Consider the following 269,690-nt stretch of genomic DNA (forward strand, 5'->3'; position numbering starts at 1 on the left):
GGCCAAAGGACCTGTACTGCGCTGTAATATTCTATATCTGTTCTATTTTACCAATTATTTTAAATCTATGTGTTTGGTTACCAAAAGACTCTCCAGGAACACACCCAGTCTCAGTATACAGTGATGAATAGGCACAACATTGTTCAGATTACTAGTCAGTGGAGATTGTTGCATGGACTTACTGCTTCCCTTCAATCTATGACCACGACTCCTGCCTCACCCAAAGCCTGCCATTCTGTCAATTTAGCCTAAAGCATTTAAGCAGCAAAACACAGTAAATTTACAAATAACTAGTACACCTCCTAGAGGGACCAGACTGCAAGATCTGGGTACTCTCACAAAACGGACACCTATGAGTGGGCTGAAGGCTGGAATCTTAACTGAAGGTTTGTGATGTTTTCCTTTGCCAATATTTGGGCGATTACAGACTTACCCACAATTGCCAGGTTACACTTCCTGTCAAGTGGGAATGGCTTGCAGTAGACTACTTGACCAGCAACAACCCAGGAGCTTGTAAGTTGGCTAATAAGGTCAATGATCCTGGGATAAAGTTGGGGGGAAGAAGAAGAATGCTCAGCAATTCTGAGAGGGTTCTGAATTTTGGGGTAGTCCATTATGCTGAGAGGCAGATGTTACTAATTACGGGAAGGATTCTACACAGTAGTCCAAAAATATTAATACAAGCAGGTTAGTTTCAGAGATAGGGACGGTGAAGAATCCTAATTCCTTCTGGTTCAAAAGGGTTAAACAGTGCTTACCTCTTCTATGCAGCAGTCTTCATCTCCCTTTAACCATCGGATCTCCTGACATCCTGGAAACCGAGCTGACCAGGTCTGAGCTCAAAATTCAGATGAAACTTACAGCATGCAGTCTCAATATAACTAAATAACCAAAGTGCATCTTGGCAATTTTATCTAACAACCAACATTAGAACAGATGTCATTGCTACATTGTCAACTATGGAATCTGGCAGTGTACATTGATGCTGTGATATCTATGTTACAACCATCCATTCACCCATTAATAGAAATTCTTGAGGCCTTTAATACTGTCATGAAAAGGAACAGATCCTACCCTTGACAGTCTTTGTTTATGCTCAATCGTCTTTTCTGTGGATTTCTGCACTGACCCATTGATGCTTCAGTTGGGAATGGAAAAGTCACAAAGGGTCAGGTTGAAGAAATCTTTGTAGGCAACAGCAATATTAACATTACTAACACTGACTGGGAGGTCTACTGTATACAGCGGTTTGCTCTTCTTCCTATATGAAAACAGCCATCACTTCAGAAATAATTAATTAGTTGTAAAGTACTTTGGGATGTGTCAAGGTTGTGAAAGATGTCATTTATTGCAAGTCTTCCTTTTTGTTTGAGATTGTTTTTCAGTTATATCTTGCTTTTTAATCTGTAAAAATTGAGACTATTAGATTTAAATTGCTTTAGTTGATGGACACAGGACGTAGGGTTGAGATGGTGAAAGGGGATGACTTAGAATCTTTGTGGAAAGTAAACTGGTTGTGATCAACACTGATTGAAATAACTCTCAATTGTTTGTGAAAATGCAAACCTGGGGTTTTCTATACAATGTGCCCAGATATAGTTTCATGTTTGGTAGAGATTGAAACTCTGCCTCACAATGTGCTATAGTTCCAGTGAGAATCTTGTGAAATTTTTGATCCTTCATTTTAGTTCAAGCAGTTAAAATAAAAAGAAAACTTACACTTCTTCTGACATCTTTCATGTTTGTTACCAAACTTTCTTTCCTGAGTTTCTCTCAAGTGTTCAGGAGATTAACCTGTAATTCCCAGAGAGTCCATTGCAATCCTGCAGGGGTGGAGGGTCACATTTGTCCCCACTGGGAATGTAAGGCAGCTTTGTGTGGATTTCAAGGGATTGTGAAAATCTGGCTAAGTTGCTTATGCCAGGCTCAGAGACATCTCAGGTCCACTGTAGGACCCTCGCTGGGACATCAAAACAATGCGTAATGCCTCAAAATGATACCCAATTCTCTGTACAGTGACTGAGCTAGACAGTTGAGAAGGAGATTTTTGAGAAGAAATCTTGACTCATCAAAACTATAACTGCCACTACTCCTGCTCTAGCTCTGGTGGGAATAATCCTGAACCCAACCTTAAGGTTTGGAGCTTTGTGTCCCACAGCTGAGCTGAGGCCATGTTTTGCAGACTCCTGTTATTTATTTAGATTTGACTCAGCAATTGAGGCAAAATTCCAACAACTGACTGGAGAATCATCCAGGGTCCTAAAGCTGTGCAATGAAATAAAGCCAATCAACCATCTTCAAGAATTGGAAATTTCAGAATCTGAATTCTCTCCTTTGCAAGAGACAAACAATAATAATCCATCTGGGACTCATTCAATATACAATGGTTTCACACATGTATATCCAAATGTTCTTTTAATATTGACTGAATCTGAATAAATAACAATTCAGGTATAAAGGGGTTTCATGTAAGATAACAATGAAACATCAGAGGACGTTGCACCCCCTCCACTGTGATGAGGGATGCAAAGGCAGCAGATCTGCATCCGTGATTCACTGACTGCTGGTACATTGATAGTAAAAGGGCAAAGGTTTCGATCTGACATCTCTCAAATTCAGGTTGAGCAACAACGTTCAGATGGTGGTCCCTGATCCACCTGAGCTGGTTCAATGGGTACACACATTATTCAGCTTCAATCAGGTATGACGGGTTGCCGGATTCCAGCTAACATTTGCAAGGTAATGGAGTTGGCTTTTATGTAAAAAAATACAAACAAAGACCAGCAGCATCATGCAGCTGCTGTGTGTGGTCTCCACTTTCAGAAGTCCCAATCCTCCACATCCAGGTGCTCCAGGCTGGATGTCAGTCCGGCCACACCCCGCAACTCATGTGGGTGAGTCCCTTCCAGGTCTGTCCTAGGGGTGACAGGTCGAAGCAGGTCAGGAAGCACCTCTACCACCCGACGCTTCAGCTTGAAAAGAAGAAAACAAAGTCAGAGAAGAGTGGAAATGACAGCACAGGTGAGCTGACAAGCTAGCGAACAGAGTAACAACTGCTCCCTGCGTGAACCCTTCACATAGAAACTTTTACAATTCTTGCATGCTGGCAAGGCTGAGATCTGTAACAACCTTTTTTTCCAATTCACTCTTGGGATGTGGCCATCTCTGATTGAGCCATCCCTAATTGCCCTTGAGAATGTTAGGTTATGAAATTAACAGTAAAAAAAATCCTAAATGGTTACAAATTACAGTATTGTGACACCGAGGAATTATGGCAAAAATTATATTCACTTTTGCAGTGTTTTTACAACTCAGCACCCAGTACCTGGAGTCCCTACCAAGCTTGAACAGAATTACACTGGACACTCGCTTCATCTCACTAACCATTAAAACAGTATGAAGAACCTCCCTCCTTGCTCTTCCTTCTCCCAACCTTTTATCTCCCATCATCTCACTTCAACCTTCCCACTTCTCCCTTCCACCTCAAGATGCACCGCAGTTAGTGCAGTTCATCAAAATTACAGATTGCTAGGAGCTTCAGAGAAAACGCCCTTCCTTGATAACATCTACTCCATGCCCCTAATAAAAAGGGAGGATACGGACCGATGGGACAACTGAATACATGAAGGATAAATTACTGTGTATCATGGACGTACCTGCTTCACAAATGAATGATTGAGCAATGCACTGGCTGAGGGTCTATAATGAACACACAAGGACAAGAATCAATTAAAATGTTGAAACAAACAGCATTAGTTACAGCAATATTCCAGTGAGGGTGATGCAGATAAATCACAGTTTGATAAAATGCCTCCTCAATGCTGCAGTTAGTAAAAGTGGCAGTGAATAACTGCGCCACATTGACCAGGTAGATCTAGGTCCAATCCCTACCCATGTTGCACTAATTCATCTTAGCTACATGCTATAATTGGCCTGGAGAGGGTAGCAAATAATCAATGACCCACACTGGGATCTGAACAAGTTGTTTCAGAACTGACTTGGATGACCGTCCTGTAATAACAAATGTCTCAAATCATGCATGGAGTTGAAGCAAAAACAGAAATTGCTGGAGCAACTCAGGTTTGGCAGTGTTTATGAGGAGAAAGCAAAGTTAACGTTTGAGATCCAGTGGCCGTTCTTCTATGTTCTGAAGGTCACTGGATCCAAACCTTTAACTGCAGTCTCCTCAGATGTTCCCACTCTTGCTGAGTTTCTCCAGCAATTTCTGTTTTTGTGTCAGATTCCTAACATCCACAGTTCTTTCCTTTACTTTCATATATCGAGATTGACCAGTTAGCTGAAGCATCAAAGTAAGAACAAGAGTGTTTGGGCACTTTACATCCATGCATTCTATCTGACCTCAAAATGTCAGTAAGCTAAAATGGAAAGGGCTTCAAATTCCAGCATTTACAATTTTATAAAATGTATTCATATTTATTTGTACATTCTAAAATAAAATTTATAATTTATTTATTAAAAAAATATTTTCATGTAAAGACTAATTTTGAGAATGAAACCCAGCCTGGAAACAGCTAACGGCAAGTTTGTGCTCACAGCGATCATACCTCTGCTCAGGCTCTCGCTGTAAACACAACTCCACAAAGTTGTGGAAGAGCCCAGAGAAGGTCCTGTTGTATGGATGCTGCACCTGCTCTCCATTTGTTGCTCGCGTCCCACAAGCAGCAGAGCTCTCCACGATACCGGAATCCACTGCCGACTGAGAGTTTGTCATCAGCAGCTCCTCCGCAGGGATAGTAGTAGTATCCAGGAGGCAGGGCACTGTACCATTCAGCTTCTCAAGCAACATCTGAGGAGACCAAATGATCAATGGAGTAAGAGAGATGTGCAAATCTAAATATTGAATATGAACAAAATAATGAACTTGGTTCCCTGCGGGAGAAAATGCAAAGAAATACATGGACTTGATGGGCTCCTTCTCTGTCATTTCCTCCATTCTCACCTTTGGTTGTCTGTTTGCCACAACTTTTCTGCACTATTGGTTTCCTCAACTGCACTCTCGACATGATTTGCGCAAGTAAAATTTTAAATAATTCACAACAAACTCTCTTTAGGGGTAAACTAAAAGGGTGGTCTATCCAAACTTTCAACCTGGAGGATAATTTCTAATGTACATATATATAAGCAAACAAGAAAGAAAGAAAATGAGGAACAGTAATAAATTTCTAACACAGAACTCTCAGAATAATTATGGTGCGGGAGGCTATTGTGCCTTACAGACCTTAAGGTCATTATTCGGTGGAGGCCCTTCAAAGTGACTGTGCACAGAACTTGCCTTTGGGAAGGCCAGGCTCCATACTTTTGGATCATATCCCCAGCGACATTAGAAGGAGGTCGTTGAGTTGATTGATTGTTGGGCAGCTTTTTTTTAAAAAAGGGGCCTGCCAGGAGCAGTGAGTCACTGATTTAAGCTTTTAAGTTTGAAGTCAGAGAGCAGAGGTTTCTGGGAAAGGAGGGACTTCTTATTTTTATTTTCATCCACCTATATAAGTCAGTGTTTTCTCAACCCGAGACCCTACCTTTGTAGGTCCTCCCATCCAACCACCTCCTCTAACCTTAAAGACCAGGGACATATCAGGTAAGCGTCTCTTCTTTTTTTAAAAAGTAGTCATTTTGGGTTGAGGGCATTGCTGGCTATTTATTGCCCAGAAGAGTCAACCACATTACTGTGGGTCTGCAGCCGCATGGAGGCAGACCAGGTAAGGAAGGCAGTTTTGTTCCCAAAAGGACATTTGTATACCAGAGGGTGATCATTAGACTCAATTCCAGATTGTTTAATGAATTCAAATTCCACCATTTACTGTGGTTGGATTTGCAACCACATTGCTCAGAACATAGGCCTCTGGGTTAACAGTCCAGCAATAATATCACAAGGCAGTCGCTTCTTGTGGTGTTGTTAGATACTAGTGATTTTAGTAAAACAAATTTCTGAACCAGCACAGGTAAGCGGCAATGTGTGGGGCAAGTCATAAAACTTCTCACTGCATTTTTAATGTAAGAGTACATGTGACAATAACTTTCTATTCTATTCTGGAAAGAATTTAAAAGCACAAGAGGGGAAGATGGTTCATGGTAAGAGTCCTCCATTTCTGTTTTTTAGCGGCAGCAGCAACTCGAAGGGCGGAAGCTTGCACCAGGGGCCTGCCGGGAGCAGTGAGTCACTGATTTAAGCTTTTAAGTTTGAAGTCAGAGAGCAGAGGTTTCTGGGAAAGGAGGGACTTCTTATTTTTATTTCCATCCACCTATATAAGTCAGTGTTTTCTCAACCCGAGACCCTACCTTTGTAGGTCCTCCCATCCAACCACCTCCTCTAACCTTAAACAGCAGGGACATATCAGGTAAGCGTCTCTTCTTTTTTTACTTTGTGATAAGGGGACTAGCAGGGGTGGCAGTGCAGGGAGAGCAATGTTCCTCCTGCATGATGTTTGAGGTGAGGGACGCCATTAATGTCCCATCCAAGTACATCTGCAGGAAGTGGACCCAACTCTCGCTCCTCCAAGACCGTGTTAGGGAACTGGAGTGGGAGCTGGATGAACATCGGATCATTCGGGAGGTAGAGGCTGTGATAGATAAGAGTTTCAGGGAAGTAGTTACTCCTAGGCACGAAGAAAGCTGGGTGACTGTTTGAAGGGGGAAAAACAGTCAGTGGAGGGATCTCCTGTGGTCATTCCCCTGAAAAACATGTATACCGTTTTTGGATACTGTTGAGGGGGACCAGTGGGGCCCAGGTCTCTGGCACAGAGCCTGTCCCTGTTGCACAGAAGGGAAGGAGGAGGAGAGTGTTAGCCATTAGGGATTCAGTAGTTAGAGGCTCAGACAGAAGGTTTGTTGAGAATGAACGAGACTCACGGTTGGTGTGTTGCCTCCCAGGTGCCAGGGTCCGTGATGTCTCGGATTATATCTTTGGGGTCCTGAAGGGAGAGGGTGACCAGCCTCAAGTCGTCGTCCATATAGGTACCAACGACAGATAGAAAGAAGGATAGGGATGTAAGGCAGGATTTCAGGGAACTAGGGTGGAAGCTGAGAGCGAGAACAAACAGAGTTGTTATCTCTGGTTTGTTGCCCGTGCCACATGATAACGAGGCAAGAAATAGAGAGAGATATCAGCTGAACACGTGGCTGCAAGGATGGTGCAGGAGAGAGGGTTTCAGGTTCTTGGATAATTGGGGCTCATTCTGGGCAAGGTGGGACCTGTACAAACAGGATGGTCTTCACTTGAACCAGAGGGGTACTAATATCCTGGGTGGGAAATTTGCTGGTGCTATTCATGTGGGTTTAAACTAGCTGAGCAGGGGGATGGGAACCGGAGGTGTAGTTGCAGTGCACAGGAGGATGAGAGTAGGAAGGACAGGGACAGGATTTCAGGGTCTCAGGAACGTGCTGGCAGACAGCGAAGTGGTTTGAAGTGTGTCTATGCCAGAAGTATCTGAAATAAGGTAGGTGAGCTTGCAGCATGGATAGGTACCTGGGACTTCGATGTTGTGCCCATTTTGGAGACGTGGATAGAGCAGGGTGAGGAATGGATGTTGCAGGTTCCAGGGTTTAGATCTTTCATTAAGAACAGGCAAGGCAGTAAAAGAGGGGGAGGCGTGGCCTTGTTAGTCAAGGATAGCATAACAGTGGCTGAGAGAACTTTTGATGAGGACTCATCTACTGAGGTAGTATGGGCTGAGGTTAGAAACAGGAGAGGAGACGTCACACTGCTTGGAGCTTTTTTTATAGGCCTCCGCAGAGTTTCAGGGAGGTGGAAGAGAGGATTAGCAAAATTATTCTGGGTAGGAGTGACAGGAATAGGGTGGCCGTTATGGGGGACTTTAACTTCCCTAACATTGACTGGAAATGCTATAACTCTAGTATGTCGGATGGATCAGTTTTTGTCCAATGTGTACAGGAGGGTTTCCTGACACAGTATGTTGAAGGGCCGACAAGATGGGAAGCCACACTGAATCTGGTGCTTGGTAATGAACCAGGCTAGGTGTTTGATTTAGTTGTAGGTGAGCACTTTGGAGAGAGTGACTATAATTCAGTTACATTTAGTTTAGCGATGGAAAGGGATAGGTACATGCCGCAGGTCAAGAGTTATCGATGGGGCAAGGACAATTATAATGCGATTAGGCAGGAATTACGATGCATAGAATGGGGTAACAAAATGCAGGGAATGCAGATAATGGAAATGTGGAGTTGTTTTAAGGAACAGATATTGCGTATCCTTGATAGGTATGTCCCTGTCAGGCAGGGAGGAAGTGATAAGGTAAGGGAACCGTGGTTTACAACAGAAATTGCATCTCTTGTTACGAAGAAGAAGGAGGCTTATGTGTTGATGAGGCAAGGTGCTTCAGATGAGGCGATGGAGAGTTACAGCTCAACTAGGAAGGATTTAAAGAGTTAAGAAGAGAGGACACGAGTCTTTAGTAAACAGAATAAAGGAGAACCCTAAAGCTTTCTATAGGTATGTGAGGAATAAAAGGATGATTAGGGTAGGAATAGGGCCAAAGACAGAAGTGGGAAGTTGAGTGTGGACCCTGTGGAGTTCGGAGAGGTGCTAAACGAACATTCCTCATTGGTTTTCACTCAGGAAAAGGAGAATATTGCAGAGGAGAAGAATGAGATATGAGATATTAGACTAGAAAAGATTGAGGTTAGTTACGAACAGGTGTTATCAATTCTGGAAGGAGTGAAAGTAGACAAATCCCCTGGGCCGGATGAGATTTATCTGAGGATTCTCTGGGAAGCGAGGGAAGAGATAGCAGAGCCTTTGGCTTTGATATTTGAGTCATCATTGTCTACTGGTTTGGTACCAGAGGACTGGAGGATTGCAAATGTTGTGCTCTTGTTCAAGGAGGGCAGTAGAGATGACCCAGGTAATCATAGACCAGTGAGCCTTACTACTGTTGTAGGAAAGGTTTTGGAAAGGGTTATAGGATTTATAATCATCGAGCAAACAACAATTTGATTTCAGATAGTCAACATGGTTTCGACAAGGGCAGGTTGTGTCTCACAAACCTCAGTTTTTTGAGAAGGTGACCAAGCATGTAGATGAGGGTAGGGCAGTTGACATGGTTTGCATGGACATCAGTGAAGCCTTTGATAAGGTTCCACATGGTAGGCTGTTGGAGAAAATGCAGAGTTATGGAACTGAGGGTGAGTTAGCAGTTTGGATTAGAAACTGGCTTTCTGAAAGAAGGCAGTGAGTGGTGGTGGAAAATATTCAACCTGGAGTCCGGTTACTAGTGGTGTGCCACAAGGAGCGGTTTTGGGACCAATGCTGTTTGTCATTTTTATAAATGACTTAGATGCAGGCTTGGGTGGATGGACGAGTAAATTTGCAGACAACACTAAAGTTGGTGGAGTAGTGGACAGTTTGGAAGAATGTTACAGGTTGCAGGAGGACTTGGATAAACTGCAGAATTGGGCTGAGAGGTGGCAAATGGAGTTCAATGCAGTTAAATGTGAGATGATGCACTTTGGGAAGAATAACAGGAAGGTCAATGGAAAGATTCTTGGTAGTGTGGATGTGCAGAGGGATCTTGGAGTCCATGTACATAGATCCCTAAAAGTTGCCACCCAGGTGGACAGTGCTGTTAAGGCGGCATACGGTGTGTTAGGTTTCATTCGTAGAGGGATTGAGTTCCAGAGCTGCAATATCATGCTGCAACTATACAAAACGTTGGTGTGGCCACACATGGAATATTGTGTAGAGTACTGGTCACCATATTTCGGGAAGGATGTTGAAGCATTGGAAAAGGTGCAGAGGAGATTTACCAGGATGTTGCCTGGTCTGGAGGGAAGGCTGAGGGACTTGGGTCTGTTCTCATTGGCAAGAAGAAGGCTAAGAGGGGATTTGATAGAGACATAGAAGATGATCAGAAGATTAGATAGAGTAGACAGTGAGAGTCTTTTTCCTCGGATGATTACTTCAGCATGTATGCACCAGAGGGCATAACTACAAATTGAGGGGTGATAGATTTAAGACAGATGTCAGAGGCAGATTCTTTACGCTGAGAGTGGTAAGGCGTGGAATGCACTACCTGCTAATATAGTCAACTCAGCCACATTAGAGAAATTTAAACAATCCTTAGATAAGCACATGGATGATTTTGGGGTTAGTGTGGGGGACAAGCTGAGAATAGTTCATAGGTCGGCCGCAACATCGAGGGCCGAAGGGCCTGTTCTGTTCTGTATTGTTCTATGTTCTATGTTCTAAGAGTGAGTAAGTTCAACTTTCCACCAATCTTCAGTTTGTACCACAGTACAAAAGTAACGTTAAAGTATGGAAAAGTCAGTAAAGTTAAACTAAGTTATAAAAACATGCCAGGTATGGCTGGACGTCTCAGTCAGCAGAATGCCCATCCCGTGGCACATGAGGAATTGTGGACACTTCACATGACTCAGACAAATCACATGTATTGTTCTATGTATTGCAGGCTACACAAATTTCAAGTAGCAGCTGGAGTAGCAGTTTAGGGACAAACAAGCAGATAGGGAATGAATGACCACAATGTAGAAACATAGAAAAAATACAGCGCAGTACAGGCCCTTTGGCCCTCAATGTTGCGCCGATCCAAGCCCACCTAACCTACACTAGCCCACTATCCTCCATATGCCTATCCATGGCTGCTTAAATGCCCATAAAGAGGGAGAGTCCACCACTGCTACTGGCAGGGCATTCCATGAACTCACGACTCGCTGAGTAAAGAACCTACCCCTAACATCAGTCCTATACCTACCACCCCTTAATTTAAAGCTATGCCCCCTCGTAATAGCTGATTCCATACATGGAAAAAGGTTCTCATGGTCAACCCTATCTAAACCCCTAATCATCTTGTACACCTCTATCAAGTCACCCCTAAACCTTCTTTTCTCCAATGAAAACAGCCCCAAGTGCCTCAGCCTTTCCTCATACGATCTTCCTACCATACCAGGCAACATCCTGGTAAACCTCCTCTGCACCCGTTCCAGTGCCTCCACATCCCTCCCATAGTATGGTGACCAAAACTGCACACAATACTCCAGATGCGGCCACACCAGAGTCTTATACAACTGCAACATGACCTCAGGACTCCGGAACTCAATTCCTCTACCAATAAAAGCCAGTACGCCATATGCCTTCTTCACCGCACTATTTACCTGGGTGGCAACTTTCAGAGATCTGTGTACATGGACACCAAGATCCCTCTGCTCATCCACACTACCAAGTATCTGATCATTAGCCCAGTACCCCATCTTTTTGTTACTCTTACCAAAGTGAATCACCTCACACTTACCTACAGTGGACTCCATTTGCCACCTTTCTGCCCAGCTCTGCAGCTTATCTATATCCCGCTGTAACCTGACATCTGTCAACAACTCCACCGACTTTCGTATCATCCGCGAACTTGCTCACCCAACCTTCTAGCCCCTCCTCCAGGTCATTTATAAAAATGACAAACAGCAATGGTCCCAAAACAGATCCTTGCGGAACACCGCTAGTAACGGCACTCCAAGATGAACCTTTACCATCAACTACTACCCTCTGTCTTCTTCCAGCCAGCCAATTCCTAATCCAAACCACCAACTCACCCTCAATGCCATACCTCCGTATTTTTTGCAGTAGCCTACCATGGGGAACCTTATCAAACGCCTTACTAAAATTCAGAAACACCACATCTACCGCTTTCCCCTCGTCCACCTCCTTAGTCACCTTCTCAAAGAATTCAATAAGGTTTGTGAGGCACGACCTGCCCTTCACAAAACCATGCTGACTATCCTTGATCACATTATTCCTATCCAGTTGTTCATAAATCCTATCCCTTACAATTCTCTCTCAGACTTTGCCCACAACGGAAGTGAGACTCACCGGCCTATAGTTACTAGGGTTATCCCTACTCCCCTTCTTGAACAAGGGAACCACATTTGCTATCCTTCTGGCACTATTCCTGTCGACAACGAGGACATAAAAATCAAGGCCAATGGCTCTGCAATCTCCTCCCTTGCTTCCCAGAGAATCCTAGGATAAATGCCATCAGGCCCAGGGGACTTATCTATTTTCACCCTTTCCAGAATTTCCAACACCTCTTCCCTACATACCTCAAAGCCGCCCATTCTAATTAATTGTGACTCAATATTCACATCGGCAACAATGTCCTATTCCTGAGTGAATGAATACTTTTCGTCAATATTCAGTGTCTCCCCAATCTCTTCAGCCTCCACACGCAACTTCCCACTACTATCCTTGACTGGACCTATTCCTACCCTAGTCATTCTTTTATTCCTGACATACCTATATGGGTTTGGGTTTTCCCTAATCCTACCAACTAAGGACTTTTCATGTCCCCACCTTGCTGCTCTTAGCTCTCTCTTCAGATCCTTCCTGGCTACCTTATAACTCTCAATCGCCCCAATTGAACCTTCACGCCTCATCTTTACATAGGCCGCCCTCTTCCATTTAACAAGGGATTCCAATTCCTTATTAAACCCCAGCTCCCTCACATGACCCTCTCCTCCCTGTCTGACAGGTACATACTTATCAAGGACACTCAATAGTTGCTCCTTGAACAAGCTCCACAAATCAATTGCGCCCTTCCCTTGAAGCCTACTTTTCCAAGCCACGCATCCTAAGTCGTGCCTCACCGCATCATAATTTCCCTGCCCCCAGCTATAACTCTTGCCCTGCAGTGCACACTTATCCCTCTCCATCACTAGAGTAAAAGTCATCGAATTGTGGTCACTGTCCCCAAAGTGCTCACCTACCTCCAATTCTAACACCTGGCCTGGTTCGTTACCCAGAACCAAATCCAGTATGGCCTCACCTCTTGTTGGCCTGTCTACATATTGTGTCAGGAAACCCTCCTGTAGTCCAAGATAAATAGATAAGCAGTGCACAAGTGTCCAGCGGTCTTGTTCGCTAATTGGTTTTCCATTTTGGAGACTGGCAAAAGCTGCTTAAAGAAATGCATGATTTGGAGATGCCGGTGTTGGACTGGGGTGTACAAAGTTAAAAATCACATAACACCAGGTTATAGTCCACCAACAGGTTTCAGTTAAACCAGTTGGACTATAACCTGGTGTTGTGTGGTTTTTAAAGAAATGCAGGCAGAGCCAAACTCAGGGCACCACAGGTAGCTAAAACTGTACAAAATGGAAAAAGGATGAGTGGGAGAGCATTAGTGAGAAAGGATTCTTTAGTTAGCGGAGCTGACAGGCTTTTGTGTGACTCCTGACTATCGGATAGCATGTTGCTTTTCTCTGGTGCCAGTCATGACCATCAGTAAACAGCTGCAGGATCTTCCTGTGAGGGACACTGAACTGTCAGAGATTGTGATCCACACTGGAACCAATGACATAGGTAGGAAGAGGATATGGTCTTGCAATTTTAACTTAGGGACCTAGAAAATTAGGAACCACTAAAGTAGTAATCACCAGATTATTCTCAGTACCACGTGCAAATGAGCATTGGAATAGGAAGGTACGATAGATGAACGTGTTGCTGAAAAATGGTGAAGGAGACAGGAGATTAGATTCCTTTCATCCTGGAGTGGCTCAGGTGGAAATTGCAACTCTACAAGCTGTTCTATGTGAACAGAGCCAGAACCAACTTCTTTGTACTGTAATTTGCTAGCACTGTTTAGGAGGACTTAAGTTAACTCAGCAGCTGTGTGTAAACCAAGAGAGAATATCAGAGAGTATAACAGGGTGCACAAGTTACTGGGAGAAGCAGATAACACTAGAATAGAGAATGGAAAGTTAATAGATGGAGTCAGAGTAAAGGAGAAAGCACTGAAGTCTAAATCAGAGATATGATGAATGTATAGGAATACATCAAGTATAGATTGTGAAGTTACAGGCACAGATTGCCATGTGGGATTATGGTGTATTAAGGTATTCGGAAAAGTTACAAAAGGATAAAAAAAGGTGGTGTTTTGATTGAGGAGAACTCTGCAGGACTGTGTTGATTTAGCTAGAGTTAAGGAACAAGAACAGTGCAGTTACATTGGAGAAAGGAGGCACTGCTCGACCTGGTTCTTGGGAATGTTTGGGGGGTGGGGTCAAGTAGATCAATAGGGGAACATTTAGCAGACAGTGATCATTGCATCGTAACACTTAGGATGATGGTGAAAAATGGCCATGAACAATTGGAGCTGGGCTAGGTAGATTAGAATCCAAGCTTGGCAGGGAAAATAAAAGTCGTTGAGCAATGGACTACCTTCAGAGGAAATGAATTAAGCACATTCCTACAAAAGGGAAAGGGAGGGCAAACAAATCCACAGGTTAGTTTGGATAAATGTGTGGCTGGAGAGACGGCATAGGAGGAAGGACTTTAGATTTCTAGATTTATAGGTTTTTGGGGGGATGGTGGGATCTGTATAAGGTGGACAGATTGTTTCTGAATTGGAATGGGATCAGCATCCTTGTGGTTAGGTTTGTTACTGCTAGAGTTTAAACTAATTTGGCAGGTGGTGTGGGCTGCAGAGAGAATGTTCAGCAGGGGGAGATGAGTGGCCAAAATTGGAAGAAATAGCCAGCGAGCCAGGAAGGCACAGACATTATGGCCAGTTAAGGCACAAGGGAGTTTGGCAAGATTGGGTAGTATTTATTTTAATGCTAGGAGTTTAACAAAGCAGGTAGATGAGCTGAGGGCAGAAATTAAAGCATGGGTGTATGATGTTATTGCTGTCACTGAGATATGATTGAGAGAGGGGCAGGAAGAGAGGATAACATCTTAATAGGTCCCTCAAATAAAGCCATATGGTTAGAACTTTAAAAAAAACATCAAGGAGCAATTACATTGCTTGAGTATACTATCACACGCCCCTAACAATCTGAGAGAAATAGAAGACCAGCTATGTCAGCAAATTTCTCGGGAAGTACTAAAGTAATAGGCTAGTCATAGGAGGGGATTTCAACTTCCCCAACATTAACTGGGGAAATCATTGTGTGAAAGCTCTTAGAGAGAACAGAATTCTTAAAATGCATCCAAGGGAGCTTTTTAAGCCCATACAAGGGAAATCCTGCACTTAAATTTTAGGTAATGAAGCTGGGCACATGATTGAAGTATCAGTAGGGAGTGATCATAGAATAGTACAGCACAGAGAGAGGCCCTTTGACCCACTATTTCTGTGCAAACTGATACTCGAGTATTTGACATTTCCACCCTGGGAAAAATATACTTTTATATACTTTTATCAGGTCCCCCTCAAGCCTCTGACACTCTACCAAAAAAAATCCAAGTTTGTCCAGCCTGTCCTTATAGTTAATACACTCTAGGCAACGTCCTGGTAAATCTCTTTTGCAATCTCTCCAAAGTCTTGACATCCATCCTTAGAGTGTGGCGACCAGAACTGCACACAATACTCAAAATGTGGCCAATCTAAAGTCATATACAGCTGCAGCATGACTTACCAACATTTATATTCACTGCCTCGACTGAAGAAAGGAAGCATGCCGTATACCTTCTTTACCACATTATCTACTGGCGTTGCCCCTTTTCAGAGTGCATCCAAAAATCCCTGTGTGTCAATGTTCCTAAGGGTCTCGCCATTAACAGAATACTTTCCTTTTACATTTGACCTCCCAAAATGCATCACTTCACACTTATCCAGATAAAACTCCATCTGCCATTTCTCCACCCAACTTTCCAATTGCTCCATATCCTGCTGCATACTTCCTCACTATCCACAAGTCCATCAACATTCAATCTATTCGCAAATTTACTAATTTGACTACCTTTTTTTCATCCAAATGATTGACATATATTACAAACAACAATTGGGAAAGACTTCAGGGTTCAGAATTCTCAAGGTTAAGATACAGTTTCAGTTGGTAATTAGGAAAGTAAATATACTGTTAGCTTTCAGTTCAAGAGAGCTAGAATACAAGAGCAGGGATGTACTGCTGAGGCTGTGTAGCCTGGATAGACCACATTTGGAATATTGTCAACAGATTTGGGTTCCGTATCTAAGGACAGGTTTGCTGGCCCCAGAAGGGGTCTAGAGGTTGTCAAAAATGATCCAGGATGAAGGGCATTGTCATATACGATTCCTGATGAAGGGCTTATGTCCGAAACATTGACTCTCCTGCTCCTCTGATGCTGCCTGACTGGCTGTGCTTTTCCAGCACCACACACTTGACTCTAACCTCTGGCACCTGCAGTCCTCACGTTCTCCTCATATAAGGAGCGGTTAAGTATTCTGGGTATGTACTCAATGGAATTTAGAAGAACGAACAGGCAATCTCCTTAAAACTTACAGAATATTGAATTGCCTGGATAGAATGGATGTGGAAATGACATTTCCTCTGGTAGGACAGACTAGGACCTAAAGTCACAGCCTCTGAGTGAAGGGATGACCCTTTAGAACTGAGATGAGATAGAATTTCTGCAGCCAGAGGGTGATGAATCTATGGAACTTATTGCCGCAGAGGCTGTAGATGCCAAAGTCTTGAGTGTATTTAAGGCAGAGATAGGTTCTTGATTAGTAAGGGGATCAAGGGTTACTGGGAGAAGACAGGAGATTGGGATTGTGAAACGTATCAGCTATGATCGAATGGTGGAGCAGACTCAATGGGCCTAATGACTTAATTCGGCTCCTATATCCTACATTCTTACCACTGATCACAGACTTCCAGTCAGAAAAACACCTCTCCATAATACCAAAAGCCAATTTTGTATCCAATTTGCCATCTCATGATTCCATGTGACTTAATCTTCTGGCTCAGCCTATCATGAGGGAGCATGTCAAACACATTGTTGAAGGAAGACCAGTGGTGTTTACATGGACTTTACTTCATTTTCATTACTTCCTCAAAAAACTCACATTTAGGACACAAACTTCCCCAGGCACAAAGCCATGCTGATTATCCCTAGTAAGGTCTTTCTTCTCCAAATATGAATAAATCCTGTCCCTAAGAATCTTCTTCAATAATTTCTCTAATACTGATGTAAGGCTTAACAGCCTGTAATATCTTTCATTATCCTTCTTAAACAAGTGATCAACATAAGCTACTCTCCATCCTTCTGGGACTTATGAGAAATATGGATAGTACAAGATCAATACTTTCCAATAAGGAGAAAGGTTGGGCCTATCAAATCTTATGAATCCTGGATATCAAGGGACATATACACTGGATGAAGAGAAAAAAAAAGAGATAGGCTTGCAGCGGATATCAAGCTTGAAACAGCAGAATCCCAAGAGGTGTATAGAATGTGCAAGAAGGAACTTTTAGAAGAACTAAAAGGGGATATGAAAGGATTTCCTTTATTTTATCTGCCAGTATCCTATGTTGTTTTACAGATATATTTAGAGTAAAAGGAAAATGAGGGAAAGAGTAGGGCCCATTAAGTATCAGAATGGTCATTCATGTGCAGAGCTAAAGGATTTTCAATGAATATTTTGGGTCAGTGCTCACTAGTGAGAGGAATATCGATATAGAAATTGAGAAGTAGGTCTGTGATACAATTAAAGAAATTAGCAGAAACAGAGTGGAGATGGAGTGGTCTGGCAGCCTTAAAGGTAGATAAATCTTCATGGCCAAATGAAACGTATTCCAGGATGTTGAGTGAGACAAGGAGGAAATAGAAGGATACTTGCTAAAATGTACCTCTCTGGCCACAAGAAAGGTGCCAGAGGACAGCTAATGCGGCGGTGTTATTCAAGAAGGGAGCAAGGGATAAACTAGGAAACTACAGGTTGGTCAGTCTAACCTCAGTAGTGGGAAAGTAATTCAAAGGGCCAGAGTTAATCTGCATTTGGAGAGGCAGGGGTTAATCAAGAACAGTCAGCATGGTTTTGTTAAGGGGATGTCATATCTGACCGACTTGATTGAATTTATTTAAGAGGCAACCAATTACCTACACTTTTGATGTGGTCTATTTGGACTTCAGCAAGACTTTTGATAAGAATTCACCTACTGGAACTGATAAAGGTAAGAATCCATGGGATCCCCAAGGAAATTTGGCAGAGGATAGCTGATAAAAGTAATAAGTGGGGAGAAAATGAAATGTACGATTAAGCTAGCTAGTAATATAAAAGGTTGCAAGAGCTTTTTTTAAAATATTGAAGAGGTAAGAGAGAGGCAAAAGTGGACATTGGACCACTGGAGAATGTGGCTGGAGAAATAGCAATAGGGAACAAAGAAATGGCGGAGAAACTGAATAGGTACCTTGCATCAGTTTTCACAGTGGAAGGCATCAGCAACATACCAGAACTTCTGAGTTCTGAAGGAGACAGCTGAAGAGATTGTAGAGGCATTGATAGTGATCTTTCTGCAATTAATGGAGTGAGGGAGGGTTCAAGAGAACTGGAAGATGGTTAATGTAACACCCAATTCTAGTGTCCACTTTTGCTCTCTCTTCCTAATCAATACCTAACAAAAACTCTTGCAATCTTCTTTTATGTTACTAGCTAGTTTAATTACACACTACAGCTTCTCCCCACTTTTTACTTTTTTAGTTATTCTCTGCTGGCCTTTAAATCCTTCCCAATCCTTTGGCTTCCCACTAATTTTCTCCACATCATATGCTTTGTCTTTTACCTATTCCTGACTTCCCTGGTCAGCCATGGTTGCCTCATCCTCCCCTTAGTATATTTCTTCATCCTTGGGATGAACTTCTGCGGTGTCTCCCAAATTACCCCAGAAACTCCGGCTGTTGCTGCTCTGCTGTCTTTCCTAATATGCTTCTCTTCCAATCAACTCTGGCCAGTTTCTGTTTGAGAAGGGAGGGAGACAGAAAAATAGTACAGGCTCATTAGCCTGATTTTGGTCATAGGTAAATTTTAGAATCCATTTTTAAGGATAAGATAGTGGTGTACTTGGAAGTGCATGGTAAAATAAGGTGGAGTCAGTATGGTGTCATCAAGGGCATGACACACCTGACAAATCTATTAGAATTCTTTGAGGAGGTAATGAGCAAGTTTGACAAAGGAGAGCCAGTGGATGTAACTTATTTGGTTTTCCAGAAGGCCTTTGACAAGACGCTGAACAGAGGCTGCTAAATAGGACAAAAGTCAATGGTTATGAGGGAAAGATACTGACAAGTATAGAGGATTGGCTGGCTGACAGAAAGCAGAGAGAAGAAATAAAAGGATCTCTTTCAGAATGGCAGCCGGTGATTAATGGAGTTACGCAGGGGTCAGTGTTGTGACAACTATTCACATTATACATTAATGATATGGTTGAAGGAACTGAAGGCATTGTTGCTCAATTTGCAGATGACACAAAAATAGATTGAGGGTCAGGTCACATTAAGGAGGCGATGATGCTGCAGAAGGGTTTGGACAGGCTTTAAGAGTGGACAAAGTGGCAGATGGAACACAATGTGAGAAAGTATGAGGTTATGCACTTTGGTAGGAAGAATAGACATTTTCTAAATGGGGAAAGGCTTTGGAAATCTGAAGCAGAAAGAGATTTAGGAATCTTAGTTCATGATTCTCCTAAGGTTAACAAGCAGGTTTAGTTGGCAGTAAGGAAGGCAAATTCAATTTTAGCATTAATTTCAAAAGGGCTAGAGTATAAGAGCAGAGTTATACTGTTGAGACTGTTCGAAGTTCTGGTCAGACTGCAATTGGAATGTTGTAAACAGTTTTGGGCCTTGTATCTAAGAAAGGATTTGCTGGCTTTGGAGGGGATCAGAGCTGGTTTACAAGAATGATCCCAGGGATGATGGGCTTGTCAAATGAGGAGCAGTTGAGGACTCTGAATCTGTACTCATTGGAGTTTAGAAGGATCGGGGGGGATCTGATTGAAACTTACAGAATACCGAGATGCCCGGGCAGATTGGAAGTGGAAAAGGTGTTTCCAATAGTAGGAGGGACTAGGAAACCAGAGGGCACAGCCTCAGAGTGAAGGGTGACCCTTTAGAACTGAGATGAGGAGGAATTTCTTCAGCTACTGGGTGATTAATCTGTGGAATTCATTGCAGCAGAATGAAGGCCAAGTCATTGAGTGTACTTCAGACAAAGATAGATAGGTTCTTGATTAGTAAGGGGATCAAGGGTTACAGGGAGAAGGCAGAAGAATGGAGTTGAGAAACATGTCAGCCAGGTTTGAATGGGGGAAGCAGACTATGAGCCAAATGGCCTAATTCTGTTTGCATATCTTATGATGAAGGTAAGGACCATGAGAAACACTGAAGATAAGAGGGATCATGATGTGCATGTCACTTAAGATAGCAGGACAGGCAGATAAAGTGGTTGTGGAAGATTATGGTACACTTGCCTTTATTAGGTGAGGAATAGAGTTTAAGAGCAGGGAGGTTATGTGGGAACTATACAAAATGCTGGTTATGTTACAGCTATAGTATTGTCTACAGTATAGGAAGGACGTGGTAGCACTGGAGAGGGTGCAGAGGAGATTTACCAGAATGTTGTCTGGGTTGCAGAGTTACTGGTCATTCCTTGTTTTTTTTTTAATATTTCATCCAACCTTCTGACCTGCCACTAATCTTTGCACATTTATTAAGTTTGATTATTTCTTTGACCATTTTGGTTAATCACAGTCAGAGGGTTCATATCCCTTCCAATTCAATGAAATCTGAAATATCCTCTTAAATCTCTGGCACTGCATCTGTATTAACATAATTTGCCAATTCACTTCAGCAAATTCTGCTTTCTTGCCCTTGCTCTTACTTAAACATTTCCACAATGTCTTGGACCCACTGCTCCCTTTCTCAAACTGAATGTAAAATTCAATCATATTATAGTCACTGCTACTTACTGGCATCTTGTCTGAGATCATTGAATTGTCTTACATTGTTGCACAATACCAGATCGAGTAGGCCTGCTTTCTAACTGGCTGAAAAAAGGATGTTCAATAAACAATGGCAACAGTCACAAATGACATCCTGTGTGACTGTGACAATGGTAAACTTTTCCAGGGGGTGATTCTTCTTGAACTGTCTGCAGCCTTTGACAGAGTTGACTATACCATTCCTCTCTTCAGGGTCTTCCAGGTGGGAATGACTGTTCTCACCTACTTCCATTCTTATCTAACTGTAGCCAGAGAATCACGTGCAAAGGTTTCTATGCTTTTGTTTCATTACCTTTAGTGCTCCCAAGGATTAATCCTTGGTCCCTTTCTATTTTTCTTCTACACGTTGCACCTTGAGACCATTATCTGAGGGCATAGGTGATGAGCTACTCTACTGCAGCACTACCTGGCTGGATTGCTCCACTGTTGCAAAATTATCAGACTATTTAACCAAAAGACTGACACTCAAGTTCCTAGTCAAAAATATGTAGTCTTGGCAACATTCTAAAGCAGTAGCCTGTTTAGTGTCACAAGTTTAGTGTCACATTTAATTAGCAGATATGTTTCTGACCTCATATTCATGGCATCACTAAGACTACTCTATTTCTTTAATATTGGCCTCTTGTTCATTCTCGATTGCAATCTCTCCAAAATTGATAGCTGTGTCTTCAGCTGTCCAGGCCCCATATTTTGGAATTCCATCCTCACATCACTTTCCTCCTTTAAGATGACTTGTAGAAATTCCTTTAATGAATTTTTTGGCCATCTGATATAATATCTCTATGTTCTTTCCCCTGGGATGGGAGAATCCAAAACTAGAGGGCATAGGCTTAGGGAGAGAGGAAAGATTTAAAGGGACCTAAGGGGCAACATTTTCATGCAGAGGGTGGTGAGAGTATGGAATGAGCTGCCAGAGGAAGTGGTGGAGGCTGGTACAATTACATCATTTAAAAGGCATCTGGATGGATATATGAATAGAAAAGGTTTAGAGGGATATGGGCCGGGTGCTGTCAAATGGGACTCTATTAGTTTAGGATATCTGGTCGGCATGGACAAGTTAGACCGAAGAGTCTGTTTCCGTGCTGTACATCTGTGATTGTGTTGCTTGGTGTCGTATTCAGATTTCCTGCATTTTTAACGAAATAAAATTCCATGACTTATCTATGCTTAAAATGACATTTACAATGGTTCTTGCACACAGATCAGAGAAGCTGTCTCAACAATAGACATGTAAGCATCATGTTTTGCATTGTCATTTCCAGTAGGTGCTTATTCTTACTTTGCGTTCCCTTGTTCTAGCTGAAGAAAATATCTAACTGCTCTGCCTTATCAACAATTAAAATATGCAACTCTCATCAATACACCGCTATTAATCTGAAGATATCGGGACAGGAGGGACTGGGAATCCAGCATGCACTGATCAGCCAATGACTGAGGCTGGTCTGGTAGTGTGCACAGCAGCCAGTCAGCAGGAGAGGTGAACAGGATCAAGTCGAATAAAACTTACACTAAATTCCGGCCATGCGAAGCAAAGCAAAAGATAACTGGAAGAATTAAATGGAGAATAGTTTGGGAATCTGTCTGAAGTCTAGAAAAATCTCATCCCTCTCTTTATAAATTTTCATAACTTTTCAAGCACCGGGCCCTGGGTTCAATTCCAGCCTCGACGACAGTGTGTGGAATATGCACATTCTCCATGCTTGAGTGGGCTTCCTCTGGGTGCTCTGGCTTCCCCCCCCCCACAGTCGAAAGATGTGCAGGCTAGGTGGATTAGCCATGGGAAATGCTAATGGGATAGAATAAAGGGCTGAGTCTGGGTGGACGCTGTCAGTGTGGAACTGATGGGCCAAAGAACCTGTTTCCGCACTGTAGGGATTCTATTCCATTCTAGGATTCTATTCTATCCCAAATTCCATCTGCTGTAGCCCCTGAATTCAGATCAGTATGCAGATCTAAGTCTCAGAGGGCTCAGAACACATATCTATCCTAAACCATAGCCCCCCCCCAAAAAACAATACCCTACTTCCAAGGCTGAATCACCTCCTCTTTCTGGTGCCGAATGCTTACAATCAACTGAGTATCCACCTCCAAGTTAGGCTACATGTTCATCATCTTTCCCACTGGATTAACCTGTAGCTGCCTCTGCTCTGTGTATTTACATGTTATCTAGCTCTATCTGTAATTTCAGAGCTGTTTCCTCTTTCTCTGCCTCAGCATGCTAAACCCTTCCGATGCATGTCACCACCTATGTCCCTCAGCTCATTACAATATCTCAGTTTCCAGTTGGCAAATAATCACTGATTTGCCAATGCTTTTAGTACCGTTTACCTGCCCCAAGACAGTTTCGTTCATACAACTTTCTTCTTATATGATCTTTTGATCAACAGTACTCCCAACTGAATCAATCTTTTGTCCACAGCTTGGTGAATTAGTGATTATAATTCGACTCCAATTGCTTTTGTCCTCATAATCGATGTTGTGAAATACAAATGGTTGAAAAAACGCAGACACAATGATTTTCATGAAATGGTTCGCCATTTCCCTTTGTAAGTCCTGGTCTGTGTCTTCCAGAACAGTTTTCTTCCTTGTATGTTACAGGGTGTAGCCACTGTAACAATGGCCTTAGCATTGTCCTGCATCAGCAACACAAGTACTCCTTTCCTGATCCAAGATTTTCTGCATCCTGCAAACTATACAGATACTGGACTTGCAATGTTACCTCTATTTATCTCCTCATAGATGCTGCCTAAACTGCTGTGTTTCTTCAGCATTGTGTGTTTGTTTCAGATGTCCAGCATCCACAGTATTTAGCTTTTATACATGTACCTTGTTCTGGATTCTATCATTGCTATTTGTCCAGCTGTTAATTAAAAACTATCAACTTGGCAAATATTTCTTCTGCCTACCTGCTTGAATATCTTCTCAACTCAAATTTGCTCTCACCCATTAGTTGGTTTTAATTGAAAGTGTAATCAGGTTTATCAGCTGCATGGACACAGTATCCTTCTTGTTGTTAGCTCCTATGACTGGAATCTGCTTTCGCACAAACCACCTCTTGCAATACAATTACTTCTCTATCAGCTGCCATTTGACAGGGACTGTTTTGTCACTTTCTTTCAGAATTAAATTCATGTAGTGAAGTTCCTTTCACTTCATTTGTGCCCGACATTCTTTTTATCCTACTTCTCCTCTACCCCTTACAAAGTTGAATGAAGTAGCTTTAACTTCCTGCCATCCTTTTGCAGTTAGCTGCCCAGACCACTCATGGCCTCACAGCACAGATGTGCTCTCTTAACCAGATAATAATATCTGATGTCCAGTGGCAGTCAGAAGAGTAACAGCAATAACACCATTGACTGGACTCACTCAAAAGGTGAGTGACAGGCTTATCCAGTAGCTCACTTTAGGACAGTCAACTCACTTAAAGTGTCATTTAGAATTGAATTTTTAACAATTACAGTTACTTCAAATTTTAGCTTTTGATGTGGAAACTAATCGGAGTGAAAACAAAAGTCCTTTAACCACATGAAGAATGTTTTGGTTGTGCAGGTTAAGTTTTATTTTGTAAAGTTTAAAGGAAAGATATGAGTACTCTGTGACTGAATGAAACTAAGTGTGAGACAAACACCCAACAATTCTCAAGCTGTCAATTAAATCCCCCTTTTTCTTTGTCCATAATCTGTTAAACACTACATTACCAAACCCCTGTGACACACTAACTTCATGCTGTAGTCTGTGCTGACAATGGTACAATTAAGCACAAATTCTAACAGGGTTGAACAAAGATGATGTCTTCCCTGATTGGGGAGACAGAACCAGCAGGGACAGACTCAGGATACTGGATAGGTCATTTAAAACTGAGATGAGAAAACATTTCTTTACACAAAGAGTAGTGAACCTGTGGAAGTCTCTACCACATAAGACTATGGAGGCCAAGTCACTGAATATATTCAAGGCATGGATCTATTTTTAGATGTTAAAGGCATCAAGGTGTAAGGGGAGAAAGCAGGAAAATGGCAATGAGACAGAGGAGCAGCCATGGTCATAATGAATGAAGATTCTAGATTAGAGTGGTGCTGGAAAAGCACAGCAGTTCAGGCAGCATCCAGGAGCAGGAAAATTGATGTTTCGGGCAAAAGCCTGCAGGCACTCTGCCTCTATTCCTGATGAAGGGCTTTTGCCCGGAACTCGATTTTCCTGCTCCTCGGATGCTGCCTGAACTGCTGTGCTTTTCCAGCACCACTCTAATCTAGACTCTGGTTTCCAGCATCTGCAGTCCTTGTTTTTACCATACTGAATGAAGAAGCAGGCTCAAAAAGCCAAATAGACCATTCCTGCTTCCAGTTTCCAAAAATAAAAGTTGTAACACTCATACCTGAGTTGCAGGCATATTTTTGAAGGGAACATGCCCGTTAGCTAACTCGCAAGCAGTTATTCCCAGACTGTAAATATCGGATTTGGCATCATAACCCTGCAGATTCTATAGGAAGGAACAAAATATGTTAGTTGTCAGCTGTAAATATTATAACACGGCATTAAGCTTTCAAATGAAAATTTGCCACATAAATAGAGCTTGATTCCGAGCTATCTCAAAATTAGTTGCAAGGACCATATAGATTCTGGTTGAGTTTAGGTCAGAGTGGTGCTGGAAAAGCACAGCAGGTCAGGCAGCATCCGAGGAGCAGGAAAATCTACGTTTTGGGCAAAAGCCCTTCATCAGGAATAGAGGCAGGAAGCCTCTGGTTGACTCTACCAGAAGGCTAAATTGAGATTACCAAGCTAACAGTATATAAGCAGCCATTTCATCCACACAAAAATGTGACCTCCTCATCCCCACACTTTGAGCCCACCCCAGCCTCCAGGCCCTTATCAAATAGATAGTCATCCTACTGCTGCACGGTGACCACAAAGGGACAACGATTTCCAATAGCAATGGATCTGTTTATTAAAACAACAGGGTGGTAAACACCATCTATCCTGGAATCTGGACAGGAATCCCAAGGATACCTTTGATGAACAGGATTGGAGGCAAGGAGGGGGTTGGCAGATAGCTGTGGACTGAATGGATTTCCAATTTTGATTCCAAAACATGCAATCTTTTCCAGAAGTGGTGCGACTGTTATTCAGCCTGACTAATAGGTATAACTTTCTGTTGGGTGGAGAATCTCCCAGCCAAAAATAATTCAAAGGTCAGCAGTTGCTTGTGAGAGCCTTCATATTGTGAGGAGGATGGAGGGGGACGTGCATTATGATCCCCAATCTTTGGTTAAAGAAGGTATTTTGGATGGGCATTTTGATGGAGTGGGAAAAGAGACCAATGAACAGCAAATTTTTGAGAGGCAGGCAAGCTGCACTTCCTCTATACCAGTCATAGATCTCCATTATAATGCACATATCCGGGATCATCACGCTACACCATGATGTATCAGAGCTCCCGGTCAGTGTCAATCTGTTATAGAGAGTTTGGCTCTAGGATATGTGGACCTACCTGTTGCAGCAGCTCAGGACTTAGCCATGGTAATATTTTAACACTGTATTTCGGGAAGTCATGGATCACCCGTAGCCGTTGCCCATGGCTGATCATACTGAAAATGCTGCGGAGTCCTGATAGGTAAACTTGTCCATCTGATGATATCAGAATGTGACTTGCTTGAACACTCCTGAAAGGAAGGAAATTAGGTTGTTACTTTAATCTATTTACAGTATGGTGAAATAAACAGTAACTAAAGTGTTTAATTTCAAGAGGGAACAATTTCTGAGACCCAGAGTGTACAGCAGTAGTAGGGAATCAGTGGGAAGCAGAGCAAGCACATTGGAAAGACAGAATAGAAGAACAAGGAGGAGGAGTATGCAATTCAAGCTGCCTTCACCCGTTTGCCAATCATGGTTGATCACAGCTCGGCTTCAATTCCATCACTGTAGTGTTGGAAGGAGATGATAATGGCTGGGAGGGGCAAAGACACAACTCTTAACTTGTGCTTTACAGAAAAAATGGGATGAATATGTCACTGGGAATATGCCGATGGATCTTCAAATATTTCGTGACAGAAATACACAGATATGTGAAAGGACTTTATGTACATATAGATCAATTTAGTGTGAGAATAAGAGAGGTTGGAGGTGGGGTAGATGTGCAGAGGAGGATACGCAAGGGGTGGCAAGCCAAAATAGGTTCAAGATAATTTAGACTTTCAACATAGAAAACAGGAACAGTTAGTCATTTGGCCCATCAGTTTTGTTCTGTCATTCATTATGACCATGGTTGATCATCCTACTCAAGTCGTGTTCCTGCTTTTATCCAATATCCTTTGATTCCTTTAGATCCAAAGTGCTATATTCAAAACCTTCGTGAAATCATACAATGGTTTGGCCTCAACAGCTTACGGTCGTAGTGGATTTCACTGGTTTCCCCATGCTCTGGGTAAAGAAATTTCAGCTCAGTCGAAGGATACGGGATAAACCATTTAGGACTGTGACCCCAGGTTCTGGACTCTCCCCGTTTAGTCTTGTTAGAATTTAATAGGTTTCTATGAGATCCCCCTCAATCTTCTCAACTCCAGCAAATATAATCTGATTTAACATCTCCTCATATGTCAGTCCCACCAACCCAGGAATCAATCTCGTAAACCTTTGCTGCATTCCCTCAATAGCAGGAACCGTCTTCCTCAAGTAAGTAGGCCAAAACAGCGCAATATCCCCAGAGTGGTCTCACCAAGCCCTACATAACTGCAGCAAGACATCCTTGCTCCTGTATTGAACCCACTCATTTTGAAAGCCAACGTACGATATGACTACATTTCTGCCTGCTGCACCAGCATGCTTACCTCCACAGAGTGGTGTATGTGGGATACCCAGGTCTCATTGCACATTCCCCTCTCCCAATCTATCATCATTCAGATAATAATCTGCCTACTTGTTTTTACTACTGAAGTGTATAACCTCACATTTACCCACACTATATTTCATCTGCTATGCATTTACCCACTCACTCAATTCATCCAAATCATACTGAAGCATTTATGAATTCTCCTCACAGCTCATTCTCCCTTTGAGCTTTGTGTCATCTGTAAATTTGGAGATAGTATGTTTAGCTCCTGCATCCAAAAATTATTGAATTGTGAATAGCTGGGTCATACCACTGATCTGTGTGGAACCCACCAGTTACTGTATACCATTTAGAAAAAGACCTATTTATTCATACTGTTTCCTGACTGACCAGTTTTCTATCCAAGTCAATACACTACCCCAGAACCATATACCAATTTTACACATTAATCTATTCTGTGGGGACTTTGTCAAAAGCCTTCCGAAAGTCCAAATAAACCACATCCCCTGCCTCCACCTCATGAACTCTACTAGTTATATCCTTAAAAAAATCAAGCAGACTTGTCCAGCATTATTTTCCTTTCATAAATCCATGCTGACTCTGTCTGATCCTGCCACTATTTTCCAAAGGCGCAGCTTCTTAAGATACATGGTAACGCATTCTAGCATTTTCCCCACTGTTGACATCAGGCTGACTGGTCCATATTTCCTGGTTTTTCTCTCTGCCTCCCTTCTTAAATAGGTCCAACTAAGCATAAATAAATAAATAAATAAAATAAATAAACACAACTGGAGCTGGGAAATGCATTAGGCCAAAAGTATGTGGGGGAAGCACTGGGGTAAGTGTTTTATAATAAATCTTTGATTAGCACTGGAGAAAAGCAAAGAACAATCTAAAGCAGAATGTCAAAGCTGGAAGAGAGTTAACTCCAATGGGGAATCTAGGCCAGGGTAAAATTATTCAAAGTATTAACAGGAAAAGTTGCAATACAATAATGGACAGTTTTCAAAGAGGAAACTTCTTTAGATGCAGGAATGCCAAAAATGGCAAAAGATAGAGGAATAAAGAGAGGTCCATAAATGACAAAAGGACTGGAGAATATAATGGATGTGTTGCACCTAAGCAGAATTTTTCAAGAAAGAATCAGGTCATTTACAATAGTGGAATGGGGAAATTAGGAAAACAGAAAGAAAGATAATGAAGTTAAAATGGTCGTTCAAATAAAACGAAGCTCGCATATCTTCTACGAGCAGTGAGTAGAAAGCTGATAGAAAGAAGCAGACTGAGACCTTTAAGGGAAAAAGATGGTGATACCTGCTTAGAGACACAGGACAAGGTTAGAAGACTTGAGCACTATCAGTCTTTAATAAGGGAAATAAATGTGACATAAATCTTGGAAGAAAGGATTGCGAGGATGATTCAAGAGAAGAGTGAAAGTAATTGGGTGGTTGTTATGGGGGACTTTAACTTTCCTGATATTAATTGGGAAATCTATAGCTCAAGTTCGTTAGATGGGTCAGTGTTTGTCCAATGTGTGCAGGAGGGTTTCCTGACACAATATGTAGATAGGCCAACAAGAGGTGAGGCCATACTGGATTTGGTTCTGGGTAATGAACCAGGCCAGGTGTTAGAATTAGAGGTAGGTGAGCACTTTGGGGACAGTGACCACAATTCGGTGACTTTTACTCTAGTGATGGAGAGGGATAAGTGTGCACTACAGGGCAAGAGTTATAGATGGGGGCAGGGAAATTATGATGCTGTGAGGCATGACTTAGGATGTGTGGCCTGGAAAAGTAAGCTTCAAGGCAAGGGTGTAATTGATATGTGGAGCTTGTTCAAGGAGCAACTATTGAGTGTCCTTGATAAGTATGTGCCCGTCAGGCAGGGAAGAAAGGGTCGGGTGAGGGAGCCGTGGTTTAATAAGGAATTGGAATCCCTTGTTAAATGGAAGAGGGCGGCCTATCTCAAGATGAGGCGTGAAGGTTCAATTGGGGCGATTGAGAGTTATAAGGTAGCCAGGAAGGACCTGAAGAGAGAGCTAAGAGCAGCAAGGAGGGGACATGAAAGGTCCTTAGTTGGTAGGATTAGGGAAAACCCTAAGGCTTTCTATAGGTATGTCAGGAATAAAAGAATGACTAGGGTAGGAATAGGTCCAGTCAAGGATAGTAGTGGGAAGTTGCGTGTGGAGGCTGAAGAGATTGGGGAGACACTGAATGAATACTTTTCGTCAGTATTCAATCAGGAATAGGACATTGTTGTCAATGTGAGTACTGAGTCACAATTAAGTAGAATGGATGGCTTTGAGGTATGTAGAGAAGAGGTGTTGGAAATTCTGGAAAGGGTGAAAATAGATACGTCCCCTGGGCCTGATGGCATTTATCCTAGGATTCTCTGGGAAGCAAGGGAGGAGATTGCAGAGCCATTGGCCTTGATTTTTATGTCCTCGTTGTCTACAGGAGTAGTGCCAGAAGATTGGAGGCTAGCAAATGTGGTTCCCTTGTTCAAGAAGGGGAGTAAGGATAACCCTAGTAACTATAGGCCGGTGAGTCTCACTTCTGTTGTGGGAAAAATCTTAGAGAGAATTGTAAGGGATAGGATTTATGAACATCTGGATAGGAATAATGTGATCAAGGATAGTCAGCATGGTTTTGTGAAGGGCAGGTTGTGCCTCACAAACCTTATTGAATTCTTTGAGAAGGTGACTAAGGAGGTGGACGAGGGGAAAGCAGTAGATGTGGTGTATATGGATTTTAGTAAGGCGTTTGATAAGGTTCCCCATGGTAGACGACTGCAAAAAATACGGAGGTATGGCATTGAGGGTGAGTTGGAGGTTTGGATTAGGAGTTGGCTGGCTGGAAGAAGACAGAGGGTAGTAGTTGATGGCAAATGTTCATCTTGGAGTGCCGTCACTAGCGGTGTTCCGCAAGGATCTGTTTTGGGACCATTGCTGTTTGTCATTTTTATAAATGACCTGGAGGAGGGGTTAGAAGGTTGGGTGAGTAAGTTTGCTGATGATACGAAAGTCGGAGGAGTTGTGAGGAAGGATGTGGCAGGTTACAGCGGGATATAGATAAGCTGCAGAACTGGGCAGAAAGGTGGTAAATGGAGTTCAATGTAGCTAAGTGTGAGGTGATTCACTTTGGTAAGTGTAATAAAAAGATGGAGTACTGGGCTAGCGGTCGGATACTTGGTGGTGTGGATGAGCAGAGGGATCTTGGTGTCCATGTACACAAACCTTTGAAAGTTGCCACCCAGGTAAATAGTGCGGTGAAGAAGGCATATGGCGTACTGGCTTTATTTGGTAGAGGAATTGAGTTCCGGAGTCCTGAGGTCATGTTGCAGTTGTACAAGACTCTGGTGCGGCCACATCTGGAGTATTGTGTGCAGTTTTGGTCGCCATACTATAGGAAGGATGTGGAGGCACTGGAACGGGTGCAGAGGAGGTTTACCAGGATGTTGCCTGGTATGGTAGAAAGATCGTATGAGGAAAGGCTGAGGCACTTGGGGTTGTTTTCATTGGAGAAAAGAAGGTTTAGGGGTGACTTGATAGAGGTGTATAAGATGATTAGGGGTTTAGATAGGGTTGACAGTGAGAATCTTTTTCCACGTATGGAGTCAGCTATTACAAGGGGGCATAGCTTTAAATTAAGGGGGGATAGGTATAGGACAGATGTTAGGGGTAGGTTCTTTACTCAGCGAGTCGTGAGTTCATGGAATGCCCTGCCAGTAGCAGTGGTGGACTCTCCCTCATTATGGGCATTTAAGCGGGCATTGGATAGGCATATGGAGGATAGTGGGCTAGTGTAGGTTAGGTGGGCTTGGATCGGCGCAACATCGAGGGCCGAAGGGCCTGTACTGCGCTGTATTCTTCTATGTTCTATGTTCTATAATATCGGTTGCCACAGAATTGGAGGTGGTAACAGATAGGGTGAAGTGTTTAGTGGATAAATTGTCTGGTCCAAACGAATTGCATCCCAGGTTGCGACAGGAAGTTGGGGGTGGAGATGCGTGAAAATGCAAATGGATTGGGAGTGACAAATATGATACTAATTTAAAAGGGTACAATGAGTCACAGAGGGGCCAACAGAACAGATGAAAGTGCAGATTGAATTCAATACAGATGTTTGAGATCATGCATTTTGGCAGAAGGAATAAAGAGCTAATAAAGAGTAAGTAGGACAGTTTTAAGAAAGGGGCCTGCTGCATTCACATAAATATTTGGAGGTGGCAGGATATGTCAAAAGGAAGTGAATGAGCAAACCACATGGGACCTTGGACAAATACACAATGTTGAGAAATCTCCATGAGACCACGAGATCATTGAATCCAGATCCAACTGCCACACTAAGGGAGTATGTGAAAAACCTGAGACAGTGCAGAGGTGATTCACTGGAATGCTTCCAGAGAGGAGGGATTCTATTGACAAGGAAGTTGGAGACGCTGGGGGCTTTCTCCTTGGAGTAAAGGAAATTATGGGGAGATTCCCTCTCTAGTGATGGAGAGGGATAAGTGTGCACTGCAGGGCAAGAGTTATAGCTGGGGGAAGGGAAATTATGATGCGGTGAGGCACGACCTAGGATGCGTGACTTGGAAAAGTAGGCTTCAAGGCATGGGCACAACTGATATGTGGAGCTTGTTCAAGGAGCAACTATTGAGTGTCCTTGATAAGTATGTACCTGTCAGGCAGGGAGGAAAGGGTCGTGCGAGGGAGCCGTGGTTTAATAAGGAATTGGAATCCCTTGTTAAATGGAAGAGGGCGGCCTATGTAAAGATGAGGCGTGAAAGCTCAATTGGGGAAATTGAGAGTTATAAAGTAGCCAGGAAGGATCTGAAGAGAGAGCTAAGAGCAGCAAGGTGGGGACATGAAAAATCCTTAGTTGGTAGGATTAGGGAAAACCCTCAGGCTTTCTATAGGTTTTTTAGATTAGAATAGATTAGATTACATTACAGTGTGGAAACAGGCCCTTCGGCCCAACAAGTCCACACCAACCCGCCGAAGCGAAACCCACCCATACCCCTACATTTACCCCTTCCTAACACTACGGGCAATTTAGCATGGCCAATTCACCTGACCCTGCACATCTTTGGACTGTGGGAGGAAACCGGAGCACCCGGAGGAAACCCACGCAGACACGGGGAGAACGTGCAAACTCCACACAGTCAGTCGCCTGAGGTGGGAATTGAACCCGGGTCTCTGGTGCTGTGAGGCAGCAGTGCTAACCACTGTGCCACCGTGCCGCCCAAGAATGTCAGGAATAAAAGAATGACTCGGGTAGGAATAGGTCCAGTCAAGGATAGTAGTGGGAAGTTGCGTGTGGAGGCTGAAGAGATTGGGGAGACACTGAATGAATACTTTTCGTCAATATTCACTCAGGAATAGGACATTGTTGCCGATGTGAATATTGAGTCACAATTAATTAGAATGGACGGCTTTGAGGTATGTAGGGAAGAGGTGTTGGAAATTCTGGAAAGGGTGAAAATAGATATGTCCCCTGGGCCTGATGGCATTTATCCTAGGATTCTCTGGGAAGCAAGGGAGGAGATTGCAGAGCCATTGGCCTTGATTTTTATGTCCTCGTTGTCTACAGGAATAGTGCCAGTAGACTGGAGGATAGCAAATGTGGTTCCCTTGTTCAAGAAGGGGAGTAGGGATAACCCTAGTAACTATAGGCCGGTGAGTCTCACTTCTATTGTGGGCAAAGTCTTAGAGAGAATTGTAAGGGATAGGATTTATGAACAGCCGGATAGGAATAATGTGATCAAGGGTAGTCAGTATGGTTTTGTGAAGGGCAGGTCGTGCCTCACAAACCTTATTGAATTCTTTGAGAAGGTGACTAAGGAGGTGGACGAGGGTAAAGCGGTAGATGTGGTGTATATGGATTTTAGTAAGGCGTTTGATAAGGTTCCCCATGGTGGGCTGCTGCAAAAAATACGGAGGTATGGCATCGAGAGTGAGTTGGAGGTTTGGATTAGGAATTGGCTGGCTGGAAGAAGACAGAGGGTAGTAGTTGATGGTAAAGGTTCATCTTGGAGTGCCGTTACTAGCGGTGTTCCGCAAGGATCTGTTTTGGGACCATTGCTGTTTGTCATTTTTATAAATGACCTGGAGGAGGGGCAAGAAGGTTGGGTGAGCAAGTTTGCGGATGATACGAAAGTCGGTGGAGTTGTTGAGAGTGAGGAAGGATGTGTCAGGTTACAGCGGGATATAGATAAGTTGCAGAGCTGGGCAGAAAGGTGGCAAATGGAGTCGAATGTAGGTAAGTGTGAGGTGATTCACTTTGGTAAGAGTAACAAAAAGATGGGGTACTTGGCTAATGGTCGGATACTTGGTAGTGTGGATGAGCAGAGGGATCTTGGTGTCCATGTACACAGATCTCTGAAAGTTGCCACCCAGGTAAATAGTGCGGTGAAGAAGGCATATGGCGTATTGGCTTTTATTGGTAGAGGAATTGAGTTCCGGAGCCCTGAGGTCATGTTGCAGTTGTATAAGACTCTGGTGCGGCCACATCTGGAGTATTGTGTGCAGTTTTGGTCGCCATACTATAGGAAGGATGTGGAGGCACTGGAACGGGTGCAGAGGAGGTTTACCAGGATGTTGCCTGGTATGGTAGGAAGATCGTATGAGGAAAGGCTGAGGCACTTGGGGCTGTTTTCACTGGAGAAAAGAAGGTTTAGGGGTGACTTGATAGAGGTGTACAAGGTGATTAGGGGTTTAGATAGGGTTGACCATGAGAACCTTTTTCCACGTATGGAGTCAGCTATTACGAGGGGGCATAGCTTTAAATTAAGGGGTGGTAGGTATAGGACAGATGTTAGGGGGAGATTCTTTACTCAGCGAGTCGTGAGTTCATGGAATGCCCTGCCAGTAGCAGTGGTGGACTCTCCCTCTTTATGGGCATTTAAACAGGCATTGGATAGGCATATGGAGGATAGTGGACTAGTGTAGGTTAGGTGGGCCAAAGGGCCTGTACTGCGCTGTATTTTTCTATGTTCTATTTCATAGAGATGTACAAGATTATGGTTAAGTATAAACAAGACAGACTAGGGAAAACTGTTTACACAAGAACCAGGGGAGAAATACTTAAAATATTTGCCTTGTGATTCAGGGAAGATGCAAATAACATTTTTTTCCCCCAAACACAGCAAGTATCAAATCAGAAGTGGCAGAAGTGGTCAGCATCAATAATTTCTATAGTAATTTGAAATGGGAACTCAAGTAAAATTAACTTAGTGGCTACAGGGAGAGGGTTGGGAAATTGACTTACTGGATTGCACCATAGATAGTTAGCACAAATCAAATGGGGTCAAAAGGCCTCCTCTGTGCTGCAATTATCCAATAACTATTCATGGCTTGGTTCTCCCTCGAGCAGGGAAGATTAAGGGATATTTAATGAGGTATTCAAAATGATGTAAGATTTGAATTAACAAAACAAAAAGTATTTTTCCCTGGCAAAAGGAGAGATGGCTACAGATTAGAACTAAAACGATTGGCAAAGGAGCCAGATGTGAGATGAGAAGCAATTTTTTGATATCAAGTTATTTTAACTGCAATGTGCTGCCTGTAAAGGTGATGGTAGCAAATTCAATGATTAATCTCAAAAGGGAATTAGATAAATATTTAAAGGGGAGAAAGTCACAGAGCCATGGAGTAGTAGTGGTTAGATTCAAAGGTCTACTGCATCGCAAATTCCATCCATGATTTTAAAAGGTTGAGTTAGCTTTTTAGATTAGAATAGATTCCCTACAGTATAGAAACAGGCCCTTCGGCCCAACAAGTCCATACCGACCCTCTGAAGAGTAACCCACCCAGACCCATTCCTCTGCCCTATATTTACCAGTGACTAACATGATGAGCAATTTAGCATGGCCGATTCATCTGACCTGCACATCTTTTGGATTGTGGAAAGAAACCCGAGCACCCAGAGGAAACCCAGGCAGACATAGGGAGAATGTGCAAATTTCACACAGACAGTTGCCAGAGGCTGGGATCAAACCCAGGTCCCTGGCGTTTTAAGGCAGTAGTGCTAACCACTGAGCCACCATGCTATCATAAAGCTTAACCAAAAAAAACTTTCCGAATCCTGCCTCTTAAACCTAACCTTGTTACCTTTTGCACAGTGCAGTGAAGTTCAGAATGTTAAATGTGCTATTTAAGCAAAAGTTCCTGTTGTTTTTGATGTTGTACAGACCAGAAGTGTTGACCTCTGAAATCTCCTCAGGGGTACAATTGCATTGTGTATCAAGTAACATATCTATTCTGATTGACATTGTGAGCTGACTTTATTTAAAGTCAATGATGGAGGTGCTCCTCATTTCTTCCCATGGCATTGCACTTGGGGCATTAAGAAAGTTCAATTTGATCTAATATATAACTGAAATTTAAGTTACAAAATCACATTCCTTGCAAGGTTTGAGGGGATGTTTGGATAGGATTGTGGTACAAATAGGGTTGCATAACATTTGAACCAGGATAGTAAGGAAAAAAAGACTTTCATTCCTGATGAAGGGCTCTGGCCCGAAACGTCGATTCTCCTGATCCTCGGATCCTCACCTGTTGTGCTTTTCCAGCAACACACTCTCGACACAAATGAATGCATGACTGAGGAGCTGGTGGATGGGAGAAGGATTCTCACTTTTGGATCACTGGAAGCTCTTTTGGGGTAGAAGTGACCTGTACAAGAAGGATGGATTGCACCTAAATTGGAAGGGGACTAATATACTTGCAGGGAGATTTGCTAGGCACAGTGGAATGGCAGCACAGTGGCTCACAGGTTAGCACTGCTGCTTCACAGCATCAGGGTCCCAGGTTTGATTCCAGCCTTGGGCTGTGTGGAGTTTGCACATTTTCCCCATGTCTACGTGCTCTGGCTTCCTCCCACAGTCCAAAGACGTGCAGGTCAGGTGAATGGGCCATGCTAAATTGCCCATAGTGTTAGGTGCATTAGTCAGAGGGAAATGGGTCTGGGTGGGTTACTCTTCGGAAGGTCGGTGTGGACTGGTTGGGCCGAAGAGCCTGTTTCCACACGGTAGGGAATCTAATCTAGAGCTGCTCGGGAGGATTTAAACTAGTAAGGTGGGGGTAGTGGAACCCAGGGAGATAGTGAGGAAAGAGATCAATCTGAGACTGGTACAGTTGAGAACAGAAGCGAGTCAAACAGTCAGGGCAGGCAGGGACAAAGCAGAGAACAAAGGTAGGACTGATAAATTAAACTGCATTTATTTCAATGCAAGGGGCCTAACAGGGCATGGTTAGGAACATGTGACTGGGATATCATAGCAATTACAGAAACATGACTCAGGGATGGACAGAACTGGCAGCTTAATGTTCCAGGATACAAATGTTACAGGAAGGATAGAAAGGGAGACAAGAGAGGAGGGGGAGTGGCTGTTTGATAAGAGTTAGCATTACAGCTGTGCTGAGGGAGGATAGTCCCGGAAATACATCCAGGGAAGTTATTTGGGTGGAACTGAGAAATAACAAAAGGGACAATCACCTTATTGGGATTGTATTGTACAGCCCTTATTAGTCAGAGGGAAATTGAGAAACAAATTTGTAAGGAGATCTCCGCTATCTGTAAGAATAATAGGGTGGTTATGATAGGGGATTTTAACTTTCCATAGACTGGGACTGCCATAGTGTTAAGGGTTTAGATGAAGAGGAATTTGTTAAGTGTGTGCAAGAAAATTTTCCGATTTAGTATGTGGATGTACCTACTAGAGAAGGTGCAAAACTTGACCTACTGTTCGGAAATAAGGCAGGGCAGGTGACTGAGGTGTCAGTGGGGGAGCACTTTGGGGCCAGTGATCATAATTCTATTACATTTAAAACAATGATGGAAAAGGATAGACCAGATCTAAAAGTTAAGTCCTAAATTGGAGAAAGGCCAATTTTGATGGTATTAGGCAAGAACTTTCGAATGCTGATTGGAGGCAGATATTCGCAGGTAAAGAGACGGCTGGAAAATGGGAAGCCTTCAGAAATTAGATAACAAGAATCCAGAGAAAGTATATTCCTGTCAGGGTGAAAGGAAAGGCTGGTAGGTATAGGGAATGCTGGATGACTAAAGAAATCAAAGGTTTGGTAAAGAAAAAGAAGGAAGCATATGTCAGGTATAGACAGGAGAGATCGAGTGAATCCTTAGAAAAGTAATAAAGGCAGTAGGAGTATATTTAAGAGGGAAATCAGGAGGGCAAAAAAGGGGACACAAGATAGCTTTGGCAAATAGAGATAAGGAAAATCCAAAGGGTTTTTAAAATACATTAAGGACAAAAGAGTAATTAGGGAGAGAATAGGGCCCCTCAAAGATCAGCAAGGTGGCCTTTGTGTGGAGCCACAAGAAATGGGGGAGATATTAAACGCGTATTTTGCATCTGTGTTTACTGTGGAAAAGGATATGGATGATATAGAATGTAGGGAAATAGATGGTGACATCTTGAAAAATGTCCATATTACAGAGGAGGAAGTGCTGGACGTCTTGAAACGCATAAAAATGGATAAATCCCCAGGACCTGATCAGGTGCACCCGAGAACTCTGTGGGAAGTTAGGGATGTGATTGCTGGGCCTCTTGCTGAGATATTTATATCATTGATAGTCACAGGTGAGGTGCTGGAAGACTGGAGGTTGGCTAACATGGTGCCACTATTTAAGAAGGGTGGTAAGGACAAGCCAGGGAACTATAGACCAGTGAGCCTGACGTCGGTAGTGGGCAAGTTGTTGGAGGGAATCCTGAGGGACAGAATGTACATGTACTTGGAAAGGCAAGGACTGATTAGGGATAGTCACCATGGCTTTGTGCGTGGGAAATCATGTCTCAGAAACTTGATTGAGTTTTTTGAAGAAGTAACAAAGAGGATTGATGAGGGCAGAGCAGTAGATGTGATCTATATGGACTTCAGTAAGGCATTTGACAAGGTTCCCCATGGGAGACTGATTAGCAAGGTTAGATCTCACGGAATACAAGGAGAACTCGCCATTTGGATATAGAACTGGCTCAAAGGTGGGTGGTGGTGGACGGTTGTTTTTCAGACTGGAGGCCTGTGACCAGTGGAGTGCCACAAGGATTGGTGCTGGGTCCACTACTTTTCGTCATTTATATGAAGAGTTGGATGCGAGAATAAGAGGTACAGTAAGTAAGTTTGCAGATGACACCAAAATTGGAAGTTTAGCGGACAGCGAAGAAGGTTCCCACAGATTACGACAGGATCTTGACCGGATGGGCCAATTGGCTGAGAAGCAGCAGATGGAGTTTAATTCAGATAAATGTGAGGTGCTGCATTTTGGGAAAGCAAATCTTAGCAGGACTTATATACTCAATGGTAAGGTCCCTGGGAGTGTTGCTGAACAAAGAGACCTTGGAGTGCAGGTTCATAGCTCCTTGAAAGTGGAGTCGCAGGTAGATAGGATAGTGAAGGCGGCGTTTGGTATGCTTTCCTTTATTGGTCAGAGTATTGAGTATAGGAGTTGGGAGGTCATGTTGCGGCTGTACGGGACATTGGTTAGGCCACTGTTGAAATATTGAGTGCAGTTCTGGCCTCCTTCTTATCGGAAAGATGTTGTGAAACTTGAAAGGGTTCAGAAAACATTTACAAGGATGTTGTCAGGGTTGGATGATTTGAGCTATAGGGAGAGGTTGAACAGGCTGTGGCTGTTTTCCTGAGGTTTATAAGATCATGAGGGGCATGGATAGGATAAATAGACAAAGTTTTTTCCCTGGGGTCGGAAAGTCCAGAACTAGAGGGCATAGGTTTAGGGTGAGAGGGGAAAGATATATATGAGACCTAAGGGGCAACTTTTTCATGCCGAGGATGGTACATGTAAGGAATGAGCTGCCAGAGGAAGTGGTGCAGGTTTGTACAATTGCAACATTTAAAAGGCATCTGGATGGGTATATGAATAGGAAGGGTTTGGAGGGATATGGGCCAAGTGCTGGCTGGTGGGACTAGAATAGATTGGGATATCTGGTTGGCATGGACAAGTTAGATTGAAGGTTCTGTTTCCATGCTGTGCATCTCTATGACAGCTTCATGAATACAGTGAATAAAGTGGAACTGGACTGAAGGATGCTATGGAAGTGGATTTGGGGAATGATTTTTCACTACCAGGGTTCTTCCCTGCAGGACTGCAATGGTGCAGAATGCATCTAACAATCTTTTTAGTTCTGAGTCATTTGATCCTGATGCCTTAAGTGTGTACCCCAGAAGAGTAAACTTATCAAGTTGCGTAATAACCTGCCACCTCTCTGAACTCCAGAGTATACTACTTCCAACTGTTTAGTCAGATAAAACAACATTTTTTTTGATGTAGTTAGGCTAGGTGCTTTTTACTGGGTAGCTGCCTCAAGTCAAGCAGAGCACTTAAAAGCAATCTTACTTTCTGCAACTATCTTCAACACAGTTCAAAGATTCTCAATAACTTCCAGCAATTCCCACACCTGCAGCTAAAAATAGGTTAGCTGAAAATGTTGGTGAAAGACTAGAAGCAATAGTTATTGCTAAAACTATGATGAGGAATGAGGGAAAGAGCAGCTGAATATCAAACATCATGGATTCTCTCCAAAGTAATGATGTTGCCTCCTATAGCAGCCTTCGAGAACTGCACATGGTCATCAGCAAAGGGGATTATGATCTACTTCAACAACTTGATTAGTAATGCAGTAATTACAAAGCTTGTTTGTTATATTCCTGTTAGTCAATTGAAAGAAGAATCCAAAGCCGGTCTTTACTCAGGACAGGTTTATTTACAGTGAACTTTCCAGGTACTCATCTCCTGACTCTACCCAACTGCATAAGCGTTTCTTTGTACTCTTGGAAACCAATTTAAAGTAAAATAAAATCAAATTAAAAGATGAAAGCCCTGAAATGAGGCAACGCAAGATGTTCAAATTAGACTTACCCAGTTTAAATTAAAATGTAACGTTGAGTAAAGATATTGCATTCCAGCCCCTGTGGTGTCCAACAATCGTGGAAGGTTTGAAGCATGCTTGTGAACACACATACAGCAAGCATCGACATAACCATACAACACAAGCAGGCAGTTGAATGTAGATTTTTGAACCAAACTGTTCAGAGATGTTATGGCACACCTCTGGAGTCGGTGGCACTTGAACCCAGGCCTAATAGCTTGGAGGTAGGGACACTATCACTGTGCCACAAAAGTCCTACAGGCAATTTTTAAAAAATTATTTACTTGCTCAGGGATGAGGGTGTCGCTTGCCCATCCCTAATTGCCCAGAGGGCAGTTAAGAGTCAACCACATTGCCATGGATCTGGAGTCACATGTAGGCCAGACCAGGTATGGATGGCAGTTTCATTCCCGAAAGGACACTCGTGAACCAAATGGGTTTTTCTGACAATCGACATGGTCATCATTAGATTCTTTAATTCCAGATATTTATTGAACTCAAATTCCACCATCTGCCATGGCAGGATTCAAACCTGGGTCCACAGAACGTTACCTGGATCTCTGGATTAACAGTCTAGCGATAAGGCCATTGCCTCCCCTAAATTGGGTGTAACAGCCTTTTGTGTGGCCCACAATCTCTGTGTGCTTTTGAAACTCAAATTTTAAAAACATTTGCCCAAAATAGTTAACAGCCCCTTAAAGGGGCACGATAACAAAGATTCTCATGGGGAAATTAAAGTTAAAAGTTAAAATTTTATTTTGAGGGGTGATGCTACACTGCAACTCTGTAGTGCCAACTGGTTGGGAAGGCTTCAAGTTTACTGGCGGAAAACGTGTTCTCTCGCCTGAAACACCTAACTGCGAACATAACCACAAAGCAGAGGCAGGCAGATGAGCCTAATGACCCTGAGATGCAGATTCTCAGGGAGGTATTCAAATTCGTTGTCCCTTTCTGTCTCTCTGGGTAAATAGACAGCATACATGCTCAAGTGATCATTCAGTTAACATCCTTCACCTAACTTCAACTGATACAATTAACATGATACAATTAACATGAATCATCTACACAGAGGAACCATTCCAATTCAGCAAAATGAGTTGTATAAATCTAGACAGCTGTGTTTTGGCACACGAACAAATACCGAGAACTTAGGGGATTACTGTAACTGGTTTCTTAATTCTCCACAGAGGAAGAAACCCACCATCCAAAAAGCTTTCATCCTTCACACATCTCCAGCCCCACATTACATCATTGAGTCAGTCTCCTCTGAAGTAGCCTAGCAATAAAGATTACAGATTAGATTACAGTGTGGAAACAGGCCCTTCGGCCCAACAAGTCCACACCGACCCGCCGAAGCGAAACCCACCCATACCCCTACATTTACCCCTTACCTAACACTACAGGCAATTTGGTATGGCCAATTCACCTGACCCTGCACATCTTTGGATGGTGGGAGGAAACCGGAGCACCCGGAGGAAACCCACGCAAACTCCACACAGTCAGTTGCCTGAGGCGGGAATTGAACCCGGGTCTCTGACGCTGTGAGGCAGCAGTGCTAACCACTGTGCCACCGTGCCGCCCACTGCATGAGTTACACAAATAATCACTACGTTGAACAACCACCAAGATGTGTGCAGAAGCAAATTCAGACTAGCAATAAATTCAACCTGACTAAAGTCATCTACAGCCAGAGAGGAAAACGATTATAAATACACTGCCTGCAACAATATAGATTTCTTAAAAAGTCTCCATAAATGAGCTTTTTAGCATAAGGTCCTTTTAATAAATGTGTTGACCAAGCTTAACTATGGTTACAGTTAAGAGCCCTAACAAGAGGGGAGAAGGATATAGCGTCCCCAAAAAAAAAAACTGGCGATGTTGATCATTGAGACATTGGGTGTGATATTATATGTATATTGTACTAACTGACAGCTTGAGGCTTGGTGTAGCTGTGAAACATCGTGATAATCTATATATCAGCCAGATTCCCTGTGATGCTAGCCTCCAGGGAAGTGAACATGTGAAAGCCCATGATAACTTTTTGTTTTGGTTTATGATAAACTTGGGAAGTCCCATGGCTAGTAGTGGGTTAGCATTTCACCATCTCCCTGCAAGGGAGAAGACGATATTTGCTAAATTAATGTCATGGGAATTAAATAATTCGCATTGTGTGCTTTGCCATTCTTTTAATTCACCCAAGCTGACAAACCTCACTGTCCATGTCAGACAACAAAGTAAGAACTTGCATTTATCCACAGTTTTGATAAGTCAGTCCTGAGGTGCTTTACAACAAAAGCAATTGGGAACAGAATGTGAATGAGAAAGCAAAATCGAGACGGGTGAGCAAAAGAAAAGTTGACACTGAGATTCACGTAAGCTTTTGATGATGATAGAGTGTAAAAATCTCAATAGTCAGGAAGTTATGAGAAGGAATTCAGAGGGCCAGACTATATCTGCATCTACTTGTTTCCAGCTGCGTTTCAAGGGACCCTGCGCAAGGACCGTGGCTATTTGTGATGTACATTAATGATTTAGATTTAAATGTAGGTGGCGTAATCAAGACATTAGTGAATGACATGAAAATTAGTAGGCTGATAAATAGTGAGGAGCGTAGCTGTAAATGGCAAGAGGGTATCAATACACTGGTCAAGTGGGCAGGGTGGCAAATGGACTTCAACCTAGAAAAGTAATGAAGAACAGAGGAGCATGACTGTACATAACCAAAGATCCCTGAAGGAAGGCAGGTAGATAAGATGGTTATGAAGGCTATAGGATACTTGCCTTTATTAGCCGATGCATAAAAAAGAAAAAACAAGAGAGGAAATTGCAGTACCGTTGGCAATGATCTTTTCGTCTTCACTGTCAACGGGGGTGGTACCAGGGGACTGGAGAGTTGCAAATATTGTGCCCCTGTTCAAAAAAAGGGAATAGGAAAACCCCGGGAATTACAGGCCAGTTAGTCTTACTTCGGTGGTAGGCAAAGTAATGGAAAGGGTACTGAGGGATAGGATTTATGAGTATCTGGAAAGACACTGCTTGATTAGGGACAGCCAGCACGGATTTGTGAAGGGTAGGTCTTGCCTTACAAGTCTTATTGAATTCTTTGAGGAGGTGACCAAGCATGTGGATGAGGGTAGAGCAGTGGATGTAGTATACATGGATTTTAGTAAGACATTTGATAAGGTTCCCCATAGTAGGCTTATGCGGAAAGTCAGGAGGCATGGGATAGAGGGAAATTTGGCCAATTGGATAGAAAACTGGCTAAACGGTCGAAGTCAGAGTGGTGGTAGATGGTAAATATTCAGCCTGGAGCCCAGTTACAAGTGGAGTTCCGCAGGGATCAGTTCTGGGTCCTCTGCTGTTTGTAATTTTTATTAATGACTTGGATGAGGGAGTCGAAGGGTGGGTCAGTAAATTTGCAGATGATACGAAGATTGGTGGAGTTGTGGATAGTGAGGAGGGCTGTTGTCGGCTGCAAAGGGACTTAGATATGATGCAGAGCTGGGCTGAGGAGTGGCAGATGGAGTTCAACCCTGCCAAGTGTGAGGTTGTCCATTTTGGAAAGACAAATAAGAATGCGAAATACAGGGTTAACGGTCGGGTTCTTAGTGTCTATGTTCATAGATCTTTGAAAGTTGCCACTCAGGTGGATAGAGCTTGTAAGAAGGCCTATGGTGTATTAGCGTTCATTAGCAGAGGGATTGAATTCAAGCGTCGTGAAGTGATGTTGCAACTGTACAGGACTTTGGTTAGGCCACATTTGGAGTACTGTGTGCAGTTCTGGTCGCCTCACTTTAGGAAAGATGTGGAAGCTTTGGAGAGGGTGCAGAGAAGATTTACCAGGATGTTGCCTGGAATGGAGAATAGGTTGTACGAGGATAGGTTGAGAGTGCTAGGCCTTTTCTCGTTGGAACGGCGAAGGATGAGGGGTGACTTGATAGAGGTTTATAAGATGATCAGAGGAATAGATAGAGTAGACAGTCAGAAACTTTTTCCCCGGGTACAACAGTGTGTTACAAGGGGACATAAATTTAAGGTGAAGGGTGGAAGGTATAGGGGAGATGTCAGGGGTGGGTTCTTTACCCAGAGAGTGGTGGGGGCATGGAATGCGCTGCCTGTGGGAGTGGCAGAGTCAGAATCTTTGGTGACCTTTAAGCGGCAATTGGATAGGTACATGGATGGGTGCTTAAGCTAGGACAAATGTTCGGCACAACATCGTGGGCCGAAGGGCATGTTCTGTGCTGTATTGTTCTACGTTCTATGTTCTAAGGTGATTATGTTGGAACTGTACAAAAAGCTGCAACTGGAGTACAGCATGTGCTTCTGGTCACTACACTGCATGAAGGATGGATTGCAGTCGAGATGGTGCAGAATGCAGCCTGGTCTGGAGAATCTGAGCTAGGGGAGGGATTGGATAAACTGGGGTTGTCTTCCCTATCAGATTCCCTGTATTGACAGGGAATCTGATAGAGGTGTATAAGATTATGAGGGGCACGGACAAGGTGTATAGGAAGGCACTTTTTTTCATTAGCAAAGGGGTCAACACCAAGGGTTATGGATTTAAGGTAAGACATAGAAGGTAAGAGAGTTGAGGAGAAAGATTTTCACCCAGTGGGTGGTAGGTGTCTGGGACACTGCCTGAAAAGATGGCTGAGTCAGAAACTCTCATAACATTTAAGCTGTTCTTAGATATTCACCTATATTGCCATAGCCTCCAGGACTGATGTAGTCAGATCTTTGCTGAACAACATAGACACAGTTGCCTACTTCTGTGCTGCAAATGCCAATGTAATGAAGGCAGATATTTTGAAAGGAAATCACAATGGCTGGTGTCTCAGCTAAGGATGATGGAAGGCATATGAAATGTTTGATGCTCGGAAGAATGAGAAATACCAGAGGGATAATGGGATAGCAGAGGGATCTGTGAATTTAGGCTCACAAGACATTAAAAAAAACCTCAAGTGAAAAAACCCAAAATGCTGTTAAACACAGAGTTGAGAGACAGATATAGAACATAAAAAGTAGGGATGTAAAAGAGAATCAACACATTCAGTTGGACAGGGTTCATAATTTTGTACACCATAGTTTCCAACAGAGAGGACCAGAGCTGGATAGTGTGGCTTGGCAGGCAGAAGTACAAATATGAAAAAAGACTTCAGAAATGAAGGTGGGGAGGGGTAGGGCTGGGGAATGTGTATTATTGGAATAATGAAGAGGAAAGAGCTGCTTGATAGAGATATTAAAAATCATTAAGGGATGGGATACAGCTGTTAGAAAGTGTTTCCAACGTCAGCATTTCTATTTCATGCTTTGTAATCTGAGCTATCAGTAATATTACCTGTGCACATATCCCATTCTATGAATATAAACCAAGGCCTTTAGCACCCCCTGCAGGATGTATGCAATTGTGGGCTCATTCAGACCATCTGTGAAATGGGTGTTCATCAGATCTTTAGCAGAACCTGGCAATTAGATGGAATAAATAATTAAAATTAGTAAATTGACCTGTTTGAGACAAGGATGAAAATCTGTCATAACCCCTCATACCAAACTAGTGCCCTGATTCATTCAATATTCAGGATCCAATCATTTCAACGCTATACAATCACCCTCATTTGTAACTTTTAGATTCAGTGAGAATGTTTAAAGCTTTTTTCTGCCAAGTTTCATTTAAAACATGCCTATCACATTAAAAAGAATGGAAAAATGCTAGCATGATATTCAAGGAATCATTGCATACATAGCACAGGGCTAGATACAAAATAAAGTTCGCTCTACGCTGTCTGCATCAAACTCTTCCAAGGCAGGTGGAACATGGTATTAGGTACAGAGTAAAGTACCCTCCACACTGTCCTCATCAAACACTCTGAGGTAAAGTACAACATGGGGTTAGATAGAGTAAAGCTTCCTCTACATTGTCCAGACAAGCACAACACATTTAATTTCATTGTGAATGAAAGGCAGTTTTTTACTGTAAGTTCACATACATCAGGAACAGGATTGAAACTGCCTAACTAGGAGTCACATTTGTCACCAGATTCCAGAATTTAGTGATCAATGCTCCAGTATCAAGGCCACTATTAGGTCCCATCCAATCTGTGTAACAATCCTATACCTACAGTGTGGAAACAGGCCCTTCAGCCCACAAGTCCACACCGACCCTCAGAGTATCCCACCTAAAGCACCTAACACTATGGGCAATTTAGAGTAGTCAATTGCACATCTTTGGACTGTGGGAGGAAACCGGAGCACCCAGAGAAAACCCACGCAGACACAGAGAGAATGTGCCAACTCCACACAGACCGTTACCAAAGGCTGGAATCGAACGTGGATCCCTGGCGCTGTGAAGCAGCAGTGCTAACCACTGAGCCACCGTGCTGCCGAGTCTTGTTTCTTACTCAAAATACTGTGCTGGAGCAACAGCAGTTAGTAACATGAAAAACTAGAACATTTTTCAAAGTTGTCTTTTGGAAGTGAGAAAAATAACTACAGTATTAGATAGACCAAACTTACCATAGGCCATGAATGGAGTCACAACCCACATCTCATTGTTGGCTATTAATGTGGCTCTATATGGTAATATATTAGGGTGATGAAATAGCTTTGATACGTGGAGTTCACCCTAGTGAAGTAAACATATTGTTAGGTTACACATCAAACCATGCATGCTTCACCTGTTAATAAGTTAACAGAGACAGAGGTAATTGGCAAATTATATACTAATCCTCCATTTCAAGGTGGATTGAATGTGGTTTCTTAATACAAACTTTTTCAAATAATCTCTCAATCGGCGTCATGTACTTTGCAACAGACTCTTTGTATGAAGAGCCAAGAATAATCTAATGCAACATTCCACAGTGGGCTGTTCATATTTACTGTCTGCTATCCTGTTACATCTCAGTTAAAAATATTGAGGTTTGAAGGTCTGACCAAATTCTTGAGCTTTACCACATTAGCAAATATTCTATTGTGTGTATCTATGAAACTATAGTGGATGGATCTGTGGTGTTTCCAGCTGCCTGTCCTTAAACAAATCAAGATTGACTTTTCAATGCACGGTCACACTGATGCTTCACGTATGGTTAGCATCTATTTGCCATCTAGGGGTGCTCCCCTGGTGAGCATGTCTCGGCTCTGTATCAGAACGATCTGTGTTGGTGAAAAAACTCATTCTAATGCCATAAGTATTGTAACAAAATAAACAAAGAACAGAGAAGCTGAAGATCTGAAACAACCAAAAACAGAAATTTGTGGAGAAACTCAGTCGGCTTGGTAGTGTCTTTGGAGAGAAAACAGAGTTAAAATTTTGAGTCCAGGGACCTGTCTTCATAATTAGACACAATAAATGTCACAGTGACTATCAGATTCCCATCAAAGCTGTCCATAAATTGTTTCTATAACTACCCTATATTGGATGAGGGTGTCAAGCTTCACAGACCCTCCAAGATTGAGGTCTGCTGTACAGAGTGAACAATCTTACATAGGTTACTGCTAAAATCCATGGCCTGGGAGAGAAATTAAAGCAATCAGTATTCTGGGTCCTCCTCCCACACAACCATTTGTGGCAATGAGGACTCAGATGTCCAATTCTGTTGAAGAGTCAGACATGGTCACACTTGAAAAAATATTCATGAGGTCATAGTCATAGCCATAGGGATGTACAGCACGGAAACAGACCCTCCGATCCAACTCATCTACACAGACCAGATACCCCAACCCAATCTAGTCCCACCTGCCAGCACCTGGCCCATATCCCTCCAAACCCTTCCTGTTCACATACCCATCCAGATGCCTTTTAAATGTTACAACTATATCAGCCTCCATCACTTCCTCTCGCAGCTCATTCCATACAAATACCACCGTCTGCATGAAAAAGCTGCTCCTTAGGTCTCTTTTATATCTTTCCCCTCTCACCCTAAACCTGTGCCCTCTAGTTCTGGACTCCCCCATCCCAGGGAAAATATTTTGTATATTTATCCTATCCACGCCCTTCATGATTTTATAAACCTCTATAAGGCCACCCCTCAGCCTCCGACACTCCAGGGAAAATAGCCCCAGCCTATTCAACTTCTCCCTATAGCTCAACCTTGGCAATATCCTTGTAAATCTTTTCTTAACTCTTTCAAGTTTCACATCTTTCCAAAAGGAAGGAGACCAGAATTGCACACAATATTCCAAAAGTCGCCTAACCAATGTCCTGTACAGCCGCAACATGACCGTCCAACACCTGTACTCAATACTCTGACCAATAAAGGAAAGCATACCAAAAGCCTTCTTCACTATCCTATCTACCTGTGACTCCACTTTCAAGGAGCTGTGAATCTGCACTCCAAGGTGTCTGTTCAGCAACACTCCCAAGGACCTTACCACTAAGTGTATAAGTTCTGCTAAGATTTGCCTTTTCAAAATGCAGCACCTCACATTTATCTAAATTAAACTTCAACTGCCACTTCTCAGCTCACTGGCGCATCTGATCAAGATCCCATTGTAATCTGAGGTAACCTTCTTCGCTGTCCATTACACCTCCAATTTTGGTGTCATCTGCAAACTTAATAACTGTACCTCTTATGCTCACATCCAAATCATTTATATAAATGATGAAAAGTCGTGGATCCAGCATCCAATCCTTGTGGAACTCCACTGGTCACAGGCCTCCAGTCTGAAAAACAACCCTCCACCACCACCACCTTCTACCTTCGAGCCAGTTCTGTATTCAAATGGAGAGTTCTCCCTGTATTCAATTGGAAGTGACAATATTTCTGTTGAATAAAAGGAACTATGGAGCTATGAGGGAGGAGCTGGCCAACATTCAACGGTGCAATACCTTAGTAGGGATGACTGTGGAGGAACAATGGCGGATATTTCTGTGTATAATGAAGAAGTTGCAGGATCAGTTCATTCCAAAAAGGAAGAAAGATTCTAGGAGGAGGCATGGGTGGCCGTGGCTGACGAGGGAAGTTAAGAAACATATGAAATTAAAAGAGAAAAAGTATAACATAGCTAAGATAAGTGGGAAAACGGAGGACTGGGAAGCTTTTAAAGAACAACAGAGGATTACTAAGAAGGAAATACGCAGAGAAAAAAATGAGGTACGAAGGTAAACTGGCCAAAAATATAAAGGAGGATAGTAAAAGCTTTTTTAGCTATGTGAAAGGCAAAAAAATAGTTAAGACTAAAATTGGGCCCTTGAAGACAGAAACAGGGGAATATATTACGGGGAACAAAGAAATGGCAAAAGAATTGAATTGGTACTTCTGATCTATGTTCACCGGGGAAGACACAAGCAATCTCCCTGAGGTAACAGTGGCTGAAGGACCTGAACTTAAGGGAATTTATATTTGCCAGGAATTGGCGTTGGAGAGACTGTTAGGTCTGAAGGTTGATAAATCCCTGGGGCCTGATGGTCTACATCCCAGGGTACTGAAGGAGGTGGCTCGAGAAATCGTGGATGCGTTGGTGATTATTTTCCAGAGTTCGATAGATTCGGGATCAATTCCTGTGGATTGGAGGGTGGCTAATGTTGTACCACTTTTTAAGAAAGGTGGGAGAGAGAAAACAGGAAATTATAGACCAGTTAGTCTGACCTCAGTGGTGGGAAAGATGCTGGAGTCTATTATAACGGATGAAATTACAACACATCTGGATAGTAGTAACAGAAAAGGTCAGAGTCAGCATGGATTTATGAAGGGGAAATCATGCTTGACTAATCTTCTGAAATTTTTTGAGGATGTAACTCTGAAGATGGTTGAGGGAGATCCAGTAGATGTAATGTACCTGGACTTTCAGAAAGCTTTTGATCAAGTCCCACATAGGAGGTTAGTCAGCAAAATTAGGGCGCATGGTATTGGGGGCAAAGTACTAACTTGGATTGAAAGTTGGTTGGCTGATAGGAAACAAAAAGTAGTGATAAACGGCTCCATTTCGGAATGGCAGGCAGTGACCAGTACCGGGACCGCAGCTTTTTATAATATATGTTAATGATATAGAAGATGGTATTAGTAATAACATTAGCAAATTTGCTGATGATACTAAGCTGGGTGGCAGGGTGAAATGTGATGAGGATGTTAGGAGATTACAGGGTGACCTGGACAGGTTAGGTGAGTGGTCAGATGCATGGCAGATGCAGTTGAATGTGAATAAATGTATGGTTATCCACTTTGGTGGCAAGAACAGGAAGGCAGATTACTACCTAAATGAAATCAGTTTAGGTAAAGGGGAAGTAAAGAGAGATCTGGTTGTTCTTGTACACCAGTCAATGAAGGTAAGCATGCAGGTACAGTAGGTAGTGAAGGCGGCTAATAGCACGCTGGCCTTCATAACAAGAGGGATTGAGTATAGAAGCAACGAGGTTCTTCTGCAGCTGTACAGTGCCCTGGTGAGACCACACCTGGAATACTGTGTGCAGTTCTGGTCTCCAAATTTGAGGAGAGACATTCTGGCTATTGAGGGAGTGCAGCATAGGTTCATGAGGTCAATTCCTGGAATGGCTGGACTACCTTACGCTGAAAGACTGGAACGACTGGGCTTGTATACCCTTGAGTTTAGAAGACTGAGGGGGGATCTGATTGAGACATATAAGATTATTAAAGGATTGGACACTCTGGAGGCAGGAAACATGTTTCCGCTGATGGGTGAGTGCCGAACCAGAGGACACAGCTTAAAAATACGGGGTAGACCATTTAGGACAGAGATGAGGAGAAACTTCTTCACCCAGAGAGTGGTGGCTGTGTGGAATGCTCTGCCTCAGAGGGCAGTGGAGGCCCAATCTCTGGATTCATTTAAGAAAGAGTTGGATAGAGCAGAAGATGGAGAGAAGGCAGGAACAGGATACTGATACTGATTAAGGATGATCAGCCATGATCATATTGAATGGTGGTGCAGGCTCGAAGGGCAGAATGGCCTACTCCTGCACCTATTGTCTATTGATCTAATATTGCTAACCAGTCTCCCATGGGGAACCTTGTCGTATGCCTTACTGAAGTCCATATAGGTTACATTTACTGCTCTGCCCTCATCAATCCTCTTTGTTACTTCTTCAAAAAAAACCCTATCAAAACAAAAGCTGAGACCGGAAATGTCCTAGTATTAACGAGGAAGATTTAAAAAGTAATAATTCCATTGTCTCCAAGAGCTTCTCACCACATCTTATGTTTGCAATACAACTTTCAATTCTGGTCTCCCTGCTATGAAACTTGAAAGAGTTCATAAAAGATATGCGAGGATGTTGCCAGGGTTTGAGCTATTGGGAGAGGCTGAATAGGCTGGGGCTATTTTCCCGTGGAGTGTCGGAGGCTGAGGGGTGACCTAACAGAAGTTTATAAAATCACGATGGACACGAGAGAGAATAATCAAGATCTTTTCCTCAGGGTCGTGGAGTCCAAAACTAGAGGGCATGCATTTAAGGTGAGAGGGGAAAGATTTAAAAGGTGGAGGCTGGTACAATTAGAACATTTAAAAGACATCTGGACGGGAACTTGAATAGGAAAGGTTTAGAGGGATATGGGCCAAAATTAATTTAGGTGAATGGCTAGCATGAATGAGTTGGACTAGAGGGTGTGCTTCTGTGCTGTACATCTTCATTATTCTATGACTCCATAAATGCAAAATAAAAGCCTTACACTAATCAGCAAATAAAGACCCAAATGAGATTCAAAATGAGATTTAACCAAGTCAGTCAACTCATTTTTCCATCGACATATTTTTCACAAGAAGCGGACCATTTGGATTGGTCTGTTACTGTTCAGTTATATAACATCCATACATATATGAATGTCTTACAGATGGGTTCATTACCTGTGTTCAACATTTCGTTTTCTATCATTATATTTTGTACATCAACTTTTCACATCATTTGTTCCTGAGCCATATTCAAAATGGAAATGCACATATAAAAATTAAAAGGGAGGGAATGGAACAGCTGGGTCATTTAGAGACAAAAACTAAGATTTACGCATGCAGGTACAGAACATGGTTGGGGTACTAAACGAAATTAGAAATTAATACACTGCATCTGTTTTTAACCAATGAGGAAAATCTTACCTATGGAGAAAGAGGAGGAAGTTCAGTTGTTAGAACAGTTTACAATTGTTAAGGAGGCGGTATCAGGTAGGCTGTCATTATTGAAAGATGACAAGGCATCGAAATTGGACGAGATGCATTCAAGGGTACTGAAGGAAATGAGAATGGAGAAGCAAGTTTTCTGTCTCCCTTTGAAGTGTAGGAGGTTTAGAAATTTGCTAACATTACACACCTTTGTTCAAAAAACAACTAACGGCAAATCAATTTAACTTCAGTGGTGGGTGAATTTTTACAAACATGAGACAAAATCAATCGTCACATGGACAAATGTGTAGTAATTGAGGAAAGCCAGCACGGCACGGCCAAGAGGAATCATTTCTAACGGTGGCTCAGTGGTTAGTGCTGCTGCCTCACAGCGCCAGGGACCCAGTTTCATCCGGGTGCTCCGGTTTCCTCCCACAATCCAAAGATGAGCAGGCCAGGTGAATTGGCCATGCTAAATTGCCCGTAGTGTTAGGTGCATTCGTCAGGGGTATATATCGGGTGGGAGAATGGGTCTGGGTAGGTTGCTCTTCAGAGGGTCCAAAGGGCATGTTTCCATACTGTTGGGTATCTAATCTAATGGAATTCTTTCAAGTAGTAATAGTGAAGGTTGATTATGGCTATGCTGTTGATGTGGTGTACATGTACTGTCAAGTATTTGATACAATGCCATTCAGACTTGTGAGCAAGTAAGGGCTTATGGAATAAAAGGCACAATATCAATGTGAGGCAAAATTGACTGAACAATAGGAAACAATAGGAATGGACAGAGTGGATGTTGGCAACATGTTTCCATTGGCAGGAGAGACAGGGATGCAAGGGTAGAGTAATGCTTTCGAGTAAAGGGAAGACCATTTAGAACGGAGATAAAAAGAAACTTCTTCAGCAGTGAATCTATGGAATTCATTGCCACAGAAGGCTGTGGAGGCCAGGTCATTGAGTGCATTTAAGTCTGAGATAGATAGGCTCTTGAGCAGCAAGGGGATCAAGGGTTATGGGGAGAAAGTGCGAAAAGGACAGTGCAAAACATCAATAAACACATGTTGGAGGAGGAACTTCTATAATGGAGAAAGACTGGTGAAACTGGGATTGCTCTCTTTGGAGACCATTGAGAGGAGATCTGAATGAAGTTTTTATCTTCTTAAAAGGGGCAGCACGGTGGCTCAGTGGTTAGCACTGCTACCTCACAGGTCCAGGGACCCGGGTTCGATTCCAGCCTTGGGTGACTGTTCGTGTGGAGTTTGCATATTCTCCCGTGTCTGTGTGGGTTTCCTCCAGGTGCTCCAGTTTCCTCCCACGATCCAAAGATAGGAAGGTTAGGTGAATTGGCCATGCTAAATTGCCCATAGTGGTCAGGGATGTGTAGGTTAGATGCATTAGTCAGGGGTAAATGTAGATTAATAGGGGAGGGGAATGGGTCTGGGTGGGACACTCTTCAGAGGGTCGGTGTGGACTTGTTGGGCTGAAGGGCCTGATTCCACAATGTAGGGGTTCTATGATTATATGAAGTTTTGAAAATCATAAAGGGTCTCCACTGAGTAAACAGGGAGAAAATATTCCCACTCACGAAAGGATTGAGAATAAAAGGACACAGATTTAAAGAAAAGTTATTACCAAATCATGCAAAAGTGATACAAAGAAATGCATTTTCATGCAGCGAGTAGTTACGGTCACTCTCTCACGAGAGAGCAGTTCTATGGTCTGTTAACAGTACAGCAACTTTAGTTAGGATCAGGAATACAATGGAGGCAGGTTGAATCTAGGGCCATTCAAAAGTGAATTGGATGGCTATTTGAAAAGTAACAAGAGACAGGATTTATGATTACTTGGAAACCATAGATTGATTAGAGATAGTCAGCATGACTTTGAGAGGGGCAGGTCATGCCTCAAAAACCTTTCTGAATTCTTTGAGGATGTGACAAATCACATTGATGAAGGTAAAGCAGTGGATGTGATGTACATGGATTTCAGCAAGGCATTTGATAAGGTTCCCCATGGTAGGCTCATTCAGAAAGAAGGGAGGATGTATGAGATACAGGGGAATCTGACTGTCTGGATACAAAATTGGCTGATCCATAGAAGACAGAGGTTGATAAAAGATGGAAAGTATTCAGCCTGGAGCTTGGTGACCAGTAGTGTTCCACAGAGATCTGTTCTGGGACCTCTGCTGTTTGAGATTTTTATAAATGACTTGGATGAGGAAGTGGACAGGTGGGTTTGTAAGTTTGCCGATGACACAAAGGTTGATGGAGTGGTGGATGGTGTGGAGAGCTGTTGTAGGTTGCAACAGGACATTGACAGGTTGCAGAAGTGGGCTGATAAGTGGCAGGTGGAGTTCAACTTGAAAACGTGTGAAGTCATTGACTTCGGAATGTCAAATTTGAATGCAGAATACAGGGTTAAAGGCAGGATTCTTGGCAGTGTGGAGGAACAGAGGAATCTTGGGGGTCCATGTCCATAGATTCCTCAAAGTTGACACCCAAGTTAATAGGGTTGTTCAGGAGGTGTATGGTGTGTTGGCTTTCATGAGCAAAGGGATTGAAGTTAAGAGCTGTGAGTTTATGCTGCAGCTCTATAGAACACTAGTTAGACCACACTTGGAATATTGCATTCAGTTCTGGTCACCTCATTATAGGAAGGATGTGGAAGCTTTACAGGGGCTGCTGAGGAGATTCACCAGGATTTTCCCTGGACTGGAGGGCATGTCTTCTGAAGAAAGGTTGAGGGAGCTTGGGCTTTTCTCATTGGAGGGAAGAAGGATGAGAGGCAACTTGATAGAGGTGTATAAGATGATCAGGCATAGATAGGGTGGATAGCTAGAGACCTTTTCCCATGGCAGAAATGTCTATCACAAGGGGGCATAATTTTAAGGTAATTGGAGGAAGGTTTAGGGGAGATGTCAGAGGCATGTCCTTTACTCAGAGTGTGGTAGGTCTGTGGAATGCACTGCCAGTAGTGATAGTAGAGTCATAAAGGACACTTAAGCGACTCTTGAATAGGCACGTGGAAGTTAGTACAATGAAGGGTAAGTAGGTTAACCTGATCTTAGAGTAAGATAAAAGACCGACACAACATCGAGGGCCTGAGGCCCTGTACGTTGCTGTATTGTTCCATGGTCTATAATATGCAGGGTTACAGGGAGAAGATAGAAGATGGACATGAAGTGAGAAGCTCCCAAGCTGCAAGAATTCTGTGACTTAATCTAGATACAAGATTGCAAAGTCCTATTTATGAACTATCATAATTCCCCAAAATGCTTTTTGCAATTTATTTTCAATGCTGCTTCTTTTCTTCAGTAATTAAATGTTATGCTCAAAATAAGGCTGCAATTAAAATTTTAAAAAATTGAAAAATAACATTATTTCACAGAACATTCTTTGTTTGCTCACTGTTTTGTTTCTTTTAATACCATCTCAAAGGCTTTAGCTGAAAGTATCATCATCTCTGGAAGCTACATACTTTGCCCAGATCTCTGTCAAGAGGAAAAGTTAGGTTGCACTCTGACTATGTGCAGCGCATCTAATTCCTCAACATTCATTAGCCCATTTGGTCAATTATTAAGTTGTAGCATTTTCTATTTAGAGGTTTTCAAAACTTGTGGGAAAAAAAATTGGAAGGACAAATTTAAAGATATTTGCTTTGATGAATTTTCTTAGAGTGATTTTAAACAGCATTACTCTAAAATGGGGTTGAATTTTCCAGCACCACTCTGATCTAAACTCTTGAATTAAATCTGTCCTGATCCATTTGAGTGCTTAACACTATTAATCTGAAGATCTGCTTGTTATTTTCCATCTGAAATCCCATGGGAGATTGAACAACTATCATTGGGAGATGTAAATCTACCTCCAGAGGCATCTAGACATGGAATATGGCTACCATTACTGGAAAGGTCGACAACAGACATGAAGAATTTCTGTTATTTGTGCTGTAAGCCAGCATTGTCAAAATGGTAACATTTAAGGAACAGACTTCCCAGGGTTTGATATATTTGACTATTCAAAATTTTACTTACGTTCAATTCTGCCTTGCAATGGGATTTAGATAGGTCACTCAGGACAGGACAGGAGTTACTAAAGAGGATAGGTAATAGGACTTGAACACTATGTGTATGCATGTGTGAGGGAAAGCATGTGAAAAAGACATATTGACTCCATGTTAAGGTGCTGCTAGCTGTGCAGCACAAAACACTTAACAAATGGATCTTGAGCAGGGATGTCCTACAGCAGTTGAGTAGCTTGTGTGGTGAGGGTTCAGCGAGTCCCTGAAGTGGTGACTGGCTTAAGAAACCCCTGCACAATTAACATTAGGAAACTGAACTGACTGGGCCTTGTGTAGTTGGGGCTCAGGGAAGTCCTAAAGCACTAGAGTGTCTCTGAGGGGGCTCAAGGATGTCCCAAGAGCTGTGCAAAATATAACAAAATTTGCTTTTGGTCGGAGGAAGATTAGGCCACAGAAAAATCCAGGACAGTACTTGTTTGGTAAAGCTTGCTGGTTTCTGAACAACTACAGCCTGTCAACAAGTGTTGAAGTGCAGTTCCAAGAATCCATGGGATTGCAGTCACAGAAAAGGAAGTCAGATCATCAAAATAGGAGCATCTGTAAGGCAGTCCATGATGGAGTAGTTTTTGGAGGAGTTTCAAGGCCAGAATATCAAACGTTAAGAACTGCAATCCCTTATGATGTTTCCACTTACCACTGAGTGGGGTGGTTTGAGGGGTGTGGGAGGGAGGCGTGGGTGATGGTTTTGCTATCCTCAGGAAGTGTTCAATCACATTTTCTATTTGATATGTTCTGTGGGGTGCTCAACCACCATTCGTTTGTGAACCATATTTGTCTTTTCAATTTAGGATGTTAGAAAGAAAATAAGTCATACATATCTTTGCAGTCAAACCCTATTTTGCTGAATATAACCTAGTTGAATTGTTTTGAATACTAAACCAGTTAGAATCCAAAAGCAACATAATTGGCCGTATTGGCACTCTTATGACAAGTGGGAGGGTGCAACTAGAAAGGAATCAGTACATCCCGCCAATCTTGCTCGTGAGGAGTTACCTGATGAGGGAGCAGTGCTCCGAAAGCTTGTACTTCCAAGGAGGGATATGAGCCGGGTGCTGGCAGGTGGGACTAGATTGGGTTGGGATATCTGGTCGGCGTGGACAGGTTGGACCGAAGGGTCTGTTTCCATGTTGTACACCTCTATGACTCTTAAAACAAAACCTGTTGGACTGTAACCTGGGTGTTGTGGGATTTTAAACATAATTCAGAAGACACTGATTCTTCTTCCTTCTATTTCCTAAAACTAAAAATGACACGAAGAAAGTTTTTTTTAAATGAACTGAAAATTTCAAATCTTGAATGCACTGTCTGGGTACGTTGTGAAATTGAATTATGGCTTTCGATAGGAAATTGCATAATTATCTGAAGAGAAGCATTTCAAGGTTATGGAGGAAGGACATGGGATTAGGACTGGCTGAGTTCATTTTATGGGCAACCAACTCAATGGGCCAAATAGTCTCTACATCCTGTAACTTTTCTATCATTCTAAGTACCAAATGCTGTCAGATCCCTTAAATCATTCTTTCCCCAGAAATACACTTCAATTGAATATTGATCCCATTCACATTCTCCAGCTTATATACACACCTAGGTACCTTTGTATCTAAGATGTGCCACAAGTGGTGACTTGTAAACTTTTCACTGTACATACGTGAGTACATGCGACACTAAATCTAATTCAAATTCACATCATAGCTTTTGGCACTGTTTGAAAAGTTGCTACTAATTTTAAAGTGAAAGGCAGGATATTTATAAGGGATCCAAGGAAAACTCTTTTCACTCAGATGGTGTTGGCAGTCAGGGAGGGTAAGTGAGGTGGGTGACATTAGAACAAGTACTTGGTCAAGCATTGGAAGTGTCACAATATTCAAGACCGCAGGCCCAATGCTGGAAGGTGGGATGAATGTGGATTCGGTGCAGCTTTAGTGGCACAGACTTAAAGGGCCTCTTCTGCACTGATTACTCTTAGCATCTTCAATTTAACTTGTACCTAATGGGATTTGAATGCTTTATCACAGAGTACAATTTCTGTGGGTCAATTGTCAAGTCCCTTTTCATAATCTCAAATCTTCAATTCAATCTTCACAAAGTCACCTTTCTTCCAAAACAAGCCTTAGTCATCACTTAAAATTTAAAACCCTGATACAGAGATACACTTTTTGTATTCATCCTCCACTCCCTAACCAGGGCATGGATTTAAATATTTAACATATTGCAAAGAACAAAGAAGAATACAGCACAGGAACAGGCTCTTCGGCCCTCCAAGCCTGCGCTGACACACTTTGCCCTTCCATACTAAAACTGTCTTCCTTTACAGGATCCATATCCCTCTATCCCCTTCTTATTCATGTATTCATCCAGGTACTTCTTGAATGCTGCTATTATGTCTGCTTCCACCACCACCTCTGGCAGCACATTCCAGACACTCACCACCCTTCGTGTGAAAAGCATGTCTCTTAAATGTTTCCCCTCTCATCTTGAACCTGTACCCCCTAGTAACTGACCCCTCCACCCTGGGGAAAAAGCCTCATACTTTTCATTCCATCCACAATCTTATAAACTGCTATCAGATCACTTTTTAGAATAGAATAGAATAGAAGAATACAGCGCAGTACAGGCCCTTTGGCCTTCGATGTTGCGCCGATCCAAGCCCACCTAACCTACACTAGCCCACTATCCTCTATATGCCTATCCAATGCCCGCTTAAATGCCCATAAAGAGGGTGAGTGCACCACTGCTACTGGCAGGGCATTCAATGAACTCACGACTCGCTGAGTAAAGAACCTACCCCTAACATCAGTCCTATACCTACCACCCCTTAATTTAAAGCTATGCCCCCTTGTAATAGCTGACTCCATATGTGGACAAAGGTTCTCACGGTCAACCCTATCTAAACCCCTAATCATCTTGTACACCTCTATCAAGTCACCCCTAAACCTTCTTTTCTCCAATGAAAACAACCCCAAGTGCCTCAGCCTTTCCTCATACGATCTTCCTACCATACCAGGCAACATCCTGGTAAACCTCCTCTGCACCCGTTCCAGTGCCTCCACATCCCTCCCATAGTATGGTGACCAAAACTGCACACAATACTCCAGATGCGGCCACACCAGAGTCTTATATAACTGCAACATGACCTCAGGACTCCGGAACTCAATTCCTTTACCAATAAAAGCCAGTACGCCATATGCCTTTTTCACCGCACTATTTACCTGGGTGGCAACTTTCAGAGACCTGTGTACATGGACACCAAGATCCCTCTGCTCATCCACACTACCAAGTATCCGACCATTGGCCCAGTACCCCATCTTTTTGTTACTCTTACCAAAGTGAATCACCTCACACTTAGCTACATTGAACTCCATTTGCCACCTTTCTGCCCAGTTCTGCAGCTTATCTATATCCCGCTGTAACCTGCCACATCCTCCCTCACTGTCAACAACTCCTCCGACTTTCGTATCATCCGCAAACTTGCTCACCCAACCTTCAAGCCCCTCCTCCAGGTCATTTATAAAAATGACAAACGGCAATGGTCCCAAAACAGATCCTTGCGGAACCTCTTGCGTTCCGGTGGGGGAAAAAAACCTAGTCGATCTGACCTTTCTTCTTAGCTAAAACTCCCATATCAGGCAACATCCTGGTAAACCTTTTCTGTACCCTCTGCCAACATCCACATCCTTCTGGTAGTGTGGTGACTAGAACTGTACATATTATTCCAAGTGTAACCTAACAGAAGTTCTATAAAGCTGCAGCACAACTTGTCTATCCTTGTATTTAATGCCCTTCCAATGAAGGAAAGCATGGCGTATGCCTTTTTTACAACCTTACCTTCCTGCACTGCCACCATCAGTGATCTGTGGACCTGCACACCCAGAACCCTCTGCATATCAATACCCCTAAGGGTTTTGCCATTCGCTGTATAATTTCCACCTTTATTTGACCTTCCAATATGCATCACTTCATATTTATCCAGATTAAACTCCATCTGATCTATATCTTGCTGTACCCTCTGACAATCCACCTCACTATCCACAACACCATCAATGTTTGTATTATTTGCAAACTTAATTAGACCAGCTACATTTTCCTCCAAATCATTTATGTAGGTCACAAACAGGAGAGGGTCACAACCCTCCATTCCGAAAAGCATCCTTCGACCATTACCCTCTGTCTCCTATGACTAAGCCAGTTCTGTATTCCATCTTGCCAGCTCACACCTACCATGTGACTTCATCTTATGTATTTCACGAATATACTCAGGCTTTTCTTACAAGCCATCTAGCAATATAGAGGAACCTTGATTATCTGAATATCGGATTATCCAGCAAGATCGCAAGGTTCCAGATGCTCAGCTGAACTATGTTATTCGATTAACTGAACAAAATACTGCCAGCCCGTGTCCTTTGGATAATTGGAGGTTCCTCGGTAGTTAAATTATCTGCCTCAGAATGAAGCACCTAACCTATGAATCAGACAGTAAATTTAACTCCAGGACAGCCATTAGATATGTTCTAATCAACCTCTTGTTATGGCACACTTGTGGACCAGATGTGACTTGAACCCAGAGGCAGAGACACTACCAGTGCACCACAAGAGCCTCAGGATAGCAGGGTAAATCTGATCATTTAATCTGCATTCATTGAGATCACTAATTTTCATTCAGAATACCAAAATATTACAAACCTTATGTTATCAATCACATGAACTAGAACCAAGATGGAATCTTTTAACATTATTTTAACTGGCTTCAAATACTTACCTGGAACTCTCATTTAAAACATTATTTAGGGCTCTTTGAAATCCAAAAATATAAGGAACACCATTTCCTTCACTGACTCCCAAAATTAACTAATATACAGTCTTACCTGTAATAAAGCAAACATCTCATTGGTGCAGTTGTCCAAATTAATTCTTCGAACAGCCACCTGCTCACCAGTCCGCTTGTACCTCCCCAAGGTCACAGTCATAATGTCATTAAATCCTTTACCTGTGCAAGAGACAACCATTTCACTCTGGGACCAAAAAGCAAAACCACTAGAACATCCGCTCAATAGTTTGCCAATTTCAACACTGCGTTTCATTCATTTTGCATTCACTTGCATAAAGATGTTATGGCTTTACACTTCTTTAGTAGATTGTCAATAGGCTGATAGCACTTCAGCTGAGGTCTCCAATTTTCTTTTTTATTGTTCTGTATTTGTTGCTTGATGTCAAGTTAAGAGTTATCTCACCAAATGAGTCAAGAAGATTCATTTAGGACTTGAATGAATAATCATTCCAGTACAATGATGAAATGCTGCACTGCCAAAGTTATAGATAGAATATAATTCCTATAGTGTGGAAATAGGCCATTCAGCCCAACTAGTCCACAGCGACCCTCCGAAGAGAATCCCACCCAGACACATCCCATACCCAAGCCCTGTACCTGCATTTCCTATGGCTAATGCATCTAACCTACACGTCCATGAACACTATGGGTCATGGTGCATCGCCAATCTACTTAAACGTACACATGTTTGGACTGTGGGAGGAAACTGGAGCACCCAGTGGAAACCCATGCAGACACGGGAGAATGTGCAAAATCCACACAAACAGTCGCCCGAAGTTGGGAGTGAACCTGGGTCCCTGGCACTGGGAGGCAGCGGTACTAACCAGTGAGCTACTGTTGCTACCCTCAAGCTAAGATAATTAAAATATGGCTTTATTTACATGTTCCAGCCAATCTTAACAACTGTATGTCACTATTTGAGGAGGAAGCAGCTTTCATAGTGTCCAAACCAAGATTCCTTCTTCAAATATGGAAATTTGGTTAATTTATCTTTGACCCAAAATTGTTAAAAAGAGAACTTGCTGCAGACAAAATAGCTACCAAAAAAATGCCTCTAACTCACCTCAAAGTAATTCACTATACATGAAAGTAATTCACTACACAGAAGCACTGCGCACCAACACAATCAAGCGCTTAAAAAGATTAAATGTTTTTTATTCCTTGAAAACTGTTCCTGCTGGCAGCACAATTTATTTTGTGGACCATTTGTTATTTTTGTTTGTATTGGAGTCTCTGCCACAATTATGTTGGTTAGATTATTGATTTTACTGGTTCATTTTAGAAATTTATTCTTGGGTCCTTTCTCAGTATTTTGCTTCATTTAGTTTGCTATTGCAACTGGGTTTAGCTTCCCAGTTGCTCTTCGTTTCTTGCATGTGTGTTGCAGAAACTGGTTCTCAGTTGTTTTGCATTTCTTAGCCCATTAGCTGTGCCTATGAGATTGGGTATGACATGTTTTTCTTAAAATCATATTTAGTTGGGCATAGCCTTTTACCACTCAGAAATCAAAGGGGGATCTGCTCACATCAATTGAAAGTACATTTCCCTATTTGAGTGAGTACCCAGTTGCTGTGACTCCACACTCCAAACTATAACATGGGAAAAGTTCACACTGGGCTTACTGACATGAAATTGCCAAGTGGGTCAGGAAATTATCAATTTTAAGGACAGCTGTCACACTTGCAAGTCTAAAAACAATCAGTTCATTCACTGAAACATTGAGGAGTTTCAGATATTTATCACAATGACCAAGCTTTCCTGCTTTCCAAGAGTCTCTCATGTTATCTGCAATACTTCCAGAAACTCCTGTTCTTTCACCCTCTCAGGCACCCTGGTTTCTTGATGAAGGCACAGGACCCTTACAGTTGCTGAATAATTCAATTTTTTTTTTTAAAGGAGTGTCTTGTTGATTGTGTGGCGATTAATTTGATTCTCTACAGTTGGATCTTGTTCTTCAAGTAGTCTCAGAATTGGAGCAGTACTCGTGTCCCTCCATTTCCCATGGAGCTACAGGTCTTTACAGTGACTGAGAATTCCAGAATCAAACAACTCCTCAGCTGAGACATTTGTAGTATTTGTGAATTTTAAGACTCACTAAAGACCACCACCTTCACTTAGGAATTTTGTCAAATTAATTATTTCAGCTTGAATGTGGAGACAAATTCCTGACTAGTTTAATCAACACTGTCACAAGCTTGATCATCTCAGGCTGAAGTTCGATTTTCCAGAATCCAATCAATAAGTCCCAGAATTATTCCACAAAAGTTTACCAAACCAATTCCTGGGATAATAAGCTTGATTTAAGAGGGGAGATTGGGTCAAATGGGCGGTATTCACTAGAGTTTAGAAGAATGAGGGGTTCTCATTGCAAATAAAATTCTGTCATAGCTGGACAGACTGGATGCAAGGATATGTTTCTCCTGGCTAAGGGGTCCAGAACATGGACTCATCACTCAGACAGTGATGAATCTAAAAAATTTTCCAACACAGAAGGCTGTAAAAGCCAAGTCACCGAATACACACATGAAAGATATGGATAGAAGGGGGAAGTGGAGAGATGAGCAGAGCATTAGTCACTAGGGACGCCATAGTTAGGGGGTCAGAGAGGAGGCTCTGTGGGAACGAGAGAGACTCCTGGTTGGTGTGTTGCCTCCCAGCTGCAGGGTTCAGGATGTCTCGGATTGAGTTTTCAGATCCTAGAGAGGGAGGGGGAGCTGCCCCAAGTCATAGTCCACATAGGCAGTAACAACATAAGTAGGAAAAGGGATTGGGATTTAAGGCAGAAATTTAGGGAGCTAGGGTATAAGTTTAGTGCAAGAACAGACAGAGTTGTTATCGCTGGTTCATTGCCTGTGCCACATGCTAGCGAGGTGAGGAATAGGGAGAGAGAGAAGTTGAACATGTGGCTACTGGGATAGTGCAGGGGAGGGTGGGTATCAGATACCTGGATAATTGGGGCTCATTCTGGGCTAGGTGAGACCTCTACAAACAAGGTAGTCTACACCTGAACTAGAAAGGTACCAATATCCTGAGGAGGAAATTTGCTAATGCTCTTTGGGAGGATTTAAACTAACTCAGCACGGGGATGGGATCCTAAATGGTAGTTCTAGTGTCCAGGAGGTTGAGAATAGTAAGGTCAGAAATGAGGTTCCAAGGTCGCAAGAGTTCACCAGCAAGCAGGAAGGTGGCTTGAAGTGTGTCTACTTCAATGCCAGGAGCATCTGGAACAAGGTGGATGAACTTGAAGCATGGGTTGGTACCTGAGACTTCAATGTTGTGGGCAATTTGGAGACATGGATAGGGCATGAACAGGAAAGGTTGTTGCAGTTTCCAAGATTTAGATGTTTCAGTAAATACAGAGAAGATGGTAAAAAAGGGGGAGGTGTGGCATTGTTAGTCAAGGACAGAATTACCGTGGCAGAAAAGACTTTTGAGGACTCGTCTACTGAGGTAGTATAGGCTGAGGTTAGAAACAGGAAAGGAGAAGTCACCCTGTTCGGAGTTTTCTATAGGCCTCCAAATAGTTCCAGAGATGTACAGGAAACAATAGTTCTGGATGGGAGTGAGAGTAACAGGGTAATTGTTATGGGGGACTTTTAACTTTCCAAATATTGATTGGGAATACTACAACTCGAGTACTTTAGATGGGTCAGTTATTGTCCAATGTATGCAGGATAGTTTCAAGGCCAACAAGTGGTGATGCCATATTGGATTTGGTACTGGGTAATGAAGCTGGCCAGGTGTTAGATTTGGAGGTAGGTATGCACTTTGGTGATAGTGACCACAATTCGGTTATGTTTAATTTAGTGATGGAAAGGGTAGGTATATACCGTAGGGCAAGAGTTATAGCTGGGGGAAAGGCAATTATGATGCAATTAGGCAAGATTTAGGATGCATAGGCTGTGGAAGGAAACTGCAGGGGATGGGCACAATTGAAATATGGAGCTTATTCAGGGAACAGCTACTGTGTGTCCTTGATAAGTATGTACCTGTCAGACAGGGAGAAAGTGGCTGGGCAACGGAGCCATACCTTTCTGAAGAAGTTAAATCTCTTGTCAAGACAAAGAAGGCGGCTTATGTTAGGATGTGAAGGCTCAGTTAGGGCCCTTGAGAGTTACAAGTTAGCCAGGAAAGACCTAAACAGGGAGCTAAGAAGATCCAGGAGGGGACATGAGAAGTCTTTGGCAGGTAGGATCAAGGAAAATCCTAAAGCTTTCTATAGGTTTATCAGGAATAAAAGAATAACTAGAGAAAGATTAGTGCCAATCAAGGACAATAGTGGGAAGTTGTGCTTGGAGTCCGAGGAGATAGAGAAGCACAAAATGAATATTTTTTCCATCAGTATTCACACTGGAAAAAGACAATGTTGTCGAGGAGAATACTTTGATACAAGCTACTACACTAGACGGAATTGAGGTTCACAAGGAGGAGATGTTAGCAACTCTGCAAAGTGTGAAAATAGACAAGTCTCCTGGGCCAGATGGGATTTATCCTTGGGTTCTCTGGGAAGCCAGGGAGGAGATTGTTGAGCCTTTGGCTTTGATCATTATGTCGTCATTGTCGACAGGAATAATGCCAGAAGACTGGAGGAGAACAAATGTTGTCCCCTTGTTTAAGATGGGGAGGAGACAACCCTGGTAATTATAGACCAGTGAGCCTTACTTCGGCTGTGGGTAAAGTGTTGGAAAGGGTTATAAGCGATAGGATTTATAATCATCTAGACAGGAATAAGTTGAATAAGGATAGTCAACACGGTTTTGTGCAGGGTAAGTTGTGCCTCACAAACCTGATTGAGTTCTTTGAGATTGTGACCAAACAGGTAGATAAGAGTAAAGCGGTTAAATGTGGTGTATATGGATTTCAGTAGACTATTGCACAAAATACAGAAGCATGGGACTGAGGGTGATTTAGCAGTTTGGATCAGAAATTGGCAAGCTGAAAGACAGAGGGTGGTGGTTGATGGGAAATGTTGATCCTGGAGTTCAGTTACTAATAATGTATCACAAGGATCTGTTTTGGGGCCACTGCTGTTTGTCATTTTCATAAATGACCTGGACGAGGGCATGGAAGGATGGGTTAGTAAATGTGCGGATGGCATGAAGGTCAGTGGAGTTGTGGATGTGCTGAAGGATGTTGTAGGTTACAGAGGGACACATAATCTGCAGAGCTGGGCTGAGAGGTGGCAAATGGAGTTTAATATGGAAAAGTGTGAGGTGTTCACTTTGGAAGGAGTAACAGGAATGCAGAGTTATGGGCTAATGGTAAGATTCTTGGTAGTGTAGATGAGCAGAGAGGTCTCGGTGTCCATGTACATAGATCCCTGAAAGTTGCCAGCCAGGTTGATAGAGTTGTTAAGGCGGCATACGGTGTGTTAGCTTTTATTGGTAGAGGGATTGAGTTTCGGAGCCACGAGGTCATGCTGCAGCTGTATAAATACTCCAAGTGCAACCGCACCAGAGTTTGTGTGGAGTTCTGATCACATTATAAGAAGGATGTGGAAGCTTTGGAAAGGACACAGAGGAGATTTACTAGGATGTTGCCTGGTATGGAGGGAAGGTCTTATGAGGAAAGGCTGAGAGACTTGAGGCTGTTTTTGTTAGTGACAAGAAGCTTGAGAGGTTCCTTAATTAAGACATCAGATAACCAGAGGGTTGGATAGGGTGGACAGTGAGAGCCTTTTTCCTCGGATGATGACGACTAGCACAAGGGAACATAGCTTTAAATTGAGGTATGATAGATATAGGACAAATATCAGAGGTAGGCTCTTTACTCAGAGTAGCGAGGGTGTAGAATGTCCCGTCTGCAACAGTAGTGGACTCGCCAACCCTAAGGGCATTTAAATGGTCATTGGATAAACATATGGATGAAAATGGAATAGTGTAGGTTAGATGGGCTTCAGATTGGTTTCACAGGTCGGCGCAACATCGAGGGCCGAAGGGCTGTAATGTTCCATGTTCTATAACGAATGGCAGAACAGGCTTGAATAGGTAAATCCCTTCCCCTGTTGGTTTCTACAAATTTAACCTTCTGTTGTTGAAGAAAATCTGCAGCCTTGTGACTGGGTCTGTGTAACTCATGAAATAGAAAAAACCGATCAACTTAAGTTTCATTCAGTGATCTGACTTATCCAGCGGTATGGTCAGCTGGGATCAGAACAAACCATTTACAGGAACAATTTATTTTGACAGTAAATAAAAGTTTGAAACAGCTCATAACGAGTTTCATCAAATTAAATTTAACATTGTGCAGTTTATCCAAGACAAAGGCCATTCTGCTTGGGTTCAAGGAGTGTCAAAAAGATAGAAAGAGCAATTTAAGTTGCAGAGGTTTAGAGAGAAAATTCTACAGCTTTGAAGTTTGGCACCTGAAGATACAGCTGCTAATGAAGCAATTAAAATTGGACATGCTCAAGAGGTGAGAAGTGGAGAGGGAAGTTATCTTGTAGGATCATACGGCCGGAAGAACTTGCAGAGTTAGCGAAGCGCAAGCAATGGAGGGGTTCAAAACCAAGGACGAGAATTTTAAAGTGAGGTATTGCTGAACAAGTTATCAATGTGGGTCAGCATGAAATTTTATAAATACATTGAAGGTAAGAAGTTAACCAGGGAAAGTATAGTGGCCATTAGGGACGAAGGGGGAAACTTGTGTGTGAAGCCGGAGGATATCGGAATGCTGTTGAACGAATACTTCTCTACAGTCTTCATGCTGGAAAAGGAGAAGGTAGGTATGGAATTCAGGAAAAGGAACCAAGAGGAACATGTATAGTTTGACATAGGAAACAATAACGAATTAAAAACAGACAAATCCTCTGCCCCAGAGGAATTGTAGTCCAGTCTGCTGTGGGAGACAAAGCAGGAAATTGCAGGGGCTCTGACAAATTTTTCATTCCTCACTGGCCACCAGTGAAATGCCAAAGAACTGGAGGACAGCAAAAATGGTTCCACTTTTTAAGAAGGGTGGTAGAGATGAACCAGCAGATTACAGACTAGCGAGTCTCACGTCAGTGGTAGGGAAACTACTGAAGAAAATTCTGAAGGAGTGAATTATTACCCACTTGGAAAAGCATCAGTTAATTAAAGATAGTCAGCAAGAGGATATGCCTAATAAATTTGTGCGAATTTTTTGAAAATGTGACCATTTTATGGATGAGGTAAGATCAGTTGATTTAGTTTATGTGGATTTTAGCAAAGCTTTTGACAAGGTCCCACACTGGAGACTGATTGAGAAAATTCAAGGGCATGGAATTGAGGGATAATGGTGAGATAGATCAGAAACTGGCTAAGTAATAGGACACAAAGGATAGTGGTGGAAGGCTGTTTGAGTGACGAGAGCTCAGTGTCCAGCTATGTAACCACAAAAGATCAACACCACAAAGGATCAAGGATCAGCTCAGTGGCTCAGTGGTTAGCACTGCTGCCTCACAATGCCAGGGACCTGGGTTCAATTCCAGCCTCAAGTGACCATCCGTGTGGAGTTTGCACTGTCTCCCAGTGCTCCGGTTTCCTCCCACAATCCAAAAATGTGCAGATTAAATGAACTAGCCATGCAAAATTGCCCATAATGCTCAGTGATGTGGAGGTTAGGTGCATTAGTCAGGGGTAAAGGTAGAGTAATAGGGGAATGGGTCTGGGTGGGATAGTCTTCTTTGGAGGGTTGGTGTGGACTTGTTGGGTCAAAGGTCCTGTTTCCACACTATAGGAATTCTACAATTCTATGAATACTGGCACCCTTATTGTTTGTTATAAACATGAATGATACAGATGAAAATGTGGGGGAACATTAAGCAAATTTGCAAACGAGACAAAGAGTGGTAGAGTGGTTAATAGCAAATAAGATAGTTATAAGTTACAGGAAAATATAGATGGGTTGGTCTGATGGGCAGAACATTCACAGACAGTATTGAGAGAAAGTGGGGATTGCAGATACCGGAGGTCAGTGTCAAGAGTGTAATGCTGGAATAGCACAACAGATCAGGCAGCATCCGAGGAGCAGGAGAATCGACTTTTCGGGCATAAGCCCTTCATCAGGAATGAGGTCTCATTTTCCAGCACCCCACACTCAACACAGACAGTATTTAACCCTAATAAGGGTGAGGTGACAATTTGGAAGAAGAAACATGAGGGAACATTTAATGAATGGCAGCACACTGAGCAGCTGAGAGGAACAGAGGGATCTTGCGGTAATTATTCACCGAATAATTGCGGTAATATAGGATAGTTAAGATAAAATGTGGGTCACTGGTTTTCAACAATCATGGCGAGAGTTTAAGAGCAAGGACATAACATTGGAGTTATGTAAAGCCTTGGTTAGGCCACAGCTGCAGTACAGTGTGCAATTCTGGTCACCTCACTACAGGAGGAATGTGTTAGCACTGGAGTAAGTTCACAAGGATGCTGCCTGGGATGGAGAAATTGAGCTAAAAAGAGAAACTAAATAGGCTTGGATTGTTTGCTTTAAAGCATAGAAGACTGAGGGGGAACATGATGCAGGTGTATAAAACTATGAGGGGTATGGACAGGGTGAATCAAGAGCAGCTGCTCCCTTTGGTTCAGCAGTCAATTACAAGAGGGTAGAGTTTTCGAGTAAGGGATAGGAGATTCCACGGGTGATGGGAATCTGCCTGAGAAGGTTGTCGAGCCCAGAAATATTACAACGTTTAAAAATATTCAGATGAGCACTTCAAATCTTTTAACATTCAAGGATATGGGAGAAGTGAAGGAAATTGGGGTTAGTGCACTTTCAGTGGTAGCTATGTTGATGCAGACTTGATGATCCCGAAGGGCCTTTTCCACACTGAATATGCGAATGAGATGTTGGTGAATTAGGACATGTGAAGAGCGTTTTACAGAGAATAAAATAGATGATGTTAGCCAGGAGCACGTGGGTAAGCTCATGTCAAGACATAAATGAGGGTTTCAACAGATGAGTTGAAGGAATAGTTGAGCTCAGAAAATAGAAAGAGTGCAGTAACAATGTTGGGGCTGTACTACAGGCCTCCCCACAGCGAGTGTGAGATAGAGATGCAAATATGTAAACAGATTATGGAAAGATGTCGGAGCAAAAGGGTGGTGGTGATGGGCAATTTTAATTTTCCCAACATTGACTGGGATTCATTTGGTGTCAGAGGTTTAGATGGAGCAGAATTTTTAAGGACCATCCAGGAGGATTTTCTGGAGCAGTATGTAAATAGTCCAATTCAGGAAAGGGCCATACGGGAGCTGGTGTTGGGAATAAGCCCGGCTAGGTGTTTGAAAGTTTCAGTCGGAGATTACCTTTAGGAATAGTGATCATAATTACCTAAGTTTATAATACTCACTGACAAAAATGAGAGTGGTCCTCAAGGAAGAATGCTAAATTGGGGTAAGGCCAATTATAGCAAAATACAACAGGAACAGGGTAATGTAGATTGGGAGCAGCTGTTCAAGGGTAAATCCACATTTGATATGTAGGAGGCTTTTAAGAGAGGTTGATTAGAGTACAGGACAGACATGGCCCTGTGAAAATGAGGGATGGAAATGGAAACATTAGGGAACCCTGGAAGACAGGTGAAAATTGAGAGACTAGTTAAGAGGAAAAAGGAAGTATACATAAGATCTAGGTGACTGAAAACAGACAAAGCATTGGAATAATATTGGGAATGTAGGACCGATCTGAAACGAGGAATTAAGAGGGTTAAAAGGGGTCATGAAATATCTTTGGCAAACAGGTTCAAGGAAAATCCCAAAGCCTTTTATTCATATATAAGGAGCAAGAGGGTAAGTAGAGAAAGGGTTGGCCCACTCAAGGACAAAGGAGGAAAGTTATGCATGGAGTCAGAGAAAATGGGTGAGATTCTTGATGAGTACTTTGAGTCAGTATTCACCAAGGAGAGGGACATGGTGGATGTTGAGTTTAGGGATAGATGTTTGATTACTCTAGGTCAAGTCGTCATAAGGAGGGAGGAAGTGTTGGGTGTTCTAAAAGGCATTAAGTTGGACAAGTCCCCAGGTCCGGATGGGATCTATCCCAGATTACTGGGGAAATGAGAGAGGAAATAGCTGTAAGCCTTAACAGATATCTTTGCAGCATTCTTGAACACAGGCGAGGTCACAAAGGACTGGAGAATTGCCAATGTTGTCCCCGTGTTTAAGCAGGGTAGCAGGGATAATCCAGGTAATTATAGACCGGTAAGCTGGACGTCAGTGATAGGGAAGCTGCTGGAGAAGTTACTGAGGGATAGGATCTATTTACATTTGGAAGAAAATGGGCTTTTCAGTGATAGGCAGCATGGTTTTGTGCAGGGAAGGTAATGTCTTACCAACTTAATAGAATTCTTTGAAGAAGTGACAAAGTTGATTTATGAGGGAAGGGCTGTAGGTCTCATACACGTGGATTTCAGTAAGGCATTTGATAAGGTTCCCCATGGCAGGCTGATAGAGAAGGTGAAGTTGCATGGTGTCCAGAGTGTATTATTTAGATAGAGAACTGACTGGGCAACAGGAGACAGTAGCGGTGAAGGGAGTTTTTCAAAATGGAGAATTGTGACCAGTGGTATTCCACAGGGATCAGTGTTGGGACCACTGTTGTTTGTAATATACATCAATGATCTGGAGGAAGGTATAGGTGGTCTGATTAGCAAGTTTGCAGATGACGCTAAGATTGATGGAGTAGCAGATAGTTAAGGGGACTATTAGAGAATGCAGAAGAATATAGATAGATAGAAAAACAAAGGGGCGACCTGATTGAGGTCTACAAAATAATGACAGGTTTAGATAGGGTGGATTGCAAGAAGCTTTTTTCCCCCCAAAGTAGAGGACTCAGTTTAGGGGTCATGAGTTCAAGGTGAGAGGGAGATATGTTTGAAAGCTTCTTTAGACAGAGGGTAGTGGGTGCCTGGAATGCATTGCCAGTGGAGCTGGTAGAGGTAGGCACGACAGCGTCATTTAAGATGCATCTGGACAGATACATGAATGGGCAGGGAGCAGAGGGATACAGATCCTTAGAAAATAGGTGACAGGTTTAGATAGAGGATCTGGATCGGCGCAGGCTTGGAGGGTCGAAGGGCCTGTTCCTGTGCTGTAATTTTCTTTGGTCTTTTTTGTTCAATAGCGGGATCGGAAATAGATTATATTAACATATGCAAATATTGTATGTGGTTGGAAACTCATTTTAGAGTTAAACATCAATGGTTGTGTACAGACTGACTCATCCTGAGATAATTTCCAAGCAGAAGATTGGAATCATGGCTCAGAAATAAAGTTATGACTGGATCCAAAGAGAAGGGAGAAAATGTTCGCTTAGCCAATTCTCAATGACAGACAAGCAGTTTAGAGACAGCTGCAGGGGTTAACAGAACTGGTGGTGATGAGATAGACCTTATTAGTGACTATGTGTACATACTATGGCTATAATTTAGGACTCCCTTACAAACAGAACCATCTCTACGTCCACTGTATCAAACACATTCATAACATTTTGAAAGGCTTCAAGTGCTAACGAAGACTTGTCTTTCACCTTTCCATATGAACTACTTTGGCTGTTGGAATAGGGACACCATGATCCACTCACATTAATCAGATGGACAGTAAATGTCATGCTTATCTTCTTATCTTGGTGTAGGAATTAAGTCTATTGCCTAGTGTTCAAGCAATTTTGTTCATGGTCGTTATGTTTTGTAACATTGTGCCCTGTTTCTAAATTAGCAATGGTAAATACAGTGCTTCATTAATTCAGATGTCTCAGTCACTTTATCAGCACGATTACCGTAGTGGGGAGGAGGGGAGTAAGAAAGGGACAATTGTGCTTTCCAATTTTCAAGCCCATTTTTGGATCAATGGGGTCCACTTCATTCTTGCCTCGACCAGTTTCAATGCGCTGGATGGTACATACATTCTTAATTGTCTGTAATTGACACGTTATGGACAAGCTTCAGTTAGAGCGTTGATCTGGCTGGAAGAATGCACCAAGAAGCTTTAAATGCTTGGAGACCACAAACCTACACCTCTCATATGGAGCCCTTGTATGCTGACAGTTAAATAAGTCAAAGCCAATCACGTCACTTGGATGGAGTGAAAATTAAGACAGAACACATGACCTGCAAACAAAAATAAAGGGAAGTTTTACAAATGCATACAAACACATGTGGGTACACACAATTATTACCTATTGCAGTCAGCAGCTCATAGGAATTACTGTCTGCTGGAAAGTGGTTCACTGTATCCCAGCTCTGGGGAGATGTAATATTTTCTGATGGGTGTTCATCTGGCTGAGGGAGGAAAGAAACAGAACATGGATATTGTAGCAGATAATGAATCGACATTTTCAGTGTGATTAATAATAAGACAAGCTGCCAGCCAGAGATTCAGCGAGCCATTCAACTCAATTGGTACATCTGCACAACTCTATAATTAAATTGAGCTTTTATTTGTGATGAAGTTCAGCCTCTCCAATTCATGTTCCCTCTAAGATCATACAGATAACAATTGTGTTCAAAACAACAAAATCAATACCACAATGAGCATTTCAGAAACCAGCCACATTTTCTCCATCACCCGTTAGATGGTTCCATCAGCTGGCAGTGCATATGTAAGTATTAAATATCAGAGCAGGGTACATGTAACAAGCAGAAACTTAAAAAAAATAATCAACAGCAGCAGTTGGGATGGAGATCAGGAGGATAAAACTCCATTTAACTGTCAACAGCAAGCAGAATTGGGAAAGGTGAGCTGATAAGAAAAGCATCTGCAAACACAGAACACAAAGGCAACAATTTCAACGTGATAAGTAATCACAGAAACAGAGTAACATAGTACAGGAGACAGTCAATCAGCCTGTCTTCAAGCATAATCCAGTTAGTCCTACTCCCCTGTTCTTTCTCCTTCATTACATTTTCTCCGAGCATTTATCCAACCAGTTTGAAAGCTACTACTAAATCGGTTTCTACCATTCTAACAGGAAGCACACTACAAATCTTAACCACTCATTGCAAAAAACAGTTCTTCCTCATACATCCTTGATATTCATTTTTAATCACCTGAAATCTGTGCTTCTGGTTAGCAACTCTTCAGCCCTTGGTAAGAGTTTCTTTTTACTTAGTGCCTCAGTCCTTTATGATTTTAAATTACATCTGCTCTTAGCTTTCACTGGTATAAAGGAAACCAGCTTCATCCTCTCCAATTTATCAATGTATCTAACAACATCTTACCTCACCGTACTAGTCTCTTCTATATTCTGTCCAACCTTTCAAGTCCTCTCTGATGTAAGGTGCCCAGAATTGTACTCAAAAGGCTATTACAACTGAGCCAAAGTATTATGTAGGTTTTTCAAATCTATACCTCATTTATAATGCTCATGATGGCTTATGTTCTATGAACTGTTTCACAATTCTTTTCTGTCATCTTCAAGACTGGTGAACAAACAGCCCTAAAACTCCTTTTTGCAACTCCTTTAAAATATAATTAAACATGCATTTTTTCTTTCTTCATTCTTCCTTCAAAAATGCCTTACTTCATGGTGTTGAATGTCATCTGCCATGCTTCAGTCTGTCTACACCCCCTTGAGGTCCATTGCTATCTTTCTTTCTATAACCTGGTGGTGTGTGATTTTTAACTTTGTACACCCCAGTCCAACACCGGTATCACCAAATCATATCTCTCTTCCTGTTTACTACATTTCCAAGGTTGTGCTCTGCATTCAAACGTGCATCAAAAATTGCAGCAGTCCTCATGCCGAACATTAGGCAATGTCACTGAAATCCACAATCTTTTACTCTGACAGATAAAAAAGCCAGGCACCATGACTTTGTGTGCCCCATGTCTTTGTCAACTTAGTACCATGTTACTACTGCCACTTTTATTCCATGAGTTTCAATTTTGCTAACAGTGGCTTTTGAAACAACTCAGCAGTATGGGGAAAGGATAATTGAGATTGGAAATATAATTACTCATGTTTTGGAGGAAAAAAAAGGACTGTACAGTTAGGGCAAGAAGCTAGATACGTTGACTGGCTAAAGAGTCACGCTGTCTGGGCCCAATAATGATTTCATAGAAATTTATACAGCTCAAAAAGGAGACTCTGCAAGAGAAACTCAGCCAGCCCCTTTCCCCCAGCCTTCCTCAGTAGTCCAATATCTTTATTTGATTCAGATCATTACCATAGATATCAACAGACAAACTAACCTTTGAAACAATTTTATCACATGGAAATAAATTTGCATTAGATTAAAATGGCATCGTTCATGGAATAAATTAATGGTACAAAAATACCTTTAATTATAATAAAAGCATTTTAAAAACAGTTGTTTTGTTAACAACTTCCAAAGATAAAATTTCATTGCATCTATTTGGTTATGACATCATTGTAAGGATCTGTCTCTGGATTAGGTGTGGTGTTTTTGCTTTCAAAGTTATCCTCTCCAGCAATGAATTGAATTTTCCTCCATTTTTGGACGATTTGATGATTGTTGGTGTAACAATCGCACTCCACAATTTGATGACAAAAACCACATCAAGCAGGGCAGCATATATATTTCCACTTGTCAAAGGTTTTTCTTCACCCAACATCATCCTATTCCATTCAGGATTCTTAAATGGCTTGTTGAGATCAGTACATGTGTAGCTGGGAGAAGGCATACCCAGTAGAACCCAAGTGAGAAAGAGATACTGGAAATTTAGAGCACCGTCAGAAATAAATGAAAGACTTCACCAGCTTTTATAAAAATATATAATCTATATTATATATAAGTTCAGTTGTCTAGTTAAAAGGCAATAAGACAGCTAAATCAGTTGACTGAGGGACAGTTGTCAGTCAATCATCTGAAGTCTGAATAAAACCTCAAAGGTGGTGATTACTACCAAAGTTTAACAAGTGAGTTATTTCAGTTGACCCCAGCTCTATCTAGGTATGGGTCTGTTAAAAGCAGACCATCAGTATGCTTTGCATGAGCAGTTGAGAGAAAATACTTAGACAGTGAGGTGCAGCACAAGTGAGTGAGAGACACTAGAAAAGTAAAGCATCATGGGAGTTCACTGCACAGGGGAAGAGGTGTTTTTTGCATTTCTTTTTTGTAATAAGGTTGTTTTTCAGGGTCTAATAGCTTGTGAGGCTACATTATAGAACATAGAAGAATACAGCGCAGTACAGGCCCTTTGGCCCTCGATGTTGCACCGATCCAAGCCCACCTAACCTACACTAGCCCACTATCCTCCATATGCCTATCCAATGCACGCTTAAATGCCCATAATGAGGGAGAGTCCACCACTGCTACTAGCAGGGCATTCCATGAACTCACGACTTGCTGAGTAAAGAACCAACCCCTAACATCTGTCCTATACCTACCACCCCTTAATTTAAAGCTATGCCCCCTCGTAATAGCTGACTCCATACGTGGAAAAAGGTTCTCATGGTCAACCCTATCTAAACCCCTAATCATCTTGTACACCTCTATCAAGTCACCCCTAAACCTTCTTTTCTCCAATGAAAACAACCCCAAGTGCCTCAGCCTTTCCTCATACGATCTTCCTACCATACCAGGCAACATCCTGGTAAACCTCCTCTGCACCCATTCCAGTGCCTCCACATCCTTCCTATAGTATGGCGACCAAAACTGCACACAATACTCCAGATGCGGACACACCAGAGTCTTATACAACTGCAACACGATCTCACGACTCTTACCAAAGTGAATCACCTCACACTTAGCTACATTGAACTCCATTTGCCACCTTTCTGCCCAGTTCTGCAGCTTATCTATATCCTGCTGTAACCTGCCACATCCTTCCTCACTGTCAACAACTCCTCCGACTTTCTTATCATCTGCAAACTTGCTCACCCAACCTTCTAACCCCTCCTCCAGGTCATTTATAAAAATGACAAACAGCAATGGTCCCAAAACAGATCCTTGCGGATCACCGCTAGTAACGGCACTCCAAGATGAACCTTTACCATCAACTACTACCCTCTGTCTTCTTCCAGCCAGCCAATTCCTAATCCAAACCTCCAACTCACCCTCAATGCCATACCTCCGTATTTTTTGAAGTAGCCTAACATGGGGAACCTTATCAAACGCCTTACTAAAATCCATATACACCACATCTACCGCTTTACCCTCGTCCACCTCCTTAGTCACTTTCTCAAAGAATTCAATAAGGTTTGTGAGGCAAGACCTGCCCTTCACATTCTTCAGCTTCAACTGGAGAAAATGGAGTTCCAGTCTAATTGCTGCAGGGGACCATCACGATTAAGAGACAACTTAACCCTTGATATTCAATGTTGCTACCATCACTGAATTCCCCCACTACCAACATCCTGAGGGTTATCATTGACCAGAAACTCAACTGGACTCACCACACAAACACAGTAGCTACAAGAGCACGTCAGAGGCTAGGAGTACTGCAGTGAGTAACTCACCTGCTGACTCCCCAAAACCTGTCCACCATCTACAAAGCACAAGCATATGGGGTTGCACGGTGACTCAGTGGTGAGCACTGCTGCCTCACAGCGCCAGGGACCCAGATTTGATTCCCGCCCCGGGTGACTGTGCAGAGTTTGCCCATTCTCCCAGTGTCTGCATGGGTTTCCTCTGGGTGCTCCGGTTTCCTCCCACAATCCAAAGATGTGCAGATGAGATAAATTGGCCATGTTAAATTGCCCATCATGTTAGGCGCATTATTCAGGGGTAAACGTAGGGAAATAGGTCTGGGTGGGTTACTCTTTGAAGGGTCAGTGTGGGCTTGTTGGGCTGAATGGCCTGTTTCCATACTGTAGGAAATCTAATCTAATCTAAGTCAGGAGTGTGATGGCATACTCACCACTTGCCTGAATGGGTACAGCTCCAACAACACTCAGAAAACGTGACACCATCCAGGACAAAGCAGCCTGTTCAATAAGCACTATATCCTCAAGCATCCACTCCCTCCAGTGTGTACCATCTACAACCAAAAGAGAAAATGCTGGAAAATCTCAACAGGTCTGGCAGCATCTGCAAGGAGAAAAAAAAGAGCTGACATTTCAAGTCTAACTGACCCTTTGTCAAAGCTAAAAAAAAGGGAGAAATAGGGAGGTATTTATACTGGGCTGAGAGAAGGGGAGTCATGGCTCCAGAAGCAAAGGTAGCAATAAAGAGGTGATAATGAAAGCGCATAGAGAGATGATAGGGAGATTAGGAACTGTGAATGACCAAGGCTGAAGCCTATGTAACAAATATGTGGGAGATGGGTGAAGCAGAGGCAAAGTGGAACACGGGAGAAGAGTAGCAAAGGGGGAAGAGAAGAGGAAAAAGGTGATGAGAGAGTGGGGAGCGAGAAAAAGAGGGACAATCAAGAAATAAGAGGTACAGAACAGTGAAAAAAATATATTAAATAAAATCAATGAAATAAAATTACGGAGCAGAATGAGAACAGAGGGGTCGAGATGGGACAATCATCTGAAGTTGTTGAATTCAATGTTGAGACCGGCAGGCTGTAACGGGCCTAGTCAGAAGATGAGATGCTGTTCCTCCAGTTTGCGTTGAGCTTCACTGGAACATTGCAGCAGGCCGAGGACAGACATGTGGGCATGGGAGCAGGATTGTGTGTTGAAGTGGCAAGCTACGGGAAGGTCCGGGACCTGATTGCGTAGAGACCAAAGGTGCTCAGCAAAGCAAGTCGGTGTTTTGTCTCTCTGATAGAGAGGAGACCACATTGGGAGCAACAAATGCAATAGACCAAATTGAAAGAGGTACAAGTGAAACGCTGCTTAATCTGAAATGAGTGTTTGGGGCCTTGGATGGTGAGCATGGACGAGGTAAAGGGGCAGGTGTTCCACCTTCTGCGATTGCATGGGTGATGGGAGAGGTGTTAGGTGTGATGGGAAGGTGCCATGTGTGATGGGAGAGATGTTAGGTGTGATGAAGGAGTGGATTAGGTTGTCCCGGAGGGAACGATCTCTGCAGAATGCAGACAGGGGGAGGGAAGGGAAGATGTGTTTAGTGGTGGTGTCGTGTTGGAGTTGGCAAAAATGGCAGAGGATTATTCTTTGCATGTGAAGGCTGGTGGGGTGAAAGGGGACAACATGAGGGACCCTATCCTTGTTCTGGGAGGGGAGGTAGGAGAGTCATGGCACGGGAGATGAGATGCTGTTCCTCCAGTTTGTGTTGAGCTTCACTGGAACATTGTCGCAGGCCAAGGACAGACATGGGAGCAGAATTGTGTGTTGAAGTGGCAAGCCACTCTCAGCTCCTTTGCCTCCACCACATTTGTTCTGATGAGGCCACTTTCCAAAGTGGTGCTGTTAATATGTGCTCCTTCTTCTCCAACCGTGGCTTCCCACCTACAGTTGTTGACAGGGCTCTCGACAGCGTGCAGTCCATCTCGTCCTTCCCGTGGCTTGCCACTTCAACACACAATCCTGCTCCCATGCCCACATGTCTGTCCTTGGCCTGCTGCAATGTTCCAGTGAAGCTCAACGCAAACTGGAGGAACAGCATCTCATCTTCCGACTGGGCACATTACAGCCTGCCGGTCTCAACATTGAATTCAACAACTTCAGATGATTATCCCATCTCGACCCCTCTGTTTTCATTCTGCTCCGTAATTTTATTTCATTGATTTTATTTATTTTTAAAATTTTTTTCCCACTGTTCTGTACCTCTTATTTCTTGATTGTCCCTCTTTTTCTCACTCCTCACTCTCTCATCACCTCTTCCTCTCCTCTTCCCCCTTTGCTACTCCTCTCCCCTGTTTTCCATTTTGCCTCTGCTTTACCCATCCCCCACATATTTTGTCAGCCTTGGTCATTCACAGTTCCTAATCTCCCTGTCATTATCACCTCTTTATTGCTACCTTTGCTTCTGGAGCCATGCTTCTGGAGCCTTCTCTCAGCCTCGTATAAATACCTCCCCATTTCTCCCTTTTTTTTAAGCTTTGACAAAGGGTCAGTTAGATTTGAAATGTCAGCTCTTTTTTCTCCTTACAGATGCTGAGATTTTCCAGCATCCGCAATAATTTGCTTTTATTTTGTATTATCTACAAGATGTACTGAAGAGATTCATGCAAGATCCTCAGACAGCACCTTGCAAATGTATGAACATTCCATTTAGAAGGACAAGGGCAGCAGATACATGGGAACACCATCACCTTCAAGGTCCCCTCCAATCTACTCACCATCCTGACTTGGAAATATACTGCCCATTCCTTCACTGTCACCGGGTCAAAATCCTGGAATTATCTCCCTAATGATATTGTAGGTCAACCCACAGCAGATGAACTGCAGCAGTTCAAGAAGTTGAAAATCACACAACACCAGGTTATAGTCCAACAGGTTTATTTGGAAACACTAGCTTTCAGAGTGCTGCTCCTGATGAATGAGCAGCACTCCAAAAGCTAGTGCTTCCAAATAAACCCGCTGGATTATAACCTGGTGTTGTGAGATTTTTAAACTTTGTCCATCCCAGTCCAACACTAGATCCTTCACATCGCGTTTCAAGGCAGCAGCTCACTACCACCTTCTCAAGGGCAGGAATGGATGCGCAATAAATGCTAACCAGCAGCGACACCCACATACCACAAACAAATAAATGAAAAAAAATAAATAGGGTAAGTTAACATTGGGGAAGCAAGTTAGCAGTGTTCTTACATAAAGATAATTATATATTTTTTGAGAAGAGGTTTACTCACACTGAAGAGAAATCATGGCAGCAGAGCTCACCCCCCTGATATACTCCGCCTGTACTATGTGGTAAATCATGGAAGCTTCAGTTGTTCCTACTGAACACATGTGCAGGAAGTATATTCAGCTACAACTACTGACAAACCACATTTCGGAGCTGGAGCTGAATTCACTGTGGAGCGTCCAGAAAGCTGAGCAAGTCATGGATACCATATTCAGTGAGGTGATCACACTGTGGTTGCAGATTGAACACGTAGAAAGGGCATGTCAGAGGAGAGGAAGGTAGGTAGTGCAAGAGGTCGCTATCACCATCCCTCTTTTTTTCACTAAACGGATTTACCGTTTTAGATACTTCTGGGGGAGATGACTTGCAGAGTAATGCAGTGGCAGCCAACTGCACGGCATCATGCATGGGTCTCCTGCAAAAGACAGGAAGATGAAAAATGCCAGGGCTATAGTAGTAGGGATTCAATTGTAAGGGGAATAAACAGATGTTTCTGTGGTGCAAAAGAGGTTCCAGGGTGTTACATTGTCTCCCTTATGCCAGGGTCAGGAAATCTACTGAATGGCCTCAGCAAATTCTGAAGGGGATAGGCAAACAGACAGATCCTGGTCAAGATTAGAGTGGTGCTGGCAAAGCACAACAGGTCAGGCAGCATTCAAGGAGCAGGAAAGTAGATGTTTTGGGCAAAAGCCATTCATCAGGAATGAGGCCTGATGTCTACTTTCCTGCTCCTTGGATGCTGCCTGACCTGCTGTGCTTTTCCAGCACCACTCTAATCTTGACTCTGATCTCCAGCATCTGCAGTTCTCACTTTTGCCGAGTCAGATCCTGGTACATATTAGTACCACTGTCATCGGTAGGAAGAGGGAAGTGGTCACAAAAACAGAAGAGTCTGACAAACAAGATACATGGGTTGAGGGCATAAGTGAAAACACAGGAGTATGATGTAATTGCTGTCACTGGGACATGGTTAAAAAGGGGTCATGATTGGCAACTCAATATTCCAGTTTAGAGTCTTCAGGACAGACAGGAAAGGAGGTAAGAGCATTCAAGCAGCAGTGGAAGTCTGATTACAAACAAGCTGGAACTAGGTCTGCGCATTAATGAAGATTTGGCTAGTTGGTCTGTGCACTAAAGTCTAGTTATTGATGACAAAGGAGCCCTTGCCTGCTAATAACAATGTGATTGGCCAACAGGCAGGAAAATAGCTTGGCACTGTGAATAATTGAGGCTGAAGCAATTGGACCCCTTGAATGCAAAGTGCTGAGTTTCTGTTCTGCAGTAAAAAGCATCACCGACCTGAAGATAGGTGGTTTGTTACCCCTCGCTATAAACGAGGACTTTCGATTAATATGTCAGAGATCTTTCTCAACATGTACTAGTCATCCTGTATCTTCTGCAAACAAGTGAAAGTATCTAGGAAGGAAAACCAATGACCCTTTCAGCAAACTCTGAACAGGGAACACTGAACTAGGTTCCAAGTGATCTAATATATCCATAGTTAAAAATCACACAACACCAGGTTATAGTCCAACAGGTTTAATTGGAAACACACTAGCTTTCGGAGCGACGCTCCATCATCGGGTGATTGTCAGGACAATCACCTGAAGGAGCGTCGCTCCGAAAGTTAGTGTGCTTCCAATTAAACCTGTTGGTATATAACCTGGTGTTGTGAGATTTTTAACTTTGTACACCCCAGTCCAACACCGGCATCTCCGAATCATAATATATCCATGTTTCTTTTCCTACGTGCCTGGATGTACACGTGCGTAGACAGGATTAAAGGTTATAGGTTGATGGTTCACAACTGTTTATCTGTAGTTAGAATCTATTTATTTGTAATAAAAAGTAATTCTCATTAAGTACAGAAACCTGGTCTGTGCCCTCTGTCAACCTGGATTTAAGAGACACACAAATTTGGGGAGTTTGCATATTTTTATCTTGCCTTAAACTTATCTGATGACAGCAGGAATAATCAGGCTTGATGTTTCCAGTGCACTGCCCCAGAGAGGCAAAACACAAGTAACAGCTGTAAGTCAGGAAGTGGAAGGCAGAGAGTACTTTGCGAAATTATAATCACAAGGGAAATGGTACGAAACACATTTTGATGGAGCTGTGGGTTGACAAATCTCCAAGTCCAGATGGACTATAGGGAAGAAAGATGGAATGAAATTCCCAGTTAATTACAAAGGAATGGGTTACTAATATTGAATCTCTGGTTTACAAAACAGATCTTACAAACATCAATGTTTTTCTCCATGACTTCACAGTGCACACTTGCTTTAATTTTAACTCCTTTACACAAGTCAGAGATCTATGATCCTCAATCTTGTTCAGGTACAGCAACCACCTGTAGTTACTTGGTCCCATTTAGAACTGTCAGGGGCTTGGTTGTTCCTTATTCAACATTAATACCCCTTATCTTGATAAGATCAATGCCCTGTTAAAGGTAACAACACATTAAAAGGGGTCTAAAAGTTTTAAAGTATGCTTAATTCTTAATATAGCAAATCTGTTTCTGCACAATGGATTGGAATCTTGCTTTTCAAGGGGCTTGATGTGTCTTTCAGTTACCATTTCAGCCCCAAATTAAACAGACACACACAATTTCAATCTGGCAGTTAATAATAGAGCAGTTTTTGTTCAAGATACAAATCAGTTTAAAAATAAAAATGAGCATAAGGCATTTCTCACTAGGGCAAAATAGCACAAACAGAGACACCTGAATATATGGGCTGTGCAGTTAACACCATACTTTGGGACTTGAAATCTTGTTCAAATATGGGAGCAAAACATACCTAATGTTTGTGGCATTCATCCTCCCTAGCGTGTATAAATAAACACCTGATATTAACCATTTCCCAGAAAACCACAGTTTGACACAGAAGAAGCCATTCAGCTCCTCATGACTGCATACATTAATAAAAACTGGCCACCTTTTCTATTCCTATTTTCCACCTTGCAGGTTACAGCACTTCAGGGATAGATCCGGGTTCCTTTTAAATAAATTGAGAGTTCTGTGTAAACCCCCAAACTCGTAGAAATATTCAAAAATCTACTATACAGTGGGTGAAAAAAATGTCTCCTCATGTCCACTCTAATCACCTTAAATCTGCGACCCTTCGTAATTAATTTCTCTGAAAATGGAAAACAGATTTCCTTGTCCACTCCATGCAAGCTCCTCAAACATTCTGTACTCTTCAGCTAAGTCAACTTCCTCTGCTTTAAAGAAAACAACCTAAGCTTATCTGATCTTTCCTCACTGATGCAATTTTCAAGCCCTGCAACTTTCTTGAAAATCGATAAGTTTGAGCAGAAATGCATTATTCATCCTATCAACTCCTGCTCTGCCATTCAATGCGATCTTGGCTGATTGATAATATCCAATTCCATTTTCCTGCCTTTTCCTCATAACTCTTGATTTCCTTCCAGATTAAAATCTTATCTCAGCCTTGAATATCCTTAAAAAACAGTCTCTACAAAACTCTGTGCTAACAGAGATTTCCAAGGAAATTATTTTCATCTTTGTCTTACGCAGGTGATCCCTTATTCTGAGAATATGTCCTCTGGTCCTGGACCCTCCTGAAAGGGTGGAGACAACTTCTCCACAGGTCCTGCAAGATTCCTGTATGTTTCAGGAAGGTTGACTTGCATTTTTCAAAATTCCCAAATTTCAGGATCAACCTCTCCTCCCAAGATAATTGCCTCAAACCCGAGACCAACCTGTGAGTGTTCTGTGGACTGAGTATAATGCATGTATATCTTTGTTTAAAAATGGGGACCAAAACTGTTTGCAGTATTCCAACAGGAGTTGAACTGTGCCTTGTATAGTTTAGTGAGACTTCCCTATTTTTACACAACTCCCCTTGAAACAAAACAAGTATCATTTCTTTTTCCTACCCTGTTACCCATAGATATTGTATGCAAGCTTTTTTTATGATTTATGCACAAGGACTTCTATATCTATTGGTAACTTTCTGCACTCTTACTCCATTTAGTTAACATTCAGCTCTTCTGTTCTCCACAATATATTCCATTTGACAAGTTTTTGCACATCTGCTTAACCTATCTACATCCAGATGTCAGACAACACCAGATTATAATCCAACAGGTTTATTTGAAGCTTTCAGAGCTCAGCCCCTTCGTCAGGTGAAGTCAAACAAATTATTGGTATCATCCTGCAATCCACGGCAATTTGTATTTACAAATGAGAGGGACTGTATTGTTGAAGAGGAGAGTATGAAACGGACTGGTAAGCTAGAGGAGATACTTGTCAGGAAGGAAGATGTGTTGGGCATTTTGAAAAACTTGAGGATAGACAAGTCTCCCGGGCCTGACGGGAGAGATCCTAGGATTATGTGGGAAGCAAGAGAGGAAACTGCAGAACAGTTGGCAATGATCTTTTCGTCTTCACTGTCAATGGGGGTGGTGCCAGGGGACTGGAGAGTGGTGAATGTTGTGCCCTTTTCAAAAAAGGGAATAGGGATAACCCCGGGAATTACAGGCCAGTTAGTCTTACTTCGGTGATAGGCAAAGTAATGGAAAGGGTACTGAGGGATAGGATTTATGAGTATCTGGAAAGACACTGCTTGATTAGGGACAGCCAGCATAGATTTGTGAGGGGTAGGTCTTGCCTTACAAGTCTTATTGAATTCTTTGAGGAGGTGACCAAGCATGTGGATGAGGGTAGAGCAGTGAATGTAGTGTACATGAATTTTAGTAAGGCTTTTGATAAGGTACCCCATGGTAGGCTTATGTGGAAAGTCGGGAGGCATGGGATAGTGGGAAGTTTGGCCAGTTGGATAGAAAACTGGCCAACCGGTCGAAGTCAGAGAGTGGTGGTAGATGGTAAATATTCAGCCTGGAGCCCAGTTACAAGTGGAGTTCCGCAGGGATCAGTTCTGGTCCTCTGCTGTTTGTAATTTTTATTAGTGACTTGGAAGAGGGAGTCGAAGGGTGAGTCAGTAAATTTGCAGACGATATGAAGGTTGGTGAAGTTGTGGATAGTGAGGAGGTCTGTTGTCGGCTGCAAAGAGACTTAGATATGATGCAGAGCTGGGCTGAGGAGTGGTAGATGGAGTTCAAACCTGCCAAGTGTGAGGTTGTCCATTTTGGAAAAACAAATAAAATGCGGAATACAGGGTTAACGGTAGGGTTCTTAGTAAGGCGGAGGAGCAGAGGGATATTGGGGTCTATGTTCATAGCTCTTTGAAAGTTGCCACTCAGGTGGATAGAGCTTGTAAGAAGGCCTATGGTGTATTAGCGTTCATTAGCAGAGGGACTGAATTCAAGAGTCGTGAGGTGATGTTGCAGCTGTATAGGACCTTGGTAAGGCCACATTTGGAGTACTGTGTGCAGTTCTGGTCGCCTCATTTTAGGAAAGATGTGGAAGCTTTGGAGAGGGTGCAGAGGAGATTTACCAGGATGTTACCTGGAATGGAGAATAGGTCGTATGAGGATAGGTTGAGAGTGCTAGGTCTCTTCTCATTGGAATGGCGAAGGATGAGGGGTGACTTGATAGAGGTTTATAAGATGATCAGGGGAATAGATAGAGTAGACAGTCAGAGACTTTTTCCCCGGGTACAACAGAGTGTTACAAGGGGATATAAATTTAAGGTGAAGGGTGGAAGGTATAGGGGTGATGTCAGAGGTAGGTTCTTTACCCAGAGAGTGGTGGGGGCATGGAATGCGCTGCCTGTGGGAGTGGCAGAGTCAGAATCATTGGTGATCTTTAAGCGGCAATTGGATAGGTACATGGATGGGTGCTTAAGCTAGGTCAAATGTTCGGCACAACATCGTGGGCCGAAGGGCCTGTTCTGTGCTGTATTGTTCTATGTTCTATAATCCTCTTCATTATCAACTACACAGCCATTGAGTCATCTGCAAATTGTCCAGATGTGCCTCGCATAAGCCACCATCTTCCGCTTCTTCAAGATTAAGGCGGCGGCTTATGTTAGGATGAGACGTGAAAGCTCAGTTAGGGCTCTTGAGAGTTACAAATTAGCCAGGAAAGACCTAAAGAGAGAACTAAGAATAGCCAGGAGGGGACATGAGAACTCATTTGCAGATAGGATCAAGGAAAAACCTAAAGCCTTCTATAGGTATTTCAGGAATAAAAGAATGACTAGAGAAAGATTAGGGTCAATCAAAGATAGTAGTGGGATGTTGTGCGTGGAATCAGAGGAGATGGGGAAGCGCTAAATGAATATTTTTCTTCAGTATTCACACTGGAAAAAGACAATGTTGTCGAGAACAACAGTGAGATACAGGCTACGAGACTAGATGGGATTGACATTCACAAGGAGGTGGTGTTAGAAATTCTGGAAAGTGAGAAAATAGATAAGCCACCTGGGCCAGTTGGGATTTATCCTGAGATTCGCTGGGAAACCAGGAGACTGCTGAGGCTTTGGCTTTGATCTTTGTGACATCATCATCTACAGGAATGGTGCCAGATGACTGGAAGATAGCAAATGTCGTTCCACTGTTCAAGAAGGGGAGTAGAGACCCTGGTAATTATAGACCAGTGAACCTTATTTTGGTTGTGGGTAAAATGTTGGAAAAGATTTTAAGAGATAGGATTTACAATCATATAGAATGGAATAAATTGATTAGGGATAGTCAACACAGTTTTGTCAAGGATAAATCATGCCTCACGAACCTTATTGAGTTCTTTGAGATGGTGACCAAACAGGTGGATGAGGGTAAAGCGGTTGATGTGGTGTACAGGAACTTCAGTAAAGTGTTTGTTTACTTCCACAGTAAGCTATTGCACAAAATACAGAGATGTGGGATTGAGGATGATTTAGTGGTTTGGATCAGAAGTTGGCTAGCTGAAAGAAGACAGAGGGTGGTGGTTGATGGGAAATGTTCATTCTGGAGTTCAGTTACTAATGGTGTACCGCAAGGATCTGTTCTGGGGCCACTGCAGTTTGTCATTTTCTTAAATGACCTGGATGAGGGCATAAAAGGATGGGCTAGTAAAATTGTGGATGACACTAAGGTCGATGGAGTTGTGAACAGTGCTGAAGGATGTTGTAAGTTACAGAGGGATGTCGATAAGCTACAGAGCTGGGCTGAGAGATGGCAAATCGAGTTTAATGCAGAAAAGTGTGAGGTGGGTCACTTTGGAAAGAGCAACAGGAATACAGAGTACTGGGCTAAAGGTAAGATTCTTTGTAGTATAGATGAGCAGAGAGATCTCGGTGTCCATGTACATAGGTCCCTGCAAGTTTCCACCCAGGTTGATAGGGCTGTTAAGAAGGCATACAGTGTATTTGGGTTTATTGGTAGAGGGGTTGAGTTTTGGAGCCACGTGGTCATATTGCAGCTGTACGAAACTCTGGTGCAGCCACACTTGGTGCATTGCTTCCAATTCTGGTCACCGCATTATAGGAAGGATGTGGAAGCTTTGGAAAGGTTTCAGAGGAGATATACAGGAAAGTTGCATGGTTTGGAGGCACGATCCTATGAGGAAAAGCTGAGGGACTTGAGGCTGTTTTTGTTAGAGAGCAGAAGGTAGAGAGGTGAGCTAATTGAGACATAGAAGATAATCAGAGGGTTAGATAGGGTGAACAGTGTGAGCCTTTTTCCTCGGATGGTGATGGCTAGCACGAGGGGACATAGCTTTAAATTGAGGGGGCGATGGATACAGGACAGATGTCAGAGGTAGTTTCTTTAATCAGTAGTAGGTGGCATGGAATGTACTGCCTACAACAGTAGTAGACTTGCCAACTTTCAAGACATTTAAATGGTCAGTGGATAAACATATGGATGAAAATGGAATAGCATAGGATAGATGGGCTTCAGATTGGTTCCACAGGTCGGCACAACATTGAGAGCCGAAGGGCCTGTACTACGCTGTAACGTTCTATGTTCTAAATTTAAATGAGACTCATTAATGTATAGCATGAACAGCAACATACCAAGTCCTGTGGACCATTGGAAACTGCTTTCTATTCACAAAAACATTCGTCAACCTTTACCCTTTGTTTCCTGTCATGGAACCAATTCTGGATCCAATTTACTACATTTCCTAATGGGCTTTACATTTTCTATCCAGTGTCAAGTGGGACCTTGTCAAATACCTTCCTAAAATCTATATAAGCAACATCTACTATATTACCCTCATCAATCCTCCTTGTTACTTCCTCAAAAAGTTCAAGTTAGTTAGTAAGGCACAACCTTCCCTTAACAAAAGCATGTTGACTATCCATGACTAATCTGTGCCTTTTTATGTAACAGTTAATCCCATCCTTCTGTATTTGCCAACCATCTACAAGGTCAGATCGAAAGGCAGAGAATTATTTTGTCTGTTCTTTGTACCTTTTTAAAATAATGACAATATTTGCAGACCTCCATTCCTTCGTGACATTGCTTACCAACAGGAGTTTCTTTCAGACAGCAGAGTTTTATTCTCTCTTAACTCCTGAGAGTTTAGCAGATTTCCAAAATTTCTATCAGTTTCTCCATATACCTGATTACAAATCATCTCTATTCTAAAATGCAGTGATTTCTGAAGGAAAGACAAATCATAAATAATACTCGAAAATCATTGAACTCATGAATGATAGCACTACATAATTAAAAGCCATGCAGCAGACACACTGCCCACACATAATGCACATATTTCCAAGCATCATCCAGCAACCTCCCCTTATTTGGTCAATGTCAGATTAAGCCAAGACCGGTGTTGCCCCTGTAGTTGCAATTTTAGCCGATCCTATTTCCACTTAAACTTGAGCAAGGCAACACAGGGTTGTGTATTCATATCCTAGCATGTTAGAGCTCGGAGGAGAAGATGAGGCAAAATATGGATGGTGTAAAATGGATGATTGAAGGGGTAGGGGAAGAGAAAACAGTGAGGAGCATGTTGCATTGTTATTCATAAACGGTTTCACTCATTAACTGGAACTCAAATCTAGTTTGTAAATGATCTTCCTGATCTCAAATGGCCATGAGAATAAGGATAATCCAGCTCTAAAGTAGTTTAGCCATGGAGCAGCAGTGAGGGTTTCTGCAGATGGATTGCTGTACCTCCCAAATTGTGGTGTAAAATATTAAATGTTGACCTGCAACTTGAAGTGCAACCATAAAGAGAAAATGTCATGCTTCCCTATAGTTAAGTCAACATTTTAGAGCAAAGGTCAGATTGTGGTTTCATGGATTTTGAAGATTTTCAATATTAACCAATTTTACTGTTATACCGGGATACCCATATGTCACCTTCCCCACCACTTCAGTTTGTGGATGTGGGCATTACTGGCTTGCCATAATTCCTTAGTTGACGGCACTCTTTGCAAATAAACTGGGCACTGGGAGATGCTGTTAGAAGTGCAGGTCCCTCAAAGCTGATTAAGAGTAGGTGATGCCCTTTGGACTCTATTAAAAACCTGGATTCAGTTACAGACATGTAACATTTGATGGTGGCCAAAAAGAATGTCTAGAAGTATGTAACAGCATCGCTGGGTAGGAAAAAGAAATGAAACAAAAAGCACAGAGTAGCTCTGAACAGGGTGAATAACAAAATCTGAAAGAACTCTGTTTGCACAAGGATGATTTGGTGGGGGTTAAAAATTTCCAACCAGACAGGTGTAACAGCATCGCTAATGGCCTGTTTCCACACTGTAGGGATTCAGTGATCTATGAATTTAAGGGGAGCTAGTAGTACTGAGGGAAAAAGAATGGGACGTTGAGAACAAAACACGATGATGTTTTTAAGAAGGAGTTAGATACAGTTCTTAGGACTAACGGGGTCAAAGTGTATGGGAACAGGGCATGTAGTTGGATGAATGGCTGAGCAGGCTTGAAAGGCTAAGGCCTACTCCTGCTCCTATTTTTTATGTTTCAATGTCATTTCTATATTTTTCCCATAAGCAAATGATGAGCCTGTTGCCCAGCTCCATGTCCCAAGTCAAACCTCATCATCTCATAATGAATGCAAACATTATGCTTTCAACTCACGGCTGCCTTACTAGTGGTGTGTTATAAGGGGCTCTCCATAGTGCTTTTATCAAGATTTATTTTGTGATACTCAGAGACAGACGGGATCCGTAAGAGTGATGTGTAGGCACAACTTATCAAATGGAGAATTTTAGAGTGAGTTGCAGGTTTGAGCACTACTGGCAGCAGCATGTTCTCTTTCCAAAACCTTACCATTCAACAGAGTGAGAATTTACATACTTGAAAATGTTTTTAGAAATGGTTCCAGGTGAATCAAATTCCTCAGAGATTAAGCTTAGTTTTAACATTAATGTGTAGTGGAAGTTGTAGGAAAATGTAGACTTGGATTATACTGAGTGGTTAGACTTGGAAGGAGTTCTAAATTAAATAGGCAAAAGTGAGGACTGCAGATGTTGGAAACCAGAGTTTAAATTATAATGGTGCTGGAAAAGCACAGTAGGTCAGACAGCATCCGGGGAGCAGGAAATCGACGTTTCGGGCAAAAGCCCTTTACTGTTCTCCCATTCAATACAACGATCATTTGGGAAAAGCAAATGATGCTCATCTTGTGGATTGCAATGTGCATGTGCTCTTCTCTTTTCCACAGAGAATGGAAGGATAATTTAACAGAAGTATTCAAAAACATGAAGAGGGTCAGATTTATATCTCGAAAAGAACAAAACTTAGAGCCTCCAAGATCACCACCAATAAATCAAATAAGGAATTCAAAAAAGTCTTTACTCAGAGTGGTCTGTGGAGACAAAAAAAAGCACAGATGCATTTATGGTGAAGCTAGATGAAGCCCTGAGAGAACAGGAAATAAGAGGACTTATCAACTGAATTCAATGAAGAGGAGGTTGATGTGAGGCACGACAGAATCATAAACCAGTTGGGCAAAATGGCCTGGTTTTGTGCTGTAACTCTATGTAATGTCTTTTAACACATCACTCTCTTTCTATTACATTAGAGAAAAGGAACTTGCTTTTAGACACAGGACAACAAAATAAAATTCTCTTCAGCAACGCTTGGACATACAGGAAGGCAAACTTCACAAGGATGCAATTATTCTGAAGCTGACTGCAACACAAGTCATATACTGCATTACACAATGGCTAACATGCAACCAATATCACAACCTTTTGGTGCTCAGTACTCACCTTTTTGTGATATTCCGCCTGAGGTCGCTCTGAAGTAAAGAAACTAAAAGTTGATTTTCAGTTGTGGGGCAGAACAATTGGCAAACAAGATTGGTAATCATGATTACAATCGAATCATGGTCACATGGCACAGGGACAGAATTACAGACTATACAGGGTAAGTAAAAAGGTTATATTTTACAGCAGTAACAGCATTTGAATGATGAATGAGACTTCCATAGTTTTTAAATGCCATCTGATACCTGCACAAAATCAGTCACATCAATTACATTAATTTTGCACATATTACAGATTGCGTGAGGACATTAATAGAATATTGAGAGATCAGTAACTCAAAATAATTCAATTGCTAGATTCCACGAGTGCGTGGTAAAGGCATTAACATCCCAACAAACACAAAAAATACAGTGTACCTTATAATTCATCACACTGTCGCCCCATTGGGTAGAAAGATCATTTGGGAAAGCAACAGATGCTCATCTAGTGGATTGCAATGTGCAAGTGAAGTGAATGTCATTAAAAACATCTTCCACATCATACTTCAGGGAGATAGCCGTGGATAATGGACTAATATCCAGAGGCAGAGACTAATGGTCTGAGGAATTGGGGCAGCTATTGAAATATATATTATATTAATTAATCTGGAACGTAAAAATAATCTGAATAATGGTAACAATGACAACTTTCTTTGATTATTCTAAAAACTCATCTAGCTCGTCAATGCCTTTTAGGGAAGGAAATGTGCTAAACTTATTCATCTGGTTTACATGCAACTCTAGGTCCACAGCAACAAGTTTGACTTTTATCTGTGCTCTAAAATGGCCAAGTAAACCAGTCAGTTTAAGGGCAATTAAGGAAGGGCAACACGTGCTGCCCTTCTCAGTAACACCCATATCCCAAAGAATGAAAAAAGAAACTGCTCAAAGACAGATGATAATCTTTGAGATATTAATGAACAAAAATAGCTTTTAAAAGCCTGTGGACTCTGTAGGAAAGCAAGATACTGAGCCAAATTTAAGTGCTGAGGTTACAAGAGACAAAAGAGGCTTTAGAGTTAGGATCGATGGAAAAGAAATAGGAGGAACAACGGAGGCAAGTATAGACAGCTAAGACTATCCTAAAACATGTAAAATAGATACAAAAAAGGTTCAATGTAAGGAAAAGTTTAAGGCTGTGCTTCAGAAAGGGATTACTCATCAGATATAAATATACTAGTAGGTGAATAACGGCTCATTAATGCTCACTAACCTTACAGCATTCTCCATAACCATCAGTTAATACCATTTTCTGACAAAGACCACAGAGAAATAAGTCTGACAACCAGTTTGTCAACATTATACTCACAGAAACTCCAGGACATAACAGTTGCTAGTGATCTTTATTCTGCCCATAGTGCTCCAACTTCCCTTTTAGTCAGAGAAAGACCACCTCTATAAAATTCAACCATCACAGATTTCTTATTCAATTTACAATTTTTCTTGATTCACACATTTGACCAGAGCGTTGGAGGGTTTGAGCTATAGGGAGAGGCTGAATTTCCCTTGAGCTGAGGGGTGACCTTATAGAGGTTTATAAAATCACGAGGTGCATGGATAGGGTAAACAGACAAAGTATTTTCCTTGGGGTCGTACAGTCCAAAATTAGAGGGCATATATTTAAGATTTAAGAGACACCTAAGGAGCAACCTTTTCATGCAAGGTTTGGTGCAGGTATGGAATGAGCTGCCAGAGGAAGTGGTGGAGTTACTACATTTATTTACAACATTTAAAAGGCACCTGGATGGGTATATGAATAGGAAGGGTTTGGAGTAATATGGGCCAAATGCTGGCAAATGGGACTGGATTTATTTAGGATATCTGGTTGGCATGGATGAATTGGACCGAAGAGTCTGTTTCCATGCTGTATATCTCTATGACTCTACGATAAATTACTCTCCCCAGAGTTTATAATATCCTCTATGCCCACCACCACTCTGGATAGGCTATTCCATAAACATATCTTATTGCCCATGTATTCACGTGGACCAACAGGAGGAGACCATTTAGTCTGAGTTTGTGACAGAGTTTGCTCCTTGATAGAGACATCCAAACAATCCAACTGCCATGGTCTTTTCCCATAGACCTGGGTACACTCTTCTTCTTAAGCGTTCCTCCAATTTCTTTTAAATGTTGCAATAGAATCTGCTGTTGCCATCCTTTTTGGCAGTACATTTCAATCACTACAACTTCACCAAATCACAAAGCCTATGGCCCAATGTATCCTTACCGGCTCTCCAAAGGAACAATTCACGTCCTGCCAACGCCTTGCCTTCTCCCTGTGACTGCACATTGATTATTATCTGAAAAATGAGCACTTTCCCTCTTTAACCTGCCTTCACGACTCTCTCAGGGAGTATGTGGTGCCCCAGGGGCTCAGTGGTTAGCACTGTTGCCTCACAGCACAGGGGACCCGGGTTTAATTCCACCTTCAGGCAACTCTGTGGTTGCACATTCTCCACATGGGCTTTCTCTGGGTGTTCTGGTTTTCTCCCACAGTCAGAAGCTGTGCAGTTCAGGTGGATTACTCTTCGGAGGGTCGGTGTAGACTCAATGGGCCAAATGGCCTGCTTCCACACTGTAGGGATTCTCTTCTATGATCAGTCGAGGAGAAAGTGAGGTCTGCAGATGCTGGAGATCAAAGTTGAAACTTTATTGCTGGAACAGCACAGCAGGTCAGGCAGCATCCAGGGAACAGGAGATTCGACGTTTCGGGCACAGGCCCTTCTTCAGGATTCCTGAAGAAGGGCCTGTGCCCGAAACGTCGAATCTCCTGTTCCCTGGATGCTGCCTGACCTGCTGTGCTGTTCCAGCAATAAAGTTTCAACTCTTCTATGATCAGTACATTCCAGATCCTAACTAATTGCTGCATGAACTCGGTTTTCATATTACAATGGACTTTTTTTGTTAATAATTGTGAATGTGTCATCACATTTTCAATCCTTACAAAAATGCAAACAGCTTCTCTTCATCTACTCGGTCAGACACCTCAAGAGTCCCTTAATAAAATCACCTCCCAACTTGCTATTCTTCAATGAAAACTGAAGTTCCTCATTGCTGGAACTATTCTAGTGAATCATTTACTGCCTCCAATGCCTTCGCATTTTCCCCAAAGTTTAACACTCAAAATTGTACACATTACTAAAATTAAAACAAAATTGTGAGAATACTGGAAATCTGAAACAGAAATAAAGTGCTGGAGAAACTCAGCAAGTCTCGCTGCTCCAAAGTCATTCTGCACTATCTACTCTCGACAGTTGCTGCCAAACCTTTCTTCAGCATTTGTTCTTGTCATACAATACTTCAGCTAAGGCCAAATTAGCATCTGACAAGTTCAACTTCATCTACTTACTTGCATATTTTCAGTCACTATTAATGAAACATACTGCATCCTCAATCTCTTTTACATCCTGCAATGATTTATATGCATATAGACCCATTCCTACATCCCCTCCAGAGTTGCATCTTATATGTTGTATTGTGTATCTCTGTGATTCCTACCAAGATGAATCATTTCACCTTCAATACATTAAATTTGTCTCATGCTTGACCATTCTACCAAGTTACTATACTTTGAGTTCTACACTATCCTCCTCCAATAGGTCCAATTTTTGAATCACTTGTACTCCCAAGTCTAGGTTCATAATATGTATCAGGAAAGTGTTTCCTGTCACTTGACTTTTACCTTGTATCAATGTTGTGCCTGCCCCCTTTACTCCATGAACTCTAGTTACATATTCATGCATGAAATGCCTTTTGGAAGTTCATATAAAGCACAGAAACAAATTAATCTCATTGATCGTCTCTTGACAAAACATCCCAGCATGTAAGATAAAAACAAATCTAAAACAAGTGCTACACTGCTGAAGCCAGGCGCCAACTCGAGGACATCTCTTCCTACCACCCCCTCGACCATGACCCAACCCCCCATCACCAAACCTTCATCTCCCAGACCTTACAGAACCTCATCACCTCAGGAGATCTCCCACCCACAGCTTCCAACCTCATAGTCCAGGAACCCCACACTGCCCGATTCTACCTCCTTCCCAAGATTCACAAGTCTGACCACCCCGGCCGACCCATTGTCTCAGCATGCTCCTGCCCCACTGAACTCATCTCTACCTACCTCGACACTGTCCTATCCCCCCTGGTCCAGGAACTCCCCACATACGTTCGAGACACCACCCACGCCCTCCACCTCCTCCAAGACTTCTGTTTCCCTGGCCCCCAACGCCTCATCTGCACCATGAATATCCAATCCCTCTACACCTCCATCCGCTATGACCAGGGCCTCCAAGCCCTCTGTTTTTTCCGCTCCCGACATCCCCAACAGTACCCTTCCACCGACACTCATTCGTTTGGCCGAACTGGTCCTCACCCTTAACAATTTCTCCTTCGAATCCTCCCACTTCCTCCAGATCAAAGGGGTAGCCATGGCCAACCGTATGGGCCCCAGCTATGCCTGTCTCTTTGTTGGCTACGTAGAACAGTCGATCTTCCATAATTACACAGGCACCACTCCCCACCTCTTCCTCTGCTACATTGATGACTGCATTGGCGCCACCTCATGCTCCCGCGAGGAGGTTGAGCAATTCATCAACTTCACCAACACATTCCACCCTGACCTTAAATTTACCTGGACCATCTCTGACACCTCCCTCCCCTTTCTGGAGCTCTCCATCTCCATTAATGACGACCGACTTGACACTGACATTTTTTTACAAACCCACCGACTCCCACAGCTACCTGGATTACACCTCTCCCACCCTACCTCTTGCAAAAATGCCATCCTGTATTCCCAATTCCTCCGCCGTATCTGCTCCCAGGAGGACCAGTTCCACCACAGAACACACCAGATGGCCTCCTTCTTTAGAGACCGCAATTTCCCTTCCCACGTGGTTAAAGATGCCCTCCAACGCATCTCGTCCACATCCCGCACCTCCGCCCTCAGACCCCACCCCTCCAACCGTAACAAGGACAGAACGCCCCTGGTGCTCACCTTCCACCCTAACAACCTTTGCATAAACCAAATCATTCGCCGACATTTCCACCACCTCCAAAAAGACCCCACCACCAGGGATATATTTCCCTCCCCACCCCTTTCTGCCTTCCGCAAAGACCATTCCCTCCATGACTACTTGGTCAGGTCCATGCCCCCCTACAACCCACCCTCCCCATCCTGGCATCTTCCCCTGCCACCGCAGGAATTGCAAAACCTGTGCCCACACCGCCTCCCTCACCTCCATCCAAGGCCCTAAAGGAGCCTTCCACATCCATCAAAGTTTTACTTGCACATCCACTAATATCATTTATTGTATCCGTTGCTCCCGATGGGGTCTCTTCTACATTGGGGAGACTGGACGCCTCCTAGCAGAGCGCTTTAGGGAATATCTCTGGGACACCCGCATCAATCAACCACACCGCCCTGTGGTCCAACATTTCAACTTCCCCTCCCACTCTGCCAAGGACACGGAGGTTCTGGGCCTCCTTCACCGCCGCTCCCTCACCACCAGACGCCTGGAGGAAGAACGCCTCATCTTCCGCCTCTGAACACTTCAACCCCAGGGCATCAATGTGGACTTCACCAGTTTCCTCATTTCCCCTTCCCCCACCTCACCCTAGTTCCAAATTTCCAGCTCAGCACTGTCCCCATGACTTGTCCAACCTGTCTATCTTCTTTTCCACCTATCCACTCCACCCTCCTCCTTGACCCATCACCTTCATCCCCTTCCCCACTCACCTATTGTACTCTATGCTACTTTCTCCCCACCCCCACCCTCCTCTAGCTTATCTCTCCACCCTTCAGGCTCTCTGCCTTTATTCCTGATGAAGGACTTTTGCCTCAGATGCTGCCTGTACTGCTGTGCTCTTCCAGCGCCACTAATCCAGAATCTGGTTTCCAGCATCTGCAGTCATTGTTCTTACCTAGAGAAATGGCACCATCTGTGAAGAGTAAAACATTTTATTTCAGGTCTCTAGCACACACAGCATTTTGCTTTTATTTTAGTTAAACAAGATTAACCCATGCTGGTTTTCTTTAGTTAACCTGTATTTGCCTAAGCAACTATTAATTTTGTCCGGTATTATTGTTTTTAGAAGTCTTATCACCACAAAAGTTGGCTAGGGCTTTGCTATATTGTAACCTCAGCATAGAATCTATGGATTTAGGGGTTAATCCAGCACACTAAAGACCCATATCTCAGTAAAATACACATTCACCAAAGCAGAACCTACCTAAGCCAAGTTACAATGTGCTGCGCTGAATATTCAATTGCAATGTGTCCTTGGAGTGGAATTGAAGTGGTCAGCCACAGGCCAGCAAGATTGTTGGTTCATGTGTCCCAGAGGTATTCCCTGTAACATTCCATGAGTTAGCATCCAGTCTCCCCAATGTAGAGGAGACTACATTGAGAGCAATGGACACAGTAGATGAGGTGTCTGGATGTGCAGAAAAATCTCTGCTGGATGTGGAAGTATCCTTTGGGGCCTCGGATGAAGGCGAGGAGGGAAGTGCAGATGCAGGTTTTACACCTCTTGCTGCTGCAAGGGATGGTGTGAGGAGTGGGGTGGTGAATTGGTGGTGGCGCGTGGCATGTCCTGAAGCAGACCCGCTACGATAGCCACATCTCCTTATTCAGCACCTGCCTATGCAACTGACTTAGTCTGAATATAGTCTTGAATCTATGCAGGATATCATAATTTGGACCTGACCAGGACAACCACTACCCCACAGCAAATCCAAACCCTCCAGAAACTGTTCTCCCTCTGGACTCTCCGCTCTATGCTCACAGCCATGCTCTGCCACCTACTCTCCCTGCAGTCAGCCCTGCCCAACACAGGGCCATACTCTCCCAGACCTGCAGAGGACCTCTGCTGTTCTTCATCCCGAACAGGATCCACACATTCAACAAACGCTGTTTCTCCAGCTTATCAGACTTCAAGGAATGTAAGTACACCACACTTTCATGTTCTTACCTCCAAACTCTGGATTCCTCGATCATTCCAGACCCTCCCCACAGAACCTCTTAGTCACCATTATCCACGCAGCCGCTACAGTCACCACCACCGCTGCAAATGATGATATCACATCCTCCCCCAGTGCCCCATGGACCACAACCACAGAGCATACCACTGCCTCGATTGCCGCCAAGACAACTGGCTCCAAAATATCTGTGAGCGCTGCCCATCATGTCACTTCTGCCACCTCTGCCACTTCCACCACCACTGACATCATTCACTGGAACACTACCACAGAACATGCCACTCCCGGTGCCACCTCTGCCCCCACTGACACCACTCAACCCAGACCTGCTGACCATGTCATCTCTGTAGCCACCGCTGAAGACACCGCTTCTGAAAACGGCACACAGAACCTCTGCACCTGTCCACTTCCTCCCCATCACCTACGACATCACCACCCCTCCCATGACCACACCCATTCCCAATTCCAGCTTGCCACCAGGTCCTCGCGCCCAGCCTTGTCATGATTTTACCATCCTCCCAGACTTGCCCCACCCCCCCTTCCCCCCACTGAGGACGAACAATCAGTCCTAAGTAAAAGTCTCCCATTTATCCCACAGTGCTCCAGGGTCAACAAATTCCACATGCGTTGTGACATCAAACTTCTGTTACGCCACCTCAGCGCTCACCTTTTCAATCGGGACTCTCATCCACCCTCTGGAGGATCCATTCTTCCCCCTCCAACATAATCCATCCACTTGGACACCCCGTTGAGGTCTGTTACCTGCCCTCAACCTCTATTTCCAAATGCAGCTATGACACGGACTGCCTCAACCTGTCCACCGAGCCTCACCCACTCCAATCTCTCACCTTCACAACGTGCAGCCCTCCATTCTCTCTGTTCCAACCCCAACCTAACCATTAAACCAGTAGACAAGGTGGGGTGGGGGGCGGGCAGTGGTAGTTTGGCGCACTGATCTTGACACTACTGAAGCCATGAGCCAACTCACAGACACCACCTCCTACTGCTCCCTTGCCATTATCCACGCGGCCATGACAGCCACCACTACTACTAGAAGTAATGACATCACTTCTGCTGCCCCCACCTCCCATCACCAAACCAGCATCATCTCCCAGACCATCCACAACCTTATCACCTCAGGGGATCTCTCAACCATAGCCTCCAACCTCAGTCCTGGAACCCTGCACCACCCAGTTCTACCTCTAACCCAGAATTCACAAACTGGACTACCCAGGTTGACCTATCTTCTCTGCTTGCTCCTGCCTCACTGAACTTATCTCCTTATATCTCAACACTGTCCCATTCCCCTTGGTCCAGGAACTCACCAAATACATTTGAGACACCATCCACGCCCTCCATCTCCTCCATGATGCTCTTTTCCCTGGCCCCCAATGCCTCATTTTCACCGTGGATACCTAGTCCCTATACATGCCCATCCACCATGGTGAAGGCCTCCAAACCCTCAGTTTCTTCCTCTCCCGCCAACCCAATCAGCACTTGTCCATGGATACATTCATTCGATTGGCGGAATTGGTCCTCAGCCTGAACAGCTTCTCCATCGAATCCTCCCACTTCCTTCAGACCAAAGAGGTAGCCACAGGCACCAGCTATGCCTGCCTCTTTGTCAAATACATGGAACAGTTCGTCTTCCGCAGTTACACTGGCACCATCCCCCATCTGCATTGATTACTGTATCTGTGCCACCTAATGCTCCAGTGAGGAGGTTGAACAGTTCATCAACTTGACGAACACCTTCCACCCTGACCTCAGGTTCACCTGGACCATTTCAGACACCTCCCTCCCCCTTCCTGGACCTCTCCGTCTCCGGCAACCAACTCAATACGAACATTTACTTCAAACCCACAAACTCCCACAGCTACCAGGACGACACATGCTCCCATACCCACCCCCCGTAAAATGCTATTCCTTACTCCCAATTCCTCCACCTCTGCCGCATCTACTCCCAAGAGGAGCCATTCCACTCCAGGACATTCCAGATGGCCTCCTTTCTCCCCCCACCCCACCCCCTGGTCCTACCCTCCCACCCCACAAATCTCCAGATGCAGTGCATCATCCTCTGCCATTTCCACCACCTACAATCAGACCCCACCCTATCAGCAGTCCAGAGAACATTCCCTCAGTGACTCCCTTGTTGGGTCCACGCACCACCCCCACCAGCATCTGCAGTCCTCACTTTCTACTGGGAGGCAACACACTATTCTGAGATCTCACTGTTGGCTGCGGAAATGTCTGTCTGTGCCTCTGAATGGAGAGTCCATCAGAATTGATTGCCTGAAACTGGAACATACCCCTCATTACTTTGGAGCCAGGTTTGGTACTGTAAACCTGGCAGTCAGTGCCACATTATCCGGAGAGTCCACTGCCCCCCACGTGTTCCAAAACAGTATACCTGTTTGAGTTGGGGATAGTCACAGGAGACTTGTGCACGACCTGCCCATTTCTCCTACCTGACTACATCTGCAGTTTTTCTACCTTCCTGAAACTGCCATCTATCACATCCCCTAGCTGCTGTAAATTTCTCATTGACTCTAACTGCTGCTCCAACTGATCCATGTGATCTGATAGGACTCGCAACAAAACACACTTCCTGCAGACATCATCCATAACACAGAAACTCGCCCTGATCTCCCACATCTGTCAGGAAGAGCACACCACTCTACGGTGCAAAGATGGCCATTAGTAATCTACAAATCCAGAAAATATTACAATCTTACTGCTCTAAAAACTGCTGTTGAGCTGAAGCCTGACACTTTTGAATAGGTGCCTTCTGCTCCAGAACTGGTCCCCGTTTCAGTGGCCATCTGACTCATTCACAACTAATCTCATAGGAGAACTGCATTTTTACTTTTTGCGTTCCCACTGATACAGTCCCTTGATCACTGGAAGCACGATGTAGATTGCACTCTTTCAGGAGTCATCAATCCGAGCTGAGTATCTGTTAGAAAGTGCTACATACCCTAAAGATTCCGGTATTTCCTGCTTCTTCCAAATCAACTCGATGGCCACTTACCAACTATTATGAACTTTTACTGTTTGCCATGGCCACTTCTTAGATCTTGTAATCTCATCCTCCTTGACGCTCTGCGGTGACTCCAGATTTTAAATCCTAAGCACAAGCAGCTGAAGACGTTACGTACACCCACAGACCTAAGACGTGTTCTGAAATTCCCACAAGGCACAGGAATTGCATGCTGGCAAACCTTCAATCTTTTACTCAGTAGGATAAACACAAGAACATGAAATTTCAAGCAATTTATATTACAGGAGAAAAGGGTACCAACTGGTGGGCAGGTCAACTCTGATTGGCTAAGTAGTTGTTATGAAGAAAGCAATGGGTATAAACAGATTCCCCAAACTTCTGAGCAAGTCAAAGAAGGCACAAGGTTTGAACAAATTCCTCATGTGGGTAGGAAGAGAAGATTCATCCCCAGATAACTACTGAACAGAAGGAGGGGAGTTGGATATCAACCTCTACCCCTTCAGATTGTGCTGATGTGTACACAAGGAAGTAAAACAGTCACATTACATTAAGATTACACATTCAAAATAATTTCTGATTTCTAGCTAGCTACTGGGCACTAACACACAGCCTCTGGTACTAAGGCCCAGAGTAGAGTCAACTGGTCATCTCTAAGCCAATGATAACATGGGCAGCTCTAGATGTCGGGAAATCACCAGCAATCCTACACCTTATCATTTACAGGCACCAAAATAACCACAGTTCATTATTTTGGAGTTGAAATAAAACGTTGGATATGGTTCAAGTCAGAAATGAAAACAGTAAATGCTGAAAACATTCACCATGTTAATCATTGAGCTGTGGTCCTTTAATACCAATATAAAAAATCTTCCACACAAATTAGATAAGTTTTTTCCTCATTCCGGCATAGATCGGACTGCATATTGCCAGCTGTCTTTGGTTTTACAACTGAATTCTTATTGGCACAAAGCTAACAAGGTGAGATCTTTTGCACTCAGCCACTGCATCATGACAGAGTGTGTCATCCTGCTTGTAGTGTGATTCTGGCTTACAAATGTCTGGAAACATCAGCTTTTTGCAGACTCAAAAGATGTGAATTACAGGATTTTCAAAAACATTCTTTGTTTCCAGCAAGTGTCTCACAGGGAGGAATGATAAAAAAGAAAATAAACTATGCAAGAGTTAAAACACAATGCAAAGGTCAGAGTTCCTCAACATGGGTTTAAGCGTCAGAGGGAGCAAATTTAGCTATGTGTACATATAGAGCAATATAGCAACTGCTGAACGGATTCAACGCAAAGTTCCTCCTGTAACAAGATCGAGTGAGAGAAGTTATCAAGGCTCACATAACAAATAGAGCAGCTGTATTAACAGAACTTGGTGAAATCAGATATCCCAAGGTGAGATGAGGTACCTCCTCATTTGTCTTGGGTAACGAAACATGAAAAACTACAACACATTGGAGCTCGTTAGGAAACTTCCATCTAATCTTGCTGAGGCATGTATAAGCAGGCAAGATGACATGTTTGCAAGATCTGGGACTGGACGATAGCTGGTGCTGATTTTCCTGCAAAAACGGATAAAAAAGCTGATTCAAGAGTCAGGGGGAGATAAAGATTACTGCCCTTGACATGAAGATAGTCTTTGACCAAGTCTGACATTAAGGAGCTTCAGCAAAACTGGAATCAATGGGAACTAAGGGAGAAAAAAACTCTGCTGGTTGAAGTCATAGATAGCGCAAAGAACGATTGTGGTTGTTAGAGGTCAGTCCTTTCAGTTCCATGCCATCTGTGCAGGAGTTCCTCAGGCAAGTATACTAGGCTCAGGAATCTTCAGCTACTTCATCAATGACCTACCCTCCATCATAGTTCAGAAGTGGGGATGTTCGCTGACAATTCCATCATGTTCAGCAGCATTTGCAACTCCTCAGATACTGAAGCAGTATCTCTGTCCAAATGCAGCAAGACCTAGACAACATCCAGACTTTGGTTCATGAGTGGCAAGTAATATTTGGGCCAGATGTGTTTGGCAATAACCATCTCCAACCAGAAATATAACCAAAATAGTAAAGCGGTTAAAGGCCATGGGTGATGGTTAGGTGCTTTTGTTTTGGAAGTATTTGTAATTTGGCACTAATGTGGAACAAATGCTACTTACTTATCAGCCCAAACTTAAATGTTATTTAGATGAAATTGTGCTTGGGAGATAAATGTGAGGTGTTATACTTTCATAAGGCAAATCAGGGCAGGACTTATACAGTTAGGGCCTTGGGGAATGTTGCTGCACAGTTCCTTGAAAGTGGAGTTGCAGGTAGACAGAATGGTGAAGGCGGCATTTGGCACACTTGCCTTCATTGATGATCATAGGAGTTGGGACATGATGTTGCGGCTGTACATGGCATTGGTGTCTCACAGGGAGGAATGATAAAGAAGAAAATAAACTATGCAAGAGTTAAAATACAATGCAAAGGTCAGAGTTCCTCAGCATGGGTTTAAGCGTCAGAGGGAGCAGATATCTCTCTCTCACACACACATATAGAGCAATATAGCAATTGCTGAATGGATTCAATGTAAAACTCCTCCTGTAACAAGATGAGTGAGAGAAGTTATCAAGGCTCACACAACAAATGGAGCAGCTGTATTAACAGAACTTGGTGAAATCAGATATCCCAAGGTGAGATGTGGTACCCCTTATTTGTCTTGGGTAATGAAACATAAAAACTACAACACATTGGAGCAGTTTCGAATACTGTATACAATTCTGGTTACCCTGCTATAGAAAAGATGTTTTTAAACTTGAAAGATTTACAAGGATGTTGCCAGGACTGGAGGGTCTGAGCTATAGGGAGAGGCTGAATGGGCTATGGCTTTTTTGCTCTGGAGTGTCAGAGGCTGAGGGTTGACCTTCTAAAGGTTTATAAATCAGGAGGTTCACGGATAGGGTCAAGAGTCAAGGTCTTTTCTCCTAAGGTGGGGGAGTCCAAAACTGGAGGGCATAGGTTTGTGTGACAGGGGAAAGATTTTTCACACTGAGGGTGGTGCCAGAGGAAGTGGTGGATGGGTACAATTATAATGTTTAAAAAGCATCTTGATGGGAATATGAATTGGTAGGGTTTTGAGGGATATGGGCCAAATGCTAGCAAATGGGACTTGACCAAATTGGGATGTCTGATAGGCATGGAAGAGTTGGACCAATGGATCAGTTTCCATGTTACAAGACTCTATGACACTGATTTCAGTAACTGAGGAGTCAAGAACGGTAGGGAACACTGTAGACATTGAAGAACATTTCCATGTCTGATTGTTGAACAGGAAAGTGTATTGATGCAACAGCAAAAATTGATTGAGCCTCAGACACTACACTGAGGCACTCCTGCAATGATATCCCAGATTGAGATAAATGATATCCAATAAACATCATACTTAGAAGTAGATGTTGAAGCCCCTTAAGCCTATACTCAACAAGATTATTTCTTATCGGATTATTCCACATTCCTGCCTCCATTAGATAATCGCTCCCCCATTGCTTGTTACAAACCTACCTTTACCCTTCAGACAAAGATTCTGAAACAAAAACAAAAGTTGCTGGAAAAGCTCAGCAGGTCTGGCAGCATTTGTGAAGAGAAATCAGAATTAACATTCAGGTCCAGTGACCCTTCCTGAATCCTATGCGTGACCTTCTTGGAGATTCTCTCCACTTTGAGCTGGCAGTTGATGGCATCAATGATAGCCATGAAGAAGGAGCAGCGTCCAAAAACTAGTGCTTTCAAGTAAGCCTGTTGGACCATAACCTGGTGTCGTGTGATTTTTACCCTTTATAACTCAAGCAGAATCTTCCTACTTTGTACTAATTTCCCCAAACAATAAACTATATTAGTCTCCCTAATTGGTTGCTTTACCTGCACATCAATGTTTTGTGATTCATTCACTAGAAAACTCTACATTGCAGACTTCTGCAATCTGTCATAATTTACATTATTGGCTTCTTTTCTATTCTTCCAGCCAAAATGGATGATTTCACATTTTTCCCCATCATACTCCACTTTCTAACTCTTGGTAACTAAAGTAAACCCATCCAGGTCTCTTTGTGAACGCCTTGGGGCTCCAGCACTAATCCTTGTGCCGTGCTAATTGGCATCATGCCAACCGGACAATGACCCATTTATGATTGGACAACTTGTTTGAGGATAAGGACTCTCCTTCTCAAACTTTCCCAACATCGGAGGTGTGAGGATAAACCATGAATAGTCATCGCTCTCCAATAAGAGAACAGCCCGACGGTCCTCTGGGACTATGGCGACTTTATTTTCCTTTATTTTTAATAGTAAAGTAAAAGATAAACTGAGCAGTCAGGTTACAGATTGAAGTTCAATATGCGCTATGAGCATGCGGTTGTTTTGGATTATTTCAATGACTTGGTTCAATAAAGATTACAAACCATTCCCCACCCCCTTCCAGGTTATTTTAGGATTATTTGTGGAATGCTATTGATTGAGGGATTGGAACGATCACCAATTCCATTCGACTCAAAAAAGCACTTGGCACACCGAGAATAGGAAACTGCAAGATCATAGGGAAAGAGACAGATTCAGAAATTGTAAAAGATGCTGTAAAGTTTTGCCCTTGCCCAAATGGATGACCAACCCATCCCCACATCAGTTACTTGCCTTCAGTTCACCTTAAATAGCAATGGTACAAAAATGACACAAATCTAACTTACCACCAAACAGTCCCACATCCTGCAGGCTCTCCACACTCAGTTTTTCAGACACCCACCTCTAGACCATGCAAATCCGATAAGGAAAGGAGAAAAAAAAAGATGAGAAATCATAATTAGTATTTTTTGCACTCATCCGCTGCTTTTACAAGGGTTTAGTTGCTCCAAAATAATGAGAAAACAGTCCTAGAAGGGAGATCAGAAATTGACGAGCAATCTGCTCTAATTCATTACTTTGCCAAGATTGTAGTATCCATCTTTAGTTTGAGGGTACAAATTTTATCACAAATTAGCGACTTTCCACCCCACCTCTAAATATCTGCCTTCAATCCTTTTCTAGAGATGCTGATTTGCTGCCAACTTGATTCTGGACATCAACAATCCTCCAGTACTTTGCCACTACGCACCAATACATGATTGGAACCCAAGTGATAGACTGTTGGACATCCTTGACAGTTGTATACAGAACATCTTAAGAAGTTAAGCGCTAACAATTACATTTACTTGCAGCTTGCAGTAACAGGCTTGTGAAATAGACAGATAGCTTTGGATATCACAGAGGAAAGTCTGGTCAATCTTCTGTTCCAAATGTGTGCACATACTTGTATTTCAGGCAATAATTTATAATAACTAACCTATATATGGGTGAGGCTTCTGAAAGGCTCAGTTTCAGCTTAAAGAAACACGTTTGGCAGACCAAACACTTCTCAAAATAATCCACAAAGTTAGTGGAGAAAATGGCACCCATACCAGGCATTTCCCGTTCATCATTGCTTCTGTATTTTCATTAAGTAGTTTCCCAGATTCTAACTATCACTCCCGGAGAGAAAGCAATACTAAGCTGAGTCTGGAGTTTCAGAACTGCTCGAGACCCTGAGGATGGAAAGGAAAAGGTTGCACCATTGGAAAATATTACGCTGATGGTTCTTATCTCTTGACTTGGGCCTTGGTCCACAGGGGAGTTGTACTGAGTTGACAATACAAGGAATGCTTGCTACTACCCAAAACACTTCTTCCCAGAAAGGGAACAGCAATAACTGAGGATACAAGAAGTGGTCATTGCATTTAAAATTCATTGAAAATTTTGGTCCATTTATCTAATTTCCAGGCACTTTCCAGTAAATGTGAACTGCAAAATAATGAACAGCTCTGTACAACCTATATTCATCCTCACATAACCAACAAGTAGGAACTTGAGGAAATATGCTAAGTGCAGTAAACATAGGTTATGCCACAACACAGCAAATAATGGCAATGAAGGTTTATAAAATGCGTTTAGTGGTATATATACAGCATGGGTAGGAGGATCCATTAACGCCTAATAAACTATCCTGTAGTTTTGAGAATAGTTAGAATAAGAAATTTAGTTTCAGAAATGTGTTATTGAAGGGAATAAGTACAAGCCGACCCCCCTCCCATTTATCTCTCCACCCCTGAGGCTCCCAGCCTCATTCCTGACAAAGGGCTCCAGCCCGAAATGTCGATTTTCCTGCTCCTCGGATGCTGCCTGACCTGCTGTGCTTTTCCATCAACACACACTCTATTCTGTGTGTTGCAAGCCAGGTCTCATCTTCATCCACATCTGACCCTATCACACTTCCAATATACCAGTCAGTCAGAGAGGAGGTTTTCACACTGATATTCCAAAGTTAGAAATGTTGGATCCAGAAATAAACAAAGTGTTTCAGCCCATGATTTTCTTTTAAATTGAGGACTTTACACAATAACAATCTTTGCACTTGGCCGAGTGGAGCCAACAGGTTCAACAATGGCCCAGATTCAGCAAGGGCTCTACTGATTAGATCAAAGTCTTTTGACTTCTGGCTGCAAATTTCCAATAAGCGAGCATAAGTCTGGAGAACAAAACTGCCCTTTTGGCTAAGGCTATCAGACAACTGGTATATAAAATAGCCAAGTGAAGTAGGAGGGTATTCTAATATTCTAATAGAAGAGTGAAGAGTGTGGGGATCTTTAAGTTACACTAAGCAGTACTGCTTCAGATCTTTGAAATTTAGAGGCAATAATTTATCTTGCATCAGTATTTCCAAATTTAAAGACTGAAACTACACAGTAAAATAATTCGCAAATATTAATGGAAGAATTCGCCGCTTTGTGACAATTCACTTGCTGGCCAGATCTGCAAACTTTCTTATCCGCTGTTCAACTGCATGTCAGTTAGCTCACAATGACATCATTTTGATGCAAACGATTGAATCAGCATTGCCTTGATTAAGCTGGTGAAACAACAGCACCTCATATAACTTGTGCATTCATGCAAATTGGGAAGAAAAAGAACTTACCAAAAATGACATGGAAAAGCTGTTGTGTCACCAAACAGGCACTGCCATTAAGAGATCTAGTATGAAACAGAGCAACAGTATAAATTCAATGACTTCACAATGCATCACAGCCATCTTGCATGAGAATACACAAACTCTGGACCACACATTACCTCCCTCAATATGGCAACAGGATAGAAGACCTGCTCCTCAATGGCTTATTACCTACCTCAATACTACTGGACCACCCTGACATCAGTAAATATTTGGAGTTAATGTAATTTCACTTAGTTTTGGCATCAAACAAAGAATGCAAACAAATGAGCTATCTGAAAGATTTTACATGTTATGGTAGCTTCATTGTATTTGGAGAATGAAACTGATACAGGTCCTATTTCTTCAACCATCTGATCAATTCTCCTAATGCAAAACAGGTTAAATTCACAGTAAATACAGGAATATGGGCTCTAGGATAAACAAACAGTGAGAAATAAGGCACATAGTGGACTGGTACTAGCACCAGATTAAACAGTTCATAAATCAGACAAGGAAAGGGGAGGCACATTAAAATTGATCTGGAGTGCATGCAGGGTAGCACAGTAAATAAGGTTATAAGCTGCACATATTGTGATAAAAATAGATCTGGCTCAAAGCTAGTAATGACTGGGAACTTAATATTCATCGCTATATGGTATGCAGGAAAAATAAAGACTGATAAATGGAGTAGCAATGTTGATCAAATAAATTATTCCAGCTCTGACTGAAGGGTGGAAGACAAAATCGGAAAACTATAAAGGGCCAATTAGACGGTTTGATTTGTAGCACAAACTGGAAGTGAGAGAAGGAGGAGCACGTCTGCAAACAAGTTATAGGACGGCCTACGAGCAAACGTAATGTGAAAATGGGGAACTCCAATTATCGACGAGGTGGTGGGGGGGGAAGACGCAGAGAGAAGGAGAAAGAGAGAGCGTGGTCAGAGGGAAAGGGGGGCAGAGAGGGAGAGGGAGGAGAGGGAGAGGGAGAGGGAGAGGGAGAGGGAGAGGGAGAGGGAGAGGGAGAGGGAGAGGGAGAGGGAGAGGGAGAGGGAGAGGGAGAGGGAGAGGGAGAGGGAGAGGGAGAGGGAGAGGGAGAGGGAGAGGGAGAGGGAGAAATGGACAAATAGACAAATATCAACGAACGCTTCACACACACAAGCTCATCAGCTGCCCTGGAATCAGAGAGCTGTCATCTGACTGATCACTTTTGACATGCAGGACTAGTCACAATTGCACAAACCAAACACATACTTCTTGCCAGCCAATTGCACTCTGCATACACACCCCGATTCAATGCCATCTATAGCTTTGCTCACTTCTTGAACAAAGCAACATTGGTGTTAAGTATTCGCTGGATGGCTAAAGATATAGATTACCAGAGTTAAGTCAGTAACACTGACACCTAACCAGCACCATGGAAAATTACCCAGGCATACTCTGTCCACAAAAGGAAGGCAAATCCAGCCTGATGATTTCTACCCCTGAACGAAATGAATCAGAGAGGTCATTGACAATGCTATCAAGTGGCATTTGCAAAGAAATCATCTGATCACCGACACCCAGTTTAGGATCCGCCAGTCCTATTTGGCTCCATGTCTTTTCACAACCATGGGCCAAACATGGGTAAAATAGCTTAACTCTAAGGCAAGAGTGACTGCCCTTGACGTTAAGGGAGCATTCCACCAAGTGCGGCATGAAGAAGATCTAGCAAAACTGGAGTCAATGGGAATGAAGGGGAAAAAACTGCACTGGTTAGAGCAATGCTGAGCACTTGGTCAGGTTAGGGTTAACCTTCGAAGATTAATCATTCCGCTTCAAGAAAACGACTGCAGGAGTTCCTCATGTTCATGTCCAAGCCCACCATTTTCACCTGCTTCATTCATGACATCCCGTCTAAAGTCTGCTAAAGGCCAGTGGAAGCAAAGCCAGTTTGTTCCACCTGCCCTCAAAATTTAGTCAAGATATCAATCCAGGAAATCTCCAATGCATATATATTCTTCCTTAAATAAAGAGATCAAAACTGTAAATGGTATTCAAGATGTGGTATTATCAAAATCCTATGTTCAATTTTTTTCTCAGAATACAGCATCATATCCCATGAGCCTTCTTGGTTACATGTTGTAACTTCACAGTAAACTTTTGTGACTGATGCATTAGAACTAGCAAAAGCCTCTGCATCTCAGAATTCCACAGTCATTCTCCAACAAAGTAAAGCATTTTTTATTCTTCCAAATGAAGAACTTTGCATTTCTTGCATTATAATCCATCTACTAGCTTTTAGCCCACTTACTATAAAGTATGCAACCTCATCACGTCTCCTTCACAACATACTTTCCTTTCTATTTTGAAGACATCTGTCCTTTGACCTGCTACACCTTTATGAAGTGATCAATCTAAATTTAAAAACAATTGAGGCCCCAGCACAGACTGCACGGGGCTCCACTTGTCATATCATGCTAATCTGGCAAGAACCCTTTATGCATCCTCTGCAATCCCCATGCCTTGAGCTTCTACTTCTGAAGTAATCTTTCATGTAGTACCTTATCAAATGTCTTCCTGAAATTGCAGTACAGTACGACTACAGGTTTGCCTTTATCTAGAGAGCAAGTTACTCCTTCAAATTATATTAAATTGGCTAAACATGATTTCCTTCGAATAAAACCGTGCTGTCACTTCTCAATTACCTTCAGCTTTTCAAAGTGTACAGCTATAACTTTATACTGATTGATTATAAGACCTTCTCCTCGACTGATGTAAGCTACCTGGACCGCAGTTTCCCATTTTCTGCCTCCCTCCCTTCTCGAATAAAAGTATGATATTTGCTACTTTCCATGTCTGATGTAACTTTTCCCTCATCAAGGGAATTGTGGAAAACAAACAATATGCAAATAGATTATTAGCTACCTCTTTTACGTACCTCGGATGAATTCCATCTAGCTCTGGAAACTTATCACCTCACAGGTGCACAGAGATCGATACCTGCTGGTCTGCAGCAGAATGGGGTGTTGATGTGATGTAGTTCCAAGAGAGGAATGGTGAAGAATGGAGACATGGAAGTGGAAGTGGAGTTCCATTCAAAACTCTCTCACTGCTCACCCTTTAACTGGCTTAACTCTATCTGCCCCCGGGCAGTCCCATGTGCTGAGTTTTTTTCCCCTTCATCCTCCTCTCTGCTCTAAAGTGTTCTGCAGGACTCTAAAGTCCTTAACTGAAGGTCACCTCCAGACTGACACAGACACCGGAAACATCTTCAACATTGCGATGGTTTGCTCGATGTCAGGCCTGGTAATATGATTCTAGTTATGGTTCTGCACCTCTTCAGTGCAGTTCCTCACATGATCTGAGCGCTAAAGGGGGTGACCCTGATCTCCAATGATCTCACTCTTTAATCTGGTTCCTGGATCAAACAGGTGTAGAATGTTGCACTGACAGTCTGAAATCATCGGAACAAGTTCCCATTATAGGGAGATAACAGTCACTGTTTTATATTTGAATCTGGGAAAATAGTGCCTCTTGTTTGTATTGGCACATCAGAGTTAGGAGCAGTCATGATGAAGGGCAAAGCTGGCAAGTGTAGGGAATGCTGGATGACTAAAGAAATTGAGGTTTTGGTTAAGAATGCTGAGGATGCATAGGTCAGGTATAGACAGCAGGAATTGAGCAAACCCCGAGAAGGGTATAAAGACGGTAAAGGAAAATCAGGAGGGTAAAATGGGATATGAGATAGCTTTCACAAACTACGTTGAGAATCCAAAGGGATTCCATAAATATATTAAGGACAAAAGAGTAACAAAGGAGAGAACAGGGCCCCTTAAAGATCAGCAAGGCTGCCTATATGTGGAACCATAGGGGTGGGGTATACTAAACAAGTATTTTGCAGTGTTTACAGCGGAGAAGGATATGGAAGCTACAGAACGAAGGTAAACAAATAGCAACATCTTGAAAAATGCCCATATTAGAGAGATGGTGGTGCTGGACATCTTAAAATGAATAAAGATGGATAAAACCCCGTGGGCTCTGCAGGAAGCTAAGGAAGTGATTGCTAGGCCCCTTACGGAGATATTTATATTTATAGCCACAGGTGAGGTGCCGGAAGACCCAAGGTTGGCTAACATGGTGCCACTATTTAAGAAAAGTGGTAAGGAAAAGCCAGGCAACTATAGACCAGTGAGCCTGACACTGGTAGTGGGCAAGTTTTTGGAGGGAGTCCCAAGGGACAGAGTTTACATGTATTTGGAACGGCAAGGACTGATTAGGGATAATCAACATGGCTTTGTGCATGGGAAATCATGCCGTACTAACTTGATTTAGTTTTTTGAAGAAGTAACAAAGAGGATTGAGGAGGGCAGAGCGGTGGATGTGATCTATATAGATTTCAGGAAAGCATTTGACAAGGTTCCTCATGGTAGGCTGGTTAACGAGGTTAGATCACATGGAATACAGGGAGAACTAGCCATTTGGATACAGAACTGGTGAGAGGGTAGAACACAGGTGGTGGTGGTTGGGGGTTGCTTTTCAGACTGGAGGCCTGTGACCAATTGTTTGCGGTAGGTTAAAATCTTCGAGGAGAAAGTGAGGGCTGCAGATGCTGGAGATCAGAGCTGAAAATGTGTTGCTGGAAAAGCGCAGGTCAGGCAGCATCCAAGTAACAGGAGAATCGACGTTTCGGGCATAAGCCCTTCTTCAGGAATGAGGAAAGTGTGCCCAGCAGGCTAAGATAAAAGGTAGGGAGGAGGGACTTGGGGGAGGGGCATTGGAAATGCGATTTCTTAAGGGAGGGGCTTCGGGTGACCGAATCGACACAGACATTTACTATAAACCGACCGACTCCCACAGCTACCCAGACTACACCTCCTCCCACCCTGCTCCCTGTAAAAACACCATCCCATATTCCCAATTCCTTCGTCTCCGCCGCATCTGCTCCCAGGAGGACCAGTTCCAAAACCGTACAACCCAGATGGCCTCCTTCTTCAAGGACCGCAATTTCCCGCCAGACGTAGTCGACGATGCCCTGCACCACATCTCTTCCACGTCCTGCTCCTCCACCCTTGAGCCCCGCCCCTCCAACTGCCACCTGGTCAGAACCCCACTGGTCCTCACCTACCACCCCACCAACCTCCATGTACAACGTATCATCCGCCGTCATTTCCGCCACCTCCAAACGGACCCCACCACCAGGGATATATTTCCCTCCCCTCCCCTATCAGCGTGACCTTGACACCGCTGAGGCTAAACGCCAGTTCGCGGACACCTCCTCCTACTGCCCCCTTGACCATGACCCCACCTCCCACCACCAAACCATCCAGAACCTCATCACCTCAGGGGATCTCTCATCCACCGCCTCCAACCTCATAGTCCCACAACCCCGCACTGCCCGTTTCTACCTCCTGCCCAAAATCCACAAACCTGACTGCCCCGGCCGACCCATTGTCTCAGCCTGCTCCTGCCCCACCGAACTCATCTCTGCATACCTCGACACGGTCCTGTCCCCCTTAGTCCAAGAACTCCCCACCTACGTTCGGGACACCACCCACGCCCTCCACCTCCTCCATGATTTTCGCTTCCCCGGTCCCCAACGCCTTATCTTCACCATGGGCTTCCACTCCCTGTACACCTCGATCCCCCATCACGAAGGACTCAAAGCCCTCAGCTTCTTCCTTTCCCGCCGTACCAACCAGTACCCTTCCACTGACACCCTCCTTCGACTGACTGAACTAGTCCTCACCCTGAACAACTTCTCTTTCCAATCCTCCCACTTCCTCCAAACCAAAGGAGTAGCCATGGGTACTCGCATGGGCCCCAGCTATGCCTGCCTCTTCATAGGATATGTGGAACAGTCCATCTTCCGCAGCTACACTGGCACCACCCCACACCTTTTCCTCCGCTACATCGATGATTGTATCGGCGCTGCCTTGTGCTCCCACGAGGAGGTTGAACAGTTCATCCACTTTACCAACACCTTCCACCCCGACCTCAAATTCACCTGGACCGTCTCAGACTCCTCTCTCCCCTTCCTAGACCTCTCCATTTCTATCTCGGGTGACCGAATTGACACGGACATTTACTATAAACCGACCGACTCCCACAGCTACCTGGACTACACCTCCTCCCACCCTGCCCCCTGTAAAAACGCCATCCCATATTCCCAATTCCTTCGTCTCCGCCGCATCTGCTCCCAGGAGGACCAGTTCCAAAACCGTACAACCCAGATGGCCTCCTTCTTCAAAGACCGCAATTTCCCGCCAAACGTAGTCGACGATGCCCTCCACCGCATCTCTTCCACTTCCCGCTCCTCCGCCCTTGAGCCCCGCTTCTCCAACTGCCACCAGGACAGAATCCCATTGGTCCTCACCTACCACCCCACCAACCTCCATGTACAACGTATCATCCGCCGTCATTTCCGCCACCTCCAAATGGACCCCACCACCAGGCATTTATTTCCCTCCCCTCTCCTATCAGCGTCCGAAAAGACCACTCCCTCCGTGACTCCCTCGTCAGGTCCACAGCCCCCACCAATCCAACCTCCACTCCCGGCACCTTCCCCTGCAACCGCAAGAAATGCAAAACTTGCGCCCACACCTCCCCCCTTACTTCCCTCCAAGGCCCCAAGGGACACTTCCATGTCCGCCACAAATTCACCTGCACCTCCACACACATCATTTATTGCATCCGCTGCACCCGATGTGGCCTCATCTATATTGGGGAGACAGGCCGTCTACTTGTGGAACATTTCAGAGAACACCTCTGGGACACCCGGACCAACCAACCCAACCACCCCGTAGCCCAACACTCCCCCTTCCACTCCACCAAGGAAATGCAGGTCCTTGGACTCCTCCACCGCCATACCATGGCAACATGACGGTTGGAGGAAGAGCGCCTCATCTTCTGCCTGGGAACCCTCCAACCACAAGGGATGAACTCAGATGTCTCCAGTTTCCTCATTTCCCCTCCCCCCACCTTGTCTCAGTCAAATCCCTCGAACTCAGCACCGCCTTCCTAACTTGCAATCTTCTTCTTGACCTCTCCGCCCCCACTCCACTCCGGCCTATCACCCTCACCTTGACCTCTTTCCACCTATCGCAATTCCACCTATCGCCCTGCTGCGCTTTTCCAGCAACACATTTTCAGCTCTAATCCAACTTTAGGCACCTCCCGAACTCTTTCTCCACTACATCGATGACATCATTAGTGCTGCTAGCCTCACTCATCTAGAATCGGAAAACTTTAATGAATTTCACATCCAATTCGCACTTGACTTTCACCTGGCCCATCTCTGATTCCTCCCATCGTCAACACCTGTTTCCAATTTCAGGGATAGACTGGTCACCAATATCCACAGTAAACCCACTGATTCCTGCAGTTACCTGGACTATACATCAACTTCATTAGTTTCCAAATCTCCTCTCCCCCCACCTCACCCCCCGATCCAAACCTCCAACTCAGCAGTGCTCTCTTGACCTGTCAGTCTTCCTTCCCACCAATCCACTCCACCCTCCTCAACAACCTATCACAATCACCCCTGACCTGTATCTACCTATCGCCTTCCCAGGTACCTTCCCCAAACTCCCCCATTTATCACTTGACACCCTTCACCGCCTACCCCGATGAAAGGCTAATGCCCAAAATGTTGACTCTCCTGCTTCTTGGATGCTGCCTGACTTGCTGCACTTTTCCAGCACCATACCTTTCAACTCTGATCTCCAGCATCTGCAGTCCTCACTTTCTCCTAGACATCCTCACACCCTCCTTTCTGCATAGACTTTATTCCACTGTCTTAGTTCCTCCATCTCATCTGAGTTGTGAAGAAGGATCACTCAATCTTAAATGTTAACTCTGCTTTCTCTCCAAAGGTGCTGCCAGAGCTGCTGAGTTTCTCCATCAATTTGTAGTTTTATTGTTTCACTTTACCTACTCTTTTCTAAATACCTGTAACAATAATTACCATTTTTGCATTTCTAGCTAGCGTCCTCTCATACTCTAATTTTCTTCCTTCTGATTAACTGCCATTCTTTAAATTCTGAGCAATCATCTGATCCACAACTCAACTTTGAGCAGTTTTTGGCTATCTCCTTAAGTTTGATGCTTTCCCTAATACGTTTGTGTTAACCACAGATAGCGAGTCCTCATTTCGATTCTTTCTCAATAGTCAGAATGTACCTATTTTGCAATGTTCCCTCAAACATAAGCCAGTGCATCTCTATTGATCTACCCCAACTTAGTATGCTTGTTTACTTCAGCTCGCTCAGCTTTCATAAGAGCATTTGGTGTAGAAGTAGAAGCCATACAACCTGTCAAAACTACTCAGTAAGCATTCAATAAGGTTCCTAATAGTAGGCTGGTTAGCAAGGTTAGATCACATGGAATACAGGTAAACTAGTTCAATAACAAGTATACCATTTTGGATACTGTTGGGATGGGGGGGAGGGGGGTACTTACCAGATGTAAGCCAAGGGGTACAGGTCTCCAGCACAGTCAGTCCCTGTTACTCAGAAGGGGAGGGGGAGATGAGCAGAGTCTCACTCATTGGGGACTCCATAGTTAGGGGGTCAGATAGGAGGTTCTGTGGGAACAAGAGAGACCCATGGTTGGTGCATTACCTCCCAGGTGCCAGGGTTCATGGTCTCGTGGATAGTGCTTTCGGGATCCTTGAGGGGGAGGGCAAGCAGCCCCAAGTCATGGTCCACGTAGGCACTAACGACATAGGTAGGAAAAGGGATGGGAATTTAAGGCAGAAATTCAGGAAGCTAGGGTGGAAGCTTGGAGCTAAAACAAACAGTTGTTATCTCTGGTTTGTTGCCTGTGCCACATACTGGCAAGGCGAGGAATAGGGAGACAGAGGAGTTTAAACTAATTCAGTAGGGGGATGGGAACCTAAATTGTAGTTCCAGTGTCCAATTGAGAGTAATGAGATCAGAAATATGGTTTCAAGATCGCTGGCAAGCAGGAAGGTGGTTTGAAGTGTACCTATTTCAATGCCAGGGGCATCTAGAATAAGGTGGGTGAATTTGCAGCATGGTTTGGTACCTGGGATTTCGATGTCGTGGCCATTTTGGAGATATAGACAGAGCAGGGACACGAGCGGTTGCTGCAAATTCCTGGATTTAGATGTTTCAGTAAAAACAGAGAAGATGGTAAAAGGAGGAGGAGATGTGGAAGTGTTAGTCAAGGACAGTATTACAGAAAGGACATTTGATAAGGACTCATCTACTGAGGTAGTACAGGCTGAGGTTAGAAATAGGAAAGGAGAGGTCACCCTGTTGGAAGTTTTCTATAGGCCTCCAAATAGTTCCAGAGATAAAACAGGAAAGGATAGCAAAGATAATTCTGGATAGGAGCGAGAGTAACACGGTAGTTGTTATGGGGTTTTTAATTTTCCAAATATTGACTGGAAATACTACAGTTTGAATTCTTTACATTGGTCAGTTTTTGTCCAATATATGCAGGATGGTGTCCTGACACAGTACGTGGACAAGCCAACAAGGGGTAAGGCCATTTGGATTTGGTACTGGGTAATGAAACTGGCTAGGTGTTAGATTTGGAGGTAAGTGAACACCTTGGTAATAATGACGACATTTGGTTATGTTTACTTTAGCGATGGAAAGGGATACATATATAACACAGGGCAAGAGTTATTGCTGGGGAAAAGGCAGTTATGATGCAATTGAATTAAGATGCATTGAATGGGAAGGAAACTGCAGGTGATGGGCACAATTGAAATATGGAGCTTATTCAAGGAATAGCTACTGTGTGTCCTTGATAACTATGTAACTGTCAGGCAGGAAGGAAGTGGTCAAGCGATAGAGCCGTGGTTTACTAAAGAAGTTGAATCTCTTTTCAAGAGGAAGAAGGCAGCATAAGTTAGGATGAGACGTGAAGGCTCAGTTAGGGCTCGAGAGTTACAAGTTAGCCAGGAATGACCTACAGAGAGCAGTAAGGAGAGCCAGGACGGGGCATGAGAAGTCGTTGGCAGATAGGATCAAGGAAAACCTAAAGTTTTCTATCATTATATCAGGAATAAAAGAATGACTAGAGAAAGGTTAGGGCCAATCAAGGATAGTAGTGGGAAGTTGTGCGTGAAGTCAGAGGAGATAGAGGAAGTGCTAAATGAATATTTTTTGTCAGTATTCACGCTGAAAAAAGACAATGTTGTTGAGGAAAATACTGAGATACAGGCTATTAGATCAGACGGGATTGATGTTAGCAAGGAGAAGGCGGGGGTGGGAACCTGAGCTGCATACCGGAGGTGAGAGTTGATGCAGATGAGGCAATAGCAAGAGGTAGACCAGCTAGTGGAAAGGATTTTCCTGGGAAGGAACCAAGGGATCAGTTAAAGTGTGTTTGCTTTAACGCAAGGAGTATCAGGAATAAAAGTGATGAACATAGAACATGGATCAGTACCTGGTGCTATGATGTTGTGGCCATAACAGAGACATGGGTTTCTCAGGGGCAGGAATGGTTGCTGGATGTTCCAGGGTTTAGAGTATTGAAAAAGAATAGGGAGGGGGGAAAAAGAAGAGGGAGTGTAGCACTACTAATCAGAGAGGGTATCACAGCTACAGAAGATTCCATTGTCAAGGAAGTTATGCCTACCGAGTCAGTATGGGTGGAAATTAGGAACAGCAAGGGAGCAGTCACCTCGTTAGGGGTTGACTACAGGCCCCCCAATAGCAGCAGGGAGATGGAAGAAAGCATAGGTCTGCAGATTTTGGAAAAGTGTGGACGTAGTAGGGTTAGAACATAGAACAATACAGCACAGAATAGGCCCTTCGGCCCATGATGTTGTGCCGAACATTTGTCCTAGCTTAAGCACCTATCCATGTACCTATCCAATTGCCGCTTAAAGGTCACCAATGATTCTGCTCTGCCACTCCCACAGGCAGCGCATTCCATGCCCCCACCACTCTCTGGGTAAAGAACCTACCCCTGACATCCCCACTATACCTTCCACCCTTCACCTTAAATTTATGTCCCCTTGTAACACTTTGTTGTACCCGGGGGAAAAGTTTCTGACTGCCTACTCTATCTATTCCTCTGATCATCTTATCAACCTCTATCAAGTCACCCCTCATCCTTCGCCGTTCCAATGAGAAAAGGCCTCGCACTCTCAACCTATCCTCATACGACCTATTCTCCATTCCAGGCAACAGCCTGGTAAATCTTCTCTGCACCCTCTCCAAAGCTTCCACATCTTTCCTAAAGTGAAGCGACCAGAACTGCACACAGTACTCCAAATGTGGCCTAACCAAAGTCTTGGACAGCTGCAACATCACTTCACGACTCTTGAATTCAATCCCTCTGCTAATGAAAGCTAACACACCATAGCCCTTCTTACAAGCTCTATCCACCTGAGTGGCAACTTTCAAAGATCTATGAACATAGACCCCCAAGATCCCTCTGCTCCTCCACCTTACTAAGAACCCTACCGTTAACCCTGTATTCCGCATTCTTATTTGTCCTTCCAAAATGGACAACCTCACACTTGACAGGGTTGAACTCCATCTGCCACTCCTCAGCCCAGCTCTGCATCACATCTAAATCTCTTTGCAGCTGACAACAGCCCTCCTCACTATCCACAACTCCACCAATCTTCGTATCATCTGCAAATTTACTGACCCACTCTTTCACTCCCTCTTCCAAGTCATTAATAAAAATTACAAACAGCAGAGGACCCAGAACTGATCCCTGCGGAACTCCACTTGTAACTGGGCTCCAGGCTGAATATTTACCATTTACCACCACTCTCTGACTTCAACCGGTTAGCCAGTTTTCTATCCAACTGGCCAAACTTCCCTCTATCCCATGCCTCCTGACTTTCCGCATAAGCCTACCATGGGGAACCTTATCAAATGCCTTACTAAAATCCATGTACACTACATCCACTGCTCTACCCTCATCCACATCCTTGGTCACCTCCTCAAAGAATTCAATAAGACTTGTAAGGCAAGCCTACCCTTCACAAATCCATACTGTCTGTCCCTAATCAAGCAGTGTCTTTCCAGATACTCATAAATCCTATCCCTCAGTACCCTTTCCATTACTTTGCCTACCACTGAAGACAGACTAACTGGCCTGTAATTCCTGGGGTTATCCCTATTCCCTTTTTTGAACAGGGGCACAACATTCGCCACTCTCCAGTCCCCTGGCACCACCCCCGTTGACAGTGAAGACGAAAAGATCATTGCCAACGGCTCTGCAATTTCCTCTCTTGCTTCCCACATAATCCTAGGATCTATCCCATCAGGCCCGGGGAACTTGTCTATCCTCAAGTTGTTCAAAATGCCCAACACATCTTCCTTCCTAACAAGTATCTCTTCTAGCTTACCAGTCCGTTTCTCACACTCCTCTTCAACAATACGGTCCCTCTCGTTTGTAAATACTGAAGAAAAGTACTCATTCAAGACCTCTCCTATCTCTTTCGACTCAATACACAGTCTCCCACTACTGTCCTTGATCGGACCTACCCTCGTTCTCGTCATTCTCATGTTTCTCACATATGCATAAAAGGCCTTGGGGTTATCCTTGATCCTATCCGCCAAAGATTTTTCCATGTCCTCTCTTAGCTCTCCTAATCCCTTTCTTCAGCTCCCTCCTGGCTATCCTGTATCCCTCCAACGCTCTGTCTGAACCTTGTTTCCTCAACCTTATGTAAGCCGCCTCCTTCCTCTTTACAAGACATTCAACCTCCCTCATCAACCAAGGTTCCCTCACACGACCATCTCTTTCCTGCCTGACAGGTACATACATATCAAGGACACGTCGTATCTGTTCCTTGAAAAAGTTCCACATTTCCACGACATCCTTCCATGACAGCCTATTCTCCCAACTTATGCGCTCAGATTCTGTCTTGCAGCATCATATTTACCCTTCCCCCAATTGTAAAACTTACCCTGTTGCATGCACCTATCTCTCTCCATAACCAAGGTGAAAGTCACAGAATTGTGGTCACCATCACCAAAATGTTCACCCACTAACAAGCCCATCACTTGTCCCGGTTCTTTACCAAGTACCAAATCCAATATGGCCTCCCCTCAATCTACATACTGAGTTAGAAAAGCTTCCTGGACACACTGCACAAACACCGCCCCATCCAATCTACTTGATCTAAAGTGCTTCCAATCAATATTTGGGAAATTGAAATTGCCCATGACTACTATCCTGTGGCTTCTGCACCTTTCCAAAATTTGTTTCCCAATCTGTTTCTCCACATCTCTGCTGCTATTGGGGGGCCTATAGTAAACACCCAACAAGGTGACTGCTCCTTTCCTATTTCTGACTTCAGCCCATACTACCTCCAAAGGCAGATCCCCCTCGAACTGCCTTTCTGCTGCCGCTATACCATTTCTAATTAGCAACGCCACCCTCCCTAATCTTACTGAAACACCTGTAACCAGGAACCTTCAACAACCATTCCTGTCCCTCTTCTATCCACATTTCTGTGATGGCCACAACATCGTAGTCCCAGGTACTGATCCACGCCTTATTTCTGATACTCCTTGCGTTGAAGTATACGCACTTGAACCCATCCCTGTGTCCGCAAGTATTCCCTGTCAGTGCTACCTTCTCCACAGCCTCCCTACTGTTGGACATCCTGACAAACAGCTAGCCTACTTGCTGGACTACAAGTCCGGATCCCATCCCCCTGCCAAATTAGTTTAAACCCCCCCCCCCCCGAAGAGTGCTAGCAAACCTACCTCCCAGGATATTGGTGCCCTTCTGGTTCAGGTGCAACCTGTCCTGCTTGTACAGGTCCCACCTTCCCCAGAATGCAGTTCAATTGTCCAAATACCTGAAACCCTCCCTCCTACACCATCCTTGCAGCCACGTGTTCAACTGCACTCTCTCCCTATTCCTTGCCTCACTGTCACGTGGCACCGGCAACAACCCAGAGATGACGACTCTGTCCGTCATAGCTTTTAGCTTCCAGCCTAACTCCCTGAGCTCCTGAATGACCTCCCCACCCCTCTTCCTACCTATGTCGTTGGTGCCAACATGCACCATGACTTCTGGCTGCACACCCTCCCCCTTAAGGATCCTGAAGACACGGTCCGAGACGTCTCGAACCCTGGCACCCGGGAGGCAACAAACCATCCGAGAGTCTCGCCCATGTCCACAGAACAGCCTGTCCGTCCCTCTAACTATAGAGTCTCCTATAACTAGTGCTTTCCTCCTCTCCCCCTTTCCCTTCTGAGCCTCAGAGCCGGACCTCGTGCCAGAGACCTGGTCATTGCAGCTTACCCCTGCTAGGCCTTCCCCCCCCACCAACAGTATCCAAAGCGGTATACTTATTGTTGAGGGGAACGACCACAGGGGACCCCTGCACTGCCTGCTTCCTCCCTTTCCACTTCTAACTGTTACCCAGCTACCTCTGTTCTCTGGCATAACTATGTCACTGTAGCTTCTATCTATCTCCCTCTCAGCCTCTCGAATAATCCTCAGCTCATCCAACTCCAGCTCCAGTTCCCTAACGCGTTCTGTGAGGAGCAGGAGCTGACTGCATTTCCTGCAGATGAAGTCGGCAGGAGCATCGGTGGTCACCCCTACCTCAAACATCCTGCAGGAGGAACATTCCACTGCCTGCGCTGCCATTACTCTACACTTAGTCTCCAAAACAAGAACACTGAGTAGCTTACCTGTGGACTTTAAAGTTAGGTTAGAGGAAGAGGATGGGAGGGAGGCCCTACTTTGTAGGGACTGGGGTCTAGAACACACCCACTCAAATATCAATAACTTACCTTCCCGACCACGTTGTTGTAATGGGTGACTTTAACTTTCCCAATATTGATTGGAACCTACTACTTCGAGCAGAAGATTTGAATGGAGCTGTTTTTGTAAGGTGTGTTCAGGAGGTTTTCCTAACTCAGTACGTTGACAGGCCAACGAGGGGAGAGGCCATTGGTGCTCGGAAACGAGCCGGGGCAGGTATCAGATCTTGTGGTGGGAGAGCATTTTGGTGATAGTGACCTCAACTGCCTCACATTCTACATAGCTATGGAGAAGGAGAGGATTAGGCAAAATGGGAGGATATTTAATTGGGGAAGAGGAAACTATGATGCGATTAGACATGAGTTAGGAAGCATGGATTGGGAGCAATTGTTCCATGGTAAAGGCACTATAGACATGTGGAGACTGTTTAAGGAACATTTGTTGCAAGTGATGAATAAATATGTCTCTCTGAGACAGGCAAGAAGTGGTAAGATAAAGGAACCTTGGATGACGAGAGCGGTGGAGCTTCTCATCAAAAGGGAAAAGGTAGCTTACATAAGGTGGAGGAAGCTAGGGTCAAGCCCAGCTCTAGAGGATTACAGGCAGGCGAGGAAGGAACTCAAAAATGGTCTGAAGAGAGCCAGGAGGGGGCACGAGAAAGGCTTGGAAGAACGGATTAGGGAGAATACAAAGGCATTTTACACTTATGTGAGGAATAAGAGAATGGTCAAAGAAAGAGTAGGGCCAATCAGAGATAGCATAGGGAATTTGTGTGTGGAGTAGGAGGAGGTAGGGGAAGCCCTAAGTGAGTTTTTTTGTTTCTGTCTTTACGAAGGAAACGAACTTTGTAGTGAATGAAACCTTTGAAGAGCAGGTGTGCATGCTGAAATGGATAGAGATAGAGGAAGCTAATGTGCTGAAAATTTTGTCAAACATTAAGATTGACAAGTCGCCAGGCCCGGACCAGATTTGTCCTCAGCTGCTTTGGGAAACGAGAAATGCAATTGCTTCCCCATTTGCGAAGATCTTTGCATCCTCGCTCTCCACTGGAGTCGTACCTGAGGACTGGAGAGAGGCAAATGTAATTTCTCTCTTCAAGAAAGGAAATAGGGCAATCCCCGGCAATTACAGACCAGTCAGTCTCACGTTTGTCATCTGCAAGGTGTTAGAAAGGATTCTGAGGGATAGGATTTATGACCATCTGGAAGAGCATGGCTTGATTAAATGCAGTCAACACGGCTTTGTGAGGGGCAGGTCATACCTCACAAACCTTATCGAGTTCTTTGAGGATGTGACTAGAAATGTTGATGAGGGTCGAGCTGTGGATGTGGTGTATATGGACTTCAGCAAGGGATTTGATAAGGTTCCCCATGGTAGGCTCATTCAGAAGGTCAGGAGGAATAGGACACAGGGGAACTTAGCTGCCTGGATACAGAATTGGCTGGCCAACAGAAGACAGCGAGTGGTAGTAGATGGAAAATATTTTGCCTGGAAGTCTGTGTGAGTGGTGTTTCACAGGGCTCTGTTCTTGAGCCTCTACTGTTTGTAATTTTTATTAATGACTTGGATGAGGGGATTGAAGGATGGGTCAGTAAGTTTGCAGACGACACAAAGATTGGAGGTGTCGTTGACAGCATAGAGGGCTGTTGCAGGCTGCAGCGGGACATTGACAGGATGCAGAGATGGGCTGAGAGGTGGCAGATGGAGTTCAACCTGGATAAATGCGAGGTGATGCATTTTGGAAGGTCGAATTTGAAAGCTGAGTACAGGATTAAGGATAGGATTCTTGGCAGTGTGAAAGAACAGGTGTACAGGTACATAGATCCCTTAAAATGGCCACCCAAGTGGACAGGGTTGTGAAGAAAGCATATGGTGTTTTGACCTTCATTCACAGAGATATTGAGTTTAAGAGTTGAGAGGTCTTATTGCAGCTCTATATAACTTTGGTTAGACCGCACTTGGATTACTGTATCCAGATCTGGTCGCCCTATTATAGGAAAGGTGTGGATGCTTTAGAGAGGGTTCAGAGCAGGTTTACCAGGATGCTGCCTGGGCTGGAGGGCTTATCTTATGAAGAGAGGTTGACTGAGCTCGGACTTTTTTCATTGGAGAAAAGGAGGAGGAGACGGGACCTAAATGAGGTATACAAGGTAATGAGAGGCATAGATAGAGTCGATAGCCAGAGACTATTTCCCAGGGCAGAAATGACTAACACAAGGGGTCATAGTTTTAAGCTGGTTGGAGAAAAGTATAGAATGGATGTCAGAGGTGGGTTCTTTACACAGAGTGTTGAGAGAGCATGGAATGCGTTGCCAACAGCAGTTGTGGAAGCAAGGTCATTGGGGACATTTCAGAGACTACTGGACATGCATATGGTCACAGAAATGTGAGGGTGCATACATGAGGATCAGTGGTCGACACAACATCATGGGCTGAAGGGCCTGTACTGTACTGTTCTATGTTAGTAATTCTGGAAAGTGTGAAAACAGATAACTCCCCTGGGCTGGATGGGATTTATCCTAGTATTCTCTGGGAAGCCAGGGAGGAGATTTCCGAGCCTTTGGCTTTGACCTTTATGTCGTAATTGTCCACAGGAATAATGCCAGAAGACTGGAGGATAGCAAATTTTGTCCCTTTGTTCAAGAAGGGGAATAGAGACAACCCTGGTAATTATAGACTAGTGAGCCTTACTTTGGTTGTGGATAAAGTGATGGAAAAGGTTATCAGATTTAGGATTTATCATCATCTAGAAAGGAAGAAGTTCATTAGGGATCGTCAACATGGTTTTGTGAGGTTAGCTCATGTGTCACTAATTGAGTTCTTTGAGATAGTGACCAAACAGGTGGATGAAGGTAAAGTGGTTGGTGTGGTGTATATGGATTTCAGTAAGGCACTTGATATGGATTCCCACGGTAGGCTATTGAATAAAATACAGAGGCACGAGATTAGCAGTTTGGAGAAGAAATTGGCTAGCTGCAAGACAACAAGGGTGGTGGTTGATGGGAAATGTTCATCCTGGAGTTCAGTTACTAGCGGTGTACCACAAGTATCTGTCATTGCATTGTGGACAGAGATGAAGGATGTTGCAGATTACAGAGAGACATTGAGAAGCTGCAGAGCTGGGCTGAGAGGCTGAAAATGGAGTTGAATGCGGACAAGTATAAAGTGATTCACTTTGGATGGAGCAACAGGAATGCAAAGTAATGGGCTTATGGTAAGTAATTAATGGTAAGTAATGGTAAGACTCGAGGTCGTGCAGATGAGCAGAGATGGGTGGCACGGTGGCACAGTGGTTAGCACTGCTGCCTCGCAGCGCCAGAGACCCGGGTTCAATTCTCGCCTCAGGCGACTGACTGTGTGGAGTTTGCACGTTCTCCCTGTGTCTGCGTGGGTTTCCTCCGGGTGCTCCGGTTTCCTCCCACAGTCCAAAGATGTGCAGGTCAGGTGAATTGGCCATGCTAAATTCCCCGTAGTGTTAGGTAAGGGGTAAATGTCGGGGTATGGGTGGGTTACGCTTCGGCGAGTCGGTGTGGACTTGTTGGGCCGAAGGGCCTGTTTCCACACTGTAAAGTAATCTAATCTAATCTAATATCTCTATATCCACGTACATAGATCCCTGGAAGTTGCCACCCAGCTTGTTAGGGTTGTTAAAGCGGCATACGGTGTGTTAGCTTTTATTAGTGGAGGAATTGAGTTTTGGAGCCACGAGGTCATGTTGCAGCTGTACAAAACTGTGATGTGGCCACTATTGGAGTATTGTGTATAGTTCAGCATTAAAGGAAGCTTTGGAAAGGGTTCCAATGAGATTTACTAGGATGTTACCTGGTACAGAGGAAAGGCTGTGTGTCCCGAGACTGTTTTTGTTACAGAGAGAAAGGTTGAGAGGTGACTTAATTGAGACAAGGTAATCAGAGGACTAGATAACGTGGACAGTGAGAGCCTTTTTCCTCGGATGGTGATAGTTAGCACGAGGGGACATAGCTTTAAACTGAAGGGTGATGTCAGACAGATTAGATTACTTCCAGTGTGGAAACAGGCCCTTCGGGCCAACAAGTCCACACCAATCTGCCGAAGTGCAACCCAGACCCATTCTCCTACATTTACCCCTTCACCTAACACTACGGGCAATTTAGCAAGGCCAATTCACCTGACCTGCACATCTTTGGACTGTGGGAGGAAACCGGAGCACCCGGAGGAAACCCACGCAGACATGGGGAGAACGTGCAAACTCCACACAGTCAGTCGCCTGAGGCGGGAATTGAACCCGAGTCTCTGGTGCTGTGAGGCAGCAGTGCTAACCACTGTGCCACCGTGCCGCCCAATCTCAGAGTTAGTTTCTTTATTCAGATTCTTTATGGATATGGAACGCACTGCCTGCAACAGTAGTAGACTCGCCAACTTTAAAGGCATTTAAATGGTCACTGGATAAACACACGGATGAAAATGGAATAGAGTAGGATAGATGGGCTTCAGATTGGTTCCACAGGTCGGCACAACATTGAGGGTCAAAGGGCCTGTATTGTGCTGAAAAGTTCTATGTTCTGGGGGAAAGTTTTAAAAGGGACCTAAGGGGCAATTTTTCAAGCAAAGAGTGGTGTGTGTATGGAATGAACCTCCAGAGGAAGTGGTGGAGGCTGGTACAATTATAACAAAGGCATTTGGATGGGTACATGAATAGGCAATGTTTAAAGGGATACGGCTAAGTGCTGGCATATGAAACAAGATTAATGGTCAGCATGGAGTTGGACCGAAGGGTCTGTTTCCATGCTGTACATCTCGATGACTCCAAATGAGATCAAGGTTGATCCAATAATCCTCAACTCCACTTTGCTATCTTTTCCCTGTTACCTTTGCTTCCCTTTGATGAAACATTTAACTCAGCCTTGAATATATATAATGACCCCAAAGCAGAAGCCCTTGGGCCAAAGAATTCTGGAGACACATCAAGTCCACACCAATGCTCTGAACAGCATCCCATCTTGAGCCACATCTCTACCCTACCCATGTGACCCTGCATTTCCCAGGGCGAATCCAACTGGCCTGCAAACCCTAAACACTGTGAGCAATCTAGCATGGCCAATCTACCTAACCTGCACATCTTTGGACTGTGGCAGGAAACCGGAGCACCCAGAGGAAACTCAGGCAGTCATGGAGCTAATGTGCAAACTCCACAAAGACGTCGCCAAAGGTGGATTCGAACCCAGGTCCCTGGAATGGAGAGGCAGCAGTGCTAACTATACCGTATCCAATAGCAACTCCAATTTAATCTGCTCCCTGGGGTCTTTCAAAATATGCTCCTCAAAGAAATTAAAGCAAGTCGAACAAAAGAGAATGTAACTAGTGCTGAATCCCCATGCCATCAAAGCAGTTGGATATAGCAATGACCATAAAATGAATTAAAATATAAATATAAAACCTGTGTCTACAACAGGAGGTCAGAGACTGGGCACTTTGTGGTGAATAACATATCTTGACTCCTCAATACCTGTCCATCATCTACAAAGCTAAACTTTCTCTATACATTACTTATTTGTTGCAGTGCATCTTGTAAATGGTCACGTTGTTACCACAACACACAAGTAGCTCAAGCAGCGAATGCTTAAAATGGTGATTTTGGTGTCAGTCATGAGTAGTGGGCCTGTTCTGTTTCTCATTAAACTGGATGAAATATCTGTCTTTTCATAATGTTTTATTAACAAAAGGCTAAAAACAGGTCAGAAACAGAAACTGCACACCAACATCACACCACAACTACTTGTTTTACAAATAATAGGCCAAAACACAAAAATGTAATTTTTGTTGCATGCATTAAACCAACGATGAAGAAAGCTTATAAATATAAAAGAAAAACAAGATGTTGCAAAGATGTGGTTTAATTCAAAAATATCTCCCTTCTGTCAAAGTTCTGACATTCCACATTTCAAGAGTACCCCATTAGGGAATGGACCACAGGAATCGGCATATCCTCCTCCCAACATGATGAATACATGACTTCCTTGCACAACATCAATCAAAGGTTCCCAGCACCAAAATAAACTGGCTGCTGTGGTGGTATGGTCTCGTGTTGAATTTGAAATCATCAATCCCGAATTCTGTCAGCCATTACAGTTTCCTGATTGAGGCTGTGGCCCATCATACAGGGCAACATCAGGAAAAGTCAAGATCTTGTGGTGCAATGGCAGTGCCCCTACCTTGGAGCCCAGAGGCCTGGGATCAAGACCTACCTCATTCTGGAACTACACTTGCACTTTCGAAGGATGAGGTTGGTGGAGGGGGATCTGATTAATGTAATCTAATCTAATCTAATCACAGTGTGGAAACAGGCCCTTCAGCCCAACAAGTCCACACCGACCTGCCGAAGCTCAACCCACCCACACCCCTACATTTACCCCTTACCTAACACTACGGGCAATTTAGCATGCCAATTCACCCGATCTGCACATCTTTGGACTGTGGGAGGAAACCCACGCTGAACCCGGGTCTCAGGCACTGTGAGGCAGCAGTGCTAACCACTGTGCCACCGTGCTGCCCACAAATCTTACAGAATACTGAATGGCCTGGACTGAGTGGATGTTGGAAAGATGCGTCCATTGGCAGAAAAGATGAGGACCCGAGGGCACAGCCTTCAAGTAAAGAGAAGACCGTTTAGAACGGAGCTAAGAAGGAACTGCTTCATGAAGAGTGTGACGAATCTGTGGAATTAATTGCTCGGCTGTGGAGGATAGGTCATGGATTATATTTAAAATAGAGATAGCTAAATTCTTCATTGGCAAGGAGATCAAAGTTAACGGGGAGAAAGCGGGAAAATGCGGTTGAGACACTTAGAGTCATAGAGACGTACAGCATGGAAGCAGACCCTTCGGTCCAACCAGATATGCCATGCCGACCAGATATCCCAACCCAATCTAGTCCCACCTGTCAGCACCCAGCCCATATCCCTCCTTGCCCTTCCTATTCATATATCCATCCAAATGCCTCTTAAATGTTGCAATTGTAACAGCCTCCACCACATCCTCTGGCAGCTCACTCCATACACATAACACCCTCTGCATGAAAACGTGGCCCCTTAGGTCTCTCTTATATCTTTCCCCTCTCACCATAAACCTATGCCCTCTAGTTCTGGACTCCCTGACCCCAGGGAAAAGACTTGGTCTATTTATCCTATGCGTGCCCCTCAAATTTGTAAACCTCTATAAGGTCACCCCTCAGCCACTCCAGGGAAAACAGCTCCAGCCTGTTCAGCCTCTCCCTATCGCTCAAATTCTCCAACCCTGGCAACATCCATGTAAATCTTTTCTGAACCCTTTCAGGTTTCACAACATCTTTCCGATAGGAAGGAGACCAGAATTGCACTCAATATTCCAACATTGGCCTAACCAATGTCCTGTACAGCCGCAACATGACCTCCCAACTCCTGTACTCAATACTCTGACTGATAAAGGAAAGCATACCAAACGCCTTCTTCACTATCCTATCTACCTGTGACTCCACTTTCAAGGAGCTATGAACCTGCACTCCAAGGTCTCTTTGTTCAGCAACACTCCCTAGGACCTTACCCCATTAAGTGTATAAGTCCTGCTCAGATTTCCTTTACCAAAATGCAGCACCTCGCAGTTATCTGAATTAAATTCCATCTGCCACTTCTCAGCCCATTGGCCCATCTGGTCCAGATCCTGTTGTAATCTGAGGTAACCCTCTTCGCTGTTCATTACACCTCCAATTTTGGTGTCATCTGCAAACTTACTAACTGTACCTCTTATGCTCGCATCCAAATCATTTATGTAAATGACAAAAAGTAAAGGATCCAGCACTGATCCTTGTGGCACTCCAATGGTCACAGGCCTCCAGTCTGAAAAACAACCCTCCACCACCACCCTGTCTTCTACCTTTGAGCCAGTTCTGTACCAATGGCTAGTTCTCCCTGTATTCCAGGAGATCTAACCTCGCTAATCAGTCTCCCATGGGGAACCTTGTCGAACGCCTTACTGAAGTCCATATAGGTCACATCTACTGCTCTGCCCTCAATCTTCTTTTCTACTTCTTCAAAAAACTCAATCAAGTTTGTGAGACATGATTTCCCACATACAAAGCCATGTTGACTATCCCTAATCAGTCCTTGCCTTTCCAAATACATGTACATTCTGTCCCTCAGGATTCTCTCCAACAACTTGCCCACCACTTGAGGTCAGGCTCACCGGTCTATAGTTCCCTGGCTTGTCTTTACCGCCCTTCTTAAACAGTGGCACCATGTTTGCCAACCTCCAGTCTTCCGGCACCTCACCTGTGACTATCGATGATACAAATATCTCAGCAAGAGGCCCAGCAATCACTTCTCTAGCTTCCCACAGAGTTCTCAGGTACACCTGATCAGGCCCTGGGGATTTATCCACCTTTAACTGTTTCAAAACATCCAGCACTTCCTCCTCTGTAATCTGGACATTTTATCAGCAGTGTTTGAATAACGGGCCAAATGACATAATCCCTGCTCCTACATCTAATGCTCCAGATGTATCAGATGAACCTGCTCAAATATGGAAATTCAACTACAACTTAATAACTAAACTCCTTAACTGTTTCTTGCCAATGTGCCAAACGCTGCAAGTTTTCCAGAAATTGCATTGATGTTTGTAAGGGGAGAATTCTGAATCTGAAGGAATGTTCGAGAATACACCTACTTTTATACCACTTTAAGAGAAAATTTATCTTACATTTAGACAAAGGACAGCTTCTGTCCTCAAGATATCACAAAGTCGTCCAGAGCCAATAGTCATTGAGAATCATTGCTGTTTTCTGAGCAAATACGGATTGGTATCTGCAGGTCCATCTCCTGTTTGGCTTGTCCTCGGATGGGTGTATTGTCCCAGTCGAAGTGGTGCCCTTCCTCATCCATATGTAAGGATACTAGCGAGAGTGGGGATGAGGAAGGACACCACTTCAACTGGGCCAACATATCCATCCTCGGACAAGCCAAACAGAGACACGGATAAGAATTCTTACAAGCATGGCATTCCAACCAAGAACTCTATCAATAAGCGCATTGAGACTTGGATCCCATTTACCACCCCCTGAGAAAAAAATAGGAAATTACATCACTACAGGAAATGACATCACCAACACACGGGAACCTAAACTCACAAATAGAAAGCGGGCTACACCACCAGTGCTTCATCCAGAGGCTCTCTGATGATGTTACCTAGTGAGGTGATGAAATGTCTGAAAACAAACCTTCCAGCTCAGTGGGCAAACCTATATCCAGGTTATAAGAAAGACGTAGATTAACTGGGTGCGTGATGGAGAAAAAAAAACATACACGAAAGGAGCAGTATGTGGGCTCCATCGCTGCAACTGATCTGTGAATGGATCACTGATTCATGGGAGGAAATAAAAGCTGACTCTACTTTCAAATCATTTAAGAAATTGGGAATTTAGAACGTGTCGGGCAGTAGATAGGATGATTATCTATGGGATGACATAGAAGAAGCAGATGATGTGCTGCTGCTAACCACAGACAGTGAAGAAGAGGATCCATGTAATGATATCATTCATCCTGATGAATATGAAGCTCTATTCAGTGCTGAAGACGTTGAGATTAGATTAGATTACTTACAGTGTGGAAACAGGTCCTTCAGCCCAACAAATCCACACGAACCCTCTGAAGAGCAACCCAAGACCCATTCCCCTACATTTACCCCTTCACCTAACACTACGGGAAATTTAGCATGGCCAATTCACCTAGCCTGCACATTTTTGGACTGTGGGAGGAAACCCACGCAGACACAGGGAGAATGTGCAAATTCCACACAGACAGTTGCCTGAGGTGGGAAATGAACCCAGGTGGGAATTGAACCCAGGTCTCTGGCGCTGTGAGGCAGCAGTGCTAACCACTGTGCCACCATGCCGCCCAGTGTGATGTTGCATGATTTCAATGAACCTTCGTATTTGAAATGGTTAATTTAATATGTACCATGTAATTGTGATTTAAAGCAGTTTTATATTTCGACTTTACTTTTTGTATGTATAAATAAACGTTTGTGGATGAGCAGAGGGATCTTGGTGTCCAGGTACACAGATCTCTGAAAGTTGCCACCCAGGTAAATAGTGCGGTGAAGAAGGCATATGACGTACTGGCTTTTATTGGTAGAGGAATTGAGTTCCGGAGTCCTGAGATCATGTTGCAGTTGTATAAGACTCTGGTGCGGCCGCATCTGGAGTATTGTGTGCAGTTTTGGTTGCCATACTATAGGAAGGATGTGGAGGCACTGGAACGGGTGCACAGGAGGTTTACCAGGATGTTGCCTGGTATGATAGGAAGATCGTATGAGGAAAGGCGGAGGCACTTGGGGCTGTTTTCATTGGAGAAAAGAAGGTTTAGGGGTGACTTGATAGAGGTGTACCAGATGATTAGGGGTTTAGATAGGGTCGACACTGAGAATCTTTTTCCACGTATGGAGTCAGCTATTACGAGGGGGCATAGCTTTAAATTAAGGGGTGGTAGGTATAGGACAGATGTTAGGGGTCGATTCTTTACTCAGCGAGTCGAGAGTTCATGGAATGCCCTGCCAGTAGCAGTGGTGGACTCTCCCTCTTTCTGGGCATTTAAACGGGCATTGGATAGGCATATGGAGGATAGTGGGCTAGTGTAGGTTAGGTGGGCTTGGATCGGCGCAACATCGAGGGCCAAAGGGCCTGTACTGCGCTGTATTCTTCTATGTTCTATGTTTATATAGGCCCTTTATGTTGTGCCACCCTTTTAGCTTACTCTAAGATCAAACTAACCTACATCCCCTTCATTGTACTATCCTCCATGTGCCTATCCAAGAGTCGCTTAAATGTCCCTAATGTATCTGACTCTACTACTACTGCAGGCTGTGCATTCCACATACGTAACACTCTCTGTGAAAACAACCACCCTCTGACATCTTCCCTACAACTTCCACCAATTACCTTAAAATTATGCTCACTCATGATAAACATTTCCACTACGGGAGGTAGTCTCTGGCTATTCACTCTATCTATGCTTCTCAACATCTTCTACACCTTCATAAAGTCACCTCTCATCCTTCTTCACTCCAATGAGAAAAGCCCAAGCTCCCTCAACCTTTCTTCATAAGACATGCCCTCCAGTGCAGGCAGCATTCTGGTAAATCTCCTCTGCACCCTTTCTAAAGTTTCCTGTAATGAGACAACCAGAGTTGATCACAATTACGATTTTTGAGAAGAGTTGCAGCTCAGGTTGAGGTTCAGGTTGTAAGTTTGCTTGCAAAGCTGGCAGGTTTGTTTTCAGACATTTCGCCAATGCTAGGTAACATCAAGTGAGGCTCCAGTGAGTTCTGTCCCACTTTCTATTATGTCTCTTAAGATGGGGGATATCATTTCCAGTTCTTTTTCTCAGAGGTTAGTAAATTGGGTCCAATTTTGAAACCAAAACTCCAATCAACAAACACGTTGATTTGGACCCCATTTACCAACCTCTTAGAAAGAGAACCAGAAATGATATCTCCTATCTTAACAGGTCAAGTAACATAAATAAAAAGCAGGACAGAACACCAGCACTTCACAAGAGACTCACTGATTATGTTACCTAGCATGATGATGAAACGTCTGAAAACAAACCTTCCAGCGAAGCGAGCAAAATACAAACTGAACTGAATGCAATATTCCAAATGTGGTCTCACCAGGGTTCTAAAGAGCTGCAACATAATCTCACGGCTCTTAAATTCAATCCCTCTGCTAATGAAAGCCAACACACCATATGTCTTCTTAACAACCCTATCAACTTGGGTGGCAACTTTGAGGACATGGAGATGGACCCCAAGATCCCTCTCTTCCCTCACACTGCCAATAATCCTGCCTTTAACCCTGTCTTCTGCATTCAAATTTGACTTCCAGATTGAACTCCATTTGCCATTTCTCAGCCAGGCTCTGCATTCTGTCAATGTCCCGTTGCAACCTTCAACAGCCCTCTACAATATCCACCACTCCACCAACCTTTGTATCATCAGCAAGTTTACTAACGCGCACTTTCACTTCCTTATCCAAGTCATTTACAAAACTCACAAAGAGCAAAGGTGTCAGAACCAATCCCTGCGGAACACCACTGGTCACTGAGCTTCAGGCTGAATACTTTCCATCTACCACCACCCTCTGTATTCTATGGGCCAACCAATTCTGTATCCAGACAGGCAGGTTTTCCTGTATCCCATGCGCCGCCCTCACTTTCTGAATGAGCCTACCACGGAGAACCTTATCAAACGCCTTACTAAAATCCATGTGCACCACATCCTCTGCTTTAGCTTCATCAACGTATTTTGTCATATCCTCAAATAATTCAATGTGAGGCATGACCTGCGCCATGCTGACGATCTCTAATCAAACTATGGTTTTTCAAGTAATCATAAATCCTGTCTCTCAGAATCCTCTCCAATACTTTGCCCACCACTAATTGGTATGTAATTCCCAGTATTATCCCTATTGCCTTTCTTTGCCATCTTCCAATCATCGGGCACTATTCAAGTGGACAGTGAGGAAGCAAAGATCATCGCTAGGGGCGCAGCAATCTTTTCCCTTGCTTCCTGTATAACCCAGGGAATATCCTGTCCACCCCCGGGGATTTATCTATCTTTATGTTTCTTAAACATTTCAGCACATCCTAACATTAACCGGTTCAAGCATATCAGTCTATTTTGCGCTATCCTCGGAAATGTCAACACCCTTGCTTCAGTATTCACTACTGAGAAAGTATTTGTTAAGGACCTCCTCTACTTCCTCCGACTCTAGGCACAAGTTCCCTCCACTATCCCTGATTTTCCCTACCCTCACTCTGGCCACCCTCTAATTCCTCACATAAATATAAAATGCCTTGGGTTTTCCTTAATTCCACCTGCTAAAACTTTTTCATGCCCTTTTCTACCTCTCCTCAGTCTATTCCTCAGTTCCTTCCTGGCTACCTTGTAATGCTCCAGAGCCCTGTCTGATCCTTCCTCAACCTTAAGTAAGCTTTCTACTTCCTCTTGACTAGATGTTCCACATCCCTTGTTCCCCAAGGTTCTTTCACCCTACCATCCCTTCCCTGCCTCAGTGGGACAAACCTGTCCAGCACTATCACCAAGTACTTTCTAAACAACCTCCACATTTCTGTCGTGCATTTCACTGAGATTATCTGCTCCCAATTTAGGCACCCCAGTTCCTGCCTAATAGCATTGTAACTCCCCCTCCCCCAATTAAATTCGTTCCCATGCCTTTTGCTTCTCCCCTTCTCCATGAGTATAGTAAAGGTCAGAGAGTTATGATCACTATCACCAAAATGCTCTCCCACCGAGAGATCTGACACCAGGCCTGGTTTGTTGCCAAGCACCAAATCCATAAGGCCGACTAGAGGGGAGGCCAATCTACATGTTGCATCCCAGAAGGATTCCTGAATCATCTGACAAAATCTGCTCTGTCCAAACTATCTGAATTAAGGAGGTTCCAATCAGTATTAGGGAAGTTAAAGTCACCCATGACAACAACCCTGTTATTTCTGCACCTTTCGAAAATCTGCCTCCTAATCTGTCCTCCCTGTCTTTTGCTGTTGGGGGGGGGGGGGGGGGGGGGGCTGTAGAAAACTCCCAAAAAAGTGACTGCTCCTTTCCTGTTTATGACTTCCACCCATACTGACTCTGTAGACAAATCCTCCTCAATGATCTTCTTCCCGCAGCTGTGATACTATCCCTGATTAGCAATGTCACTCCTCCACTTCTTTTCCTTCCTCTCACTTATTCCTTTTGAAACATCTAAACCCTGGAACATCCAAGGGAATGCAACCCAACATTCTTGCCCATGTGATATCCAAGTCTGCAAGATGGCCACAACATCATAGTTCCAAATATTGATCCATGCTCTGAGTTCATCACCCTTATTCCTGATACTTGTTGAATTAAAATAAACCCACTTCAACCCATCACCCTGACTGCACCTTTGTCCTATCAAGTGCCTATTCCTACTCTCAGTCTCTGTACGCTGTACATGAGTGTTCATTACATACTCAGTCTGCTGATCTGAAGCTCAAGTTCCCATCTCCTGCCACCCCCTTCCCCCCCCCCACCGAACCTAGTTTACTAATTCATTTTAGTTTCTATTGTTTTTATCCTACAATTACTGTAATTTGTTTTTTTTCTTTATTTGTTCAGAGATCAGTTGGGCTTCTGCTAATGATATGGCAGTTTGGACTGTCACATGATTTTCAGCCCCTCAAAAAGGAGCAGCCATAGTCAATCCCATAAATTTAACTTTAAAAAGTAATGTAAAAAATTCATCTTGTACACAAGTGTATACGGTGGGTTAGCCAGGTTGTTCCAGTACAACTACAATGTTAACATCTTCCAGGTATAATCAATCCACAAGAAGCAGGACAAAATGCAAACACCAATTACCATTCCCAATTTGCCTTCATACACAGGAAAAGTAAAAATTGTCAGAATACCACAATGCACTTTCTTAGGAATAACCTGATCATCCATGCTTAACTTGGGAAACAGTGGTAGGGCCCCAAGTTCGATTCCACACTTGATCAACTGTCTGTGTGGAGTTTGCAGGGATCTCCTCTGGGTGCTCCAGTTTCCAGCCACAGTCTGAAGATGTGTACGTTAGGTGGATGGCTATGCTAAATCGCCCGTAGCTCCCAGGGAGGTGCAAGCTATGTGGAATAGCCATGGGAAGTGCATAGTGTAGGGCAGTGGGTTTGGGTGGGATGTTTTTCAGGGGCTCTATTAACCAGATGGGCCTAATGGTCTGCTTCCACTGTAGGGAAACAATGACCAGAGAACTTTTTTTAAAAACTATTTGCTTATGGAATGTGGGTATCACTGGCTATGTCAGCATTTATTGTCCATCCTTAATTGTTCAGAAGACATAAGAGTCAACCACATTGAGAGCCTGGAGTCACCTGTAGGCCTGACCAGACAAGGATGGCAGATATTCTTCGTTGAAGAATGCGAGAACAGACTTTTTTTTCCCCATCACTACTGACAATGATTGTATGGTTGTCTTTCCGCTAACTTTTGATTCCAATTTTTTTTCCAAAATTGGAATGTTCCCACATTCTAGTTTCCCAGTTCTGACATTACCACCACATGACTGCGGCCCATAAACGTGCATTAATATTACAACAGACTTAGAAAAGGTAAAGAAAAATGTCTCCCTATCACTTGATCATACCAGGTGTAAATGACAAATTAAGTGTTTTAGAAACACAAAGTAGAAGCAAAGTGGATTGCTCAGTCCTCCAAGTTTGCTTAGCTATGCAAAAAGATTTTGACTGATCCTCTCAATGTCATACTCCCATGCTTTCCCCATATCCCTTGACACCTTTAGTGTCAAGAAATCTATTCCTTTCATAAATACAAATAAATAAATATATTTCTCTTTCATAAGAATATTAAAAGACCTGGCCTCCCAAACCTTGTAGTAGATAATTCCACAGATTTACCATTCAATGAAGAAATGTCTCATCTCAGTACTAAACGGCCTACCCTATGTCCCGAGAGTACAACGAAAAAGGAATTCAACATGCCTCCATCCATTCTGCCGAGCTTTGTCAGAATTTTATAATTTTCAATGAGAACACCACTCATTCTTTTAAACACCAGTGAATACAGGACAGGTAGACCTAATGCTTCCTCATACAACCTGCAGTATTCAATAAAATGAGCTCCCTTTTGGGCAAGAAATCCTCTCTTAGGTAAGGAGTCCAAAACGACATACAATATTCCAGATGTGGCCCCAACAAAGCCCTGTAAGCTACAGTAAACCATCACTGCCCCGGGACTCAAATCCTCTCACATTAAAAGCCATCATACGATTTGACCCCTAACCGAGGTGGCACGGTAACTAGTACTCATGCCTCCGACAGTGCGGCGCTCCCTCAGCGCCGACCCACCGACAGTGCGGCGCTCCCTCAGCGCCGACCCACCGACAGTGCGGCGCTCCCTCAGCGCCGACCCTCCGACAGTGCGGCGCTCCCTCAGCGCCGACCCTCCGACAGTGCGGCGCTCCCTCAGCGCCGACCCTCCGACAGTGCGGCGCTCCCTCAGCGCCGACCCTCCGACAGTGCGGCGCTCCCTCAGCGCCGACCCTCCGACAGTGCGGCGCTCCCTCAGCGCCGACCCTCCGACAGTGCGGCGCTCCCTCAGCGCCGACCCTCCGACAGTGCGGCGCTCCCTCAGCGCCGACCCTCCGACAGTGCGGCGCTCCCTCAGCGCCGACCCACCGACAGTGCGGCGCTCCCTCAGCGCCGACCCTCCGACAGTGCGGCGCTCCCTCAGCGCCGACCCACCGACAGTGCGGCGCTCCCTCAGCGCCGACCCACCGACAGTGCGGCGCTCCCTCAGCGCCGGCCCATCGACAGTGCGGCGCTCCCTCAGCGCCGACCCACCGACAGTGCGGCGCTCCCTCAGCGCCGACCCACCGACAATGCAGTGCTCCCTCAGCGCCGACCCACCGACAGTGCGGCGCTCCCTCAGCGCTGACCCTCCGACAGTGCGGCGCTCCCTCAGCGCTGACCCACCGACAGTGCGGCGCTCCCTCAGCGCTGACCCTCCGACAGTGCGGCGCTCCCTCAGCGCTGACCCTCCGACAGTGCGGCGCTCCCTCAGCGCTGACCCCTCCGACAGTGCGGCGCTCCCTCAGCGCCGACCCACCGACAGTGCGGCGCTCCCTCAGCGCTGACCCTCCGACAGTGCGGCGCTCCCTCAGCGCTGACCCCTCCGACAGTGCGGCGCTCCCTCAGCGCCGACCCTCCGACAGTGCGGCGCTCCCTCAGCGCTGACCCACCGACAGTGCGGCGCTCCCTCAGCGCTGACCCCTCCGACAGTGCGGCGCTCCCTCAGCGCCGACCCACCGACAGTGCGGCGCTCCCTCAGCGCCGACCCACCGACAGTGCGGCGCTCCCTCAGCGCCGACCCACCGACAATGCAGTGCTCCCTCAGCGCTGACCCACCGACAGTGCGGCGCTCCCTCAGCGCTGACCCTCCGACAGTGCGGCGCTCCCTCAGCGCTGACCCACCGACAGTGCGGCGCTCCCTCAGCGCTGACCCTCCGACAGTGCGGCGCTCCCTCAGCGCTGACCCTCCGACAGTGCGGCGCTCCCTCAGCGCCGACCCACCGACAGTGCGGCGCTCCCTCAGCGCTGACCCTCCGACAGTGCGGCGCTCCCTCAGCGCTGACCCCTCCGACAGTGCGGCGCTCCCTCAGCGCTGACCCCTCCGACAGTGCGGCGCTCCCTCAGCACTGACCCTCCGACAGTGCGGCGCTCCCTCAGCGCTGACCCTCCGACAGTGCGGCGCTCCCTCAGCACTGACCCTCCGACAGTGCCCACTCCCTCAGCACTGACCCACCGACAGTGCGGCGCTCCCTCAGCGCTGACCCTCCGACAGTGCGGCGCTCCCTCAGCGCTGACCCTCCGACAGTGCGGCGCTCCCTCAGCGCTGACCCTCCGACAGTGCGGCGCTCCCTCAGCGCTGACCCTCCGACAGTGCGGCGCTCCCTCAGCACTGACCCTCCGACAGTGCGGCGCTGATTTGTGAGTTGAGATGTGTCAAGTGTTTTGGTCGGTTTCTGACAATCAGCCCGGGCCGCAGGTTGAAGCTGCAGAGTCAGAGTATTTGCTCAATATGTCCCGCATGCCTGTCTCACTATCTCAGGTTTAAAGTCTCACCGAGCAACCCTACGGCCCGAGGCATCCCAAGCTTTTCCTGTACTCACCTAAAACCAGGAGCCCGCCACCGCCGTCAATCCCTCTCCCTCAGTACAATCCACCACCTGCGGAAGTCCCGCCTTTCCCCTCAATTCCTATTGACTGTACCTCTGTGATTGACATGAGCTGTGCGGCGGGGCTCCGTCTCTGACTGGGTCATCCTTCCGGTCAATCACCACCATCTGGCGCAAGCGCATGAGGTCAGAGTTCACAGGACGAGGCAGGGCTTGCTTTGGCCCGTGACGTCAGGTGGCCGGCCTGAATTCCTTCCTGATTTTAAAAATATCCTTTCTGTCAGAAATGTATCTTTTCTTTATCTTCCCTGTCTCCTGGTCTCATTTCGGAGTGGCCAGCGTCATTACACAAAACGAACGTAACCGAAGGCCCGCGCTGCCCCCTGACCCAGTGACGTCATGCAGTTTTTTATAGCAGTTTAGTTAGAGAAAGTGTACGATCTCTCAGAACAGCTTTTAGAATTGTCTTTTCACTGCCCGGCAGTTTTAAGGGAAGTGAGTCGAAAATAATCAGTTTTTTAAAAAAAAATGAAATGTTGACGAGGTGGAGGGCGAGGAGTGCGCATGCGCTGGCGGCTGCGGTTTGGCGGCGGCGACGCTCCAGACTTTTCTCTTTTTCCTTGGGGCCAGGTGGAGCCTGTACCTGGAGGCCAGACCAAGGGCCAAGTCGGTTCGGGCTCTGTTAAAAGGTGTGTAACCGCCAAGTGCTCGTCTTTCCTGCGGGTAGGCGCCTGAGGCCTGGAAACTGACCTCCGTTTTGCCTGGGCCCGCCTCCTCCTGGGTCCAGGCTCAGGCCCAGGCCGGGAGGTGGGGACGGTGTTTACAGCACTTCGAACACGAGCAGTTAAAATCCAAGCAGTGTATCTGCACCGCTTAAAATACTGTGCACCGAGAGCTGGTCAAGCGAGTTAATACTACAAATAATTAACCATCGTGATCTGGATTGGAGACTTCTGCTTCGGACGCAGAGCTCGGATAGAAAATAAGAGCAAGTAAAGGCCGTTCAGTTCACCCAGTCTGATCCGCCATTCGATATGATCGTGGCCGATCATCAACTCAGTATCCCATTCTCGCTTTCTCCCCATAACCTTCAACCTGTTTAGCCCCAACCACTGAAGAGATTCTGCTTTTCCTTAATTATTTTCTGTGACAGAGAATTCCATAGGCTTACCACTGTGAAGAAATTTTTCCTTAGTCCTATATGGCTGACCCCTACTCCTGGACTTCATAGTCGTCAAGAACGTCCTGTCTGGTCCTGTTAGAATTTTATAGATTTGAGACCTCTCCACATTCTCTTAAACTCCGGTGAATATGTTCCTAACTGCCTCCCTTGATACACCTGATCTTCCATTCTAGTTGTAATGTTCTTTGTTGTAATCTCTCCAAAGCCAGAACAGCCTTCTTTAGATAACAAAACCAAAACTCCCTCCAAGTGTGGTTTCAAAATGCAACAAGACATCCCTACTACTGTAGTCAAATTGTCTTGCTATGAAGATCAACCTGCTATTTTCCACCTTCATTGCCTATTGCATCTGCATACATAGTTTCAAGAACTGGTGTGCAATGACGTTTAGGTCTCATTGCACTTCTCCCCTCCCCCAGTCTATCACCCCCATTCCTGTTTTTATTGCCAAAGTGGATAACCTCACATTCATCCATATTATAATTTATCTGCCATACATTGTCTCACTCTTAACTTGTCCAAACTATACTGAAGTATCTCTGCATCCTCCTCGCAATTCACTCTCCCACCCAGTTTTGGGCAATCTATAAACTTCATTATCTAAATTATTAATATATTGTGAACAGCTGGGATCCAAGTACTCATCTCTGTTGTACCCCATTGGTCAATAGATTCTTGTCATAAAATGACCCATTTGTTCCTATGTTGTTTCCTGTCTGCCATTCAGTTCAATATCAATGTCAGTACACTACTCCCAATCCCATGTTCTTTAGTTTTACATGCTATTCACTTTTATGGGACCTTCTTGAACACTGCCTGAAAGTCCAAAATAAACCTCATCCACTGGCTGTCCCTCATCAACTCTACTCATAACATGCTTGGAAAAATTTCAATGAATTTGTCAAGCATTATTTCTCTTTTGTAAATCTTTGCTGACTTTGTCCAATCCTGTCACTAGTTTTCCAAGTGCTCTACTATTAAATGTTTATGGTAATAAAGTCTCAAGCATTTTCCCTGCAAACAATGTAAGGCCAACTGGTCTATAATTCCCTCTTTTCCCTGAAAGACTTCAATCAAAAATATTAATGATTCTCCTCAGGTGTTGTCTGTGTCTCCCTGACTGTTTGCCAGCTATCTTGTTAGCAGACTGGCAGAAGTGTTGTTTTGACTTCGCAACATTTACTAGCCATCTTAAAAGAATTCATGTGGTGATCATACTCTCTCGAAGTTGAAATCTTTTTGAGCTGATTCTGCAATTGTGAAACTACAGTGTGTTGAGAGTGCTGTTATTTTTTTGAAGCCTTCCCTGGTACAGCTGTCTTATGAATGTAGAGTGTTTAAGGGTACAGATATTACAACGGCAGATAGGAAGGGAATTGGGTGAGTCGATCTTTCCTGATGACAACTGCTCTTGAAAATAATTTGGAGGTACCAGTGTTGGACTGGGGTGTACAAAATTAAAAAGCACACAACGCCAGGTTATAGTCCAACAGGTTTATTTGGAAGCACTGGCTTTTGGAATGATGAGGATGAAGGAGCAGCGTTCCAAAAGCCAGTGCTTCCAAATAAACCTGTTGGACTACAACCTGGCATGTGCTTTTTAACTTAGCTCTTGAAAACGTTTGACAGGAGTAAACAATGTCATGAAAATTGCCCCTTTTGTCAGTATTACTGTTGAATGCGTTCATGCAAAAGCCCAGAATCCTGTAGTTGGGCAGCACATGGCTCAGTGGTTAGCACTGCTGCATCAAACGCCAGGGACCACAATTTGATTCCACCTTCCGGTCTGTGTGGAGTTTGCACATTCTCCCAGTGTCTGCTTGGATTTCCTCTGGTTGCTCTGGTTTCCTCCCACAATCCAAAGATGTGCAGGGAGGTGGATTGACCATGTCTGTTGCCTCTTACAACCTTTCCGCATGTAACCTGTCGAGTACCTTATGAAGCTTATATAGTTCAATAAGGTCACCTCTTATTCTTCTGTATTCCAATGAGTATGACCCAGTCTACTCAACCTCTTCTCATAATATAGATCTCCATTCCTGATGTCTGACCATGTTGCCTGTCATGTCCAGGGATGTACAGGTTAATGGGGGTGGGTCTGGTTGAGGTACTCTTCAGAGGGCTGGTGTGGACTGAATGGGCCAAATGGCATGCTACTACACTGTAGGGATTTTGTGATTCTATGAAATGCAGCGCAAATGGCCACTGAGATAATTTCAGTATGGAGTTTTCCCAAGGATAGTAAAGTGAAAGGAATATGGAACCTAGGAGTAAGTTTTTTGAGCTCCCTCTACCATTAGATAAGATTATGGGTGATCTAATTGTGTCTTCAAATCCACTTTCCTGTCTGCTCCCAATAGTAAATGTCGTCCAGGACCGGACTTGCTAATAATATGATGGCCAAGGACCTGTACAAATGTGTGATGTTTGTCAATATCAATGTATTGAAGTGAACTCTCAACAAAAGCCATCTTGTAAGATTTCCAGGAAATGTAATTAGTTACAAAGAACTAAAACTGATAAATTAGGTTGAGTTCTATTTAATGAACCCCTCTAAAAGCAAAATAGTAGAAGTGTTACCATTTAGGACCTTACAACCTGGAAGCAGTAATAGGCCATTCAGCTCATTGAATCTACTTCACCACTCAGTGAGATATCTGACCTGATAATTCTCAACTCCACTTTCTTGCTTTTCCCCCAATAACCCTTGATTCCTGTCCTGTTTAAAAATCTTGCCTTTCTGAGCCTTGAACATACTTAATGTCATAGCTTTTACAGTTGAAACTTTATTGCTGGAACAGCACAGCAGGTCAGGCAGCATCCAGGGAACAGGAGATTCGACGTTTCGGGCACAGGCCCTTCTTCAGGAATCATTCCTGAAGAAGGGCCTGTGCCCGAAACGTCGAATCTCCTGTTCCCTGGATGCTGCCTGACCTGCTGTGCTGGACCTGCTGTGCTGTTCCAGCAATAAAGTTTCAACTTTGATCTCCAGCATCTGCAGACCTCACTTTCTCCTCATAGCTTTTACAGCCCACTGTGATAAAGAATTCCATAGATCACAATCTTCTGAAAGAAGTTCTTTCTCATTACAGTCTTAATTGTACATTCCTTTATTTCGAGATTATGCCTTTTGATCCTCGAAGCTCTCACAAAGGAAACAACCTTTCTGCATATAACCTGTCGAGTACCTTATGAAGCTTATATAGTTCAATAAGGTCACCTCTTATTCTTCTGTATTCCAATAAGTACGACCCAGTCTACTCAACCTCTTCTCATAATATAGATCTCCATTCTTGGTGTCAACCTAGTGAACCTTCTGTAGACTGCCTCCAATGCTAGTTTTTATCCCCTTTAGATAAGGGGCTGTGGTCTGACTAGTACCTTGTATAAATCAACTCTGAGAGAGTGAGGACTGCAGATGCTGGAAATCAGAGGCAAGAGTGTGGTGCTGGAAAAGCACAGCAGGTTAGGCAGCATGCGAGTAGCAGAAGAATCGATGTTTCAGGCATGAGCATTTCGGCAGGAATGAGGCTTATGAGCCAATGGGGTGGAGAGATAAATGAGAGGGAGGTGGGGCTTAGGGAAGGTACCTGAGAGTGAGATAAATGGATGGAGGTTGGGGTAATGGTGATAGGCCTGAGATGAGAGTGTGGTGCTGGAAAAGCACAGCAGATCAGGCAGCCTCCAAGGAGGAGGAGAATCGATGTTTGGGGCATAAGCCCTTCTTCAGGAATCTGCTGTGCTTTTCCAGCACCACATTCTCGACTCTGATCTGCAGTCCTCACTTTCTCTGATGGTTCGGAGAGGAGAGTGGAGCGAATAGGTGGGAAGGAAGATGGACAAGTAGTCATGAGGACGGTGCTGATTTGGAAGGTTGGGACTGGGATAAGGTGGGAGGAGGGGAAATGAGGAAACTGGTGAAGTCCACATTGATACCATGTCATTGGAGGGTCCTAAGGCAGAAGATGAGGCGTTCTTTAGCCAGGCATCAGGTGGTTAGGGTGTGGCAATGGCAGAGTCCCAGGAGCTGCATGTCCTTGGTGGGGTGGGAGGGGGAGTTGAAGTGCTTTGTATAATTTTAGCAATACTTCCCAATTTTTATTTTCATTTTAAACTAAAGTCAAAGACTGCTGCGCTGGAAAAGCATAGCCGGTCAGGCAGCATCCAAGGAGCAGGAGAGTCGACGTTTTGAGCATAAGCTCTTCATCAGGAATGAGCAACTTATCCTGATAAAAAGCTTATGCTCAAAACATTGACTCACCTGCTCTTCAGATGCTGCCTGAGCAGCTGTGCTTTTCCAGCACCACACTGTTCTTGTGAATTAGCCTGATGAATCTTTAATAAAACATTTTATATAACAAAAGATCTTATTTCAACAATACCCAAGATTGTAAGTAGTTGAAGTTCCAGTGCTGATCCTTATACACTACTCATTACATGTTCTTAGCCCAAAATGGCACAATTATTCATACTGTTTCCTGCTCGCTCAACGGTCCTCTCTCATGCTTTATTATTATTATCAACCCTATACACTGAACTTTTTTTTTCATCACCTTTGATATGGCACCTTGTTGAATGCTTTTTGGAAATTCAAGTCTTCCAGGTTTCTAGGTTCTGTTTTATTCATTTTGCTTGTTCTTTTCTTTGATGCTGTCTCTATGTCATTTCTGTTGGTGCCCAATACTCTTGTATTGAAACTTATTCATTTTCTTTTAACTGGTATAGTGAGGAGCTGTCAAAACTATTTCACTGCATTATTTCATAAACTTGTAAAAGTATTCTATAATTCACAACTGATCATAACACAAAAATATCCCCTTTTAAGTCTGAAATTAATTAACCTAATCTCAACTAAGTGTCTTAATCAAAACATGGGAATGAAGAGAGAGCTGACAAAAAGGGATGGACCATAAACAAAAGAGAAAACAATGGGAAATGTTAAATGAAAATGCATTGTATTTTAAAAACAAAAGCTCTGATTTAAAAAAACCTCCAAAGTGAGTAAAACTATTAGTTGAAAAGAAGAAGCTTTATAATGTGGAAGAAAGTAGTGGCAAAAGAAAAAATTTGTTCCTTCGAAATGGACAGAATAAATTATCGTAGGTGGCAGGAACACTGAACAAATATTTTTCATCTCTATTCAAGCAGCAGATGCAAGTTACATACCAGAAATAGAGAATAAGCAAGTGATCGAAAGCATTAGAAACTTAATGTGATTGGTATCAGCTGGAAAAAAAAAGGGGTAAAATTCCCAACAGTGTGATGGTCCAAAACCTTGAAATGGGGTAGCTATGGGGATATTGGATGTGATGATTATATTTGCCCAGAATTCCTCAGCTTCTTGAATGGTCCCAGCAGATTGAAGATTATAACATTTTTCCCTGCTGGTCAGGAAAGAAAGAACAGACAAAACAGGAAACTTAGTTCCAGTTCGGCAGACAACAGACCTCCAGAAAATGCTTGAATCTCTTACAGAAGTCTTAACAATGCACTTAGAAAATCATTGTATGCTTAGAACAAGTCAAATCCATTTTACAAAAGGGAAATCATGTTTGACAAGTTTGAGTTTTTTGGCAATGTTAACTGGAAGAATAGATGGAAGTGTGCTAGGAAATGTATACTGTATTTGGATTTCCAAGATGCATTCACTGAGGTGCAAGATAAGGACGCATGGATATGGATGTAATATATTTGCACAGAAGAGGGATTAGATAGGAGGCAGAGAGACAAATTTAATTTTCAAGTTTGCAGGTTGTGACTAGTGGAGTGCCCGAAGTTTGGAAGCTTGGCTCTTTGCAATCTATATTAATTGGACAAAGAGATCTGTTCTGACAATGCAAAATACCAATACCATAACAGTTGGGAACGTAAACTGTGAGAAATACACAAAGAGGATGCAGACAAAAATAAATAGTTGAAGGCTGCAATGTAGCCAATCATATATAATGTGCAGAATTATAAAACTTTGGTTTTCATTTTTATGAAACAATATACTTGTTTCAAGTACAGAGAAGGTTCACTAGATTGGTTTTTGGGACAAGAGGGTTGTCTTGTGATGAGGCTGAGTAAATTGGGCTGGTATTGTGAAGTTTAGAATGATGAGAGGACATTTAATTGAAAAATACAGAACAAATACAAGTCGTTAAAAAAAAAGAATGAGTGTGAATGCAAATAGATTTGAAGTGAACTGCAAATTAAACAAAAATGATGTCAGAAAAATCTTTCACACTAACTGGTTAGGGTGTGGAATACATTGGCTGGAAATGTGAAGGGAAGTTCAGTTGAGGCATTCAAGAGGGCATTGGTTGATTATTTGGTTAAAAATGACACGTAAGGATATGAGGAAAGAAGTGGGAACTAAAATCAGGTCATAGAACTTGTGCAAGTGTGATAGGTTGAATGGCCTTCTGTATTTTAACAGTTTGACAAGATCAGGTTGTAAATCTGCATGCTGAGCTGGCAGATGTGTTCTCAGACATGTTGTCACCATGCTAGGTAATACCATCAGTGAACCTCCAGTGAAGCGTTGGTGTTCTGCCCCGCTTGCTGTTTATTGTCTTGGTTTGTTGTGGTTCCAGTTCTGTTTCTGACAGGTTGGTAAATGGCGTCCAAATCTACGTTTGTTAACAGAGTTCCGATTTGAATGCCAGGCCTCTAGGAATACCCGTGTAAGACCTTGTTTAGTCTGTCCCAGGGTGGATGTATTGTCCTAGTTCAACTGGTGTCCCTCTTCGTCTGTGTATATGGATACCAGTGATAGTTGGTCATGTCTTTTGGCAGCTAGTTGGTGCTTATGTGCCCTGGTGGCGAGCTTCCTGTCTGTTTGTACAGTGTATTTTGTATAACCTATACAACATATTCAGGAACAACTGGAACAACAAACATTACATTGGACAAATGGGCAGGAAGCTAGCCACCATGACATGTGAGTACTAAATAGCTGCCAAAAGACATGACCAACTATCACTGGTATTCATATACACAGGCGAAGAGGAACACCTGTTCGACAAAGACAATATATCCATCCTGGGGCAGGCTAAACAAAGGCATGCACAGGAACTCTTAGAAGCCTAGCATTCAAATGGAATTCCATTAACAAACGTATAGATTTGGACCCCATTTACCACCCTCTCAGAAACAGAACCGGAAATGATATCACCTACCACAACAAACCGCGACAGATAAATAGCAAGTGGGGCAGAAGATCAACATTTCACCAGAGACTCACTGTTACCTAGCATGTTGACGAATCATCTGAGAACAAATCGACCAGCTCAGTGAGTAACTTTACAACTACAAATCTCCAAAATCTCAGTTTGACAAGATTCTGACGGTCTTGACAGGTTAGCCTGAGAGTCTTCCTCTGGCAGAGGAATATGGAAAATTGGGCATGGTTGTGGATAAGTGGCCAATTATTTTGTACTGAGCTAAGAATATTTTTTTCACTGAAAGCGTCGTGATATCTTGAGTTCTGCACCCCAGGGGTCTGTGGATGCTCCAGTCTTGAATGTACAGATATTCAAGGCTGTGATAAACAGTTTTTTGGTGTCTGAGGGAATCAAGGATATAGGTAAATTAAAGCTAATGATGAACCACAATCACATTGAATGTCAGAACAGGCTTGAGAGACTTTATGGGCTACAGTTACTCCTATTCATGTTCTTATGTCCTTTGTAAATTTCTTTTGATATTCCATTTCTATTCCACTAACCCACTGTATTTTGTGTGTAGTATATATACTGTGCGTACCCGGGTTGTTAGTGATTTTATAAAACCTATTGTCAATATAATCTTTTAAGATATTTATTTGCCAACTATCCTTTTAATAAGCAGTCTTTCTTCAGAACTGTATGCCCAGTTGATGATGATCATATATTCCACTGACTGTTAACATAACCGCGTTGAATAGTTTTCTCATAGATTTGCAATCTGCTAGATATATAATTTATGATCTGATAATTAGTCTAGTCTGTATTTTCTCTGAGATGACATTTCCATTAATCATTTTCCATTTTAATTCAAAACGTTCCTTTCTGTGCTGGGGCAGAAAATCTTTTCCAATCTGTATTTGTTCATAAACAGAAATATTCAGTTCAAGATGTTTTGGGGAGATTAAGTGACATTTGATTTATATCTATGCAGCTAAACAATGAATTGGAATAAAGGAGGTGGTGGAGCAAAGAGGGGATTTGGTTTTGGTGGCTTTGCCATTACGCCTGGAAAGAAAGAAGAACCAAAGCTGCCAAAGGCAGCGCACTCTGTATTTGGTGCACTGGGCCCATCAGGAGGATATGGAAAAACACAGCCAGCTCAAACACCCTGTTTCTATAAAGTGGGCTCAAAACGACCAAACTTCGATGAAGAAAATGCGTGAGTATCAGAGGAAAAAATATAAAGAAAATAACCTTACCATTTCTAGAAACATAAAGAAGCTGGTCAAAGCCTGAAAGCATGTTCCCTTCTATTTAGATCATGGCTAATCTATATCTTAGCTCCATTTACTCGCATTGGTTCTGTACCTCTTAAGGTTTTCATAAAACAAATTTATTATCGATGTTTGTGTCAAAATTTCTAATTGAAGTCCAACCTCTGACTTTTGGGATGTTTTCTTGCTCTTATCTGACATGAATTGAAATTCTTGTGAAAAAGTCTACCAAGCCACTCATTTGTAGAAAACAGTACAGATACCAGATGGACTACCGTAGTTCAAGAAGGTAGCTCGGCATCACCTTCTAAAATCCTTCCAAAGATGCCACATCTCATGAAAGAATAAAAAAAAGTTTTTAAATCTCAAAAAATGCACCATATTGCAGTTGTTGGAAAACTGAAGTAAAAACAGAGAACCGAAAAGAGTCCTTGAACTCAAAATGTTAACACTGTTTGATTTTGTGTTGTTTGCAAGACCAATGTCTTTTGTAAATTATAATTGAGCAAATGAAAACTTCAACTCTTCTTTCGGTGCTTAAAGCATGAACAATAGTCATACGATTGGAAACATGGGGGAGATGGTGGTAATGTGACTTGGCCAGTAATCCAGTAGTCCAGGCTAATGTTTTGAAGGTGTAGTTTAAATGGCAGTTATAGGAATTTAAATTTAATTAATTAAATTGGAATTGAAAGCTAGTCTCAGTACAGCTGAACATGAAACTATTTCATTAATTGTCATCTAGTTCAGCAGTGTCTTTTAGGGAAGGAAATCTGTTGCCCTTATCTGGTCTATCCTATATGTAACTTGCGATCTGCAATGATATGGTTGCTTCTGAGTTCCCTGTGAAAACAGACAAGGTACCAATTTGTAGAAAACGGTACAGATACCAGGTGGACTACAGCGATTCAAGGAGGCAGCTCATCACATCTTCTCAATGGCCTTGACACAGATGCCATATCCCATCAAAGAATAAGAAAAAAACTTATTGAGAGAGTTAAGGACTCAAAATGTAAAATACTGCAGATGCTAGAAATCTGAAGTAAAAACCGAAAATGCTGAGAAGTGTCTTTGGACTTGAAGTGTTAACCTGTTATGCATTTCACAGATGCTGCCAGATCTGTTGAGATTTTCCAGCATTTTCTGTTTTTATGATGGAATTGAGGTGGCTGGCTAAAAAAAAATTAATGTTCATTGTCCAGTGCAACTGATGGAATCTGAATTTAACTAATAAAATCTGGAATTGAAAGCTAGCCTCTGTAATGGTGACTGTGAAATTATTGTCATCTTGCTCACTAATATCCTTTAAATAATGAAATGTGGCATTCTTATTTGGTCTGGCCTTCATATCACTCCAGCACCATCCATTTATTTATTATGGGAAAACATTAGGCTGTAATTAATTTCATTTTTCCCCAGCTTAACATAACAATTCAAAATATTATCATGTATTATTACAATTTATCCTGTTTCATTGTGATTTGGAAGATCTTAAAAGTTTTACCAGGAATAATTGACAGGCACTTTAATTTCAAGATTTGTTTTGAATTCTAAACTTTGTGCCTTAATTGAAAATATTGTGAAATTTCACTTTTTCCTATATAAAAGAAACAACTGATCCAATCATCACCTTGATTACATTATGCTATATACTGTGTTCAATTGTGAGTACAGTAAAAGTCAAAGCAATTTCTACAAAACCAATCTATTTTTGAGCACAAACTTTTAGAAGACGTTTATCATGAAATCTTTGAGATACTTCCACTTCCCAGATCTAATGATCACTAAAAAATGAAGACAGTAAAAATAAAAAAAAGTTGTCTTACTAATCTGATGTGCAGTGCTTTTAAAAAAACACTTTAAATGATACAAAGTTCCATTGAGCTTTTACCCAAATCTGTTTGACCTCGGTGCTGTAATTTGTGCAACTTCTATCTCTGCAGAAATCTTAATATTACTGAATTGGGTTTTCTAGGTACTTTGAAGACGATGACGAAGATGACAGTTCAGCAAATGTCGACTTGCCTTACATCCCTGCAGAAAATTCTCCAACCAGACAACAGTTTGTTTCTAAAGCTGATGAATCTGAAGACAGTGAAGAAGACCCTTTGGATGCATACATGGCTGAAGTGGAGGTGATCTTTAACTCCTTATTGTTTTTCCTTTTACTTTGTCGTAATATTTAGCTTTTGTACTCAGTACCTCACTCCATGATGATCAAGATCCCATATTCTTTGCTGATTGGTCTCCATGTGTTTTGATGCTAAAAGGTCTATATACATAAAAGATCTGTGTACATATATTCTCAGGTTCTCTATTCCTGCACATGCTCTCATATGGTGAATTAACTGTCTATTTTGTCTCATTATATATTCTGCAAAAATTAAGGTTTAACAAGCTCTGTACTTCTCTTTATTAAATTTCAAATGCTATTTGTCTGTTCATTCTTCTAGCCTACATTAGTCCTGTTGTTGTTGATTAGTCGGGTCATGTTTACCACATTTCCAAATTTGGCATAATCCAAAACATATATACAAATGAACAGAGGCCTAGCATTCACCTATTAGGGAGTATGACTATCCACCTTCTTCCGTTCTTAAAAAAAAGTTGAGTTGACTCTCTGTTGAGTTTCTCTGCATTGTGCCATTGTTTTTTAATCTGAGTTGACCTCGTCATCCTATTCCGTGAGCCTGTTTTGTTAACCAACCTTTAATGCTTTTGACAAATGCTACCCTAAAATTCATAGAGGCAGCATCCTTTGTGTTTCCTTCATCAGTCTTCTGTGTTAATTCTTTAAAAGTTCAATTCGTTTAGTCAAAGTCAGAGGTTAGCTCAGAGGAGGTTCACTAGATTAATTCCCGAGGTGAGGTTTTTTTTGTCTACATGAAGGGAAATTGTACAGTTTAGGCCTGTACTCTCTGGAGTTTAGAAGAAATGTGACAAGATCTGTTTGACTTGCACAATTAAAAGTAGGGGCTTGAGTACTGTTGTAGAACAGAGACATCGGGGTACAGGTACATAATTCTTTGAAGTTTGCATCACATGTAGGCATCGTGGCTAAAAGGCATTTAACGTTTTCATTCGTTGCGTAGACCTTTTGAGTATAGGAATTGGGATGTTATGTTCAGGTTGTACTGGATGTTGGTGAAGCCTTTTCTGGAGTAGTATCTAGTTCAGGTAGCGCTGTTATAAGAAGGATATTATTAAGCTGGAGAGGGTTCAGAAAAGATTTAGAAGGATGTTGCCAGGATTGAAGAGTTTGAGTTGGAAGGAGAGGCATGAAAGGCTGGGACTTTTCTCACTGGAGTGTTGAAGGTTGAGGACTGACTTGTAGAGGTTTATATATGATGAAGGGTATAGATCAAGTGAATGGCAGGTGCCTTTTCCTTAGAGTGAGGGATGTCAAGATGAGGGGGCATATTTTTAAGGTGAGGGGGAAAAGATTTTAAAAAGACACGGGGGCAATTTTTTTTAACACGGTTCATGTGTGAAATGAACTTGCAGAGAAAGTGGTGGGTGCAGTTAGAACGGTTAAAAGACATTTGGATAATTACATGAATTAAAAAAACGTTTGTAGGGATATGGGCCAAACCGAGCTACAAATCTTCGCACAAACTTTGAATATGGGCCAAACGCAGGCAGATACGACTAGCTTGGTTTGAAATGTTGGTGGGCATGGACTGCTGGACCGAAGGGTCTGTTTCGATGCTGTATGTCTCTAAGATGGAAAAGGGGATTGATAAAGTAGACGAAGAATAGATTTTTCTTTGATGGACAATCTAGAATGAAAGGTCGTAGTTTATGGATAATGGATATTGAGGCTAAATCACCCTCAATCCCATGCCTCTGTATTTTGTGCAATAGTCTACCATGGGAAATCTTATCAAACATCTGACTGAAATTCCAACAACTACTTTACCCTCATCCACCTGTTTGGTGACCATCTCAAAGAACTCAATAAGGTTTTGAGGTGTGACCTACCCTTCGCAAAACCGTGATGACTTTCTCTAATCAATGTATTCTTGTCCAGATTATTATAAATCATATCTCTTATAACCTTTTCCACTACTTTACCCACAACTGAAATAAGGCTCATGGGTCTACTCCACCCCTTGAACAAAAGGACAACATTTGCTATCCTCCAGTCTTCTGGCACTATTCCTGTAGACAATGATGGCACAAAGATCAAAGCCAAAGGCTCTGCAATCTCCTCCCTGGCTTCCCAGAGAATCCTATGATAAATCCCATCTGGCCCATTGGACTTAACTATTTACACACTTTCCAGAATTGCTAACACTTCCTCTTTAAGAACGTCAACCTTGTCTAGTCCAGTAGCCTGTATCTCACTATTCTCCTCGGCAACATTGTCTTTTTCCATTGTGAATATTAAGTAAAAATATTCATTTAGCACTTCCTCTATCTCCTCAGACTCCACGCACAACTTCCCACTACTATCCTTGATTGGCTCTAATCTTTCTCTAGGCAAGAGTGAGGACTGCAGACGCTGGAGATTAGAGTCAAGCGTGTAGTGCTAGAAAAGCAAAGCATGTCAGGCAGCATCCAAGAAGGAGGAAAATCGACATTTCGGGCAAAAGCCGTTCATCAGGAATCTTTCTCTCATCATTCTTTTATTCCTGATATACCCATATAAAGCTTTTGATGTAGGTTTGCTCACTGAACTGGAAGGTTCATTTCCAGACATTTCATCATCCTACTAGGTAACATCTTCAGTGGGCCTCAGGTGAAGCATTGCTGATAATTTCTGCTTTCTATTTATATGTTTGGGTTTCTTTGGGTTGGTAATGTCATTTCCTGTGGTGAAATAATTTCCTGTTCCTTTTCTCAGGGGTTTAACTCTATGTGTTTGATGGTAGAGTTCTGGTTGGAATGCCATGTTTCTAGGAGTTCTCGTGCGTGTCTTTGTTTGGCTTGTCCTAGGATGGATGTGTTGTCCTAGTCAAAGTGGTGTCCTTCCTCATCTGTATGTAAGGATGCTAGTGAGAGAGGATCATGTCGTTTTGTGCTTAGTTGGTGTTCATGTATCCTGGTGGTTAGTTTTCTGCCTGTTTGTCCAACATAGTGTTTGTTACAGTCCTTATGCAGTATTTTGTGTTTTCCTTTTAGAGTTTTCCTTGATCCTACTTGCCAATGACTTCTCAAGTCCCCACCAGGCTTTTCTTAGCTCTCTCTGTAGGTCTTTCCTGGCTAACTTGTAATTCTCAAGACTCCTAACTAAGACTTCATGTCTCATCTTAATATAAGCCTCCTCTTCCCCTTGACAAGAGATTTAACTTATTTAGTAAACCATGGCTTCTACACTCAACCACTTCCTCCCTGCCTGACAGGTACATAGTTATCAAGGACATGCAGTAGCTGTTCCTTGAATAAGCTCCATATTTCAATTGTGCTCATCCCCTGCAGTTTCCTTCCCCATCCTATGCATCCTAAATCTTGCCTAATCTCAATGTAATCGCCTTTCCCCCAACAATAACTCTTGCCCTGCATTATTTACCTATTCCTTTCCATCGCTAAAGTAATCATAACTGAATAGTGGTCACTATTACCGAAGTGCTCACCTACATCCAAATCTAATACCTGACCAGGTTCATTACCAAGTACCAAATCCCTTGTTGGCTTGTCTACATACTGTGTCAGGAAACCATACTGCACACATTGGACAAAAACTGACCCATCTAAAGTACCCGAACTGTAGCATTTCCAGTCAATATTTGGAAAGTCAAAGTCTCCCATAACAACTACCCTGTTAGTCTCGCTCCTATCAGAATTATCTTTCCTATCTTTCCACTGCATCTGTGGAACTATTCGGAGGCCAATGGAATACTCCCAACAGGGTAATCTCTCTTTCCCTGTTTCTAAGCTCAGCCCACAGTACCTCAATAGATGAGACCCCATCAAATCTTCTTCCTGCTATCGTAATACTGTCCTTGACATAACAATGTCACACCTCCCTCTCCTTTGCCATCATCTCTGTTCTTACTGAAACATCTAAACCCCGGAACCTGCAGCAACCATTCCTGTCCCTGCTCCGACCATGGTTCCAAAATGACCACAACATTGAGGTCCCAAGTAGCAACCCATGCTGCAAGTTCACCCACCTTATTCCGGATGCTCCTTGCATTGAAGTGGACACACTTCAACCCACCTTCCTGCTTGCCAGTGAAATCTTGCGACCTTGAAACCATATTTCTGACCTCACTACTCTCAACCTCCTGTATACTGGAACTACAATTCAGGTTCCCATTCCCCTGCTGAATTAGTTTAAACCCTCCCAAATAGCATTAGCAAATTCCCCCCCCACCCCCCCAGGGTATTGGTACCCCTCTGGTGTAGGCCATCCTGTTTGCAGAGGTCCCACCTACCCCAGAATGAGCCCCAATTATCCGGGTATCAAAAACCCATCCTCCTACAACATTCCTGTAGCCACGTATTCAAAGCACCTCTCTCTCCCTATTTCTTGCCTTGCTAGCACGTGGCAAGGGCAACAAATCAGAGATAACAACTGTTTGTTCTAGCTCCGAGCTTCCACCCTAGCTTCATGAATTTCTGCCTTAAATCCCCATCCCTTTTCCTACCTATGTCGTTAGTGCCTATGTGGACCATGGTTTGGGGCTGCTCGCACTCGCCCTCCCCCTCAAGGATCCCGAAAATGCTATCCAAGATTCCATGAACCCTGGCACCTAGGAGGCAACACACCAACTGTGAGTCTCTCTTGTTCTCACAGAACCTCCTATCTGTCCCCCTAACTATGGAGTCCCCAGTGAGTGATGCACTGCTCATCTCCCCCTCCTCTTCTGAGCAACAGGAACAGACTCTGTGCTGGAGACCTGTACTCCCTGGCTTACCCCTGGTAAATTGCCCCCCACAGTATCCAAAACGGTATACTTGTTATTGAGGAGAACGGCCACAGGGGTTCACTTAACCTTCTGCCGGTTCCCTTTCCGTCCCCTGATGGTAACCCATCTCCCATTTACTTGTACCTGAGGTGTGACTACCTCCCTGCACTTCCTCTCAATAACCCCCTCCGCCTCCGCCTCCCAAATGATCCAAAGTTCATCCAGCTCTAGTTCTCTAATGCAGATTTTGAGGATTAGGAGTTGGGTACACTTCCCGCAGTTGCAGTCAGCAGGGACACTTGTGATGACTCTTACCTCCCACATCCTGCAGGAGGAGCATTCAACTACCCTAACCACCAACCCCACTGTTCTAAATTCCCAAAGAGACTTCCCTGCAGGCTGCTGGTCCTCGCTGTTGCTTTCCCATTGCTGCTGCTCCTGGAAAAATGGGTTGAAGGATTATGAAGAAAGTGGATTTGAGACCAAGATGAGATAACTATGATTGTATCAAATAGCAGAAGAAGCTTAAGGAGCTGAATTGCATACTCCTACTAGTTCTTGTGTAGTTAAGCATACTTTGCTCTTTTTTAACTCCAACTTCTCTGAGTGTCTGTTGACTTTCTTTCCATATTTATTTATAAACTGACCCTCTTCTGAAGTTAAATGGTCTGTAGTTACTCAGAGTGTCCTTAAGTCCTACTTATCAGTCCTACCTAATGTACTTAGCCTATCCTGAAATAAAAATATCCTTAAAATCACCAGCTTTGCTGTTGTGGTTTCCCTGTCATTATTTGGTTTCCTTTTGGCCTGCCTTGATGCCCTCTCATTAGAACACAAGAACCAGGAGCTGGAGCAGGCCACCTGGCCCTTCAAACCTGCTCCACCATTCAACATAATCATGGTTAATCTTTTCATAGCCTCAGCTCCACTTACCTGCCTTCTCTCTCTAGCCCTTAATTTCTTTACTGGTAAAAAGAATATCTATCTCAACTTTAAAAGCATTTACTAAGGAGGCCTCAACTACTTAACTGGGCAGGGAATTCCATAGATTCACAACCCTTTGGATGAAGAAGTTCCTTCTCAATTCAGTCCTAAATCTGCTCCTCCTCATTGTAAGGCTATGCCCTCTTGTCCTAGTTTCACCTGCCAGTGGAAACATCCTCTCTACTTCTATCCTATCTATTCTCTTCATAATTTTTAGGTGTTTCTGTAACATCCTCCCTCACTCTTCTAAATTTCAATGAATATAATCACGGTCTACTCAGTCTCTCCTAATAAGCCAATCCTCTCAACTCCGAAATCAACCTAGTGAACCTTCTCTGCACCTCCTTTTGTGCCAGTACATCCTTTCTCAAGAGACCAAAACTGCACGCAGTACTCTAGGTTGTGGCCTCACCAGCACCCTGTACAGCTGCAACATAACCTCCCTGCTTTAAAACTCAATCACTTTTGCAATGAAGGACAAAACTCCATTTGCTTTTTTAATTACCTGTTGCACCTGCAGACCAACCTTCTGTGATTCATGCACAAGGACACCCAGGTCCCTCTGCACAGGAGCATGCTGCAATTTTTTACCATTCAAGTACCTACCAAAATGGATGACTTCACATCTATTAATATTGTATTCCATCTGTCAGACCTTTGCCCACTCACTTAAAGTATCTGTGTCCCTCTGCAAGTTTCACAGTCCTCTGCACACTTTGCCCTACCACTCCTCTTAGTGTCATCCACAAACTTTGACACACTACACATGGTCCCCAACTCCAAATTTTCTATGTAAATTGTGAATAATTACAGTCCCAACACTGATCCCTGAGGCACACCACTGGTCACCAATTGCCAACCAGAAAAGCACTCATTTATTCCCACTATTTGCTTCCTGTTAGTTAACCGATCGTCTATCCAGCCTTATCTCATTGAGGTTAATCTTTACAATCTTTACCTTTGCAGTTCTGCATTACTAATCCAAACTTTAGAAAATGACAATCACTCTTGCATAGATAACAGACAATAATCCTTTCATAGATAGTTTGTCCGATTGTGAACTTTCCGAAAACATTGTAGTCAAGGAAGTTCTGAACAGATTTCATAAATTCTCCCCTCCCCTAAAGTTCCCCAAAATCAATGTGCTTGAATGTCCACACATGGTAATTCTGTTCCCGAAGCTCAGAAATTGACTTGCAATCTGCCAAGGCAAACACGCTATCTGCCATCTTTTACAAAGCCAAAATCCTAGGTCTTTATCTACTGAGTGAATCTGGTATACTGTGTGCTGGAGACAATAAAAAGTAAAGTTATCTATACTTGGTCTCCATTTACACCCCTGAATGCTCATTACAAAATATTGACCCAGAGTACTGTCGTAGAGTGACACAGGCATCAATAACTTTAATATCTTCTTATCTGGGTTTATAAATCAGGAAGAGGTGTATAAGAATTTCATGGGGTTAATGGGTTGTATCATTTTTCTACAGACCGCAGTAAAGATTTCCCTTTCCACAACTTCCCATAATACTTCCGAAGAGTCCTCACCAACTCCTTGTCTTCTGACATGCTTGTGAAGCAATTAATGTTTCTGGTTCTGAGGTATTAGTGGAGTTGGGCATTAGTTTCAATTTAATACCCTGTAACAGGGACAAAAATGAAGCAACTCAGTAACCAAACAAGACTTGAGCAAATAGAATGGAAATTCATCAAAGTTGCAACAGCTTTACAAATGAGTAGGTCACATTGTATTCAAAATGTGTGCATTACAGAGTCAGATGATCTCTGTTTCAGCTGTAGCATATTTTCTGGTAAATAGATGTGGAGGTTTTGAAATTGGGCAAGACATTGATACCCCCATGGCTAAGTAGCAACTAAAATTCACTCATACTCATCCACTCACAAAAATTAGCAGCCTCTTGTCCGTGGGACCATATCTAACTAAAGTGTTAACACCATTGGAGATGGGGAGAAATAAGGTTCTTATAATTGGAACAGCAGAAATTAACACAGCGATCAGCTAATTTTATTTAAACTGAATAAAATGAATTGATGTACTGGTCATGCAATGTGTCAAATAATTCATCACATTAACTGGAGCTGCATACTGACAGGGTTATGATTTTCGTTGTGCTACCTTTTTTTCTAGGACCAGGCTGCCAAAGATATAAAAAGGTTGGATGAAAAGGAGTTTGAAAAGAAAAATGCAAAGTAAGGAACATTTCTACTGTTTAATTTCCACTCATTAATTTCTCACAACTCATTTGTAATTGCATTGCTACAGTAAGCTGTGCATTATTATTCACCTGTCAGAACGAATAAATATGTCTTAGCCTTCTGACATAAAAATGAAAGAAAAATAAAATTGACAATCCTTTTCCAGACCAGTTCATGTTTGATTGCGTAAGATAATCATAATTGAAATCAGGATAGCCAAACAAAATGCTTCCTAAGGATGTCTCTTACTGAAAAGAAGCAAAAGTAAAAATCAAACAACACCAGGTTATAGTCCAACAAGTTTATTTGGAAGTACCAGCTTTCGGAGCACTGCTCATTCAGATAATTAGTGGGGCAGGATCGTAAATCACAGAATTTATAGCAAAAGATCATAGTGTCATGCAACTGATGGATATGTTGAACAAACCTAGATTGCTGTTAAGTCTTTAATTTTTTAGAATGGGTTGCAGGTATTGATTCATTAATATGTAAATCCAAGAACTTTTTCAAGTTACATTCCTGAGATAACTTAAGGTTTTATTTTAAAAGGTGACATTTCAGTTCAGACAATGCATTAAAGGTTAGAGTCTGTCTCTTTCCACAGTTGAAATTTTTAAAATGTCACATGGATTGACTGCCTGCAGATTGTGTGCTTTTTGAACAAAATAGAATGCATCTGCAAATACAATTCTGCAAATGCAAATTCATCCTATAGACTTGTATGTATGTGTTGTGCATGTGAGGGAGAGAGAGAATGTGGGTGAGTGTGCATGTGAGGGAGAGAGAGTGAGAGTGCACGCCCGTGCACACACGGTCTCTCTTTCTCTCCCTTGCATGCATGCGCGCGCGCACACATATACATACATATCATTCGCAAATACGTTCCATTTTGTTCAAAAAGTGCACAATCTGCTGGCAGTCAATCCATGTGACATTTTATAAATATCTAGTTTGGAAATAGAACCAGTCTGGCACAAGATTGGAATACAGACAGACTCTTAACCTCACACCTTTAATGCATTGTCTGAGCTGAGAAGTCACCCTTCTCTTAATAAAACCTTAAGTTATCTCGGGAATGTAACTTGAAAAGGTTCTTGCATTTGCATATTAATGATTCAATATCTGCAACCTATTCTAAAATGTGAAAGACTTAACAATCAGGTTTTCTTCAATATATCGTAACACTATGATCTTTTGCTATAAATTCTGTCATATGATCCTGCCCCACTAGTTACCTAATGAAGGAGCAATACTCAAAGCTAGTACTTCCAAATAAACCTGTTGGACTATAAACTGGTGTGATTTTTAACTTTGTCCACCCTAGTCGAACACTGGCATCTCCACATCTGGAAAAGAAACACACACAGCCAGGGGAATCTTTTCCTGCATCATGCGATGGGGAGATACCCATGAACTGGCTTGTGTTGACTTTGAAACATTGAATAGTTCTCTCAACATTTAAAAAAAAAAGTAACAAGTTCTTGCATTTTTATGGCAACTTAAATTGTGATAAGAATTTAAAACAATTTTACACAATGTCATCTCCAATAACCAAGGTATCCTTGCAGTGAGAGTGTAAAGCATGAGGAAAGGCATTGTTAGTAGTCAGTGGGAGGGTGTACAGGTGTTACATCATTCTTGAAAAATCTTTTGAGGTACACCTAAGTTAATTCAAGTGATGAGTTCAGTCACTTGAATACAGTTTGAATGCTGGAATGAGAAGGGTCTGCAGCCAAATCCTGCTATTTTGATGGAGTCAATTTGTGGGAATGTAGGAAATTGGAAAATTAGTTAGCTATTCTGTTTCTCGAGCCTGTTTTGCCATTTAACGAGATCAAGACTGAACTTCTGTGTTAATGCCATTTTTCTTTATCCCTTTGATATTCATATCATATCCAGATTCAGTATACAGTGCTTCATGCCTCATTCAGAAAGCCAAGATAGCTAGAAGACTTGATTTAAGGATCCTGATAAGATTTTACAGTAGTAATAATAATGATGAAAATTTGTGTTATCTGTTTTACTTTGCAAACTTTGAAAACTTAAATACATCCTGTTTAATGGGCCTGTTTACAGTATTTAAGTAGGAGGTACAGACTAATGGGTCATTTTCGATGGCATGGAGTACTTGAGTTGATTACTGCATTTTCCTTGGCCTCAAGTTGCCTCAAATGGAAAGAATTAACTCTGGTACACAGGGTTGATGGCAATCCATGTGCATAGACACATGGGACTGGATTTTTAGTTACAGAGACACCACAGGCTTTTAAAAATGGTGGGCAGGACTTGGTTCCAGGATTTCCCTGTGCCCACACATTCCTTTTGCCAGTGCCCTCCCTCCACTGTTCTCCAATTTTTACTCAAGAGACGGTCATAGTAATGTAGGCTTCATTGTGAAGTAGACATCTCTCAAACCACTGCAGTTTGTGGAATTGAGCCACCTTCTCAAGGATTTGTGCTTCACAGTCTCTCAAAGTAGTTGTGAGCCACAGTCTGGATGCAGGAACCTTTTGAAACCTTTTCAAAAGGTTTTACCCACACCACACCACCCACCTACAAGGCATTTCATACCTTTAGTAGCCACTTGGGCTGAAGTCACAAGGCTAAGGCATATCGTGAAAGAGTAACAAGAGTCTGAGATCCGGCCTTCGGTATTAGTGCGCTCAATAAACCATATCTAATATTCCCAAAATGTTTTCTTTATTACTTGTGATGGTTTTTAACCATGCAGCAAGGGTAGTTGAGAATATTTACCTAATCTGTTCAGATTTATGTTCAGACATTGCCACATATATTGAATATTGATGAGGTGTAGAAACGAAATCAACTTGTTGCTTTTGCTCAACAAAAGTAACACTGAAACTACTAAGAACTGTGGTTGACTAAACCATTATTTCAGCAACACTTCATAGTTGTAATTTTTGCAATTTGAATATAATAATATCCAGATTATTCCTTTGATAGTTCACAACAATAAATGTTATTCAAGAGTATTATTTTTTGATTGATGTAACATGGTATTAATCAATAAAGTGTCAGCCAGAATTACTTTGTAGAATACTGTTACCTTCATATAATTAAAATTTGTCCCTTATGAAAGATGCTGCACAGAAATGTCCATATTATTTGCAAATCCACTGAACAGAAGAATCGGAAGTTGCTGGAAAAACTCAGCAGGTCTGGCAGCATCTGTGAAGAGAAACCAAAGTTAATGTTTCAGATCCAGTGACCCTTCCTCAGAACTGATGGTAACTAGGAAAATGTTGGTTTAAATGCAGAAGATAGGGTGGGTGTAAGGAGTAGATGATAGGTAGGGATAGAACCCAAAGAGAGAGAAGAACAGTTGGACAGACAATGGACAGACGATCCGGTTGGGGTGGTGAGTAGCTGTTAATGGAGGCTCTTTGGGGCTGACTTGCAATATTCCAGTGAAGCTCAGCAAGCTGGAAAAACATCTCATTATCCACTTGAGGGCCCTGCAGCCCTCTGGACTCAATATAGAGTTCAATAATTTTAGGGCCTGAACTCCCCCATGTTGTCGCCCCTCCCTACCACACACACCAGACTTTATTATCAAACAGTCTGCCATTACACACTAACTATTGTTAGGAACTAACAGCTATTCACCCTCCCAGCCAGATTATTTTCTGTCCAACTGTTCATCTTTCTTTTTGGGCTCTATTCCTGATCTATTGTTTAATCTGTACCCCCTCCGCCCACCTATCTTCTGCATATAAACTGACATTTTTCTAGCTACTGTCAGTTCTGAGGAAGGGTCACTGGACCCAAAACGTTAACTTTGATTTCTCTTTACAGATGCTGCCAGGCCTGCTGAGCTTTTCCAGTAACTTCTGTTTTTGTTTCTGATTTACAGCATCTACAGTTCTTTCAGTTTTTATTTTGAGCGGAAGAACCAATTTATTACTTATATTTCCCTGTTTAAAACAGGAGTAAAATGTATAAAGATGTTCAAAAAATCAGGAACTTCTGGGTATTCACACTGTGATCATTCATGCTTTGCTGCCTTTGCGTTGGGTCTGTTGAACACTTGTAGGGAGTTGGTTTTTCCCTTTGTTTTTGCAGGGGTATAAGGGATGACATTGAAGAGGAAGATGACCATGTGAGTTATTGAGTTGTCTTTTTTGAATATACTGAAAATAACCTTTTAAACAAATAATGCAGATTATTGTTCATTCACTGTAGCCTTTGGTCTGAATCAAATCATGGTATGCAGCCATATCTTTCCCATAAGGTGCTTAGTTCCACCTTGTTGTGTCTTGCGGTTTTTCAATAAGTCAGGTCCATATTGTTAAAGAGAATTCTGCTTTACTGTTCCATCTGGATCTACTGCTCTGGACCACAAATATCGAGTTATTAGTGGTGCCCTAAATTGACATTCTTAGTAATTCACTTGTGATTCAGATGTTGTCAATGGACTATTGCTCCTGCCAGATGCTTTGACAGAATTCCACTCATCACTGAAAGGATTTTCTGACTGAGGAAAAAAGCTCAACATATCAACTCCGTTTCATATCAATGACTTGGTGCTAACTCTAGGCTGCAGTGTAAGAATCTGTTTGTAAATTGATTTTTTTTTTGTTATTATTGGTATTCCTGTCCTCCAATTAGTTTATTTTCAAAAACAGTGTTGTTAGTGCTTTATTTCCATTTAGCAGGCCCTACTGTTTTCAAAGAGCAAAAGGGATGAGTGAACTAAGCTAAACTATGCTTTTCGTATCATGAAAGTGTTGATGCATGTCGTTTGCATTTCCCCCTTGTGCTACCTCTCTGGAGTACCAAGTAAAAGATAGATCCTTTATGAGCCACTCTGTCTGATTTGCCTTTGGTGATCTGTCTGATTGTAGGTGTAACTAGCTCAAGAAGCATCCTTAATAATTGTGTTTTTATAATGCCATAGTTTTGTCATGAACTCTGATTTTTTTTAATCAAAAAAATTCTCAAAGGATAGTAGTGAAAGTAATTTTTTCTGATTGATATCATGTAGAGTAATTGCCCTCAGCTGGATGTATTGTTTTTACTACCTAACCTCATCTGAACACACATACCAGGCAGTGATCACTGAAATAAGCAGGGACATGAGTAAGCGAGACAAAGGGATAAATTCACATTTAAGAAAAATAAAATTGAGCGATGAGATGTAAAATGAGTAGGTAGAGATGCAGTGTAGAGAGAGCAAGCCAGAGGTGAGAGGCATTTAAGGCATGGAAGTGAAGGTGTGCAAATGAGACTCAAAAGTTGTAGGGATAATTTTATGTCCTCTCTCATGGCATGTTTGAAGTTGGGAGGGAGTCATGCAAGCATCCCACCTCTGCCAAACTTAACTCTTCAGTGGGAAGGCCAATGAGTGGACTTGCACCTAACTACCAATTTATGTCTAAAAATGACCACTAAAGAACTTCGTGTTCCTGCAAGTAAAAAGCCAGCCGTGAGCAGGCCTGTTACAATGTAATAAGGAGGACTTGAAACTGCAGGCTGCTGAGGGGGACATTGTCCTGTGGTGCTGATCAAAAGACCTGGCATTGGAAAGTTTGGTACCAGGTGAGAGCTACTCACATTCATGCTGCCTACCCTCCTCCCCTGCCATCTTGCAAAGTGCCCCCTGCCATGAAGCATCTCTGGCTTGGGTTGCTCCTCAATCATGGCTGCTGTAGTTTCTGCCTTCCATTTGACACTGGTGAGCAAAAGAGCTGCCAGCTTCTGATTGAATGGCTCCAAGAGGGCAGCACATTCATTCTGTGCCATGATATTGGGGAAGGCCTGCCTAGTGGACACTGTCAGATAAAGTGAGGACTGCAGATGCTGGAGATCAAAATCGAAGAGTGTGGTACTAGAAAAGCACAGCTGGCCAGGCAGCGTCCAAGGAACAGGAGAGTTGACATTTCGAGCACAAGCTCTTCAGGGATGAAGGGGTGGCCCAAGGGGGCAGAGAGATAAATTGAGGGGATTGGGGATGGGGGAAGATAGCTAGGAATGCAATAGGTAGATGAAGGCGGGGGAAGGTGATAGGTCAGAGGGGAGGGTGAAGCGGACAGGTTGGAAAGAAGATGGTCAGGTAAGATAGTTCAAGAGGGTGGTGCTGAGTTGGAAGGTTGAATCTGGGATAAGGTTGGGGGATGGGAAATGAGGAAACTGGTGAGGTTCACATTGCTCCCGTGTGGCTGGAGGGTATCAAGGTGGAAGATGAGGCGTTCTTCCTCCAGGCATCAGGTGGCTAGAGTTTGGCGGTGGAGGATGCCCAGGACTTGCATGTTCTTGTTAAAGTGGGAGTTAAAGTGTTCAGCCACAGGGCGATGGGGGTTGTTTAGTGTGTGTATACCAGAGATGTTCTCTGAAACGTTCTGCAAGTTGGCATCCTATCTCCTCAGTGTAGAAGAGACTACATTGAGAGCAATGGACACAATAGATGTGCATGAAAGTACAGGTAAATCTCTGCCTGATGTGGAACAATCCTTTGGGGCCTTGGATGGAGTGAACGGGGAGGTGTGGGTGCAGGTTTTGCACTTCTGGCGGTGGCAGGGCAAGATGCTAGGAATGGCGGGTGGGTTTGTGGGGGGCATGGTCCTAACAAGTGAGTCATGGAGGGAATGGTCTCTCCAGAATGCAGATAGGGGTGGGGAAGGAAATATATCCCTTGTGGTGGGGTCTGTTTGTAGGTGGCACAAATGGCAGAGGATGATGCAACATATCCGGAGGTTGGTGGGGTGGAATGTGAGTACTGGGGTGGTTCGTCCTTGTTGCTTTTGTAGTGGTGGGGTTCAAGGGTGGTGGTGCGAGAAGTGGAGATGTGCTGAAGGGCATCATCGATCACGTGGGAGGGGAAATTGGACACTCTCTGCCCAAGCGGGGAATGATCTTGGAGAGAGTGGGTGTGTCACCTACCCTCCAGCTGGCTGTTGGGCCCCTCGACAACTCCATGAAATGCTTCCCTGTGTGCCTGGAATAGTTGAATGAGATCCAGCTCATTGAAAGAGGCAAGTGTTGCTGAAGTAGCAACAGAGATGCTTGTACAGTGAGGAAAGAGAGAAAGTGAACAAGAGATGCAGAATATATATAGGGAATACAGAGGTGGAGAGAAAAGCTAAGTCTGGAGGGTATGCGGTGGAACGCCTGAGGGATAAATGATCAGGAATTGGAGATTTGCGATGAGGCTGAGATTGAGATGAAAAGAAGGAACCAATAGAGAGGAGAAAAAAGTGATAAAAAGCAATAACATGCTGGGACTGCAGTGGAGGAAATGATGAGATGAGATGAATAGTAACTGAAATATTGAGACAAATAGGGTTGAAAGAGGGAAGATGCACACATTGAAGGAAACAAAATGTATATACTGAGGGAAGGTTAGAGGAGCTGCCAAAATGTAAGAGTAAAGGTGTCAAGGTTAGCTGATTAAGAAATGAGGAACAAGATTGGAGTAGTGAGGGCAATACAACAAAACAATGCTGGAAGAACAAATGAGAGGAAAAACGCAGAAAATACTGAACATGCATGGCTGATCCTGTCAAAATATTTCAGGAGTAATTATTTTATCATATGCATGTATAAATCACAAATTGTTACTTTCTGTGAAATTCCAGAACATTAACATGTTATTTTGTTGTGGTAATAATGTAAATAAAAGTATTTTTAGGTTTTACTATAAACCAGTGAGAAATTTGCCTTTGAGTGTGTGGTATGTGTTTCAACATTCTTACAAAAGCACAGGTTGTTAATTTTATTACACACAACTCAAGGAGAAAATGCTTCCCTCAATCACAATACCACAGCTAACAATATTATGGCAGTTGACTGGCACTACATTACTGATTTCAATGCTTGTCATTTCAGGGTGAGTGCCCTTTCAAATAATTTTTACACTATTCATTTTTATGTTGAATGTACAGTCAACTTTATGAATAAAGTTTGAAAGTATTGAATTTTCCAGGTGATTGATGTAGGTAGGGGAAGCATTCAGGACACTGAGTTAGTGTTACGTTCTCTCTCCAGTTTGACTTGTGGATTACGTTTATGTGCAGGAAGCCTATTTTCGGTACATGGCTGAAAATCCAAATGCTGGTGTGATTCAGGAGGAGGAAGATGATATTGAATATGACAGTGATGGTAATCCTATTCCTCCACTAAAAAAAGTCATTGATCCATTGCCTCCTATTGACCATTCTGAGGTAAGTGGAAACCTGAAAAGTGGTAAAAGTGTTAGTGGGAAAGCAGTGATAGTGACTAAGTAAGGTTTAAGGTAGTCATGGAAAAAGACAAAGATGGGTCGGAAATAAAGGTTTTGAGCTGGGGGAAGGATGATTTACAAATGATAAAATGTCATCTGACCAAAGAGGACTGGAGACAGCCACTTTTTGGAAAATCTACATGGGAGCAACAGGAGTATTTCAAAAATGAAATAGAGTGTAAAGCCATTGTGTTGCTGTAAAGGTGAAGAATTGGACCAAAAATTCTGGAGAAACCTAAATCGAAGGGAATGTATTGGATTGGACAAAAAAAGAAAGAGAAGGTTATGGTAGACACTGAAAGCTCAGAATACCAGAAGTACATAGAGAGAGTACAGGGGTTCCTTAAATAAGAATTTAGAGAAGTGAAGAGAAACCATGAGAAAACATTGGTGGATAAAATAAATGAAAATCCAAAGGCATTTTCTAAGTACATTAGGGGAAAGAGGATAACCAGGGAAAAAGTTAGGGACCAAAACAACAAACTATGTGGGGAGCCAGAAAATATAAACGAGATTTTAAATTACTGATTTACATCTGTATTCAAGATTGAGAAGACTAATGTAGGTATAGAAATCAAAGAAGATGTGCTTGAACAAATGACAATTGAAAGGCCAGACAAATGAGTTTTAGCAGACTGAAATTGGATAGGTCTGCAGGCCCAGGTGAGATGGATCCCAGGCTGCTGTGGGAGACAAAAATAATGCAGGGGCCTGACATTAATTTTCATATTCTCTCTGGACAGAAGAGGTGGCAGAGATAATATCATTCAGGCAAGGTGATAGGGATAAAGCACAGAATCACAGGCCCGTGAATCTAACATCAGTAGTAGAAAAGCAATTGGAAAAAACTTCTGAATTAATCTCTATTTGGACAGGCAAGGATTAATCAAGAATTGTCAGCAAACCTTCATTGGAGGGGAATCCTGTCTGACATGTTTAATTGAGTATTTTGTGGAGGTGAATAATGTCTGGATGTACCTGGACTTTAGTAAGGCTTATGTCAAAGTCTCGCATGGGAGACTGGTCAAGAAGTTGAGAGCCCATGGCTTACAAGACAATTTGGCAAATTAGAGCCAAAATTTTCATTGTGGCAGGAGACAGAGGTGATGGTTGAAGAGTGTTTTTGTGACTGTACACCTTTGACCACTGGCATACTTTAGGGTTCACTGCTGGGTCCCTTGCTGTTCGTATTAATGATACAGACATGAATGGAAGAAGTATAGAGTCATAGAGATGTGCAGCACGGAAACAGACCCTGTGGTCCAACCCATCCACGCCGACCAGATATCCTAAATTAATTGATTCCCATTTGCCAGCACTTGGCCCATAGCCCTCGAAACCCTTCCTATTCATATACCCATCCAGATGCCTTTTAAATGTTGCAATTGTACCATTCTCCACAACTTCCTCTGGCAGCTCATTCCATACACATACCACCCTCTGCATGAAAAAGGTGCTGCCTAAGTCCCTTTTAAATTTTTCCGTCTCACCCTAAATCCATGCCCTCCAGTTCTGGACTCGCTCACCGCAGGGAAAAGACATTGTCTATTTATCCTACCGATGCCCCTCATGATTTTATAATCCTCTATAAGGTCACTCTTCAGCCTCCGCTCCAGGGAAAACAGCCCCAGCCTATTCAGCCTCTCCCTTTAGAAACCCTCCAACCCTGGTAAGATTTATCCTTGTAAATCTTTTCTGAACCCTTTCACATTTCACAACATCCTTCCAACAGGAGGAAGACCAGAATTTCACACAATATTCCAAAAGTGGCCTAACCAATGTCCTGTACATTTACACCATGACCTCCCAACTCCTATACTCAATGCTCTGACTAATAAAGGAAAGCATTCTAAATGCCTTCTTCACTATCCTGTCTACCTGAGACTCCATTTTCAAGGAACTATGGACCTGCACTCCAAGATCTCTTTGTTTACCAACACTTCCCATTAGGTGTATAAGTCCTGTCCTGACTTGCCTTTCCATCATGCAGCACCTCACATTTATTGAAATTAAACTCCATCTACCACTCCTCAGCCCATTGGCCCATCTGATCAAGATCCTGTTGTACTCTGAGGTAACCTTCTTCACTGCAATTTGCAGAGTCTGGCTGGGTTATTCTCCGGAGGGTCGGTGTGGACTGGTTGGGCCAGTTTCCGCACTGTAGGTAATCAAATCTTAATTTAGTGAAAACATGCAAGTTGACATAGTCACAGAAGAAGCTGCTTTCTCATTATAGAGAAACTGTTTGCAAGTTTAACCTGAAGGTCACCATTCCTCAAGCAGGGGCGAGCTTGAGAAGACAGCATTCGTGTGACTTAAGCTGTTATGCAAATTGAACCTGTGCTGTTGCATCACTTTGTATCAAAAACTAGCCACACAGTCCCCTGGGCAAACTAACCCCAAATTAGTGAATGTTTAGTGAATTGTTGGTCACCGATAGAAAACTGCATCGCGTTGAGGAAATGCGAGAACTTTTTTTTTGCAAAAGATAAATGTCAGATTTTAGTTGTTTGTGAATTTTAATATCATGTTGGAATGAACCAGGTGGTGCTAGTCACTTCTAAATCCTTTTAGATCGAATACCAGCCATTTGAGAAGAATTTCTACATTGAACATGAAGAGTTGGCGAAACTTTCACTCATACCATTAGCTGAACTCCGGCAGAAACTGAATTTGAGAGTAAGTTTAGAATTTTATGTGTTTATACTTTGCAGTATGATGTTGACAACAGTTGATAAATGAAAAGTTTGTTTTGTGTTGTTCAAAATATCAGCTGAATCTGCCTAAGGAAGTGAGCACCTAATCTTTGAATTCAGGTAGCAATTTGATCGATGCTGATCAATCTACTGAATGTTTCTCTGATTAGCTATTATGAAGATGTGGGTATATTTTAAGAGAGTTAAAAGCAGCAGAACTACTGGACACAGCACCAGTTATTCTCAATAAGGCAGTGTGATACTTGGTTGAACAACTCAATTAGCTTGTTGCCTGGAGACAAAAAGCAGGTTTGAATTAGGCCAGTCAGTTTAAACTATACCCCCAAACATATCAAACTCCAATCAAGTTTGAATTGAGTATATTGACAATCTTAAAAGCCATTGACCTAATCCGATGCTTTGGGGCTATAAGACCGTGGAAAATTGAACAGTTGAGAAGAGAACTGTCAAGCCTAGCTTGTAATCCGACTGCTTGAAAAATAGCTCTCTTAAAAGTACTTTCTCGAACAATAACCTGTAACGCAGAAATTCCTAAGAAGAAAAGGCGACATAGGAAGATACGAATAGAAGCACAAAAGCTGCATGGTTTTGAGATAAGTGTTGTTTTGTAAATCTTAATTAGGCATTTTATCGGATTAGTATTATAGAAGGGAAGGTTAAAAAAATAGGTTAGAGGAAGAAATTGTAAGTAGTGGTTAGTTAATTATTTTCTGTTATACTTTAAGAAATAAAGTTGTTAATTTTTACTTTAAATAGTTCTTGGCCACTTGGATTTTTACAGATTACTGCGCGGGATACATCTTTTCTGTGTTGCTGGTTTTAAATTAAGCAGGAGGGTTTACCCATGTCATAACACTAGCTTTGTGTAATGAGTGATCACATTGTGTTCATCTGCACCGAAAGGAAGGTTGCCATCATTAAATTTTAGACCGTGTTTCAATCAGACAGGGAATCAACTCAATGTGTGTTGTTTGACTTTGCTGTTCCAACAGCACTGCCCAATTTCATGTGAACCACTTACTGTCCACTCCTTATTAGCTGTGCTATATTACTACTAAAATGTATGTTGATGTGAAGTACTTTAAGTCAGCTACAGTGTATTTAGGTAAAGTGAGTGTGATTACTCCACGCATATGCACAGTGCAGTCTTTTTAAGCTTTGTATTGTTATGGTTCTCTGGATAATTCAGTTCCATGTAATTTTGCATAGTTACATGTCTGCAATGTTGGAATTGTTGATTTGCTGCAATCACTGTTTCAACATTTCAGGTACAGTTTTTAAAGAGATTACAGTAATTAAAGAGAGAAAAGTCAGCTATTAAAAACAAGTCTGTCCTGAAGTTGATGACCGGAATTTGTTTGCCATAAGGTATTTTGAACAGTATTGAACAGAATTGAATGTTTTCCTCCCCAGGTCTCTGGAGCTGACCCCCCAAAACCTTGCAGTAGTTTTGCTCACTTTGGCTTTGATGAGCAATTAATGCATCAAATCCGAAAGTCAGAATATACACAACCAACGCCAATACAGTGTCAGGTAAGAACTTTGTCATCCTTTTTTTGTATACCTGAGGTTACAAATATAAGAGACTGTTCACAATCACATTTCCATATTAATGACTACCTATGATCAATTGAGAAGGGAAGTGAAGCTGAAATTAAGATGGGAAAAGAAAGAGTGGGAAAATAGAATGGCAGTCCGCATAAAAGGGAGCCCAAAAATCTTCATCCAACATGAGCTATGCTCATCCAGGCAATTGGAAAATATCCCATCTCTCTCCTGACTCCCTTGTGGACAGTCTTTAGGGTGTTTTAAGAAGATTTGTAGCTCAGGTTGAGGTTCTGGATGTAGGTTTGCTCACTGAGCTGGACGGTTCATTTCCAGATGTTTGGGTTGAACCCAAACATATAAAATATAGCAGGAATTATCAACAGTGCTTCGCCCGGAGGTCCACTTTGTAGGGTGACGAAACATCTGGAAATGAACTTCCAGCTCAGCGAGCAAACTTACATCCAGTCTTTATGGTGTTATTTGCTGCAGAATTCCAAGCCTCCTACCTGCTTTTGTAGCCATGGTATTTACATAGCTAGTCCCGTTCAGTTTCTGATTAATGACATCCCTCGGATCCACCACTTGATAGTGATGGGGTGATGCCATTGCCTATCAAGGGGAACTTATGGCGCTTAGATGACGCCAGTGTTACGAATGACTTAGCAGCCCAAGCTAGATGAAACATTGCTCTTTACCAATAAATGATAGTCAACATGTATTATATCAATTAATTTCAAATATTTTGACTGATTCTTATCTGATTTTTTTACTTTAGCTTTTGGTTTAAGTAAACATTTTTTCCCTTTATCATGCCCATTTCTACTATAAAATTAGACTTTAAAGTTTCATAATTCATAAGTAACATCCACGTCGCTTTCCTTTTTCACTCTACTTGCCTTCATCCAGTACTGTGTTGACGTTGATTCTAACTCTTTAAAATCCACCTGCCTAAACTAGAAGCTCTTCTTTTTTTTAGATTAGATTACTTACAGTGTGGAAACAGGCCCTTCGGCCCAACAAGTCCACACCGCCCCGCCGAAGCGCAACCCACCCATACCCCTACATTTACCCCTTACCTAACACTACGGGCAATTTAGCGTGGCCAATTCACCTGACCTGCACATCTTTGGACTGTGGGAGGAAACCGGAGCACCCGGAGGAAACTCACGCAGACACGGGGAGAACGTGCAAACTCCACACAGTCAGTCGCCTGAGGCGGGAATTGAACCCGGGTCTCTGGCGCTGTGAGGCAGCAGTGCTAACTACTGTGCCGCCCACCATGAGCTTGAAGCTAAAACCTCCTACGTCGTCCCATAGATTCTTTGCATAGCATCTGGTTCTCTTTTGCCCCCTTCCAATGGATTTTCATTAGCAATCAAGTCATTTCAGTATTACATTCTGAAAAATTGCTTTGCTCCAAGTTAAAGTCATGTAATCTATTCTTGTTCAAATTGATTACCTTGAGGACAAAGCAAAATGATATGAATTCTGGAAATCTGAAATACAAACCGAAAATGCCAGAAATATTAAGTGCATCTGTCAGTGTTGTCCTTGTTGGTCTGAGATCTAGCCATGGGCACCCGCATGGGCCCCAGCTATGCCTGCCTCTTCGTAGGGTATGTGGATAGCCATGGGCACCCGCATGGGCCCCAGCTATGCCTGCCTCTTCGTAGGGTATGTGGATAGCCATGGGCACCCGCATGGGCCCCAGCTATGCCTGCCTCTTCGTAGGGTATGTGGAACAATCCATCTTCCGCAACTACACTGGCCCCACCCCCCATCTTTTCCTTCGCTACATTGATGACTGTATCGGCTCTACCTCGTGCTCCCACGAGGAGGTTGAACAGTTCATCCACTACACTAACACCTTCCACCCCGACCTCAAATTCACCTGGACAGTCTCGGACTCCTCCCTCCCCTTCCTAGACCTTTCTGTTTCTATCTCAGGCGACCGAATCAACACGGACATCTACTACAAACCAACCGACTCCCACAGCTACCTGGACTACACCTCCTCCCATCCTGCCCCCTGTAAAAACGCCATCCCATTCTCCCAATTCCTTCGTCTCCGCCGCATCTGCTCCCAGGAGGACCAGTTCAAAATACGTACAACACAGATGGCCTCCTTCTTCAAGGACCGCAATTTCCCCCCCGACGTGGTCGACGGTGCCCTCCACCGCATATCCTCCACTTCCCGCTCCTCCGCCCTTGAGCCCCGCCCCTCCAACCGCCACCAGGACAGAACCCCACTGGTCCTCACCTACCACCCCACCAATCTCCATGTACAGCGCATCATCCGCCGTCACTTCCGCCACCTCCAAACAGACCCCAGCACCAAGGATATATTTCCCTCCCCTCCCCTATCAGCTTTCCGTAGAGACCACTCCCTCCGCGACTCCCTTGTCAGATCCACACCCCCCACCGACCCAACCTCCACTCCCGGCACCTTCCCTTGCAACCGCAGGAGGTGCAACACTTGCGCCCACACCTCCCCCCTCACTTCTCTCCAAGGCCCCAAAGGAAACTTCCATATCCGCCACAGATTCACCTGCACCTCCACCCACATCATCTACTGCATCCACTGCAGCCGGTGTGGCCTCCTCTATATTGGGGAGACAGGCCGCCTACTTGCGGAGCGATTCAGAGAGCACCTCTGGGCCACCCGGACGAACCAACCCAACCACCCTGTAGCACAGCATTTCAACTCCCCCTCCCACTCCACCGAGGATATGCAGGTCATTGGACTCATCCACCGCCAAACCACAACAACGCGACGGTCGGAGGAGGAGCGTCTTATCTTCCGACTGGGAACCCTCCAACCACAGGGGATGAACTTGGACTTCACCAGTTTCTTCATCCCCCCTCCCCCCACCTTGTCTCAGCCGAATCCCTCCAGCCCGGCACCGCCTTCCTGACCTGCAGTCTTCTTCTTGACCTCTCCGCCTCCATCCTACTCCGACCTATCACCCTCACCTTGACCTCTTTCCACCTATCACATTTCCAACGCCCCTCCTCCAAGTCCCTCCTCCCTACCTTTTATCTTCTCCTGCTGAACACTCTCTGCTCATTCCTGAAGAAGGGCCTGTGCCCGAAACGTCGAACCTCCTGTTCCCTGGATGCTGCCTGACTGCTGTGCTGTTCCAGCAATAAAGTTTCAACTTTGATCTCCAGCATCTGCAGACCTCACTTTCTCCTGAGCTCAGGATTAAAAATGTCTCTACTGTAATGTTACTTGGAACAAATTGAGCAGTGTCATTGAAAATGTTGGAGCAACGGCTGTTATTTTAATTGAACTGTGTGATAAGGTTGGTGCACAGTAGAGTAAACTTTGCTGTGTTTTTCACTATGTTCTCCAGGCTAGATAATGCTTGATACTAACACTAGATGTCTGAAATAGCGTGTTTGATTGACTGGCACATCTCCTCATCCATACGAACCAAAATTGATAACAAAAGCCTTCAATTTCTTACAATCTTAATTTACAGGATTCTTAGAAAAAGGTTAACTGCACAGTGCTAACTATATATGTATGTTTGAACACAGGGCGTCCCCATTGCGCTGAGTGGCAGAGACATGATCGGAATTGCCAAAACTGGGAGTGGTAAAACCGCAGCATTTATCTGGCCAATGTTGATTCACATCATGGACCAGAGGGAGCTGGAGCCTGGGGATGGGCCGATTGGTGTGATTGTTTGTCCAACCAGAGAACTTTGTCAACAGGTACCATCAACAATGCTACTCTAGTTGGGTTCTGCCTCTGCAGTGCAGATAGCTAATGCAGTATCAATTAGAAACAGAGCTTTGCATGCAGTGGCTTCTCAAAGTTCAAAGATTTTTGAGTTATGAAATAATTGTTCTTTACTCTGTAAAAGTTTGTCCTTGAATGTTAAGGCTGAGGTATTAATTTTAAAAAAAAACTCTCCTATACAAATCTGCAACAGAAATACTTGAAATAAGGTAAGGATCACTCTCCATTAAAGCCAAAGTTGAAAGTGTTGCAAACCTAAGCAACAGGTCAGTCAGAATCTGTGAAAGAAGACATCAAGTTAATTATTGTGGTGAATGGCCAAGCCTGAAACATTAAATTGGATTTTACCAAAGAAATGGAAGCAGGCACGACAGCAGTTTCTAACTACCGGCTGGCATGATGATTTCCTGCGTGTTCCTGCCTCTGGCCTTACTTCAGAACAGAGGTTTCTTGGAAAAGTGGCTGCTGTCTTGGCACAAATGGCAGATAACCAATTAGATCACTTTGAGAGCACTTTGCAGATGACTGTCAGACCCCTGATGTAGCTGGAGCCCATTGCTAGAATGCTGGCAGCGTACAGGGCAAGGAGTGTACATTGCATTGCAGACCAGTGTGGATCTGCTGAGCTAATTGGCCATGGTCGTGCAATGTCTGTGTACGTTGATGGTCTATCAGCTGTGGCCATGGTTTCTTTTATTAAATATGCAATGAACCAATATAGAGGGCTATAATAGAACATGGAACTCTGGGGCAACCAGTTAGAAGAGCATCTCTGGTTGGCTTGTGTTAATGGACCACTTACAGCAAGTACGAGCTTGACACCGCATTTGGCCCCAGCATTAGGATCACAAAGTCTGCAATAAAATCCAGCCTATTTACTTCATCTGTAGGAATAATAGACAAGTATTGGTAGGAGGTTTGAATTTCCCCTGTATTGACTGGGCTGCCCAGTACATAAAAGGCCTGGATGGAATGGAATTTGGCAAATGTGTGCAACAAGGTTTCATAAATCAATATGTAGCGGGCCCTATTTGGGAGGGTGCAACACTGGACCTCCTCTTAGGAAACAAAATTGGGCAAGTGACTGAAGTGTTAGAGAGCAATTTGGGTCCAGTGACCATAACTCTTTTCGTTTTAACCTAGTTATGAATAAAGATAGGATAAGTCCACAGGTTATGTGCTAAACTGGAGCAGGGCCAATTTTGGGGCCATTGGGCAGGATCTAGCAGTATGTCCATGTTAGGATGAAGGGAAAAGCTGGCAGGTTTAGGATCTCTGGCTGACGAGAGATATTGAGGCTCTGGTCAGGAATGGGAAGAAAGCATGCATTGGGTTTAAGCTGTTAGGCTCAAGTAAATCCCTCGATGATATAAAAAGTGTAGCAGCACATTTAGGCGAGAAATCAGGAAGCAAAAAGAGGATATAAAATGGATTGGCAGTTAAGGTTAAAGATAATCCCAAGAGGTTCTATGGCTATTTTAAGAGTAAAAGGGTTCCCCTTAAAGATCAGCATGGCCATTTATTTGTTGAGCCACAGGAGATTGGGGAGATTTTTAATGAATAATTCTCCTCCGTGTTTACTGAGGATGATCCCTAATGATGCTAAGGAAATAAGGGAAACAAGTGGGGATGTTTTGGACTGTATACGTAGCAGAGAAGAGGTGTTTGCAGCCTTAAAACATATTAAGGCGGATAAATCCCCTGGACCTGGACTTGAGGGGTACCAACATCCTGGGCGGGAGGTTTGCTTAAGCTCTTCAGAAGTGTTTAAACTAGTTTGGCAAGGGAATGGGAACCCGAACTGGAGCATCAGAGGATGTGGTAGCTGGTGAACAGGCAGCTACAGCATGCAGAGAGTCTGTAAGGAAGAATAGACAATTGATAGGTAAACCCATCAGTGTGATGGGTAGAAGTGTGTCTATATTGGCACAAGAAGTGTCAGGAATAAGGGACCATTAGGGATACTTGGATATCACAGGAACAGGAATGGTTGTTGGATGTTCCACGGTTTAGGTATTTCAAAATGAATAATGGGGGAGGTAAAATAGGTGGGGGAGTGACATTGCTAATCAGGTATAGTATCACAGCTGCAAAAAGGAAGGTTGTCAAAGATGATTTGTCTCCTGAGTCAGTATGGGTGGAAGTCAGAAACAGTAAGGAAGCAGTCACTTTATTGGGAGTTTTCTGTAGACTCCCCCAATTGCAACAGAGACACGGAAGAGCAGATTGAGAGGCAGATTTTGGAAAGGTGCAGAAGTAACAAGGCTGTAGTCATGGGTGACATCAACTTCCCCAATATTGATTGGAAACACCTTTGTGCAAATAGTTTAGATGGAGCACATTTCATCAGGTGTGTCCAGGAAGGAATCCTGACTCAGTATGTAGATAGGCCGAATTTGGTACGAGGCAACAAACCAGGTCAGGTGTCAGATTTCTCAGTGGGAGAGCATTTTGGTGATAGTGATCACAGCTCCCGACCTTTACTGTAGTCATAGAGGGGGATAGGAGCAGACAGTATAGGCAAGTATTTAATTGGGAGAGTGGGAATTACAATGCTATTAGGGGGGCAGGAACTATGGAGCATAAATTGGGAGCAGATATTCTCAGGGAAAAGCACAGCAGAAATGTGGAGGTTGTTTCGGAAGCACTTGCTGCGAGTGCTGGATAGGTTTGTCCCACTAAGGCAAGGAAGGGATAGTAGTGTCAAGAAACCCTTGAAAAGAGATGTGGAACTAGTCAAGAGGAAGAAGGAAGCTTACTTAAGGTTGAGGAGGCAAGGATCAGACAAGGCTCGCGAGGGTTACAGGATCGCCCTAAGGAACTGAAGAAAGGACTTAGGAGAGCTGGAAAGGGGCATGAAAAAGCCTTGGCAGGTAGGATTAAGGAAAACCTCAAGGCATCCTACACTTGTGTGAGGAACAAGAGGATGGCCAGAGTGAGGGGAGTGCCAGTCAGGGATAATGGAGGGAACTTGTGCCTGGAGTTGGAGGAGGTAGGAGAGGCCCTTAATGAAACAGGCAAATATGCTTGAACAGGTTAATGTTAAGGAGGATGTGCTGAAAATTTGAAAAACTTGAGGACAGATAAATCCCATTGCTCAGACGGGATATACCCAAGGTTACTACAGGAAATGAAGGAAGAGATTGCCGCGCCTTTGTTGATGATCTTTGCGTTCTCCCTGTCCACTGGGGTAGTACTAGATGATTGGAGGGTGGCAAATGTTATTCTCTCCTTCAAGAAAGGGAATAGGGATAATCCTGGAAATTACAGACCAGTCAGTCTGACATCGGTGGTGGGCAAATTATTGGAGAGGATTCTGAGACAGGATTTATGATTATTTGGAAAATAGTTTGATTAGAGATCGTCAGCATATTTCTGTGATAGACAGGTCATGCCTCACAAGTCTTATTGAATTCTTTGAGGATGTGACAAAACACATTGAAGGTTGAGCAATCGATGTGGTGTATATGAATTTTAGCAAGGCATTTGATAAGGTTCCCCATGGTAGGCTCATTCAGAAAGTAAGGAGGCATGGGATACAGGGAAATTTGTCTGTCTAGATACAGAATTGGCCAGCCCATAAAAGACAGAGTGGTGGTAGATGGAAAGATTTCAGCCTGGAGCTCTGTGACCAGTGGTGTTCTGGAGGGATCTGTTTTGGAGCTCTGCTCTTTGTGAATTTTATAAATGACTTGGATGAGGAAGTAGAAGTGTGGGTCAGTAAATTTGCCAATGACATGAAATGAGAGATGGAGTTCAACCTGGAAAAGTGTGAAGTGATTCATTTTGGAAGATTGAATTTGAATACAGATTACAGGGTTAAAGGCAGGATTCTTGGCAGTGTGGAGGAACAGAGGGATCCTGGGTCCACATTCATAGATCCTTTAAAGTTGCCACCCAAGTTGATTGAGTGTTCAGAAAGCTTATGGTGCATTGGCTTTCATTAGTAGGGGGATTGAGTTTCAGAGCTGCGAGGTTACGCTGCAGCTCAATAAAGTCTTGGTTAGACCACATTTGGAATATTTTGTTCAGTTCTGGTTACCTCATTATAGGAAGAATGTGAAAACTTTAGAGAGGGTGCAGAGGAGATTCACCAGGATGCTGCCTGGACTGGAGGGCATGTCTTATGAAGAAAGGTTGAGGGAGCTCGGGCTTTTCTCATTGGAGCGAAGAAGGATGAGGGGTGACTTGATAGAGGTGTACAAGATGATGAGAGGCAGAGATAAAGAAGATAGCTAGAGACTTTTGTTTTCCCAGGGTGGAAATGTCTATCATGAGGAGGCATAATTTTAAGGTGATTGGTGGAAAATATAGGGGAGATGTCAGAGGTAGATTCTTTACTCGGAGACTGGTGGGTGCGTGGAATGCAGTGATATAGTAGAGTCAGATATATTAGGGACATTTAAGCGAATCTTGGATATGCACATGGCTGATAGTAAAATGAAGGGTCTGCAGGTTAGTTCAAATAGGATAAAAGGTCAGCGCAGTATAGAGGGCTGTACAGTTCTAAGTTCAACCCCGGACATTCTGGCCAGAGCGAAGTACTAGTCATAGAGTGATAGAGATGTACAGCATGGAAACAGACCCTTCAGTCCAACCCATCCATGCCGATCACATATCCCAACCCAATCTAGTCCCACCTGCCAGCACCCAGCCCATATCCCTCCAAATCCTTCCTATTCATATACCCATCCAAATGCCTCTTAAATGTTGCAGTTGTACCAGCTTCCACCACTTCCTCTGGCAGCTCATTCCATACTTGTACCACCCACTGCGTGAAAATGTTGCCCCTTAGGTCCCTTTTATATGTTTCCCCTCTCTCTAAACCTATGCCCTCTAGTTCTGGACTCCCCCCCACCCCAGGGAAAAGACTTTATCTATTCACCCTATCCATGCCCCTCATAATTTTGTAAACCTCTGTAAGGTCATCCCTCAGCTTCCAACACTCCAGGGAAAACAGCCCCAGCCTGTTCAGCCTCTCCCCATAGCTCAAATCCTCCAACCCTGGCAACATCCTTGTAAATCTTTTCTGAACCCTTTCAAGTTTCACAACATCTTTCCAACAGGAAGGAGACCAGAATTGCACGCAATATTCCAACAGTGGCCTAACCAATGTCCTGTACAGCCGCAACATGACATCCCAACTCCTGTACTCAATACTCTGACCAATAAAGGAAAGCATACCAAACGCCGCCTTCACTATTCTATCGACCTGCAACTCCACTTTCAAGGAGCTATGAACCTGCACTCCAAGGTCTCTTTGTTCAGCAACACTTCCTAGGACCTTACCATTAAGTGTATAAGTCCTGCTAAGATTTGCTTTCCCAAAATGCAGCACCTCACATTTATCTGAATTAAACTCCATCTGCCACTTCTCAGCCCATTGACCCATCTGATCCAGATCCTGTTGTAATCTGAGGTAACCTTCTTCGCTGTACACTACACCTCCAGTTTTGGTGTCATCTGCAAACTTACTAACTGTACCTCTTATGCTCGCATCCAAATCATTTATGTAAATGAAAAAAAGTAGAGGACCCAGCACTGATCCTTGTGGCACTCCACTGGTCACAGACCTCCAGTCTGATAAACAACCCTCCATCACCACCTTTAAGCCAGTTCTGTATCCAAATGGCTAGTTCTCCCTGTATTTCTTGAGATCTAACCTTGCTGACCAGTCTCCCATGGGGAACCTTGTCGAATGCCTTACTGAAGTCCATATAGATCACATCTACCGCTCTGCACTCATCAATCCTCTTTGTTACTACTTCAAAAAACTCACTAAGAAAGCACTTCAGTAGTTCCTGTCCACAGCATCTGTTGAAATAGTTCTTAAGGTGATCAGAAGACTGCTTCTTGGATATCCTTCTCCAGAGATTGTCACTGTTTGCAGGAGGCACAGCAGCTTTACAGCAAATGCATAAGGAAAAATAAACAGGTTAACTTATTTTACTACAGAGAATAGAGAGAGTTCCTGAGCCAGTCGAGATCAGATGACTTTTCACTTTCTTGTTCAAAGCTACTTTCTGTTCAAGTACTAATAACCAGTTTTACAGTTGTTGGCAGGCAGAGGGCCTTTAGCATTAGTCTATGGACTCCTGAGCTGTAATTAATCAGCTACTTATTGTCCGTAGAATCTCTATCCATACACATCATTGACTCCAGCTCGTCTGCACCTTCTACTACTGCTTGGACTAGCACCTGTGTAAACAATGTTTACAATGTGTGTCAGATATCTTACTTTCAATACCTTCAACTGCCCTTGGTTTTTAAAACATTTTTCCCTCATTTCAGCCCACAATCACAAATGGAGCAAAATAAAAAGGGAGTTTTTACAGCTGCACATTGACAGATTGAACCACCAAAGCCTTGGTGGGAATGATAATTTGCACTGCTCTACATCATAATTGTTGTTTAAAAAAACTACATTGATACTGATTTAAATAGTGCCTTAATTCACTATTGCTTTCATTGTCTATTGCACTGACTTTGGATTAGTCCAGACTTTAAAGTCTTCCACTTTGGTTTGTTACGCTTGTCATGTACTTGTCAACAGAAGGTCAGACTTCATACTTTAGTGCTTCATAATATAAACTTAGCAACTACAGTCACAGCTACCCCCAATTTAAGGTCTTGCATTAAAGTACACTTTGCATGATGTGATTACAAGTCTCCCTGTATGATGAAACTAAATTAATTCACTTCGTGTAATATACAGATCCATTCTGAATGTCGGAAGTTTGGAAAAGCCTATAACCTGAGGTCAGTGGCTGTGTATGGTGGAGGCAGCATGTGGGAACAAGCAAAGGCTCTTCAAGAAGGGGCAGAGATTGTCGTTTGCACACCGGTTAGTATAAAAGGTGGAAAACCTGAAGAGATTTGGTAACCAAATGTTTTCTAGTGCAGTGGATCAAAGGGGTAAATAACAGAATTGCTGCTACTGTCAAAATTAGTAAAGCTGTACAGTACAGTGTTTGTAAATTGGAATGTCAATAGCTTTTGGCAGGCAGTGACGTAGTGAAGGTGTCACTGGCTAGTAGTCTAGAATCCCAGGTAATGTTCTGGGGGCATGGGTTGGATCCCACCGTGTCAAGTGGGTGATACTTGAATTCAACAAAAATTTGGAATTAAAAACTTTTTTCTAATGTCCTTTAGGGATGGAAATCTGTCCTCACCCAGTGTGGCCTCCATGTAACTCCAGACCTACAGTCACCCACAGGCAGTGAAGAATCAGCCACATTACTGAGGGCAATAAATGCTGGCCTGGCGACTGCCCCCCACTGTGAATGAATTAAAACAGAAACAAAATGTTAACTTTGAAGAGCAGCTGATTAGACCATATATTTGTGAAAATAACTTTGTAAAGTTGGCCTTAAAATCTAGATTTTAAAATTATACATTTTTCACAATTCACGAAGAAGAATGATAAATCCTAGCTTGTACTGACACCTTTCGCAAGCATAGGACATTGCAGAAGTGACTTGATATTTAATTATTATTGAACTATAATCATTGTAATATAGAGAACAAGGAAGTCAGTTTGCACATAAGCTCCTATGAACAGCAATCACTTTTTGTGATAATGATTAAGGAATAGACATTGGCTAGAGACGAGGGATAACTCCTTTTGTTCTGAATAGTACCGTCACAGTATCGTGAAATCTTTTACATCCATTTAAGATGAGACTGCACTTTAACGTCTCAATCAAAAGAGAGAACACCCCTTTATGACAGCATTGAAGTGTTGTCCTTGATTTTTGTGCTCAAACCCTGACTTGAACTAACGACTTCTGCTCAAAGGAAAGAGGACAGTTAGTTCTAATATAACACGATAGTTCAGTTTTTGTGCGATCTCGCATTGCAAGAAAATCGCACAGTAGCCGTGCCATTTAAACTAATGGGGTGGCAATCGCTTTATAGCCAACACAGCTAAGGAAAGTTAGCATTCTACAAATAACGGCCTTAAGTCTTCAATTCGCGGTGAAGAAACACGTGTTATAGCAGAACCGACTACTTTCAACTGAGCCATGGCTGACACTTGATTAAGTTACCTCTCTGCCCTTTTGTGTTAGATTGAGAATTATTTTTACCATTTTCTGTCAGTTTTGCAGTAGTTGTCAAATATTTCTTGCTGTGGTAATTCAGGACAGATATAAGACTTAAAAATCTGATGTTTTAATAACAGTAGCATACAATTAATTATTAAATATCTCTTGAAATTCCAATCATATTATTATTCCGAAAGTAGAAATTGCTGCAAAATTTGAACCTGGCATCCATCTGAACCACAAAACAAATTATTGGACGTTACATATTGGTTGCTCCTTCTTACTTTATCCTTTTCCCTAGGGCCGATTAATAGACCACGTGAAAAAGAAAGCCACCAATCTCCAGAGAGTGACCTATTTGGTGTTTGATGAAGCTGACAGAATGTTTGACATGGGCTTTGGTAAGAGATTAAAATGTGTAAAAAGTCAAAAAAAATGTATTTTTGGTTGACTTAGTGAAATTAACATGGTGGTCTCTTGTATCCTTACATCTTACTGAATAGGATATTCTGTAATTTTACACCAGGACACTTCTACACATAATTGAATGAATTCTTCAATGAGCCAGGAATGATGGCCTGAATGGGCTCCTTTCAGATTGTACAACCCTGTTTTAAATGCATCTTGTCAAATTGCTGATGCTTCTCCTACCATCACTGTCACAGTACTTTGGAGATACAAGTTCGCTCTAGTGAATGTTTATTTACAATATTAAAGTTATTATTTTAGATCCTTTAATCTAAGAGGGTAAGGCAGTGAATGTTGTCTACATGGACTTTTCTGAAGCATTTGACAAGGTCCCTTGTGGTGGGCTGGTCCAGAAGAATAAGCCACATGGGATCCATGTGAGTTCACAAGTTGGGTGCAAATGTGGCTTGGTCATAGAAGACAGAGGGTAGTTTTGGAGAGGTGTTTTTCTGATTGGAGATTTGTGACCAATGGTGTTCCGCAAGGATCTGTGTTGGGACCACTGTTGTTTGTCATATATGTAGATGATTTGAATGAAAATGTAGGTGGTCTGATTAGTAACTTTGCAGGCGATATGAAAATTCATGAAGTTGTGGATTGTGAGGATGGTTTTCAATAGACCAGTTGAAAGGTCAGATCTCATGGAGTACAGGGAGAACTAGCCATTTGACTATAGAACTGCTCAAAGGTAGAAGACACAGGGTGGTGGTGGAGGGTTTTTCAGACTGGAGGCCTGTGATCATGGAGTGCCACAAGGATCAATGCTGGCTCCACTACTTTTTGTCATTTATATAAATGATTTGGATGTGAGCACAGGAGTATAGTTAGTAAGTTTGCAGGTGACACCACAATTGGAGGTGTAGAGGACAGCGAAGAAGGTTACCTCCAATTACAACAGGATTTTGATCAGATGGGCCAATGGGCTGAGAAGTGGCAGATGGCGTTTAATTTAGATAAATGCAAAATGCTGCATTTTGGGAAAGCAAATCTTAGCAGGACTTATACACTTAATTGTAAGGTCCTAGGGAGTGTTGCTGAACCAGGAGACCTTGGAGTGCAGGTTCATAGCTCCTTGAAAATAGAGTCGCAGGTAGATAAGATAGTGAAGAAGTGTTTGATATGGTCTGAGTATTGAGTATAGGAGTTGGGAGGTCACGTTGCGGTTGTACTGGACATTAGTTAGGCCACTTTTGAAATATTGCATGCAATTGTGGTCTCCTTCCTATTGGAAGGCTGTTGTGAAACTTGAAAGGGTTCAGAAAAGATTTGCAAGGATGTTGCCAGGATTGGAGGATTTGAGCTATACGGGCAGGTTGAATAGGCTGGGGTTGTTTTCCCTGGCACGTCGGAGGCTGAGGGGTGACCTAATAGAGGTTTATAAAATTATGAAGGACATGGATAGGATAAATAGACAAAGTCATTTCCCTGTGGTCGGGGAGTCCAGAGGTCATAGGTTTAGGGTGAGAGGGGAAAGATATGAAAGAGACCTAAGGGGCATTGTTTTCACACAGAGAGTGGTGCATGTAAGGAATGAGCTGCCAGAGGAAGTGGTGGACGCTGGTACAATTATAACATTTAAAAGGCATCTGGATGGATATATGAATAGGAGGGGTTTGGAGGGATATGGGCCGGGTGCTGGCAGGTGGACGAGATTAGATTGAGATATCTGGTCGGCATGGACGAGTTGGACCGTGGGGTGTGTTTCCATGCTGTACATTTGTGACTAAATGGGATGGAATTTAATCCAGAGAACTGTTAGATGATGCATCTTGGGAGGTCAAATACAAAAAGAAGGTATACAGTAAATGATAGAACTCTTAGAAGCATATACCACTTGATAAACCAAGTGATCTAGGGACAAAAGTCTATAGCTCCATGAAAGGGACAACGCAAGTGATAAGATGGTAAAGAAGGCATTCATGATTTAAGGCATTATGAAAATATAAGAGTGAGTACAAAAGTTGGCAAATGGTGGTGCAAGTTTATAAAACTTTAGTAGAGTTAATTTGAAGTATCATGTGCTGTTCTGGTCACTATACTAATGGAATGGAGAGCATGCAAAATAGATTTATCAGGATTGTACCTGGATTGGAGTGTACTAGCCATAAGGAGAGGATATTGGACAAACTTGGATTGTTTTCGCTAGAGAATTTGGGGGTGAAGGACAATCTATTAGAAATATACAAAATTTAGGTAGATAGTCAGAGACTTTTTCCCAGGGTGGAAACGTTAAATACAAGGTTGCATAGGTTTAAGATGAGAGGGGAAAAGTTTAAAGATGTGTGAGGCACATTTTTTACGCAGAGGGCAGTAGGTATTTGGGCAAGTGGTAGAAGCAGAAATGATAGCTATGTTTTAGTTTAACTTCGACAAACACGTGAACAGGCATTGAATCGAGTGATACAGACCATGTGCAGGCAGATGGTATTAGAATGGCACAATGGTTGGCACAGTCATGGAGGGCTGAGGGATTTGTTCCTGTGCTGTATTGTTCTGTGTTCTTAGAGAATATCAGGGTTTAATGTAACCTCTCTGGATAACAGCATCATGATGAATATTTTATGATATATTGTCTCATGGTAACGTCTTTATCTTTTGCAGAATATCAGGTCCGATCAATAGCAAATCATGTCCGTCCAGACAGACAGAGTAAGTGTTAATGTTTTATTTATTCTTTGTTGTGTGACAGTGTGAGTTTAGCTAAAATTTACCATTTACAGAACAACCTGAGTTATCCGAACGTGAATTATCAGAATTTCGGACTGTCCGAACAAGAACTCGAGGTCCTGTAACAACGTTATCCATTATCCGAACAAGATACTCACTGCCTGTCTCATTCAGATTAGCAAGCTTGTTCTATATAGCAGTGATTGTACTGAGGAAAATTGAGTTATTGTTCTTCAATGGCCCAGAATGCTTTGAATTGTTTCAGATTGAGGGGTGTGAACTCAAAACTAGTCCTGAGAACCTAGGTGAAACACATTAGGATGATTCATTCAGATACTAATTAGGCATCTTTCAAGAAAAAGTAGCATTTCAGAATATGTATAATTTGAGAAATGACATGTACTGAGTATAGAATGCTTGGGAAAAATCAAGTGATTGTGTATCAGTGAGTCCCAGAGCTCTCCGGTACTGGCGGTTTTCTGCAGCTTGTCTGGGCTTATTGTGAACTCATTGATAGATTGAGTTGCTTGGATTGATCAGCGATTTCATTATTGCAGCATTATGTTGTACTGGGTTGACCGAAGGTGAGCTGATGGGAGTAACATAGGCCATGTTCGTGTAACCTGAAAATGGTTGCAGTAATGTAATAAACCTCATTGTTTAATCAAAAAGACACTCTATTTCAATCAGAAAGGTAACCATCCTCATCCAACTTGAAACAGTACAGTAATTATAAGTTTTATTTGTTAGATTGTGGACAGGGAAGTCTCTCATTGATTATAGGTTAAGAAAAGCAGAAAATCAAACTGAACTCACCTGTCACAAAAATGACTTCAGTCCCATATCCAAGTAGTTGACTCTTCGCTACCTTCTGAAGTGGCCTGACCAGATTGTCTTTTTTTTTCATACCATGATTCAATAAGGAGGCCCAATGACACCTTTTTGGGAGTCCTAAGTTATAGGCAATAAGTGCTGACTTAACAGCATTGCCTGCCTGCTGAGAATAAATGTTTAAAAGATGCTGCGGGATTCCAGGGCTGAGAATTTTTTTCATTTGTAGGATATGGGTATACCTGGCTGAGCCAGTATTTATTGCTGTTCAGAAGGTGCTGATGAATTCCCTCCTTTAACGGCTGCAGTTCATTTGGATTAGAAGAACCATTAGCGGGGGAGTTCCAGGATTTTGACCCAGTGACGCTGAAGGAGCAACGATATCTTTCCAAGTCATCAATATGAGTGATTTGGAGGGGAATTAGCAAGCGGGTGGTGTTCTTGTGCATCTACTGACCTTGCCTTTTTTTAGTGGTAATGAATTTGGTAGATGCTGCCAAAGGATTGTTGGTGAATTTCTGCAGTTCATCTTGTAGAGGTTGTATACTCCTGCTACTGAACATCAGTATCGAGGGAGTAGATGCTGATGAATGTGATAGCTGCTTTGTCCTGGATGGTATCAAGCTTCTTGAGTTTTGTTGAAGCTGCACTCGAACAGGCAAATGGAGGTTATTCCATCACACGCTTTGTAGGTGCTGGGAAGGCTTTTGGGAGTAGGGAGGTGAGTTGCACCATCATGACACAACTTTATGGACTGACTGCTGTGCACATCCTGAAGTTAACTTTCACCAGTTTATGTTTGGGACTTACAGTCATAGTTGTAGCTTAAGCAGTCCTTAGAATCCATTCATTTTTATTTAGTTTAGCAGTGTTTACATTTAAAGTTACCTCCTTTCAGAGTTCCAGTGTGTGATTTTTCTGGTTTCTCATAAGCTAAACACTTTCATACTTGAGGTTAAAACATATGAAACCAATGTTTCAATGATTTCACAGATATGTTACCAACATACTCTTAAATTTTGATTGTCTTACAGCTCTGTTGTTCAGTGCTACTTTCCGGAAGAAAATTGAGAGGCTGGCTCGTGACATTCTCGTTGACCCTATTCGAGTTGTGCAGGGAGACATAGGAGAGGTAATGGCCATTTTATTGTTGAACCTGGCTTGATCTTACATGTTAATATTAAACCCAATAAAGTATGAGCTATTCCCAGCTGTAATCATGGAATGTATTGAATAGGAGTCAGAGTATTTGAGTTTATATATTAAAATCTTCTGTTAACTGAGTGTCCAAGCTCTACTGCACAAATTTGAAAAGTGTGACGCTAGAAAAGCACAGCGGTCAGGCAGCATCCGAGGAGCAGGAGAGTCGACATTTCAGATATAGGCCCTTCATCTGGAAAACCTTTCATCTGCTGCACAAAGACAGCAAAGGTGGCTTAAGTGTTTCTCCCGGGGAAACAAAAGGGGAATCAAGAGAGCTTTATCCCTGTAACTGTTTGAAATGTACCGTGACACTCATGGTCCTTCACTGAGGTCCTTCATAATTTTCTGTTTAACATTGTTTCAAAAGGAAACTATATGAACACATCAATTTCTATATCATTTGCAATCATGGCAAACTCATGCCACTTAGATCCAAGCCTAAATTATTGTTGAAAACAAATGGAATCTGGTACATAGCACTGTGGAACCGCACTAGAAAAAAGCCTTCCAGTTACAAAAATATGTATTGCCTATTCCCCTTTGCTTCCTGAGGCAGCATTTTTAACGTTTATGAGATGTGAGCTTCACTGGCAATGTCAGCATTTTAACTATCATAACATTCAGCCTTTCAGCTGAATGGCTTACTAGTCCACTTCAATAAATGATTTATATTTATATAAATGATTTGGATGAGAACATAGGAGGCATAGTTCCAAAGTTTGTGGATGACACCAAAATTGGTGATAAATTGAACAGTGAAGAAGGTTATCTAAGAGTATATTGAAATCTTGATCAACTGGGCCACTGGGCCAAGGAATACCAGATGGAGTTTAATCAGTTAAATGAGATATTGTGTTTTGGTGAGACAAACCAGAGCAGCACTTAGACAGTTAATGATAGGGCTCTGGGGAGTGTTGTTGAACAGAGAGACTTAGGGGTACAGGTACATAGTTCCTTGAAAGTGGTGTTGCAGGTAGACAGGGCGGTGAAGAAGACTTTTGGCACCCTTGCCTTCATTGGCCAGAGCATTGAGCATAGAGTTGGAACATCATGTTACAGCAATGGACGACATTGGTATGGCCACATTTGGAGTACTGTGTACAATTCCCATCGTTTTGCTATAGGAAGGATGTTATTAAACTGGAAAGGGTGCAAGAAATATTAACCAGGATGTTACTTAGACCGGAAGGTTTGATTTAATAAGGAGATGCTGGATAAGCTAGGATTATTTTTCCTAGAACTTAGGAGGCTGAGGGGTGACATTATAGAGGTTGATGAAATCATGAGGATCATTGGTAAGGTGACTAGCCAAGGTCTTTTCCACAAGGTAGGAAAGTCCAAATGGAAGGGATAAGCTTAAAGTGAGAGAGGAAAGATTTAAAAGGGACATGAGGGGAAACTTCTTCACAAAGAGGGCGGTGCATTTAAGGAACAAACTACCAGAGGAAGTGGTTGATGTAGGTACAATTACAACATTTAAAAAACATTTAAAAGGTTAAGAGGGGTCAAATTCAGGCATAATGCAATAGTTTGGTTTAGGAAACTTGGTTGATGTGAATGAGTTACCCTTTGCTGTATGACTCTTTGACTCCACTTTAAAGGTCAGCCACTTCACGGATGGCCTAGAGTCATGTGTCGGTAAGACTAGGTAAGGGTGGCAGATTCCCTTCGCTAAAGGACATCATGACAAAATCCCATCTGGTTCACCAATTGAAAGTCGTTTCAGGGTCACCATTGCTGAGCCTAACTTGTAATTCCAGAGTTTATCAATTGAATTTAAATTTTAATAACTCCTAGAGTATTTATTGGGCTTGAGGTGAGTAGTTCTAATTCTTAGCCTTAACTAGTTACGTCGAGATCACTTTGCAGATTTATTGCAGGTACCCCATATTCTAGTGACATGTATGACATGACAGTGGAATATGGATATGTTTACAGAGAAACTCCCCTTGATGATGCACAATGGCAATGGCCTTGTAGTATTTTTGCTGGATTGGTAATTCAGAGATCCAGTTAATGTGCGAGGGATTCAAGTTTGAATCCTACCACAGCAGATAGTGGAATTTGAACTCAGTTAAAGTCTGGGTTTGAAAGTCTAATGATGACAATAAAGCCGTTGTCGATTGTCGTAAAAACATATTTGGTTCACAAGTGTCCTTTGTGACTCCAGATCAATAGCAGCGTGGTTAACTCTTAACTGCCCTCTGAAATAGCCTAGTAGGACACTTAGATATATTGGCCTCTAAAAACACTCAAAAGGAGAATGAAATCAGACACAATATCTGGCATCACCTAAGACACCAGTAACGATAATGACATCTCAGCCTTTTAAACCCTGCAAAGTCCTCCTTGATAACCTGTTAAAGACTGTGTCAAAATTGCATGAATGATTTATTGTGACTTGCATTTTACAGTAAAATGCAGTGAAAAGCTTCAACAGTTGCCACAATCCGGTGCCATTTTGAATAATTAAAGAAGGAAAAGAATAAAAGGTATAGTTGAAAGAGAATCCTGAGCCAGTTCAAGAGCTGCTACCCCATCTCCACTGCCTTGCCATCCCCTCCAACGTAGGAATTGCCACTTTTATGTGCCATCTCTTCACCGCTGGGCCTACGTCATCGATGCTGGGTCCCATGCTGAACCCACACTCAGCCTCCCTCCCCCACCCCCCTCAAACCAGGAGTCCTGGCTCCAGGCATACCACACTGCAACTGCTGCCTTGCCAAGAGCTCCCGCCCTGGGCCTGCGGCAACCAGCAGTCCCTGACTCTAATTGCCAGACCAGGCCAGCGCTGCCAAGTCGCCAAGAGTCTGCCTCAGCCACCCTCCTCTGAGATGTCTCCTTGACTGCTCTGTAGTTTTGAAAAGTCCGCTGCCACCACTGCCTCCGATCAATGGAAGAGCTTTGACGCCACCGGCCTCGTACGTCTGGAGGATGCCGCTGCTGCTGCCACCACCGCCTCCAGTCACCATGCAGAATTGCGTCCACTGCTGCCTCAGAGTTGTCTCACAAACCATGCATTGTCCAAGACAGCACCAGCCTTGATAAACCCAACAGAGCTGGTGGTGCAGTGCAATAAATTCTGGAGGGAGTTGCCTTCGAAGTCATCAAAATTGTCTCCAACATAACTGGACCACTGCCAGGTGGTGAGGGAACCATCAAGAAGGAGAAACATATTTGAGCCCATCCTCTGTCTGTTGCAGATGCATCTGTTCATGACAATATTGGTAAAAATGACCAGTGCACAGTCTTTGTGGAGAGAAACATCTTCATATTGAGGATACTTTTATAATGTACACACAACACAATTCCACAAGCAACAGTGCAGATCTAAACTCTATAAACTTGACATGTCTAGTCATGAATGATGGTGTATAGTTAAACCAATTGGTGGAGGAGGAGGCTTCATAAATATCCTTTCCTTAGTTATGGGGAAGCCCAGCATATCAATACAAAAGATGGGGCTAAAACATTTGCAGAAATCCTAATCCAGAAATACCCAATAAGAGGCTTCCTCCAACGATCCCCAGCATCATAGATGCCAGTCATCAGCCAATTTCAAGGGTCACTCCTTACCTTGTTGAAGCCTTCATTCAAGCATAGATAAAGGCTGATTTCCAGAGGTGAAAGTGACTGCTCTTGACATCAAGGTTGTATTTAACCAAGTGTGGCATCAAGGAACTCCTAACAAAACCTGAGTGAATGGGAATCAAGGGGAAAATTCTGCACAGGTTGGAGTCATGCCTGGCATATAGGAAGATGGTAGTGTTGTTGGAGATCAGTTATCTCAGGTCAGGACATCACTGCAGGAGCTTCTTAGGGTAATATGCTAGAACTAATCAACTTTAGCTGCTTCATCAACGACCTTCCTTCTGTTGTAAGATCAGAAATGTGGATATTTGCTGATTGTGCAACACCATTTTAGATACTAAGCAGTAATTGTTCGAATGCAGCAATTCCTGGACAGTATCCAAATTTGGGATGACTAATAGCAAGTAACATTTGAGCCACAAATTACCAGACAGTGATCATTTCCAATAAGTAAGAATCTAACCATCGCACGTTGACATTCAGTGGCATCCCTGCGTGGTACCCTCCATGATCAGCATCCTGGTGGTTACCATTGACAAGAATCTGAACTGGAATAACACAAATACTGTGGCCACACGAGCAAGTCAGAGGCTTGAAATTCTCCCGCGTGTGACTCATCCCCCAACACTCCATCTGCAGTGTCCTTCATCTACAAGGCACAAGTCAGGAGTGTATTGAAATAATCCCCTCTTGCCAGGTTGAGTGCAGCTCCAACAACACTCCAGAAGCTTGATACCATCTAGGACAAAGCAGCCTGTTGATTTTCACCACATCCAAAAACATTCAGTCCCCCTACTCTGATGTTCAGTAGCGCAGTGTGCATTCTCTACATGATGTATTGCAGAAATTCACCCAGGCTCTTTAGACACCTCCTTCTACATCTACTGCCAATTGCATCTAAAAGGGCAAAGGCAGAAGATACATGTGACTACTGTCATCTGCATGTTCCCCCGCAAGCACTCACTATGCTGACTTGGAAATATACCACTATGCCTTCAGTGTCAGTGGGTCAAAGTCCTAGATTGTGTTCGCCCCTTGGAGCCACTGTCAGTGATGTCACTGATGACTGCAGGTATCCTAAACGTGGTGGTGGTTGGGGGAGTGGATGGGGAGGGAAGGAGGGAATAATAAGTCAGAGGTCATGGTACATGTTGGTACAAATGGTATAGGCAGAATAACGGATGAGGCTTTGTATCAAGAATTCAGAAACCTAGGCCATTGATAGGCTGTTAAATGAGTACTTCACTTCTGTCTTAATTTTGGAGGAGGAGTGTGCAGGGTCAGAATTTGAGAGGGATTGAGAGGTTCTTGATCAGGTTGACATAAGGAATAAAGTGGTGCCAGAGGTTTTAGAACATAGAGCAGTACAGCACAGTGTAGACCCTTTGGCTCATGATGTTGTGCTGAGCATTTATCTTAATCTAAGGTCAACCTAACCTGCACATGCCTACATTACTTCCATCCATGTGCTTAAATGTCCCTAACGTCTTTGACTGCTAGCTCCACTGGCAGTGCATTCCCCGCACCCACCACTCTCTGCGTAAAGAAACTACCTCTGACATCTCCCTGATACTTTCCTCCAATTGCCTTAAAATTATGACCCCTCGTGACAGCCATTTCTGTCTTGGGGGAAAAGTCTCTGGCTATCTACTCTACTTTTGCCTCTCATTACCTTGTACATCTCTATCAATTCACCTCTGTTCTTTCTTCTCTCCAGTGTGAAATGCCCTAGCTCACTCAATTCTCTTCATAAGACATGCCCTCCAATCCGGGCAGCATCTTAGTAAATTTCCTCTGCACCCTCTCTAAAGCATCTACATCCTTTGTCTACTGAAGCGAACAGAACTGGACACAATATTCCAAGTGTGGTCTAACCAGGGTTTTATAGAGCTGCAGCAAAACCTCGCGGCTATTAATCTCAGTCCCCATGTTAATGAAAGCCTTCTTAACAACCTATCAACTTGGGTGGCAACTTTTGGCAAGCTTAAAAATGGACAAACCTCCAGATCCAGATGAATTTTGTCCTGCTACTTTGGGAGATGAGAGACAAACTGACATGAGCTCTGACCCAAATTTTACCCTCTACAGTCACAGGATGTGCTAGAGGACAGCAATATGGTATTTTCAAAAAGGGTGGCAGGGATAAATCAGGGAATTACAAACCAGTGAGTCTAACATCAGTAGTAGAGAAACTATTGGAGAAAATTCTGAAGGAGAGAATTAATCTCCACTTGGAGCGGCAACGTTTGATTCAGGATAGTCAGCACGGCTTTCTCACTGGAAGGTCATGTCTTATAAATTTGCCTTTCTTTCAAGCCAGCGGTCAAATGTGCAGCTAAAGGTCGTGCAATTAATGTATTTCACATTGATTTCAGCAAAGCCTTTAGTAAGGTCCCATATGAAAGACTGATAAAGCAAGAGATCTAGGGTATCTTGGATCCAAAATTGGCTTAGTGACAGGAGACAGACAGTGGTTATAGAAGGCTGTTTGAGTTACTGAAGTCTAGTGTCAAGTTAGACCACACTTGGAATATTGTGTCCAGTTCTGGTCGCTTCATTATACAAAGGATGTAGATGCTTTAGAGAGGGTACAGAGGAAATTTACCAGGATGCTGTCTGGATTGGAGGGCATGTCTTATGAAGAGAGGTTGAGTGAGCTAGGGCATTTCACACTGGAGAGAAGAAAGAACAGAGGTGAATTGATAGAGATGTACAAGGTAACGAGAGGCAAAAGTAGAGTAGACAGCAGTAGTGGGTTCCTTATTGTTTGTGATATACATCTGTAAATAGTACAGTGAGAATGTGGGGTGGGGTGGTGGTGGCGGTGGTGTGGAAGCTGGGAGAAATGTTGCAGATCACCTAAAGGTTGGTCATGTGGTTAACACTGAGGAAAAAGGTCTTGGGTCACAGGAAGATATTGATAGATTGGTCATTTGGCCAGATCAGTGGCAAATGGAACTTAACCCTGTGAGGTATTGCATTTTGGAAGCAGTAACAAGACAAGGGAGTATTCAATGAATGCAGGGCACTCGGATATTCAGAAGAACAAAGGATCTTGCAGTGCTTGTCCACAGATATCTAAAGGAGGCAGGACATGTTAATGACGTAGTTTTGAAGGCATATGGGGCACTTGCCTAAATCAGTTGTGTCATAGATTATAAGAGCAGGGAATTGGAGCTGTGCAAAGCTTTGGTTAGGCCACAGTGGGAGCAGAGTGTGTAGTTCTGGAAGCTACAAAATAGGAAGGATGTGATTGTATTGGAGGGGGTGCATAGAAGATTCCCCAGGATGTTGCTTGGGTTGGAGCATTTGAGCTAGGAAGAAAGGCTGGTTCAGCTCGGGTTGTTTTCTGTAGAGCAGAGAAGATTGAGGAGGGATTTTATTGAGGTGTATAAGATTATGAGGGGCATTGGCAGGGTGGATTTAAAGCAGCTGTTTGTAGTTGAAGGGTCACTAATGAGGGGCATAATTTTAAAGTGAAAGACCGGAGGTTTACAAGGGATTTGAAGCAACATTTTTAACCTGGAGAGTGATGTTGATCTGGAAAGATAATAGAGGTGGGAAACATCACAACCTTTCAAGAAAAAAATATGTTTGGACACTTGAAATGTCATAACATTTAAGGCTTTTGTAATGGGCTGGAAAGTGGGATTAGTGTGGATAGATTGGTACATACTTGATAGACCAAAAGGCCTTTTCTGTGCCGAAGGCTCTATGACTCTTCACTTTGCAAAAGACGCTCTTATGAGGAGAGATTTGCAAAGTTAGAGTTTTCTAAGGCAATAGCAATATGATTATTATAACCGTGGTACGACAGCACACAAGAAACAACATTCTAACCTTATTTGCTGATGTAGCAAAACATGGTAAAAATATGAAATTAAAGGCTCTTTACCTGAGTGGTGGAGCAAATATAACAGTATGGAATAATTGATGGCATAATTTTTTAACTAAATATGAATATGATAGCCACTTCAGAGACAGGGTTACATGTGGTCAAGACTAAGGTTTGCAGATTTAAGAGAAATTTCTGAAGGACAGTAAGGAGGGAAAGGAAATAGATTAGATCTGTTGGCAAAGGTGTTCGAAATAATCTTGGTTCAGAAGATCAAGAAGTTGAATAATTTTGGGGGATGAAAAATAACAAAGGAACAAAGTCAATGGTGAGTAGTTTTATAGTGCTCCTTACAGTAGTTATGCCTTTGGACAAAGTATAAATCAAGGAATATTGGGAGTTTATATGAAAGTTGCTGGAAGAATACTGGATGATCATATTGGTTTAATTAATCAAAGTAGCAAAGCTAGTATTTAAGATGGGTACACAATGTGTTTCTCAGGAGGAGGATGATACAAAGAATCCACAAAGCGATATAGTTAGATTAAGTGAGTGGATAAAATTTTATTTATGGAGTAAAGATGTGGGGAAAAATGAGTGGTTGTCCTTTTTGGCAAGAAGACTCAAATTATTTGTATTCATTATTTAGTATATTTATATACAATTACTGCAGAAAGGATGTCCTTGTACATGATTCACAAAAAGTTAGCATGAAAGTACAGCAAGTAATTAAGAAGGTTTGTGGAATGTTCGCCTTTATTGCAAAAGGTGTAGTGAGTGTAATGCGATCAGCCAGATGGACCTAATAAAGTATGAGTTCCCTGATTGGGGCTGTTCACCTGGCCCAGTAAGGGAGCCCTGGCTGATCGGTATAAGCAATAATGTCGGAGGTTCTGTTTACTCTAAGAGCTACCTCTAAGGATGCCAGACCAGTGTCAGCTAATATGCACGTATAAGTAAAGGGTGACTTTCTGACTGGATACCAGCCTCTGTAGAATTATTTCGTGGGTGGCACGGTGGCACAGTGGTTAGCACTGCTGCCTCACAGCGCCAGAGACCCGGGTTCAATTCCCGCCTCCTCTGTGAGGAGTTTGCATTCTTCCCGTGTCTGCGTGGGTTTCCTCTGGATGCTCCGGTGTCCTCCCACAATCCAAAAATGTGCAGGTTAGATGAATTGGCCATGCTAAATTGCCCGTAGTGTTAGGTGAAGGGGTAAAGGTAGGGGAATGTGTCTGGGTGGGTTGCGCTTCGGCGGGTCGGTGTGGACTTGTTGGGCCGAAGGGCCTGTTTCCACACTGTAAGTAATCTAATCTAATCTATTTCAAGCAGGCTGGAGTGTGGAGCAGTCAATTTTTCATAGCATTCATTGATGATCCTTTTCTATGATGGGATATAATTGTATTGGAAGCAAATTGAAAGAGGTTCACTAGGCTGGAACATGAGAAGTAGGAATTAGGCTTATTAAGAAAAAGGTTTCAGCAGGTTTGGTCATGCTCATTGAAGTTTGAAGAATGAGGAAGCATGCAAGATTTTGAGGGCCTTAACAGAAAGTTGTTAAAATTCTGCCTTGTATTGAAGAAGCTAAAGCTAGGGATACAGTTTCTAAATAAGGGACCGTCTATTAAAAATTTAGACGAGGAGGATTTTGTTTTCTCAGAGGATTATTCATCTTTAGAAGTTTCTAAGATCATTGGTGGTTTGACCATTGTCTACTTTGGCCTTGAATGCATTCAGATTTTTGATCTGCAAGGGAGTTAAGGTTATGAATGCAGGCTGGTAAATGGAATTGAAACTACATTCCAAACAGCCATGGCCAAACAAGCTTCAGAGGCTGAATGGCCTACTCTTACTCCTATCCCTCTGATTTTTTTTTTAATGATCTTCCCCTGAACATATTTTAGAAATTCCTCCCAGTTCTTACATTTTATTCTAATTTTATCCCCGTTGATATAGACTAACATGTACCCTCATATCACCACTGTAGTTCTTACTTACCTCTGTGATTGAGTCTGGGTGGGATGCTATTTGGAGAGTCAGATTTGTTGGGCCAAATGGCCTGCTTCCACACTGCAGTGATGCTATGAAAAGGAAGTATTGAGAATAGGAGTTGGGAGGTCATGTTGCAGCTGTATTGGACATTGTTTAGGCCACTTTTGGAATATTGTGTGCAATTCTGGTCTCCCTCCTATCTGAAGGATGTTGTGAAACTTTAAAGAGTTAAGAAAAGATTTCCAAGGATGATGCCCGAGTTGGAGGGTTTGAGGTGGGCCTGTTTTCCCTGGAGTGTTGGAGGCTGAGGGGTGACTTTATTTTATAAACCTGTATAATGAGGGGCATGGATAGGGTAAATAGACAAAGTTTTTTCCCTGGGGAAGAGAGAGTTCTGAACTAGAGGGCATAGGTTTAGGGTGAGAGAGAAAAAATTATTAAAGGGACCTAAGGATCGATTTTTCACGCAGAGTATGGTGTATGTATGGAAGGGCTGCCAGAGGAAGTGGTGGAGGTTAGTACAATCACAACATTCAAAAGACATCTGGATAGGTATATGAATACGAAGGGTTTAGAGGGATATGGGACTAGATTAATTTACAATATCAGGTTGGCATGGACGAGTTAGACCAAGGTCTGTTTCTGTGCTGTACATCTGTATGACTCTTAACGGCGTGTTGGGGTTTTGAGATGTACAAATTGAAATCCAAATGAACAGGAAGGCATATGCCTGGCTTCTTTCAGATCAATCTTTAACCTCGGATGTTTAATTGTAATTGGCAATACAACCTATTTCCACATGGCTATTCGTGCTTGTCTCTCATCAACCTTATATTCATTCTGATTTAGGCCAACGAGGATATTACTCAGATCGTGGAGATTCTTGTAGCTGGTCCTGACAAGTGGAACTGGCTCACGAGGCGGCTGGTAGAGTTGTCATCGAGAGGAAGTGTTCTGATTTTTGTGACCAAGAAAGCTAATAGTGAAGAGCTTGCTGCCAATTTAAATCAGGAGGGATACACTGTTGGGCTGTTACATGGTGACATGGATCAGAGCGAAAGAAACAAAGTAATTTCTGACTTCAAGAAGAAGACAATTCCTGTTCTTGTGGCTACAGATGTAGCAGGTGAGTGTTTCCCTACCCAAGAGGGATTAATTGTCGCCATTTGTCAAAATTACCATTTCAGATGTTTTCTGCCATGCCTACCCAGTGCTTTGCAAGTGGAACGACAAAATGCATACTGCAACGTTGGGGCTTTTACTTACACTTGTAAATGAATCACTGCAATTTTCACCATTTATGGGCCGCTCAGTGGTTAGCACTGCTCCCTCACAGCATCAGGGACCAGGATTCGATTCCATCCTCAGGTGACTGTCACTGTGGAGTTTGCATGTTTTCCCAGTATCTGCGTGAGTTTCATCTGGGTGCTCCAGTTTCATCCCATAGTCCTAAAATGTGCAGGTTAGGTAAATTGACTGTGCTAAATTGCATCCCATAGTGTCCAGGAATGTGCAGGCTAGGTGGATCAGACATGGGAGTGCAGGGTTACATCAATAGGGTAGTGGGGGTGAAACTAGGTGGGATGCTGTTCAGAGGGTCACTGTGGACTCAATGGGCCGAATGGCCTGTTTCCACATTGTAGATATTCTATGATTATAGTCAGTGTGTTAGTCTCATGCAATTTATTGATTGTACAAACAGGATTGTTAATTCAACTAATAGTTCCTGGCCCTAAATAAATTGTAAAATAGCCAAACAATTTCCTACATTTGAAAATAAGTGTGCTAGTTTCTTCAGCACTTGGTTATTATTCCTTCAATGAAATCTGTCTAAAGTTCCATTACTAACTTGCATGGAAAGAGCACAACTTGATCTCCTTGAACACTATGATTTTTTTCATCTTGTAAAGGAACAGGAGTGTCAGTAGTAGCAGCTGCAAAGCAGCTTGAACTCCACTGAAGTTTGACTTGGGTAACCCTGGTAAACAATTAATGATAAAAAAAACTAAAAATAAAATGAAAACAAAGTGTTAGAGAAACATCTGACAGCAAATGTGGAAAGTTAAACAATTACTGATTTGAGTCCAATCTTATACTGCTTCACAACTTCAAACTAGGACTCCCTGGAGCCTGCTCTGCCATTTGGTATGATTGTGACTAATCTCATCTTGACCTCAACTTTACTTCCTTGCTCGCTCTCCGTAACTTTTCAACCCATTACCAATTGAAAACCTGTTTATTTCCTCCTTAAATTTACTCAACATCCCAGCATTCACCGTACTCTGGAGTAGTGAATTCCCCAGATTCACGACCCTTTGAGAGAAATAATTTCTACTCATTGCTGTTTTAAATCTACTGTCCCTTATCCTAAAACGATGACCTCTCATTCTACTTTACCCCATGTGAGGAAACATCCTTTCCACGTGTATTTTTTTCAGTCCCCTTTATCATCTTTGGTCCGCATGGTTAGCACTGCTGCCTCACAGCGCCAGGGACCTGGATTCAGTTCCAGCTTTGAATGAATGTCTCTGTGGGGCTTGCATGTTTTCCCTGTGTCTGTGTGGGTTCCTACCGGGTGCTTTGGTTTCCTCCCACAGTCCAGAGATGTGCAGCTTAAGTGAATTGGCCAAGCTCAATTGTCAAGGGATGTGGAGGTCAGTGGCTTAACCAGGTAAATGTGCGGTTATGGGGGTAGGATAGGGCTCTGGGTTGGATACTGATAGGAGGTTGGGTCGATGGGCCAAATGGCCTCTTTCTGCCTTGTAGGAATTCTATGATCTCCTATATCTCAATTAGAGCAGAAGAGAGCTGGAAAACTGATGGGTATTATGCTCCTGTTAAAGGGCAGAGGAACAAGTGGAACTGAAGGAAAGGTTACACAAAAGTTAGTGTGATGTGGAGGTGCCAGTGTTCAACTGGGGTGGACAAAAGTCAAGTCACATGACATCAGGTTATTGTCCAACAGATTTAGTCCAATGAATCATAAGCTTTCGGAGCACTGCTCCTCCGTCAAGTAAAGTGAGAGTGTTTCGAGACCAAGGGTTCTTTCAAACAAAAGCAAAAGGAGTTTTAATGATTATAAAGAGACTGAGCACAAATAACTGATGCCAATCCTATGCCTGGAGCAAAATGCAGAGTTAACTTTTCAGTTTTTTTAATCATACCCGTTGTACATTACAGCATTTTCTGCTTTTGTGTCACATTTTCAGCATCCACAGTACTTTGCTGTTTTTTAAAAAAATGCTTCAATTAGCTGTCCTTGAAGTGCTTAGCTGGATTGTCGTAATGGAATTAGTTGGAAAGACAGCTTAATGAGCTGAGAACAACTCACTGAATATCTTTTTCTCCAAGGTGTGATTACCATCTCGTTGACTCTCGTGTTTTATAGTCTACTAATTGAACTAAATTGTAAAAATGTGTTAAATGTTCATTCACGGCAGTATCTCAGGTTAATATTATGTGAATCTGCTGTGACAAATAGCTCTGGTCTTTCCACAGCACTGAGCTAGTTCCAGTCAGACGTCAGTTACTATTATCTTAAACTACAAAACATTATCTCATTCACATAAAATCATAGAATTATGTCAGACAGAAGTATTTCAAATACCTCTATAAAATGTTCTCTTAACCTTCTTAAAAAAAACCAATATCACTCAAATGCTTCATTTCTGATGCCATTCTAGTAAATCAGAGATGTACTAAGTCGAAGGCCTTGAAATCCTTCAAAAGTACAGTGCTTATAATTACACACATTGCTCCAGCTAAAGCCTAACCAGTGTCACATTAGAGCTTAGAATAAACTACTTGCTTTTGTACTCTTGGTTCTCTATTGATTTTGCCTCCCCGCATCCTGACATAATTACCACAGCATATTTGTTTAAATTGCATCAATTTAACAGTGTCCACCTGAGATCTGTTCTTTTTCCCCTTACTGTTTACTACGTTTCCAAGTTTTGTATCATAAGAATGTAAAAAATAAGAGCAGTAGAAGGTCAATCAGTCCCTTAAACCTGCTTTGACATTTAGTGAGATCATCTAGGAGAAAGTGAGGACTGCAGGTGCTGGAGATCAAAGTCAAAGAGTGTAGTGCTGGAAAAGCACGGCAGGTTAGGCAGCATCTGAGGAGCAGGAGAGTCAACGTTTTGAGCACAAGCTCTCCATCAGGAATGAGGGTTCTCCCAAGAGAGCTGAGAGATAAATGGAAGGGGTTTTGGGGGGGGGGGGGGGGGGGCGGAGAATGTTGGGGGAAGGTCAGAGAGGAGGGTGGAGCAGATAGGTGGGAAATAAGATAGTCAGGTAAGACAGTTCAAGAGGGTTGTGCTGGGTTGGAAGGTTGGATCGGGGATAAGATGAAGGGAGGGGAAATGAGAAAACTGGTGAAATCCCCATTGATCCTGTGTGGTTGGAGGGTCCCAAGGCAGAAGATGAGGAGTTCTTCCTCCAGGTGTCAGGTGGCTAGAGGTTGGCAGTGGAGGTGGCCAAGGACTTGCATGTCCTTGTCAGAGTAAGAGGGGGAGTTAAAGTGTTCGGCCACAGGGCAGTGTGGTTGTTTAGTGCCTGTGTCCCAGACTTGTTCTCTGAATTTGGAGATGCCGGTGTTGGACTGGGGTGTACAAAGTTAAAAATCACACAGCACCAGGTTATAGTCCAACAGGTTTAGTTGGAAGCACACTAGCTTTCGGAGCACCGAAAGCTAATGTGCTTCCAACTAAACCTGTTAGACTATAACCTGGTGTTGTGTGATTTTTAACTTTGTTCTCTGAAACTTTCTACCAGTTGGCGTCCTGTCTCCCCAATGTAGAGGAGACCATACCGAGAGCAATGGACACAGTAGATGACGTGTGAAAGTACATGTAAATCTCTGTCAAATGTGGAAGGATGCTTTGGGGCCTTGGACAGAGGTGAAGGGGAAGATGTGGGCGCAGGTTTTGCACTTCTTGCGGTGAGAGGGGAAGGTGCCAGGAGTAGAGGGTGAATTGATGGGGCTGCATGGACCTAACAGGGAGTCACAAAGGAATGGTCTTTACAGAACATAGATAGGGTTGGGGAGGGAAGTATATCCCTGGTGATTGGGCCTGTTTGTAGTTGGCGGAAATGGTATTGGGTGATGAGTTGTATCTGGAGGTCACCAACTCAGCACCGCCCTCTTGAACTGTCCTACCTGTCCATCTTCCTTCCCACCTACCCGCTCCACCCTCCTCTCCAACCTATCCCCTTCACCCCCACCTTCATCTACCTATCGCATTCCCAGCTACCTCCCCATCCCACACCTCTCCCATTTATCTTTCAGCCCCCTTGGACTACTCCCTCGTTCCTGATGAAGATCCTATGCTCAAAATGCCAACTCTCCTGCTCCTCGGAGAAACTGCCTGACTGGCTGTGCTTTTCCAGCACCACACTCTTCAGTTTAGTGAGATCTTGGCTGATGTTCAAACTTGTCACTGTTTTGCTATTCTATTGCCATACCCCGTATGGTTGTAATGTGAAGAAATCTACCCATCTCAGTCTTGAACATGCTCAACAACTGAGCCTCCCCAGCCCCCTGGATGAAGCATTCCAAAAACTGAACACCCTGATTAGTCCTAAATGGCCTACCTCTTATTCTGAAACCTCGCCCGCAACTGTAGATCCCCGTTTCCACACCCCCTCCCCACCCCCACACACAACTGACCGTCTCCAGTCATGGGAAAATGTGCTCTTGCATCTTTCATCTACCCTGTTGAGCCATGTAAGAATTTCTCATTTTTGAATGAGATCACCTCATTCTTCTAAACTCAAGAAACTAAAGGTCCAGTCTGTTTTATGTTTCCTCATTGGACAACCTCTACATCAAGGGAATGAATTGAGTCACCGTTTGTTGCACTCCCTCTCTTGGCAAGTATGCCTTTCCCTAAGGAAGGAGGCCAAAACCTCTCTCAGTACTCCTGGTGAGCTCTCACTAAGGCTTTATATGATTGCAAAAAGATATCCTCACCCTCTATACATATATCCTTCAGTAATAAAATGGAGGCAGCAATCTAGTGATATTATCACTGGACTGTTAATCCAGAGATCTAAATAATGTTCTGGGGACTCTGGTTTAAAACTATGGCAGATAATGGAATTTGAATTCAATAAACATCTGGGTTTAAGAGTCTAATGATAACCATGAATCCATTGTTGATTATCGGAACACCTACCTGTTCACTTAGACCTTTCGGGAAAGAATCTCCCATCTTTACCTTGGTCTCGCCTGCACATGACTCCAGACCCATGTGGTTAATTCTTAACTGCCACGGGGCAATGAGGAATGGGCAATAAATGCTGGCCTAACCAGTGACTACCTCATCCCATGAATTAATTATATATAAAACATTAACATACGATTTGCTTTAATTGTTTGCGGTACCTGGGTGTAAACTTCCAGTGACTCATGAACAAGAATTACCCTAATCCATTTGAGGTTCAACATTTCCCAAACACACTCCATTTATTTTCATTTTTCCTACCAAAGTGGAGAAATACAAGGTTTCCACTTTCTCTACTTCATATTCCTTGACAATTTTTTACCCACTCACTTAACTTGCCCAAATAGTTTCTGATGTGTCTTTGCATCTTCTCCTGCCACAGCCTCAGGAAAGATCAGTGCATTCAATCTGTCAAGTCCTGTCAGAATTTTATACACTTCAGTGAGATCTTCTCTCATTCTTCTAAAGTCCAGTGAATGCAAGCCAGGTTGACACTTCATACAGTATGTCAGGTTATTGTTTAGTTTATTTGGAACTACAAGCTTTCAAATAAACCTGTTGAACTATAACCTGGTGTCATGTGATTTTTAACTTTGTCCACCCCAGTCCAACACCGGCACCTCCACATCATACAATATGCCTGCCATCCCGGGAATCAGTTTGGTGAACTTTGTAGTACACCTTCTATGGCAAGTGTGTTTTTTCATGGGTAAGAAGAGCAAACCTACACACAGCTTCCAGGTGTGGGCTTACCAAGGCCTTGTTCAGTTGCAGCAAAACCTCCTCACTTCTGTATTCAGAACACTTTGCAATGATGGTCATTGTACCAATTGCCTTCCAAATTGCGTGTTGCACCTGCACCATATGTACTTGTTTTCAGTGATTGGTTTACAAGGAAATTTCCTAATCTGTCCCTATTTAAATAATACTCGGTTGTTTTGTTTTTCCCACCTTATCCACATTATACTACCATGTATATCCATTAATTTGTCTAAATCACTTTGAAGCCTCTTTGTTGTTGTTTCTTCACCAGTTACAATTCCCCCTAGTTTTGTGACCTCAACAAACTTTCAATTTTTTGAAAATTTCTCATATATTGTGAATAGGTGGGTCCAAGCAGTGATCCCTGTGCCACCCCAAGAAACCACCTTTCAGTCTGAAAAAGATCCCCTTATTCCTATTCTGTTCTTGTCTGCTAACCAACTCTCAATCCATGTCTGCTTTAATCTTGTATATTGACCTCTTACATGAGACTTTATCAAAAGCTTTCTCAAGATCCAAATAAACCAATCTACTGTTTGTCCCTTATCTGTTAATACTAATTATATCCTCAAAAAGAAACTCCTATATGTTTGTCAAACAATATTTCCCTTTCATAAATCCATGTTGACTTTGTTTAAACCCCTTGATGTTTTCGAAGTGTCCTGTAACCCACCGTTATCATAGATTCTAGCATTTTTCCTACTATTGAAATAATGTTGACTGGTCTGTAATTCCCTGTTTTCTCACACTTTTTTCTTACATTTGCCACCTTCCAATCTGCAGGGGCTGTGCCAGAAGCTGCAAAATTTTGGAAGATTGCAACCAAAGCATCCATTATTTCCATGGCCACTTCCTTGAGTATCCCTGGGTTGTAGGTCATCAGGCTGTGGAGATCTATTAGCTTTCTGTCCCATTAATTTCTCCACTTTCTTTTTACTATTTCCAGTTTCCTTCAGTTTATACTTCTCAATAGACCCTGGCTTCCTTAAGTTTGGGATGATGTGTTGTCGTCTTTGAAGACAGAACGAAAGTAGTTGTTTAAGATGCCATTTCTCTATTTCTGTTCTCCCATTTTAGACTGTAAAAGACCTACATTTATCTTTCCTTAATTTTCTTATCACATTGTTTCAGAATCTTTTAAGATCTACTGTTATGTTCCATGCAAGATTACTCTTGTACTCGTTTTTTTCCTCTTAATCAATCTCTTGGTCCTCCTTTACTGAATTCGAAACACTCCTAATCCTCAGGTTTGCTCCTCTGCTTTGCAACTTTATGTAATGCCCTTTGGATCGAATACAATCCTTAATTTCTTTTGTTAGCTGTGATTGGACACTTTGTTGTATTTTTGTATCCAAAGGGACTATATCCTGTTGAAATACATGCATTTGTTCCTTAACTTTTAGCCATTGCCCATCCGTCAATATGCCTTTTGATGAAGTTATCTAATCTGTTGCAGCCAACTCTCATCTTCAAACACATAGTTTCCTGTGTTTAGTTTTAGGACCCTAGCTTCAGATTGGACATCATTTTCTATACAAGTAAAGAATTCTTAAAATTATGGTCACTCTTCCCTGAAGGGCCTGTCACAACAAGTTGTTAATTAACCCTTTCTCGTTATGCAAAACCAAATCTAAGATAGCCTGTTCCCTAGTTGGTTCCTCAACATACTGGCATAAAAACAAATCTTGTACACATTGCACCACCATATTATTGGTGTGGTTTGCTCAGTCTATATGTAGATTGAAATCACCATGATTACTATAACACCATTGTTATGCATATCTCTAATATCCTGTTTAATGCCAAATGCTGTTCCCTACCTTACTACTTAGAAGTGTTTAGAAGTTTCCCACTAATGCTTTCTGCATTTCTTAGCTCCATCCAGACTGATTCTACTTCTAAATTTTCCAAGCCAATAACTTTCTCACAATCGCATTGATTTCATCCTTTAATAATAACACCATCCGATCTCCCTTTATCTTTTGCCTGTTCTTGCTAAATTTTGAATAGCACTGGATAGCCAGCTCCCAGCCCGAGTCGCTGTACAGCCATATCTATGTCATCAAAATAATATCATACGGGTTTACAATTAATTGCATTATTAATAAAGCATTTATTGTGAGTGTTCCAAGCAATCTGATACAGTATTTTTAGGTTTGTCAATTTTTAACACTTGCGCATTTACTTTAGGTACAGTTGCCATATTTGTTGCTAGCCCATATGTCCTCTGCCTTCACTTTTGCTTGCTACTTTTCTATCTTTCATTTCTAACTTTGTTTCCCATTCTTATGTCTCCTCATTAGGTTTCCAATTCACTCTAGTTTAAACCAAGCACTAATCCTTGTAGGATTCCATTAGTTTGCAAACTGAAAATATGTCTTGTGTTCCCAGTCCAGACCCTTAACGGTAATAGTCCCACGAGCAGTCTCCCACTACTCTGAAATGCATATAAGGAATTAGTACTTGTCAAGTTGCCAACCCAGCAATGCCAAACATTGCCTCCAAGAAGGGGGAGAATAAAAGTTAGTACTTTGTGAAATACTGCCATATGGTATAAATAGATAATCAAAGTGTTATGTTCAGTATTGAAATACACACCCTATGTAAAAAAAAACAAGGTTTGTAATTGTTCTGGGGTGCTGAACGTTTTTCGATATTGCCTATTTTGATGTTGTTAGAATAATCTCTTTGCTCTGTTTTTATAGCACGTGGTTTGGATATTCCGTCCATTAAAACAGTGATTAATTATGATGTGGCTCGTGATATTGATACACACACACACCGAATTGGGCGTACTGGCAGAGCAGGTAAGCAGGTGTTAACTTTTGCAGAGTGCATGTAACATAATGTCCAGCCGAAGACTCAAAAAATCTGCATTATTTTGCATTGTCTAGGAATTATCATGAGGGGTGAATATGCATTTCATAGACTCTATTAATACTAGTTTAGCAGAATTCTCCAAGAAGCAAGGAATTCTGGTCAGTGTAACAGTTCAGTTTCATTGTTTTTCTACAATTTTCAGGTTGTTCACTTCATAAATTTTGTACTAGATATCTTCCAACAGCTTTTTAATCATTTTTCCTTACATCTTTCAAACATTGCATCATTCTATGAATTCAGCAGTAACTGTTTCATAGTAAGCTGCGGAATTAGAGGATCTTTTTCTAATTCATTTCAAACATCAGCAGTAAAGTAGGTGAACATATATAAAGATTAATTTGTATTGTTACAGCAAGGTTATAGAGAAACAGTGATTCCTTTTCAGTCTCATCCCTCCACTGGTCACTTTATTGCATTAAAGCTCCATAAAAATTGTCTTCACTTTTAACAACCTGGTTTAAAAACTCCCTCGAATGCCACTTTGCCATAGACTGCCTCAATGACTGTTTATTCTCTGATTCACTTTCCTTTCCAGTAATTATGCTCCCCGGATTCTTAGAAACTGTACTCAAGCAATAACTCTGACGCAACTCTAATTTTTCACAAGCAGTGAGCTTCACCAAACCAGTACTGCTCCTGGGTTTGTTTCCTGAACTCTAATGTGGATCATTTATACAAAATAAATACTGCTTGTGTGTTTCTGTTGACCTTGCTTACAGCTGCACTGAACGTTTCGCGGTACACTGCTTAAGAACAGAACTCCTAGGCATAGGAGTAGGTGTTTGGCCCTTTGCACCTTCTCCACTATTCTGTAAGATCATGGCTGATTCATCATTTCTCATGTCCACTTTTCTTCTCTTTCTCCATAACCCTTGATTCCCTTACCAATCAAGAATGTGTCTATCTCATTTTAAACGTACACATATGCACAAAGGCTCTGCTCCCACAGTTCTCTGCAGCAAGGAGTTCCAAAGATACTCAACTCTCTGAGAGAAGGAATTCCTTATCTCAGTCTTAACTTTGCACCCCTTTATTCTGAGACTATGCCCTCCAGTCCTAGACTCTCCCATAAGGAGAAACATCCTCTCAGCACTTACCCTAGCAAGTCCTTTAAGAAAGCATTCCACTTCTTGTCTACCTTACATGCTGTTCCACACCACAGGATCACTGTGAAACACCAGCACTGCAGTGACTTCAGTGCTTTTGGAAATCAGCTCACTGACCCCTATTTGAATGTGCCACCTTGCCAGTGTCAGTGGCGCAAGGTTAGTCCTTTAAAGGTGATTGTCATTTTGAAATGTAGTTATTATTGTCATGTCAACAAATGAATAGCACTTGTGCACAATGAACTCTTGCAAATGGCAATATGTTAACTAAAGGATGTGATCTCTTGCTGGTAGAGGAGATAACATCAGCCAAGACACTGGAAAGAACTTCCCTGCTGCTATTCAAATCATGCCATAGAATATTGTACGGGTAAACTAAAGCATAGTTTAAATTTTCATCCAAAAGAGAACACCTGAAGCATCAGCCTAGATATTTTTCTCCAGTCTCTAGAGTGAACCTTCAGTCCTTCTGATTTAAAGATGAGCCAGCTACCAAACCACAGGTGACTCCCAGTGTAATGGATGGGAAGATACCTGACCTCGAAAGCCTGACCGTTATATCGGCATGGCTCACTTGTACCATGCTAGTACGTATGATGACAATTCATTGCAGTACAGAGGGAGTGCTGCGTTATTGAAGTTGCCCATTTTGGATAAAATATTGAAAAGGAAGTGAAAGCAACCAGTGCCTGTTGTCCTCTGTCCACTGATGTGTATTCCTCATGTAACATCAGCAAAGCAGATTAACTTGTAATTTTTCTTTTTGCATGACTTTGTTGTGCACAATAAGCTGCAAAACTTGTCTTCATTTTGGTGACTGTAAGTAAAACAAAGAACTGCAGATGCAGGAGATCTGACATGACTCTTAAGCCTCCAGATGCCTGCCACTTCAACACGCTACCTTGTTCCCATGGCAATATTTCTGTTGCAGTGTTCCCACGAGCCTCCGCGCAGGCTCAAAGAACAACATCTCACTTTCCGCTTGGAGACCCTGCAACCTCGAGAGTTCAATATCAAGTTTAATAACTTTAGAGCCTGACTTTGTCCTTCCATATTTATCCACTTTGCACCAAGTCTTGTTATGATTTGAGTTGCTTTAGCACAGTCACCCATTCCCACATACTCTCATGCCTCTTATAAGGGTTACCTTATATGGGTTACGTTCAGCACAGCAACTCATTTTCTCCTACCCTTGGCTCTTAGAAGAAAAACTGAAGAAGAAATACTGTTTATATCTCTCTCTCACTCTGGACTCCATCTCCAACTATCCTCCCACTAGCTCCCCTTTCCTCACACCACTCCCCAACTTCAGCTTCAGCATTCTCCTAGCCACTTAGAGTTCTGATGAAGAGTCACTGGACTCGAAATATTAACTCTCCTTCCCACAAATGCTGCCAGATGTGTTAAGCTTCTCCAGCAATATCTATTTTTGTTTCACAGGCCCTAAGATGTTTTGTGAATTTCAAAGGCATTATTTAAATAGAAGTTTGTTTTGAACGAGAATGCATTCCCCCCTCCCCCCCCTCCCCCCCCCACCCCCCCAACCTCCTACTTACTCAGTCATTTAAATCTAGCCTCATTATAAGGATATTTTAATCTGCCACATTTTTTTTTCCTGTTTCTCCCTATCCAGGAGAGAAAGGTGTTGCATACACATTGATGACAAACAAAGACAGTAATTTCGCTGGAGACCTTGTTCGCAATTTGGAAGGAGCCAACCAGTATGTTTCCAAAGAATTATTGGACCTAGCAATGCAGGTACATGCAAATTACAAACCATTTGTTTCACTGGTACTGAACTTTCTTTCCTGTATTTGAAAGATTTAAAATGTGTGCTTAAGATATAAATATGTAAGCACACTCAGACCACTAAGCCTATCAGCCAAGGTCTATGTTCAGTTATCTTAGGTTTGTCTCCTAGGCCTCTTTAAAAGTCTTCCTATTCCAGACAACTCTTTTTCTTCTCTCAAATGAAAACCAAGTACTGTGGATGCTGAAAATGAAAATTAAAATAGCTGGGGAAACTCAGCTGGCCAGGCAAATCTGTACAGAGGGAAACAAAGTTAATGTTATCTTTTTGTAATTCTCTTAGCAGCTCTCCAAGAGGGAGAAAATCTGAAATGTAGCTGAGAAGTTCCCTTTTTCCCATTTTCTACTCCTGTTAGCTAATTCATCTTTTATCCATTACTTATACCATAAACTCTTGCCTTGTGTAGAAACTGTTGATGAGGCACTTCAGCAAATTTAGGTTTTGGAAAACCAAGTACACAGCTTCCCCCTTATTTCACCTTGCTTGTAACTTATTCAAAAAACCTTGAAGTTAGTGATCACAATTTCCTTCTTCCAGAACCAAGTTGACTCTGCCTGATCCAATTATGATTTTCTCTGCATCCTGTTATGACTACTTTAATATTCGAATCTAGCAATTTCCCTATGTCTCCTTTCCTCCTCTCTCCCTCCCTCCTGTCTCTTTTCCTTCTCCCTCCCTCCCTCCTGTCTCCTTTCCTCCTGTCCACCACACCCTCCTGTTTCATTTTCTCCTGTCTCTCTATCTCCTTTTCCTCCTGTTTCCCTCTTTCCAGTCTGTCTATGTCCCTCCCTCTCTTCGGCCTCGCACCCTTTTTGTTTTTCTCGCCTTCCTTGAACAATGGTGTTACATTAGCAATTTTCCAATCTGCTGCTCAAGAATTTGAGGAATTCTAGAATATTGTAACCATCCCTGTATCCTTCCTCTAAGATACATATATCTGATTCTGGAGACTGGTCTAATATTTTTCGCAGCATTTCCCTGACGCTGGTGATTATGCCACCCTTCCTTGCTCCTCTTGACTTTCAAATTTAGAAAATTTCCCCAGTGACCTACTGTGTCAAAACAGCCCTGTTCATCACTTCCACCATTTCCTGGTTTTATAGAATCATAGGATCCCTACAGTGTGGAAACAGGCCCTTCGGGCTGTGGGGAATGGGTTTGGGTGGGATATTCATCAGGAGGAAACAGGACCAACAAGTCCACATTCACCCCTGACTAATGCACTTAACGTACACATCCCTGAATTCTATGGGCAATTTAGCATTGCCAATTCACCTAACCTGTGTGTCTGGTTTGTGGGAGGAAACCTGAGCACCTGGAGGAAACCCACACAAACACAGGGAGAATGTGCAAACTCCACACAGACAGTCATCCAAGGCTAGAATCAAATCCAGGTCCCTCATGCTGTGAGGCAGCAGTGCTAACCACTGTGCCACCGTGCTGCCGTTTTCTATTATCAATTCCCTGAACCCCCTCTCTGGAAGACTAATGTTGGCTCTAGTTATTCCTTTCCTATTTAAATACTTGTTGAAACTTATTCTTTTTAATTAGCTTTCTCTGATACTTTTTATTTTTAGCAAAACTGATTGTAATCTTGCTCTTTCAAGCTAAGATGATTTCTCATCCATTGTACTAATGATGTCCTCAATTAGCTGAGCTACCCCGTACTTTCTCTGGCTTCTGTCTTTTCAAAATGCTCGTTTGCTGACTGTTAACTGTCAAATATGCAAACTTCAGTTAAGACCAAAATTTATCCCTTGCTGTAAAGCTTTTACATTAACATGTTGCACAAGCTGATCATGAAACCTGGATCATTGATCAAGTACAAAATAACAAATCCTTCAAAAAAATTACCATATGAATATCAAGACAAGAATGGGATAAAAAATCACTCAATGTAACTGTATTTTCAGATCAGGCAGGTTCACAGATGGTCACTGATTAAACAGGGTGTGCTTAAAAATTTAAATGCAAAGTGAGATTTGAAGATGTAATCTTTCTGATCCAACTCACTTTGCATTTTTTCCCTAACTCATTGATGATACTAAGCTTGCCCTTTGTATGGTTCATCGGAAATTCATTATTCTTTTATAGTATACAGTGTCCAACATCAAATAAAATTCCCTAAACTCTTTTAAAGGGGTTTCCTGCAAAATGTTAAGAACACTTTTTTTTAGGTGCTAGTTCCTACGAATCTAAGCACTTACGTAAAGGGCAGCACAGTGGCTCAGTGGTTAACACTATTGTCTCAGTGCCAGGGACCCAAGTTTGATTCCAGCCTCGGACTGGATATATAAATCCTGCCCTGATTTGCCTTTCCAAATGCAGAACCTCTCATTTATCCAAATTAAACTCCATCTGCCATTCCTTAACCCATTGGCCCATCTCATCAAGATCCCATTGCACTTTGAGGTAACCTTCTTTGCTATCCACTTCACCTCCAATTTTGGTGTCATCTGTAAACTTACTAACTATATCTCCTATGTTCAAATCCAAATGACAAAAAGTAGTGGACCCTGCTCCAATCCTTGTGGCACACCACTGGTCACAGGCCTCCAGGCAGAAAAAAAACCCTCCACCTGTCTTCGATCTTCAAGCCAGTTCTGTATCCAATTGGCTAGTTGCCCCTGTATTCCATGTGGTCTAACCTTGCTAACCAGTCTACCATGAGGAACCTTATCAAATGCCTATTGAAGTTGATGTAGATCACATCCCCCGCTCTGCCCTCATCAATCCTCTTCATTACTTCTTCAAAAACCACGTATTAGTCTATGGGGTGAATTTGTATTTGCAAATACATTCTATTTTGTTCAAAAGGTGCACAATCTGTAGGCAGTCAATCCATGTGACATTTTATAAATTCCTACTTTGGAAATAGAATCAGCCTGACTCAAGGTTGGGCAACAGATAGACTCTAACCTCACTCCTTTAATACATTGAGCTGAGATGTCATCTTTAATTTAAAAAAAATTCTTTTAATTTCTCACTTTGTATGCTACTATTTAAATTTAGAATAAGCATTTTAACAATTTTTGTTATTGTCAGAACCCATGGTTTCGAAAGTCTCGTTACAAAGCTGGGAAAGGGAAGAGGATGAATATCGGAGGAGGTGGATTAGGCTACAGAGAGCGTCCTGGGCTGGGTTCAGATAGCTCTGTAAGTACTGTAAATGATGGGTTTGATGTTATCAACGTCAATAAATATTCATGAGTTGAATATAGTGTAGTCGCTGTCACACTGAAGCACTGTTAGTTTTTACTGCTGTATGCAAGTATGAGAGAATTTGTGTGTTGAAAACTATCATTAATTTTATGTTCTGCTTAGGACTGGTCTAATTTACGTTTCCCAACCACACTAACGTCCAAAACAGATTGAATTAATGTTCTACTTTTTGTGTTTAGACTACAATTGGAATGTAGTGCTGTGGAATCCTTTTGAATATTCAAGACTGTTAAGCATTGTTCAGATATGCTGAGCCATGAAAACCAATTGAAGTTAAACCCGATTTCAGAGTCCAGTGAATAAAATAAATTAGGTTATAAACAGATACTTGGAAGTGCACTGTACCTGTTACTGGAAAACTGCTTGGAGAAGAGCAAAAATGCAGCTCAACATTGCTACACACAGGATTTCAGACAGGAAATTGAAATATAAAGGAAGTGGGTGTTATAATATTTAACAAAGAAAATTTTCTCAGCTGTGGTTTATCATAGAAGTGATAATGTTAGAAGGGTCATCAAATGTATTCTTATGGAATATAAAAAAGGTACATTTGGAGCTGTGCAATAGGTCCTGAAGTCATCTGAGTAACAGAAAGACAAATGTTTGCAACATGCTGAAAAGCGGAAGCGATAAAGATATTTATACAATAATATGAAACTAAAAACTGTGGATGATGGAGATTTGAAATGAGCAGAAATTGTTGGAGAAATTCAGCAGATCTGGCAGATCTGTGGGAGGAAGAGTTAACATTTTGTGTCTGGTGACATTCGTATAGTGCTTTGCGCAACCACCTGATGTCTGAAAGCACCCTACAATCTTGAATATTTTTCATTGGTTGTAGTTCAGTAATAGTAGGATTTCAATTATAGGAAATATATAGGAAAAAGGTGTCGAGTTCTTCAAAAACAATTAGGGAAATCTTTATTAATCAGTACATAGCGAGACTAACAAATATTGAATTTGGTTTTAGAAAATGAAGTTGATCAAGAACAGTTTAATAAAAATGATCGTAATTTAACAGTATGGAAGATGACAAAATTGGACCAAAAATATAAGTTTTAAATTGGGTAAAGTCATTTTTTTTTTAAGCTGAGATATGATTTGGCAAAAGTGAAGTATAAAAAGGTACTGCAAGATAAATCAATATCAGAGCAGTGAGAGACCAAGGAAATATATCTTCCCACGAAGAAAAAGGATGGGTCTGCCAAATCTATACAACTCCACCCTGGAAATTGAGTGGATACAGAGAGGGATAAAACAAAAACAAAGTCTATGTTAGATACCAAGGGCTTAGTACTGTGGAAAGCATTGAGGAATTTCAAAACTATAGCCTTGCCATAAGAAAGAAAGATGGGAAAGCAAAGGCTGAATAGGAAAATACTGGCAAGTGAAATGGAGGAAAACCACAAATGTTCCATAAATACATTAAGAGGCTAACTAAGGAAAGTTAAATGTTTATTAGAGATTTGTGTAGAGAGGCAAAAGATTTTAGCATGGTTCTTAATGGAAACATTGTAATAATCATCACAAAGAGGAGGATAATGCAAATTTTATAGCTGGAGCAATGTGAAATATTGGATGGAATAAATGTAGTAATAGAGCACATATTAAGGTGTTTAGCATCTTTGAAAGTGGATAGATTGCTGGGCCCAGGTACAGTGTATGCCACTCTGCAAAGAGAAGTTGAAGAGGAAAGAGCCTCTGACTATCATTTTCCAGTCTGACTGTAAATGTGGTGTAAAAAGATAGGATGATCGATATTGTGCTCATCTGTATTCAGCCTAATCTTTCCTCTCTCTTTAAATAAGAGAGAAATAAATAGGTAATGACAGGAAAACTATTGAAAATAAAGTATTTATTAGCATAAATCAACCTTAGGAAAGGCACGGGCTCATCCAGGAGAGTCAGAAAGACTTTGTAAGGGAAAGTCATGTCCAACATACTAGCCACTTTCCTTAATTGGCTGGGACCTAGAATGTAAGAATTGTAGAGGGGTATAAAACACTAGCTAGAACACAGTAGGGTATGATTCTGGTTACAACATTGCAGGAAAGAAATGATTGCAAGGGAACAAATTAGATTCATGATACTGTTTCCTACAAGAGAGAATTTTAGCTTTATGGAAAGATTGGATGGGCTAGTGTTTTCTTTGGAATAAAGAAAGCTGAGGGGAGCTTTAATTGAGTTCTATAAAATTATGTAAAGAGCATAAGGTCTTCCTTAACAGCGACTTAATCACCACATTACAATCCATTTATATAAACCCTCTATCAAATTCTAACATGGTATATTGTTCAGCTCATGAATTTCTACTATTTTGTAAATTTTGTGATGATTTATTTGTTCTTTAAGCTTAAACCTGTTACTTGATGCATCATGACCAAATGGTTAAGTGTGTTTGTCTTATATAGGACAGAACATCAAGCAGTGTGCTGTCTAACTATGAAGCATACAAGCCATCTACAGGAGCAATGGGTGATAGAATGTCAGCTATGAAAGCAGCATTTCAGGTAAAGATTGTTTGATGGAGCTGAATATTGGGTTTGGTAAACTGTTGCTACTCTAACACTTTTGAAGAAAATTGATTTGAGTTCCTGTGATTATAAAAATGATCATCCTCGTATTTTTCACTTGAAGAGAACTTTAAATGGCTGGTAAAATAACTGCTCAGCTTCACATTTCAATATAACGCTCATAAAGTTGGCACTTTTGAGTTGAAATTGAATCCATAAAACTGGCCTTCTGACTGGAGGCATTTAGATATTAGTGAGCACTGCTAGTTGCTCAATGAGGCATTGTTGGAATCTTTTACAGTTAATCGGTTGAAGATAACTAGTGGTCTACTTGTGGTATGAATAGTCATCTGAAATCAAAATCTTGTAGAAGGTTACTGAAGTATTAATCTGGGGACTGCCACAGGATGAACTGGACTAAACTGAAGCAGCATAATGTGAAATGATTTGTGATTTTTAAAAGTAAATACTGATCAGTAACAAGACCCGGGTTCAATTCCCGCCTCAGGCAACTGACTATGTGGAGTTCGCACGTTCTCCCAGTGTCTGCGTGGGTTTCCTCCGGGTGCTCCGGTTTCCTCCCACAGTCCAAAAATGTGCAGGTTAGGTGAATTGGCCATGCTAAATTGCCCGTATTGTTAGGTGACGGGGTAAATGTAGGGGAATGGGTCTGGGTGGGTTGCTCTTCGGCGGGTCGGTGTGGACTTGTTGGGCCGAAGGGCCTGTTTCCACACTAAGTAATCGAAATCTAAAGTCATTACAATTAATTTGTTGAACAGAATTGCACCAAGTAAAAAAGTCTGAAGATGCCAGTGGCTCTGTGGAGACAACACAGAGACCCATTTGTACAATGTTCAGTCCAATCAAAATAGTTGTTTCTCGGAGGATTGCTTTTAAGCATTACGCCAAACTAGATCTCTTTCAAGGAAATGTTTACAATAATCAGAATTGTGCATGACCTTTGTGGTTCTTACAACTATGTCTTGATTTTTTTGAGAGGTCAGCAGTACATTACAGGTTATTTGGAAGAGAATTCTACACAGACCAAATTTAATGTGTCATTAATTTAATCTCATTCACCTGTCTTTTATTCTGTTTGTGTTCTCTTTCCCAACACTTCAATTCAAGAAAAAGATGTTGTTCCAGCTCACTTTGTGCACCAGATTTAGTTCCTGGTACCTGCTGCATTAGTTGTTCTCAGCACTGGGTTTAGAATCGGTGTGCTGGTAGAAGGAGTAGATTCTCTAGGTTCCCACTGCAACATAATGGCTAAGGACAGGAATGAGCTCTAATCCCCTCATTGAAGTTTAATAGGTTCATGAGGAGAACATCCAGCTGTTCTCAATTGTGTTAGGCTCATCTGCAGAAGGTATCATATGATATCTGAGGCATTCCAATGTGACACAAAATTACTGGTAGCAGCTCTGTCAACTTTCCCTTCAACTTTGATTTACTAGGCTCAATCATTGACAGTACTGACAATGCCAAGTTCAGCATTGACTAATTATGTAACCTGAGTCCTCCTGGTCTTTAAGGCTTGCTAATACACACTAGCTGGACATATGATGAGCAGTGGCCTAGCACTAACAGAATTCCACTCCGTGAATGCAATGTGCTGTAGCTCCATCACACTGTGCAAACAGTTTAGTTTCACCTGAAAACCAACAACAAAGCAGCAATCAATCCTTTTTTGTGAACGCCATGAAGCGTCAGGTGAATGTGTCGAATTGTAGGTTTCTTAAGACAAGTGACCCAACAAAGTGTAAACCATTGTGTTCTGCAATAACGGAAAGTATCTAAGGCTGACTGAATCACATGCATTGTACATTCAGTTTCTGCAAAGGAGGATCACTCAAAAGTTTCAATTTTTTTTTCAGTCACAAACAGACCTTTCTGATATGTTAATTACATTGTATGCAACATGAAATAGTGACACATCATAGCTCAATCCATTGATCCAGTTTTTTTTTGGATACACGTTTAGTATCTGCAATGCTAAAGCTGGTGTTTTACAAATATAAACCACTGCATACTAACATATACTTATTTTATTCCACCAGTCACAATACAAATCGCACTTTGTTGCAGCCACTGGTAGTGCTCCTAAGATCACAGGTTCTGCTGCTGGTACTAGCAACTGGACAAGTGCTGGGAGCCTCAGTATTATTCCTACTTGCCCTCTGGGCAATCCAGTCACCAACCAGCTGCAGGTTCCCAGCAGTAACAGTGGAAGTAGCGCTCGGAATAAAGACAGCAACAGTCGTCCTGCTGAGGTCAAGAGCAATCGTCTTGTTGATGGCAGCTCTAGCCGTTTTGAAAGCAGCAGTCGTCATAGTGACAACTTTGGTCGTCATAGCGACGGTGGCAGCCGTTACAGTGATAGCAGCAGTCGTCACGGTGATTCCAGCAGCCGCCATTCTGTCAGCAAGTACAACGATCGCGGAGGTGACGGCAGGCACAGTGACCGGGGCAGTGAGAGGCATGGTGATCGGAACAGTGAACGGTATGTTGACCGCAGTGACAGCCGACACAGCGACCGGCGCAGCGACAGTCGGCATGGTGACAGGCATGGTGAGAGTCGAAGTAGTGACAGTCGGCATAGTGAGTCCAGGAGTTCCAGCCAAAATCGAAGTGGTGGGGACAGCGGGAGCATGAATGAGACCGGGAATAGCGGAGAGAACAGGAGCGGCAATGAAAGCAGGAATGGAGACAGCAGAAGTGGCAGTAGAACCAATTCTGCTGAGAATGATGGCTTTGCTGTGCCAGAACCACCTCCCAGAAAGAAGAGGAGCAGATGGGACAATTAAATCCCAGCAATTGTGTTTCACACATTCTCTTGCAGGCAGAAAAATGCTTACATTTTCAATCTCTGTTAGAAACTTCAGTGATAGTTTCATCTGCATAACCATCAATACAAAAAGGGACACTACAGGATGGATTTTTATTTAGAATAGTAAACTATGTATCTTGTATGTTAGTGTTGGTCTTTGAAATGGAAAGAACTTTTTCATATTGTCGACTACTTTGACTATATTCTGTTTCACTTGTTTTGTCTTTGCTCTGTTCTTTTTGAAACAGTAAAGTCATCTCAAATGTTTATGGAATTGTCCTGAATCCTGTCTGCTTTTGGTTTCTGCTGATTTGCATTGTGAAATGCCACATCGTTTGAGTTGACATTGCTATTCTGACAGGAGAAGGCTATAGAGAGAGAACTTTCTTATTTTCTTTTCCCCAGGTTAGGGCCAACAGAGTCTGGTCGAAGCCTGGTCACCAAATTGCGCATATGTTTGAGAATATGGCTCTTTTATGAAATAAAATTTTAAAAGGATGTTCCAACTAAATGTTTAAAAGAAACTCTTTTAACTGATATACACACTAACAATATCTAAGAGCAGCTATGTGCTGCAGCTTTGCTTTTGTGCTTGTTGTTATCTTGTGCTGTTTGGTGAATGAAAGGAAAAGATATAAAGCAGTGATACATGGTATAAAGAAATGAGGTATAGGTTGGCAAGCTTGAGGGCATTATTCTTATCCCTAGAGAGCATATGTTTAAATCTGATTTTCCATGGCCTTGAACAGTGTATATTTGGGAACTTAGGGCAAGAAGGTTAGATGCCTTGATGTTAGTTTTTTCCAGCTTGTATACCAGTCCTGAGGTCCCAGCACTCTTGCAGCTCTCAACATAAGTGCTCACAAATCAAGTAAGTACTAGTGCAAGAAAAGTCATTTGGACCATACTATTTGTGATTTTTGGATGTCCAAAGCACTTTATAACCAATAACACATTTCTGAAATGTTCAGTATGAGAGCAAGTACTTCAGGTTCTCCCTGTTTTCATTTCCTGATTCCGTTGCAATTTTTAAAAAAGAAATATAATTTTGAGAAACCTTAACAAATTTACAAAATTATACATAATCTGATAAAGTATGAACTTGGGAAAGGGGAAGCCTTTTTTGACAAATTTGTTGGAAAGTTTTGAAGATGGAGCCAGTAAAGGACACCAATAGATAGATTTCCGAAAGGCATTCAGTAAAGTTGCCATAGGCTAAGGATTCATGAATTTCATGTATTAGCATAGATGAAGTATTGGCTGTTGCCATAGGCTAAGGATTCATGAATTTCATGTGTTAGCATAGATGAAGGATTGGCTAACTGGCAGGGAAAGCAAGTAGGGATAAGTGGGGCATTTTCAAGTTTGCAGCTTGTTAACTAGGGGAGTGCCGCAAGAATCAATGTTGGAGCCTTACAATCTGTATTAATAACTTGAGATAAAATACCAAGAATGATATCGCCAAGTTTGCTAACATTTCAAACCTAGATGGAAATGGTAGTTGTGAGAAAACCCAGGAGGCTGCAAAGAGATATAAATTAGTTAATTGAGTAAGTTAATTGGTCAAAGAGCTGAAACAAATAATATTTGGATCTCATTTACAGTTGCTTCCTCATACTAGAAAGTTGTCTGGTGTGATCACAAAAAGGCAGATCTATCATGTAGAGCACCACTGAGATCTATGTCTTTTTTCTAGTGAAATACAGTCCCATGGTTGAACTATCTGTGCTCCCAGTAAATCCACACTTGTTGTTATGCCACTTGCCTGTTGCCACAGGACTTGTAACAGATTGGCAAACATTAGAAAGATATAAATGGGACTTGTACATGAATTAGGTTATAGTGCAGGAGAATTGCCCATCGTCCGTTTTACTCTGTCATCTTGTCTATCTTGATCCAATGGCAAGATTAATCTAATGGAGAGAGATCCAGATACAGCCGGTGATTTTGCAATCTTCTGTGCATTCCATAAGGTAATGCTCATCTGTCTTCAACACCACTAGACCTTAGAATGGTCTTATTCAGCCTATCTGCTGAAATTAACCTTCTCTTGCCTAATAACCAGTCCAATAACTCTCTTGAACTCCATCTACAATAATGGGTTCACTTTTTCCATTGGAAAATAGTAGTCATAGCAAAGTGTCCTGAAGGATGCACAATTGGACCTTCTAATGGGCAATTAGCAGCATCTGCAACTCTCCCAAAAAAAAGTCTCCAAGTCCAGTTTGGAGGTGCCTGACTCTTGTACCTGTATGCCTTTCAGCAAAGGTTAGAGAAATTAAAACCTGTTCTAACTCCTGATTATTGTAAAACTGATACTGACTCTCGAACCCTCTTACTTGCTGCCCTACTCCCTTTTGCCCACTTATTTTCACAAGCTATAGAGGGAAGATGCCTTTGGAACCTTTAAACCTTTAACACTTGGTTAGTGTCGAAAAATGGGGCATGCTTTGCGTTCAACACAGATCTTGCACTTTAATGGAAGACTCCAAAAACAGATACAACCCACGTTTTTCAAGAGGCCTGGACCAGAAATATAGAGCTCCTGGGCAAGGTAAGAAAAAGGGAGTGTATAAGCAAACTGATAATTGCCATTTGTCAAATTTAGCCTATTATTTTAGATAGTGCACAAAACACTCAGGCAATATCTGTAGAGCAAGAAATAGGATTACATCTCTGCTCAGTTGCTTTCTTTAGAACATAGAACAGTACAGCACAGAACAGGCCCTTCAGCCCACGATGTTGTGCCCGAACATTGATCCTCATGTATGCGCCCTCACATTTCTGTGACCATATGCATGTCCAGCAGTCTCTTAAATGTCCCCAATGACCTTGCTTCCACAACTGCTGCTGGTAACGCATTCCATGCTCTCTCAGCTCTCTGTGTAAAGAACCCACCTCTGACATCCCCTCTATACTTTCCTCCAACCAGCTTAAAACTATGACCCCTTGTGTTAGCCATTTCTGCCCTGGGAAATAGTCTCTGGCTATCAACTCTATCTATGCCTCTCATTATCTTGTATACCTCAATTAGGTCCCCTTTCCTCCTTTTCTTCAATGAAAAAAGTCCGAGCTCAGTCAACCTCTCTTCATAAGATAAGCCCTCCAGTCCAGGCAGCATCCTGGTAAATCTGCTCTGAACCCTCTCCAAAGCATCCACATCTTTCTTATAATAGGGCGACCAGAACTGGACGCAGTATTCCAAGTGCGGTCTAACCAAAGTTTTATAGAGCTGCAACAAGATCTCACGACTCCTAAATTCAATCCCCCTGTTAATGAAAGCCAAAACACTGTATGCTTTCTTAACAACCCTGTCCACTTGGGTGGCCATTTTAAGGGATCTATGTACCTGCACACCAAGGTCCCTCTGTTCCTCCACACTGCCAAGAATCCTATCCTTAATCCTGTACTCAGCTTTCAAATTCGACCTTCCAAAGTGCATCACCTCGCATTTATCCAGGTTGAACTCCATCTGCCACCTCTCAGCCCATCTCTGCATCCTGTCAATGTCCCGCTGCAGCCTACAACAGCCCTCTATACTGTCAACAACACCTCCAACCTTTGTGTCGTCTGCAAACTTGCTGACCCATCCTTCAATCCCCTCATCCAAGTCATTAATAAAAATTACAAACAATAGAGGCCCAAGGACAGAGCCCTGTGGAACACCACTCACCACTGACTTCCAGGCAGAATATTTTCCACTCGCTGTCTTCTGTTGGCCAGCCAATTCTGTATCCAGACAGCTAAGTTTCCCGTATCCCACTCCTCCAGACCTTCTGAATGAGCCTACCATGGGGAACCTTATCAAATGCTTTGCTGAAGTACACCACATCCACAGCTCGACCCTCATCAACCTTTCTAGTCACATCCTCAAAGACCTCGATAAGGTTTGTGAGGTATGACCTGCCCCTCACAAAGCCGTGTTGACTGCATTTAATCAAGCCATGCTCTTCCAGATGGTCATAAATCCTATCCTTCAGAAATCCTTTCTAACACCTTGCAGACAACAGACGTGAGACTTGCTGGTCTGTAATTGCCGGGGATTTACCTATTTCCTCTCTTGAAGAGAGGAATTACATTTGCCTCTCTCCAGTCCTCAGGTACGACTCCAGTGGAGAGCGAGGATGAAAAGATCTTCGCAAGTGGCGAAGCAGCCGTTTCCCAAAGCAGCCGAGGACAAATCTGGTCCAGGCCTAGCGACTTGTCAATCTTAAAATGTTTGACAAAATTTTCAGCACATCAGCTTCCTTTATCTCTGTCCATTCCAGCATGCGCACCTGCTCTTCAAAGGTTTCATTCACTACAAAGTTTGTTTCTTTTGTAAAGACAGAAGCAAAACTCATGTAGGGCTTCCCCTACCTCCTCCGACTCCACACACAAGTTCCCTATGCTATCCCTGATCGGCCCTACTCTTTCTTTGACCATTCTCTTACTCCTCACATAAGTGTAAAATGCCTTTGTGTTCTCCCTAATCCGTTCTGCTAAGCCTTTCTCGTGCCCCCTCCTGGCTCTCCTCACACCATTTTTTGAGCTCCTTCGTCGCCTGCCTGTAATCCTCTAGAGCTGGGCTTGACCCTAGCTCCCTCCACCTTATGTAAGATACCTTTTTCCTTTTGACGAGAAGCTCCACCGCTCTCGTCATCCAAGATTCCTTTATCTTACCACTTCTTGCCTGTCTCAGAGGGACGTATTTATTCATCACTCGCAACAACTGTTCCTTAAACAGTCTCCACTTGTCTATAGTGCCTTTACCATGGAACAATTGCTCCCAGTCCATGCTTCCTAACTCATGTCTAATCGCATCATAGTTTCCTCTTCCCCAGTTGAATATCCTCCCATTTTGCCTAATCCTCTCCTTCTCCATAGCTATGTAGAATGTGAGGCAGTTGTGGTCACTATCACCAAAATGCTCTCCCACCACAAGATCTGATACCTGCCCCAGCTCGTTTCCGAGCACCAAGTCGAGAATGGCCTCTCCCCTCATCGGCCTGTCAATGTACTGAGTTAGGAAACCCTCCTGAGCACACCTTACAAAAACAGCTCCATTCAAATCTCCTGCTCGAAGGAGGTTCCAACAATATTGGGAAAGTTAAAGTCACCCATTACAACAACCCTACTACGTCCACACTTTTCCAAAATCTGCCGACCTATGCTTTCTTCCATCTCCCTGCTGCTATTGGGGGGCCTGTAGTAAACCCCTAACGAGGTGACTGCTCCCTTGCTGTTCCTAATTTCCACCCATACTGACTCAGTAGGTAGATCTTCCTCGACAATGGAAGCTTCTGGAGCTGTGATACCCTCTCTGATTAGTAGTGCTATACTCCCTCCTCTTTTTCCCCCCTCCCTATTCTTTTTAAATACTCTAAACCCTGGAACATCCAGCAACCATTCCTGCCGCTGAGAAACCCATGTCTCTGTTATGGCCACAACATCACAGCACCAGGTATTGATCCATGCTCTAAGTTCATCACTTTTATTCCTGATATTCATTGCGTTAAAGCAAACACACTTTAACTGATCCCTTGGTTCCTTCCCAGGAAAATCCTTCCCACTAGCTGGTCTACCTCTTGCTATTGCCTCATCTGCATCAACTCTCACCTCCGGTACACAGCTCAGGTTCCCACCCCCCTGCCATACTAGTTTAAACCTTTTCGAACTACTCGAGCAAACCTTCCACCTAGGACATTGGTCCCCTTCCAGTTCAGAAGTGTAAGAAGTTCAGGATGTAACAAGTTTCAAGCAAGTACAGGGGTAGGGAAAGGTAGGAGAAATGGAAAAGAACAAAAGGGAGGTCTGAATGGAAGATAGGAGTGAGTAAATTGCAAAAAGATTCTTGCAAGGCAAAATAAGATTATTTCCTATATAGAACAATGTCTCAAGGCTGCCGATGTACTTCTAACAAAAGAAAAAAAAAGTGATCCACATTATACTGGATAAGAAAAGAATGAAAATATCTCATTACGTATGTCAGAAAGATTTACCCCCTTTCTCTCAGCAATGTACTTAGATTCAAACCTCAGTCAAGGGACAAGCCTATTTTCACGTAAAGGTTTTTTGCTCAGCTGGTGCAAGTGTAATCAGTTTTCTTTCAGCAAATGTTTGGACATTAATTAGATGCTGATTTCTTCGGTCTCTCCCTGAAATCCTAAAGTCAAATTTCTGACTGGGCTCACTATTTAACATTGTTGTTAAACTTCCTAATCTATTTTAGTCATTCCTCTTCGAAGCCCCAATGTCCTGTTTCTGTGGAATTGCCCTCCGGAAGTCTGCCTGTTATTTGCTATGACCAATCAATCTGTATCTTTTCAACACCATTAACACTTTCTTTTACTCTGGGCATTGTCATCATCTGTTCCACTTCTCCCCTCTTTTTCTGTAGCATAAAACCCACCACTTCGCAGTCTCCTTTAGTTCCATATAAGAATAATGTTGGACTGAATGATGTTTTTCTGTCCACAGATTCTGCTGGAACTGTTACGTTCTCCAGAACTTTGTTTTTACTACTTAGCATAGATTCTCTAAACTATTATCTTCAATTTTGTAGGGTAGCTTATCCTCTGGCAACCCCACAGCCTTCTGCTTTTGGAGCTTTTGTCCCACTGACTGCTAAGCTCCTCCAATTCCAAACTGCTAAGAACAGCCTAGGCCTGCTGTTACGGGCCTCCCACCCCCTGCATGTGCCTGGTTCTAGCTCCCCCTCAAGGTGACACAAACTCAAGTCAACAAACACCTGAGTAGTTTTCTTGCTGGTCATACAGCTGAAATCACATGATTTATTGTGAATATTGTTTTGAGCTCATGTTTAGGTGGCTTTTTTGACAATTTAAAAAAGACGATTTTCACAGAACTGAAAACTAAAATAAATTTCTTTCCACTTTGGAACCCAAGTTTTCAAATAATAAAATATGAACCTTCATAACCTCGTGACCAATGTTCAAATATTGTCAATGCAAGCTCAGTGGTTAGCACTGTTGCCTCACAGCGCTAGGGACCTGAGTTTGATTCCAGCCTTGGGCAACTGTGTGAATTCTGCACGTTCTCCCATGTCTGCATGGATTTCCTCTGGGTGCTCTGGTTTCCTCCCACAGTCCAAAGATGTAAAAGTTAAATGAATTGTTCATGCTAAATTGCCCATAGTGTTCAGAAATGTGCAGATTAGGTGCATTCGTCAGGGGAACTGCAAGGGGGTAGGGGAATAGGTTTGGGTGGGATACACTTCTGAGGTTTGGTGTGGACTTGGGCCAAAACAGCCAGATTCCAGACTGTAGGAATTTTATTCTATTTTATAACTTTGCAAAGTCATCTTTTATTCCTGAAAGCTGGTTCTTTACATTGAACAGATTTTTCTTTAATGGAGCCTAGTTCCTAATGGCGTCTTTGACATTCTGTTTCTGATACGAATTTCTCTTGATGTCAGCCTAGTCATTTTACTACTTTATCAAGTGTCGCCTTAAGAGCTTGGGTTATAGCTGCAACACAAGCAGGGAACTGTCCAGGATATTCCTTTTACCAAATCTGTTTCTCTTACTTCAATTGTCTCTTGAAACTCTTGGAAAAGACAAGGATTTCATACCAGCCAAATCAGCACCCCTTCAATATTTCAACTAGGAACAATTCCCACAGTAACATTTCTATCTACTAATCACTTTAGAAATTAACTTGGTTTAAAAGTGCCATTTGACAGCTGTGATAAATATCTCTTTCATCAAACGATCCGGAACGTAAATTGTACCATTAGCCACCACAATGACTGATTTGACGTACTGACTCTGAAAATATTAATTTGTTTACTTGTGATGTCGGAAGAGTAAGTAAATATTTCTCCCTTGGAGACAAAACCTCTTTAATCTCCAATAATCACTCATTGTGGCAGTGTTCAGGGAAGAATTTTCTTGGCTATCCTGGGCTCATTTCAGTAGGTTTTAAAGAAACTTGTACCTTGTGCACATTCATCCTCATTAGCACCCATTTCTATTGTTTCTGAAGACTACTTGAGTGTTTGTATTACTCCCACTATTTTACCTTTTTAAATTGCAATGCAATTCCAACAACATGTCCTGTCTTATAACAGTCAAAACTTACAGGTTTTCTAACATAGTGTTTATTCTTTATGCTATCACTTCCATTGACTGGACAATTTATTTTAAAGTATTTAACCTACACTTTATCCAGTTTGTGCTTTCTGTTTTTTTCTTTAAGGTTCTTTTTCTCTTTCCTTATCTCTTTCCTCCAAAGTCAATTTTTCTTTTTTCCTTTTCTATTTCAAGCTGCTTCATTAACAAATGCATTCTAGTCAATTCAATCTATGTTCCGTTTGAGTTAGACTGTTGTCTCAACTAACTCTCCTTTCGTAACCCTTATTTTTAATTCCAACTCCAACCTTTCTGCTAATGCTGTAGCCTTAATTGATTCTAGCAAATCACTCAGGATAAATCATCCCTTCCCAGAAAAGTCATAGGAACTGACAAAGCCATTTTTAATTTTCAACTTCTACAGTAAAATTCACCATGAAGATCTTAACCTATTTCTACCTCAGCAAATTATCCAAATCACGATTACTAATTACAATCTCAGACCAGATAGCCAAATTTGTTACAAACTGGATAGGGATCAATAACATTTTTAAAGTAGACGAAGTATGAGATCCAAGGGACCTACTAAGAGAGGAAAGTGACATGATTTCATGGTTTTGAACAAAGTAGCTTTACAATGTTAGAACAGTAATACAGTCTACAGTTAACATACTGTGTATATCTAGCTTTCAGAATTAAGAAGTGTTAAAAATGGTAATAAACTGTGATCAAACCCCTTAGAATACATGTCAGATTGCAAATATACTCAAGGCAGATCCATGAATTTCTCAATAATTCCTCATAAAAATCACACAACACCAGGTTAGTCCACCAGGTTTATTTGGAATTACTAGCTTTCAGAGCGCTGCTCCTTCAGGTAGCTGTGGAGCAGGATCATAAGACACCAAATTTATAGCAAAAGATTACAATGTCATGCAATTGACACGATATATTGACGAAAACCTAAATTGCTGTTAAGTTTATTTTAGAATGTAAATCCGAGAAGTTCTTTCCAGTCACCTTCTCAAGATAGCTTAAAGTGACATGTCAGCTCAGACAATGCATTAAAGCTGAGAGTCTGCACCTAATCTTGAGCCAGACTGGTTCTGTTTCCAATGTAGGATTTTATAAAATGTTACATGGGTTGACTGCGTGCAGATTTTGTGCTTTTTGGACAAAATTTCTATTGTACCTGCAGTTAGAATTCTGAAAATGCAAATCCATCCCAAAGTCTTATATCTGTGTACATGTGTGTGTAGGAGAGAGCGTGAGTACGTGAGTGTGACAGTATAAGCCTGTGAGAGGGTGTGTGGCGGGTGCATGTGTGTGTGTCTGAGAGAGGGTGTGTATGAGAGAAAGTTTGCGTGAGTTGTGAGTATGTGGGAGTACCCACTATGCTATACACTCACAACCACGCAGACACCCTCTCTCTGTCACACTCGTGCGCACACCCTACCAAGCACGCAAACACACTCTCAAATGTACGTGCACGCAATCACACTCTTTCCCCCCCACCCCCAACACACACACTCTCACTCTCACATGCACGCACGCACATATAAACGTCTATGGATGAATTTACATTTGCAGATACATTCTATTTTGTTCAAAGAGCACACATGGTCAGTCTTTGTAACATTTTGTAAATTCTTACTTTGGAAATAAAACTAGTCTGACTCCAGATTGGGATACAGACAGACTCTAACCTCACACCTTTAATGCATTATCTGAGCTGAGATGTCGCTTTTTGAATATAAAACCTTAAGTTATCTCGGAACTGTGACTAGAAAGAAGTTCTTGGGTTTACTTATTAATGAACCGAAACCTGAAACCCATTCTAAAAGATGGAAGCTTTAAAGGTAATCTAGGTTTGTTCAATATATCAGTCACATGATGCTGAGATCTTTCGCTATAAGTTGTGTCTTATGATCCTGCTCCACAGTTATCTGATTAAGAAGCAGTGCTCCAAAAGCTAGTACTTTCAAATAAACCTGTTAGATTATAACCTGGTGTTGTATGATTTTTAACTTTGTCCACGCCAGTCCAACACCAGCACCTCCACATCATAAATGTTAATGACAGGATGGGTCGTTAAATCTCACAAGGGATCACAGTCCTTCATTTTTGTCAGTCTGGCCTTTATCATCTTGTGAATTGCCTCAACGATGGTTTCCATTCTGCTCAATCTCCCTTTCTTTCATGAGGTTAAACTTGCCTGGATTCCAAATTTGCATTCTAGTACACATTTGCAAACGTATATCAATGTCTTCACTGACAGCAAGTTTCATCAAGCTAATTCTATAACTGGGTGTGTACCCAAGCTCCACTCTTATTCAGTTGCATCAAAAACTACTGAGAGCCTTTCACCCCCAACTCCACTCTCTCTCAAAGCTGCCATAGTTCCAGAGAGTCATTACAGAGGTGACTGTTAATGATTTAACCTGAGGGTGACCATACCTCAGAGAAAAGGACGAGGTTGAGTAGAGGTTTTCATGGTAGCCTCAGCCAGTGCGGGAGTTGAACCCATCTTGGCATCACTTTGCCTTGCAAACCTGCCCTTCAAGCTAGCCCATCTCGTCTCTTAACTGTATTGAAGTTTTAATGCTCCTGATATGTGGTTGGGATTAAATTGCTGCTGCTACATCTTGGAGACAAATAACTGAACCAAATCAGCTTTTCTACCTCTGTCTTCACAACACAGTAAAATTAAAAGCTTCAAAGACTCTCAAAATTTACCACAATGGTCAGACTTTTGAATCACTAAACCCAAACTCTGTGAATAATGAATTCCATACACTAGTTTGTACTTTAAGCAAAAAAATTAGCTATTTATTAACAACGTAGGAACTTTAGCAGATTACAGTTAAACAACAGTTATCTAATTGTGTGGTGCTTTTCAAAAGCCTTTGTTTTCAGCCCCATTAGCAACAAGCAGACAGACATACACATTTAAGGGTTAAATAAAGGAACAAAACAGGTCACTTTGCTTAAATGTTTTACACGATGTGCTTTTCCACAGGCATAAATAGAAACAGACCGCTCAGTTCAACTCGTCAATAATATTTAAAAGGTGAATAGAAAGGGTTGAGAGGGATATGGGCCAAATAATGGCTACTGCGTGTCCTTGATAAGTATGTACCTGTCAGGCAGGGAGGAAGTGGTCAAGCCATGGTTTACCAAAGAAGTTGAATCACTTCTCAAGAGGAAGAAGAAGGCTTATGTTAGGATGAGACATGAAGGCTCTGTTAGGACGCTTGAGAGTTACAGTTTAGCCAGGAAAGACCTAAAGTGAGAGGTAAGGAGAGCCAGGAGGGGACGTGAGAAGTCTTTGGCAGGTAAGATCAAGGAAAACCTAAAGCTTTCTATAGGAAAATCAGGAAAAAAAGAACAACTAGAGAAAGATTAGGGCTGATCAAGGATAGTAGTGGGAAGTTGTGTGTGGAATCCAAGGAGATGGGGAAGCGCAAAATGAATTTTCTTTTGCCAGTATTCACACTGGAAAAAGAGAATGTTGTCGAGAAGAATGCTGAGATACAGGCTACTAGGTTAGACTGGATTGATGTTCGCAATGAGGACGTGTTAGCAATTCTATAAAGTGTGAAAATAGCTAAGTCCTCTGGGCGGGATGGGATTTGTCCTAGGATTCTCTGAGAATCTAGGGAGGAGATTGCAGAACCTTTGGCTTTGATCTTTTTCATCATTGTCTACAAGAATACTGGCAGAAGATTGGAGGATAGCAAATGTTGTTCCCCTGTTCAAGAAGACCAGTGAGCCTTATTTTGGTTGTGGATAAAGTGCTGGAAAAGGTTATAAGAGATAAGATTTATAATCATCTAGAGAGGAATAAGTTGATTAGGGATAGACAACATGGTTTTGTGAAGGGTGGGTCGTGCCTCACAAACCTTATTGAATTCTTTGAGATGGTGACCAAACAGGTGGATAAGGATAAAGTGATTGACATGGTGTGCGGATTTCAGTAAGGTGTTTGATAATATTCTCCACAGTAGGCTATTGCACAAAATACAGAGCCACTGGATTGAGGATGATTTAGCAGTTTGGGTCAGAAATTTGTGAGCTGAAAGAAGACTGAAGGTGATAGTTGATGGGAAATGTTCATCCTGGAGTTCAGTTACTGGTGGTTTACCTCAAGGATCTGTTTTGGTGCCACTGCTTTTTCTCATTTTTATAAATGACCTGTATGAGGGCGTGGAAGTTAGTAAATTTGAGGATGGCACTAAGGTTGGTGGAGTTGTGGATATGCTGAAGAATGTTGCAGGTTACAGAGGGACATAGATAAACTGCACATCTGGCCTGGTAGGTGGCAGATGGAGTTTAATGCGGAACAGTCTAAGGTAATTCACTTTGGAAGGAGGAACAGGAATAAAGAGTACTGGGCTAATGGTAAAATTCTTGGTAATGTAGATGAGTAGAGAGATCTCTGTGTCCATGTACATAGATCCCTGAAAGTTGATAGGGTTGTTAAGAATGCATACAGTATGTTAGCTTTTATTGGCAGAGGGGTTGAGTTTTGGAGCCACATGATCATATTGCAACTGTACAAAACACTGGTGCAGCCGCACTTGGAATATTGCGTCCAATTCTGGTCACCGCATTATATGAAGGATGTGGAAGCTTTGGAAAGGCTTCAGAGGAGATATACTGCAAAGTTGCATAGTATGGAGGGAAGATCCTATGAGGAACGGCTGAGGGACTTGAGGCAGTTTTCGTTAGAGAGAAGAAGGTACAGAGATGAGTTAATTGAGACATATAAGATAATCAGAGGGTTAGATACAGTGAACAATGAAAGCCTTTTTCCTCAGATGGCGATGGCTAGCTCAAGGGAGCATAGCTTTAAATTGAGGGTTGATAGATATAGGACAGATGTCAGAAGTAGTTTTGCTACTCATGGAGTAGCAAAGATGTGGTACACACTGCCTGCAACAGTATTGAACTTGCCAACTTTAAGGGCATTTAAATGGTCATTGGATAAACATATGGATGAGAATGAAATAGTGTAGGATAGATGGGCTTCAGATTGGTTCCACAGGTCGGCACAACATCGAGGGCCAAAGGGCCTGTACTGTGCTGTAATGTTCTATGTATAAATTAAACTCGATCTGCCAATCCTGGGTTCATCAGTCCATCAAATCAAAGTCCCATTGCACCCTTGAGATAACCTTTTCACTGTCCACTACACCTCCAATATTGGTGTCATCTGCAAACTTACTAACCATTCCTCTTACGTTCACATCCAAATCATTTTTGTGAATGACAAAAAGCAGTGGACTCAGCAGCCATCCTTGTGGCATACCTTGGGTCACAGGCCTCCCATCCAAAAAAAACAACTTTCCACCATCACTCTCTGTCTCTTACCTCCAAGCCAATTTTTGTATCCAAATGACTGGCCCTCCCTGAATTCCATGTGATCTAACCTTGCTAACCAGCCTGCTATGCAGAACCTTGTCAAATGCCTTGCTGAAGTCCATATATAAAACCTCCACTGCTCTGCCCACATCACTCTTCTTTGTCTTTTCTTCAAAAAGCTCAATCAAGTTAGTGAGATGATTTCCCACACACAACCATGTTGACTATCCCTAATCGGTCCTTGCCTTTCCAAATACATGTAGATCCTATCCCTCAGAATCACCTCCAGCAACTTATCCACCACTGACATCGGGCTCACCAATCTATAGTTCCCTGGCTTGTTCTTCCACCTTTCTTAAATAATGGCACCATTAGCTACCCTGCAGTCTTGCAGCACCTCATCCAGTGGTGATAGTTTTTTGGTTAATTTTCTGAAGGTGTTGGTCACAGTCACCTTTATAATTCACTCGAATAAAGGCAGTAATATTTCTAACTTAGTTTTTTTATTCTCTGAGCTCCCAAGAGCAGCACATGGGAGTTTAGGCAGGGAGCTTTCAAATCTTCACCCCAGATTTCTTTTCACCAAAAACACACCGATTTTGAACTCTGACCACTTTCTGACAGACTGATCGTCTCCTCCATGAGGACCCAGTTACCACTCAACACCTGCCATCTGCTTGAGTGTAAGGTCTTTTCCAGACTGTTGGAACCAGTTCCCAGGTATCAATCTCACTTATAACCAACTTCTGTTATTTGTTTAAGCATAATATTCTCCTCCAGTGATGAAGTGGTTGTAGAACCTTTTGACAAGAAAACAAACTATAATTAACCTCCAGGCCTGCCTTCATGAACCCGAGGCACTACACGGGTAGTGCCTCCCACCTGCCCTCCTCCTCTAACCTAATAATAACACCTGTTGTGGTAAGGAGGTAAGTGCTGAATTTTGCTTGTTGTATTCTTTAGACCCAGTTTTTTTTTTAAATAAAAGTTAGCTTTAGAGGGATGGCAGTGAAGGCAGTGCAATGTTCCTCCTGCAACATGTATGAGGTGAGGGATGCCATCGACGTCCCTGCCGATTACACTTGCAGGAAGTGCACCCATCTCCAGCTCCTCCAAGACCGTGTTAGGGAACTGGAGCTGGAGTTGGATGAACTTCGGATCATTCGGGAGGCAGAGGGGGTCATAGATCAGAGTTATAGGGAAGTAGTAACTCCAAAGATGGCAGATAGATGGGTGACAGTGAGGGGGACTGGGAGGAAGCAGCCAGTGCAGGGACCCCCTGCGGCCGTTCCCCTCAAGAACAAGTATACCGTTTTGGATACTTGTGGGGGGGATGACTTACCAGGGGTAAGTAACGGGGCTCAGGTCTCTGGCACGGAGCCTGTCCCCGTTACTCAGAAGGGAAGGGTGAAGAAGAGCAGAGCAGTAGTAATTGGGGACTCGATAGTTAGGGGCACAGATAGGCGGTTTTGTGGGAACGAGAGAGACTCACGTTTGGTATGTTGCCTCCCAGGTGCAAGGGTACGTGATGTCTCTGATCGTGTTTTCCGGGTCCTGGAGGGGGAGGGGGAGCAGCCCGAAGTCGTGGTCCATATTGGCACCAACGACATAGGTAGGAGGAGTGCCGAGGATGTTAGACAGGCTTTCAGGGAGCTAGGTTGGAAGCTCATAGTTAGAACGAACAGAGTTTTTGTCTCTGGTTTGTTACCCGTGCCACGTGATCGAGAGTCGAGGAATAGGGAAAGAGAACACTTAAATGCGTGGCTACAGGGATGGTGCAGGAGGGAGGGATTCCGGTTTTTGGATAACTGGGGTTCTTTCTGGGGACGGTGGGACCTCTATAAACAGGATGGTCTACACCTGAACCTGAGGGGCACCAGTATCCTTGGGGGGAGGTTTGCTAGTGCTCTTGGGGGGGGTTTAAACTAACTCTGCAGGGGCATGGGAACCCAGATTGTAGCTTCAGGGTGCAGGGCCTGGAGTGTAGGGAGGTTAGGAACATGGCATCAATTTCCAAGGAGGGTGTCTGTAAACAGGAAAGTGGTTTGAAGTGTGTATACTTCAATGCAAGAAGTATACGAAATAAGGTAGGTGAACTTGCAGCGTGGGTTGGTACCTGGGACTTCGATGTTGTGGCTATTACGGAGACATGGCTAGAACAGGGACAGGATTGGCTGTTGCAGGTTCCAGGATTTAAATGTTTTAGTAGGGTCAGAGGTGGGGGTAAAAGAGGGGGAGGTGTGGCATTGCTTGTCAAAGATAGTATTACAGTGGTGGAAAGGACGATGGATGAGGACTTGCCATCTGAGGTAGTTTGGGCTGAGGTTAGGAATAGGAAAGGTGAGGTCACCCTGTTAGGAGTCTTTTACAGGCCTCCTAATAGTCCTAAAATCATTGAAGAAAGGATAGGGAAGGTGATTCAGGAGATGAGTGACAGTAATAGGGTGGTTGTTATGGGGGACTTTAACTTTCCTGATATTGATTGGGAAAGCTATAGCTCAAGTTCGTTAGATGGGTCAGTGTTTGTTCAATGTGTGCAGGAGAGTTTCCTGACACAATATGTAGACAGGCCAACAAGAGGTGAGGCCATACTGGATTTGGTTCTGGGTAACGAACCAGGCCAGGTGTTAGAATTAGAGGTAGGTGAGCACTTTGGGGATAGTGACCATAATTCGGTGATTTTTACTCTCGTGATGGAGAGGGATAAGTGTGTACTACAGGGCAAGAGTTATAGCTGGGGTAAGGGAAATTATGATGCGGTGAGGCATGACTTAGGATGTGTGGCTTGGAAAAGTGGACTCCAAGGCAAGAGTGTAAATGATATGTGGAGCTTGTTCAAGGAGCAACTATTGAGTGTCCTTGATAATTATGTACCCGTCAGGCAGGGAGGAAAGGGTCGTGTGAGGGAGCCGTGGTTTAATAAGGAATTGGAATCCCTTGTTAAATGGAAGAGGGCGGCCTATCTCAAGATGAGACGTGAAGGTTCAATTGGGGCGATTGAGAGTTATAAGGTAGCCAGGAAGGACCTGAAGAGAGAGCTAAGAGCAGCAAGGAGGGGACATGAAAGGTCCTTAGTCGGTAGGATTAGGGAAAACCCTAAGGCTTTCTATAGGTATGTTAGGAATAAAAGAATGACTAGGGTAGGAATAGGTCCAGTCAAGGATAGTAGTAAGAAGTTGCGTGTGGAGGCGGAAGAGATTGGGGAGACACTGAATGAATACTTCAGTATTTACTCAGGAACAGGGCATTGTCGTCGATGTGAATACTGAGACACAAATAAGTAGAATGGATGGCTTTGAGGTATGTAGAGAAGAGGTGTTGGAAATCCTGGAAAAGGTGAAAATAGATAAGTCCCCTGGGCCTGATGGCATTTATCCTAGGATTCTCTGGGAAGCAAGGGAGGAGATTGCAGAGCCATTGGCCTTGATTTTTATGTCCTCTTTGTCTACAGGAGTAGTGCCAGAAGACTGGAGGATAGCAAATGTGGTTCCCTTGTTCAAAAAGGGGAGTAGGGATAACCCTAGTACCTATAGGCCGGTGAGTCTCACTTCTGTTGTGGGCAAAGTCTTAGAGAGAATTGTAAGGGATAGGATTTATGCACATCTGGATAGGAATAATGTGATCAAGGATAGTCAGCATGGTTTTGTGAAGGGCAGGTCGTGCCTCACAAACCTTATTGAATTCTTTGAAAAGGTGACGAAGGAGGTTGATGAGGGGAAAGCGGTAGATGTGGTATATATGGATTTTAGTAAGGCGTTTGATAAGGTTCCCCATGGTAGGCTACTGCAGAAAATACGGAGATATGGCATTGAGGGTGAGTTGGAGGTTTGGATTAGGAATTGGCTGGATGGAAGAAGACAGAGGGTAGTAGTTGATGGCAAAGTTTCTTCATGGAGTGCCGTCACTAGCGGTGTTCCGCAAGGATCTGTTTTGGGACCATTGCTGTTTGTCATTTTTATAAATGACCTGGAAGAGGGGTTAGAAGGTTGGGTGAGCAAGTTTGCGGATGATACGAAAGTCGGAGGAGTTGTTGACAGTGAGGAATGTGGCAGGTTACAGCAGGATATAGAGAAGCTGCAGAGCTGGGCAGAAAGGTGGCAAATGGAATTCAATGTAGCTAAGTGTGAGGTGATTCACTTTGGGAAGAATAACAAAAAGATGGGGTACTGGGCTAATGGTCGGATACTTGGTAGTGTGGATGAGCAGAGGGATCTTGGTGTCCATGTACACAGATCTCTGAAAGTTGCCACCCAGGTAAATAGTGCGGTGAGGAAGGCATATGGCATACTGGCTTTTATTGGGAGAGGAATTGAGTTCCGGAGTCCTGAGGTCATGATGCAGTTGTATAAGACTCTGGTGCGGCCGCATCTGGAATATTGTGTGCAGTTTTGGTCGCCATACTATAGGAAGGATGTGGAGGCACTGGAACGGGTGCAGAGGAGGTTTACCAGGATGTTGCCTGGTATGGAAGGAAGATCGTATGAGGAAAGACTGAGACACTTGGGGCTGTTTTCATTAGAGAAAAGAAGTTTTAGGGGTGACTTGATTGAGGTGTACAAGATGATTAGGGGGTTAGATAGGGTTGACAGTGTGAACCTTTTCCCGCGTATGGAGTCGGGTATTACAAGGGGGCATAGCTTTAAATTAAGGGGGGGTAGATATAGGACTGAAGTTAGGGGTAGGTTCTTCACTCAGCGAGTCGTAAGTTCATGGAATGCCCTGCCAGTAGCAGTGGTGGACTCTCCCTCTTTATGGGCATTTAAGCGGGCATTGGATAGGTATATGGAGGATAGTGGGTTAGTATAGGTTAGGTGGGCTTGGATCGGCGCAACATCGAGGGCCAAAGGGCCTGTACTGCGCTGTATTCTTCTATGTTCTATGAATAGGCAAAAGCTTGTTTGGTCTGCTTTCCTTTCAACACAAGTTGCTATCCACAGTCTAAAAGTCATCTTTAGCTCACAGTTCCCAGTTCACAGCTCCAAGCCAAAATTGATAAAATAAAGAAAATGAAAAATTAGTGAGGGCCCTAACACTATTCTTGGAACTAAACATTCCATAAATCATAGATTGCTGGCTTGCTCAGTTACACCTTTGACAGCACTTGCCAGAGGAGAAGCCTTCCTCCATGTCTCAGCCAGGGGGATTGCTTTGTTACTTAATGACACCAATGTTCCTCCAATAGTGTGAAGTGGGATGTTATGAACTGGTGAATGAGGAGTTTTAACAGTACATTCACTGTGCCATCACATTAACTGGTTCATTTACCCTGCGATGTTCTTGTTCAGGTCCTAAGTAGATTTTCAAGTAACATCATTTGGAGATGACTATATGGATGGAATTTTAACTTGTACTGTTGCGATTAACAGCCAGTATTGCTAAGCCAAGTGTTGTTGTTGAATCTGATGCAGTGATGTGTCAGAGCAAGACGTGATGCGTTTGTGGGGACTGATGATTTACAGTGAACACTAAAGATAGATGTCAGATTAAAGTATAACAAACAGAATTCACAGACAATAGAAAGCCCTGAGGCCCTGCAATCTGACCAACATGTTCCAGTACATTTATTCTTTAAAAAAGTTTCCTTAAGTGCCTCAACTATTCCTGGTAACAAGGTACTCAGAAAGGTCAATGGGGAAGGTAGTTGTTTACTATCAATTATAAAGTAAAGGATGTAAAGCTGGGACTGAGAAGTGCACGTGACACAGAGCAGTGATGAGAGGAAAGCTTCAGTTGCATTGCTTATTTTGTTTGTCTTCAGTTGAATCCAGGTAGTTTGATAAAATCCCAATTCCTCTTGCTCCTCTCACCAACTACAAGCCTGCTTCAGAAAAAGAAGCTACAAAGAATATTGGATTGCAAAAAGTACAATGTTGGGTATCTTTTAACTCTCTTCATTGGAAAACACATTTAATTTGTAAATACTGAATTCAAATTCTGATTACAAAATGGATTGGCTTTTTTTAGATTACATTACATTACAGTGTGGAAACAGGCCCTTCGGCCCAACAAGTTCAAACGGACCCGCCGAAGCGCAACCCACCTATACCCCTACATTTACCCCTTACCTAACACTACGGGCAATTTAGCATGGCCAATTCACCTGACCTGCACATCTTTGGACTGTGGGAGGAAACCCACGCAGACACGGGGAGAACGTGCAAACTCCACACAGTCAGTCGCCTGAGGCGGGAACTGAACCCGGGTCTCTGGCGCTGTGAGGCAGCAGTGCTAACCACTGTGCCGCCCACATGTTGCATTTCTTGTAATGTTACTGATGTCAACTTTTCATGGAAGGAAGAAACTTCTATCACATCTAGAGTTAGACAACTGACAATTGGTGTGAAGAATCTCTTCAGCACCTCACCCTTCATTCGTCACATCTTGATGTGATTTGTTATTGTCACATGTATATTTTGTTTTACATGCAGTGCAGGCAGATCCTAACAAACAAGGACATACAGAGCATGGGGTGTTTAGGCAGAGTGAAGCATACAAGGTTACAGCTGCAAGGGAGATGCACAAAAGCAAGATTAACATTAGATTTGAAATTAGAGAGGTCATTCAGTAGTCTAATAACGGCAGGGGAGAAGCTGTTCTTGAACCTGTTGTACATGTGTTTACACTTCCCTGCCTTCTGCCTGAAGAAAGAGGTTGGAAGAGAATATAACGGGGGTGGGAGGGGTCTTTGATGATGTTGGTTACGTTTCCATGGCAATGTGAAATGTAGATGGAGTTAATGGATGGGAGATTGGCTTGTGTGATGGTCTGGGCTGTGTTCACAACTTTCTGTAGTTACTACTTCTGTAGTCCCTCCTTCACTCTGAGTTCTCAGCCTGGTGGTTGATTTCAGAAGCAGATTCATTTGTGCGCATGTGCCCTCTCAACCTCTGCCCTTAATTAGTTATTCATTTCATTCCAAAACTGTTGATAGATCCTACTAACACTTTGGGTTTTAAAACAAAAGAGAAGAAAAGATCAGTTTAAAGTCTAGGTTATATCGTCTCAATTTAAAATCTAGGTTATATCATCTCAAACATGACTTTATATCAAGTCTTGAATTGCAACAACACATCAAAACTGAGCTCTGATGAGCATGCTTTCAAGGCACAGTGGCTCAGTGGTTGGGGCAGCACGGTGGCTCAGTGGTTAGCACTGTTGCCTCACAACGCCAGGGACCTGGGTTCGATTCCAGCCTTGGGCAACTATCTGTGTGGAGTTTGCACCTACTCCCTGTGTCTGCATGGGTTTCCTCCAGGTGCTCTGGTTTCTGTCCGCAATCCAAAGATGTGCAGGTTAGGTGCATTAGTCGGGGGTAAATGTTAGAGTAATAGGGGAATGGATCTGGTGGGTTACTCTTCGGAGGGTCGGTGTGGACTTGCTGGGCTGAAGAGCATATTTCCACACTAGGAATTCTAACTCAAAAAGGCAGGGTATGCAGCATTTTGTGTGAAGCTCAGAGTAGGGAATTTTGTCCTGCAATTTGGTATTGCAAAGTGATCCCAGACAGCACTGTTAAAATGCTCCCAGTTGCTTTGTGTGATTCTGGAGGAATCCCCTGAACCCCCTGTAGGCCCCCTGAACACTAATCTGTGGTCTTAATAAGAAGGCTTTCAAGGACAGGTGTAAACCAACCTTTAAAAGCAGCGTCAGTTTCAACTAGCGATTAATACTGTTTGAATCTGGTTATTTCATTGAATCTGGTTATGTAGCCTCCTGTCTCAAATTTAGACAGTTTACAAATCTCTCGTCATATCTGATTTCACTGTGGTGCCAGTGGGAGTGAAATTTGCTTTGTGATGCCAGTGTTTGGCTCATCTAGGGAAGGGCCTCACCTTGGTAAAACTGTTGGCAAGACACCACTGGCTTAACTTTGGTTACATAGTTCTCAGATGCAGAAACAGTCCTCTATGGTCTGTTGTCACAGGCAGAAACCTTCACCCCAGGATGTTGAAAACACAAATGAAAGGGCAATCTGAAAGCCAACAACAGAACCTGCAAGCTGGATCCCAAAGTATGAAGAAACAACCTTGAATGGATCAAAACAGAAATATCTGTGTCATCGACAATTTCAGCATTTGAGGAGAACATAGTCAAGTGTCTCCGCAATGATTGAGAAAAAGTAAAACACACACCATCCATCCCCCGAACTTCATGTGCATATTTGCATTCAGTTGTGCAAATCACATCTTGATCTACCTTCACCCGAAACGACATCAACCTAGACTGTAAACTGGTCTTTACATTGTAGTTTGAACACTCATCCATCAAAGTGACAGGAGAATCCATCACAGTTTTGGAATAGAATGAATGACTAATTAAGGAAAGAGGCTGAGAAGGAATTCAGGGTCAGGACTTGGAAGAATGAAGGTAAGGTGGTGAAAATGTTCTTGAAACAAATTATCAGTTGTCCCGCTCCAGAAGCAATAGATCTTCTTTTAATACAAAACTGGCATCAGAAACAAGCTGGTCAAGTTTTCTAATCAGAATCTGTATCCAGTATTTACAAATTGAATAGGTTTTGCTATGAAGGGAGCTATGTAGCATGTTGGACTCGTTGCAGTCCAATTTCTTTTTCTGTGCTTAGTTTAATCTTTTGCTAGTTGGTGTTAAGAATAAACAGGAGAAGAAATCACAGCAATCAATGCTGGTCCTTGCCTGGGGCACAGTTTTCCTACCCTGATCACAGCAACACTGACCCCACCCAGCATAGTGGTCCCTGTCCCGCCCTGAGCCCGGGGAGCCCAGTCCCACCCTGAGCTCGGTGACCCCAGTCTCGTCCTGAGCTCGGTGGGCCCTGTCCCGCCCTGTGCTCGGTGGGCCCTGTCCCGCCCTGTGCTCGGTGGGCCCTGTCCCGCCCTGAGCTCGGTGGGCCCTGTCCTGTATTGAGCTCGGTGGCCCCTGTCCCGTCCTGAGCTCGGTGGGCCCTGTCCCGTCCTGAGCTCGGTGGGCCCTGTCCCGTCCTGTGCTCGGTGGGCCCTGTCCCGTCCTGTGCTCGGTGGGCCCTGTCCCGTCCTGTGCTCGGTGGGCCCTGTCCCGTCCTGTGCTCGGTGGGCCCTGTCCCGTCCTGTGCTCGGTGGGCCCTGTCCCGTCCTGTGCTCGGTGGGCCCTGTCCCGTCCTGTGCTCGGTGGGCCCTGTCCCGTCCTGTGCTCGGTGGGCCCTGTCCCGTCCTGAGCTCGGTGGGCCCTGTCCCGTCCTGAGCTCGGTGGGTCCTGAGCTCGGTGGGCCCTGTCCCGTCCTGAGCTCGGTGGGCCCTGTCCCGTCCTGAGCTCGGTGGGCCCTGTCCCGTCCTGAGCTCGGTGGGCCCTGTCCCGTCCTGAGCTCGGTGGGCCCTGTCCCGTCCTGAGCTCGGTGGGCCCTGTCCCGTCCTGAGCTCGGTGGGCCCTGTCCCGTCCTGTGCTCGGTGGGCCCTGTCCCGTCCTGTGCTCGGTGGGCCCTGTCCCGTCCTGTGCTCGGTGGGCCCTGTCCCGTCCTGTGCTCGGTGGGCCCTGTCCCGTCCTGAGCTCGGTGGGCCCTGTCCCGCCCTGAGGTCGGTGGGCCCTGTCCCACCCTGAGCTCGGTGACCCCTGTCCCATCCTGAGCTCGGTGGGCCCTGTCCAAACCTGAGCACAGCCACCCCTTCCCGTCCCAAGTACGGTGGCTCCGTCACATCCTGAGCGCAGGACCATGGTGCCTATTTCGGTCACAAAGGCCCTGCTGTAGCAGAGTGGCGCCCTAAAGTTGCAGGGCTCAGTTATTGAGTCCTGCTATATTCCTGAGTCCAGGTCTCAGGCCAAAGGCATTGCTCCATGCTCAGCATGTTCCTGAAGCAGCACCTTTTACTGGGTTTGTTGTACTGATTAAATTGCTCACTGAGACATTCATTAATAATGATATATAATAAACATGTTGAGAAGAACAGTCAGTATCCACAGCTTTCTGTCTAATCTACCCGTTGCTGACATAGCCATTGATCACACTTCTCTCACAAAATAAACCAGTTCAATTCTTCGAATCATAGAATTTTACAGTACAAAAGGAGGCCATTGGACCCATCATGGCTGTACCAACACCCAAACAAGCTATTCAGCTAATCCCATTCTCCAGCCCCATCTCCACAGCCCTCGAAATTCATCCCTTTCAAATACAGAGGAACCTCAATTATCCAGCATTCGATAACTGAATTTCGGATGATCCAAACAAGATCAAAAGGTCCCGATGCTTGGCTAAACTGTTGTCCAGCATTCAATTAACCGAATAAAATACTCCTGCCTGTGTCCTTCGGATAATCAAGTTTTTTCCGTATATCTCCAGCTCTCATTTGAAACCTCCTCTGGAATTCACCTCCACCTCTCCCAGGCAGTGCATTCTAAATCCTAACAACTCTCGAGGAAAGACGTTTCTCCTTATCTACTACTAGTTCTCTTGCTGACAATCTTGAAATTGTGACCTCTAATTTATAAGAGAAATAAGCAGGGGGAGAACATACCAATCACTGAAAACATACAATGAGATGAGATCAACTCTTGATTTTCTCTGCTGCAAGGAAAGTGAGTCCAATTTATCTAAAATCCCTCATTGTTGGTATCATTCGAGTAAATCTCCTTTGGACTCTCTCCAAGTTTTTAACATTCTTAAATAAGGTAGCCAGGACTGAACGCAATACTTGAAACAAAAAGCCAAAGAGTTGCAGATGCTGGAAATCAGAAACAAAACAGCATCTTTCCTATAGCAGGGAGATCAGATTGAAAACAGTATTCCAAAAGTGTCCTGTCCAATGCACTGACCAATAAAGACAAGTGTACCAAAAGCTTTCTTTACTGCCCTGTCTACCTGTGACTCCACCCCAAGGTCTCTATGCTCGGTAACACTCCCCAGGACCCTACCATTAGCTATATAGGTCCTGCCCTGATTTGCCTTACCAAAATGCAACATCTCATATTTATCTGCCACTCTTCAGCCCATTGGCCCATGTGATCAAGGTTCTGTTGTACTCTGAGATAACTTTCACTGTCCACTCCCACCACCAATTTTGGTGTCATCTGCAAACTTACTAACCGTTCCTTCTATACCTTTATCTAAATTGTTTATATAAATTACAAAAAGCAATAGACCCAGCAGCTTTCCTTGTGGCACACCACTGTTCACAGGCCTGCACCACCTCATCCTGTCTCATACTTTCAAGCCCATTTTGTATCCAAATGGCGAGCTCTTCCTGGATCCAATGTGATCTAACCTTGCTAACCAGTCCATCATGTGCTACCCTGTCGAATGCCTTGCTGAATTTCATATACACAATGTTCATCACGCTGCCTTCATCAGTCTTCTTTGCCCCTTCTTCAAGAAACTCAACCTAGTTAGTAAAACATGATTTCCCACGCACAAAGTCATTGTGACTATCTCTAATCAGTCCTTGCCTTTCCAAGTACACGTAGATCCTATCCCTCAAGATTCCCTCTAACATCTTACCCACCACAGATGTTGGGTCCACCGGTCTATAGTTCCCTGTATTTTCCTTACCACCTTTCTTAAATAATGGCACCATGTTAACCAACCTCCAGTCTTCTGGCACCTCACCCGCGGCTATCAATGACACATATAACTCGGGAAAGAACCCAGCAATCATTTCCCTAGCTTCCCATAAAGTCCCGGATACACCTGATCACATCCCAGGGATTTGTCCACCTTTATGCACTTTTAAGACATCCAGCAGCCCCTCTTCTGTAATATGACCATTTTTCCAGATAACACTCTTTATTTCTCTAAGTTCTCTAGCTTCCATATTCTTTTCCAAAGTAAATACTGATGTGAAATACTCATTTAGTATCTCACCCATCTCCTGCGATTCCAAAGATAGACAGCTTTGTTGATGTTTAAGGGGCTCTATTCTCTCCCTAGTTACTCTTTTGCCCTTAATGAATTTGTAGAATCTCTTTGAATTCTCCTTAGCCTTTTTTGCCCTCTTGATTTCCCTCTTTACAAATTCCTACTGCTCTTATACTCTTCCAGGGATTCACTCATCCCGAGTGTCTATACCAATCATGTACCTCCTCCTTTTTCTTGACCAGAGCCTCAGTTTCTCTAGTCATACAGCATTCCTTACACCTAGCAGCCTTGCCCTTCACATTAATAAGAAAATATTGCCTCTGGACTCTCACTATCCCATTCTTCAAGGCCCCCCACTTTCCAACTGTCCATGTAATTGTGAATAGCCTCTCCCAATCAAGTTTTGAAAGTTTTTGCCTAATACCATCAAAATTGATGTTTCTCCAATTTAGAACTTTAACTTTTAGATCCGGTCTATCCTTTTCCATCACGATTTTAAAACTAATAGAATTGTGATCATTGGCCCCAAAATGCTCCCCCATCGACAGCTCAGTCACTTTCCCTGTCTTATTTCCCAAGCGAAGGTCAAGCTTTGCTCCTTCTGTAGTAGGTAGATCGACATACTGAATCAGAAAAATTTATTGTACACATTTAACACATTCTTCTCCATACAAACCCTTAAGACTATGGCTGTCCCAGTCTATGTTTGGAAAGTTTAAGTCCCCTACCATTACAACGCTATCAATGGGATTGTTAGTCGGTTCAATGAGACGATTCATTTTTTTGCAAACATTTTGTTCCCCGAACTGTGTGACCTCTTCAGTGCCGTGTAACCTCTGGGTGAAGTGCTGTTGTTGTGATCTGCCCAGAATTTATATGGTTCTATCTGTCACAGTGGATGGTTCTATTTCTGGTTTTGTACTGTAGTGGTCTATTGATGGGGCTCATGCCTGAAACGTCGATTCTCCTGCTCCTTGGATGCTGCCTGACCTGCTGCGCTTTTCCAGCAACACATTTTCAGCTCTGATCTCCAGCACTTGCAGTCCTCACTTTCTCCTCGTCTATTTCAACATGTTTGTTTATGGCACAAGTGGATAAATACCTGGCCACCAGGAATTCCCGACCTTGTCTTTGTTTAGCCTGCCCCAGTATTGTAGCGTTATCCCAGTTGAATTGGTTTAGGTTAGATTACTGAGAGAATTAGTTTAGATTACTTACAGTACTACATTACCCTAAGAGTCCATCACCCCCTATGTTTTATAGGTGATTGACAATCACCTGATGAAGGAACGTCGCTCCGAAAGCTAGTGTGCTTCAAATTAAACCTGTTGGACTATAACCTGGTGTTGTGTGATTTTTAACTTTGTACACCCCAGTCCAACACCGGCATCTCCGAATTATGTTTTATAGAACATACTTGTTTGAGATGGGGATGGCCACAGGAGACTCCTGCACTACCTACCTTCCTCTCTTACCTTTCCTAGAGGTAACCCATCTGACTACATCTGTAGTTTTTTTCTACCTTCCGGAAACTTCCATCCACCATAATACCTGATTCCTGTGAATTCCTCATGGTCTGTAACTGCCAGTCTGAGAAATGCCCATCTATACTCATCCTCCTTTCCCTACCTTCTCGGCAACTTCCAATCAAAGCATCCATCAACATCGAACATTTCTAATTTACCAAGCAACCTGCTATGTGGCACCATATTAAATGCTTTCCGAAAGTCTAATTGCCAGACATTGTTTATATTTCAAACAATTCAGTCTTATTGGTCAAGGCATTGCACTTCAAAATGAATCAGTAAATGGCTACAACCTGTTTTGTTGAGTTGAAACAATCACAGTGTTTGTATATATTAGTCCTGTCTGTAAAAAACAGAGTCCTGTGTATCCTGTTAGTCATTAGCATGCATGTTGTGCTTTCTACAATTTCATACACTATAAAATTGGCCTTATTGTTAAACTGGAGGAGAAAGTGAGGTCTGCAGATGCTGGAGATAAGAGCTGAAAATGTGTTGCTGGAAAAGCGCAGCAGGTCTTATGCCCGAAACGCCGATTCTCCTGTTCCCTGGATGCTGCCTGACCTGCTGCGCTTTTCCAGCAACACATTTTCAGCTCTTATTGTCAAACTCCTAAATAGTGTCCAAGAGATTTGTTCAGCATGAAGGCTAGATGCTGAAATAAGTCTTATCAAAGTCATCCTGCAGACCTGACCAGACCATTTCTTGCTAAATATCACATAATTTGTAAATGGCCCTGAAGTCCTGACAAAAGCTCATGTTAGCTGAAAATGTGTTGCTGGAAAAGCGCAGCAGGTCAGGCAGCATCCAGGGAACAGGAGAATCGACGTTTCGGGCATAAGCCCTTCTTCAGGAAAAAGCTCATGTTATCCTGGAGCAGTACGTTCTCTCAAACATTTGAGCAATAGATGAAGCCTGACTGCTACTATGCAGTGACAACAAAAGTGGTGTTCACCAAAACAGGATGCTGGTGTCAAGCCAAAAGGACAATCTGCATACTGCATAACAATATGGCATATGAACTTCAATGCTGGTGTAATGACAGCAGTGTTGATATTTGTCACAAAGGCTATCATATCGATTTGATCAGCATGTACCTGTTTACAGCAAGCAAGCTACTGTATTACCAGACAACTATGTTTATGCATGTACTTCAATTTTAGAACCCAAGTTTTCAAATAGTGGAAAATATATATCATGAACCTTCGATCATAACACTTGTCTAAATTGCCATTTGTTGTGCATTATCATCGCTAAAAGATTTCCCGAGGCTAAATTGTCAGGCCTATTGATGTTGAGTTTATACTTGCTCCCTTTTTGAAAAAAGATTTAGCATTGGTGATTCTATAATTTCATGTTACCATCCCCATATGTGAAGAATATTGTGAGATTATAACTAATGCCGCCACAATTTTCTCCTTCACTTAGTATCCTTGACTACACACCATTCCAGTCCTGGAAACTTGTCAATTTTTAAGTAAACTGTTCTGATCACTTCTCTATCAATTTTAACCAATACATTGTCTCAACTACTTCCTTTTTCACTCTGACTTTGGCCCCCACTTCTTCCATGGTAAAGATAAAAACAAAGGGCTTATTGAATATCCTGGCTCTGGCCTCTCCATGTAGATCCCCTTTTCTAATCCCTAACTGGCACATTGCTTTGCTTTCTACCTTTTTCCAATTTCTATATCTGCAGAAGACATTTACATTTGCTGCCAGTCTTTTCTCATACACTGCCTTTCCCTTTCTTATTTCCTTTTCCAAATTCCCTCTCAGTGTTCTATATTCGGCCCAGTTTTTTATTGTTATTATCATTATTGTTATTGGGCGGCATGGTGGCACAGTGGTTAGCACTGCTGCCTCACAGCGCCAGAGACCTAGGTTCAATTCCAGCCTCAGGTGACTGTGTGGAGTTTGCACGTTCTCCCTGTGTCTGCGTGGGTTTCCTCCGGGTGCTCTGGTTTCCTCCCACAGTCCAAAGATGTGCAGGTCAGGTGAATTGGCCATGGGAAATTGCCCGTAGAGTTAGGTGAAGGGATAAATGTCGGGTAATGGGTCTGGGTTGCGCTTCGGCAGATCGGTGTGGACTTGTTGGGCCAAAGGGCCTGTTTCCACACTGTAAGTAATCTAATCTAAACCACAGTTATTTACAATGATTTGGAAACAGGTGGGAAGGCATGACACAAGAGGCCTGCACAGGGATATACATGTAGATAGGTTATTCAAGTGAGCAAAACTTAGCAGACGGAATATATTGTGTGAGGTTATGCACTTTAGCAGAAAGAACAGAAAAGTGAACAATTATTTAGATGGAGAAAGACTGCAGAAAGCTGCATCACAAGAGGATTTGGGGGTTGTTGAGTGTGAATCACAAAAAGCTAGCATCTAAATTCAACAAATTATAAGGAATTCAAATGAAACGTTGACCAGACGGGGGTTAGTTCAGTTCTCCACCTCCTGATGCTGCCTGACTTGCTGTATTCTTCCAGCCTCCTGCTTGTCTACCTTGAATTCCAGCATCTGCAGTTTTGTTTTGTCTCTAAGTAGTCAGACCACAGCTGGAATACTATGAACAGTTTTGGGACCCCTTATTGAAAGAAAGATATACTGGCATTGGAGCCCAGAGAAGGTTCCCAGGATTAATCCTCAGTATAGAGGATTTATTTTTGTGAGGAGATGTTGAGTACCTTGAGCCTGTATTCATTGACATTTAAAAGAATGAGACAAGGCCTTATTGAAGCATGTAAGACCTTTATGGGGGGCTTGACAGGGTAGACGCAGAAAGGTTGTTTGCCTTTGTGAGAGATTCTAGCACCTTATGATATTGTTTTCCTTCTGACTGTAGATAATTTGTGTCTCAGGTAAACAGATCCAGTTATCCTTCTTTCCTCACTGAGTTGGGAGCATAACGATCAAGAACCTTCTCAATAACATTCTTTGAAAAATCTTCTCATTAGCCCTTTACGCTAATGCTATCTCAGTTTTTATGTATGAATTATTAATGTACCCATTATAACTCTCTAAACTTCCTGTAAATTCCTTTGTGAACATTGATTGGTGTGCTCATACAGTTGTAGAGCATGGAAACAGACCCTTTGGTTCAACTCGTCCATGCCGACCAGATACCCTAACCTAATCTAGTCCCATTTGTCAGCACTTGGCCCATTTCCCTCTAAACCCCTCCTATTCATATACCCATCCAGATGCCTTTTAAATGCTGTAATTGTACCAGCCTCCACCACTTCCTCTGGCAGCTCATTCAATACACGCAATACCCTCGAAAACGTTGCCCCTCAGGTTCCTTTTAAATCTTTCCCCTCTCATCCTAAACCTAGGCCCTCTAGTTCTGTACTCCCCCAGCCCAGGGACTTCTGTTTCCGAACATTGCTGAGACGTCGGAGGTCCATGCAAGTGCTCTTAACTTTAGAGGGCATGTTACTTAGGAAGCACGGTTCAATTGTCCACAACATAACATGACATGACCCTTTTCTTCTGTTAGACTTTCTGTTCTTCCATCTCTTTTGACCAGGTTTCTTCACTTTTTCACTAGAGGCACAGTGTAATTGGTTCACAAACTGAGAAATCTTTTATTTGCTTGTTAAGAACAACAGTGGGAGAGAATAACTAGCCCTCTCCAGGTTTCAGGTCTTTTTACTGTACTATACTGAGAGAGAGGGGAAGGCTGGGAGACACCACATGGCCTTCCTGCTGTCCCAAATGCACTCTATGAACTCTTCCTTGTTGTTACCTGTACCGATTTGAATTTCCCAATCTACATTAAAATTAAAATCTCCCATTATTACTGTATTGCCTTTTTCACATGCCCTTGTTTCCTAATTTGTTCTATGTCCTACTATATAGCTACAGTTACAAGATCTATAAACGGCTCCTCGTATTTTCTTCCCCTCGTTATTTCTTCCTCAGCTCAAATGCAGTCTGCATCTTCTGATTCAAGATCATTTCCTATCCCATACCATACTAACAATGTTACCTCACTATCCTCTCCTTATTGCCTGTCCTTTCAAAAAGCCACACGTCTGAGTATTTAGTTCTCAGCTTTGATCTCCTTGTAACTGTGCCTTTGTAATAACTGAAGAGTGTGGTGCTGGAAAAACACAGCCAGTCAGACAGCATCTGAGGAGCAGGAGAATTTCAAGCATAAGCTCTTAATTAGGAAAGGGCTCAGGCCTGAAATGTAAATTTTCCTGCTCCTTGGATGCTGCCTGACCTACTATGCTTTTCCAGTACCACACTCTCAACTTTGATGTCCAGCATCTGCAGTCCTCACTGTCTCCTTTGTAATGACTATATGATCATATTCTTTGACCTCTATTTGTACTGTTCATTTTTTTAAACCCTAGGTGCATTCAAGTAAAGACACATTAATTTCGTCTTTTTACTATTCTTTCCCCCTTTGACCCGTATTGACTGCTGTTTTTCAATATTTGTATATTCTATCCCTTCCTATCTCACTCTTGGTACTATTAACCAAATAGCTACTGTGTAATGGTGCCACATCCTCCTCTTTTATGAGCCTACATTTCCCTTCTCCCAAACCTTCTCCCCATCTAAGATTAAACAGCCCTTGTTTAAACAATTCATGAGGACACTGGATCCTGTGCATTTCAAGTGAAGTCTGTCCCACTGGAATATCGCCCTTCTACTCCTTCTATGGTTGCAGAGATGCTTGTCTGTTCCTCCAGCTACCAGAACGCCTATCATCACTCATTTCCAATCTTCCCACTGCCCCTCTGCACACCAGAGCCAAATGTGGACTCTGGTGGCATTCACAAGGAGAACCAGCACTCTTACAAATATTCAGCATTGAATTCCAATTGGAGAGTGAAATACATTGAGACTTGTGTAACTGTTTAGTTCTGTTGGATGTCCCTGTCACAATTTTATACGTAAAATCCCTTTTCAATTTTCTAACTTCCAGCGAATGCAAGCCCATCCGAGGAATCAGTTTGGTCAACATTCGCTGCACTCTTTCTATGATAAGTATTTTTTTTCTTAGGTAAGGTGACCAAATCTACATACAATCCACCAAGTGTGATCTCATGAAGTCCCTGTACAGCTGCAGTAAGACTTCCTTGCTCCTATACTCAAACCATCTTGCAATGAAAGCTAACATACTATTTATCTTGTTAACTGCTAGTTACACCTGTATGCTTGCTTCCAGTGTACAAGGAAATCCAGATTGCTTTCCACATCCACATTTCCCAGTCTATCACCATTTCAGAAATACTCTGCCATTCTATATGTCCTATCAAAGATGACAACTTCATACTTATCCATCTGATAAATATTTAAACTAATGCAGCAGGGAGATGGGAACCTGAATTGTAGTTCCAGTGTACAGGAGGTTGAGGGTAGTGAGATCGGGGATAGGTTTACAAGGTAGCGAGATGGCACCGACAATCAGGATGCTAGTTTGGAATGTGTGTACTTCAATGACAGGAGCATCCGGAGTAAGGTAGGTGAACTTGCAGCATGGGTTGGTATCTGGGGTTTTGATGTTGTGGCCATTTCAGAGGCAGCAGGGACAGGAATGGTTGTTGCATATTCCTGTCAAGAACAACAAGAACAGAGATGATGGTAAAAGGTGGGGTTGGGAGGGTGGCATGGCATGGTATTGTTAATCAAGGGTTGTATTACAACAGCTGAGAGAACATTTGAGGACTCATCCACTAAGGTAGTATGGGCTGAGGTTAGAAACAGGAAAGGAGAGGTCACCCTGTTGGGAGTTTTCTATAGGCCTTTGAATTGTTCCAGGGATGTAGAGGAAAGGATAGCAAAGCTGATTCTCAATAGGAGCGAGAGTAACAGGGTAGTGTTATGGGGGACTTTAACTTCTCCAATATTGACAGGGAATACTATAGATCAAGTACTTCAGTTGGGTCAGTTTTTGTTCAATGTGTGCAGGAGGGTTTCCTGACACAGTATGTAGACAGGTCAACAAGTGGTCATGCCATATTGGATTTGGTACTAGGGAATGAACCAGGTGTTAGATTTGGAGATAGGTGAGCGCTTTGACAACAGTGACCATAATTTGGTTATGTTTACAATATAAATGGACAGGCTTAGGTATATACCACAGGGAAAGAGGTATAACTGGGGGAAAGGCAGTTATGATGCGATTAGGTATGATTTAGGATGCATAGGATGGGGAAGGAAACTGCAGAGGATGGACACATTTGAAATGTGGAGCTCATTCAAGGAACAGATATGCAGGTCCTTGATAAGTATATGTCTATCAGGCAGGGAGGTAGAGGGAGCCATAGTTTACTAAAGACATTGAAGCTCTTGTCAAAGGAAGAGGAAGGCTTATGTGAAGATGAGGCATGAAGGATCAGTTAGAGGCTTTAAAGTTGTAAATTAGCCAGATTAGGGATAGTCATCCAAATCATTGATATGCTCCTCTTGCTCAATGTGGGAGCTCAGGGACGCAGCTGATGTCCCTGACTCCTTCACGTACAGAAAGTGTGTCCAGCTGCAGCTCTTGTTAGACCGCATGATGGCTCTGGAGCTGCGGATGGACACACTTTGGAGCATTCGCGATGCTGAGGAGGTCGTGGATAGCACGTTTAGTGAATTGGTCACACCGCAGATTAGGATTGCTGAGGGAGAAAGGGACTGGGTGACCGAAAGGCAGAGGAAGAGCAGGAAGGCATTGCAGGTGTCCCCTGCAGTCATCTCCCTCCAAAACAGGTATACCGTTTTGGATACTGTTGGGGAAGATGGCTCACCAGGGGAAGGCAGCTGTAGCCAAGTTCATGGCTGTACAGAAGGGCGGGAAAAAGAGTGGAAGGGCTATAGTCATAAGGGGTTCAATTGTAAGGGAAGTAGGTAGGCTGTTCTGTGGTCGAAAACAAGACTCCTGAATGGTATGTTGTCTCCCAGGTGCATGAGTCAGATTTGTCTCAGATTGGCTGCAGGACATTCTGAAGGGGGAGAGTGAACAGTCAGCTGTCGTGGTGCATACAGGCACCAATGATGTGGGTAACAAACAGGATGAGGTCCTACAAGCAGAATTTAGGGAGTTAGGAGCCAAGTTAAAAAGTAGCACCTCAGAGGTAGTGATCTCAGGGTTGCTACCAGTGCCACTTGCTAGTCAGAGTAGAAATGAAAGAATAGGCAGGATCAATGCATGGCTTGAGAACTGGTGCAGGAGGGAGGGGTTCAGATTTTTGGGACATTGGGACCGGTTCTGGTGGAGGTATGACTATTACAAATTGGATGGTCTACACCTGGGCAGGACTGCAACCAATGTCATTGGGGCTGCGTTTGCTAACTCTGTTGGGGAGGGTTTAAACTAATGTGGCAGGGAAATGGGAACCAAATGAGGAGGGTAGTGGACAGTTAGGAGGTAATAACTAATGCCTGTAAGGAACTAGATAATGAAGTCAGCGTGACTAAGGGGAAGAGTAGACAGGGAAAAGATGATGAACGCAAAGGGACAGGTAGTCTGAGGTGCATTTGTTTCAATGTGAGAAGTGTGGTAGGTAAGGCAGATGAACGTAGGGCTTGGATTAGTACCTGGGAGTATAATGTTATTGAGGAGAAACTGAGGTCTGCAGATGCTGGAGATCAGAGCTGGAAATGTGTTGCTGGAAAAGCGCAGCAGGTCAGGCAGCATCCAGGGAACAGGAGAATCGACGTTTCGGGCATAAGCCCTTCTTCAGGGCTCAGTAATATAATGTTATTGATATTACTGAGACTTGGTTGAGGGAAGGGCATGATTGGCAACTAAATAAGCCAGGATATCGATGTTTCAGGCGGGAAAGAGAGGGAGGTAAAAGCGGTGGAGGATTGGCATTACAGGTCAGAGAGCATATCACAGCTGTGCTGAAGGAGGGCACTATGGAGGACTTGAGCAATGAGGCAATACTTGAGCTGTTGTTTGTGATATACATAAATGATCTGGAGGAAGGTATAGGTGATAGGTGACACTAAGACTGGTGGGGTAGCAGATAGTGAAGGGGACTGTCAGAGAATACAGCAGAATATAGATAAATTGGAGAGTTGGGTGGAGAAATGGCAGAAGGAGTTCAATTGGGGCAAATGCAAGGTGATGCATTTTGGGAGGTCCAATTCTAGAGCGAACTATACAGTAAATGGAAAAGCCCTGGGGAAAATTGATGTACAGAGAGATCTGGGTGTTCAGGTTCATTATACCCTGAAGGTGACAACGTAGGTCGATAGAGTGGTCAAGAAGGCATGCTTTCCTTCATCGGATGGAATATTGAGTACAAGAGTTGGCAGGTCATGTTACAGTTGTATAGGACTTTGATTCGGCCACACTTGGAATACTGTGTACAGTTCTGGCCACCACATTACCAAAAGCTATGAAGAGAAGTTGAGTAGATTGAGATTTACCAGGATGTTGCCTGGTCTGGAGGGAAGGTCTTATGAGGAAAGGCTGAGAGGCTTGAACCTGTTCTCATTGGTAAGAAGAAGGCTAAGAGGGGATTTATTAGAGACATAGAAGATGATCAGAGGATTAGATAGGGTAGACAGTGAAAATCTTTTTCCTAGGATGATGACATCAGCGTGTACGAGGGGGCATAACTACAAATTGAGGGGTGATAGATTGTAGACAGATGTCAGAGGCAGGTTCTTTATGCAGAGGGTGGTAAGGGCATGGAATGCCCTACCTGCCAATGTAGTCAACTCAGCCACATTAGGGAGATTTAAACAATCTTTAGATAAGCACATGGATGATAATGTGATAGTGCAGGGGGACGAGCTGAGAATAGTTCACAGGTCAGCACAACATCGGGGCCGAAGGGTCTGTTCTGCGCTGTATTGCTCTATGTTCTATGATTAGGACTGTTTTCATTAGAAAGACAGAGGTTGAGGGGGGACCTGATTGAGGTCTACAAAATCATGAGTGGTCTCAACAGGGTGGATAGCTAGAAGCTTTTTCCCCAGAGTGGGGAACTCAATTACTAGGGGTCACAAGTTCAAGGTGAGAGGGGAAAGGTTTAAGGGCGATATGCTTGGAAAGTTCTTTACGTAGAAGGTGGTGGGTGCCTGGAATGCATTGCCAGCAGAGGTGGTAGAGATGGGCAGGATAGAGTCACTTAAGATGTATCTAGACCAATACATGAATGGGCAGGGAGCAGGGGGATACAGATCCTTAGAAAATAGGTGACAGGTTTAGATAGAGGATCTGGATCAGCACAGACTTGGAGGGCTGAAGGGCCTGTTCCTGTGCTGTAATGTTCTTTGTTCTTTGTATACATTCTGTGAATAGCTGTGGCCCAGGTTCTGATCCATGCAGTTCCACATTTACATTCCACTCCAAAAATGATCCATTTATCCCTAGTCTCTGCATCTTGTCCGCTAACTAATTCTCAATTCATGCCAAAATATTACTACCAACCCCATTTGCTTTGTTGTTGTACAATAAGCTTCTTATAATCTCATAATAGAATCTAAATACATCACATCCACTGGTTTTCTTTCATCTAGTCTACTAGTTACATTTTCATAAAGACTCCAGTATGGGAAATTATGTTTGACAATCATTCATAAACCCATATTGACTTTATGTTGGTATTTTCTAAGTATCCAGTTTTCACAACCTTAGTAATAGACTCCAGCATTTTCTCTGCTACTGATATGAGGTTAACTGTCCATAATTCCCAGTTTACTCCCTCCTTCCTTTTTTAAATATTTCGGTTAATTTGTGATCCTCCAGTCTGCCGGGACTGTTCCAGAATCTACACTATTTTTACAGCCACCCAACCCCCTCCCCACCTCCTCCCGGTAATTTTCATAGCAACCCCCTGCTGGGATGTAGATTATCAGGTCATTGTATTTATCAGGTTTTAGTCCCTCAGAAGCCTGAAGGGTGAATGTTGTCAAAACATGAGTAACTTAATGGAATGGGTCCAGAGAGAACTTTTCCCCTTATGGTGGTGGGTAAATCTAGAGGCCATCAGTAAAAGACATTCAGCAAGTAATCCAATTGGGAATTCAAAAGAAGCTTTAGCCAGATAGTGGTGAGAATGTGCAACAGGGAGGGATTGATGTCTGGTCCCTGAAATGCAATGAGGGAGAAAAGAGTAGATTTTGATGATGAAAAAGTGGGAGGAGTCACCAGAAGAGCATGAGGTTGAGCTGAATGTTCTGGTTAATATCAACCTTTTCTTAGCTACTATCTGTTCTGGATCCAAAATGTTCACTCTGATTCCTCTCCACGGATGCTGCCAAACCTGCTGAGGTTTTCCAGCAATTTCTGGTTTTCATAGAATCATAGAATCCCTGCAGTGTGGAAACAAATCCTTCACCGATCCTCCAAAGAGTATCCCACCCAGACCCATTCCCTTACCCTATTACTCTACATTTACCCCTGACTAATGCACCTAACCTACACTCCCCTGTACAGTATAGACAATTTAACATGGCCAATTCACCTAACCTGTGGGAAGAAACTGGAGGACCGGAGGAAACCCATGCAGACACGGGGAGAATGTACAAACTCCACACAGTCACCCAAGGCGAGAATCAAACCCAGTTGGCTGGTGCCGTGACGCAGCTGATTTCCAGCTTTCGCAGTTCTTTCACTTTTTTGTCCTGGTTGTGTGTTGCGTATCCAATGTACACCTTGTATTGCGCTAACCAAAATTACTAGAAAATAGCTGTCCTTGCGCTTTCTTCTCTACACCTCATCCCTCAAACTCCTGGTTACTGAGTGCTGCAAGCCCCTGTTGCCTTCTCTCAGGTTGGATGTATTCACATTCCCACCTTAGCTATTCCACAAAGCCAAGCTGCCCAGAGTGCTGCCACTTGTGGCCCAGGAGCTGCACTGTAATGCCAGACCTTTAAAACCCAGAGCTGTTCAAGGGTGTTCTGCAAGACCACTGAGTGGAATTTTCCCACAGCATGAAATTGTCAGCCCTCCACCAGCCATGCTATACCACATCACCAAGTAGCCACCATCTGGTTTGATGCGACTCTTCAAATATGGCCAGGATAAAAACACCACAGTGGCTGCTAAAGTAGGATATTGACCTAATGCTGGGTGCATACAAAAGTCAGGAAGGTTTGCTCATGCTGCCTAAAAGATTAATGATGTGACAAGTAGAAAACAAGTGAAAGGTTCATGTCCATCAATGTCGTGCGTGTTTCCTCTTTCCAGTTTGTTTTTCCATATTTTCTGGGGTTGTGTTTTGCCAATTCTTGATCTGCGTGAAATACTAAGTTTAATTACTGATGAAATCAAGTTGCTGGGGCAGCAAATTGCATTTTATGTGTGTGAATCATGACTGTAATCAAATGATATTTAACTCAGACCATGGACTACAGGTGAAGCAGAACAAACGATCTGTGATGGAGTACATCAAAAGGTGCAGTTTAATGCTGGTTAGTCACCAGTCAACATGATGCAGACCTTCACATTTTAGAGCTGATTTAATGGAACAATCTGTATCCATTACACTCAAAGCTTTTAAAATCTTTTCAAATTGATGGTTTCTACCTATTGTGCTTTTATCTGCAGTTATGAGTTTGATTTCCTGATGTCTGAGATTCGGTATCAATGGAATAGAAATGTAAAATGAGGGCAGATTGGAATTGTTACTTTTGAAGGTACTACTGTCATAACTTTAATCTCTTGCCTGACATAAATGCCAGTATTGTAATGTTAGAAAACGGTGGTTGACTTCCCTCTGAGAATTAAAGCTGAATTACTCAAAAAGGAGCAGCTTGTGTTATAATCTGTTAAAAGGATGTGAAAAGTGGTGTCACCTGCTCCTCAGCAACTTAAATAAAATAAATCTGTGACACTCACTTTAAAATCAACAAGTAACAATTTATTTATCTAACTGTGAACAAATTAACTAAACTAATTATTTCATAGAATTTATGTGGTGATTTTTTTAAGCAAGACAATTGCAGTAATCATTTTGTGAATTGTGGTGGAGCTCTGCTGTTCGTACTGAGAGCTGGAGCCAGTGTTGCTGTGACAGGTGGCCTGACGTGGTTGGCTGGTCACTAGCCAATTAATGGGATGGCTCAATCCCAAGAGCTGACTGTGAAATCAGAGTGAAGGCAAACCAGCAAACTTTTCTTTGGTCGGCACAACATCGAGGGCCGAAGGGCCTGTTCTGTGCTGTATTGTTCTATATTCTATGTTAATAACAAATCGAATAAATCTTCTAACTATTACCTATTTCTGAATACAAGATTTTAATGGTATGCTGTTCCAATGAAATATAAGTTCCAAATATAAATAAAAAAAATTAAATTTAGTCTTTTGGAAGTACAACCAAGTTACTTCTTCTAGAACTTTCTATGTCTTCTTCCATCTGTCGAATCCTCCTCCAGGAATGCCTCCTCCGATTCTTCTATCAGGAGTGCCTAACTTTCCATCGTTTCTTCATCATTGGTACCATTATTATTTAGATGGTTCTTTCCCTAATACATAGATGACTGTGAGAGCTGTTCTCTCTTAGCAGATGGCAGTTGGCTCTATCCGATTTTCCAAATGCCCTCATCTTTTATACCTTGATGACCTACTAATTTCTTTACATTTAGATTAGTTTGAGGTAGTCAAAACCATCAGATTTAAATTTAATTGGTTTTTAATATTCTGAGGGCTTGATTTAAATTGATTGGCTAAATGTAAAAAGACTTGTCTTTTTAGGAGCTCTCTGTACACCTGCATTTTAAACTGCTGTTCAGATACCCATTTTAACTCAAAGCACTGGGGAAAAGAAAACACTTTTAAAGGGACTGTGCAATGCTTTCCCCCAGTTTTACAATTTTACACACACCAACTTCGCAACAGTAACAATTCTGATGGTTTGTTCAGCAGCATTTAACACATTTAGTCCAGCACTTAGACTGGGTGGGGAAGGACGCAGCCATGAATTTGAGGTTTAAGGTTTGATTTTGAGTCAATGTTCAGATTCAACCTGAAATGAGAAGCAGCCTGAATCCAGTTCCCAGTGGATCTTGGACCATGACAAAATGAAGCTGTACCTAAATTGACAATATCCAAGGGGACAAACTAACAACTGGCAGGAGAGATGCCACTGAGGTGATTTCACTGAACGGAATGCTGCTCCTCACCTTGATACGCTGCTGTAATTGTGCTGTGTCACAGAGACTGTTCACCTGGTCCTAGGTGTACAGCCAGAACTATTCATATCTGCTCCATATCTGCTTACAAGTTTGGGAAATAAGGTGTTCCTGCTGAAAGCTGGGGAGGTGCACACCAACTGCAGACATCAGGCAATACTTAGCAGAAGAGAAATAGCTGTGAGATCTAGAAGTCTCCTGCCAAGCCCTTTGTTGCTGAGCTGAAGCTTCACATCCAGGGATTGGAAGGAGAAAAGTGAACCTCTCCTTATCAGGAGGCATCAGGCATGGCCTCCATCACTGTAGCATCCCTACCTCTAGACCAGAAGGTCTGGGTTCAAATCCCACATTCTCCAGTGGTGTGTCATAACATGTCTGAACAAACCATATATGAACATCAATCACTGAAGAGGTGACTGATTAGGTGTTTCCGTGCTTAGGACTCTTGTGGCACAAGTGGAAGTGCCCCTACCTCTGGGCCAGAAAGCCTGGGTTCAAGTCCCACCTGCTGCAGAGATGTGTCAAAATGCATCTGAACAGGTTGATTAAAAATATCTGGGGTAAAAGGTTATTAAAGATGTTAATGCCAAGAGCTTATCTCCCAGGGTATATATGCAATGTTGCAAAAACGTTCCAAGACTTCACTGGAGTTGCCAAGATAACAACTGCACTGTCCTATCATTTGCTCACTGCCCCTCTGAGTGCAGCTTCACAGCCTTCTGTCCGTTCTAGCCTCAGCATTTGCATTACTGTGACCCTCCTGCCTTTGTTACAATGATGATCAGAACCCAAAATAGTCATTTTCAACTTATATCTCCAACTTTTTTTTGTTAAAAAAAGGGGACTGCTACAAAAACGAACTGTGGATGTAAATTCAGTAACTGTCTGGAAAAGTCCTCTGTAAAGCTAATGGAATGTCACCCATATAAAATGTCAGGGAATTAAAAAGAAGAGATAATAGGGAGGGAGTTGAATTACTGCATCTTCCCTATCTCAGCAAATGCTACCTCTTATAGTTAAGTCTGTTTTAGAGTCAGAGTTTTACAGCACAGAAAGAGGCCCTTTGACCCATAATAGTCATCAAGCACCTATCTACCATAGTCCTCCTTTCTAGCACTTGAGAGCTAGCCTTGTATGCTATGGCATTTCAAGGGCTCATCTAAATAACTCATTAATGTTGTGATTGTTCCCACGTCTACCATCCTTTTTAAGTTGTGTGTTCCAGTTACCCATCACCCCCTGGTGAATAAATCTTCCCTCTAAACCTCCTGGTTCTTACCTTAAATCTATGAACCTGGTTTTGACCTCTTTAATACAGCATAGGGAAATCTTTCTTCCTAATTACCCTATATGTGCCCTTCATAACTTTGTATACCTTATTCAGGTTCCCTCCTCAGTCTTCTCTATCTAAGAAAAATAACTCCACCCTCAGTTTCTCTTCATAGCTGAATTGCTGTAACCTAGGCAACATCCTAGTGAATCTCCTCTATACTAGGATGATGGTGCAATCCATTAGATTGGTTGGATTTGGATCAATAATCCTTCTTGAACTTTCTGCATGTTGTCTCAAAACGTGTCCTAGATACACATGATGAATTGGCTACGGAAAATAAAGAATTGAATAAGTATTCGTAAGAAGAAATTGTATTGGAGAAATGAATGGGGCTGAAAATTGATAATTCCCCAGGACCTAATGCTGTTCATGCCAGAGTTTTGAAGGAGATAGCTACAGAGATAGTCAATATATTAGCAATTATCTTCCAAAATTCTATAGATCCTAGAAGATTCCAATGGACTGAAATGAAGCAAATGTCACCCTATTATTTAAGAAGGAAATGAAAGAGAAAATAGAGAAATACAGACCTGTTAGCCCTACATCAGTGGTAGGGAATTGCTGGAATTTAACGTAAACAGTGAAGTTTTCAAATCCAAAGAACAATACAGTACAGTAACAGGCCCTTTGGCCCTCCAATATGATTTCTTCACAACAGAAGTGTCATACCATCCTCAAAGTGTTAACTCTGTTCCTCTCTCCACGGATGCTGCCAGACCTGCAGAGTTCCTCCACCATTTTGTGTTTGTTTTAAGTTCCATCATCTGCATTATTTTGCTTTTACTTGGATAATATTGATTAGCTTTGTGAAGAGGAAAACATGTTTGGTGAACTTCTTGGAATGTTTTGAAGATGTTACAAACAGTTGATAAAAGAAATTTAATGAATGTAGTATTTATGTAGCATTTCTGTAGTGTTAGAAGGATTTAGATAAAGCCACCCCCCCCCCCCCACCCCCATCCCACACCCACTGCCAGAAGAGACTGGTGAGAAAGATTAAAGCCCATGGGATGGGAGCTATGACTGGCATGGCTAACAGACAGCAAGCATAGTGTAGGAATAAATGAGTCATTCTTGTGTCAGCAGGTTATGACTAGTGGGGTACCAAAAGGATCTGTGTTTGGGTTGCAGCTGATTATAATACATGTCAATAATTTGGAGATTGGGAAAAAATGTAATATCTCCAAACTTGCAAATGATTCAAAGCTAAGAGGGAATGTATGTTGTCAGGAAGATGCAAAGCTGCTTCAAGAGGATTTGGACAGGTTTCGTGAATGGGCAAGAACTTAACAGATGGAATATAATGTGGAAAAACGTGAGGTTATCCATTTTGGTAGGAGGAGTAGATGTGCAGTATATTTCTTAGATGGTAACTTTCTTGGAAAATGCAGATATACCAAGGGACTCTTGTGTCTTTCTCAAGGTGCAGTAAACTGTTAGGAAGATAAATGGGATATTAGCATTTATCACATAAGGAGGTGAGTACAGGAGTTTTGAAGTCTTGCGTCAATTGTAAAGGAGCTAGGTCAGACTGCACCTGGAGTACTGTGTAAAGTTTTGGTCTCCTTATCTCAGGAAATATATTACTGCTACAGAGGGAGTGTGACAAAGGTTCACCAGACTTATTCCTGGGTGACAGGATTCTCCAATGAAGAAAGACTGGGCAAACTGCCTGTATTTTCTTGAGCTTCAAAGAATGAAATGTGATCTCACTGAAATGTATATAATATCTAATGGAATAGACAGGGAAGATGTAGGTAAGATGAGTATTCTAGAACCAGGGAGCACAATGTTAAAAACAAGGTGATGCCACTTAGGACTGAGATAAGAAGAAACATTTAGCTCAGAGGTTAGTGAATTCTTTACCACAGAGGATTGTGGAAGCTTTGAGTATTTTTGAGTTAGAGATTGATTGATTTCTGATTATCTGTGATGTACAGGGTTATGGGGGCAGGGTGAGGAAAAGGCACTGAAGTATCTGGTCAGCCAAGATCATACTGAGTTGTGGGTGTAAACTCAGTGTGCTGAATGGCCTCGCCTTAATCCTGTGTTCCTAATTCATCCCTCTCTAAGCCTTTCACATTTTGTTAATCCTTGTTACTACTAGTGTATTATTGCATTATTACCCTAGTGTTTTTACATTTCTCTGAAATTTGTTTTTCTATCTCTCCCTGACTGTTTGGGGATTTATTGTACACTCCTCCTTTGTATTTTTATGACCTACCCATATTGAGGAATCTTCAATGGTGTCCAGCCTTACTGCAGTAATTAACTGCTTCATCAATACTGCGATATCACTTCCTCTTTTACATCCCCACCTCCCCATCATACATAAAGAATCTATATTTGAGAATATCGAACTGTCAGTCCTGTCCATCCGTCAGCCATGTCTCTGTAATAACAATGATATCACATCCCCATGCATCACTCAACAACCTCAACTCACCTGCCTTATCAAAGAATAGTACAGCACATGACCAGGCCCTTCACTAACACATGGTGACTTTCTAAACTAAAAACCTAATGCCCCTACATAGTCCATATCCTTCTATTCTCTGTCTATTCATGGATTTATCAAGACACCTCTTAACCTTTCCTATTGTCTCTGCTTCTATTACCTCCTCTGGTAGGTGATAGAAGCAGAGAAAATATCGATAATATCTCATACACTGCAGGCTAGGATGCCCTGAGGCCTGACACATTGGTGAGACCAAGCAGATGCTATAACAATGGATGAGTGGACACCGTGCAACAATCACCAGACATGGGTGTTCACTCCCAGTCAGGGAACACTTCAGCACTCAGGTATATTCAGCCTCGGATCTTCGGGTGACCATCCTCCAAGTGGACATTTGGATAAACAACAATGCAAAGTGGCCGAGCAGAGGTTGTTAGCCAAGTTTGGTGCCCGTGGGGATGGCCTCAACTGAGACTTTGGGTTCGTGTCACACTACAGGGTCCTAACCCACTACACGATACACTCCCTCTCTCTCTTTCACACATACACACACACTCTTACATACTCACACACTCACGCAGACCCTCTCTCAGACACACACTCTGTCTCATACACATGCACACACCCTCTCACAGGCTTATACCCCATTACACCCACACAGTCACTTCCAAGCTTGCACACATGCAAACACACACTCTCTCACATGCACTCACACTCACATGCACACACTCACTTTCTTTCTCTCTTGCTTATGCACACGTACACACATACAAGTCTATGAGGTGAATTTGTACTTGCATATACATTTTATTTTGCTCAAAAAATACCCAATCTGCCAGCAGTCAATCCATATAATATTTTGTAAATTCCACTTTGGAAGTAGAGCCAGTCTGACTCCAGACAGGGACACAGACAGACTCTAACCTCACACCTTTAATGCATTGTCTGAGCTGAGATGTCTTCTTTTGTTATAAAACCTATCTCAAGAAGGTGATTAAAAGAAGTTCTGGGATTTACATACTTATCAACCGAAACCTGCAACCCATTCTAAAAGATGAAAGACTTAAAAACAATCCAGATTTGTTCAATATATCATTTCAGTTGCATGACACTGTAATCTTTTGCTGTAAATTCTGTGTCTTATGATCTTATACTCCACAACCATCTGATGAAGGAGCAGCGTCCGAAAGCTAGTGCTTCCAAACAAACCTGTTGGACTATAAACTGGTTTAGATTAGATTACTTACAGTGTGGAAACAGGCCCTTCGGCCCAACAAGTCCAGACCGCCCCGCCGAAGCACAACCCACCCATACCCCTACATTTACCCCTTTTACCTAACACTACAGGCAATTTAGCATGGCCAATTCACCTGACCAGCACATCTTTGTGACTGTGGGAGGAAACCAGAGCACCCGGAGGGAACCCACGCAGACACGGGGAGAATGTGCAAACTCCACACAGTCAGTCGCCTGAGGCGGGAATTGAACCCGGGTCTCTGGCACTGTGAGGCAGCAGTGCTAACCACTTTGCCACATGGTATTGTGTGATTTTTATCTTTGTCCATCCCAGTCCAACACCAGCTCCTCCACATCTTGGCACCTTTGATAGTACATTCCAGGCACTTAGCACCTTCTGTGTAAAAAAACTTGCCTCTCACATCTTTAAACTTACCCCCTTTTACCTTAAATCTATATCCCTAAGTTATTGACATTTCTACCCTAGGAAAAAAACTCCGACTGTCCATTCTATGCATCCCATAATGTTGTAAACCTCTATCAGAAAACAGGTGCAACCAACAGAGTCTTTGCATTAAAATAAACCCATCAAATCTTGCTGTGCTTGTTTTTGCCTTAACTTGACTACAAATTCCTGAAGAAGGGCTTATGCCCGAAACGTCGATTCTCCTGTTCCCTGGATGCTGCCTGACCTGCTGCGCTTTTCCAGCAACACTTTTTCACCCCTTGACTACAAATACTCTGCTTCCAGACCCACTTGATCTTTCTCTCATATTTGACTGTGCTGCATCACCGGCCTATTGTACCTCCATTCTGAATCCCATTCCTTGCCAAATTAACTTAAAACTATATCAGCAGCACTTGCAAACACATCCCCAGCAAGGATGTTGGTCACAGTTCAGTTCAGGAACAACCCATCAGACTTGGACAGAACTGGGAGAAAGTGAGGACTGCAGATGCTGGAGATCAGAGTCGAGAGTGTGGTGCTGGAAAAGCACAGCAGGTCAGGCAGCATCCGAGGAGCAGGAAAATTGACATTTCGAGTATAGGCACATTGCTGATGAAGAGTTTATGCTCGAAACATCGGTTCTCCTGCTCCTTGGACAGAACTAGACCCAGTTATGGAATATAATAGTCTCTCTCCTGCACCAACTCTTTATCTTATCTTTCATCTGTTCCATCTGCCTGTTCCTGTACACACTAGCATGTGGAATCAGAGTAGTCCAGAGATTACAACATTTCAGGTCTTACTTTTTAATCTACTACCTAGCTGTCTTAATTGTTGTTGCAAGAACTCATCCCACTTTCTACCAATGTGAAACATAATATCTGTTTGCACTCCCCTTCAGAATGCACTTCAATCGCCCAGTGATACTCTTTACCTTGGCACCAGGGAGGCAACCCAGCATCCTGGAGCCGCATATGTGACTGCAGAAGTGCCATTTGATGTGCTTCACTATTGACTCTCCTTTCACTATTGCTCTTTTTCCTGTCCCCATGTGTAGCTCCAACTGCACTTCTCAGAGGAACATTCTGGAAATGGTACTGAAGACTTGTAGTTCAGAACTTGTCACTACCCTAGCCAAGCTCTTCCTGTACAGCTACAACATTAGCACCTACCCAATAATGTGGATATTTGGTATGTCCTGTACATAAAAAGCAGGACAAATCCAATGCAGCCAATTACCGCCCCATCAGTCTACTCTTGATAATCAGTAAAGTGATGGAAGGTGTCATCAACAGTGCTTTCAAACAGCACCTGCTCAGCAATAACCTGCTCAGTGACCCCAGTTTGGGTTCTACTAGGGCCACTCAGCTCCTGACTTCATTACAGCCTTGGTTCAAACATGGACAGGAGAGCTGCATTCCAGAGGGGAGGGGAGAGTGACAGCCCTTGATACCAAAACCACTTCAATTGAGCCTGAGCAAAACTGGAATCAGGAGTATCAGGAGCAAACTCTCTGTTGGTTGGGGTCAGACCTGGCACAAAGGAAGATAGTTGTGGTTGTTTGAGTCACTCATCTCAGTTCCAAGGCATCTCTGCAGTGATTCCTGTGCCCAACCATCTTCAGCTGTTCCAGCAACGACCTTCCCTGCGTCATAAGATCAGAAGTTCATTGATATTTGCAGTACTCAGGACCTTTCATGACTCCTTACACATTGAGTCTGTCAGTGTCCAAATGCAGCAAGAGCTGGACACCATCCTTGAGCTTAGGCTGTTAATTGGCAAGTCATATTCATATCAGGGTATAACCATCTTGAGTGGGAGAGAATCATTTCATGGTGTTACCGTCAGTGAATCTCCCACTCTCAACACCCTGGAGGTTATCACTGACGTGGGCTCTCGATAAAACAGCAATGACTACAAGAGCATGTCAGTGGCTAAAACTCCTGCAGCAAATAACTCACCTCCTGACTTCCCAAAGCCTGTCCACCACCTACAAGGCACAAGTCAGAAATGTGATGGAATACTCTCCCTTGCCTGAACAACACTCAAACAACATCCGGAAAAAAGCAGCCTGCTTTATTGGCATCACATCCACAAATTCCAATCGCTCCACCACTGACGTTCAAAAGCAGCAGTGCGTACTCTCCACAAGATGCACTGCAGAAATTCAGTTAATCTCCTTAGCACCTTCCAAACCCATGACACCACCACCTCCAAGGTCCCCTCCAAGCCATTCCCCTGACTTAAATATATTGGAGGCAGTTCAATGAGTTTGGTTTATGAGAAAAAATCAGACTCCTCGGTTCATTTCCCCTGGAGTTTAGAAAAGCTACATTCAATTCGATTGAAGTTTACAGTATCCTGAATGGTCTTTTTTTTTAGATTAGATTTTTTTTAGATTAGATTACTTACAGTGTGGAAACAGGCCCTTCGGCCCAACAAGTCCACACCGTCCCGCCGAAGCGTAACCCACCCAGATCCATTCTCCTACATTTACCCCTTACCTAACACTATGGGCAATTTAGCATGGCCAATTCACCTAACCTGCACATCTTTGGACTGTGGGAGGAAACCGGAGCACCCGGAGGAAACCCACGCAGACACGGGGAGAATGTGCAAACTCCACACAGTCAGTCGCCGGGTCTCTGGCGCTGTGAGGCAGCAGTGCTAACCACTGTGCCACCGTGCCACCCACAAAGGTGAACATGGAAAGGATGGTGGGGCATCCTTTCAAGATAGAAATGAAGGCAATTTATTTTTCTCTCAGAGGCTCTGTATTTGGAACCCTATGCCTCAGAAGGTGGTAGAGGCAGAGCCATTGAATATTTAA

General features: G+C 42.9%; 2 protein-coding genes across 7 annotated transcripts; one reads left to right on the forward strand and one right to left on the reverse strand.

Moving 5' to 3' along the window:
* Positions 1-2,382: 2,382 nt before the first annotated feature.
* Positions 2,383-142,037, reverse strand: strada (STE20 related adaptor alpha). Of its 5 annotated transcripts, none has more exons than XM_043675351.2 (13): positions 141,729-142,037; positions 109,173-109,228; positions 106,876-106,933; positions 92,139-92,167; positions 73,557-73,659; positions 61,453-61,574; positions 46,982-47,090; positions 45,807-45,930; positions 26,228-26,399; positions 25,115-25,219; positions 4,566-4,807; positions 3,657-3,699; positions 2,383-2,972 (listed from the first exon to the last, which is right to left on the reverse strand). In XM_043675351.2, exons 2-13 carry the CDS (start codon positions 109,182-109,184, stop codon positions 2,820-2,822), a joined length of 1,272 nt encoding a protein of 423 aa, XP_043531286.1. In that variant the 5' UTR covers positions 109,185-109,228; positions 141,729-142,037; the 3' UTR covers positions 2,383-2,819. The 5 variants fall into 5 exon arrangements, with proteins under 5 accessions (XP_043531286.1, XP_043531285.1, XP_043531287.1 ...); XM_043675350.2 differs by lacking the exon at positions 141,729-142,037 and adding an exon at positions 141,629-141,702; XM_043675352.2 differs by lacking the exon at positions 92,139-92,167.
* A 152-nt stretch (positions 142,038-142,189) lies between these two features.
* On the forward strand, positions 142,190-221,795 carry ddx42 (DEAD (Asp-Glu-Ala-Asp) box helicase 42). Of its 2 annotated transcripts, XM_043675348.2 has the most exons (19): positions 142,190-142,323; positions 150,960-151,187; positions 153,218-153,377; positions 161,230-161,291; positions 165,381-165,417; positions 169,331-169,477; positions 172,111-172,215; positions 173,667-173,786; positions 177,345-177,521; positions 184,265-184,393; positions 185,896-185,995; positions 188,664-188,711; positions 190,595-190,692; positions 201,028-201,304; positions 209,873-209,974; positions 212,787-212,911; positions 216,009-216,119; positions 218,597-218,695; positions 220,759-221,795. In XM_043675348.2, the coding sequence occupies exons 2-19, from the start codon at positions 150,967-150,969 to the stop codon at positions 221,503-221,505; spliced, it is 2,865 nt and encodes a 954-aa protein (XP_043531283.1). In that variant the 5' UTR covers positions 142,190-142,323; positions 150,960-150,966; the 3' UTR covers positions 221,506-221,795. The 2 variants fall into 2 exon arrangements, with proteins under 2 accessions (XP_043531283.1, XP_087834097.1); XM_087977971.1 differs by lacking the exons at positions 142,190-142,323; positions 150,960-151,187; positions 165,381-165,417 and having other exon boundaries at positions 153,316-153,377.
* Positions 221,796-269,690: the final 47,895 nt, after the last annotated feature.

The sequence above is a fragment of the Chiloscyllium plagiosum genome, unplaced genomic scaffold, assembly GCF_037043375.1.
Source record: "Chiloscyllium plagiosum isolate Xiang-an unplaced genomic scaffold, Cpla_swu_hap1 HiC_scaffold_32, whole genome shotgun sequence".
In the NCBI taxonomy this organism is placed as follows: Eukaryota; Metazoa; Chordata; class Chondrichthyes; order Orectolobiformes; family Hemiscylliidae; genus Chiloscyllium; species Chiloscyllium plagiosum.

Excerpts from the sequence above, each read along its gene's own strand:
- strada (XM_043675351.2), bottom strand. Across the intron at positions 26,400-45,806 it reads AGAATGGGATATGTGCACAG|GAGTGTTCAAGCAAGTCACA; the intron begins GTAATATTACTG and ends CCTTCCTTTCAG. Across the intron at positions 2,973-3,656 it reads ATCATTCATTTGTGAAGCAG|CTGAAGCGTCGGGTGGTAGA; the intron begins GTACGTCCATGA and ends CTTCTTTTCAAG.
- ddx42 (XM_043675348.2), top strand. The coding sequence starts at position 150,967 with ATGAATTGGAATAAAGGAGGTGGTGGAGCAAAGAGGGGATTTGGTTTT. Across the intron at positions 165,418-169,330 it reads TTGAAGAGGAAGATGACCAT|GAAGCCTATTTTCGGTACAT; the intron begins GTGAGTTATTGA and ends GTTTATGTGCAG. Across the intron at positions 172,216-173,666 it reads GGCAGAAACTGAATTTGAGA|GTCTCTGGAGCTGACCCCCC; the intron begins GTAAGTTTAGAA and ends TTTCCTCCCCAG.